The sequence below is a fragment of the Ovis aries genome, chromosome 15 (genome assembly GCF_016772045.2).
Source record: "Ovis aries strain OAR_USU_Benz2616 breed Rambouillet chromosome 15, ARS-UI_Ramb_v3.0, whole genome shotgun sequence".
NCBI lineage: Eukaryota > Metazoa > Chordata > Mammalia > Artiodactyla > Bovidae > Ovis > Ovis aries.
This window is the reverse complement of record NC_056068.1, coordinates 31741157-32029514: the sequence shown is the minus strand read 5'-3', so window position 1 is coordinate 32029514 and position 288358 is coordinate 31741157. Positions and strand designations below refer to the sequence as shown.

The window sequence follows — 288358 nt, the reverse complement described above, 5'->3', positions numbered from 1 at the left end:
GTTAAAATAAGAATGTATTATATACATTACGGTAAAATAATATATGGTAATAAAAACATTTCATTTATTTCTTTTCATGCTTTCAATATGGCTGCTAGAAACTCCTAAGTTACAAATGTGACTCTCATTTCATACAGTGTGGTAGCACTGACACAGAGCTTTGAAACCCTGGGCATCAGTAAAATACATGTTAGATGCCACATTTTTCTTTTAGTGTTAGCCTGAGCTAACATTCCCTTGGATTATAAATTAAAATATTCTCCCAGTGATTTTAATTGCCTCATGTTTAGGATCACATGTAATTTTTTTCATATATTACCCTTTGCAAAGAAAGCATTTTCACACATACTATGTGAACCCCTACATCTCTGTGATGAGATGGAGCAAGTGAAATTGTCCCTACTACAGAGCAGGACACCAAGCCCAGTTAATCCATTTGCTAGTGAAGGGCAGAGAGAGTTTCAGCAGTTTCAGCACCAAATTTCTCATCTTTCCTTGGCCAGAGGCTACCTTAATACCTCCTTGTCCCCATCGCTCTCACTTGCAAATCCCTGGGAGACCTCCCCAAGCAGTAATATTGCTCAACAAAGGAGTCCAGGTGGACTTCTAGGACGTTTTCGGTGCTGTGTGTGCTTAGTCGCTCAACTGTGTCCAGCTCTTTGTGACCCCATGGACTGTAGCCCACCAGGCTTCTCTGTCCACGGGATTCTGCAGGCAAGAATACTGGAGTGGGTGGTCTATCCCTTCTCCAGGGAATCTGCCCAACCCAGGAATCAAATCCGGGTTTCCTGCTTTGCAGGCAGATTGTTTACCAGCTGAACTACCAGGAAAGCCCAAGGACAGTTTCTACCAACACAAAATGTAGCAATGCATTAACTCTCAGTACGCAAGAATTGCTCGTCTCTGCGCCTCAGGTGCAGGCCTTCTGGATGCTTATATATGGATGTACAACCAGCTGCATGTCCATCCCCTGCGACTCCGGCAGGCATCTGGGAGCTGGCGGTACTGCTTCAACAGGCTGTTCAAACAAGTGCTTTCAGACAGCAAGAAACCACCAGTACCATGTGTCTCTCTTCTGTTACGCTGAGTAAACTGGCAACTTACCCAAGACCTGCTCTGATGTGCACAACAGCCTCCTGACTACTGAAGCTCTGATTGCTTACCCAGCTCTCTGTCTCCCACAGCACCCTATCAATAATTCCTGGCACAACAGACAGGTTTAATAAAGGTCTACTTTGACAGGTGGTGGACAGAGTAAAGTCAGCAGCTTTAAAAAAATTTTTTTATTAATTTTGTTATGTTTGGCTGTGCTGGGTCTTCATTGCTGCATGAGAGCTTTCTCTATGGGTAGAGAGCAAGGGCTGCTTTCCAGTTGTGGTACACGGGCTTCTTATTGCGGTGGCTTCTCTTATCACAGAGCATAGGCTCTAGGGCGTGTGGTCTTGCAGCTTGCCAGCTCTAGAGAGCAGTCTCCGTAGTTGTGGTGCACGGGCTTAGTTGCTCTACGGCATGTGGGATCTATCCAGACTAGGGATCAAACCCATGTCCCCTGCATTGGCAGGAGGATTCTTATCCACTGTACCATTAGGGAAGTCCAGCAGCTTCTTTCTAATGTAAATCCAGGGAGGCTCTGTGGTTCAGAGGAGGTTAAGAGTAGCCATGTTGGTTACTGGTCCAAAGTATATGTGTTTTGAAGCTAGATGGGAGCTTGAGCCAAAGTTCTGATTCAGCTGCTTGGTGCCTGTGTGACTTTGGGCAGGTTGAATAACCTTTCTGAGCTTCATTTCCCTATTATTAAAATGGGGATGATAATAATGGTTGGAGTTTGTACCTATGGCTGCAGAGGTAAGGTAGGGCTCCAATCTAGCTGGCACTCTTATCACCAGGCCATGTACCATGGTTTAAGGCAGTGTGGGCCAGAAAAGAGGGCCAACATTCTTCAAACCACTCCACATTGATAGCAGAGATGCTATCTGTCCATTGAACCTGAGCCTGCAAGTCTACCCAGACAGGAGGTTTTTTACTGTCGTGAAAATACACTGTGTTATAGGATGCAGGGAGTACTCAGTCAGAAATGGCCGTCTCTCAGGATGCCATCATTTAGGGTCTGATGAAACATTTTCCACATTTGATGTCATGGAAAGGAGATGACAGACTGGGGCTCACAGCCTGGTTCACCCGTTTCATTTGTGTCTGCTGAGCTTCTGTTCCTCACTTGTAAAACCGGGACAAGAATAAAATAGGACTTCTGTGAGAATGCCAGCAAAAGGTAAATGGTAAAGTGGTGGGCATATGGTAGCCTTGTGATCACTTTGAATGACCTTCCCACTTGCTGAGAGAGAGAGAGGGAGAGGGAAGGCTCAAAGGGAGAGGGGCCTGACCATCACACTCGTCTCCCTGACTTTGTCTCCTTTACTGATTCTTGATTCCTATGCTGCCAGCCATCTATGGACCATGTGGAGGCTTACCACCTTATGTCTGTCCATTAGAGAAGTCGCCTACTAGCAGGGTTTCAACCTCTACATCTTTGCACATGGCACCCAACTTTGCCCTATAATCACCCAGGTTGTAGCCACACTGCTCGAACTGTCTGCTAGGTGTTTTCATCTGGGAGATCAATCAGCTCATACTAAATTCAACTTAGACAGAAACATATTGTCCATCTTCCTTCCAAATTCTCCAAAGAGCCTCCTCTCTTCTGTATCCATTGGTGACCTTGCTCCTTATTTCACTGAGGTAGCAGCAATCAAAAGAAAACTTCTGCAGGTCCCACAACCAAATCTACTAACCTAGTTGTACCCACAATCACATTATTGGCCTGGAACAGCAGCATCCCCATTATCTGTGGGGTACACATTCCAAGACCACAGTGGATGCCTGAAACCATGAATTCTACCAAACCCTGTACATACTATGTTTTTTCCTATACATACATACCTATGATAAAATTTAATTTACAAGTTAGGTACAGTAAGAGATGAATAAAAATAACACAGAAAATATACAAAAATAGACTATAATAAAAGTTGTGTGAATGTGGTCTCTTTCTCAAAATATCTTACTGGACTGTCCTCACCTTTTCCGTGATGACACAGAAACACACCTATATGATGAGATGAAGTGAGATGAATGAGGTAGGTGTTGTGAAGCAGCGTCAGGCTGCTCTTGACCTGAGGGTACATCAGGAGGAGGACCATCTGCTCTATGTGAACCTGGATCATCAGTCATGACAATATTGAGGTCAGATGTCAAGAACAGACTGTCAATGTCTGGGATCCCAGGTAGGATGGAGTGGGGTGGCCTAAGATGTCATCATCCTACTCAGAATGGTATGCAACTTAAAACGTATGAACTGTTTATGTCTGGAATTTTTCTATTTGAGATTTCTAGACCATAGTTGACCATAGATGGCTGAAACCACGAAAAGCAAACCTTCAGATGGCCGTTGGGTGGAGGGGACTGTATCCTTCTTACCACAGTGAATTACCCCTGCTCCTGTCTCCCAGGACAGCCCCTTCAGTTCTCATCCTTCATCAATCCTGTCCTCTCTCCTTAAGATTTCCTTCTCAAATGGACTGTCCTCATCCCCTTAACCTATAAACTTATCAGCAAACCCCCTTCCCATTAAAAACTCCCTTGACCCCATTCCTCTGCTCTCTTTCCTAACAGACATTCTCAAAATAATTGGGATCTGTGTTCTCTCTACTCTTCTCTCATTTTATTTTCTAGAATCAACTTCTACTAGGCTTTTTGGTCACCATCATTCAAGAGAATTGTTCTTGTCACCAAGGACCTCCAAATGGTCAAATCTAGTGGCAACTTCTAGTCCCCACATTACTTAAGGTTGGCATTTGACATAATTAATTGCTCTTCCTTGAAACACTTTTTTCATCTGGCCTCTACCATGGATCTCCCTTGAATCTCTCCAGTTCATTGTCTGTTCTTGCTCAGGTATCTTTGCTGGTTCTTCATCATCTTCTCAACCTCCCAATCTTAGAACGCATGGTTCTTTTTCTCTTCTCACTCTCCTGGTAATCTCATCCAGTCTGGCGGATTTAAAAGGTATCTAGACTCCAAAAACTCCAAAAATTGCATTTGCAGGTTAGAATGCGTCTCAAAACTTCACAAATTCACACATACAACTGCTTACTTGATATTTTTTCTTACTAGTCTCAAATTTAATATATCCATTTTAGACACAACTTCTAACACACAGGCACACTGCTTTTCCCTGAAATATCTCCATTTCACTTTCTCAAGCCAAAAATCTTACAGATAACCTTGACATCTCTCCATCTCTTATACCTAAAATCCAAATCATCAGTTCTACTTTCAAAAAATATTCAGAAGGTAATTCTTAACAGTTCTGTCACCAGCATCCTAATCTAAGGCACCATCCTGTGTTCCTGTCTGCACATTAGCATAACTTCCAACAAGATTCCCGGCTTCTCCCACTAAAGTTTATCTTCCCCACAACAGACAGAAAGATGCCGTCAAAATAAGTCAGATCATAACACTCTTCTGTACATACCTTCCAATGGCTTCCCCTCAGAGCAAAATTCAAGGTCCTTTCCATGACCTACTAGCTTCCACATAACCTCCAGAGAAGTTCCTGCTACACTTTTCTGATCTCCTGGTCATTGCCTGTGCTACAATCTCCTGGCCACATGTATGGCCTCCTTGCTGATCTACAAATACATCACGCCAATGCCAACCTCAAATCCATTCTATTTGCAGCTCTCACTCCCACATGGTCATAGAGAGCTGTATGGCATGCCCCCTCCCTGGTTTCTCTCCCCAAAGGCCAACTTGTCAAAGAGGTTCCCCCTGATTGCTTTATACAAATAATACACATCAGACCATCATTCTTATATTCCTTACTGGACTCTCTTCTCCAACATACACCCACCACCATTGGACATGTTATTTGCACATGTGAGTTTTTGTTTTTTTATCTTTTTATTGAAGGATAATTGCTTTACAGAATTTTGTTGTTTTCCGTCAAACCTCAACATGAATCAGCCATAGGTATACATATATCCCCTCCCTTCTGAAGCTTCCATCTTCTGCCCCATCGCACCCCTCTAGGTTGATACAGAGCCCCTGTTTGAGTTTCCTGAGCCACACAGCAAATTCCCATTGGCTATCTCTTTTGAGTATGGTGATGTAACTTTCCCATGTTACTCTTTCCATCCATCTCACCCTCTCACCATGTCCACAGGTCTATTCTCTATGTCCATTTCTCCATTAAAGCTTCGCTGGTGGCTCAGAGGTTAAAGCATCTGCCTGCAATGTGGGAGACCTGGGTTCTATCCCTGGGTCGGGAAGATACCATTTCTCCATTGCTGCCCTGTAAATAAATTCTTCAGTACCATTTTTCTAGATTCTGTATATGTGCGTTAGAATATGATATTTAGCTTTCTCTGTCTGACTCACTTCACTCTGTACAACAGGTTCTAGGTTCATCCACCTCATCAGAACTGACTCAAATGTGTTTCTTTTTATGCTTTAGTAATATTCCATTGTGTATATGTACCACAACTTCTTTTTCCATTCATCTGTTGATGGACATCTAGGTTGCTTCCATGTTCTAGCTATTGCAGATAGTGCTGCAATGAACAATGGGATACATGTGTCTTTTTCAGTTTTGGTTTGCTCAGGGTATATGCCTAGGAGTGGGATTGCTGGGTCATATGGTGGTTTTATTCCTAGATTTTAAGGAATTTCCATACTGTCTTCCATAGTTACTGTATCAGTTTACATTCCCACCAACAGTGCAAGAGTGTTCTCTTTTCTCCACAACATCTCCAGCATTTATTGTTTGTAGACTTTTTGATGATTGCCATTCTGACTGGTGTGAGGTGATATCTCATTGTGGTTTTGATTTGCCTTTCTCTAATAATGAGCTATTATTAGCTCATATTATGAGCATGGAGCTATTCCACGTTCAAGGTTAGGAGGGGCAGTGGTGAGGAGATACACCTCGTCCAAGGTAAGAGAAACCCAAGTAAGATGGTAGGTGTTGCAAGAGGGCATCAGAGGGCAGACACACTGAAACCATACTCACAGACAACTAGTCAGTCTAATCACACTAGGACCACAGCCTTGTCTAACTCAATGAAACTAAGCTGTGCCCTGTGGGGCCACCCAAGACAGGAGGGTCATGGTGGAGAGGTCTGACAGAATGTGGTCCACTGGAGAAGGGAATGGCAAACCACTTCAGTATTCTTGCCTTGAGAACCCCATGAACAGCATGAAAAGGCAAAATGATAGGATACTGAAAGAGGAACTCCCCAGGTCAGTAGGTGCCCAATATGCTACTGGAGATCAGTGGAGAAATAACTCCAGAAAGAATGCAGGGATGGAGCCAAAGTGAAAACAATACCCAGCTGTGGATGTGACTGGTGATAGAAGCAAGGTCTGATGCTGTGAAGAGCAATATTGCATAGGAACCTGGAATGTTAGGTCCATGAATCAAGGCTAATTGGAAGCGGTCAAACAGGAGATGGCAAGAGTGAACGTCGACATTCTAGGAATCAGCGAACTAAAATGGACTGGAATGGGTGAATTTAACTCAGATGACCATTATATCTACTACTGCAGCCAGGACTCACTTAGAAGAAATGGAGTAGCCATCATGGTCAACAAGAGAGTCCGAAATGCAGTACTGGATGCAATCTCAAAATGACAGAATGCTCTCTGTTCATTTCTAAGACAAACCATTCAATGTCTCAGTAATCCAAGTCTATGCCCCAACCAGTAATGCTGAAGAAGCTGAAGTTGAATGGTCCTATGAAGACTTACAAGACCTTTTAGAACTAACACCCAAAAAGATGTCCTTTTCATTACAGGGGACTGGAATGCAAAAGTAGGAAGTCAAGAAACACCTGGAGTAACAGGCAAATTTGGCCTTGGAATACAGAATGAAGCAGGGCAAAGGCTAATAGAGTTTAGCCAAGAAAATGCACTGGTCATAGCAAACAACCTCTTCCAACAACACAAGAGAAGACTCTACACATGGACATCACCAGATGGTCAATACCGAAATCAGATTAATTATATTCTTTGCAGCCAAAGATGGAGAAGCTCTATACAGCCAGCAAAAACAAGACCGGGAGCTGACTGTGGCTCAGATCATGAGCTCCATATTGCCAAATTCAGACTTAAATGGAAGAAAGTAGGGAAAACCACTAGACCATTCAGGTATGACCTAAATCAAATCCCTTATGAGTATACAGTGGAAGTGAGAAATAGATTTAAGGGACTAGATCTGATAGACAGAGTGCCTGATGAACTATGGAATGAGGTTCATGACATTGTACAGGAGACAGGGATCAACCATCCCCATGGAAAAGAAATGCAAAAAAGCAAAATGGTTGTCTGGGGGAGGCCTTACAAATAGCTGTGAAAAGCAGAGAAGTGAAAAGCAAAGGAAAAAAGGAAAGATATAAGCATCTGAATGCAGACTTCCAAAGAATAGCAAGGAGAGATAAGAAAGCCTTCCTCAATGATCAATGCAAAGAAATAGAGGAAAAGAACAGAACGGGAAAGACTAGAGATCTCTTCAAGAAAACTAGAGATACCAAGGGAACATTTCATGCAAAGATGGGCACAATGAAGGACAGAAATGGCATGGACCTAACAGAAGCAGAAGATATTAAGAAGAGGTGGCAAGAATACACAGAAGAACTATGCAAAAAAGATCTTCACTACCCAGATAATCACGATGGTGTGATCACTCACCTAGAACCAGACATCCTGGAATGTGAAATCAAGTCGACCTTAGAAAGCATCACTACGAACAAAGCTAGTGGATATGATGGAATTCCAGTGGAATTATTTCAAATGCTGAAAGATGATGCTGTGAAAGTGCTGCACTCAATATGCCAGCAAATTTGGAAAACCCAGCAGTGGTCACAGAACTGGAAAATGTCAGTTTTCATTCCAATCCCAAAGAAAGGCAATGCCAAAGAATGCTCAAACTACCACACAATTGCACTCATCTCACATGCTAGTAAAGTAATGGTCAAAATTCTCCAAGCCAGGCTTCAGCAATACGTGAACAGTGAACTTCCAGATGTTCAAGCTGGTTTTAGAAAAGACAGAGGAACCAGAGATCAAATTGCAAACATCCGCTGGATCATCAAAAAATCAAGAGAGTTCCAGAAAAACATCTATTTCTGCTTTATTGACTATGCCAAAGCCTTTGACTGTGTGGATCACAATAAACTATGGCAAATTCTGAGAGAGATGGGAATACCAGACCACCTGACCTGCCTCTTGAGAAACCTGTAATGCAGGTCAGGAAGCAACAGTTAGGACTGGACATGGAACAACAGACTGGTTCCAAATAGGAAAAGGAGTATGTTAAGGCTGTATATTGTCACCCTGCTTATTTAACATCTATGCAGAGTACATCATGAGAAACACTGGACTGGAAGAAGCACAAGCTGGAATCAAGATTGCCAGGAGAAATATCAATAACCTCAGATATGCAGATGACACCACCCTTATGGCAGAAAGTGAAGAGGAACTAAAGAGCCTCTTGATGAAAGTGAAAAGGAGAGTGAAAATGTTGGCTTAAAGCTCGACATTCAGAAAATGAAGATCATGGCATCCGGTCCCATCACTTCATGGGAAATAGATGGGGAAACAGTGGAAACAGTGTCAGACTCTATTTTTGGGGGCTCCAAAATTACTGCCGATGGTGACTGCAGCCATGAAATTAAAAGACACTTACTCCTTGGAAGAAAATTATGACCAACATAGATAGCATATTCAAAAGCAGAGACATTACTTTGTCGACTAAGGTCCGTCTAGTCAAGGCTATGGTATTTCCAGCGGTCATTTATGGGTGTGAGAGTTGGACTGTGAAGAAGGCTGAGCACCGAAGAATTGATGCTTTTGAACTGTGGTGTTGGAGAAGACTCTTGAGAGTCCCTTGGACTGCAAGGAGATCCAACCAGTCCATTCTGAAGGAGATCAGCCCTGGGATTTCTTTGGAGGGAATGATGCTAAAGCTGAAACTCCAGTACTTTGGCCACCTCATGCGAAGAGTTGACTCATTGGAAAAAACTCTGATGCTGGGAGGGATTGGGGGCAGGAGGAGAAGGGGACGACAGAGGATGAGATGGTTGGATGGCATCTCTGACTTGATGGATGCGAGTCTGAGTGAACTCCGGAAGTTGATGATGGGCAGGGAGGCTTGGCGTGCTGCAATTCATGGGGTTGCAAAGAGTCAGACACGACTGAGTGACTGAACTGAACTGAAGGTTGGTCCAGTGGTTTGTTTAAGCTTTGTATAGGGTGAGATTTGTGCTGAGTTTTTGTTTGTTTGTTTTTCCTCTGATGGCCAAGGCTGAGTGAGGTAGTAATCCTGTCTGCTGATGATTGGGTTTATATTATTGTTTTGTTTGTTGTTCAGATAAGGCATCCTGCATAGGGTGCTACTGGTGGTTGGGTGATGCCACGTCTTGTATTCAGGTGGTTTCCTTTGTGTGAGTTTTCACCATTTGACACCCACTCAGGTTAGTTCTCTAGTAGTCTAGGGTTGTGGAGGCAGTGCTTCCACTCCACAGGCTCAAGGCTTAATCTCTGGTCAAGAACGAAATCCACAAGTGGTTTGTTATGGCATTAAGTGAGATTAAAACAGATATCCAAAAACGAGAAACCAAAGATGAACCCCAGACAAACGGCAGTTACCAAATCAGGCAAATAATAATTAAAATTATGGAACATACACATATACATAAATACCTATTATTTTCATTGCTTTATTCTCCACTGGGCACCTTGCTTTACTTTTGTTCTCCAGTTTATGCTTTAGTTTTGTTCTTAACTGGTAAATATTGGACTAGCAAAAGTCAAACCAGTCTAATAAAAATAAAGTAAAATAGACTGACCCAGCAAACAAAGGAAATAAAAAATTATATTTACCAGTTAAGAACAAAACTAACTAAAGCATAAACTGGAGAACAAATGTAAAGCAAGGTGCCCAGTGGAGAATAAAGCAATGAAAATGAAATTAACAAATATGTTGAGAGGAAAGTAAAGAAAGAAAAGAAAGAATAAACTTGCAAAGTTAAATAGAGGTAGATGAAGAAGATTTATATACATTTAAGATTAACTGCAAGGGGAAAAGAACAGTAGGAAAGGCAAACAAAGGAATAAATGTAGAAAAATATAATAGGTTTTAAAAAATTAAAACTTAAAATTATAGAAAAGAGAAAAGAAAAAAAACACACAAAAGAAGAAAGAAAAAAGGAAAACTCCACAGAACTGCAAAAGCCCAGCGTAGAGGTAGAGGTTTACAAAAACAATAAAAAGTGTGACTGAATATGCACATATACATGTACACCCATAAGCAAAATCAAAGCAGCCCCCCAAAAATAAAGTACAGTAGACTGACCCAGTGAACAAAGGGAACCAAAAATTATGTCTACAGAACAAAACTAACTAAAGCACAAGCTGGAAAACAAAACTAAAGCAAGGTGCCAAGTGTGGAACAAAGCAATGAAAATAAAATTAACAAATATGGTGAGTGGAAAGGAAAAAAAAAACGTAAGAAAGAAGAGATATGCAAAGTTAAATAGAGATAGATAAAGAAGATTTATATATATTAAAGATTTAACTGCAAGAGTGAAAATAACAGTAGGAAAAGCAAATAAAGGGATAAATGTAGGGAAACTAATAATAGGTTTAAAAAATTAAAATTAAAAAAGAAAAAAGGAAAACTCCCCAGAACTGTAAAAGCCCAATCTAGAGGCAGAGGTTTATAACAATAAAAAATGTGACTGCTGCTGCTGCTGCTGCTAAGTCGCTTCAGTCGTGTCTGACTCTGTACGACCCCATAGACGGCAGCCCACCAGGCTCCCCCGTCCCTGGGATTCTCCAGGCAAGAACACTGGAGTGGGTTGCCATTTCCTTCTCCAATGCAGGAAAGTGAAAAGTGAAAGTGAAGTCGCTCAGTCATGTCCGACTTGTAGCTGAGAAAAAAAATTAAATTAAAAGAAAAAGCATAATTAGATTTCATAGTGCCAATAAAATTGACAACTACAATGGGGTGGGGGTGGGGAGGAAAGAAAATAAAAGAAAATCCAAAAGAATCTACAGAGCAAAACATAAGAATAAGTCAAAACATAAGAATAATGTTTTTCTTGGGTCACTGCTGTCAGAGTCCTTTCCCTCACTGGGAGTCACAGTCCACTTCACCTCCCTAGGATGCCCTCTAATGCTGTGCTGATCTCTGGACCTGCTGTGGGGCAGCTCAGATTCTAATCTGGTCCTACCCCTGTGTTCTTGCCTCCATTGTCCACAGCTATCAGAACTAGTGTTTTCTCTTTTGTGGGAACTCTAAATGACCTTTTAAATATTCCATAGACACAGAGTCTGCCTAGTTGACTGTGTGGATATAATCTGCAGCTCGTACAGCTGGTGGGAGGGTTTTGGGTCTTCTTCCTTAGCCACACTGCCCCTGGGTTTCGACTGCGGTTTTATTTCCACCTCTGCACATGGGTCATCCACTGGGGTTTGCTCCTGAGGCTGCCCTGGAGGACTTGGGTTTGCCCCTGTGAGGGCCAGGGGTGGAGGTGGTGCAGTTACTTGGGTCACAGGGGTTTTGGCCGCACCAGGTACTCAGGGGAGTTGGCGGTTAGGGCAGCAGGAAATATAGTGCTCTAGAAGGGTATGGCAACAAGCGCTGGCCAATACGCTCCAGTATTCTTGCCTGGAGAACCCCTCTCCCTAACAGAGAAGCCTGGCAGGCCACAATCTACAGGGTCGCCAAGAGTTGGACACTACCAAAGTAACCCTGCGCGCTTAGACACAAGATTTTTTCCCTGTGGCAGCTCTGCCCCAGTGAGAGTTGAACATGAAGGTGGCGCAGCTGCTTGGCTTGTGGGGACCCTGGTGGCGCCATGTGTGCAGGGACACGGACTGCCTCTGCCCCAGGAGTTATGGCCCTATCAGAGTCTTTTTTCCAGCCTCTTGTAGCTGGTGATCAGAAGGCCTCTTTGGCCAGTCTTTCTCCTTAGCTCTGCCCATACAGGCATTTAGAGAGCTTCCTTGCCTGGGGTCCTTCTCTGTTGTTTGGCATGAGGTGCATAGAGGGGCCCCCCTGGCTAGGGTCCTACTCTGTATTTTGGAGTGTCAGGCACTTAAACGGGCACCCTGGGTGGGGTCCTACTCTATAGCTCAGTGCATCAGGCCTTTGATAGGGCTTCCCTGGTGGCTCAACTGGTAAAGAATCGTCCTGCAATGCAGGAGACCTGGGTTCAATCCCTGGGTTGGGACGACCCCCTGGAGAAGGGAAGGTCTACCCACTACAGTATTCTAGCCTGGAGAATTCCATGAACTGTAAGAGTTGGGCACTACTGAGCAACTTTCACTTCACTTTCAGGCCAGCCTCTCTATTGTTTAGCTGCCAAGGCGGGCGTGTCAGGGGAGAGAGGCTATGGTGATGGCTCCACCCCTTAAGTGTGACTCAGCAGTATCACCTTGCTTCCATGACTGCCTGGCTTTTCTCCACAGGCATTTCCCACCACAGTCTCCTCCCTCACATCCCTTCCATCCATCTCTCTGCACTCAACAGCAGCCCTTGCCCAGGAATTGCTCCACAATCCCTAAATTCCAGCTTCCAGCTGCTGCACCTTCCAGAGGATCTGCATCCCTGTCTGGAGTATATATGGCTGTGGCAAGGACTGTCTGATTCTCATTCCATGTAGGCTGCCACAGCTCAGCTGTTTCATTCTCAGCCTTAAATGTCTCTCCTCTGACTCAGACAACTGCCCCAATGTGGGGATTGGACCCCTACTTCAGTTCCCCCACCTGCTGAGGGCAGGTCCAGTCCTATTAACACTCCTGTTTTTCCCCCTAGTTCCTTTGTCCTACCAAGTTTTGCATGGGTCTATATATTCTTTTCCTCTGGTCAGGTACTCCAGTCCACTCTCAGCTGGTGTTCTGCATACACTTCTGTGTCTGAAGGTGTATTCCTGACGTATCCGTGGAGAGAGATATACTCCACGTCCACCTACTCCTCTGCCATCTTGTTCTCTCTCCCCATGTGATTACTTTCAGTTGGGTGTCCCAGCTGGCCCAGTGGGAAAGAATCTGCTTGCCGATGCAGGAGATGCAAGAGATGTAGGTTCAATCCCTGGGTCGGGAATCTCCTCTGGAGGATGAAATGACAACCCAGTTCACTATTCTTGCCTGGAAATCCCATGGACAGAAGAGCCGGGTGGGCTACAGTCCACTGAGTCGTAAAGAGTCAGGCACAACTGAGCATGCATACCCACTTCTCCTACTAGAATTTAAGCTCTGTGAGAGTAGAGGCTTTGCTTCTGTTCACTGCTGTATCCTCACACATGTTAACTGACTAACAAGTGTTTTTAAGTGTTTATTTGGTCTTAGTCATGGCACCTGGGCTTTTCGCTGCAGGGCTTGGGGTTTTCTCTAGTTGTGGCATGCAGGCTTAGCTGCCCCTTAGCATATGGGATCTTAGTTCTCCAACCAGGGAATGGACCCATGTCCCCTGCACTGGAAGGCAGATGCTTACCTAATGGGACACTAGAGAAGTCCCAAGAATTTTAAGAATTGTTTTAATGTGTCACATTATTTATAACTCATCCTAGTCCATAAATAATGAGGGTGACGCCACAGACTATAGCCCACCAGGCTCCTCTGTCCATGGAATTCTTTAGGCAGAAATACTGGAATGGGTAGCCATTTCCTTCTCCAGGAGATTTTGACTACACTAAAGCCTTTGACTGTGTGGATTACAACAAACTGTAGAAAATTCTTCAAGAGATGGGAATACCAGACCACCTGACCTGCCTCCTGAGAAACCTGTATGCAGGTCAAGAAGCAACAGTTAGAACCAGACATGGAACAATGAACTGGTTCCAAATTGGGAAAGGAGGATGTCAAGGCTGTATACTGTCACCCTGCTTATTTAACTTATATGCAGAGTACATCATGCAAAATGCCGGGCTGGATGAAGCACAATCTGGAATCAAGATTGCCGGGAGAAATATCAATAACCTCAGATATGCAGATGACACCACCAGTTTGGCAGAAAGCAAAAAGGAACTAAAGAGCCTCTTGATGAAAGTGAAAGAGAACAGTGAAAAAGCTAACTTAAAATTCAGCGTTCAAAAAACTAAGATCATGGCATCTAGTCCCATCACTTCATGGCAAATAGATGTGGAAACAATGACAGACTATTTTCTTGGACTCCAAAATCACTGTGGATGCTGACTAAAGCCACAAAATTAAAAAACACTTCCTCCTTGGAAGGAAAGTTATGACAAACCTAGACAGCATATTAAAAAGCTGAGATATCACTTTGCCAACAAAGGTCCATATGGTCAAAACTATGGTTTTTTCCAGTAGTCATACACAGATGTGAAAGTTGGACTACAAAGAAGACTGAGCGCCAAAAAATTGATGCTTTCAAATTGTGATGCTGGAGAAGACTCTTGAGAGTCCCTTGGACAGCAAGGAGACCAAACAAGTCAATCCTAAGGGAAATCAACCCTGAATATTCATTAGAAGGACTGATGCTGAAGCTCCAATACTTTGGCCACCTGATGTGAAGACTCACTGGAAAAGGCCATGATGCTGGAAAGACTGAAAGCAGGAGGAAAAGAGGGCAACAGAGGAATGGATGGATGACATCACCAACTCAATGGACATGAGTCTGAGCAAACTCCGGCAAATAGTGAAGGACAGGGAAACCTGGCAGGCTGCAGTCCACAGGGTCACAAACGGTCAGACCCAACTGAACCAGAAGACCATGAATGTTGCCCGTAACCCTTTGAGGATCCTTCACATACTACAGGACAAACTTAAAACTTAACTTGGCTTTTATGGCCCACCATGATCTGGTGATGCCTACCTCATGGTCTCCTCTTCTGCATATGCATCTCTCCCTGCCTCAGAATATGCCTTTCTCCTATCTGCTTTGGCTTATACTGTTCTTCACTCTCTTGGGACACCTTCTCTCATCTACTTCCCAAAATCTACCCACCCTTCAAAGTCTGGATCAACCCCACTTCTCTTCCAAGGACTCTCCTAATCATGCTACCCAAAGTGAATACCCTCTGCTCTGTCTTCCCATTGGTCTTACTGTTGGCATCAGTCATTCGGCATTTAGCACACCCGTGTGTGCTTGTATTCCTACAAGGGACACTCGCTTGTAGGGTTCCCCAGGTGATGCAGTGGCAAAGAATCCACCTTCAATGCAGGAGATGTGGATTCGATCCTTGGCTTGAGAAGATCCCAGGGATCTCGGGAGGAGGAAATGGCAGCTCACTCCAGTATTCTTGCCTGGAAAATTCCATGGACAGAGGAGCCTGACAGTCTACAGTCCACGGGGTCACAAAAGAATCAGACATGACTGAACCCACACACAGCATGATATCCACTTATTATTATTCGATAGTTATCTCATCAAGCCTCTATCATATATTAGTGATACTCTCTTTCCATACTTACAGTTGATCAATTTGATCTATTTGTCTATGTTATAAACTCTTCAGGGAAGAAAATTAAGATTTTAACTTTATTTGAATGCTCTGTGAATATATATGTATGTATATATATGTGTGTATGTGTGTGTGTGTGTGTGTGTGTGTGTGTGTAAATCAAAAAGAATGTGGCCTGTTTCATGCCTCTGTATTGTTATAAATATTGTCCCATTAGCCTGGAATGCCCTTGCTCCAGCTCTTATTATTCCCATCTGTCAGGCAAATCTTCCTCATCTTTAAATAGAAGAGTTAGGCTGATCTGTCCTTACTCTGGGTCTCCTCTGCCTCTAACATATCGCTCTTGTCTGGGTCTCACGATTTTCTTGTCTGTCTTGTTTGGTGAATGACTTCCCCTCCTAAAACCACTAACAATAATATTCTATGGTATATTTAAGTACTTTCCATTCTTCACAAGAAAAGCACTAATTAAATCCATGCAGGTGTTGTACTCATTGTTTTGCCAAATATATCTATGAACTTTAAATGCACATTCTCATGATTAGTTCCTTATGTATCCAAAATGTTTCCTCTTTTTTTACTTTCACAACATCCATCTGAAGTTGCCATGAAACATCCCCATGTTGCATCTGAATTAATGAGTTCCACAGTTTTGTGTCTCTGTTGTTGTTTTACATATTGTTCCACTTGCCTGCAATGCCTTAAGACTAGAAAGAGATGGAGTGAATTAATCAGTAGAACATACTCCATAAACACTAAAATTCCCCATATTGTTGCTCATATTTGCCATTCCTTGGGTATCACAAATGATTTTTAGAAGTAAAGAAGAATTAAGAAGCTTGATCATAATACAAATTCTGAGAAATCATGAAGATTAAGAAAGGTGATGCTAAGGATAACATACAGTGGCTAACCTGGCATTTTCTAAGCAAACTACCTTGATTTGAATTCCAGCTCCACCTTTTTCTAGTTGAGTCCCTTGGGTGTTATTTTGTATCACTTATTCGCAATTCCTTTGTCTAGTGTCTACCTAGTAAAGATAACAGAAGAAATTGATAGCATTGTGATGAATAAAAAAGATAATGTACGTAAAATACTTAACATGCTGCCTGGCACAAAGTAAGCATTCTATAAATAAACTGATGCTATTTATAAATATTATTATATCAAAAGACTAGAAATAGACAAATATTTTCATAATTGAAAAGAAAAATTCTGGAAACAGCTTAACAGTAAACATCATATAGGCAGAATCCTCAAAAACATTATTAAATAATAAAGAGAAACGTTAGGTTAGTGTGTTCATTATGACTAACTCCACTAATCTTGTTTCCTAGTTGAAAAGGATTATTAGAGTAATTATGTACTAATGAATGTGCTGTATCTTCATTTTTTGTAACGTTTTATACTTTTGGTCATTTCTTTAGAAGAATATATATAAAATGAGAATTCTGTTATGTAACCTGGTTAAAAATGTATCAATTGCCCTCCGATGGCAAATAACTAGAAAACTAGACAAAAGCAAGAAAACTATCATTTTCAAACATTAGAAAGGGGCAGTGCTTGATTGCGATCCCTAAGAAAAGAGATACAAGCTAGACAAGTCCTGTGGGAAGCTAGGCATTCTGTCTGAAATCGTTTTCAAGGTCGTGGTACGGAGAGAAGCAGCCCAAGCAAACACAGTAGTCTTGCTGAACTGAGGAGACAGAGACCAGAGTTTCAATAGGTTGAGGGAGCTAGAATTTGTGGAATAGAATACCTTAGAAAAGGAATCTAAGAAGGAAAGAGACCCAGATATTTGCATAGCAATCCTCTTGAGTCTTCCATTAAGTACTAAGCTTCACATGCTCAACAAGAAATGGTATGAGGGCAGGCAAAGAACAAATACTGATCAGATGAAAGCTAAACATTTCTAGAGCTCACATGAGGCTAGGAGATAGTCAAGTTCCAACCAGCCCCCGTGGAGAAAATGTATTGATCCTTGGGGACATTCAATAGATACTGAGAATGGTCATAAATTACTTACAGTTAAATTATCCCATGAATAAATTTTAAAATAAATAAGCCCGCTTTAAAAAATTCTTTGAAAGGGTCAGACTGTTCCACAAGTAACCTAATGGCCTGCCAAAAGAAGACTGACCATTCCTTAAAAGAAAACAATATATGACTGAACAATGTTACAATCACAGTCTCCAACACCAGTTGCCCAACACCAAGACCTGTTCGATAAATAACCCATAATCAGGAATATTTTGAAAAATAACAATAAAAATGGTGACAGAAGAGACATTAAACAATGGAGGTAGAAGATGAAAACTTTAAAATGGCTAATATACATATGGTTGAAGATTTAAAGGAAAACATAAAAGAAATGAGAAAAATTAAAGATATAAAAAAGAAGCATAATGAAATGTCCAGAGCTGAAAATATACCTGATATTAAAAATTCATTAAGTGTACTTACTTAATAGCAGATTAAATGCTGCAGGGGGAAAAAAGACCAGTGAGCTTTTAGACAAGAAGCAGAAAGAGAACAAAAGATTGAAAAAATTGCTTATAATATCAACTCTGAAGACAAATCAGTCTAACATATGTGTAACTGGAGTCCCACAAGGGGAAGCATAAAAGAATATTTAAATAAATAAGCCAAAATTTACCCAACTTGGTAAAAATTATAAACCCGCAGATCCAAAACGTCCAACAAAGAGCAAGTAGAAAGTGAAAATATTAGAAATATCATAATGAAACTGCTGTAAATCATAGGTAATGATAAAATTGCAAAAGCATCCAGAAGAAAAAGACATATCCAAAGGCAAATAATGGCTGCAGACTTTCCCCAGAAATAATGTAAGCCAGAAGGCAATTGAATGACACATTTAAAGAAAGTCAATCAATAATTCTGTATTTATTGATAATATTCCTTAAAAATAGAAGCAAAATAAAGACTTTTTAAATTTTAAATTTATTTAATTGGAGGCTAATTACTTTACAATATTGTATTGGTTTTGCCATATATCAACATAAATCCACCATGGGTGTACACGTGTTAAGACTTTTTTTAAAAAGCTAAAAAAAAAATGTCACCAGCATATCTGCATTCCAAAAAAAATGTTAATGAAATTCAGGCTGAAAAAAAAATGACACCAGATGGGAACTCAGATCAACATAAAGAAATGAAGAATGCTGAACTAGTAAATGTATAAGTAAACACAAAATATATTTAAGTAGATTTAATTTAAATTAAAACATTCCCCCAAATAAACTCCAATCTCAGATGATTTCACTGGTGAGTTCTAACAAACCTGTAAGAAATAATAACTATCTCACAAAAACTTTTTCAGAAAGCAGAAAAAGAGGGAACATTTACCAACTCATTTTACAGGACTGCTAAGTCACTTCAGTCGTGTCCGATCTGTGTGACCCCATAGATGGCAGCCCACCAGGCTCCCCCGTCCCTGGGATTCTCCAGGCAAGAACACTGGAGTGGGTTGCCATTTCCTTCTCCAATGCAGGAAAGTGAAAAGTGAAAGTGAAGTTGCTCAGTCGTGTCTGACCCTCAGCAACCCCATGGACTGCAGCCTTCCAGGCTACTCCGTCCATGGGATTTTCCAGGCAAGAGTACTGGAGTGGGGTGCCATTGCCTTCTCTGAACTTGCAGGGAAAAATTTCAGACCAATACCCATCAAAAATATAGACACAAAAAACTTGACAAAATATTAGCAAATTGAATTCAGCAATGTATAAAAATAAGTGTGTCATGACTAAATGAGGTATATATCAAGAATGTAATGTTAACATTTTAAATTGAACCACTAATATCTATAATAAAAAATAAAGGAAAAATTTTTATATTTTATATATTTTTAATATATATTTCTTATAGAATTTGACAAGCAGATTCTAAAATTTATATGGAAATACCAAGAGTCTTTGATATATATGGTATGATTTTAGATAAAGAACAAAGTTGGGAGATTATATTGGCTTCAGATTCACTATAAAGTTGCACTAAACAGGGCAATGCAGGATTGGTATAAGGATAACCATACAAATCAGTGGAGAATACAGAAGGTCCAGAAATAGACCCACACATTATTTGGTCAGTTGGTTTTTCAACATTTGGGGCATTGAATTAGCAAGGTAATTCAATGGAGGAAACAGACTTTTCAAAAACTGGTGTTAGAATAACAGGAATTTGTGCAGAAAATCATAAATCTTGACTTTTACATCACACACCAAAAGGAACTCAGAATTAGAGAAATGATACAAATGTAACTACAAATCAGAAACAGACTCACAGACTTAGAGAAGGAAATGATAATAGCCAGGGGGAAGGATGGAGGGAAGGGAGAGTTAGGAAGTTTGGGATGGACATGTACACACTGCTATATTTAAAGTGTATCACTAGCAAAGACCTACTGTTGGACAGGGAACTCTTCTTGATGTTATGTGGCAGCCTGGATGGGAGGGGAGTTCAGGGGAGAATGGATTCATGTCTATGTATAGCTGAGTCGCTCGCTGTGCACCTGAAAATATTACAGCATTGTTGATGAGCTATGCATGCATGTATGTGTTCAGTTGTGCCCAACTCTTTGCAACCCCATGGACTGTAGCTCCCCCAGGCTCCTCTGTCCATGGGGTTTTCCAGGGAAGAATACTGGAGTGGGTTGCCATTTCCTTCTCCAACTCATCAGCTACACTCCAATATAAAATAAAAAGTTTAAAAATAATAAATGAATCTGAACCTAAAGCATTCAGAAGAAAAAGACATATTACAACCACAAAACTTTTAGAAGGAAACATGGGAGAAAACTCATCACTCTTAGGGTAGCAATAATTTCTCAGGGCAAACAATGTAGTCACCATAAAAAATGATATATATTACATCCATCAGAATTTTAAATTTCTGCTCTGTTATTTGAAAGACACTGTTAAGAAAATAAAAGGAAAAGCCACAGACTAGGAAATAGTGGTAGATACAGATTTCTCTTTCTTTCTTTACAGTTTGATATGATGAGTACAAACAACCTGATTTAAAAATGGACACAAAAGATTTGAACAGACAATTCACAAATGATGATATGTGAATGGCCAGTAAGCTTATGAAGAAAAGCTCAAAATCATTAGAGTCATCACCACAATAAAAATCCATTGCACAATGAGACACCACTACACCCAATAACAGGTGTTGCTAAGCGTGTAGAACAACTGGAACTCTCATACACCACTGGTGGAAGCACAAAATAGGACAACTCTTTGGAAAACTGCTTGACAGTTTCAGATAAAGTTAAACACACACTTACCTTAAGCCCTAACAATTCCACTTGTAGGCGTTTACCCAAGAGAAATGCAAGATATGTTCATATGAAGACTTATACAGAAATGTTTGAGGCTGATTTAACCACAATATCCAAAATTGGAGATAATTCAAATGTCCATCAACAGATAAATGAATAAATTGTGATAGATTCATATAAGGGACTACTCTTCAGTAATCAAAAAATAATAACTACTAAACTACTAATATATGCTGCCACAAGAACAAATCTCAAATATGTAACACTGAGTAATAATAGCCAGATACAAACAGCACACACTGGATGATTCTACTTATAGGAAATTCTAGAACAAGCAATATTGTACTAATCGGGCTTATGGTTGCCTAGGTCCAAGAGAGGTGAAGATTGACTGCAAAGAGATGTGTTAAGTAATGAAAATGTTCTAGACCTTGATGGTGGTGGTGCTGACATGGGTCCATATATTTGTCAAAACTCAAAATGGCCCACTTCAAATGGATTCATTTTAATGCATGTAACTTAAATGTAAGTTATACCTCAATAATGTTGATTTTAAGTAATCAAAAAAGATCATATAAGTTGGATTAAAAGTTTTGAACTTTGTCCTCAAACTTGCCTGCTTATGCAGTCTTATATAGCAAGAAATCATGTTTATCATATGGATTGGTGATGCATAGTTGGGCGAGCATCTTGTCTGTCCAAAAAAATATTCTTTAAGCACCTACTGTATGCTAAGTATTTAAGGCTATAATGGTGAAGGAAAAAAAAAATAAGGTTGCTGTTCTCATGGTACCAGCTTTATGGATGTTGCTACTGCTGCTAAGTCGCCTCAGTTGTGTCCAACTCTGTGCGACCCCATAGATGGCAGCCCACCAGGCTCTCCTGTCCCTGGGATTCTCCAGGCAAGAACACTGGAGTGGCTTGCCATTTCCTTCTTCAATGCATGAAAGTGAAAAGTGAAATTGAAGACGCTCAGTCCAAGACAGACATTAATTAAATAATTGGAATGCACAATTTTAAGCTGAAAGAAGCTGAACAGCTCAGGGAGAACATACAGAAAGGAACCTGGCTGAGACTAAAGAGGGCAGAAGAGGCTTCCCCAAGGCTCCCATCCAGTTGGGAGCCTGAGGATGGATGGGTAGAATCTATCGAATGGAAGGGTGCATTTTGCATTAGGAAGTCCCTAAGTGGGGGAAGGAAGCATATCGAAGAGGCTAGAGGAAATTACTTGTGAAGAGCCCTAAGAACAAGAGAAACAGTGGAACAAGATGAACCACGAAAGACAGGGAGCCAGGTCAGAGGACATCCTGAGAACAAAGAAAGCCTCAGAGGGGTCCTGGGCAGGACCAATGAGGCCAGACCTACAGCAGTGATCCAGCGTTGATACAAGCATCCAGGTGAGATGACTGAGTGCTTATACTCAGTCAGTGGCCACAGAAGGGCAGAGAAGTCAATGTATTTGCTAAATAGGAGGCAACAGGTGCAAGTTGGTGCAAGTTGAACTTGGGAGATAAGGGAGAAGGAGGGTTGCTCAGGATGCTAGCCAAGTTTCCACCTTGGATGTTTCCAGAGGTGGAAGCATTCTTCACTGAGATGACTACACAAAGGTGAAGAAGCAAATCGAGGGGAGGGTGGAGAAGATGGGAGAAGTGCAGAATCTAAAGTACATACAAGGACTTCCCTGGTGATCCAGCAGTTAAGAATCTTCCTGCCAATGCTGGAGACAGGAGTATGATCCCCCGTCCGGGAAGATCCCACATGCCGAAGGGCAGTTAAGCCCGTGCACCACAACTACTAAGCCCATACTGGAGAGCCCAGGAGCTGAAACTACTGAGCCCACATGCTCTAAAGCCCATGCTCCGCAACGAGAGAAGCCCATGTACCACAACTAAAGAGTAGCCCCCTGCTCGCCACAACTAAAGAAAACCTACATGCAGCAACAAAGACCCAGTGCAGCCAAAATCAAATAAACTAATTAAATTTTTAAAAATCTGAAGTACCTAGAGGACCCTGATATGGGAAGTCCCAATTACTGGAACTCCCTGAAGTGTGGGAGAGCTGGGCTTAACTGTACTAGGTTATCAGGATAGAATAAATTACCAAAGCCTTTGAGAGTATGAGATCACCAAAGCAGAGGTTGCAGGGAATAGGACTCAGGATAGAGCCCAGAGGACAACCAGCAGGTAAGACTCAGCCTAGGAAGCAGATTCCACCAAGAACAGTGATTGAAGGAGCATTCAAGAGGTTGGAGACCAGACCAACTTTACACCACAGGAGCCAAGGGTGGGAAGAGAGCTTTTCAAGGAGGATGCAACTGGGGACAGCTCCCTTAACTCAAGGTTCCAGACTCACCCAAGAGGCCAGTGGGAAGGTACTGACATCTCACCTGACTGACTAAGGTTCTAAGCACCTTCCAAGAACCATCTGATTTGATCTCCACAACAGCCACAATGGGTAGCAGCCGAAACAGCACTGCTCTAGCTCTCCTGCCGGAGCCGGAACTAACACGAGACCTCAGCCTCCCATTCCAGTGCTTCTTCCCCTACTGCCTTCTCCTCCGCCCAGTTCAATCCAACCATCTCTTTCTCAGAACTGCCCCCTCCTTGCCCCTGCAATTCTCTGCACCACGGAACGTGTGGCATAGACCAAGATATTTGAGGCTCTGGACCTCTGGGTCTCCGTCCTGGCCCGCCCTGAAGCCAGGTGACTCTCAAGCCAGAAGAGCAGGAGGCAGCTGTCCAGTAGCTCCCAGGGAATGAACATCTTTCTGCAGACACAGGGCCCCGCCCGGCCCCGCCCCTCCAGGATGTGTCATTATTCCACAGTTCACAGCAGAACTTCAGCTGGAGGAGTTATTATCTCTGCAACGTGTAGAGGGCAGGGGAATGGGGTTGGACAAAGTGGCGGGGGTGAGGGGAAGGTGGCGGGAAGGGGACTGCTCTAGCTCAGCCCGCTGCACTTCCTTCTCTCCCTCGCCATCCTCTCCCTCAGGTTGGCATCATTCTCTTTCCTTCCCCGGCCTTATATAGTCATGCGGTTTCACAAGCCCCAACGCAGAAAGTCTGCCAACCCCTCTAACCATTCCGCTGCCAAGGCAATGGTAGAGGCGAGCTGCAAACTCCGCATCGGAGCCAGGCACCGAATGTATCTATTTTCTGCTTCTCCCGCAAGGCGCCCGAGGTAGCCTGGGGGCCCGGGGGCCCTTCCCAGGCACCACGTAGATGCTTACAGGGCACTGGGATGGTGGGGGGGCGGGGATCTTGGGCCGCAGAGCAAGTGGTGCACTTGGACACCGGCAGGTGCGAACCTCCGCCCTCTCCCTCTCCCCACCGAGCGCCTCTGCGGCTCTTTGTGTCTGCGGCTCTGCGCTAGACTGGGTGGGGTGGGCAAACCGGAAGCGGCAAATCAGCGTCTGGGTCTTGAAAAATGCCTAGAAGGGTGGACATTTTCATTAGAAACCCTCGCACATTTGGAGAGAACGAGTCTGCCTGCCCAGAGGCCTTCCCCCCCAAGCCCCCCTCTTTCCTCCCCAGCCCACTCCCTATCGCCTAGCCTCCCCCTCGGCGGTCATCTGGATCTCGTTGTTCTTGCATTTCCCCAGCTGCCTGTCTGCATTTGCAACCGTGCACGTGCGCAGACACACCAGTGCTCACCGCACCCATCCTGCGGCCCCCTTGCCAACCACCTCACACAGCTCACAGACTCACCGCACCCATCCTGCGGCCCCCTTACCAACCACCTCACACAGCTCACAGATTCGTAAGGTAATTCCTTCCCCGGCTCCAACCCCCGTAACAGAATAAGCCCTTTATTCCAAAGTAGGAATAGAAAAGGCCTTGGGTATAGTTAACAGGAGCAAGAGAAGCCACCACGAAGGCTTTGTGTCTGGAAGAGTGGGTGGGCAGTTTCTGTGGTTTGGGATATTTTAATCGTCCCCCCCCCCCCAAAATATAGTATATGAACAATCTATGTCTCCACTTTGGGGGCTTCCCTGAAAGAAGAGGGTTAAAAGGAATGCTCAGAGAACACAGTTAACAAAATGTCTCTCCCTCACTTCACCTAACGGCCTTTTACTACATACTGTTACTGTTCATTAGCTATTTTATAAATGTAAACCCAAGTGCTGAAAAAAACAGGCAAAAATCTAGGACATTGTCGCTTTAAGAATCTAGACTAAAACACCTTAAATGAACTCTGCAGCAGACAGATGAAAAAAAAAAAAAAGTCCCTTCTCTGGCCCTTGCTGCTTTTGCCATTATTCATGATGTAATTTTTCAGGTGTTAGTTTGGCAGAGAAAGATTGGAACTGGGCTTGTTGCTAGGACATGAATGAAGGGGCAGAATCCCATTGGTTCTCTGGGACTTCACAGGAACCAATGGGAATGAAGGGGATGGAGGTGGAGGGGGCGGGGAGTCACACACACAAAAAAGACTCTCTTGGCTGGACTATTATTATTTGCTATGTTAAAGTGGGGTACTGTAAATTTATGGGGGGAGGCGGTTACATCTGTTTTAGAGGTGTAGGTGGGTAGTGTTGTCTGAGGGACTAAAGCTGCAGAATGAGCAATTAAGGAGCAGCTTTGTTCACAGTGTCCTGCGTTTCACTAATAGCTCACAGTCACCAGCAGTCTAGAGCAGTAGGCAAGCGAGAGCTGGAGTCGGGAGGTGGGAGCGTGGGTGGAGCGGGGCTGCATGCTTTCTTTGGTCTTAATCACCGTTAGGTGAACCCCAAACAACCTTTAGCAATGTAAGTGAAACAGTTTCGTGTAAGTAAAAGGGAGTGGGGGGGACACCCATCACGTTCTCCGCCTAAGGCGTCGCGGACCTCCCAACCTCCCAACTTGCTGCCAGGCCTCAGCGCGGGTCTGGTAACAACCACGTGTAGGCATAGTTCGGCACAGAATGTCACTGGGCATCCAGACCCGGGCTATAAAACATTCACCCACTTAAGCCCTTTGAGTCTCAGCCTGCCGGCTAGCAAAGTAAGCAGTTTTGTGTGCCAGTCATTCTCAGCGGCTGAATTCTAGGCAGTTCCTTGCAAACCTACGCAGGAAGAAAAGCTTTGATCCCTGCAGGGCCCCTTCTTTCCCTCCATTGACGGCACAGACTTGACAAGCCTCCACCTCCCTTGCCATATTCCATTGTTTGGGCTCAGGCTGTAACCCACACCTTTTCTTTAACAAATGTACAGGGTGTGCGCTGGGTGACTTGAAACACGCATGCAATAAACTCACTTCTTATTGGGTTACAGACCTAGCCAGTTTATTTACACCCTGGAGGGGGCTCTACCTCTTGCCAGATTCCTAACTTCAGAGATTCTGTGGCTGGAATCCAGCAACATAAAAGGATCTCTCCTTGTAATCGGAGGACTTCCTAAGACCACAGGCAGTTTCAACCAATTAACATCTCTGATTGCCAGAGAACATTTTAGGAGACTCAGAAGGACCAGGAGGGTTTTCAACCATAAGCCTTTATTGGATTCATGGCAAGAATTGATCTGATTATTGATTTCTTCTTGTGGATTTCTGTGACTTCCCAAGATTTAGGGGGAAAGAGGGTGGGACATGAGCAGTAAATGGGAGGAGATATAAAGCAAAAAGGAAGATTTTTAAACAGGTATTTTTCTTTCAGCCACACAAATCCCAGTCTCTGCCTCCATCCACCCCTCAGCATTGATAGAGAACACAGCTCCAAGTGCAGACCCTAATTGCAATGCTTCAGGTGACAGGTAGCTTATACACTTCAGTTCAAAGCCAAAGTGGAGGCTGAATAAATCTGATTTCAAACAGTCAGCATTTCAAAATAAAAGTGTTCAAACTTAAGCCCCAAACAGGAGGCCTCTTTGCAGCCTTTCACCAAGAATCCTGTGAGATGTACTTCAGTCAAGGTCTCCACTCAAATCTCACTTTGTTCTCAGTCCTCGTAAAACCTCAGACTGCTTACAAAGCTGCCCCGCCTGAACCAAGCAGAGGCTCCAGAGACGAGTGCCAGGGAGTGTGAAATGCTTGGGAACAAAGTTACAGGCAGCCAGCCCTCACTGAGGGGTGGGGGGCCAGGCAGCCTCCAAGGGGGACAGAATGTTCTAGAAAAGAACAAGGAAAGTTACATGGTGTCCTCCTTCCTTATATCTCAATGCACTAATTAATTGGGGGCCCTTTTATATTTATTAGGAAAATGGATAAAAACCATAAAATCTGAGCTCTCCCTTTCATGGAATAAAAAGAGGGGTGGGGAGAGGGAAGAAAGGAGAGAGGGAGAGGGAAGAGGAGAAAGGGAGGAAGAAATATGGGGCCAGTTAAGCAATCAATATTAGAACTCTGTCATTTAAGTAGTACAGACTGTATTCAAGACCAGGCTCTAATTTCGAGCCTCTGCATATCCAATTTATGTATTATTTCTGCTTTATTAACTATGCCAAAGCCTTTGACTGTGTGGATCACAATAAACTGTGGAAAATTCTGAGAGAGATGGGAATACCAGACCACCTGACCTGCCTCTTGAGAAACCTATATGCAGGTTAGGAAGCAACAGTTAGAACTGGACATGGAACAACAGACTGGTTCCAAATAGGAAAAGGAGTACTTCAAGGCTGTATATTGTCACCCTGCTTATTTAACTTATATGCAGAGTACATCATGAGAAACACTGGGCTGGAAGAAGCACAAGCTGGAATCAAGATTGCCAGGAGAAATATCAATAACCTCAGATATGCAGATGACGCCACCCTTATGGCAGAAAGTGAAGAGGAACTAAAGAGCCTCTTGATGAAAGTGAAAGAAGAGAGTGAAAAAGTTGGCTTAAAGCTCAATATTCAGAAAACTAAGATCATGACATCTGGTCCCACCACTTCATGGCAAATAGATTGGGAAACAGTGGAAACAGTGGCTGACTTCATTTTTCTGGGCTCCAAAATCACTGCAGATGGTGATCGCAGCCATGAAATTAAAAGACGCTTGCTCCTTGGAAGGAAAGTTATGACCAACCTAGACAGCATATTCAAAAGCAGAGACATCACTTGTCAACAAAGGTCTGTCTAGTCAAGGCTATGGTTTTCCAGTGGTCATGTATGGATGTGAGAGTTGGACTGTGAAGAAAGCTGAGTGCCAAAGAATTGATGCTTTTGAACTGTGGTGTTGGAGAAGACTCTTGAGAGTCCCTTGGACTGCAAGGAGATCCAACCAGTCCATCCTAAAGGAGATCAGTCCTGGGTGTTCACTGGAGGGACTAATGTTGAAACTGAAACTCCAATAGTTTGGCCACCTGATGTGAGGAGCTGACTCCTTTGAAAAGACCCTGATCCTGGGAGGGATTGAGGGCAGGAGGAGAAGGGAATGACAGAAGATGAGATGATTGGATGGCATCACTGACTCAATGGACATGAGTTTGGGTGGACTCCAGGAGTTGGTGATGGATGCCAGGGAGGCCTGGTGTGCTGTGGTTCATGGGGTCACAAAGAGTCAAATATGACTAAGTGACTGAACTGAACTGAACCGCTATATAAGGGCTCCCCAGGTAGTTCAGTGGTAAAGAATCTGGCTGCCAATGCAGGAGACACAGGTTTGATCCCTGGGTTGGGAAGATCCCTAGGAGAAGGAAATGGCAACCCACTCCAGCATTCTTACCTGAGAAATACCATGGACAGAGGAGCCTGGCAGGCTACAGTCCATGGGGTCACAGAGAGTCTGGCACAACTTAGCAACTAAACAACACAAGGGCTTCCCAAGTGGCTCAGTGGTAAAGAATCTGCATGCCAATGCCAGAGACATGGTTTCGATCCCTGGGTCAAGACGATCCCCTAGAGAAGGAAATGGCAACCCATTCTAGTATTCTTGCCTAGGAAATTCCAATGGACAGAGGAGCCTCGTGGGCTACAGCCTGTGGCATTGCAAAACAATTGAACATAACTTGGTGACTAAAACAACAACTCTATATAAAAGCATTGTTGGGACTTCCCTGGCAGTCCAACAGTTGAGACCCTGTACTTCCATTATTGTAGGGGATTCAAGTTTAATCCCTGGTCAGGGAACTAAGATTTTACATGCCGGGAGGTATGGCCAAAAGATAAAAAAATATAAACAATAAAAACTAAAATAAAAGCATTGTCATTCCTTGGTGCAAAACACTAACAAAGGCCCCTGAAAATTTAGAGATCTGCTTAGTGACCACCTCCTCCAGTCTGCCTGGATCTGGAGCCTTGAGGGAACACCCCCACTCTGAGCAGGAAAGGACCCTCTACCCACAAACTTCAGAAAGGAGAACATTTTCATTGCCATTGTGTGAACTGTAAGCTAATTATGCTTTCCTGCAAGGGAAGCAAATTATATTGATTGTACAATAAAAGCTATTATCATTCCCAGTATATTCATCATGACTCAGAAAGATGCAAAAATATTGACTTGCTCTAAATAGCATTTTACTTTTGTCTCCAGACAGCAGTTTTTAAGACACAGAATGACCAGAGATAGTTTTGTTAACCAGTCACAGAGAGTAAATGTGACAGAAGAGATGCGAGTTATGGCTATAACCTAAGCCACCATTTGTGAATGACAGAGACTCTCAGGGGAGAATACATATCTCAGATGTGACGAAAGAGTTAACCTGGACTATTCCATATATTAAAAAAAAAAAAATCCTGAAAACTCCCAACAGTACCTACAGTAACAAGAAAATAACAAAGCTCACTGACACATCTGAAAAGAAGGTGATTAATTAAAGTAATTAGGCTGCACTGAACTATTAAAATATGAAATCTTCTGTAGGGATGACCAAAAAAGGCAGAACATTTTTACAGTTCAAAAATTAAAACCATATTCTGGTTCATTAGGTGAGATGGGAACTCACACGTTTTAGCCTACAGTCTCATTCACAGATGTGTAAGTGTCTAATATTGCACACCTTTGTAATGGTTCTTGCAAAAATAAAAAAAGAAAGAAAACAACAACCTGAATGCAATTATTTGATGGCTTGTAGGGCAAGGGAGATCTTATGAAAGAATGACAACCAGCCTTTCAGGTTTACTTTGAAAATGCCCCCAGGCTTTGAAATGCCAGGTGTGTTGGGGCCTGTGACGAGAGTCAGACCGGGGACAGTGAAGGGCAGAGAGGCACCTCCTGACACATTCCTCAGCTGTGTCTTCAAAGCAGTTGATGTCTCTCTTCTTCCTACTAAATCAAATCAAACTCCTTGGCTTGACATTAAAATCCCTCACCAAGTAATGCTCTTCCCCATCTATCCTGACCCCAGGAGACCGGTTCCAGGTGAGCCAGGCAAATCCCACTACCTCTTCCAAACCAAATTCACTCCTTCTATATCCCAGGCAGCTTGTCCTCTGCCTACAATGTCCTTAATTTCTCTCTGATCCACCCTAGTCACCCCACCTCTCAGAACCTAGCTTCAGGGACCCAGAAAGCCTTCTGCTTTTTTCTCCTAGATCTTCACACACACGACCTAAGCGGTCTATGTGTGTGTGCATGCGTGCTCAGTGGTGTCTGACTCTTTGCAACCCCACGGACTGTAGCCCACTGGGCTCCTCTGTCCATGGGATTTCCCAGGCGTGAATACTGGAGTGGGTTGCCATTTCCTTCTCCAGAGGATCTTCCAGACCCAGGAATCAAACTGTGTCTCCTTTGGCCTCTGCGTTGCCTGGTGGATTCTTTACCACTGAGCCACCTGGGAAGCCCAACTTGCCTATGACTTTACTGCAAACCTGATCAAGCCATGCCGCTGCTTTAAAACCTTCCATGGAACGCTCTGCCTTCAGAATAGATGCTCAGGCAAATTTGATCCTCTGAAATCTGGCCCTTGCCTCTTCCGCCAACCAGTGGATAGTGGTGGCTACCACTTTGGAGCCAGACTGCCTGGGTGAGGACCCAACTTTGCCACACTTGGGTGTGACCTTGGGTGATTACTTCACATCCTTGAGCCTCAGTTTTGACAAAGGATTATTGAGATGATTACAGACTTAATACATGTGGAGCACTTAGAATGGAACCTGGCATATTCTTGGCACTGCCTGTGTATTTCCTATTACCATTATCATTAATATTATTTCTCCTCCTCACAAATCCTGCCCTCCAGCAAACTCTTCACTATTCTGCTTGGCTTTCCCACCAGCATCCATTGTTTAAAGTCTATCAAAACCTACTAATCCCCAGGCCCCAGTCTAATACCATATTCTTCGCAATTCTGTCCTGGATTCAGCCCCACTAATCTATCAGGCCTGAATGTCCTCCAGCACATGGTCTGTATTTCTCTTGAGGCTTAGCATCACATCTCCCGCTTTGTATCACAGCTTTGCACAGTAATCGAGGGAAGAGGTTGTCTCTCTCTTAATATCCACTCCCTACCTATAGCAGAAACTGTTAGGGCTCATCAAATATTCCAGGTGTTCTATGTTTTCCAGCCTCTCTTGAATCATTCTGAGGTCATATGACTAGTTTGAGTCAACAAACTATAAGCAAAAGTGGTAGATGTCACTTCTGGGCTGCAGGTTGAAAGCCAGAGTGCCTCATCCATTTTTCTCTTCCCTTCCTTGGAAGCCCTTAGGTCACATGTCTCCCCAAAGTGCGACTGCAAGACGGCAAGCTTCCATTCATACAGGTCCCTGAAAGACTGTGTGGAGCCTTGTCTGATGTGTTACCTGGGCAGAAAATAAACCTTTGCTGTATTAAAGTTCTGAAATGTGGGCTTTGATGTTGTTGTTGTTTAATCACTCAGTCTTGTCTGACTCTTTGCGACCCCATGGACCATAGCCCACCAGGCTCCTCGGTCCATGGGATTTCCCAGGCAAGAATACTGGAGTGGGTAGCCCTTCCCTTCTCCAAGGGATTTGCCTGACCGAGGGATCAAACCCACATCTCCTGCTGCAAGCAAATTTTTTACTACTGTGCCACTTCAGCATAGCCTAACTTATTCTATTATACCACCTCCACGTTTCAATACTAGATATGGGAAATTTAGCGCATCGTAGGTATATAACATTCACATGCTGAATGAATAATATACAAAATGAATAACAGACAATTGACTCTTTACTTAGAATGCACACCCTTTGTGGGTTTTCTCTGTTGGCCAAAGAACCTAGCATAGCACTGAATAAGTGCTCGGTAAGACCTGGTAATGAATGAAGGGTCAGCTTCTGCTCACCAGCTCATGAGAATCCACCCCATCTGAGACCAGGGCTTGGTAGTAAGAACCGATTTCCCCGGAACTACTTCTGACTCTATCCCCTGCTGAGGTTTAGTGAGAGCATGACTGAGCCATGCAGTGACCATCTCAGCTCCAGAGACCACAGTTCTTCGGTCAAGATGAAAAGAGATAACTGCTTTTCAACACATTTTAACCCACAACTCATTAGTCAGGATTTTATTAGGACTTTCGCTAAGCAGTTTATCATACAAACATTCACTCTCTAAACATGAAAGTCTAATGAATATTTCTGAAGATTTCCCCTTTTGTTCCCCCTTTGTGTGCTCTAAGGATTCTGACACACACTGGATTGATAGGGATGTTGCTGAGCACCTTTAACAGAGCAGTATTCCGCCAACTCCCTCTCAGAAGGATGGATCAGGAATCACATGTGATTGCTCCACCCTCAAAGAACCTCTGCCTTTAGTGAAACAAAGAGCCAGGTTCAAGTCCCAGATCCACCCAGAGGGTAACATCACTTTATGCCTCAGTTACCAGCTGTAAAAAGGGAGGGTAAAGAGGGTTCTCTCTCTCTTTCCATTTCCACTAGGATAACAAGGGAAGCAATGGGAAAATGGGTTTTCTTGTTGGTTTCTTAACAAAAGCCCCCATTCCCTAGAACATTCATTATAAATATACCAGTCAAAATCTACCTTTTAGGGCTGTTCAATGGCACCCCACTCCAGTACTCCTGCCTGGAAAATCCCATGGGTGGAGGAGCCTGGAAGGCTGCAGTCCACGGGGTCGCTGAGGGTCGGACATGACTGAGCGACTTCACTTTCATTTTCACTTTCCACTTTCCACTTTCATGCATTGGAGAAGGAAATGGCAACCCACTCCAGTATTCTTGCCTGGAGAATCCCAGGGACAGGGGAGCCTGGTGGGCTGCTGTCTATGGGGTCGCACAGAGTCAGACACGACTGAAGTGACTTAGCAGCAGCAGCATATATCCTAGACAGCATATTAAAAAGCAGAGACATCACTTTGCTGACAAAGGTCCATATAGTCAAAGCTATGGTTTTTCTAGTAGTTACGTACAGATGTGAGACCATAAAGAAGGCTGAGCACTAAAGAACTGATGCTTCTGAGTTGTGGTGTTGGAGAAGACTCTTGAGAGTCCCTTGGACATCAAGGGGATCAAACTAGTCAATCCTAAAGGAAATCAACCCTGAATATTCACTGGAAGGACTGATGATGAAGCTGAAGCTCAAATACACTGGCCACCTGATGTGAAAAGCTGATTCACTGGAAAAGACCCTGATGCTAGGAAAGATTGAGGGCAGGAGGAGAAGGGGCTGACAGAGGATGAGCTGGTTAGATGGCATCATTGACACAATGGACATAAGTCTGAGCAAGCTCCAGGAGATGGTGAGGGACAGAGAAGCCTGGCATGCTGCAGTCCATGAGATTGCAAAGAGTCTGATACGACATAGCAACTGAACAATATGTATCTGGGTTGTATGTTTTATCTCCCAATGAGCATATGACACTCAGAAATCTAGGCATCATGGTTCTCTTCATCATCAGAGACATGGAAATTTTTCCTACATAAGCAAAGACTAAGATACAATAGAAGCAACTCAATCCAGAAGGGTAAACTTTGGGGTTTCTCTTTGGGAGTTAAAGAAAAAGCATTAGTTATAAAGAGGCATTTATTCAGCTCAGCTGGGGCAAGCTTTGCACTCTAGGATCATGCCATAAAACCAAAATGCCATAAACCCAAAGTCAACTCTTCCACTTGAAATAGGAGAAAAGGCTGAACTTCTTTAGTGGGAGGATCATTTAAGAATAGACATCATCTGGGGTGAGATAAACCAATTACACTGGGTTCCTTTCTAGAATGTCAGAAGTGTATACAGAGCATCCAGGATTCAGGTAATTACCATCATCCTGACTTGGAAAATCCACCCATGGTAGATTAGGCCATGGGTCCCAGGCATCTCTCAACTCTCCGTTTAATTGGTTTTTCTCCTGAGCCAGCTGCTCTCAGAGCCTCTAAATGCCAGTTTGTCCTATGGGGCATTGCCCCTGAGTGGACAGAACCAGCTTAGAGCTGCCAAGGCCGCCAGGATGTCTGACTGCTCTAAACCCCTACATGGGCAAGTTCAGGACTTCTCAGGGGGGAAGGACTGGCTTAAGGCGAACCCTATCAGCCAGCAGAGATGGGCTCATCAGGTCACTGCTTAAAATGTAACAGGGAAGCAAAGCTGGTCTCTTGAGCCAGGTGGGAGCCAAGGCTGGTAATTAAGAGGTAAGTGACACTGGAGCCAGTGGGCTGGGAATTAACCAAGCAGATGGTGGAGGTGGAAGAGCAGTTGCTCAGCAGCCAAGTGCCCCTGTGCACAAATGACATTGCTGGTTAAGTGTCCTACCAAGGCTTTGGCTCTTTGACACAGCATTGCAAATGTCTTGCCTCCTGCTGTATGGAGACAGGTCATACCCCCTCCTTCATCTCCCCAAACGCAGGTCAGAAGCAGTGCCTATCTCAGCCATAGAGGTCTCTGCTTAGAGGGCATCTTATTCTGCTGCTTGATCTTTGAGAATTTTTCCCCCATTCATTAGATGATGAGAGAGTACCAAGCATGTGTCTGGCTTTGTGCTATACCCTAGTGACTCTAAAATAAACAAGACATGATTCCTGCACTCAAGAAGTTCAGTCTATTAAGACAGACAGACAAGGAAACTATATCATTCAGATGATACAGTTTCTAGGAGAGAAACTCAGCATGGCTGACCCCCGATTTCCTCTGAACACTGTCTTCTCTGGCTCCAACAATGCCACACTCACCTGCTTTTCCTCCTCAAACCATGGCTTCTCCATCTCGGTTTCCTTTACCAGATCCTCTTCCCCCATATCTCTACATTTCAGAAAGTCTCAGCATTTCTTCCCTAGCCTTCTCCTCCCGTGGGGGCCGTCTGACCTGGTCACTTTAAGTACCATGTACACACTGACAATTCCTGAATGTCTGTCCACATCCAGCCCAGACTTTTCCCCTGAGCTCTATTTTGTACTTGTAGTTGCTCCCTGGCATGTGTGCTCGGCTGCCTAATAAACATCGCAAACTTTCTTATTATTTACCTATTGACTTCCCCCTCCCCCAAATCTGCTCCCACCTCCAGCACCAAACCATCCCTCCCTTAGTAGATGGAAAAATTCCATTGCTCAAATGGAAAACCCCAAAGTTATCCTTCCTTCTTCCCCAGTCCAATAATAAATCCAGAATAAAATCCACAATCTGCTGCTTCTCATTACCTCTTCTGCTCTTATTCTCATCGTGGCTGTTTACACTATTCCCAGATTATTCATGTATGCAACTTTTTCCATGTAATTTCAGAGGTTTCATGGGGAAAGGGTTTATCAATTGATTCCAGGTTAAGAACCCAGGTCATTGGCTGCTATAAAAGATTGTTTCTATCTGTTTAACAGTTTTAGATGTTAAGCTACTTAAGGACAGGAATCCTTCATGTAATTATCTCAGCAGGGCACCTGGCACAGTGCCTCATACAGCTAATCCCTTAATGAAGTCTTTTCGAATATAACATGGAGAAGAAAATTAAGCATCCATCCAATAAATATTTATTGAACACATGCCATGTGTAGGACCTGTGCTGGTTGTTGTGGGGTTTACAAAGATTCAGGCAAAACAAGATGAAAGTGAGTTGACAACACAGTAATGCCAAGGACAGAAAGGAGAAGCTGCAGTTGCAGCTTCAGGGTCCAGCATTAGCAAGGTGTAGGAGTGAACAGGACAAGATGGGTTTGTTGAAAATTAAGGCAGTCCAGAGCTTCCCTGATGGCTCAGAGGGTAAAAAATTCGCCTGCAATGCAAGACATCTGGGTTTGATCCCTAGGTTGGGAAGATCTCCTGGAGAAGGAAATGGCAATGCATTCCACTATTCTTGCCTGGGCAATCCCTTGGACAGAGGAGGCGGGGGGGCGGGGGGGGGGGGCGGCCTGCAGTCCATAGGGTCGTAAAGAGTCAGACATGACTGAGAGACTAACATTTTCCCTTTCAAGGCTATTCAATGTGGCTGGAACAAAGGGGATTTTACAGGAGCTCAGTTGGGTCGAAGCTGGGAGGTGAAGAGCAGTGGAAAGAACTCTCAAGCAGCACGTTCTTATGGCTGAGTTGGCAGGAAGGATAATTTGGCACTATTTTTTAAATTGGAATATAACTGCTTTGCAATGTTGTGTTAGCTTCTGCCATACAACAGCATGAATCAGCTGTTTAAGTACACATATATCCCCTCCCTCTTCAGCCTCTCTCCACCTTACCTCCCATCCCATCCCTCTAGGTTGTCACAGAGCATCAAGCTGGGCTCCCTGCGCTCCAGTAACTCATGCCACTAGCTGTCTATCTTACACACGGCAGTGTACACATGTCAAAGCCACTCTCTCAGCTCACCCCGCCCTCTCCTCCCCCACTGTGTCCACAAGTCCGCTTTCTATGTCAGTATCCCCCCAAAATATCAAATCATTGAGAGGTTCCACGGAGCCTCCATTATTGTCCCATTTCCATGTTGGAAGAGGGAATATGGTTTAGGCCAAACCACTTAGAGGGTAGCTGGGCACTGGAGTCCTCACAGAGAGCACTGGAGCATTGAGGCGCTTCGTTGTAGACGTGTCACAAGTGTGTGTCACGGCCTTCTAGCATGACTGCAAGCTCTTTGAGGATGACAGTACTAAATCATCATTACTGCAGTCATTGAGAGCTCACAAAGCAGTTGGACACGCATTTATATTTGGGTGCATTGCATCTTTGTTGCTGTGCACAGGCTTTCTCTCTTTGTAGTTGTGGCAAGAGGGTCTAGTCTTCGTGTGGTGGCTTCTCTTGTTGCAGAGCTGGGGCTCTAGGGGACTCCGGCTTCCCTAGTTGTGGCACATGTGCTCAGTAGCTGCGGTTCATGATCTTACTTGCTCCAGGCCACGGGGGATCGTCCCAGATCAGGGATCAAATGCATGTCCCCTGCACTGGCAGGTAGATTCTTAACCACTGGGCCACCAGGGAGGCCTGCATGCTTTTTCTTAATCTTTAAACTTGAGAGAGCTCTTATTCTATCCACACTTTGCAAGGAAGACATTCAAATGGAAAGAAAGAAAGGGAGAAAGAACTCAAGTTATTGAGTCTCTACCAAGTACCAGGGTTTGTCAAACATTTCACTTACTCTTCCTTGAAATGCCACAAAATAGCATGAACATTCCTGACTGACAGCTGTAGAAACCGAGGTGCAGAAAAGTTGAAGAACTTGCTGACACACAAGGTAATACAACCGGTCTGTGAGGATGGGGCTGGCCTGCTTACAAGTAGCAATGAGTGCAGGCCAGACATCTAGCAGACGCTGAATCAATACAACCTAAATTAGTGGATTAAAGGATGGCAGGGTTGATAGTGGGATGAAATGGCTTGTGGGGAGCCCCTTCTTTATTACACAGAACACAGAACCTTATAGAGTCACAGTAACTCAAGAAAAGCCCCCCATAAGAAAATAATCTGGGAAATTTGAGCAAAATTTACTTCAAACTTGTCACTCCCTTTCACCTAGAGGCATTGGCGTTCCCATACACAAAGCTTACCTACCATTTCCCTCTAGCCACGTAGCGAATTCTGCTTGTCTGTCTTTGAATGGGTCTTTACCAAGTGCCCACTGTTTCGACTCTCTGTTCTAATGAACTGTGGACCCTTGGCATCCAAGCCAAAGGAAGAGACATGTCCCAAAATAATGAAAGTAGACCATTTGTAGCCTTCTTATCACCAGACCTCTGAACGGCAGACAGAAGAATGGCTGTTTCTGAAGCCAGAGAATTTAGACAGAATATTTCTAAGGGAAAAGGCATCTTGCAAAAATTTACAGACTCTTCTTTTACGTAGCACCTTTCATTTAAGATACTCAACTGAATATAATTTCTTATTCCACCCATAGTCCTCCTTCCTGAGATCTCCCTCTCTTTACTAATTTGTCTGATAGTATCTTAGGGTGAAATCAGTTCTCCAGTCCTACACAAAGTGGGGGCAGAGATGTGTTACAGATCTAGAGAGCCTTGAGGAGAAGGGTCAATGTCTAACATTTAATTTCACACTCTCATAGTAGCTGGCACAGTGTCTCATTCATGAGAATTGCTCAATTAATAAACTGAATTCCACTGAACTGAAGTGACCCAGAATGGCTCTATGTACAGTACTCAGAAGAGGGTATGGTATGTGATTCTTTGGCCACAGACTTAGTCATCTGTAGGGGGAAGACTCTTGTGCTTCCAGTTTAGGAAGATGGATAAAAAGATAAGAAGTCTTCTCTGTCTCAGGGTGGAAAGTCCTTAAGCCAAATCAGGTAGTTAATGGACTTGGTCACCAAAGCCACTTCATGTTGTTCTTCATGAGATTTAAGCTGCTATTGGATCCAGCATGAAACTTTTATTTTCTACAAGAATCCCACAGACATGGTCACAGCTCAGTCCTGAATTTAGAAAGCACTGGAGACTCATCGCCTACCCTACAGAGATAGAGCCTGGGGCTGGGGGGTAGGGGGTGGATATCAGGGACAGAGAGAATATTTTGAAAACAGTAATCAAGGAACCATTGCCAGGACAAAACATACAAGCCAACACAATTACCCGCCATCTGTTATAGGGACTAAGGATGGTTATTTAGTGATCAGAACAGACCCCATGGTTCCTGGCCTGGGCTCTTCATGGAAACTGCTCTGTGTTCTGAAGGGTTTGTTGTTGTTGTTGTTGTTGTTAATATTTATTTGACTGTGCCAGGGCTTATTTGAAACACATGAGAATCTTTAGTTGCAGTATATGAGCTCTAGTTCCCAGACCAGGGATTGAACCTGGGCCCTCTGCCTTGGGAGTGTGGAGTCTCAGCCTCTGGGCCACGAGGGAGGTCCAGAAGTCAGTTCTTTTAACTCTATGGTGTGTAACAGAGAGGTGAAATGGCCATGCCTCTGTAGATGTGATGACGATGCATTTCCCATACAGACAGAACAGGAATACAACTCTAGTAATCCTCTGATTTTAATTAGTGTTTGTTGTCTACATGGTGGATCTGCTAGTGAAAAGGGCCACATGTAAGAGCAAAGTCTGATTTACTATGGTTTATGACTCAACTCCTTCCCCAAGCTCTGTGTTGATACAATTTAAAATCCCACTGCAGTTTCAAAGGGAGAGTTGATCTCTTTTACATGCATTGGAAAAGCAGCTCCCCAGAGGAACACAACTGGAGATTGTCACTGTCTAAGGAGCCACACTTAAAATTCATACGAACACAAATAAGCCCAGAGATGGAACTTCAATAAGGCATACTCTCTGTGACCTATTTATGGCTGGTCGTTCCTACGGAAATCATCAAGTCTCAATTAGACACTCAAATAAGGGACTGGTGGTGTAGAAATCTAAAGGGATGCCAATTCAAAGATAGTCCTCTTTGCCCACTGCTTCATCCACTAATTTTTACATTAAGCATTTACTGAGAACCTACTAAGTGCCAGGCAGCACACTAAGTCCTAGAGATTCAAACTAAGATGTGGTACTTGCCCTTAAAGAATTCATGATCTAGTAGGGACAAAGAAAACAATCTCAGCACAATAGGATAAATACCATATAAAAAACAGGTACATAGATTTGCTAAGAACATAAGAGCAATGCGCTTCTCTTCTGCCCTGGTGATGCCCCACTGAGTTTAATCCATCTGAGGTGGGTCCCTGGCATGAGCTGGGCCGCAGCCAATCCACTTTCCTGCAGCCATGATCCATGGAGCCAGCAAACCAAGCTAATAACGCTGAGAATAATGACTGGCTATGGTAGCAAGCGGTTTGAGGCAAGGATTGGGAGCTGAATTGTGGCATCTCTGGACTGGAAATCCAAAAAGGAAACAGATAAGGAGCAAGCGGGTTAATTCTAGAGAAAGTAGTTGCAACAGGCTATTGTCAAGAATGGCCTTCCATGCACCTCACTACATGGTCGATGAGCATGAGTGATTGCCAGGAATAGGAAAGAGTTAATTCTATCTACAGAGGGTGGAGAAAATTTTAGAGTTGAGTCATATATGCTTGTTGTGAAGAATCACTACAAGTTTTGCCATAGAAAATTCATTAATTAGATAACCATGCTGATGCCTAAGAGGTGGTGCTAATGGTAAAGAACCCACCTGCCAACGCAGGAGACATAAGAGACACAGGTTCGATCCCTGGGTTGGGATCTCCTCCCCTGGAGCAGAGCATGAAAATCCAATCCAGTATTCTTGCCTCGAGAATTCCATAGACAGAGGAGCCTGACAGGCTGTGGTACATAGGATCACAAAGGGTCAGACATGACTGAAGCAAATGACCACCATGCTGGTGCCTATACAGCAAACAGCTGTGGATGTAAGATGAATATATTTCATTTATCTTTTCTTGAGAAGGTCAGAGTTGGAAATTTGTCCTATGGCATTCAAGGCCACCTATCTTCTGATGTCAATTAATATTTAAATTCCAGGGCATCCCTCACACATTTATTATCTTCCAATTATACCGGATGAAGTTCAGCTCTGTAACCTTGCTTCTATTGTCCCCTCAGCCTAAAATCCCCTCCCTTGCCTCTTTCCTATTGAAACTGTACACATCTTTCCATACCCAACTCAAATCCTACCACAGAAAGAAGACCGCCCTCACCAGCACCAACACCCTAGGGAAAATGAGTGATTCTTCATTCTGGGCTTCCAAGACTTACCACTTACACCTCCGCTGGCTATCCACTCTACTCTGCCTTGGATTAAACACAGTGATCCACATGTCGTTTGACCCTTGTGTGCTAAGTCACTCAGTCGCATTTGATTCTTTGTGACCCCGTGGACTGTAGCCCACCAGGTTCCTTTGTCCATGGAATTTTCCAGGCAAGAATACTGGAGTGGGTTGTCATTTTTGCTCTTGGCAAAGAATAAATGGTAAGTAAATGATAAAATCCTTGTGGACACAGGTATTTCTTTTTGGTCTTTTTAATTTTGAAATTTTTTCATCTATAGAAAAATTGAAGAGCTCATCAATGAACATTCAATATACTCTATCCTTGATTTACCAACTGCTAACATTATTGCACATTTGCCTATTTTTTCCCCTTGAATCATCGGAAGACAAGTTGCAAACAAAACAACACTCATTCCTAAGTCAGCATGCCTCTAAGGATGACACATAAAACATTCTCCTATAAAACCACAATACTATGATCACGTCTAAAAAATTACCAATAATCCCATCATGCAGTCTACATTCAGACTTCCCTGTCTTGAAAATGTTTTTTATAAGCTTTCCCTCTTGGATCTAGCATCCAAGATCACGTTATATTACATTTCATTATAATGCTTCATTATACACATTACATTTCATTATAATGCTTCCTTGGTCTCTTTTAATCTGGAAGAGTTGCTCTTGGGTATAAGCTTTTCTTACTCTATTTTTTTTTTAACATACTAAGTACTTCAGAAATGTTTAATGATGCCAGGTGGACAAATGAACCCCAGTGATGCAAAGTCTCTGGGTAGTTCCTCCAAGAAGGGACAGAATTCTACTGAAGCGACTTACAAGTGTCCTTTGTGATATCACCAGGTAGGGGACCGAGTCATTGTCTGCCTGTGGCTGCTTATCCTCAGATTTCCATTTTAATCATCATGAACTAGTTGTTAGGCCACTGAAGAAATGGCTCTAGAGTAACTGACTTACGGAGAGAAGAGACTCTGGTCCCTCACATCTGATTAAAGATGGGAGCAGGGATTCCCTGCCTCTCATGGAATGTCAGAGTGAGAAGAGGTCTCAGAGGTGATGTCCAGGAGAGAGAACTCAGGCCCAGAAAGGGCAAGGGCTCCCTCAAGGTCACACGGGCAACCTACAGCTTCCTTTCTACTTGAGCTGGTTACCACTATGATATCCCGGATCTTTGCCTGTCTTGTTTTCAGTGACTTATGGTCATTCACTCACCCTACAAGCATCACAGATCTCAGAGTAGTCAAGGCACACCTATTCTCTGAAACCTTACCTCAAGAGATGAGTTAGTGATTATTCCTTCGCATGCAAGATGGTGTTATTTCAGAGGGTGCTTGTGGCCCCCAGTGGGGAAAGATTGGGAAGCAAACAGCAGCATAGACAGCCACAGTGGAGGCTGGCAAGAGCCAAGCCCTGGGTCTCAGCAGGGGGAGAGGTGGGGCGGCTCTGCATCGACTTCATCTCTGCTACCTATTTAACCCTGAACATGAGACTGAACTCTCCGAGAGCCCTCTTGCCTTGCCCACAAAAACAGATCACCGTAGAGTAGTTACCATATGACAGCCATTGCAAGCGTAAATCCCATTTGGAAACATAAGTGATAAAAGAGAGAAATCAGGGTGCAGCTGATTCTCATTTCCAATCTTTTTATTCAAGCCAGAAAAACTGAAAATTTCTCAGGAAGTATTTCCTCTTTCCCAGTTTCTTAGAGGCAACAGTGACACAGGTTTGTGGGTGGTCATTAGAGAGTTTCACTGAACAGGGCAAAGTGACAGGAGCAGGGAGGTGATTGTCACAAGTAATTGGAGGAAGAACTTTGACCATCACTGAGAAGCCAGAGGTATTATACAGAGATTCCAGACTTGAACTTGTGTGACTTGTCTGAACCCCTTAAAGTTTCCTTCTAGGAACCTTATCCGTAAACAAAAGAAGTTGGGATAGAATCAGTGATTTTTTTTTTTTTAACTTCCAGGTAGTGTATATTACAATTACGATCATCTGGGGGAGGAGATTTAAAATTATGATGCCTAAAAAATATTAAACTATGATTTGTCTCCCACCTCTTTCCCATTCTGATTTCAACATCTCTGGGGTAGCATCCAGGTGACTCTTAAGCAGCCAGGTCTGACTAGTCTGGATTATAGAACCTCCAAAAGCTGATTCTCAGAAGAGAATAAAGTTAGAGTGGCAGTGGAGAGAAATACTGTAATTTCTCAACTATTATTGGTGTACAAAGACCACGGTAAGTATTGTGCTCACGTGGCTGCCTGGCTGGATTATTTCCCCAAGCAGAGCATCTGCTAGGACTGAGTGTGGCTCTTAGCACTGACAATTAGCATCTCCCCAGCAACCTGTAGGGACACATGCATTTTCCAAACTGAGAGGAAAAGAGGTGGCAGCTTGGACCTCTAAACATTCTGCTGGTGTTTGCCAGCACTGTGGAGGTCCCACTGGTGGCTCAGCAGTAAAAGAATCCGCCTGCCAAAGCAGGAGACATGGGTTCCGTCCCTGGATCTGGAAGATCCCCTGGAAAAGGAAACGGCAACCCATTCCAGTATTCTTGCCTGGGAAATCTCATGGACAGAGGAGCCTGACGGGCTATATTGCCCACGGGGTCTCAAAGAGTCAGACGTGACTTAGAGACTAAACAACAGAAACAGCATCATCATCCTTCCCATGTCTAATCCAGGCGGTGAGGTGGCCGCTGGGAGTGGGGAGGGAGGACCCAGGTTCCAGCCACATCTAACAAGATGGCCGATCAGCCTGCCTGCCGCCAGCACCAGCCACCAGCTTCCGACACGCAGGACATGCAGCATCTGCCAGACGATTGCTGGCTTTTGATCAGGAGCGTGTCGAGCCTGAGGCCTGCAGGGAATGGCCAGGCTCTCCGTAGTCGGCTAGCAGGAAGCTCTCTGCACCCTTGAAAGAGGTACTTGAAGAATCTGAGCACGGATTGAAAAGTAGGGTACAGGCGGGAGGAGGAGGACTGCCCGACAGAGGTTGCCTCCTAAGCCCAGGCTATTCCATCTCCAGTAAGGGAAGCAAGACACCCTTTCCTGTCCGGTCATCAGAGCAGGATTCCTGAGCTGCCTTGCCACACGTGCTACTCTGCCCCGGGGCTCAGTAAGTCTAAGCCTCAACTGACCTGCCGATAAAACCCGAGACCCCCAGAGCAGGTGCCCGGCATCCGGGGTGCTTGACAGTGTCTCCAGGGTATGGCAGTGACCGAGTGCAGCAGGGCTGTTTACAAGACACTTGAGGCCTTTGGCAGGTCCCCTGGCCAGACGCCTTCAGGCCGTGCTGCGTTTTCTAACTGGGTCCTCCAGGCCCTTTGGCTGGTGTCCTCAGGCAACCCAGTCTGTGTCCTGAGTTGGTGACTGGGGTGCCCCTCACAGCTGTGTGTTAAAATACAGACCCCCCCAAGCCCCCCACCATGCCGGCCCCCTTCCTGATCGGCCAGGCCAAGAGTACGCAGAGGCCCAGCCACAGGCCGATAGTTGGGTTTTGTGTCTCACAATAGCGGCTACGTGATTCGAAGGGCTCTTCTCTTAGAAAACCAGATGCCCACCAGTTCTGCTTATTTGCTCTAACCTTCAAAGAGCCCAGAGGTCCCTTCCTAGTTCAACAAATAAATCCAGTTCCATTCTTGCAGACTTCGACCCACAAAGTTCTATTGTTACGCCTTCCCCGAATTTCCCCTGTTCTGTCCCTCTCAGCCACCTCAGCCCCAGGCGGCTCACCCTTCTTTCATTTGGGGGATAAATCAACCTCTGGGTTTTTGTGTGCGTGGGTTTTTTTTTTTTTTTAATTCTTTCAAAGGGTAAGGAATGTTGACACCCCCTGAAACATGCCTCTGATGTCTGGTTAGACTTCAGACGGCTGTATTTGAACGTGTGCTGACGCAATCGGGCAGATTGGGTTAAACCAAATATTACAATTGCAAGAACTCATCTGGAACTAATAATTTTGAGGCCACCGAAAGTAACAGGGCCCGGCTTCGGGGCCGGCCAGCGGCAGAGACCAGGCCGGGCCGATGCTGCCACCTGCCGGGGGTTCGGGGAACAGGGCGCGCCGCCCCGGCCTTCCTGTTTTGTTCTGGATGCACTGGCTCCCACGCACACGGTCCCCAGCCAGCCAGACCAAGGCTATTTTAAAAAAAACTAGCGCCTCTCCCCAGCCCTTGGTGTAAAGATAGCTAGGCTTGCCGCCCTGGCTTTGTGCTGGGGCGAGGGGCGGGGGGCAGTCTCCCAATTATAGAACCAGGACTGGCTACAGAGGCAGTTGCAGATGGAGCCATGTGCCCTTGGATTCAACAGACCTTGTGTCAGTGGCTCACTTAGGAGGAAGGCTCATTCAAGTCAGAATTTTTATTTTGCGGGGGATGAAGGGAACGCACAACTCTGGGTTATGTCGGCACACTGCTGAACTGCAAGTCACATGCCAGATCCAGAAATGATGAAAACATCTGTTTTCGCTTTAGACCAGGGAGGCTCTGGTGGTGGGGAGGGGCGGGGGAGAGAAGGGATGGGCTTTGCTCACCAGCGCCATCTGCTGAGCCTGGTGTCGAAGCGCATGCATGCCAAGCACAATGCGGGTTGTTGCTCACCCCCGGAAGGGGGGAGATCAACAGGTGGAGGGGGGAGGCGGGGGTCTCGGGCTCAGCGATCACTCTCCTTGGCGGACAGCCTTGATTTTGCCCTAGAGACCTTGCAATTCCATATTGCCCTGGAGTGTTCACAACAAAGAGCTTTGTCCCTGGGGACTGCTCTGGGGTAGAAGAGGAGGAAAGAGAAGCAGCAAATGAATTCCCAGGTTGGGAAGGAAGGAGGTGAAGGGGGAAGGGAATAAGCTCGTTGGTGGTTTGCAGACAGTAAAATTTGCTGTTCCTTCTGGCTGAAACCTGCCAGAACAAAGGAACTGCACCTCGCCTCTAGGAGAACTCCCAGATGTGTTTCCCCCCAGCCGTCCCTCTTTGCTGCCACGGTGGCTTGCACTCTGCATGCTCAGAGACCGTCCTGGTCCGGCCAGGCACGATCAACCCTTAAACGAGAAATTCACCCAGCCCAGTATGAATGGAGCACTGGGGATGGGCTCTGAATAGAAGCCATACCGACAGCCAAGCCACCGCATTTTTTCACTGTTCAGCAAATATTTACTGCCTGCCTGCTAGGTGCCCGGCACTCACTCACTCAGCACAACTATCTGTCATACAGTTTTTAAAACAATACAAATATGTCAGAGGAAGATGTGTGTTTAATGTCGAGTGAGCATCCAAGACAATGACAGCTGTGAGTTCAGAGAGGGGAGGGGATTCCAGACCCTCAGTTAACTTTTTCTCAGTGTTTGGGGGCAATTCTGAGAAGTCCGGTTCTCCTGGTCATTCCTTGTGTAGACTAATCCCCTAAATAACTGATTTCAGTCGACATGACTCAGCCTTGACCTCCATTCATCCAGCCGTAAATCCTTCTCTGCAGTTCCTGGGGAGCTCTTTGCCAGAGGACAGCCCTCCTAGGGGACCATCCAAGCTGCATCCTATCACCCAAAATCAGAATCAAATGGGTCCTAGACTTGACTCTCAGGCCATCTTGGGGAGAAGCAAAATTCCAAAATACAGCTAGGTGAACAGAGCTTCCCAACAAGACACAGGCTATAAGGGGATAGTCTACAGGAGAACTTTGGTCAAATAGAAAGTTCCAGGTTGGCAGCTCTCATCAAGTCCCTCTACCTCTCTCAACATGCATCTGCTGAACACACCCTCAGCTCTCTACTGCCTACTTCTGAGGTTCCCAGAAGAGGAAAATCTGCTAATACAGACTGGGAATAAATTGTCTGCTCATCTTTTCTGAAACTCCCCAGTTCAAAGGGAAACTGAGGTTCTCTATTAGGGCTCATTCCTTCCTGTTCTTTCATTTCACTCCCAAATAAATGTAGGAAAGAGCTGCCTTTTGCAAAGTTCTTTTGCGCATGAACCATTCTCCTTGCTTGGCGTCTTGCAAATAAACACAGGACTTTCCTTCACCACAATCTGGTGTCAGTAAATTGGCTTTGTTGTACAGCAGGTAAGTGGACCCTAGTTCGGTTCAGTAACACTACCATCTAAGAGGTAAGTCAGAAAAAGGTTCATTCCCATTTCACAGATGGACAAATAATATGAGAACCACCTCAGTCCTCAGAGATCTTGCCTTACAGTAGCTGCATCTCCAGCGCCCATATCAGTTTCCATGGGACCTAAGTTCTTCAGTGGTTAGGGCCCAAATTCATCCTCAAAGCTACCTGCACGACAAAGCCACCTTGCTCTGGAGATGGAAGAAGCATGCAGATTTATACAATCAACTTTACTTTTTGTTGCAGGCCTTCAGAGATTAGAACTTGAGACTTTATTTTAGTTTAGTTTGATACTTATCTGCTTTGCACAGTTCTGATGAATTTTCCTTTTTTTTTTTTAATTAACTGAGGCAATCTGGCCCATAGTTCCTTTCTGGACGTTTCCCTTGGCTTCTCATTTCTACCTGGTTTTGCAACAAGTCTGTGTTTTGATCCATGGTGGGGCGGTGGGAGGTGGGGGGGAGCTGGATCTAGAATTTGTTATGCCACAGGGACATCTTTGAGCTCAGAAGTTTGGGTGTTTTGGCAACATTCAGCCAAATAAAATCTCTGAACTAAACTCAACAAATAAAGTAGAAAAGCTGCAGGTGAAAAGACGTGGCATGTAAATAAACAGCAGTCGTTCTCTGCCTTACCAGGTATAAGATGCCAGTCTTCCAAACTATTCTTTCAGTCCTCCCTTTTCCTCGTTACAAAAATAAACTCTATGGCCCCACTTCACTCCATACATCTCGGTGTGATTCTGTTTGCACAAGAGAAATAACCTTTGTTCAAAGCTCCACTTTTCTAAGCTGTGCTGAATTCTGCGATCACTCTCCACACACAAGATTAGCACCTCCTTGCAGCTCCAAATAAGACTATCATCCAAAAGCTGCTCTTTTAAATAGAGGCTTCTTTTATGCTTAAATTCCTAAATAAAAGAAACATCCATGCTACTGTTACTCTCCCCAGTTAAATCCGATTTGCAAGATGTGCTGCTCAGCTCAAAAATCTGGGTGTGAGCTGGAGTCTGAGCTCAGGAACACATTTGGGATTCTCCAGTCATTCTCTATCTGGAGAGCCCTCCAGTGGCCAAAATTATACCTGATCCAAACAAAGACCACCAAAGCGAGTGGTTACAACAAAGGCAGGGGATGGACATTTGCCTACCATTGAAAAGGCTGCCTGTAAGCCCCACAGTTTGCCCCGCAGAGGTGTGTCTCGTTTAAAGAAAGTCAAGACTGAATACCAGCTCACGAATAGAAGATATTTGCATGACAAAAGGATCCTTCAGTCGATAAAAAAAAGAGGCAGGTTTGAACTCCATGAAATGACAGCTCCCTCTAATTTCTTTAAGATTCTATTGAATTTGCAGAAAACTGACACAAATTTCCAGAATGCATCTGGGGCATAAAACACACGGTCTATGTGAACTCCATTTGCACTACTCAACCCACCTCACGCCCATTTCCGAGCCTGAAAACCTCATAAACACCCTGACCATGAGACGTGGGAGAAAGTGGGGGTCAGGTCACCTGGTAAGACCTGAACACTCTGTGCAAGTTCAAGTTCCTCTGAGCCCAGAGTGCTGCCTTTCTGGGGCACTATGAGAAAAACAAGAAGTTGTTCCAGTTGGCTTCCCTCTCGACTTGGAAGGTACTGCTGGTGTTCCAGAAGAGTCCAGAAGCTTTTCCAGAAGCAGCTCTGACACATAATAGAATGTCATTGAAACCGAGCACCTCTTGGGTACAAAAGCCCCTCCACACTACACATATGTGACAGACAGACAGACACACACCTGTTTCTTATTTGCAATAAAATAAAAAATAAAGACAAAAACCTTTCATCTCCTAAGCCTTTGCTGCATTCCAAAGAGCAGATTCAAGCAATTACGAATTAGGAAAGTGAGGGAATGCAGAAAGGAAGGAAAAGCAGCCAGGAGACAGTAATTCAGCGATAAAACAAGAGTCCCTAGTTCCTCCTCAAGGGATATGCCCAACATCGAACGCAAGTGTCTGAGTTGTTCTGCGGGAACCCAGGTGGAGGTTGGTGACTACTTGCTGACCACAAGCACTCAGACCCCAGACTGGCTGGAACCAGTGGGGTGATGATGGAGATTTCTGAAACACAGCCTCTTCCTCACCACCAACCAGTCAGAAGAAAGTCATGCCCCCTGCAGCCCTCACCCCAAATGTTGCCTTTAAAACCCTTCCCTGAAAATCGCCAGGGAATTTGGGTCTTTTGAGCATGGGTTGCCCGTTCTCCTTGCTTGGCGTCTCACCATAAACCATTCTCTGCTCCAAGCGCCAACCTATCTGTTTGTTAGGCCTCGCTCTGCTTTGAGCACACAGACATGGGTTCAACCATATACCCCTCACCCGGAACCCTTCCCCACGCCCGCAGCAGCCGCAGCACCCAACTTACCTCCTCCTGCCACAGACCACAATCTTCACACACGTGGTCTCCCCACACCAGCTGGGCAAACTCCTACTCCTTCGCAAAGCCTCGGTCATGTGCCAACTCCACTCGGGCACCTTCCCCAACTTCCCCAACCCTGCAGCTGTTCCATCCCCTTCAGTTCCCACAGCATCAGGCCCCTGCCTCTCTCACAGCACCAGGCAGTGCTGAGCCCTTCACCTTGCGGATGGCAGAGGGCCTAGCACCTCCTTTGTCTTGACATCCCCAGTGCTTAGCAAGGGGTGCTGCACAGTGGACATGGAAGGGCTGACATTAATGCCAGCGTCCCCTCCCCAGGGCCACTGCGTGTCACTGCCAGGTGCTGAGAGGCAGAGTGAGAGTCCCTCCCTCCCAGCGGAGTGTGCTGGTGATCGGGGACATCCTCCCCTCCCCAGCCTCTCCCTCCAGGTCAGGCACCCACCATTCGCCGGTTCCCCATCTGCAACCCATCCAGTGGCCTGGGTTGTCCCTTTGCACTTTCAGCCGCAGCAGCAAACAGTATGGAGCAGCAAGTGTAACCAAATCAAATTTGTGTCCACTCACCTTCCATGCAGTGACACCCATCCACTGATGCCTGGTTGTGGGGAAGTTAAGCCCCACAACTCACGCGGAAAAACCCGAGCTCCCCAGTGGCGTCCAAGGAAGGGTTTTTTTAAAGGTAACATTTGGGGGTGGGGGCTGTAGGGGGCGTGGTTTTCTTGACTGGTTGATGGTGCAGGTAACAGCGTGTTATTCAGGAGATTTTAATCGTTAACCTCCTGGTTTCAATCAGTCTTCTGCATGTGACCAGCAGGTTATCACTCTCTTCCACCTGGGTAGGGGTCTTAGTTCCCGCTAATCAACTCAAAGATACACATCAGGTTTTGTGTATATTCCTCCAGGAGGAATTAGGACCCTGCTGCACAATTACCATGACTCTCCTTGCATAACTGATTTTCCTTCGTTTCTGCTTGACCTCACCTCCCTAATTAGTAAATGCTTAAATCTGCTCTTTGGAACTCAGGAAAGGCCTAGGAAACTAAAGCCTTTTTCTACAAGCGAGGGTCACGGGACATGGAGGGCCCCATAGGTTCCTGCCCTTTTTTGATACCCCTCAGTCTTGAGGGGAACAGGGATGGGACAAGAAGAGTAACCGAGTTTTGCATAGAGACATTAATCATCAACTCGGCAGGGGAAGATGATGTGAGGGGGACTCAGTTTGAAGGAGACTCTGTTTTACAAGTATCCATTTGGATACTGTGCAAGGTTGGGCCCAGCTCACGCTAGGTCTCTCGATACTATAGACAGAGGAGCCTAAAGATGGCTCCTCCACACCCTAACGCCCTGCTCATCCTACACTAACCCACCACTGCTGCTGCTGCTGCTAAGTCGCTTCAGTTGTGTCTGACTCTGTGTGACCCCATAGACAGCAGCCCACCAGGCTCCCCCCGTCTCTGGGATTCTCCAGGCACTGGTCTCATCTAAAATCAGGGTCTGCCCCGCAGGTCTGCAGGGAGGACAAGAGTCATTCTCCTAGACAGCGTTCATGGTCATGACATTGCATAGGCATTACCTAATGTATCTAATTATCTAATTTCATCCTTGCAGTGATCCTATGAGGTAGATACTAAAGGATCCTTATTTACAGGTGAGGGAACAGCAGCGCAACAGAGTCACCAGCTCCACAGAGAGGGTTCCAGGTCAGATCCTTGACCACATGCAACTCTGCATGGAGGGCTGCCAGGCACAGAGCAAGAGGCCCAAAATGTGGGTCATGGTGCCTCCCTTGCAGCATTTGCTCCTTCCTGGGAGGGCACCTGAGAGTTCCAACCTGCCCCTCGCACTTGCCCCACACTCATCATCTTCAGGCGTTACTTTGAGATCTCACTTCTAACATCTCTCTCTCCCACACTTTTATCTCCATCAACCCCTTTCACTCTGGTTGTTCTAGATGTACTTCTCCAGCCAACATCTCCAGCCCAGCTTGGTCTCTGAGCTCCAAACACTGCGTGAACCCCACTCCTACATGCCTGGTGCTCCCTTCTGAGCTCTATTTTTCCCCCATAGCACTTGACACCTTCCAAGCACTGCACCATGTGATAACCCCTTGCATCTCTCTCTGCTTGAATCTCAGCTGCACCCAGCATGCACGTGCACCAAGTCATTTCAGTGTGTCTGACTCTGCGACCCCACAGACTGTAGCCTGCTGGGCTCCTCTGGCCATCGGATTCTCCAGACAAGAATACTGGAGTGGGTTGCCATGCCCTCCTTCAGGGGATCTTCCCGATCTAGGGATTGAACCCGTGTCTGTGTCCTGCATTAGCAGGCGGATTCTTTACCACTAGTGCCATCCAGGTGCCAAGCTGCACCCAGACACAGGGGTTTTGCTTGCTCTGTTCACTGCAGTATCTCCAGCACCTGGAAGGCACCTAGTACACAGTAGTCACTCGATAAACGTCTGCTCAATGAAAGAAGCCAGCTATCAACTGGTTGCCTCTGCTTGGATGTGCCATTAGCCCTTCAGACTTAACATGTCCAGGGACTTTCCTGGTGGTTCAGTGGCTAAGACTCCATGCTCGCAATGCAGGGGCCCTGGGTTCGATCCTTGGGCAGGGAACCAGATCCCACATGCTGCAAGTTAGAGTTTGCATGCCAAGACTACAGATCCCATATGCAGCAACCAAGTCCCAGTGCAGCCAAATAAAAATTTTCAAATGTCCAAACAAGAATTCAAGAACCTTCCCAGCCCCTGTTTTCTCCCTGCCTTTCCTGTCCAAAAAGCATCAGGCAGCCACAGGATCTGACATGCAAAATCACCCTGAACATTGCTCTCCCTTCCTGACCCCATCTCTTACAAGAGTTGCATGCATCCTCTGTGAATTGGGTTCTCTCCTCAGCCTTATAGAGGGGAAAAAGTTTTCCTGGATGGAACAATTGCAGATCAGTGCAAGACTGAAGTGTATGGTACAAATGGTGGTCAGAAACCAGTCACAAGAGAAATTAGCCTGGACTAATATTACCATCTTCTGAACATAGCCTCCTTCCTTTGATCACCTGTCGAAGCTAAATTCCCACAGCGTCTTCCAGTCTAAAAGCTCTGGTGTTTTTGTTGCTTTAAACCTCCCCGCACCCTGTGGCATTAGCTTTGGTACCACTGCATTTGATGGATGAGAAAACTGGGGCATTAAGGAGACTGGACAAATTGTCTCTGTGGTCTTGTGGCCAGAGCTGCAGCAGCAGGCCACCATGCCCTTGCCCTGCTCGTTCTGCAGTTACACCTGTCTAACTGGGCTAGGATTCATCCACTCCTCTTTCCTTCCACTGAGGAAGTCTACAGACTTTCCTGGCAGGCCAGTGGTTGAGACTTCTTGCTTCTACTGCAGGGGGCCACAGGTTCAATCTCTGGTCAGGGGACTAAGATCCAGCAGTAGCTCAAAGGAAACAAGGTATCATCACATTGTTCATAAAGTGTGGATACACAACCAGTGAGATAACTGGATGGCATCACCGATTCTATGGATATGCACTTGGGCAAACTCCGGGAGACAGTGAGGGACAGGGAGGCCTGGCATGCTGCAGTCCAAGGAGTCACAAAGAGTCGGACACGACTCAGTGACTGAACCACAACACAACCAGTGATACTCTCTCCTACCTCAAGTATGGTTTCTCTTAGAAGCTGAACTGCAGCCTCCTTCCCCCCGCATTGTAGTCATGGGATTCCCCTCGCATAGGCGTGACCTCAGGCTTTTAGAATTAAGATGGATTAGCTTACCAATAAGCTGGCCTCAGTTTTCACTTTTATGAAATCACATATGCCATCTGCACAAGACTCATGAGCGACTTCCCAACCTTGAGGTTTTACTCTCTGTTGCCCCAGAGGGCAGGCATCCTATCCATCCTCATTATTCTCCCAGTGGTTGATGCAGGAAGTAGTCCAGAGGAAGTGCTCCAATAGTGTTTGGTTTTTTTAATGTGAACGGTGCATTCTTTTTATATATATAATGTATCTGTTTAGTTTGGGCTGTGCTCATTCTCTGTTGCTGAGTGGGCTTTTTCTAGCTGCGGTGAGTGGGGGCTACTCTCTGCTGCAGGGCGCCAGCTTCTCATCGCTGCTGTGCTTCTCTCGTGGTGGTGCACGGGCTCTAGGGTGCACCGGCTTCAGCAGGTGTGGCTCCTGGGCTCAGCACAGGGTCAACAGTTGCAGCGCGTGGGCTTAGTTGCTCCGTGGCGTGTGGGATCTTACCAGACCCGGGATCGAGCCTGTCTCCTGAATTGGCAGGCGCATTCTTTACCACTGGGCCACCAGGGAGGCCACAAGAGTACTTCCTGAATGAGTGTTACTCTGGGGTCCGGCAATCAGGTGCTTGACTGGCCAGGGAGGGTGTTTTTTTTCCTAGTTATACAACGTGACACATGTTTATGGCAGACATTTTAGGAAACTTAGAAAAACACAAAGAAGAAAATTTAAAATGTCCCTAATTTATCACCAGGAATCTGCTATTAATATTTTAATGAAACTATAAATTCTGGGCATAGGCTGTTTAGGTTTAAATCATGGGTCTGCAACTTGCTAGTTTAAGAACAATGGAAAAGTTATCTTCCCTTTTGTGGTCTGAGTATACTTATTTTTTTTGTCATTCTATTAACTTTTTAAGTGTATAATTCAAGTGTAGCACTTAATACATTTACAATTTTGTGAAATCTTACACCACCGTGTGGTTCTGTAACATCTTTCAAATTGGAGTGTACTTGCTTTACAATGTTGTTAGATTCTGCTGTACAATAATGTGAATCAATAATATATAATCAATAACTCAATAATGTGAAATCAGCCTCATATATACACATATTTCTTCCCTCTTGAGCCTCCCTCCCACTCCTACCATCCCACTCTTCTAGGTCATCACACAGTCTTGCCAGCCTTGAACTTGAGACCTAACATTAAACTTTGATTCCTTCAGGAACTGCCCCAAACCTCAGAATTCTCTCTTCTTCCTACCTGATCTCTCTGCATCTTAGAGACCTGCAGATATTAACAAGAGATGCCAATAGGGGGCTTGGCTTCTATTCACATAAAATCTGCATGTTCTACCCTCCAGCTCCTGTGTATCTGGGCAATGCAGTTTAATATTTAGGAAAACTCTTTTGCCACTGAACACATCCCAGCTGAAATGGAGAAAGTGTTCACCATCCAACACTAAATACCTCCAAATCTCTCTCCAAGTCCTTCTTTTCTTCCTACGCCATCCCTCAGAAACTCACAAAGTGATCCCACCACCTTGCTTTAGACCATCTGCTTCTCCTCTTTAAAGCTCAGACACAGCCTTCTTGGTTACTCAGGGACCAAACACACTCAATCTGACAACCATGTTTGCAAAGCATCTTCAGCTTATGTGTCTGACTCATGCTCACTTATGTCTACTTAAGCCACCCATTTTCTTTGATGAGAAGTACTGTAGCCGTTTATCCTATATTCCGAGCAACCAAAAACTCAACAGGGAAAACTTAGTGAGCCACGGATGACGAAGTGACTCAAACAAACCCTCCTATGAGTTTCATTAGTGTGGAAGATGAGTCAGAGCACTTGACTGTGATGAAACGTAAAAATGCCGTTGAGGGCATGGTGGTCCTCTGATGCCGCTGGTCCTCAGAATATGTCTGTGTCAAAACTGCTTACAGGGACAAAGGGGAAGAGGGGATCACTCTGTTTTTGAGACCTGCCAAGTCACCTTTGTGGTTGGAATCAAGACTGAACAGGAGTAGCAGAGCCTTGGGAACTCTCCCACATGAACTTGGTCATATTCACAACAGAACTGTAACCAGACACAACTGCTCATATAAAATAAAGCGATAAAGGTATCTCTGTGATTAACAGGAAACCTCATTTCCTTCTTGGTGCTTCTTTCATTTTCCCCAAATTTCTATAGTGGATATAAAGGCCTTTTATAATCCAAAAAATAATGGTAAATTGGTTAAAATACATTCTAAATGTCTACACCCAAATCGGGCTCTCCAAGGGTCACTTGGAGTGTTTGAAAGACTTAAAGCACAGATTCAGAAATCAGCCCTGCCTCTACTGTTGTGTGCTTGGGCAAATTTCTTAATCTTTCTGTGCTTCAGTTTCCTTGTCTATTGTTGTTGTTGCTTTAGTCTTGAAGTCGTGTCTGACTCTCTTGCCAGGCTCCTCTGTCCGTGGGATTCCCCAGGCAAGAATACTGGAGTGGGTTGCCATTTCCTTCTCCAAGAGATCTTCCTGAGCCAGGGATCAAACCAAAATTTCCTGCATCTCCTGCACTGGCAGGCAGATTCTTTATCACTGAGCCACCAAGGAAGTCCTTCCTTATCTATGAGAATAACAGTATCCTCTTTATAGAATTATTGTGAGGATTTAATCGGTGCATATACAAGAAACCCCCAGAACAATGCCTGGCATAAAACAATTACTTATTTGCTATTGTGACTTATTCCCACAGGACTACCATTACTCAAAATGTTTTTGGACTATCTTTTGGGAATTCTGTGTTCAAGGTCTTAAACGCATTCCCTTGAATCATTTCAACCTGAATAAAATTTCCTCCCTTGAAGAGGAGCCGATTCTTGGAAGTCATCAAGTTGTTTGGTGTTCTAAGTAAGGTGTGTTTACGAAGTCAAGAGCTTGATGTTCTTGCACTGCTCACCTACTGCCTATGAAGAATTCCATAAAAAATATGTGCACACATAACCCTAGATAATTCAATACCACCTAGGGTGTAACCACTTCCTGGATAACTAATAGATTCTGCTTCTGCTACAGAGACTAAAAAATAAAGTTTAAATACGAGACCTTCAATTATCTTGAAGGCTTTATGTAAGCGCATACAACCAAAGGGCAAATTTCCTAAAAGGCTGATTTACATTTAAATTCAAGCCTTTTTTTCTTCCTTAGAGTTTGTGGATGCTGGTTTTAAGTATGATATGTCATTGTTTTCACACAAATATTCCCAAACATTACCATTTGTCATTTGTCATTAAATAGAGTTGCGACATAACAATGATAAGATTAGCATTTTTTTTAAGCGTTAACTTTTAAACTTCATTGTTCTTCTGTAAATTGTTGCAGGTTCAAATTACCCTACACATAATCTTTTAAAAAAAAATTAATGGTGCACTGGCATCCAAGCCGGTTAGGGTTGTATGAAAAGAATGACAGCTACCTCCTTTTGCTGGGACCCTAAACCCACAGATGGAGAAGCCTGGTGGGCTACAGTCCATGGGGTTGCAAAGAGTCGGAAACGACTGAGAGGCTAATGCTAAGGGTCCTGCGCAAGTCTAACTAGCACCCTAATGGAACATGGTGCAATCATGTGCCCACCATGTACAGAAATAAAGGTGAGCAGAATGAGACTGAACACGGGCTTCCTCTGGCGGCCCAGTGGTTAGGACTTGGCATTCACCGCCCTGAGCCTGGGCTCCACCTCTGGCTGGGGAACTAAGATGCCACAAGCCACACGAAGTGGCCCAAAAAAGAGGGGGGGAAAACATGCACTGAACATCCTTTCCCAAGACGCAAAGGATTTTGATTAAAAAATCTAACTGGGTTGTTACAAAGCAAAAGAATCCTTTGTGTTTCTGATTACTGAATTCTTAAAAAAAAATTTTTTTTTCCCCCGTTATATTAAAAAAAAGGCTTCATTGATCTAGCATCAGTAGGGACTACTGTGTTCCACACAAATGGTTTTGCAAAGAAATTTAAATTTATCTCTGTCTCCAAATGTCATTTTCAATCTTTCCAGTGGAAATCGTTTAAAAACGTATTACCTCTATACTTGAATTCCTTAAACAGTATTACTATTACAGACCTCTAACATGGTACCAAAGGGCAAAGTAGCATGGTAAGTAAGAAAACAAGTAAGAATGGACTAAACCTACATTTGAGACCTGATTCTGCCACTTACTACACGTGAGATCTTGGATGAGTCACTCGTCCTCTCTGTCCGCATCTCTGAGCACGCTGCGCTGACCTGAGGGGTGAGAAAGTCCAAAAGGGAGGGGATGCAGGCATACACGTGGCTGATTCACGTTGCTGTTACAGTAGAAACACAACGCATGCTCACGCTTAGTTGTGTCCAACTCTGTGACCCCCATGGACTGTAGCCCACCAGGCTCCTCTGTCCACAGGATTTTCCAGGCAAGAATACTGGAATGAGTTGCCATTTCCTCCTTCAGGGGATCTTCCCGACCAGGGATCGAACCCGTGTCTCTGACATCTCCTGCACTGGCAGGTGGATTCTTTTACCACCGAGCCACCTGGGAAGAACTGTAAAGCAACTACACTCCAATAAAAATTAATTTTAAAAAATTATCTAAATCACAGGATCAACTTTAGAATTAAAAAAAAAAAAATTTAGAGTTTAGCTCAGCAACTGGCAAACAGAAGGTGCCAAACAGCAGGAAACTATTAGTATTTTAATCAAATGGGCTATGGGATGTGTAGGACTCTGTCCCTTTGGGGCCAATAAGTGCTCTACTAAATAGCCCCAAAATCTTCCGTTGAATTCCTTTATCTCCTAATAGAGGTTTTCTGATAGTCTACATTTTCTGATAGCTTTTCAACTTTGCTGGTAGGGCTTCAGCCTTGGTAGTCTTCTGCTTTTAACTGGAACTGGAGATTCACAGGTGACACAAGCAGGCAGAGTTTGGGAGCTACCCTGTGTGCCCAAGGACTCAAAACCAGCATCCTTTCAGAGTTACTTTCAAACCAACACATAATAGAATCACCTTAGAGAAATAACAGCTCTCAAGCCAAGAAGGTATCATAGCCCAGTCTGAAAGCACCGTTAACATCACTATAGAATGTTTTAGTGCAGAGAGGTGTGAACTCAACCGCATAACAGAAAGGTAAGTCAGGGTGGCAGACACAGGTGGTGCCCAAGTCCAGTCCGGGGGAAACTTCAGCAAAGAGACGTCAAGGATTGAGACCCCACTGGTAGTGGGAGGTTGGTTCAAGAGAGGGGGATATATGTATATTTATGGCTGATTCATGTTGATGTATGGCAGAAACCAATACAACATTGTAAAGCAATAAAGCAATCATCCTCCAATCAAAAAAAAAAAAAAAGAACCACACTGGCAGGACTTCCCTGGCAGTACAGTGGTTAAGAGATTTTGCCTTGCGGTCAGGGGAACTAAGATCCCACATACGATGTTGTCAAAAAACCAAAACATGAAACACGGTCAATGAAGACTTAAAAAAAATTGTCCACGTGAAAGAAAAAAATCTTTTAAAAAAGGGCCCAATTGACAAGACCTTTTAAAATAGAAATGGACACAGACCTGTATCAAGGTTTCAAATATTAAGTTCGTATGGAATAGATTATTCCTCTAGTAGACTGTCAATCACTCATTGTTGTCCATTCAGTATTCACTGGATAACCGCTATTTATGTCCAGCTCCCTCCCATATTTTCTCTGCGCCCCAGCTCACCAAACCACCTTCTTGTTGCAACTGGCTCCTCCCAGTAGAGCTCCCGATGCGGGGAGAATGCATGGGGCACTCTAACCTGCTAAGAGACAGGCGATTTCCCGAGGTTAGTTCGTGCATGAGCATTATTTTGTCACGAAACAGTCTCATGAGTTTGTTGAAGGTGCATTTGTCCTCAAGAGATTGACTATCATACGCCCACTATCTAAGCCTGGAAACCTAAGAACTACACTATGACCAGGGGGTAGATATCCCCTTGGGATTTTCCAGGGCAGAAGACACTGGATTGAGGGTGTTCATCCTGGTACTGAATGGTGGCAGGAGGCAGACGGCACAGTGATACAGAACAGGACTATTGTTCTATTGAAGGATGGTTTTGGCATTTTACTTTCTGATTAAGCAAATTCCGTAACTTCTCTGAGCCTCTTTTTCCTCATCTACCAAATAGGATGACAAAACTTCAGAGACTGATTTTTGGCTCAATATTTAAACAAAGAGCAACACCCCGGAAGATGTTACACCAGATTACCTGCCCTGTCCCACCTGTTCCACACTACCTCCCCTGACTCTGCAGGTCCACCCGCTTTTCATCACCACTCAGAGGCAAGTGCAGCATCCTTCTCAGTCTTCGTTGCCTCCAAAAGCCTTCCAAAAGTGTTCTCTACCCACAGCTCACCGTACTGCTTCTCCTCTCTTCTCTCAGATTTGAAAATTGCCCTCTTAGCAAATCGTCTCCTAGGAAAGGTAGTTACAGCTTTAAGGGAGCCACATTAGTCTTTACCCCTGTGGAACAATTTTATTTACTTCAAAACAGCCATCACGTCTCCCCCCTCCTCAGCCACCACAAAGACATCATGTTCTTCAAGGATCCACTGTCTGAGAACCAGCTTGTTAATAACAAAATTATTCCAGGTCTTAGCGTTCTCTCATCTATGAAATAAACACGCTTTTAAAACATGACAAATCAAATGGTGTTTGGAGACCATATTAACCATCTTCACTGCACTCCAAAGAACAACTCGAGACGCGCAGAGAGCGGATTTTTCAAAGAAGTGTTTTCTTGACCCAGTTAAATTTTTATTCAGTGAAAAAAGTTGACATTGAGACAAAAATGATCTTAAGACTGTGTGACAATAAAGTCTTCAGCATAAACCAGTGAATCGGAAACTTATCAAGGCAACTGAAATCATAAATATCTAATTTCACTTTGGAGAGAAACAAGTATACAGTGTTTCACTTGAAGAGCAGAGTAGGCCTTTATTTTGCTGCAAATACTTTCGATTTTTGCCTAAAGGTTCTAACAATTCATAATGAGGTTTTAAGTGAGAAATGACATGGAATGTTGGAGAACAATGTTACATTTCAGCATTCATATTTGTTCCATTTGAGCTATTACACAGGAAACTAATACCATTCTCGGGTTACTTGGCTCTGATGATTTAATTCAAAATATGGCTGCTAAAAATTAGTGGGCAGAAACATACATACAACCCATCCTCTCTCAAACCGTGTTCACTGGGGTACCCCTTCTGAAAACACGCTTATCATCCGTGTACCCAACCGCACACACAGTCTCTTGCTATCTGCTCCTACCGCAGACTTGCATAGAAGGTAGTCTATATAAACTTAACGCACTGGCTTTAATTACGCAAAAATTGTACCTGAAAGACAGCACACACTTCAAGAAAAATAATGCAATAGCAATGTCATGATACGATCCCCACATGAGTGGAGATTCTGCACAGAGTTTTATTCAGAGTCAATTCCTAAAATCAATATAGAGGTGGCATCCAGTTTGCTGACCTGCCTGGGTCTTTTCTCAGAGGGACCCACCACCCCCACCAACTCTGCAAAGAAAAGAAACATCTCAGGGATTCACCATGACATTCTTAGTGGGAAAGTGACCCACCTATCCTGACAGGATGGGGTTTCTGCCCTTAGGGAAGTGCTGAGAACATGATCTCACTAGATGGAGAGTGACCGCTGGGTGAATACTCAGAGGAAGGGTTCTCTAGTCTTCCTGCCCCAAATGTGCATACATGGTTGAAGCAGAGCTTTAGCTAGTGGGTCACACATGAACATGCAGCTGTGTCCCACATGTGTCCCCCTAAAATATCCCACAGTACTAACACAGATGTACCCTCTTCCCCAAATCAGAAGTTTCAACCAGTTACCCAGCTTCGTAACTATACACCCAGCTTGCCAGGGCAGCCAGCAGTCATGGGAGCATCTCACCTGTCTGGAAAAGGTTCTGCATAGGCATGGCTTCTCCCACCTCTGCAGGACTCTCCTCTCTGTTATTTCATCCACACAGACCCACATCTCCTAAGGCTCGAGGGGCAGTCAGTCCATCCAGGGGCAAAACCAGCTTCCAGAGAAAATCTGTGTACAGTGCCCCTGCCCGCCATATCATAGTGGTCCACTGGCGGTCTGTTGTCATCCACGTGGATGTGGGCTTCTGACATTCTAATGCATCCTGGGAGAAAATAAAGCCTTTTATCCTGTACAGTGTGAACTCTGGAGGTGGCATCTCCAACGAGGTATGAAAGCCCCTTCTTCAGGGGCTCCAATTGGTCACAGTGAAGACAGTTATCGGGTCACCTTCAAAGGCTCCACGGAGTCTCTGCTCTCATTTCCTCTTGTCCCTCCCACCTCGGGACTCTCACAGACGGCATATATACATCAAAACCTCACAAAGCTATGCAGAGGGAGGTGACAGTGCGTGCTTCAATAGTTCATAAAAATATACAATTTACACATAGCTGCATCTGTCTAGCTTAGTCTTCGGGAACTTAGCTCTTCTGTTTATATAAAATACTCTAGCCCTAAAAGGCTGCTTGTTCTCAAACAGCCCAGTGGCATTTTCCAAGGAGAGGGGTGATGGCCAGTCTATACAGTACGGTGCACTAAGCATTGGCAGGCACTGGGAACAAGACTCGGACGCTCAGAAATATCTCAAGCTGCCAACTGGAGACATGTGCTCGGTAGAAAGGCTTGCCTAAGGAAGAACTAAATATAAAATCTCAGCGCCTTTGATATCAGCTTTCACAAATGCCCCCCAAATTTGGCAGGGAAAGAAAAACAAGAAAATAGACTTTCTAGTGGTTCGATTAAATGACTTGCCTCCCACCAGACCATTCATCTTTCAGTTACTTAAAGTGCTTATTTAAAAGGGAAGGTGGTAGGGCTCAGAGTTTTGAATGAAACTCCAAAGCAAGACACAAGATAAAGCCAAAGAAATTCCAGTCTTTCAAAATATAACACAGGAAAGAGAAGGAAATCATGCTGGAAGAAGGCTAGTCATTTACCACCATTCGCAACATCCTAACATCTACAGTTGAAAATACTCCTCAAGCAAAACATATATATACACAAATGAAAAATTTTTTTAACTAAAAACACTTTAATTGGCTCTTTGTTTCCCAAACACTCCCCAGGTAGAATAAAACTATGTTATCAGCCAAGAATGATACTCTTGGTTAAAAGAAAGCAAAGACTTGCGAGAGGGTGATGTGTTGCATCAAAGAGGGTTTCGATGGGGTTCTGACAAAGCCTGCAGGTGAGGGACACTATGCCAAAGCATGACTTTGGAACAGATAGCCCCAGAGCTCACTGCCTCTCAGCTGGGAAGAACTTCTGCAGTGAGGTGCATACAGTAGGCATCACAACAATGCTACACACTGGGGCTGACAACAGTAGGTCTCAAGAGTGGGCATCAGTCCCCACTGGGTCTCACACACCTACCAAGAGGCCATGGTTTGAATACAGGGGAGGCATTGAAAGGCAGAAGGATGCAGCATAGCTTATCTTACAAAGAACATCGATTCTAGCACTGCTGCTACTGCGAGCTAGATTGAATGGTCTCGACTTCACACATCTCCTGTAAGGGTGCATAGCATTTTCTCTTAAAATTGGGCAGGGGTACAGGCGAGGGAGGTGAAAGAAGAGAATAAAAAAAAAAAAAAAAGAGCAAGAAGGCACTGACCCAATTCAAAGTGACTGCATATTTCACTGTGGATTTTTAAGGGCAGCAAGTGGCCACCTCAACACAAACATAAACCTTTCCATTTGAGATTCTTCAGTGGTAAGTAAAAGCAAACCAAAATAAAATAACCACCCCCCCCCCAAAAAAAAAAAAAAAAACAGAAAAATTAGGTACTATATCTGCCAGTGCAGCTATCGTGGCACAGATGTAGAATTCTCTCCCACAGCCAGAGTAATCTTTTGCAATGACAATGACACCAGTGTAGAATAAAGCAGCGTTATCATTTTGTAGCTGGGAAAGCTATGTCTTGCACAGAGGTGTGTGCAGCGAGAGTCCATCCATTAGCATAAGAGAAGAAGGGCTGCTTGCAGGGCTTCCCAAGCGACAGCTCTGTTTAGCGGAAATGGAGCAATGACTCAGCAGGCTCTTCTGCCAAACACCATCGTGTGACACAAAAGCGAATAAAAATGGATTGTTTCCGGAATGGCAACAAAACTGCTTCTGTTCTTCATCGTCCAACCCTGCAGGCGGGGGTGCTCATAAATTCTGTGGTGTCAGATGACCACTGAAGCCTGGCCCTACACACAGTCCCAATAAATTAACAAAATAAAAGAGATGTCCCCCCTTCATACACCCAAACACTTTCGTATAAACTACCTGCAAACAAAAATTTAAATTTGAGCTTACTTTCAAGGAGGAGGGGTTCTACCCATCACTCTCTCTTGAAGTCTTTATTAAATACATTTCTGCGTCTTAGAAAAATAAAAAGAATGGCCAATTTATTGAACCAAAATTATCTCACGGACTTAAAAGCATGCCCAGTAAGCACAGCCCTGTAAGACTATATTAATATCGAATCAAAGCAATTCGGTTACTGAAATCAACCTGGTTTGAAGTTCACAGTTGATTACGACACACTTTATTCATTTCTTTCTTTCCTTTTTTTTTTTTCGTTTTTTGTTTTGTTTTTGGCCCATATAAAAATAACATATGCAACTCAAAGTGCATCTTTTAAAATAAACCATCAACTATCTTTATCAAATAAAATATTTACAACATTTGGTTTCTAGTGAGGAAAGCTCTTTCAGGCTATCACCATGGGGACGTCGTCGGAAAATCCAGTTATCATCGGAGCATCTTCATCGTCCTCCCCTAAAGGCAAGACAGTCAGTCTTTGGTGAGTTCTAGGGCACTTCTGCCTGACCTCCACCTCCCACCGCTGACCCCCATCCCTACATCACAAGCCCCAGCTAGAAAAGGCAGCAGCAGAGCCAGCCAGGCACAAGAATCAGTGCTGAAACCAGCCCAGCTTCTGACATTCTTGGGTCACCTGCTCCCCATCAACAGGTGGCCAACCTTCTTCTCAGGATAGCTTGAACTTAACCGAAAAAGGAAAGTAAATTTAAAGACAGGGGATCTTACTATCCATCCCAAATTCCAGTGAGTGGCTTAGGTGCCCCAGTTTGAGTCATCCACACCCTATGCCAGCATGGTGAAAGTCACCGTATGCTTCATACACACTGCGCTGGCTGAAAAGCTCCTTCAGGCTTTACAGGTGTGTCAGGTATACCTAGTAATTGTAGTAACTCACAAAGAAATAACCAGAATTAATCTTTGGCTGGCCAAAATAAAAATTACCAGTCACAGGCATTAGTTTTGCAAAAATCCCCTGGTCAGTAACGAGTTAATTATATTTATTAAGTGGTTTACTTCCTCCATGAGCATTTTGGAATTTGAGCACACATACATTTATATAAGAACGGGGACATTTCCTTCTCTTCCCCAGGTCATATACCACCAATACGTAAAAGAAGAACAGCCAGTGAGGTTGTGCTAGCCACGAGAGAGAGAAACAGCATGATGGGAAGGGTAATTTAGACAGAGACCGATGAAGAAAGCATGGCTTTTTGTCAGTCAAGACAAACATCTCCAAAGATGTCAGACCTCCATCTGTGAGGGATGAGAGGGGTCGGAAATTCTTGAGAATCTGCTGCCACTTTGGGAACACCCAAAGCCCAGGCAGGGTTCACCCACCCTTTGTGTACAAGGCAAGCTCCCACCTTTGACAGAACTCCCTGTCTTGGGCATGCTATCGAACAGTTTTGTTCAGTTGCTCAGTTGTGTCCAACTCTTTTGTGACCCCATGGGCTATAGCCCACCAGTCTCCTCTGTCCATGGGCTTTCCCATGAAGGCAAGAATACTGGAGTGGGTTGCCATTTCCTTCTCCAGGGGATCTTCCCAGACCAGGGATCAAACCCACATCTCCTGCATTGGCAGATGCATTCTTTACCACTGACCCACCAGGGAAGCCCCCACTGAACAGAGGACTGGTATTTTAATTTAGAAGCAATTGCAAAATAAAGGGCTCCGACTGATTCATCCCAAAGCAGTGGGATTATTGGTTAATGAAGAACTCTGCTAGCATCAAAAGATGAGCTCAAGGTAGGCAATTCCTCAGCAAGCCCCTGGCCTTGTGGGGTCCGCCCCAGGAGGGAGAACTTTGCACCCTGCCCCACTCACCCAGGTCATCCCCCGAGGAGAAGATGGCTGAGCCCAGCCTGGAACTGTAGTGGCTGTTGGCGAAAGCTGTGAAGCTGCTCTGCAGCCTCCGATGCTTTGTGTATAGGATGGCGAACCCGACGCCCAGGCTCAGCAGGATCAGGAACAAGATGGGGACCACCACGGCAGCTACGTCAGTAGATCTGGCAGCCTGGATCACTGACGCATCGCCACCTGCCAAAGCAAGACACCAACCCATAAGGCTCCCACAGGAGGGCAGGAGAAAGGACCAGGCCACCCCTCGCCTTCCGAGCCACCCAAACGATGCCGAGAGTCTGCAGCAGCTGCCCGAATCGCCTGTCCCCTGTGGCACGTTCCTACACGTGCCATCCGAATGTTTCCCAACTCCTCACCACGAGCTGATGGAGGACAGGCCTCATGCGTGCAAATACGGTAATTACATCAGGCTCCTAATCACTGCCTCGTTGGTTATTTAGATAATCTCTTGGAAGGGAGACCTTTGTTGGGGTATCAACACTGATTTCATTAGCATTATTACTTAAGACCACTTGCTTGCCTTACATAAGAGGATGTGAAATCAGACCACTAATTAACGAGATTGCAATTATTTCCCCCTACTTGGCACCAAAGTCACTCTGAACTGCAATTACCTGAAGCTCCATTAAGTGATACAAACGAGATTCCTTTACTGCAATACTGACTTAACAGCTCATGAAGTTTTATGAGGTTTATTTTTTACTTAAAAGAGAAAGAGGGAATCTTTCCATATACATTTAACATTTTTTAAAAGCTCTCTGCAAAGCCTTTTGGGTGTCTATAACCTATCAGTGATATTGCCTTCCCATTGTCTTCAACAAATACTAGCTTCATGATGTACGGATAGGGTTATAGCAACAGGACTCTGTTGGGTCTGAGCCAGTCTTTCTGAAACGGGCAGACTTTGTATGGCAGAAACCCTGGGGAAAGTCTGAGCCTGCGGCAGGAACACAGTCATGTGAGTTAGTTTTAGCTAAGGAAGCAAAGTGGACTTCCTTGGTCTCCATGAGAAGCCTCATTAGCCTTGACGCTGCTCCCTGGTGCAGGGTGAGGAGATGGGGCCAAGCCTCCTCCTCATGGGGGAAGTTCAGTAGTTACACAGGGATTCATCACAACAGGTCCCCATAAAGATGAGCCAGAGAACAGCTATTTCCTGCAAGCCTGATATAACAATTCAATATCCATGTCTTTCATTTCCTTCACCATTGACTTTACTAGACAAAACTCTCCCCAGTCTGTCACGTGTCCCAACCCAACCTCAACTGTGAAGTGGTAACCAGGGGGAAAGCTCTGGGCTGGAGCAGTCAAGAGGAAGCCAGCATGGCGGAGGTGACAGAGATGGAGTACGTTCCCACCCCCACCCACCTCCAAGGGGATGCGAGGATCACAGGGCAGGATGTGCTCCAAGGAAACGTCCACCCGAGCAACTCTCCCACCTGACAATCCTGGTTTTACAAAGGCAGCTGGCACATGTCCTCACGGCAGTTTTCCCCCAAAGTCTATTTCACAGGTTGCTACTTGGCTTTACTTAAAAAGGAGGCTCTGCTTAAGACACACTAGGACAAGAGTTTGGTTGGTTGTTTTGTGTAGGAACTTTATAGACCTGCGAATGGGCTACAATTCTCCAAAGGGTTGAGATGTACCAGGTTTCCTTTTACAGTTTTTATTTATGTATCTATTTTGGCCCCGCTGGGCCTTTACTGCTGCGCATGGGCTTTCTCTCACGGTGGCGAGCAGGGCCTATTTCCCGCTGCAGTACGTGGGCTTCTTCTTGCAGTGCTTCTCGTGCCACGGTGCATGGGGTCTAGGAACACAGGCTGTAGCAGTTGCATCGCTCGGGCTCTAGAGGGTGGGCTCAGCAGCTGTGTGTGGTGCATGGACTTAGCTGCTCCTCGGCACATGGAATCTTCCTGGCCCAGGGATAGAACCTGCGTCCCCTGCACTGTCAGGCGGGGTCCCATCCACTGCGTCACTAGGAAAGTCCCAAGCTCTCCCTTTTTTAGAGAGATGCCAAGGATAGGTTATTCCACTAGAAGCCACGCCAGGAAGGGTGGTGGAACAGACAACAGGTCTAACATAAGATTCTGAGCTTAAGCACTGGTTGGTTGTTGACTGGGAGTAAATGTAACTAAATAGACCAGTGGCAAAACATTTGTTGAAATCCTGGGTAAGCTATTACGACCTGAGCAGAATTTCTGTGTAAATGGGAGGTTCCTCTCCCTTGCCATAAACATGGCCTCACACTGCTGTCTGTCAGCATCCAGAAGACAGAGGTCCCAGACTGACCTCAAGATGTGATCTGAGGGTGATGGCAAAGATGGAGGGAAGGCTGGGAAGTCAGTGACCCTGTGATGAGATAATCTATTGACTTGGAAAATCATGGGGAATATTAGCATACTAGAGGCTCTGAAAGGTCCTCCAGAAAATAAAAACAAAACTCATTAAGCTATGGCTTCTCAAATAGAATCTCCTTTTTAAACAAAACATTTCCTTTCTTCTGACTTACATTCAGAATATGGTCACCTTGTAACCCTAGCACCTCACAGCATGCCTGACTAGGGAAGGATTTGTTAAAGAATCCAATGCCTGATTAAGCTGATGCATAAACGATTTTCTTTAGCACTACAAGAATATTTCAAATGCATTTTTAGAAAGACACATGTTCATCAAGGGTAGGTGGCGCTAGGGGTAAAGAACCCGCCTGCCAATGCAGGAGACATGAGATGTGGGTTCGATCCCTGGGTCAGGAAGATTCCCTGGAGGAGGACATGGAAACCCACTCCAGTATTTTTGCCTGGAGAATCCCATGGACTGAGGAGCCTGGAGGGCTACAGTTCATAGGCTCGCAAAGAGTCTAACTGAAGCATCTGAGCACGCATGCACATGTTCATCAAACCATGCTACATCCTTGATATATCTCCCAGGAAATGGTAGCAACAGTGACTTACCAGACCCCAACTCATCATAAAGCAGGACCGCAGGCTCCCCACAGATCTGGCTCCCGAAAAGACATCGTGCTTGGACAGTGAAAGTATAATTATGACCCAGTTTCAGGTTGGAAATTTTAAAGAAATTGTCAGTAGTATTCCCAAGGTAAGCTGAGATATTCATGACACTATCAAACATGTGTATCTCGTAGCCCTGAAAACAAACACAGGAGGGACTGCTCAGGAAGTTAAACAAGGACACCGACAGCTTCTGCTACAGGTTACAACCTTATATAAGCTCCTTCCTGCAGGGACTGATAGATGTTAGAGCACTCTGAGTTTCGTACCAGTTCTTTGTACATTATCACTGAGATTAGATTCAGAAAATGGGCATTTTCTCATCCCTAAAGTCTCAAATAACTACCATGTCTGCTTCTGAGCCACGTAGCAGAAGTGGAAAAACAAAAGTCATTTTAACAAACACTGATTTTTTAAAGTTCTGGTGGGTTCACTCATCTCCAGGAATGTTTAAATGCCACAAAGAATCCATACAATTAAAGCAACAGTTCACTGTAATGGGATTGGACTAATCCAGGCAGCAGTGGATTTCAGCCATGAGGTTTAAAAAAAAAAAGGAATTTGCAATAGTGAAAATGAGACATTGCTCCTTAAAACAGCCTGTGGGAACTCCACTGTCAGCTGCCAGCTCACTTCCTCCCTCCTTTCTTTCCTACTCTTCCAAGCTGATCTTAGCCCCAGTCCAGCCTGGCCTTGAACCCAGCAGCACCGCAGCAGCTCAGATCTGTTCACTGGGGGAGTATGGAATACGCCTCTGACTTAGACTGGCTCAGCGCGAGTCCTTGGCTCCTGTGCTGGGAAAGTCCCTCTTGGAACAGCCCGAACCCAGCATGCTGGCTGGGACCAGGACTGACTTCCAGACTTCTAGGTCAGTCTCCAAGTTTCCCAGCATCAGAGCTACCGGCACCTCCTCTGTCCCCGCAAAACCCCTTCTCCTCTCTATCTCTACTCACATATTGGGCCCAACAGCATAATCATGATCTCCTGGTTCTTGTTCTGTTGACCTGCACCTTCTTTGAACTCCAAGTCAGGTAGCAGGAAGAAGGACCCGTACAGCTTAGGCCGGAACCCTCCGATGGGAATGGAATACTGACTGCAAGCCCAACCTTTATAAAGCTGGGCTCCTGCCACCCTGATGACAACTGGGTGTCCTGGACCACCTGCCTGGAGTCCCCACTCCTACATCCTTATTTATAAACTAGTAACTAGCATTTATTATCTTCTATCTAACATATATGTGATATAGGACATTTGCAAAACACATAAAGGTATTTAAAAAAATGGAAAATGATACAAATGCTAGCCACCCAAAATTTACTGGACTGATCCTTTTCTGGTGGGCATTAGGTTATCTCTTAATTACTGTTATAAATAAAATTCTTTATGCACATTGTTTCCTTAGAGTAAAATCCTAGAAGGATTACTGGATCGAAGGATGTCACATTTTCAATGCTTCTGATACCTACTGTAAGTGCCCTACAGAAGGTGGAGCCCATTCATTCTCCCAGGGGGCTCCTCTTTCCAGCTATGACCCTCTTACTATTAACTGCTGCTGCTGCTAAGTCGCTTCAGTCGTGTCCGACTCTGTGCAACCCCGTAGATGGCAGCCCACCAGGCTCCGCCGTGGAAAGAACACTGGAGTGGGTTGCCATTTCCTTCTCCAATGCGTGAATAACTATCCCTCCCCAAAACTTTTGTCAATGTAATATGAAAGTGCTGTGTCTTGTTGCAAGTTTAGATTCCTAGCGGAGCTGAAACTATTTTCTTTTGCTCACTGTTGCTTGAAACTCTTAACTTTGTTACCTGCACCTTATTCAAAATGAGAATAAGTTGACCCTTGAACACTGTGGCAGTGGGGGCTCTGACCCTCAAAAATCCAAGAATGACTTAGAGTGCTTCCTCTGGACTCGTGGTCTGCATCTTTGGATCCAACTATCTGCAGACTGTCTGGTATATTAAGTCCCCTACAGACGAATAAGTTCCATTCAGAGAGTGCATTTGTAAGTCCAATTTGTTCGTTAAGTTCAACAAAATTAGCCTAGGTACCCGACTAACACAATTGGCTCTATACCACTACTTTTACGCTTCCTTCTGGCCATTCCAGGGTTTCCCTCGCTGCTCAGTCAGTGAACAATCTGCCTGCAATGCAAGTGGCCTGGGTTCAATCCCTGGGTTGAAAAGATCCCCTGGAGAAGGAAATGGCAACCACTCCAGTATTCTTGCCTGGGAAATCCATGGACAAAGGAGCCTGGTGGGCTAGAGTCCACGGGGTCACAAAGAGTCGGACACAACTTAGCAACTAAACCATCCACATCTGGACATCCTGGGCTGGAAATAAAGATGCTGTACTACTGTACTCTATACAGTGAAAAGTGAAAGTGTTAGTCACTCAGTCGTGTCTGACTCTTTGCGACCCTGTGGACTGTAGCCTGCCAGCATTCTCATTCCATGGAATTCTCCAGGCAAAAATACTGGAGTGGGTACCAATTCCCTTCTCCAAGGGATCTTTCTGACCCAGGGATTGAACCTGGGTCCCTTGCATTGGAGGCAGATTCCTTACCATCTGAGCTACCAGTGAAACCCACTCTATACAGTACACTAAAGTACACAAATGCACAACCACTTGTAGAGGATGCACACGTGACAACCCCCCAGCCATGTGAACTGGACATGTGAACCCACATTCGCATCTTTGGAAGTTCACAGTTTGAAGGTTCATGTATAGGGGACTTACTGTACTGTAGGCTATCTGTGGACGTGCACAGCTCAAATCTGCATTTTTCAAGGGTTGTATTTCTGTTTTGAATTTGTTTGAAAGCCTTCTTTATACTTATGTATACTAACCATTTATATGTCACCGTTGTGAGAGTTGTGAAGAATTTTCACATTTAATTTCTCTTTGCTTCTGACATTACACTGTGATGATTTAAAGCCATTGGGGTCTTTATGGACACCATAACCCAAAAAAGCCGTTGTTGATTTTTATTGTGTCTCTATTTAGCTCACAATGCTCTGCTCACAATGGAGCCAAGCAGCTTCATTCAAGACCCTTGGGTGGCAAATCTGTTTCCAGGTGCCACACGCCTCCTCCTATCTCCTGCTGTAAATATAGTAATTGGCCTGCTAACAACAAAACACGGTGTTTTTATATGTCAACAGACTACCTTCAAGCACCTCCTGTTCACTGGAAAGAAACTGATGGGATTCTAGGTTGGCAGCGCAGCTCGGCTCCCCTGTACTGAAGCCATACCATGGCCCTGCCCTCAGACTATCTGGGAGAGATGGGCCCTGAGTGCCGCTGCTGAGTCCCAGTCAAGCCCTAGGAAGCAGAGCGAGGACTCCAGCCCATTTCCCTGTCTTTCAGGGGACGACCAGTTCACAACTGAAAAGTGCTTAGTGCAGAGATTCGCATCTTTAATGGGCAGTATAAACATTTGGCTAATTAGCAATCCCATCGAAAATGGTCCTTTAATTCTCACGTTCACTCCCCTGCCCTATTCTTTCTTTGGACTCCATCTATGCCAGCAGGCTGTTAACGAGCTCATCTCCAAAACGGCATTTCAATTAGATTTCCAAAGCCATTGAAAAGGAGGGAGGAACTTACCCTGCTTTCATTAAAATACTTTTCTTTCAAAGCCAGGCTTTTCCAAAACAGAAGGATGTGGTCGTTTTCTGTTATGATTTTTAAGGCATCAGGTGCTAATAATGAAACTGAAAATGAAAGATGAAGAAAGAGACAGTTAGTGGCTATACATGTGAGTCTCTGCTTGTCCATCAAAGGCTGACGAAGTAACACCAACCCTAAAGGAATTAGTTAAGGGGAAAGAAACCACATATATCCACTTGGTACACAGCCTAGCAGTCTAGACACTTTATCTGACAGCTACTTTGTTGTTATGTCTTTAGCCAAGAAATTTGGATGGCATCTAATTTAGTAGCCCTTAGACCAAAAGATGGTCAAAAACAAATGGGGATGGGGTGAGGCTGGACTAGTCCAAAGCCTGCCTGCACTTCTGCTCTGGTTCCAGGCTGCTTTCCTGCCCCAAATTCCAGAGGGGCCCAGTGAGGGCCTAGAGAGCTCAGCCCGAAGACAGAGCTCCGGAATGACCACCAAGTATGTTCCAGGCCCACAGTCCACACTGCCAGCCTCCAACAGTGTTACTCCTGATGTTGTCTGCTGTCCAAATAACTGGGCTTACCACCTGCTCTATGAACTTGAACCTGACCTGAGCCAGCAAATCATCCTTTAAGGTATTAACCAGTTCCTGGTCTCTGTCCATTTCTGCATCTCATATCGCCCTAGAAACCACTATGACTTCAGTCCAGGTACACAGCACAGATGCAACGTTTGGCTTTAAGGGGCAAAGATTCAGTTTCGTTTCCTAACTCTCTTGAAAATGTCAAGACCAGCTAGGGGAAGGGAGACCACAGGGGACAGAGAATATAGAAAATGACAGCTACTATCCTGCCCATGGTGCCCCTGCCACCACCCTGCAGCCCAGAGCCTGGGGCCCCTGCACAGCTCTGCCCCAGCCAGGATTTGGAGGGTCATCTTTGTACTTCCTGGGCAAGTCCTGATGGAAATCCCATGTCTTCAAAAAAATAAAAGAGAAAAAAAAAGAAATGCCACACCTTGAGAAGTCCTAGCAGCAATAGGGGACCCTGCTGTGTGAGAAGGCCTCTAATCTCTCACCAGCTTACCCGTGGTAATTTTGATACTGGAGTCTTTGCTCATGTTCCCCAGCTGGACAATGATGTGATATTTCCCTCCAGGTTCCAACTTGTTCAGCGTGTACTCCACGGTACTGTTGCGGGATTTCACCTTGTAGCTCCTCTCACTCTTTCTTACTAGATCTTTAACTGCAATTGCATATAACTGGGACAAGAAAAAGACATCTTAATGGTAATCAGAAACCTGGCCTTTTCTACTCTGAAGTTCAGTGGCGGCCCAAGTGACTGACAGAAGTATGTCAGTGGCTGTGACCCCCAAAAATATGGGTCACAACATCTGACTCTGGAAAGCCTCTGGGATGGTCAGGTCCAACTTTACAACAAGCATTCATGCACAGAACTGTGCACAGAATTATCAGTATGATCCCAAAAAACCACCCACCCCTGGGATGGCAGGGAGGGCGAGGGGATGGAGGTCAAAGCAGCCTGGGAAAGTGAAAGTGGGAGATGTTTCTAGAATAAATGCCTCTTCTTTTAGGGTCAGTTGTCTAGTTGCCAAGTTATATCAGATTCTTGCAACCCCAAGGACTGCAGCATGCCAGGATCCTCTGTCCATGGATTTCTCAGGCAAGAATCCTGGAGTAGGTTGCCATTTCCTTCTCCAGAGGATCTTCCGAACCCAGGGATCAAACACATGCCTTCTGCCCCGGCCAGTGAATTCTTTACCACTGAGCCACCAGGGAGCCCCACCTTAGGGCAGGGGCCAGCAAACTTTTTTATAAAGGTTCACATGGTAAATATCTTAGCCTTGAAGGTTAGATGGTATGTACCACAATTACTCAACTCTCTTGTTTGTAGCATGAAAGCAGCCATAGATAACATGTAAACAAATGGGTATACCTTGGTTCTAATAAAACTTTACTTAGCAAAATAGGCAGTGGGCTAGATTTAACCTGCAGGCCAACTGTTGGTGAAGGCAGAGAAAAGGAGGAACAACCCAATATAGCAGCCAGGACATGACCACAAAGAGGAGATACCGATGAGGACCCTGTCTTTGGCGAGGCGGAAATGGGGGGAACCGCCTGCTGAGCTCCATGCACCAGGCCTGGGTTTCCTGCCCCATTACAGGACCCCCCTGCCCCCAGACCAAACCACGTCCAGAGTAAGCAAAGTCGCCAGCACGCCTGGCCTGCTCACCAGGTCCTGGTCTGGAGAATCGTACGGGGATTCCCACTTGATGACAGCAGAGGTTTTGCCCATACGGACCACGTGCAGGTGACGGGGAGGAAGCCGGCTATCCGGGATCATCCTCACCACGACATAGTCAGAGGACGGCCCCTGGTAAGGCACCACCACCCGGACCTGAAACAAACACCACGCGAATTCACGCAGTGGTCAGCAAACCATTTTTTTCCCCAACAACACAGTGACACACGTACAGTTAAAATTCAAGGCATACAAAAAGATGCAGGATAAGCCCCCACCTACCCCAGATCTCTCATCCATTTCCCACAGGCAGTACTAGTAATGATTTCACATGCTTCCTTCCAGAAATGTCCCATGCAAATATAAGCACAGATACACAGGGACTGGAGAGTGTGTGTAGATACATACATACATACATACATACATACATACATGTGTGTGCTTATGCATGTGTGTCTATGTATAACTTACTGTCCTTAACTTTTTTACACAAATGGAAAACCACTACACACATAATTATGCTCTTTGGTTCTTTGACTTAATAATACAGCTTGGGAATTTTTCCAAATCGGTACATTTAGTTTGCTGTATTTGTGCTGCATGACTGCCCTGTATTCCATCTCAAAGATAAGCTGTCATACTTTTAACCAGTCTTCTCCTGATAGATGTTTGTTTCAAATCTTTTGTTTTCACAAGTAATAGTAGCCCAAACATGATTTTCCATATATCTTGGCACGCATGTAAAAAAAGTATGGCTAAATTCCTAGAAGTGGAATCTGATACAAGCTTTCATCTATTCCTGAGACCCATTACCAAGTTCTCAGTCCTGAACAAGGGAGCTGCAGATGGTTAAGTGGCCGTTCATTCTGTGCTTCAAGTAAAAACCTGATGCTTGTGCAGAAGAACTATCCTCTCATCTCTCTCCTTCCCTCCTCCCACCCCCTCACACTGAATGCACACCCACGCGTGTGCACACACACACACGGATCCTGGAATCTGCATCTCCAGCTCCCCAGGTCCTAGGTCTGAGCTTGGAGCCCTGCAATTAAGACCTACTCAAAAAATAAAACATTCCTCTGTGCTCCTGGCATTAGGAAACTTACCAGAAACAAATACTGCTCGTCCCCACTGACAAGGACTGTTCTGTTGTGCTGCGAAGTAGTCAAGCTCTTGGGGTTGCGATAGAGGTCAAGAAAGGACGTGGCATAGAAGATACCGTAAACCTGGTAAAAGGAGAGATCAGAAAAGGGCACCAGTTCAATGGCCAGTGACCTCACTCTCATGAAAGCCCTGATTTAAGACCCTGGGAACTGCTCCACATGAGCACACAAAGAAGTCTTCACTCGGCATCTATTTCATCAGCGTTTACAGAGAAGGCACCCTGGGCCAGGCAGCGGCTTCCCACCTACGAAGACAAACAAGATGTGGTCTCTGTCCTCAGAGCTCGCTTTCTTGAGGAAAGCCAGGCAAAGAAGAAAAACAGATTTATAAATAACGAGTTGTAAATATGAAACTCCTGGAAGCTATACTAGAAGACCGCATGATAAGCTGGGAAAAAGAGGGAATGACCAAGAAGTGGGGCCACTCTTCTAGTGTGATGGGGGTAGCGAGTGTGCAAGCTGGTGGAGAGAATGTGTGGCGGGAGGGCAGACACTGCCGGCTGCCCAGCAGGTCCCTGATCTCCCCTCCCCCCGCAGCAGAATCCTGGTTCTCAGTGAGTTGCTACCTGGAAACAAGCCCGCATCTCACCTCCCTCCTCCAGGCAGGAGAGGCCAGGTGACAGGGATGGTTAACAAGATGTTAGCAGACATCCTGGGCGGGACCTCAGTGGGCCTCATGGAAATGCAGGGAGAGCACTTCTTCCCCCTCCCGCTGCCTGGAGTACACACGGCGACGTGGGCCAGTCCAAGCCCTGGACTGCAAGCCCTGCCACAGGCCAGGGTGGCAGGGCACCGGCTGTTGTCGTTCAGCCACTAAGGTGTGCTCAACTCTTTGCAACCCCATGGGCTGCAGCAAGCCAGGCTTCCCTATTCTTCACCATCTCCTGGAGTTTGCTCAAACTCATGTCCATTTAATCAGTGATGCCACCCAACCATCTCATTCTCTGTCACCTCCCCCTTCTTCTTTTGCCCTCAATCTTCCCCTCAATCTTTTCCAAAGAGTCAGCTCTTTGCATCAGGTGGCCAAAGTATTGGAGCTTCAGCATAAGTCCTTCCAATGAATATTCAGGGTTAATTTCCTTTCGGATCGACTGGTTTCATCTCCTTGCTGTCCAAAGGACTCTCAAGAGTCTTCTCCGGCACCACAGTTTGAAAGCATCAATTCTTCAGTGCTCAGCCCTCTTTATGGTCCAACTCTCACATTCATATAAGAAAAACCACAGCTTTGACTACACAGACCTTTGTCGGTAGGGCCTGGGAAATGGATCAAATCATGTTGCTGATAGAGAAGCCCCGGATGGTTGAACTTCAAACTCTGAACAACTCATAATTAGGAGGGAAATAAACTGTTGAAAGCCACTCCTGTTCTATGTGGCCATTCTTAACCCTAAGTGATATACACGGAGTTTAAAGCAGGAGGTGGGAGTCTGATGGCCCTTGTAGCGGGAAAAGTGAAGGCTGGGAGTGTTTATAACAGGGTAAGTGTGAGGATGCTTTCTTTGTAAGGTAGAGACAGAGGGCATTTTCTCCATGAGCATATAAGTGGTAAGACAGGAGACTTGAAAACCGTACAGGTCTGGAGAAGCCCTGGGGGTGCAGGAAACCCATCAGGGATTCTCTTGTCCCAGATAAACAAATAGGAATGGAGCAGGAATAGGGGAACGAGTGAGCTCAGATGGGACAGCAGAGGGGTGCAGGGTGCAGGCAGGTCTGACCCTGGAAAGGATGGGCCTGTGGCTGGGGGCTCCAGCCAAGAGCCAGGAAAGGGGACCCCAGAGCCCAGGGAGCCAGGGGGTAAGAAGGCCACACTTGCAGCGATGGGAACAGCTCTTGTGGTGGAGACAACACTGGGTGAGACTCCAGCATCCACAGTGAGCTGGAGACAGGTGGGAGCTGAGAGCTTCATTCAGGGCACTCCAGGGGCCCCTGACCCTCAGAAGGCTACCATGAGTGCAAGCAGACTCAACATGGAGGAGGCTCCTTCTCCAAGTTCACATGTGATAAGACACCAAAATCAAGTCACAGACTAGTGCTCTATACATAACGCCCATTCTGTGCAGATGGCTGGGTGTGACAGGTAGGCAGGCCCGAGTTGGGCACATAAACCAGAGACAGAGGCCCCTCTCTAAGGAGAGTCCAGTTCCAGGTAAAACAGAGCCCAGGGGTGGCTCTGGGCATCTCATCCCCGTCCCTGCCTCAGAGTGAGGTTCAACAGAAGCGCCCAGGCTGTTACTCCAGCTGGACCTGAGCTCTAACTCAGTCTGCTGCTTACTAACCCTTGACTGTGGCCAGTGACCTCACCCCTCCGGGCCGTGGTCTCCTCACTGGTAGAGCAGAAACATTTACCCCACAGAGCTGATAAAAGTAGGAAGGGGGAAACCGTGGATGGAGCTTGGGCATCATGCCCGGCACACAGTAGGTGCTCAACAACTCTCACCTCCCCTTCCTTCTTCATGGCTAAGCGCACAGTTACTGGCAAACCTTGCTTCTTTCCCCACGAACCAGTGCTGCCCACCAGTGCACACTGGATGCGTCCTCAGAAGACAGAGGCCAATTCCTCCTCACCAGCCACTGAGGATTCTTACAGATTTAGTCCCACACACTTTCCCATTTGGAAAACTCAGAGAATGACCCTTCCCTTCAAGATCTTATCAACTAGCTAGGGAGATGAGAGTAGACAAAAGATATCAAATCAGATCCACAGCGTCTGATGAAACAGGCTGCATGGTACCAACTCCAGGGATTTAGTTCTTAAGGGAAGGAGACCAAGGAGAAGAGCTAGGATTTGACTGCACAGCAGGAGGGGGAAGGTTTCCAGGGAAGACAGAGCAGGAGCCACGGGGCAGAGGCAGGAGGTGGATGAAAACAGCCCTGAGAAGGTGTGCCTAAAAGCAAAGCAAGGTGCGCACTGGGGAGGAGGGAAGGCAAAACCTGACTCAAAAAGCAGCACGGATCTAATCCTGGTGCATCAAATGCATTAAAATGAATAAATAAAAGAAACAGAGCCAAGCACAAGTGCAGTGGGGACCCTGGAATGAATAGGGAGGCATGTCTTGTGGGGGCGGCACCTGAGAAGACAACCTGTGGGTGGGGGATCCCCCGGGTGGGGAGGGGCGAGAGGAACCCGGGCATGGTCCTCGGGTGCAATACTCATTGTCAAGGCAACTGACTTCTCACCCATCCCCAGGTAAGAACCGTCCCCCACAGTGCCTGATCAGGAACGTGACCCCTCTTCATACTCGGCTTAAACTACAGGGGTTCTTTCTTCTTAGACGCCAGGCCCGGTTGTAAAAGGGATGTCAGGTGCCTCTTGGAGGCAACCAGAGCTGACCAAGAGGGTAGCTTGTGTTTGGGATAAGGAAAAAAGAGCAGTGACGGGGGAAGCCCTGGGGGCGTCCGGTGGTCTAGTGCCAGGGGAGGGTCCATCCTCAGTCTGCAGAGGTCATCCAGGCTGACTTACCACATTCCTGGGACCCGTCCAGGTGCATTCCACTGCCGTCTGATTGATGGCCTTGGCTTTAAGGCTCGGGGCGGGTGGGCGGACACCTCTGGTTGTGACACGCTTGAATGCCAGAGGACTGTCCCCCAGGTCGGTCTTGGCCCAGGCAGAAATCTCGTAGGGCGTATGAGCTGTCAGGTTGCCAACTGGGGAAACAGGGTCAAAGGGTTGGAGCAGTGGTCTTTATACGCACACTGAATTTTTAAATTAAAAACAAATCTTCTTCTTTTGCACATGTCTTTATATGTACACCTTATTTTTTTACATTTTTTTTTTCCTTTTTATCTTTTGACTGTGCCATGCGGCATGTAGGATCTTAGCTCCTCAATCAGGGATCGAACTCTCACCCACTGTGTTAGCAGCGTGGAATCTTAACCCCTGGACCACCAGGGAAGTCCACCTATTTTTTCCAATGTAACCTCTCCATTTAAGTGAGTCTCTCATGTAGGAAGTTTATTATTTTATGAATTCACTCGGCATAATTTATTAATGAAAACTGCAAATAACACAGTGCATGGGCATGGAAAAAATTCCTTTAAAGCTGACCATCTGTGGATATAAATTGATACGATCCTTGTGGAGAACCATTTGGCCTTGTGAGGGTCTTGAAATCCTTCATAACCTTCAATCCAGGTACAAGGGAGGGATCCAAAAATCTGTGCAATCAGGATGTCTGTCACCGTATTTGTTGCAGCAGAAAAAAGCATAATCATCTGATCACCCAACAACAAAGCAACAGTTAAATTAGGTGCATCCGTGAAGTTCATGTGCATTCCATGAACTGTTACACAGCCACTAGAAGTTGTTTCCAAGAATACACAATGCGACTAGAAAATTCTGTGATTTAGGTTCAGTAAAAAAAGCAGGAAGTAAAGAATATACAGAAATCAATGAGGAGGAAAAGTACGAAGTTAGGAGATACTCAAAATTATTAATAAAAGTGGTTGCCCTAGGAAGTTAAATTATAGGAATTCAAAAATTTTATTATACATGTTTTTGTTTTCTAAATTTTCTGTAATAAAGATGTGTCCCTTTCTAAGTCAGGAAACTGTCATCAGAAACTAAAAGAGCAGTGAGCCATAAGAAGGATATGCTTAATGGGAATTAAGCATTGTAAATGTAACGTTGTAAATCATTGTTATCATTGTAAATCAACTATATTTCCACAGAAATAAATATCAAGCAGAAAAAGAAGAAGGATATACTAAGAGGACAGCCTCTGGAGTCAAGAGGACTTGGGTTCAAGGCCTAACTCTATGCTTCCTGGTTGCAGAAGCCAAGAGTAAAGTATTCAAACTCTCCAAGTCCACGTCCTTGTTTGTAATATGTAGAATAATAGCACTTATGGAGGCTGGCTGTTGCAAGGAATAAAAAAGAAAACGCTCGTCAACGAGTGCTTTGCCTGGCCCCTGGCATGAAGCAGGCCTTTGTGGGTCTCAGCCAATGGCTCGTGGGACTTTTGTCCCCGACTCTGCTAGTTTCTCTTGGTGTGATGTGGGGGCAGTGAGATTGCAGCCTTCGGAATTAGAGATGTGGCTTCCAATCCCGGCTCTGCTGCCTTCTGAGGGAACCACTCGATCCCTTAACCTTATGTTCTGATCCATAAAATGAGGATATGCCGCAGCCTCATTTTTGAAGTGTTAGGTAATAAAACACACACAGAGTGCCTGCTGGGTAAATGCCTGCACACGCTAAGTACCCAGTGATAGCTTTACTCTTGCATAACCCCCTTGGGCAACCTATGTATGTGTATACATATATCATAGAATACTTGTTAGGATTGGAAGTACTTTGCAATCAGGTTAGAAGGGAAAAGAAGCTCTCATGTCCTTCTCTACATTCATATGCAGCCTTGGCCATTGAAGGTTTTGTCTTAGAAGGAATTAAAACCCTTCCTTTAGCCTATTTTCAGATAGGAGGACTTTGAGATTCACTATTTGCACAGATCCAAGAGGGACTGGAACCCCTTCTCTCAGTCTATTGGCCCATTTGTTCAACAAATATTTACAAAATGCCAATTACGCCGCAGCCCTACACCACCTTGTACTAATATCAGCAAAAGAGGAGTGAACCAGGGGGGTAAAAAGAGAGGTAACTAATCCCGAGAATTCTTTGGGGAAGGAAAACATCATCTGTAAAAGGTTAATCTGAGTTCTTTCCAGCGTTTCATCCTTTTTAAGCCTCCAACTTCCCTGAAGAGCCATCAGATTAGAAGGGGGATTTGGGGAACCACCCAGTGGATTCCTCGCCTGGGCTCAGGAGCCACTGACAGGATCTTCCATGGACAACACGGGCCCACTCAGAACGGCTGCAGAGAAGACCCCTCACCTTTCCTGGCCCCCCACACAAGCTCTACTGCCAGGAAAGCCTCAGTCTAGCCTTCCTCCTTCCTGCTTACACGCCGACTAGCTCCGGGACACTACCTTTCTGCGACAAGACGGTCCCTCGGAAGTTCAACGTTCTCTTCTCCTGTCTGTGGGCGTCAAATGACCAGAAGAGGCTCACCACATAGCCATTCACCTGCCGAGAGTCAAGAGCCAGGTTACACGGGCAGTGCACATGCACAGACCTCACCAGACAGGAAGTGCAGGACTTTCCTGCTGTTCCTTGGGTGTCTCCCTTCTTATAAAGAACGGGCTGGCCCTTTGGATCCTTAGACCAGTTCTATTTGTGCTAACACTGAACAATCATACTCCTCCAAGCTTCTAAAAATGAATGTGCAACAATTTATAATGTAAAATATAGATTCTACTGTGTATTAACACATATATCTATACACACACACACACATATATATATAAAAGCAATCTAGAAAAATGTTACTGATGAACCTATTTGCAGGACAGGAACAGAGACGTAGACATGGAGAATGAACTTGTGGATACAGGGGCAGAAGGAGAGGATGGGACAAGCATACACACTACGATGTGTACAAGAGAAAGCCAGTGGGAAGTTGCTGTACAGCAGAGAGAGATTACCTCGGTGCTCTGCGATGACCTAGAGGGGTGGGATGGAAGGAGGGAGGCTCAAGAGAGAGAGGATATATGTACATATATAATTGATTCATGTTACTGTACAGCAGAAACTAACACAATTATACTCCAATGTTAAAATATTTTTAAATAGATTCAATGAAACAAAAAAAATTAATGCAAAATAAAAGGACAAGAACCAACTAAAAAGGAAGAAAGAAGAAAATCTGAAAAGGTAATTAGATTACAGCAATTAAGGATCCGTCTTAGCTCAGATGGGCGTCCCTGGTGGCTGAGCAGTAAAGTGTCCACGGGCCGTGCAGGAGCTGCAGGAGGTGTGGGTTCGATCCCTTGGTCAGGAAGATCTCCTAGAGAAGGGCATAGCGACCCACCCCAGTGTTCTTGCCAGGAGAATCCCATAGAGAGGAGCCTGGCAGGCTATAGTCCATAGAATCAAAGAGAGTCGGACACAGCTGAAGCAACTTGGCACACACACACACACACACACACGCGTGCTTAGCTCAGGTAGTCCTTGCAGTCAAGGCCAAGAGGTCACAACGAAGGTGGCTTGCTCAGATCTCGTGGGCTTCTCCAGGCAAGAATACTGAAGTGGGTTGCCATTCCCTTCCCCAGGGGATCTTCCTGACCCAGAATCAAATCCAGGTCTCCCACACTGCAGGCAGATGCTTTGCCGTCTGAGCCACCAGGAGAGCCCCCACTGCCTAACAGAGGCAATTACATCCATGAGTCAGGGACAACCACCTCTTCTGAGTCCTGAGCTCATAGAAAGATTTGACCTGAAAGTCCTTAAAACTATTAGACAATGGCCCAGATTAAAATGCGTTCAAGACCAAAGATTAGAGAGACAAGGTCTCCGCAAGGCCATTTCTGGCACCAGCGGTCCCTGAAGCCAAGAGCACTGAGACCACACTGTAGCGCAGTCAACAGCACGAGGACTCTGCAGGCCTTTGGTCCCACCACAGCTTCACAGACTGGGACGGATGTGAGGAAAAACAAAGAGGGAAAAACACCATGGAAGGTGAACGGCAACTTGAGAAACCAGGGGGCACAGACAGCTACGGGGAAGGTGGCCACCCTGATGGAACAAGCAGAGGGGATGAAGGTGCTGGAAGGGGAAGGGCTCTGGGTGCACACAGGTGAATATGTGTCCGAGGGATCTGACTCTTCCCTAAGACCCTCTTCCACTGAGGGAACCTCTGCATTAGCGCTCAGCAACCAGGAAATCCAATAAAGCTGAAAATTACAGGGCAAACATATTCTGTTAACACCAACTCTTTATTTGCACTGTAGCTGTGAACCATTTAATTATATGGTTTAAAAAAAAAAAAAGGCACCAGGCTGAGGCAGAATAATTACATGGGAAGACTCTAGTTGTTCTTCGTGGGGGAAGGAGCCAACCTAGGTGTGGTATTTTAGCTTCGCTGGAACAAGTCGCTCTTTTCTCTTAATCTTCCTGTCCTCTGCTCTATCAGTTCCCACGCAAAGCAAAGCCCCACCTGACTGCTGGTTTGAAATGTCCACGTTACCTTGATGTCCGTGTCCATGGAGAGGGTAAAGCTTAGAAAATTTTCACCGTAGCTGTCAATGCGGATGTCTGGTGGTGGGATCACTGAGAACAAAAAAGGGATTCAAAGAGAGAAACCGTGTGATGAAAAGTGAAGAAGGCAGGACTTCACAGTTTTCAACTCAAGAGACAAAGCGATCTTTCAGTCGGAAAAGAAAAGGCGTTGCTTTGGCACTTCTGACTCCTCTATCGCTTTGGCTACTGTTGCCCTGAGGCTGAGGCTGGGGCTGAATCCACAGTTGCCTGGTGAACACAGAACTATCTCAGCTGGGTCAGCTATCCCGGCAATTGGGTCGAGCAGAAAAGATCCATTATGTAAATGCCCCAAGTCAGCCCAGCTTCAGCCTGGTTTTGAAAAGTCTGGGGGTCACACTGGGAACCACCTTTACTGGCACCAATGAAGTCCCAGTGGCCTCAGGTCCTGTTTGAAGGTTGACAGCATGCTAAATCTTAAGTCCTAACTTGTAGATGTATGTGGGACGAAATGGAAAGAATCTGGGCCCTGGAATTCAAATTCCTGTTGAGACACTTAGCAACTGTGTGCCCTGGGGCGAGTTACCTGTCCTTGCTAAACCTAGAGATACCATCTGTATTTCATAGAGATGGCAAAATTCACTAAAATAGTATGTGTCTTGATACTCAAAGTTCCCTTTCTCTCTTTCCGGTAAAGTCCCACCAACGACAGATTAAAGACCTGATGAGATACTGGCATCCTCGTCAAGACCAGAGCTTGGGACTTCCCTGAGTAGTCCAGTGGTTAAGAATCTGCCTTGCAATGCAGGGGATGTGGATTCAATCCTGGTCAGGGAACTAAGACTCCACGTGCCACGGAACACCTAAGCCCACACACTGCAACTAGGGAATCTGTGCGCCCCAACAGAACATCCTGTGTGCCACAATTAAGACTCCATGCTGCCTAATTAGTAAATGTAATTAAAACAAAACAAAACAAAACAAAACAAAAAAACACACCAGAGCTCAGCCTGGGAGCTAAGGGGGCAGCGAAAGGGTAGCAGAGAGAAAAAGACTCCTCTTGACTCAAGTGAACAGCACCACGCTGGTCATTCTGAATGTCTACCCACCAGAAACCCAGCAGTGTCCTGCAGGTGTGACCTAAGAGGGCTTGATGGGGTCAGCTTCATCAGAATATAACCTTCAAATGGATTAGATTCTTAGCACGTATGCCTTTTATATCAGCAAGGCAAGAAAGACCCAAAGGAGTAGCTAAGACTTGGTGGCAAAGAGATGGTTCAAACATTACAGGAGTCTCTCTAGATGTTCAATAGAAGTGGGCTTGAGGAAAATACAGCGTGCAGAAGAAGGAAGGGTATTAGGAGTTGCAGGCAGGCAGCTCAGAGCAAAGTAGTTCAGGTGCTGCTATTCACCTGACCTGGGTGATAATCATAGCGGTGGGAGTTACAGCACCATCCTCTCCAAGCCCCAGTGTCCTCAGCCACCCAAAGAGTGAGAATACTCACAGGGTTAATAAGGACTAGGGGAGGTAAACCCCTATAAAAACAGCCTGCAAGGTGCTTGCTGCAGTGCTCAAAGTATGGCGGCTGTTGTCATCATTAACCCACTGTGTCCACTATGACAGTGGTGATCCTGGGTGATGCTCCCGCTGTTTCGAATCCCATCTTCCTACATTACTAGGACCCGAGGTCACACACAGATCATAACACACGCTTTTCGACTCTGCACACAGTTGCCTTCTAACCAATACACATATGAGGAGTTGAGGTTCATCCTAAAAATCATTGTGGTTGCTGTTTAATCGCTAAGTCATGTCCGATTCTTTGCGACCCCATGGCCTTGTAGCCCACCAGGCTCCTCTATCCATGGGATTTCCCAGGCAAGAATACTGGAGTGGATTGCTATTTCCTTCTCCAGGAGATCTTCCCGACTCAGGGATCGAACCCAGGTCTCCTGAGAGCAGCAACCCCTAATCACTGAGATTTTCAAACGCAGATGTGAACTGTGATGAGGACTACAAGATGCTACCTGCTTTTCTGATGACTTTCCAATGTCCCTCCTTTTCAGTAGGTATGGTCAGTATGTTCTAACTGATTGTAGAGGAAAATAATACCACAGTCAAAACTCTAGGGGAGGAGCTTCTTTGGTGGCTCAGTGGTAAATAATCTACCTGCCAACGCAGGAGAACAGGGGTTCGATCCCTGGTCCAGGAAGATCCCACGTGCTGCAGAACAACTAAGCCACAGCTACCGAGCCTGTGCTCGAGAGCCCACGAGCTCCAACAACGGGAGCGCATGTACCCTAGAGCCCATTCTCTGCAGCAAGAAGGTATTGCAATGAGAAGCCCAAGCACAGCACCACAGAGCAGTCTTTGCTTGCTACAACCAGAGGAAAACTCTTGCACCAACCAAGACCCAGCATAGCCAAAAATAACTGAAAAAGAAAAGAAGAAAACAAAATACAACTCTAAGGAAGTGTGAACTCAGCACACATTTTCCAACATGTACAATCTCCCTGATTCATGGACTGGCTGGTTTCACCAAGTTCAGCTTGGCCCCTGCGCTGATCGCAACCACTCCATGTTTTTAAAGGCAACCAGACAGTGACTCTTCAAGACCCACCGCCTATTTCTCACAGGCTCAGGCTAAAGCAAAATCCCTCGATCACATTCCTGGTGGCATTTCCAGCTTTTGTACCCATCCGCCAATCCAGAAATGAAAGTGCCAAGGCTAAGATCAGGAAGATGAGCTGGTGCGTCTCCCACTGAGCACCAGAGCCTTCCGTTCACTTGCTTCAGTTCACTCACTCATCCGTGATTTCATCGGCTCCTAACTCCACACCGAGGATGGGGTGGCAGCACATGTGAGGCACACGTGCCAAGTGAGGAGCCCCGCCCAGGAGGCAGGCCCTGCAGGGGTACAGGGCGCACGTTCCGGAGTCAGCAGATCAGGTTCCAACCCCAGCTCTATGTGCAAATGATACAACCTTTCCATTCCCTTATCCGTCCTTATAGTTGCTCTGAGGGCTCAATGAGATAAGCTGGCATTCGCAGAGCAGCTGGCATGACAGCCTTCCAGGTCCATGACTTGGATCACCTCTAGCGATAGAAGGAAATGGCACCCCACTCCAGTGTTCTTGCCTGGAGAATCCCAGGGACGGAGGAGCCTGGTGGGCTGCCGGCTATGGGGTTGCACAGGGTCGGACACAAGTGAAGCGACTTAGCAGCAGCAGCGATAGAAAAACAGAAACTGCCACCTACGTGTTGCTGATGGCTTTCCCAGGGCAGTAACGAGTGTAGGCATGGCACTCTCTTACAGCAGCCCCCAGGTGAAATGAACAACAAGACCATCTTTATCTTGGCTGAGAAAGGAGGACTCCTTATGTCATGGATACTCCCCCTGAGAAGCAGAGCCGGGCATGGCGGCCTTCAGAAATCCACCTGTATACTTTTGTTACAACAGATGCCCAGTTCTATATAGAAGGAGGAATGATCAACAGTCCCCCCCAAAAGACTTCATGTCTAAAGCACAGCAGAGACACCCAGAGAAGTTTACCTGTTGTAGGGAGGGAGGCTGTGTGAACTATTCTGATCTATGCGTCTTCATTTGCCAATCACACAGAGTTTTTTCTAAGGGTTTCTATGTTCTCTAAATCTGCAAACGCTGGAATCATTTACCTTGTCCTTTTATGGTGGTAATGGATTTAGAATCGCTCCAATTTCCTATTCCTCGACTGGTCACCGCAGCCACCTTTCAAATCAGAGTGTGAATTAGTATGGAATAAAGGCAACATGCCACACAGCGAGAATCCCAAGTGGGCAAAAGAGGTGAGGCTTTGGCAATATGGGGGGAAGAAATACACACAGAGGGATGCGAGATAGTCTGAGGCGCCTGCAAGGGAAATAAGACAGGGAAAGAGAGCACAGGAGGCAACCTGGGGAAAGGGAACTGGGACAAAGCTGAAATTATGAAATTTCTGTTGATTGACAGGTGTCAGAGTTTTTCTGAAGGGCAGGGGTGTGAGAAGGAGTGCATGCGTGCATGTGTACGTCCACATATGTGCATAACCACACACAGGCATGAGACTCTCAGGGTAAGGGAACTTGTGAATGCACTCAATGGTCTCCAAACATGTTGCGCACCGACTCTTTTTTCTACTGAAGATTCTGACAATCTATTTCATAAGAACTCCAGAAGATCATTTCATAAATGCCACTTATCACAGCTCTGGCTCTCCCTGCAGCTAAAGATAAGAGGTGGGTGCACCAGAAATTGGAACTGGAATGCTGGCAGAATATCTGGGTTAACAGCTGGAAGAGCTGCATTAATCATCAATTCTCAGTTATTCGAGTGAACATTGATTTGAGTTCTCTATGCGGCCTTGATTTGAGAGACTAAAAGAAACCATGAGCTCCCAGAGCAAGGGGCTGGGTATTGAGCAGACCACTAGTCAGCACCTCGTAAAAGAAGGCATGGAGTTCTCATGAAAGTGCAACCATCTCCCCATGATCCTAGGCCATCCAGCCAGACAGCTGAAATGTTGTGCGAACACTCACTCTGACCGTGTACTGGGTGTTGACCAGTAGGTTCCTTATTTCTGTAAAGTTGCTAAGAGCTCTCTGGGAGGCCCACGTCTTAGAACCACTCCTGCTATATTCTACCTAAAGAGAGAGAAAAATAAAAATAAAAATACTATACCATGAACAGGTACCAAAGGTCTGGGCATCGTAACACCTCACAAAAAGGCAGGAGGAGAGAGGGAAAGGTGGGCTGCAAAATATCCCAGCGGATGGATGATTATAAGGCAGTACCAAACCAAGTCCGCATCACACAGAACATGATTCTGCTCCAGGAGACCCGGCCATCTCCCAAGCTCACTCACACGCACTGCCCACTCCTGGGAGGAACTTACTATGTACTCCCGAATGAGGCCATGGGTATGGACGGGTGGGGCCCAGTGGCCCATGATCACTCCTTCCACTTCCCTGTGGAGCGACAGCTGGAGGTTTTGAGGGGCATCTGGCACTAGAAAAAGAAGCCCGTGGGGTTAAAATCCATCTGCATCCTTGTCAACTGGAGGAACTTCCCTGAGCTTAAAACACACACGAGAAAGAATCCAGACCCAGCAGGGGACCTATGCGCCAGAAAGGGGTGTTAGCTTGGTCTTCCCGCTGATGGAACATCTTTCCTCCCTGCTGTCCACCCGTCAGACCAACAATGGTTCAGAGAGTCTGACATAGGCTGGGGGCTCCTAAGGGCTGCAGGACAGAATCACCTGGGTAGGTTAAGTCAGCATTGGCCCTGGGCTTCCAGGCTGAGGTTTTGATTCTCAAAGGCAGCTGCCCTGAACTCTCATATTTACATATATGCGTGTGGGTGCTAAGTTGCTTTAGTTGTGTCTGACTCTTTGGGCCCTATGGATTATAGCTGCTGTCCATGGGATACTCCATGCAAGAGGATTGGAGTGGGTTGCCATGCCCTCCTCCAGGGGATCTTTCCAACCCAGGGACCGAAGCCACAGCTCTGTCTCCTGTATTGGCAGGAGGGTTCTTTACCACTAGCGCCACCTGGGGTGTGGGCATGGGTGTGGGTGGGTGGGTGGGTGTGTGTGTGTGTGTGGGTGTGTGTGTGTGTACACACACAGAGAAACATATATATACATGTATATTTTTATATGTATATACACATACATATACATGTATTTTTTAGATTCTTTTTCTCTATAGATTATTACATTATACGAAGTATAGTTCCCTGTACTATCCAGTAGGTCCTTGTTGTTTATCTATTTTGTATACAGTAGTGTCTGCTAAGCCCAACCTCCTAATTTATTGTTTGTTGTTCATAAGTTGATAAGTCATAAGTCATTAAGTCAGGTCAGACTCTTTGTGACCCCATGGACTGCAGCATGCCAGACTTCTCTGTCCTTCACTATCTCCTAGAGTTGCTTAAACCCTTAATTTATCAGTTCAGTTCAGTTGCTCAGTCGTGTCCGACTCTCTGCGGCCCCATGAATCGCAGCACGCCAGGCCTCCCTGTCCGTCACCAACTCCAATTCCCCTCAGGTAACCATAAGTTTGGTTTCTATGTTTATGTGTCTATTTCCGCTTTGTAAATAAGTTCATTTGTACCAGTTTTCTCTATTCCATATATAAGCATTATCATGTGATATTTGTCTTTCTGTCTGGTGGCCTTCACGTAATAAGTACATCCTCACTTCCTGGCAAGCCCATCTTCTAGATCTCCTTCCCCAGGCCTAGACTTCTTCAAGGAGCCTTGTATCCTTTTACTAAAGAACAGCGTTAGAAACCTTGATTGAGTGCCAGGTGTGCTCAACACTATCAAAGTTTTCCTGGGCCTTCCCAGTTGAGGAAACAAGGAGATGCCTGCGGTATACTAACTCGTGCAGATACGTATACCTATAAAGATTTTATGTGTACCCACAGGCGTGCACATTAAGATGCACACGAGTTCATATTAACATCTCCAAATGTAAACATGGTGCTGACGGCAACTGAGAATGAAAAGTTCACAAAACCTGGGGAGCAAAGGTCATGGGAACAAGCGCAGTCACCCAACGTCAACTACCGTGAAGAAGGGAGGAAGTAGGGAACTCTACAACCCTCGAGCTTTGGTAAATTTCTTTATAGTATGCCCAAAATATTTCTGACACGCTTCATTTGTTAATGATGCCGATCTCCTAAGCACTAAATACTGGGAAATACCTAGAGATGGAAGGCAGAGACAGAAATCAGATAAGAAATGCAAAAAAGGGCAGGGATGGGGAGATCAAATTAACTTCCTAAGAGAGAAAAACGTTATGCATGGTGATAGGTTTGTAATTACACAAATACTGAATCACTATGTCATACATTTGGAACCAACACAGTGTTGTGGGTCAATTATACATCAATTAAAAAAAAAATTGTGTTACGATGTCAAAAACAAATGTATGGTTACGGAAGGGGAAAGGGATCAAGGGATAAATGAGGGTTTGGGGATTAACAGATATACACTGCTCTACATAAAATGGCTTCCCAAGTGGCCCTGGTTGTAAAGGACCCACCTGCCAATGCAGGAGACATAAGGGACACGTGTTCAATCCCTGGATCGGGAAGATTCCCCTGGAGAAGGAAATGGCTACCCACTCCAGTATTCTTGCCTGGGAAACCCCATGGACAGAGGAGCCTGGCAGGCTACAGTCCACAGGGTCACAAAGAGCTGGGCATAATCGAAGCAGTAAACAACAAGGACGTACTGTACGGCACTGGAGACTATAGCCAAGATCTCGTAATAACCTATAATAGAACACTCTGAAAAAGAAGAGCGATATACATGTGTAACTCAATCACTCTGCTGTATACCAACCTAAAACACTATATACAACTACACTTCAAAAACCAGAATTGTGCTTTTTAAAAAAAATTATGTGCTATAATAAGGAGAGGGACAGCCAGGACTATAAGCTTAGGCACAAAGGCGGCACATGTAGTGAGGCTGCCCTGTCCCTGAGCATCCTGGGAAACTCTGCAAATCCACAGAAGGGCTTGTCCCTGCAGCACTCACATCCTTCGGGAGTCCTCAGGGTCACGACGTCGTTGGTACTGTGCACCTTGCTCAGACACTGGACCTGGACTTTGACCTGATATGTGGTGTCTGGCTTCAAGACTTTCAATACTGTGCTTGTTTTATTGCTGTGGGTCTCCAGAGTATTCCATATGCTCTCTCCAACCACCCTGGCCAAGAGAACAAAGACAGCATCGCATCAAAGCAGCACGGGGTGGCCAAGATGTCTGAACCCATCAACGGAGTTGCTTGGTGCACACGCAAGAGTTTATGGAATACCCAGTGGCAATAAAAACATCATTTTCTTCTCCCGAGGCAAAGAAGGGACCCACCTGTAGTAAATGTTATACACACAAGAAGCAGAGGGCATCTTCTTGGGCCGTATCCAGGTCAAAGTTACATCCCCAGAGAAGTCTGCTGTCCACTGAAGATTCTGTATTTTGTATACATTTAATTCCTCTAGAGAGAGAAAAGGGGGGAAAAGCAAGTGATACCTTACAAATCTCTGCATTTCAAAGGACAAAGGACGTTCCTTGGTTTCAGGCAGACCTGCTGGGCTCTGCGTGGTCTGGCCACCATCATCTTAAAACACCCCAGAAAAAAAGAAAAAAAAAAAGAGTCAAACCTTCCTATCCACCCTTCCCCAGGGTCTCCTAAATTTCCAGCTGTGATATTTCTCCTTGCATTTCACCTTCTTGTCTGCACTGAGACAAGCCTGATTCTCAACAGAGAATACCACAAACCCAGGGACACTGTCACGACAGGATCTGTGACTTCTAGAGACTGAGATGCTTACGTGCCCCAGAATCCATAAGCTGATGCCTCAATCCCAATGTGATGGTACTAGAAGGCGGGTCCTCAGGAGGTGACTAGGTCCTAAGGACGGAGCCCTCGTGAGTGAGGCTAGTGTTTTCATAAAAGAGACCCCAGAGCATTTCCTTCCACCATGGGCCAACACGGAGAACACGGCTGTCTGTGGACCAACAGGTGGGCCCTCGCCAGACACCGAATCTGCTGGGCTTCGATGTCAGGCTTTCCAGCCTCCAGAGCTGTGAGACATAAGTTTCTGCTGCTTTCGTGCCACCCAGTCAGTGGCATCGGAGAAGGCACTGGCACCCCACTCCAGCACTCTTGCCTGGAAAATCCCATGGATGAAGGAGCCTGGTGGGCTACAGTCCATGGGGTCGCTAAGAGTCAGACACGACTGAGCGACTTCACTTTCACTTTTCACTTTCATGCATTGGAAAAGGAAATGGCAACCCACTCCAGTGTTCTTGCCTGGAGAATCCCAGGGACGGGGGAGCCTGGTGGGCTGCCGTCTATGGGGTCGCGCAGAGTCGGACATGACTGAAGCGACTTAGCAGCAGCAGCAGTCAGTGGCATTCTGTGATAACAGCCCCCAAAAGATTGCTAAATGCATTTCAGACACAAGGATGGAGTTCACCCCACCGCAAAGCCTGAGGCACTGCAGGAGCAACAATGCCTCAACACGAGCTGGTGATGGGTTAGCCGCTCAGTGGTATCCTACCCTTTGAGACCCCATGGACCGTAGCCCGCCAGGCTCCTCTGTCTGTGGAATTCTCCAGGAAAGAATACTGGAGTGGGTTGCCATGCCCTCCTCCAGGGAATCTTCCCAACCCAGGGATCGAACCTGGGTATCCTGCATTGCAGAGGCAGATTCTTTATTGTCTGAGCCACCAGGGAAGCCCACCAACGCAAGGACTAAAGCAAAAAACAAAATGAAAACCCCAGTCTCAACCAGCATCTCCCTGAGAGGGGCGAGGTGAGCTGGAGGCCGTATCAGAGGTGGGACAGGCCTCCTCTGGAGCTCCAACAGTGAGTGAGAATCTTAGCTTGTTCAGACTGAGGCAAAGCTCAACAGGTTCTGCCCTGGGCCCCCCTGCCCCACGGGGTGGAGGATGAGCCGGGGGTCCTGGGGGGGCCACACTCACCGCTGCAGGCGAGCTCGTCGCTCTCGTCCGAGCAGTCCAAGAAGCCGTCGCAGCGCTCGGAGAGCATGATGCAGGCCTCACCATCCTGACATTGGAACTCCAGGGCCGTGCAGGTCAGAGTGCTGTGCGTGGCTGCAACATGTGAGGGTCCACAGTCACCAAAGTGTTCCCAGGTTCTGGGAAAGGGAACTCATCAACCAGCGCTCCCCGCCCCATGCAAATATGCACATGATGCTCCATACAATGACTCTATCCAAAAGAAAAGGAAGCCAAACAGACCACTAAGCCAGGGTGGTGATCCAACAGCAGAGAGTCTACTAACAACGGGTCTTTATAGTCTTCTGGGGAACTTGTGAAGCACAGAGGTTTGCTCCAAACCTACTGAGGCAGAAACATAGCACTGGGCACGTGCAGGACTTACAAGCTCCACAGTGATTCCTCAGAACTGGTCAGCCCTGAGAACTTCCACTCTAGAACTAGATAACCCTGTTTTCTGGCTGAGGTACTGCACCCACTTCTGAAAACCACATTTCAGTGGCAGGCAGATTCTTTACCACTGAGCCACCAGGGAAGCCCTCAGAAAAGGTTTTAGAACCACTAGTGAACAGCCTCAGAAGCCCAAGATGGGATTCATCCACCCATTTATCTATCCATCCATCCATCCATCCATCCAACTTTAAGGGAGGGTCTATCATGAATCAGATACTGTTTAAGACGCTAAGGATATGGTGATATGTGAAACAAAGGACCTACCCTCACAGAGCTTACTGAGAGAAAGAGCAAACAAGTAAACAAACAAATACATTATTTTAGACAGTGATAGGGCTATAAAGAAATATACTGAGAGTAACTGGAAGAGATTGATGGGGATATTATACAGCAGAGTCAGGGAAGGACTCTATGCTCAGAGGGGATTATTATGGAAAATACCAAGATCCCCATCACAGAATTACTACTCCTCCACTTGCTAAGAACGTGGTAAAATATAATCAAAAAACAGATGAATAGTCAAGCTGAAAGATGTCTGACGTTTCTTTAGGAAACATCTCAATATTTTCAAAGGAAGGAAACATGGTTTTTAGAAACTGGGAATAAGGTTGTCTGAAAATTCTTAAACTGGTTCTTAACAGATGATTAATGGGCACTTAAAACAATGTAGTAGCCTTCAGGGGCCAGCTGCTCTGAGAAGAGGCATGTCATGCTAATCTCATTTCCTTTGTTGATGGGGTTATCCGATTAATGGATTGAGGAAAACTGTACATAGAGCACATCTTGATTTGAAGCCCCTTAACCAAGCGATTTCCTTATGTACAAGACAGATTTGAAACACGCAAAAGATATTTATTTAAAGAACACCCATTAATGAATTAATCTCACCCAAGAGGAAGGTCCTATTTCATTTCCTCTTTGTTAATTACGGTTAATGTTCTTCTTACCGTACTTATCTGGCTCAGACGTTCCTACTATGATTTTGATGAGTGTTGTTTCAACCTGCCCTGTTATCTGAATGTCCCAAAGGTCCACTTTGTTCAGTCTCTTCACGTAAGTGCAGGATTTTACGCTAATCCCCATTTAATTTCTCTGTGTTGTTTTGGAGTATTCCTCCCTACAAGAACTTTCCACATGGTATGATGAGAAGATCATGGTTTTGTACACAGAAAATACTAAGTAAATGCCCCAATCTGCTGCGGATGGGGTGATCCTCTTTGAAGCTTAACTTTCCTATCTCTAAAATGGAGGCATAAGGCCAGAATTTATTAATATGAGACCCAAAGCACAAGCACAAGCTATCCTGGTCTCCTGGAGCCTCCCCGGGGGCAGACGACCCTGCCGACCACTCACGGCAGTTGGCCTCGTCCTGGCCATCCTGGCAGTCCTGGTGGCCATCACAGCGCCTCCAGTTGGGGATACACTTCTTCGGTTGGCGGCACTCGAATTCAAACCGGTCGCACCGCCCGAGCTGGGTAGGAGTGGAGGCAGCAGTCACATTGGCTAGAAGAAAAGGTTTTTAAAATTCACTTTTTTAGTATTGAGGCCAGCAACAGTGACCTATTCGATGTGCTGGGGATGCTGGTGCTCTGGGAATTTCGACGGGAACCCAAACAGACATGTGAGCTCTGGTGAAGATGGAAGGTTGCTAAGACACAAGCATCTCATCCTGCTTCTCTCCCGGGAAGCCCCTGACGGAGACAAAGCCAACAGGACCTGGGAAACTGGGAAGCCGACAGACAGGGCTGAGCGGCTAGATACTTCAGAGCAGAGAGGACTCTGCCCTATGCTGTCACGGGAGAAAGCGAAGCTCCATTAAGACCAACTTCTCAGAATCTGCAAACAGACTGGAAAATGGTAGCCTTTGGCCAGGAGAGAAAAGGGTGAAAATTATACAAGGGAGCCACTGAAAGATGCTAAAGCAGCAGTGAGACTCCCCACTCCCCCGCCACACTATCCCCACAAGACATCAGTCAACCTGTCATTCACAGGGGGAGCTCCTGGGCTCCAGGCAGATAATTCTGGTTCTGTATTTTTATAAATATAGAAAAAAATATATATAAATACATAAGATATTCTACACTTTTTAGAAACAACCCAAGTGATTCCCTACAGGTTGTTCTACATACTGTAATGTGAGAAAGAGTGATGGCATAGTGGCATCCCATGCTTCTGTCTGCCCTGATGGACAGTGGGATTCACAGAAGGCAAGAAGGGGGACAACATCAAGGCGGACAGGGTAAAAGTTCTGCTGGAGGAATCTAAGTAAACAAGAGGCAGGTGTGTCCACAGCAACTGAGGAGCCCAGCGTATGGAAGTGAGAAGTCATGGCAAGCACAAAGGGTCTAACAGGGCTCAAACAGGGCCTTGAAAAGAGGACTCAAGGGTTAGGGTCTATCTTCTGGACAAGAGGACAAGCAGAAACCAGTGATGAGTCTTTTAAAAAGTTACTTTTTTTTTTTTTTAAGATTTTTTGATGTGGACCATTTTTAAAGTTTTTATGGAATTATTACAGTATTGCTTCTGTTTTTTATGTTTGGGTTTGGTTTTTGGCCACAAAGCATGTAGGATCTAAGCTCCCCAACTAGGGATTGAACCTGAGCCCCCTGCATCGGAAGATGAAGTCTTAACCAGTGGACGGCCAGGGAAATCCCACCACTCATGATTTTAAACAGAGAAGAGATGGGATGAAAACAGCCTTAAAGGATCCAGGAATTTGCTGAACAGAATTACATAAACAGCGGCAAGTGATGATCTATTCTCTTATTATAACTGACTCTGAAATGGAAACCTATTGAGAAAAAGACACAGTTCTGCCTGCAGTTACGGGGGCGCCTTGACGATTATCCTGGCTATCCATGGGCTTCCAGCAACAAGGTGAAAGCACAGACCTCCAGGTGCCTTGCCAGACCTCCAGGTGCCTTGCCATGTTTAGCCACTAGATGGCACTGCTTACCTTTTTTTTTAATAGGATGGCTGCCAACTAGCAAACCAGAGATTTAGGAGAGTTTAATACAGAGACTTTTCCTACAATCCCCATGGTAACCTCCTGGGAGAGGAAGCAGCCACGGTGGTCATCCGGATACAGAGGGCAGTGAGGGAAGATGACTTCTGAGTGCCCAGGGATCTCCCTGTTCTGAGGTGAGAAGGAGCCTGGCCACAGAGCAGAGTCCCCAAGGGCAGGGACTGCCCTCGGCCACCCAGGGTGCAGCCTCAAAGGTCCTCTCCTTGAAGCAGGTGCCCCGGGTCAGCGCTGGGGCCATACTTACCAGGCGAGGGGCAGGCCTCCTCGTCCGAGCCGTCCATGCAGTCTCGATATCCGTCGCACACCCAGCTGTCCATCACGCAGGCCCCACTGCTGCAGCGGTAGTAGTTGGGCAGACACGTGGAGGGCCCGGGAGTGGGGGAGGGAAGAACATGTGAATCTGGGGAAGACACCAAACAAGGAAACCCACAATGTCACAAGAAGCTTGAGCTCAGACCCCGACGCGTCCCAGGCCAGTATGATGTCCCAGGTTTAACTGCACAGCTGGGGGGTAGTGGGGTGGGGGGCTGTGTGCCAGGACTGTTCTGAGCTGTGGCTCATCTAAAAATCGCGTATGGAGGGGTATCAGGACACACTGTGTTCCCTTCCCTTCCATGGAGTGGGTTCACCTTACCTATTTATATTTGCCTTGTGCTAGTATTCAGATGCGTTTGCTTTTGCAGGGCCTTGTGCAGGCTGGTGGAAGGAAGGGGACTTGGAAGGAACAGGGCAGATGGGAGAATTCATTCCTATCCAGGTTAAACCAGTTCTGGTTCACTCAACCCCAACCACCTCAAGAGCAGCTCAGGGACAAGAACACCAAAAAGGAAAGGGATGGTCCTGTGTGCACTCCGGTGGCCCCTCGGCGTGTATCACGTACACATGTATGCATCATGGCCCAGGCGTCACCCAGAGCGCCTGTCACAATGCGGGACACATTGCAGGAGGGAGGCCTCGGGTGGGGTCAGGGGCTGCTGTTCTAACAAGGATCTGTGGGCCTGCAGCCCATACTCATGGGACCAGTCTCTCAAGTTCCCACTGTGCCCTGGAAAGAATAACCCTGGGAACAGAAGAGGCCAACTGTGTCGATTTCACCATGGGAGGGGGAGAGAACACAACTCAGTCACCCGCCCAACCCACCCACCCAAAATCACTGCCTAAGCCTGACGCTGAAGAGACAGGCGAGCTCTATGCGGCCTGGGCGGCGGGGCCGCCCTCGACCCTCACCTCCGCAGTCCTTCTCATCAGACCAGCCCCCGACCCTCACCTCCTCGGTCCTTCTTGTCAGACCAGCCCCCGACCCTCACCTCGGCAGTGCTCCTCCCCTCACCTCGGCAGTCCTCCTCGTCAGACCAGCCCCCGACCCTCACCTCCGCAGTCCTTCTCGTCAGACCAGTCCCCGCAGTCGTTCTCCCGGTCGCATTTCCACCTGCTGGGGATGCAGCGCCCGTTCTCGCACCGGAACTGGAAGTAGCGGGAGCAGCTGGGGGCCTCGGTGGGGTTTTCTGGGGGATGAACCGCAGGGTCAGTTTACGGCCTGCACGGCGTGAACAGAGGCCTCCAAGGACCCACAGGCTCCTCACCCAAGCCCCAGGGCAGCCCGCGTGACCCCCCCAGAGAAGGACGAGGCAGCTCCCAGGACCAGAGGGAGACCAAGAGCATATCCACAAACTGGACAAAACCTTGCCTCCCTGGACCCGAGGCCATAGTCTCCTATGCTTCTACATCTTGCAAATGACACCCAAGTAGGTTTTTTTATATTTATCCTTTTATTATTTTACTTATTTATGTGTCTGCACCAGGTCTTAGCTGCAGCACATGGGATCTTATAGTTCTAATCTTATGCAAACTCTTACTTGAGGCATGTGGGACCTCGTTCCCTGACCAGGGATGGAACCTGGACCCCTGCATTGGGAGCACAGAGTCTTAGCCACTGGACCACCAGGGAAGCCCTGATACCCAAGTTTGAATTTTGATAGTCTACTGAAGGAATGACCTAACTATTGATGATAACCCAACAGTAACAATGATTCCATCATGCTGTGACATCTGTAACATGTAGGGGGTGGGGGAAATATACTCTAAAATATTTACCATAACTCCTCTACCATGTTCCTTATACACAATGTCAACTTCCCAACTGGAGAAAGAGAATAAATACACCCTAACCTCTGCTGGTAGAGAAGGAAATGGCAACCCACTCCAGTATTCTTGCCCAGAATATCCCACAGACAGAGGAGGCTGGTGGGCTACAGTCCACAGGGTTGCTAAGAGTTGGGCATGATTCAGTGACTAAACCAACCAACCAATCTCTGCTAGGGGGTAGGTTCTCACTTTAAGACTCAATTTGTTACATGCAGATTCAAGACCTGGAAGGAATTATGGCTGAAGAGGGAGAAGGCAAAGCCAAGCATTGTGTGACCTAGAGCCTGGGATGCCCAGGGGCAGAGCTGAGGTCTCCTTACCACAGTTGGCTTCGTCGGAGTCATCGCCGCAGTCATCCATCCCATCACACTTCCAGATCAAACTGATGCACACTCCGTTCTGACACTGGAAGCTGAACTCGTCACACACCTTGTGGAACTCGGGGTCTCGGGCTAGGGAAGGAATCAACATACGTAAGTCCAGATTACTTCCACACTGGAGAGCTCAACATGGCACTGTTGTTTGGAAATAAGAGGCAAGAACAAAGGGCCTCCACCAAGAGATGGCGCAGCTGGAGGATTCCTCGAAAGCAAGTCAAAGGCCTACTGCTGCTGCTACTAAGTCACTTCACTAGTGTCCGACTCTGTGTGACCCCATAGACGGCAGCCCACCAGGCTCCCTGTCCCTGGGATTCTCCAAGCAGGAACACTGGAGTGGCTTGCCATTTCCCTCTCCAATGCATCAAAGTGAAAGGGAAGTCGCTCAGTCGTGCCCAACTCTTTGCAACCCCATGGACTGCAGCCCACCAGGCTCCTCCATCCATGGGATTTTCCAGGCAAGAGTACCAGAGTCGGGTGCCATCGCCCTCTCCTGGTCCCCAGCAACTCAGACTGCAACAACATCTGCAGATAACGTCTTTAAAGGGGTAATTAAGCTAACGTGAGGTCATTACATTAGGATGGAGCCCTAATCTAACAGGACTGGTGTTCTCATAAACAGAGTAAGTGAAGACAGAGGATGGCCATTTACAAGCCAAGGAGAGGCGCCTCAGAGGAAACCAACCCTGCCGACACCTTAACCTCTGATCTGCAGCCCCCAGAACTGTGATTAACCCCCTAGGCTGTGGTCCTTTGTTTGGGGAGACCAAGCAGACTGATGCAAGTCCCCACTATCATGCAGGCAGGGCAGTCTTGGGGACAGGGCTGCAGCCGTGAACGAGACAAGGACCTGCTCTCGGGCACACACAGAGGAGGCTAGCTGGTGGGGGGGGTGGGGGCAGGCCACAAAATAACTGCACTGTGCAGAGTGGGGTACAGACACTGCGGCGAGGTGAGGGGGCCACTCCGGGGGCACAAGAAAGGCTGTGGAAGGAGGTGACACGTGGGCCAAGACCACTGTCAACCTTGATCCCCGCCTTGAGCTGTGCACCGAAAACTAACAAGCAGGCTTCCAAAGCAACCAAGGTGAGCCTTTCATTGAAAACGCAAGTCTGGACCCTCAGTGGAGACCTGAAAACTGGATGGAGGCACATGCCCAGGGTGGCCCACCCCGAGTCTCTCCAGCGCCCCCGACTCACAGCATCCTGCGAACTCCGGGTCCTCGTCAGAGCCATCCCGGCACTGGATGATGCCGTCACAGACCATGGACTGGAAGAGGCACTGCTGGCGGTTCTTACACACGAAGTCCATGAAGCGAGTACATAGGGGCTCTGAAAGGGACCAGCGAGAGGAAGGGGCCGTGAGCCCCTGGAGCTGGGGACCTCGTGGGCCACGGCAGGACACGCTCTGACCGGACGCGCAATTCAGGAGGTAATGGGCACCACCACCAACCACAAGCTTTGAGCAAACCCTGAGCTTCAGGACCTCATTAAGCTCCCAGCACAACATGATGAGAGGTTTTACTGTCCTGTTTCCCAAATGAAGCACAGGGGACGGCAACATTATGTATTTTGCCAAGAGCACACGACTGATGAGGGTGGAGCCAAAACTGAAACCCAGAGCTGCCTGACATCACAGGCCACGATCTTAACCACTATCGACATAACACCGACTCTCGAATATGGGGCCTGGCAATCCCCTTCTATGAAGGATCGATGTTACCCACTGAACTGTACCTGCCACCAATTTATATGTTGAAGCCTTAATCTCCAATGTGACTAGATCTGGAGAAAGGGCAATACTTTTTTTAATTAATTTTTTTTTTGGCTGTGTCACATGCCATGTGGGATCTTAGTTCCCCGACCAGGGACTGAACCTATGCCTCTCGCATTGGCAGCAGAGTCTTCACCACTGGATTTCCAAGGAAGTTCCCTGATAGAGCTTTAAAGAGGAAATCCAGGTTAAGGGAGGTAGCTAAGGTTAAAAAGATCTATAGGAGCAGTGTCCTTCTAAGCAGCACCAGACATGCAGGCAAAGAGGCCACGTGAGGACATGGGAAGAAGGTGGCCTTTATGCCTGAATTGCCACACTAACTCATCCTTGGATCTCCAGCTTGCTTTTCCCAAGGATGAGCACCACTGACCCCAGACTACCTTTCTGGGTCCAAAGAAAACACAGCATACAAAGTCACTGTGCCTAAAACTGTTAGCCGAGTGATAATCAGCAACTAGCACAACCAATGAAGGAGGAGAAATAAGTGTCCAATTCCAGATCACTGGTCCATTCGCAGGACATACTGCAGCTGAACAGTGATGATCGTGGACCCTGACCTAATTCCACGGTCACCCTCCACGGCCCCCTGCTTCCTCTCCTTTACCCAAGCCACGCCTCTCTGCCTCCACCCCTCTCAGGGTCCTGGCAATGCAGGACCTGACGCAGGCAGGTACCAGGGGAGGAGAGGATTTAGCTCACCACAGTGCTGTTCGTCCGAGCCATCCGAGCAGTCGTGCAGACCGTCACAGTGTTTGCTGGATGGGATGCAGGTGCCGTTCGAGCAGCGGAACCCATTGCACTTCTTCTCTGGAAAGTGGTTCAAGGAGCAGCAGAATGAGGAGACAGGCAAACGTTCACATCACCGCGGCGCAGATATTTATACCCACATGTGTGTCTCCCTATGGAGGGCTATCACAATTACAGATACACACATACTCTGACCCAAGAATGTAATCTACCCACATGAGTGAAAAATAACAGAGGAACCAGCTTATTCACTGCAGCACTGTTTGTAATAGACTGAAAGCCGCCTACGGATCCATCCGCAGGGGACTGTGAAATGCTACTGTACACAGGAACACCAGACTGGTATAGAGAGACTGATGAAGCACTCGATGAACACATGTCCTAGACAGACAGTTATCTGAAAAACCAAGGTACCAAAAACGTGCACGGCATGCTGCTGCTGCTGCTAAGTCGCTTCAGTTGTGTCCGACTCTGTGCAACCCCATAGACAGCAGCCCACCAGGCTCCCCCGTCCCTGCGATTCTCCAGGCAAGAACACTGGAGTGGGTTGCCATTTCCTTCTCCAATGCATGAAAAAGAAAAGTGAAAGTGAAGTCGCTCAGTCATGTCCAACTCTTAGCGACCCCATGGTCTGCAGCCTACCAGGCTCCTCCGACCAAGGATTTTCCAGGCAAGAGTACTGCAGTGGGGTGCCACTGCCTTCTCCAGCATGGCATGCTACATGTGTAAAAATAGGACAAGTACATGTCATAAATTTAAATTTGCATGTATGCACAAAAATATTCTGAAAGGATACACAGCAAAGCAGGGAAACTGGCAGATGGGAGAAAAACACTTACTGTTTAATCTCCTTATACTTTTCCATTGTGAACCATGTGAATGTGCTACCTACTCAAAACATTTTTTTTTTACAAAAAGTAAAATGAAAGCACCAATTAGATGGAAACAAAGAGGACATGAACCCTGATTTTATATACCCTGGGGTTTTTAAGCTCTCTTACATCACTCACCATTTTATTTCTTCAGGAATTCTAAACCAAAGCCCCATAAATGTTAAGAGTCTTAGGTTTTGCAGTTGGTGTAGAACTTTTAGTACTAGGTCATCCATTCTCCTGACCAGAAAGCAACTCCAGACATTTGGCTTAAGAATCACTTCTAGTAGGTCAGTTGTAAACCCAACTCTTGGCAGAATACTTTCAGGAGGATCAGGGATAAGGCAAGAAAATGCGTTTTAATCCTGTAAAAAGTCATCATCCCCAGGACATTGTTCAAAGGACATCAAAACAGAAACAGTGAATGAGTACCACGAGATGGGGAAACAGATTTCAGCATAAGAAGGCTTTTCAAAAGTATACAATTTAAATTGTATAAGACAAGTTATCACTCACTCAAGTCAAAAGATAAAAATCAAGAGAGGTTTAGGGAACCATCCAATGTTACTAATGGAGATCCTTTTGGTATAATCACTTGGAAATAAAACCTGGAAACAACAAGAATCATGGAAATGGATCGGAACCTGTAACCCAGCACTTCCATATGGAGGGATATACCCCAGGAAGTAGTATCACAAGGGAAACCTAAGCCTTCATTTCCAAGGACACGAACAGTTTTTATGACACATGACAGGGCAAAATGGACATTACGCCACCAGGGAGCGACGAAGTAAACTACGTCACAGCAATAATACAAAGAGGATGGGCATCTGCCATGAAAATGCTAACCACAGAAAAATACAGATATATGGAAACAACTTTAACACCACACCATGAAAAGAGCAGAACACACAGCAGCATGCAGACAGCGACTGCAGTTCCACGAAAATTAGGGATGTGAGTATGAAATAATAGCAAATATGGATATTGGCCTTGATGGGCTACAGTCCATGGAGCTGAAAAGAGCTGGACACGACTTAGTGACTAAACGATGACAAAACAGAATCACTCTGCTGTACAACTCAATCTAACACAACACTGTAAGTCAGCTATACGCCAACGTAAAATATGTCTTTAATTTGCTGTGAAAAGGCATTTTATACATTATGTTTGTGCGGCAGCTATTTTATGCTTAATTTCCATTAACTATCTCAGAATCCTTCTTTAAATCGACTACACTGAAAAAGTTCTGGCTTATGAGTATGGGTATCCATTTTCCCAAGGGACCATCACAGCAACCTCTCAGCCGTAAAGTATGCCATCTATACAGAAACTGTTGGCTAATTTCTGGCAGAACACTGGTAATGTGACCCTACTTAGTGTTCCGGGTGGGTTAGTGGGTTTCCCATTTCTTTTCTTGTTTTCATGGAGGCAACCTGCTTGCCCAAGAATTAAAATTACAGGACTTGCTGATGGCTCAGGGATAAAGAATCCACCCGCCAATGCAGGGGACACGGGTCCGATCCCTGGTCCGGGGAGATTCCTCAGGACGACTACGCCTGTGTGCGCCACAATTACTAGAGGCCACGGGCAGCAACTATGGAAACCCGCACGCCTAAAGCCTGTGCCCCAGAAAACAAAAAGAAGCCACTGTAATGAGACGCCCCATGCACCATAATAAAGAGCAGCCCCTGCTCGCCACAACCACAGAAAGGCTGTGCAAAGCAATCGAAGACCCAGCGCAGCCAAAAGTAAATAAACAAACAATAATAATAAATAATTAGAATCACATAGCCCAGGCCTACACATCGAGCAGTAGTGCCGCGCAGCAAGGGCGAGCTCACTAGCGTGCACCAGGCACAGCGGGGACTCTGATCCATCTCCTGGTCCATCTGCTGCCCCGCCTTCTGAACAGCAGACGTGGGAGACGTGCGGGTTGGGGCCAAAGCACCTGCACTCACCACAGTTGACCGGATCCTCGTCAGAGCCGTCCTGGCAATCCATGTCACCATCACACGCCCAGCGCTGGGGGATGCAGTGCCCATTTCGACACTGGAAGTTGGAGGCCTCACAGGTGTGATAGATGGCTGCCAACGAAACAGGAGAGAAAAACAGTCAAGGCCTCCTTCACCTCCGCAGCCCCATCACCCTCAGCAGCTGACTGCAAAGGAGGCGCGTTCTAACAGGTATGAAGGGGGACTACCCTAAAGGCAGAATGCAGCCTCCTGAAGGGGCATCAGCTCAAGCCTCGGGGTTCATCAGTGTTACACAAGCACAGATGTACACGTTAAAAACTCGGTCACTTTCACAGCAACCTATGAGGTCAGGACTACTCCCCACTTATAGATGAGAACGAGGTTTAGGACTCTCAGAAGGTCCCCGAGAGTAACAAAGATAATGAAGTAATAGCACCAGGGCTGTCCAAGTCCAAAGCCTGTGCTTTCTCCAGTCCACTTGGGTACTTAATCTTCTCACTCCTCCAGACTCTGCTGGACAAGAACAGGTAGAGGGTGCTCGGGGCTCTGGGTCCTAGACCTGCTCCCAACACTGTAGGGACCTTGATGTCATCCTCTGCATTGATATCTAAGGAGCCCTGTAAGTTGTGAAAGGGCCTGATTTTATAATTCTAAATGAACTGCCCAGTTTCATAAGTGGTAAACCTCCCATCCAAAGATGCATCTAAAATCACAAAGAAAGCAGGCCCAGAAACCTAGAATTCCTTAACTTTCTGGATAGCCAAGAGTGACGTCTACCAGCTAATACGACACGGCATACTCTACAACCATTAAAAGAAAAAAAATTAAAGTGCCAGGGAACCAGTCACTATTATAACTGAACAGGCTCATTTGCATACACAGACTGAGGCCACCTGAAAGTCATTTAGAAAATGTCAAAACTTCAGTCAGAGACTATTCCAGATGCATAATATCTGCCTGCAACCCAAGCAACACTACTGGCCGCCTTCTCCATCAGATTTCCCTTCCCTCCTCTGATGCAGAGAGCAATTTGTGTCTGTTCACTGCTGAATGCAAGCCAGGGCTGGTCTTGTTTGCAACCAGCCTGAAATAACATAACCAAGACAGACGGGCTCTCTTGGTTGAACTGAGTGGACAGGGTGTCCTTGTGACAGGAGCAGGCAAGGCAAACAAAAGTGGGCTGTTGAGTGCAAACCACAGTTACCTATTCAGCTGAGATGGTTGGTAATAGTGACTCAAGGGTTGGGAAAATGGGCTTCCAATGCCCTCTAGAATTGCTACTGCATTTGAGGCTATTTTGGGCAATAGTCTGAAATACAAAGCCTCTGATTTTTCAAACCACATTACAACAAAAGGTGGTCCATCGTCTGTTGGCTCCTCAAAGACCAATGCTATGTCCAGTCACATGCAAATACATCTACTGGAAGTTTCAGTATTTTACAATATTGGCAGTCAGGATCCATTAAATATCTTTCTAAAATATACTTATCTCTGATAAGAAAAATAAATGTGTCCCTGCATGTTAGATGAGCTTTGCCCCAGTAACAGCCATTGCCTGGAATACTTCTGATTTATTGGTTTTACAAATCTGATAGCCCTTTAAAAGATTCCTCACCAAAGCCTTGCTCGCTATCATAAAAGATACTGTCACCTAAACCACTGCCACACTGAAATACTCACTATTATTCAGCCTATGGATTTCAACTGAAAACAATTCCAGAGTGCTAATGGAGTTTCCAAGTGGACAACGCTGAAGGGCATGTTTGACATCCCCAGATTCTATCACTGATGCTGAGCTGAGAAAGACTAATTAATTTACACAATTTCATTCAAATGGCCAGGAAGGGCTGGAATGCTTAACATAGTCTCTTTTTCTGTCTTCTGAGCAACTTACTAGCTCTCTGACACTGAGTGTCTGATGAATGATCTATGTTCAATTGATAATATTTAACTGTAAGGATGAAAGAGATGGACTTTAAAACAGACTAAAGAATTTGAGGCAGATAAAAAAGAATCCTTTGCATAGCAGGGTCCATCATGACCCTAAGAAGAGAAGGGCTACTGGGGCAAATGATCATGAAATTAGAATATCAGAGTTTCTAATAAAGGCCATTATCCTCTGGCTTACTCTGACATGAACACATCTCTCCTGACTCAGCAAGACCCTCTGTGACCCCCCTGATCAAAAACATTAGCCGAATAAAAGCGGGGCAGAAGAGATGAGTTAATTACTGGGACAAGCACTGCCTTATTATAAAACACTGGACTCTTACAAAATGAAGGAGGAAAAAAAATGTTAGTATCAACACAACCTGAATGATTAATAATGTAAAAAATAACATAAAGCATAAAGGACAGTAAAAAATAAAAGGCAAATCTGAAAAAGAACCAATTAGAAATTCTAGATATAAAAAATAGAGTCATGGAAATAAAAACAGCTCAGTGGATGTGTGAAATAGGTGATTAGATTCAGCTGAAAAGAGGACTATTGAACAGGAAGAGAAATCTGAGGAAGTAACTTAGAGTCATAAGGAGACAGAAAATCTAAAAACCAAAGGCATAAATATCAGATTGAGAAAGTCCAGCGAATGGCTGATAGCTGCTGCTAACAAGACAAGACAAAGTAGCAAACAGACACAGCAGAAAAGACAGTTGGCTTCAGCTTCCTAGAACTGATGAAAAATATAAATCCTCAGATTTTAGGATGACGACAAACAGGAAAAATAAAAATAATTTCAGGCCTAGGTAGGTGAAACTGAGCAGCAAACAAAATGTAAAAAAACCTAAAGGCAACTAGAGAGAAAAGAACATCCGTTATTACTGGAACAGGTAATCTGGCAGGAGAATTGAAATCAGCACAAAAGAGGCCAGAAAGAAATGGAATAATTCCACCAAAATACTTAGGAAAAATTACTACAAATCTAGAAAACCAGATGCATCAATTTCAGTGTTGAGAACGAAACAAAGACATGGTTATAGGAACAAAACTTTTAAGTTTACGACTCACAGACTCTGCTATGAAACGCTGAAGGATGAACACAGGAAGGAAGCAGTGAACACAGGAAGGGGAAGTGACCGACTCGTAGGCACCTATACATAAGTGTGGTTACTAAATGATAATAACGATGCCTGATTTTTAAATGTAAAATTAAACTATGAAGTATTTTGCAGTTTTATTTGGGGGGGGGTGCGATGGGGGCCATACCATGCAGCACGTGGGTTCCTAGTTCCCCGACTAGGGATTGAGTCCGAGCTCCCTGCATTGGAAAGGTGGAGTCTCACCCACTGGACCAAACTCCAGGGAAGTCCGCGTGTTTTAAAATACTAAATATATACTGAGTTTGTCAATACTGACATTATGGGCAGAGACTGGAATCAAGGCAGGTCCAGGAGGGGGAAAGATATCAGGAATATGCAAAAGATGTCTAGGGCCACAGCTGAAAAAACAGAAATGAAATGTTTAAGTTCCAAATCAATGCAGGGGGGAATAAAAGGCTCAAATCCATGGAAAGCAAAACAAGGGAGGGGAAGAGCCACGAAAAGGCCCAGGACAGACCATGCATGAGAGCTGAAGCCCACAGGAAGTCAGCAGGCCCTGACCCATTTCTTCGGCTCTGCACGTGACCTAACTTACTAGGCCAGGAAACGAAGCAACCACACAATGAGCGCACATACCACCTCCAGCTAATCTACGGATGAAGATGGACAATCTCCTTTATAAAGGTTTGGAAGCACAGCCATTGGAATGAGGCTGCAGTGGCTGTGTAGGCACTCTACATTTCCCCACGCAGTCCTGCCAGAGGAAACCAGAGATAAAACCAGGGTCAGTGACCAGCCTACCCACAGAAATGAAGTTCTTAATTCACTGTGGAAGACCAGCTCATGCAGCTGACACACAAGTTTGACTAATGTGGTTGTGCTAATAATATGTCCAGTCATCATGAAACTTACAAATGGAAATGCCCAGAGGCACCTCTCTAATTTATCAATCAATGATCCACCCAAACCCAAAGCTGCCAAACAGCCCTTGTGTGCTTTCTGGGCTGATGGCGGTTCCTTCCGAGACCTTGTTTATCCCTCCTTCTGCGAGCCAGGCTTTCAAAGAAAGCAATACCTGCAGTCTTCCCAGAAGCAGAGGGGCACACAACAAAACTGTGCCAGAGAGGACACAGGGATGGGGCGTTTACGAGGTGGGCAGGAATCTGGTAACATCACAGATCACCCAGTGTGATATACTTGGCCTTTGAGTAGGTCCATTTATTCCTTAAAGCCACATAAGGTCACCTCTAAAATAAAACGGACCAATCAACAAAGGTTCTCGGAACTGGGCATTGGGAGAACATAAAGGAGTATATGCAGAGTATATCACGAGAAACACTGGACTGGAAGAAACACAAGCTGGAATCAGGATTGCTGGGAGAAATATCAATAACCTCAGATATGCAGATGACACCACCCTTTTGGCAGAAAGTGAAGAGAAGCTAAAAAGCCTCTTGATGAAAGTGAAAGAGGAGAGCGAAAAGTTGGCTTAAAGCTCAACATTCAGAAAACGAAGATCATGGCATCCGGTCCCATCACTTCATGGGAAATAGATGGGGAAACAGTGGAAACAGTGTCAGACTTTATTTTTTGGGGCTCCCAAATCACTGCAGATGGTGACTGCAGCCATGAAATTAAAAGACACTTACTCCTTGGAAGGAAAGTTATGACCAACCTAGATAGCATATTCAAAAGCAGAGACATTACTTTGCCAACTAAGGTCCGTCTAGTCAAGGCTATGGTTTTTCCTGTGGTCATGTATGGATGTGAGAGCTGGACTGTGAAGAAGGCTGAGCGCTGAAGAATTGATGCTTTTGAACTGTGGTGTTGGAGAAGACTCTTGAGAGTCCCTTGGACTGCAAGGAGATCCAACCAGTCCATTCTGAAGGAGATCAACCCTGGGATTTCTTTGGAGGGACTGATGCTAAAGCTGAAACTCCAGTACTTTGGCCACCTCATGAGAAGAGCTGACTCATTGGAAAAGACTCTGATGCTGGGAGGGATTGGGGGCAGGAGGAGAAGGGGACGACCGAGGATGAGATGGCTTGATGGCATCACGGACTCAATGGACGTGAGTCTGAGTGAACTCCGGGAGATGGTGATGGACAGGGAGGCCTGGCGTGCTGCGATTCATGGGGTCGCAAAGAGTTGGACACGACTGAGCGACTGAACTGAAAGGAGTAAAAGATCATTTCTGTCCTTCACAAACCAAATCTAAACCAAAGCAGACCACAAGAGCGGGATATAATAGCAGATTTACTTTTTTCTTTTTTGCTTTTAGAAATCAGGAAGCATGCTCTGAGACCCCCGGCTGCCGGACAGTGTAGGAACTGCCAGGATACTGCTGGGGTAAGGACAATTAAGATATGGGAATGAGGCACTTCCCTGGTGGGCCAGTGATTAGGACTTTGCCTTACAATATAGCAGGTGCAGGTTTGATCCCTGGTCAGGGAACTAGGATCCCATGTGGCCAAAAAACCAAAACATGGGACAGAAGCAGTGTTGTAGCAGATTTAATAAAGACTTTTAAAAAAGGTCCACAACAACAGAAAATCTTTAAGAAAAAAAAAAAGGAATGAAAAGTGATTTAATTTGCAAGCGTGAAGATCCATTAACAATAGATGGCAAAAGGAAGCCTGAAATACCAGATCTGCCCTCACTTGCCACAAAAGGGTGAAAGGAAACATCGTTATCCCCATCACTGGTGGGATTTAAGGTAGACTTGAGCAACAATTTCTAAAGGAGGGTGCAGAGAAAATTTACTCATCAGCTAGTAGGATTTGTTTTTCCGCCTCTACAACTGCCCCAACTCCTTGCTCTCCCCGATTCCATCATAATGTACATGCCCTTGTTTGTTCATTCACAAAAAATAGTGGTGTGAACATGAGTGAACCTAACACCAGCAGAATAATTAGAATCTCAGACCACTCAGCCTTCTTCTCATAGTCTCCTGCTGTTTCCAACTTTATCTTTAATGAAATCTTACCCCAAACAGGTGCAAGCACAATTTAAGTTTTCACTGTTTAGGGAACATCTTGATGCTCCACTCCTAAAACATGAGCTAGTTCACTACTTCTCAATGTATGGGCCCCAGACCAGGGGCCAGTCTGTAAACTCTTTGCTACTGTTCCTAGGAAAATAAACTTGAGCCAAAATGTAAAACAACTGTATCACTCATGACATTGCTCAGTTAATATTCTTCCACAGCAAGACTTTCTCAATGAAGGAAGCAAAGAGCTGGTAACATTTTGGCACAAGGTGATCACAGACCAGCTCTTCGTTTCTAAGGTCCATTTCTTAGAGACTTGATTCTGTGATCATGTAGGGCGGTAATGCTGCCCACTATATGAACAGGTTAAGTGCAGCTCAGGGAGGCCAGGAAATACTGACCAGTGCAGTTGGCTTCATCAGACCAGTCCCTGCAGTCGTTGTCCCCATCGCACACCCAGGAGGAGCGGATGCACATGCCAGAGCTGCAGCCGTATTCGTCACTCCGACACTGGTGCATTTCTGCAGGTGAGACCACAGACAAGGGTGTGAGCGCAAAAGCTCTCTCAGAATTCTGTCTCTGACGTCAGGGCTCCTGGTAGGTAGAGATGCACCCGATATCCCCATCATCCCTGATGATCCAGAATGCACGGAGGAAGACTTAAACCAGGGATGGAAAATCATGAGGAATGGTGCCCAAGTAGATGGGCACCTCTGGACCTGTAAATGGCCCTCTGGACCTGTAGGTTCTGCATCCATGGATTAAACAGACCATGCACCGTATATTTCCCAGGTAGCTGAGTGATAAAGCATCTGCCTGCCAAACAGGAAACTCATGTTCAGTCCCTGGATTGGGAAGATGCCCTGGAGTAGGAAATGGCAACCCACTCCAGTATTCTTACCAGGAAAATCCCACGGACAGAGAAGCCTGGCAGGTACAGTCCATGGGGCCACAAAGAGTCAGACTCGATCTAGTGACTAAACAATAAACAGCAGCACTGGGTACTACGATTATGATCCATGGCTGGGTGAATCTGTGGACGCAGAATCCGTGGACATGGAGGGCCTCGAGCACCCATGGATTTCGGAACCTGTGGTGGGTCCTGGCACTGATGCCCTGTGGACACCCAGGGACAACAGTAGTGCACTGTGAATGGGGCACAGGTGTGCTGAGATCCTGACACCTCACACTCAAGGCCTCTAGGCCACAAAGGTATTGTCCATTTATCTTGGTACACTTTACAAATATTTTCTATGCTTCCCTTGATGGGCAAAAGGTTGGGTAAGCAATGCTCTGGTTGCCCAGAAAGCCACAATTTCAGAAGACTTCTAGAGACAGAGCCTGCGGTTTCAGAAAAGGAGTGATGAGAACCTCAAAAGTGCAGATCCGTGTGAGGTGCTCAGGTCAGGAAAATTAAGACCAGCGCTGAGCTCTCTGAATGGAGAGGCTGGGGACTGTCCATGAGCAGAGCTCCAGGGATGCTGGCCGGTGGGCTGTCTCAGGAAGGGTGGGGGCTGGAGGCAAATGAACCCGGGCAGCCTGCCCAAGACAGGAAAGGCAGCTCTACTGGCAGAATCTTATGTAGACCCTGGGGACAGCAGCAACACAGGACTTTCCCATGGAACTGTAAAGAGTCCAGGAAAACAGGAGTAGCCGAGACGACTGGGGTCCCAGGGTGGCGGCCTCAGGGAGAGAGGCTGATGGTGAACTGGGGAAGCAGCTATTCACGGGGACACAGTCTGGAGACTCTCAGAGAGGACCTGGATCTGAGGAGGGGACCACCGGAGACCCCAAGGTGGATTCAGGATGCACCAGCCTGAACAGGCCACAAGCAGAGACTCTGAGGGACAGACACTGTTTAATGGTCAAATGTGTGTCCAGTGACAGGCTGAGAGGACACCTGATAAATGCATGACCACGTGCTGATTCCTCCTTGAGAGAGCAAAGCCGGCCACACAGCTGGGCCCTCTGAGTGCAGACGGGACAAGGGAAGGATGAAGGGAAGAGTGTGAACCCCAAGGACTGTTTCCTGGAACTTTGTGTTTTACAAAAATGAAGGAAAACGATATAACCACCCCCAAAAAACTGCTCTGAGGGTTCCCCTTATTTCAGTCCCAGTGAATCAAACCCCTGCCTGTGGTGACTCAGGCCCCATCCGGAAGCACAGGCCCAGCTGGACCGGACATGCCCCTGTGGACAGACAGGGACCCCACGGGGCCTCGCTGGCCCTTCATAGCGGTGGGGTCAGGGTCTGGGCCCAGGCTGGCCCCCCTCCAGGCTGGGGCACTCTGTTACCTCCCACAGCGATTAGCAGCTACGGGCTTGGAACCAGAGCCCGTCAACTAAGACAGGCCTCCTACAACCGACAGGAGAGGAGTATGCAACAAGAATTCCAATTCCCTTTTCTGACACAAACTAACAGTATCCACCTGAACAAGCCCCCTGACCTCTGTGGACCTCCATCATTTCACCTGGAAATCGAAGGACTGAAGTAGAGAATCCTACCACTGTTTCAGTTCCAACACACTATTTTCCTAAATAAAAATTTCCATCCAGAAAACAGGTGCTCAAATAATGTTTGTGCTATCTGCTGACTTCTAACAGGGTTTCCTGAATTACATGAGTTTAAAAAAAAAGGATTCACAAAGGTATAGCTCTGGGTCTACAAGAGGCTCATCTCACAGCCACCCAGAAATGTAGGCTAAGACTGTAGAGCTGTCAATAAACGCCTGAATTCATTTAGGAATCTTCCCTAGTCTTACACACGTGTGCACAGCAGCACTGCAGAATGAAGTTCTATCCCCTTATGAATGAATCACTCCTACCATGTGTACCATGTGCTCCTGGCCGTGCAGCTGACATTACAAATCCCCCAGTGATGTTCAGAAACCCTCCCTTTCCAACCCTCCCCATGAGCAAGAGCCGGCCCCTTCTGAACGTCATGCCCCCTTACCACAGTGACTTTCATCACTATTGTCGCCACAGTCATCCTCAAGGTCACACTTGTAGGAGAGGGGGATACAGGTCCCGGACTCGTGGCAGCGGAACTGCGTGTCCAGGTCACAGACGGTGGTTGCTAAGATGCAAAAGAGAGACAACAGGCTCAGTAGATCCAATCAGCTCCCCCCAGACATCCCACTGGAAAGTGAAGGAAGCAGGTTTTCATTGTAATATCAGTTTCAACAACAGAACTGAAACCTCAACGTACAGAAAAATGTAACTGCGTGACAGCCTGAAATTTACAGCCAAGGGACATAAAGGCCTGTCCTTTCATGGATGGCTTCGAGATGTCAACGGGGCTGGGGAAAGTGAGAAGCCGTCATCTAGCTGGGAGATGGTGTGATGAGCTAGATAAGCCCCTACGACCACCCCCACAGATGTGACGGTCTTTCTAAATAACTGGCAGATATACCATTATCCGGAAAACTACCATTAGGAAGCCCACTTTCACCCACAAAGCTGGCCCCTCACCATACAGACGACAGGGAGGGTGGAAAGTCCTACAGCAGGAGCAGGGGCCCTGCAGTCAGGCGGGACTGGTTTCAAATCTTGGCTCTATTTCTTCCTTCAGAAATTAATCTTAACCTCCCCGAGCCTCCATTTCCTCCGCAGGAAAAGGAAGATAAGGTAATGTGAGCAGGTGCTTGTGATGACAAACAAGACGAGAGAGGGGGATTAATGCTACCGCCCACAATTCACTCTACTCAACCTCTCTGGGCCTCTGTTCCTGCTACTGTGAAATGGAGACAATACCTACCCTCCTGGCATTATTATGAAAGTCAATAAGGAAACAACTCTGGGACCAGTGCCCATCATTAGGATGAAACACTATGGGCTCTAAACAAATCCAACTTCTCTTCCCATCCATCCTCATGCCCTTCTGCTCAGAAAATGAACATAATTTCTCCCTCTTCTCAATAGAAATGATCCAGGTTTAGGCATAAGCCACAGAACCCTACAGAAAAGGCTTCAGGAAAGAAGGCTGCTCCCAGGAATAGAACAGAATCCTGCAAAGAAAGTGGGGCGGGGGGTGGGGGGGCAGTGGCAGGAAGTGAGAAGCAGGTGGCAACCCCGCAATCAGACGGCCCTGGCAGCTCTTATTTGAGGTTCCATTTCTTCTCCATAATTGAGCTCATGGTGGGAGGCAGGGGATGAATGCAAAAATGACGAGACTGCAGGGGATTTACGTCAAAACCCCCAGTGCCTGACAATCACCCAGGGCAGGAGCCTGCCGAAGAGGAAAGGGGATCTGCCAACAGAATCCCTCCCATACCTGCCTCTGTCTCCACGCCTCTTCTCTTCCCTGGCAGCTGACAGGAGTTGGGGGGGCCTCGCTTAACTTCCAGACAGTGCTGCCCAGCCATGGCCTGACCCCTCCTATAGCCCTGCCTGGACCAGCATGCCCCTCGCCTCCTCCTCTCACCTCTTCCTTGATGACAGAGGCCCTCAGGAAAGCTCAGATGAGCACCGCTCTCCTGGCTCCGAGGCTCCACATTTCAGCCCCTGCATCCCTCACCTCCACCACATCTGACTAAGTCGGGACCCGAGCATGTGGAATCATGAGAAAGCAGAGCAGAACTGATGCTTTAAAACTGTGGTGCTAGAAGACTCTTGAGAGTCCCTTGGACTGCAAGGAGATCAAACTAGTCCATCCTAAAGGGAATCAACTCTGAATATTCATTGGAAGGACCGATGCTGAAGCTGAAGCTCCAATACTTTGGCCGCCTGATGCCAACAGCGATTTACTGGAAAAGACCCTGATGCTGGGAAAGATTGAGGATAAGAGGAGAAGGGGACGACAGAGGACAAGATGGTTCTGGATGGCATCATCGACTCAATGGACAGGAGCTTGAACAAATTCCAGGTGATAGTGAAGGACAGGAAGGCCTGGGGTGCTGCAGCCCATGGGATTGCAAAGAGTCCGACAAGTCTCAGGGTCTTGAGAGGGTCAATTACAGCTAACATTTGCACCAAACCAGGAGGAGGGCAGAGATGGCTGCAAAATCCAGCCCTAGGAGAAGCTTAAACTCTTCAGGGAACCCTGCGAGCTCAGGAGCTGGTGGGGAGGAGATGGAGGGAAACTTCTAGCGAAACACTGAACCAACAGGAGAGCCCACCATGTACATCCAGTAGAAACCAAAGCCCAGGGACCCAAAGAGGAACCCCTCGCCAACGGACAGGAGGCCATTCAATTCATAGCTCTCTGCCTCCACTATGTCTCATCACGTCTGGTCAATTTTCTTGTAACGGGTTAATTCTAAGACATGTCTCCTTGCCCACCCTGTTCCGTAACAAACTCCTTTTTAGCATCTGCTCTAACGATGTTAATATTAACTAATGTTTTCAAGGAGCTTTGGCTACTTCCTCACAAATGTCACACCTTCCTGAGACCCTGGTCAGTAGACGAGGTTTGATCAATGCTCCTTTTGCAAAAAAGAAGAATACACAGAGAGGTTACCGCTCTCTAAATTAATTATATTTTTATCTAATACTCCTCTCCCTGGGGATGAAAGGCGGCCTCTGAAGCCAAGGAAAAATGATTAAGGAAGGTTTGGTAATAACCTCCTACACGCTAGGAAAGGCAATTCAAGGGATTGCAAGGTCCAGGTGAGCTGAACAAGTTGACTGCTTCTAAAGTGGCTTTCTGGAAGGAGCAGCATGGGAACTGGCCCAGGCTCTGCAGATAGCTGGCAAAATGACATCCACCAGGGGCAAGGGGGTAACGAGACAGGACCCAGCCATTAATCTGTGCTTACAACACAAAATGATAAATGAGCTTATGGATTTCCAAAGGCAAATATTTAAAACAGAAGGCTTCAGATGGGTGTCTGGCTTCCCTTCTCTGGCCTTTCTTCCATCTCATCCATTCTGCCCACGTCTTAGCTTTCCAAAGGCAAAACCTAAGCCTGTCATTTCAAGGGTTGCAAACTGTTCTTTTCATAAAATTCAAAGGTCTCATGCACCCGTTCACCCTCCTACTTGCCCCCACTGCTCACCATGCACACACCAACCTCGGGGCTTTCGTCCATGCGAACGCCTTCCCTGGAACTTTCCTCCCTGCAGCTCTGCTTGGCTCCCCTCTGCCCGCTCTTTCTAAGACTCTCCCAAGGTCTGACCTGGGTGCAAATCTTAAGACTCATTAAGGCTCGTGGTGCTGCCCCAATACAGGGCCCGTGGCTCACATATGCTTGGTTGGTTACTTCTCTGACCACCCACTTCCGACTGTAAACTCCTATGTCCACTTTAACCATCAGTTTATCTCCAAACCCAGCACAGAGCCTGGAACACCAGGGTCCTCAATATACACCTGTTGAGTGAACAGGTCAGCACGCTACCGACTGACACCTCCTTAGGAGATGATGTCAAAGCCACTAAAAGTTAACTGAAGGAGAGATGGCCAAATCTGCAGTAAACAGAGTATCCCCTATAAGCAGTTATTTGTTTGTCCTAAACCCTGCTAAACAGAATCACATACTTTAACAGTTAGACCTTAGATATTACATATTCCAAAGACGACACTTAAATGCACACAAACCAACGCTCCCACATCGCAGGCCAAAACTGGCATCACTACTCAGCTTGAATAACCACTCCCGAGCCTGGCAGGCAGCTGGCATCACCTAATTGGAGGGAACAAGGGAAAACTTGTTCCCCATCCCTGAAAAGGTTGAACATTGAATTTAAATTCAAGGGCTATCAGCCGGTCACCTGTCTCAGGTCACCAGCTCTATCTCTGGGAAAGGGCCACAGTCAGAGCCCAGACTGCCTGTCTCCCAAACCAGCTCAGTTTCAACCCTGCAATGCAATCTCTTCTAATGAGTACCTAGCTTACCTATATGGCTTTGCTTTTAAATAATAATATAGATCTAATGTGCTCACGCGCATGCTCAGTCCTTCACTTGTGTCTGACTCTTTTGCAACCCCATGGACTGCAGCCCGCGAGGCTCCTCTGTCCATGGTATTTCCCAGGCAAGGATACTGGAGTGGGTTGCCACTTCCTCCTCCATAGGATCTTCCCAACCCAAGCACTAAATCCGTGTCTCCTGCATTGGCGGGCAGACTCTTCACCACTGAGCCACCTGGGAAGTGCACACATGTAATAGGGTATGGAAGTATGTTTTCTCCAGCCACTTAAATGGGCATCACTGATCACAGGGGCCCTAGGCTCCAGGCCCCGCCCAGGAGGTGCTGATTGTACCAGGAAATGCCTATCCTCCCAAAAACTCTGCTAAGCAGGGACTCACGGCAGTTCCTCTCGTCGCTCATGTCTCCGCAGTCGTTGTCAAAATCACACCACCAGATGCTGTTGATACACTTCCCGTTGCTGCACCGATACTGGTTGCGGAGACAGGTGTCCTCTGGCCATGGAGGGAGGCAGAGGAAAAAACAAAACCAATATCATTCTTCCTGCTGGACCATGAGACTTTCTATTCTGAGTTTCCATTCATCTTCCTCAAATAACATGCCTAAGACAGCAAAGGGGAAGCGGGATGCTTTGCACAGGTGCCCAGAGGGAAACCAGCATCCAAAGAGACCTCCTTCTCTCCTCTTTTAATTAAAATTGAAGGAGGAGAGGCCTCTAGGAGCAGCAGAGGGGGTTACAATGATGAAAAAGGAGAGTCATGGTGTCAGGTGGATCTAGCGAGTAGAGACACATAAACACTGCTGCTGCTGCTAAGTCACTTCAGTCATGTCCGACTCTGTGTGACCCCATAGACGGCAGCCCACCAGGCTCCCCCGTCCCTGGGATTCTCCAGGCAAGATCACTGGAGTGGGTTACCATTTCCTTCTCCAATGCATGAAAGTGAAAAGTGAAAGTGAAGTCGCTCAGTCGTGTCCAACCCTTAGCCACCCCATGGACTGCAGCCTACCAGGCTCCTCTGTCCATGGGATTTTCCAGGCAAGAGTACTGGAGTGGGGTGCCGTTGCCTTCTCCGCATATAATCACTATAAAATATTAATTCCAGGGGCTTTCTTGGCCATTCAGTGGCTAACACTTTCCCCTTCCAGTGGTTAATACTTTGCAGGGGGTGTGGGTTCAACCCCCAGTCTATGATCCCACATGCTGTAGCCGTAAGAAAAAAAAAAATACTAACTCCACAAGGAATTCCTTAAGGGACTGTGTAGCCACAGAAGAGAAGTGAAGCGAAAGTTGCTCAGTCGTGTCCGACTCTTTGCAACCCCATGGATATCCATGGAATTCTCTAGGCCAGAATAGTGGAGTGGGTAGCCTTTCCCTTAGGGGATCTTCCCAACCCAGGGATTGAACCCAGGTCTCCTGCATTGCAGGCAAATTCTTTACCAGCTGAGCCACAAGGGAAGCCTGTGTAGCCATTATCCAAATATCCATATTCAGCATATCTATACCTATATAGTTTGCTGCTGCTACTGCTGCTACGTCGCTTCAGTCGTGGCTGACTCTGTGTGACCCCACAGACGGCAGCCCACCAGGCTCCACCGCCCCTGGGATTCTCCAGGCAAGAACACTGGAGTGGGTTGCCATTGCCTTCTCCGCCTATATAGTTTATCTATACCTAAATAGTATATCTAACCCTATTCAGTTTATCTATACCTATATAGTTTATATACACATATTCGGTATATCTGTATCTGTAGTTTATAGTTTATATATGGTCATATATGTTCATGTGTGTTCAATTTAACAACCAGGAGGATTATGGAGATTGCTTTACATATTTTTGAGGATTTTTTTCCTACCCCATGACTCCTTCAAAGTGAGCAGTCATAATTCCTCACACAGACCAAAAAAAAAAAAAGTGCACTGTTTAGTCACCTGGCTTATGAACACGTGATGACCGGCCTCCTGTCTGGATTAAGTAAAGGCTTTCTGACAGGGATACAGAAAAGGCCCTTTTCTCCTCCTTTTGCAATTCAGTGTTAACCCCATTTCTTTCCAAACAACTTTAAGATGATGACCAGTGCCTGAAAGAGTGCCCTGTGTCTTAGACAAAAAGGCTCATCTTTTTTCCATCTGTATTTTTTAAGAGGGCCCAGAAGGCCACTTTGCAGTTTTTGCTTCCCTGGACTCAAAGGCTGCTGTGACAGGGGAAGTTATGATTACAAAGCAAATATAAGCTTGAGGATAAGGAAAGGTAGGAATCCAGGCCATGTTTATCAACAGGATACTTTGTGGCAAAACCCCTCCAGGGGCTCACCTTCCCGAAAGAAATGTGAGGCTGGGGACTGGGAAAGTGGTAAAAGGAAAAACTAGACAGGAAAGAAAGATGCAACAGGTTTTCAAGGTGACATGTTAGAGTTTGTGTGTTCAGATTCCAAGGGGGAGTGGGGTGAGGCTGCTGCAGGCATCTGGCTGTGGCTTAAGAGGAAAGACTCAAAGTGCTTTGCAAAACTGGTCAGAAAGTTCTGATGTTTCTAGGCTGGGCAGGGAGGGGAACTGCTGGATGAGACGAGGTGAGCTCTGCAGGAGTCCTTTGCTAAAGTCAGGGTGGGCCAACTGTACCCTGCACACTTACAGGAGCAGGAGGAGCTGGGGATGATTGGTGTGGGGTGGATGAGGAGAGGAAGAGGCAGAAAAAGAAAAGAAAGGTGTACTCACAGGAAGGTCTGCATCCCCTGACATTTAACCCAAAAGCAACTCATCTTTAAAAGAACAGTGTGGGCCTGCCCTGGGTGAGGACTGAGGGACCACGGGCCTTGGAAGGTGAACTAGGATGCCCGTGTCTAGAGGGTTTTATTGTCTACCTTGGGCATTTTCAAAAACCCCAAACACAAGTGTATCAAGGACACATCAAAGGGGGAGGATGGGCAGAAAAGGAAGAAGGGGACACACCTTCTTTGACACACGTGTGGTTCTTCTGCTGGTAGCCATGGGGGCACTCGCACATCAGGTCCCCAGACGGGAGGACACTGCTGGACACACCGTCTGGACACCTGCAGCTCCTGCTGCCGTCGGCCTTGGGCAGGCACAGCAGGCTGCAAGGCCGGGACGCACAGGCATTGCTTCCTGGAGAGGAGACAGGCGGCAGCAGCCGGGTTAGCAGACACCAGGGGGCACCAAACGCAGGCCTGAGACCCAGGGACGACTCCTTTTACAGGAAGAAAAAGGTGAAGTGGCGAGCATGACTGGGGCCCCAGCTGGATCGGATGGCCCCGAAACCAAGCCCACTAGGAATCTGGATGGAGGATGGTGAGACACCACAAGGTAGGCAGGGAGCTGCAGCGGGGAGGAGGGGCGTCGCCCGGGGGTGTCTCAGGGGATGCAAGGCAAAAACCTGTGCAAGTCAGAGGCGGGCAGGTAAGATCAGTCTGCAGCATCAGGAGGATAGAGCTGACTTAGGAAGAGGAGGAAGGATGACACGGGCGCCCGGGCTGCGGGGGCTATGGGGCTCGGCCGGCCCGGCCCCAGTCCCCATCAACACACCTGTGCCTCCTCTCTCGGGCTCCTTCCCATCTCCCTTCATTCTTCCCATAGCACTTTTACCTTGAGCGGTTTTCTGTGCCCTGTGACCCAAAAGCCCTTAACTAGAACAAACATACACCCAAGCACCTGCAGGCCCCAGACAAAAATCCAAGTTTGCCTCCTTAATTCCTTTGTGCTATCAGAGCATAGCCGCTGAGCTCAGTGAGGAACCGACCAGATACCCATTAGGCAATAAATCCGTGGGCAATGGGCCCACATAAGGATCAGCTGATGTTGATCTAGTCCACTATTTCCCATCTTTTCTGTGGTTCAGCTTCCCAAAGAGAATGCCAGCTAGAGTCCATACGATCCTTCACCACACTCTTGAGAGAGAACGTTTGTGGATGCACGGTGACGGAGGTGTTTTCTATCCCCCGCATCCTTCTGGGAAGGAGACAGAGGAGCTATAACAGAGGAAACCATTTCTCAACAGCTGAAAATGTGATACAATGATCAAGCAACGTGAAAGTCATATAAACAGAACTGTGTGTTTTTCTTTTTGCCTGTGACTACTTATAATCAAAACTGAATAGGGGCTTCCCTGGGGGCTCAGGAGTTAAGAATCCACCAGGGCTCGACCCCTGATCCAGGAGGGTCCCACGTGCTGCGGAGCAACTAAGCCCATGTGCCACCATTACTGCAGCCCACATGCCTAGAGCCCCCGCTCCTCAACAAGAGAACCCACGTCAATGAGAAGCCTACTCGCCACAACTAGAGAAAAGCCCAGAAAACAACAAAAACCCATGTGTGCCAAGTAGCTTCCGTCGTGTCTGACTCTTTGTGACACCGTGGACTACAGCCTGCCAGGCTCCTCTGTCCATGGGATTCTCCAGAGAAGAATACTGGAGTAGTTGCCATTTCCTCCTCCAAGGGATCCTCCCAACTCAAGGACTGAACCCGTGTCTCTATACCTCTTGCACTGGCAGCCATGTGTCTTTCCCACTAGCACCACCTGGGAAGGCCAACAAAGACCCAGCACAGCCAAAAATAAATAAATAAGTAAATGTTTAATTGGGGAAAATAAATGTAAACGCTTGAGTAAAACTCAGCTGATAAAGATTCTTCAGGTGTGCCCTCTCAGGGACAGAGGACCCCACCAGAATCAAATCTAAGTAATCTGTTTCCAGCCAGCCAAAGTTTAGCCTATGCCATCCTGGCCTGCAGGTTGGGAAACAGGGTTCATTCATGACAATTGGTAATGAGACAAGTGATGACATACTCGTAAGCTGCAAATGTGTTGGCGTCTCTTCAGTGTTTAACTGGTATAAACTACACGTAAAAAATAAAATTCCTCATGATACAGCAACAGTATTGCTTTGATGCTAAGGATCCAAGAGCACAAGGCATTACCAAGCGGATAAAATACACACAACCAGGGGGAGATCTGTTTGATGAAACATTCAAAGGGGTCTGCAAAAGACTCCATCAACCGACAGGCTGGATCATCACAGTGAATAACCTGCTGATGGGAGCAGAGATGCCAGGAACTAGCTCCCTCTCATCTGTTCCGTGGGCAGATGCCTGTCCCGCTATCTCAAATGCACCTGCCGTGGGCTGCAGGAGGGAATGCCGAGCTGCCAATAACAAAAACAACCCCATCTGGGGTTCTGGAACATGTTCTTTGTATTCAAAGGACACCATGCCATTTGATGTTCCAAGAAATTGAACAATAATAGAATATTTAACAAATACTCATCAACAGGAGTATTTTCACATGGAGTCTGTGAAATAGCATCAGTGACATTTTCACATGCAGGGTAAGTGATTCCACCCAAAGAAGAAAACTGAAAGTACAGAACCCAAAGGGAGCAGCAGTATTTCTGGAGACTGGCTCCCACAGGCATGAATGAAACTGTAATCTGAGAGGCACGGCCAGGGACAAACCCCAAACCATGCGACCAAGTCACTGATCCTAAAAGAGTAGGCAGGGCAGGCACGTGTGGGCAGGTCCAAAGCCACGGCACAGGGACTTCCCTTCTGCATTCCTAATGCATGGGGCCTGGGTTCGATCCCTGGTCAGAGAACTAGATTCCACATGCTGCAACTAAAGACTCCGAGAGCTGCAGCTAAGACCTGGGACAGCCACAGGAATGAATGAAGAAATAAATAAATAACTATCTACATATTTAAAATAAACACACAAAGCCACAGTACAGAATACGGGAGCACTGGTCACAGAGAACCTGGGAGAACACAGGGAAGATGCGGCAGAGTTCCATCAGAACACAGCCAGAGGGCCCTGCCCTAGGACCACGGTCTCGTGTGGGCCAGGGGCACCGCGTGAAGACTGGGCAGCTGGCAGCCTCTGTCTCCAAAGACATCCCTGTCGGAGACCAAACGTTTAGCCCTGTGAGGCCTTCACTGGGCATATCCAGGACATTCACAGATCTCCTCTTTGGAAAATTCCTCCAGAACCCTCTGAGGAGCCAACGCTGCTATTATCTGGCTTAACCATCCACACACTCGACAATATCAAAATCAGATCCACCCAGTATGGTAAATAGTCACCCTCATGATAGATATTTAAAACTATGTGTTTACTACAGGCTCTGAAGGAACAGTCCAAGAACTCCAAAACAGTTTAACCCATTGCAGCATCAACTGAATACACCAGGAGCCCTGCTGAGAGAGTTGTTTAAAGAAAAGAACACTCTCTACGAAGAGTTAATTCCAGGAACCCTGTATAAGAACAACCAGGTATGAAGACCAAAAAAAAAAAAAATGCACCTGTTTATAACTAAATATTCTAAATTGACAACATTGCACATGAACAAAATTCTCATCGTCCTAAATAAGAATACACTAAAACCTAAGACTTCTAAATCACTGTCGTACACCAGGGCACTGCTAATCCAACAACAGATGAGAGGTGGAGCATAGCCTGTTGCTTTCTTGGAAGTTCAAGCTCTGAAGTCAGCTAGGCCATGGTTCAAACTCTCACCACTAACTAAATGTGTGATGGAGAGAAGTTACTGAACCTCATTTCCGGGTTCTCATCTGTAAAATTAATAATACAGATGGACTTGGGGGAAACTGTTAAATTATGATGACTCTGATGTGACCCCCATGGACTGAAGCCCGCCAGGCTCCTCTGTCCAAAGGATTTCCCAGGCAAGAATACTGAAGTGGGTTGCCATTTCATTCTCCAACCTGAGCTTAAGCCGACGAAGGAAATCAGTGTGGTGCTTATGACACAGCAAAATCCCTTAGAGTGAGTGTCCTTTATCACTGCTGTTATTACCTTACACATGGCTTGTACAAAGTCCTGGAAGTGTCAGGAACAGACAACAGAGGTAATAAAGCTTTCTTGGCACCGGGGATGGCCAATACCGTCATAAATTTGCAATGCTCTCCATGTCCAACAGAGCAGGCAGGATGGAGCAAACAAGTTCAAGGCCAAGAGGCACCCACTGCAGACAGGCAGTGCTGGCAGCCAGAGGCCACTGCAAGTGCTTGAGCTCATACAGGCCTGAAAGATGACAGACGTGCTTCCCCGCCTTGCATCTGTGGACAGCAGGTCCCCTGGAGGCAGGAGACGGGCCGGTATTTCCCCTTGATGACTTATTTAAATTAGCCAGAGTAGCCTCCAGGTCACAGGGGTACAGCATGGCAGCTAGGATGAAGTGACCGGCCGAGCCTGTGGGGGGGGAAACCAGGGTTCTCCAGTTCATCTGAACACGGAGTTACAGGGGCTGAGGCCGTGTGCTCAGCCAGCAGGTGCTCACAAGCACATGTCAAAACACAGACCTGCTCTTCCAGATGGGGAGGTAACCTGGAGAAACGCTGATTGTTCCCTCAGCTTGCCGGCGGGGTGGATCAGTAGGGGTGGGTGTCCTCTGTCAAAAGCCCTGAGATTTCAAACACTAGAGCTGGAAAGCAGGAGTCCTCTCTCCCTATCTCATTTATTTCTTTTGTATTTTTTTTTGTTGTTTTTTGTCTCTTTCTTCCTATTTCAAAACAGGCACCTCCTCTAGCAAAGAATGTGACTTCTTTGTTTTATGGCAGAACTGGAACAAAAAACCCAGCTCCTAAATAAGAGAGGGGCCTTTGGGAAAGCTAATTCATATGTGAGATTCCGATCCCTAATCGAGAAACCACGATTCTAATGCCAGCCCTGCCCACCTCACAGTCAGCTGCGAAGGCAAAACAATAATACAGACTTCCATCTCTAGGATTCCTTATAGTTTTCTAAGTGTGCTCCCCTTTCTCATGCTCCCCTCTCCAGTCCCAAAAGCACAGCAGTGATATCTACAGCCGATTACTTCCCCTGAGAGTCAATTTTCTCTTAGCACGGGGCCAGCCAAAAACCACAAGACAACATCCACGTTCTAGTTCAAAACAGGAAACCTAGCAGTCTGTCAATAAAGGGCTGTCAGCAGACCCAGGATGCTACTGAGTCCTGCTGAGATAAAGAAGGTTCTTCTTAAAGGGACTATTCTTCAGGAGAGGGATGGGGGGGAGGGTGTCCTGATCCCTCTCCTCCATAATTAATAGTGTGACTGGGAGATCAACAAACGGAACGGGCAATGAAGAAGGAAGAAGGCGTCCTACTGAACGGTCTCAGAGCCCAGGACAGCCAGGCAGAGCCTGGCAGCAGGTCTTGAAGCCTCACCCCATCATCTTTCAGACACTCATTCTCTACAGGACCTGGCAAGGCTTCCCCTGCCCCATCCCTTCTTCTTTCAGCAACTATGAAGTGAGCAGCGACTGACTGCCGGGCACTGGTAAGATTACTGAGCAGAAAAGACAAAACCTCCTTCTTCATGGGGTTTAGAGTTTCACGGTGAGGACAAGAAATAAGTCATCCTAGAACTAGACTCTGCCATGCAAGAGGAGTAGGTTTCAGTGAGCAATCCGTCATCTGAGCAGCCAGAGAAGACAGGACTCCTATCGGGAACCAGCACTGGCTGAGCACCCAGCACAGCATGGCTCCCTGTCCAGGTGCCAAATCAAGATGCAGGGCACGCTGGGCCTCTCGGGCTGCAAGAGAAGCCACACCACCCAGCAGTCAGGGGCCAGAGGCAGAAGGAGGGTGTAATCACCCACCAAACGCCAGCGTTCCAGGCAGGCAAAGACACGCAGTCTTCCAGCTGTTTGTGTATCATTAGAAAAGAAATTAAGATGTCATTAGGAAGAAATTAAATAATGTGCACGTTGTCGTGACAACAAAGACAAAGGCTGCCAGATCCTGCTTCAGCAGGGATTGCCCACACCCAGCCCCTTTCGAGAGATCAACGCGACAGAGATGAAGGAGGGCATGCTGCCTTACCAGTCGTCTTGCCCCGGTAGAAAATCTTCAAGTCCATGGGCCCCGTGAGCCGGCTCGCCAGAATGGCCATGTCGGACCCGCTGTATTTGGAAGCTCGGAAGATGCTGAGCTGTGACCAGTCATCCCAGTATATCTCATTCTAAAAAGATGAGATTAGATTCACTCATTAGTCAGCTCTCCTGTCTTTCACTCAGAACCCGCATTAAGAACAAGAACTCCATTGTGGAGTGACACCTAACATTCCCTGGATGAATGATCAGCGTGAGCAAGATGCCAGTTAAAGGCAGCAATCAGTACTTTTATCCAAACCTCACCAAATATCCACACTGAAGGAACCGCCCCAAAGAAACTATCCGATGAGTGTTTGAGTTTGACCACAAGCTCAACCCTTGAGTTCAAAATCTGAAGAACTACTGTATGTTGCAGGGTTGAAGCATAAGTGACAAGGCCCCCAAGAGGCAGGGTGGGGCTCATCTCAAGACATCAGGGAATGAAGAGAGCAAACCGCACAACAGGCGGGAACTCGGAGCCCAACGGAGGCTACCAACACTGAAAGGCAAGCCAGGAATTTTCATCAGATGCAACCCTGAACTTCAACCTTTTGAAACGAGAATGATGAGCACCCTGGATCCCTGGCAGCTGGGTCTGGAATCCCTCCCTAGGGGCCGAAAGAAACTGCCTCCAATTCAGAAATGAGCTGATTTTCTACAAGTTAGATAAGCATCTCAATAAAAACCCAGAGACAGCAGGCTCTTTGCCTCAGTCTGCTCCTCACCTACGTAGACAGGTAGCCCAATGCTGGGAACAGGTGAGGTCCCACCTTAAAGACAGCAATAGCGTAGGGGTGCGGGAGGTTGTCCAGGATGACGGAGCGCTGCTGGCCACTGAAAGTGATCCGCTCAATACAGTCCAGGTAGGCATCTGTCCAGTAGATCCACTGCTCGTCCACAGCGATGCCGTTGGGCCACTTCACATCCTCTGATACAAGGCGGTAGGCAGCCGAACCATCCATGTTGCTCCGGTAAATGCCAGGCCTCAGGTCCCCCCAGTCGGTCCAGAACATCACCCTGGGCGAAACCAGGGAAAAACACACATCCCATCAGAATGGGGAGTGTGCGTGCTCAGTCGCTTCAGTCGTGTCCGACTCTTTGAGACCCCATGGACCACAGCCTACCAGGCTCCTCTGTCCGTGGGATTCTCCAGGCCAGAATACTGGAGTGGGTTGCCACGCCCTCCTCCAGGGGATCTTCCCCACCCAGGGATGGAACCTGCATCTTCTAACACTGCAGGCAGATTGTTTACCACTGAGCCATTGGGGAAAGAATGGGGAGATGGACACTCAAATACTCCTCCAAAGTGCCAAGCATTCAGCCAGTTAGTTCTGCCTTGTAATCTCTAATTATACTACTTACAGCCCGTTAACTACCTGACCCAGAAATTCTTTCACTGGAATTTATCTATGGATAGAATCAAGTTATGCAAAGAGAGTGTACAAACATGTTCATCATCAGCATTGGTCACATTTGTTGTTGTTTAGCCATTAAATTGTGTCAGACTCTTTGCAACCCCATGGATAGTAGCCCACCAGGCTTCTCTGTCCATGGGACTTCCCAGGCAAGAATACTGGAGCAGGTTGCCATTTCCTTTTCCAGGGAATCTTCTTGACCCAGGGATCAAACCCAGGTCTCCTGAATTGCATGTGGATTCTTTACCATTGACTCACCTGGGAAGCCCATTGTCCATACTAGCAAAAAATATACATATACAGGTAGATGTGCATACACACACATATATATATTTAAGTGTGTGTGTGTATATATATATACACAATAATATTAATCTGTAAATTGTTACATTATGGTACATAGAAAAGAACAGTAAAACACCTAAACACCTACATGCATTCAGATTAAAAAATCTTCTAACCATATTAATATTTCTAAAATATGCAAATAGTAAATATCCTATGATCCTCTTTGATGCATGTGTGTGCATATGTGTCTGTGTGTTAAAGGGTGTACACACGTACATGGGTAAAAATAAACTCTGAATGAGACACAAGAAAATATTAACCATGATTACTCCTAGAAAATGTGAAAGCAAAAGAAGAAACCAATATTTTTTATTTCATAAATTTCTACTTTCTTTTAATATTTTTAACCAAGTGCATATGTTACCTTCAGAATTTTCTTTTAAAAACTGATTTCTCAATCACAAATGCTAGAAAGACTAATCCAGAATTTCCCTTTTTAGGTATGTTTCCTTAAGTTAGCAATAAATTAACAAGAAGCACCTCTGCATTTCCCATTTTCCAGTTTGCATACAAACTGCTGGTAAGAAAACACAAGCTGGGGGCAGGAAAAAGAAGGAATGGTTTAAATATTTGTATCACACGTGAAACTCAAGATAAAGGCTCCTTACAATATTCAAGCAGGGCTGACTATGTCCAGAGAGACTTTAAATACTACTTTCTGTTAGGGAAACACCCCACAGCTGTGAGACATCTGGGTGCCTAAACAGACTGTGATGCTTGCTAACAGAAAGGGGATGGAGTGTGCTGCCCAGGATGACTAAGCTACAGTTCCAAGACTTCCTAGATTATTTCAACCACAATGATCAGAAACAAGTTTTTGTCCAGCAGTTTGCATTTCCAAGAGACTCTGTGGCAGCCCTGGACCCACATGGATCTTCTCTGGGACCACACTCACCCATCTTGGGGCACGAGGACCAGAGCCCTGGGTCGATCAAGCACAGAGGAATTGACAATGGTGAGGCGGAAGTCGCCGTCTGGATGCCCCACCTGACAAATAAAGGAGAGGGAAAGGCTGAGAGGGGTCTGAGCTCCTTATAAGACCCATGCTGCAAAGTTTCCTTCTTGGTTCCCACCCACGGTCCTCTGTGGTGACTGGATTCCCCTGCAGACTGATTTGGGAAACCTGCCCTGCTCTCCAGTCAGATTGAGTTGCTCCCTCCTCTGGCTCAGGCAGCAGTTCTCACCGGGTCTGACAGAGGAGCCAGCATCACCTGCACGCCAGTTCTGGGGGTGTGATGACCTGCACAAAGTAAGTGTTCGCTGCGTGTTTATTTACTCCACCCGCCTCTGCCACTCCAAGCTCCAAAGCCACCAGTGTCTCTGCTTTATCCATAAAACAAATTCTCAATGTCACTACCTCACCAAGTCAGAGTCCCCAGATTCTTTTCTCTCCACATTCTCTCTCCTCCACGTCAGCCCCTACAACCTCAGGGAGACTGGTCTTCTCAGGGATCCCCAAGCCTGATACCCACTCTTGTCTGCTCTTGCCATGTATCCCCCAAAGACCTGTCCTCTGTTTTTTAATCAAATCCTATCCTTCCTTCAAAATACCCCTCCTATGCTAACCTTTCTGATCCACCTTAATCAATGGGCATCCATAGTTCTCATCACTGACTCTTCTTTCACCATTTCACACACAGTATTTGGGTTTACACTGTGAGCCTACAGACAGTCAAGCTTTACCTGCATCCTTCTAGCAAAGCGCTGAGCACACTCAATTAAAAAAAGAGAGAGGAAGAGTAACAACAAGACCACCGATGCACAGCTCAGAATGTGACCAGTGCTATGCATCCTTCCAACCTTTCTTTCAACCGTCCCATGAGGGGAACATTCCAATGATCCCTGCTCGGTCAGAGCTCAGCTCAGATGTCATCTCGAAGACACCTCCTCTCCCCCGTCATGCAATCACATACCCTGTGTGATGCTCACTGCAGCAGATGGCACCAACAGGACAGACAGACTTATTTCTTTGTTATTTTGCTTCCTCCACTAAAACCTAATCTCTCAGCACAGGGACCTGCATGTCTTGCCTCCTGCTGTATCATCAGGATCCAAAACCAGACCTGGCACCCAGTGGGCCGGGACACAGCACCTGCCAAATGACCGACTGGAATCTTCACCTTACGGATGAAGAAACTGAAGCTTAGAGGGGATAAGATACTCACCTGAGTCATTTAGCTACCAGAATAAGGACTAGGGGACTTCTCTCTGGTCCAGTGGCTAAGATCCCAAACTCCCAATGCAGGGGGCTGGAGTTCGATCCCTGGTCAGGGAACTAGATCCCACATGTTGTAACTCAGAGTTTACATGCCTCAACTAAAGATCCTGCAGCCCACAACGAAAGAAGATCCTGAGTGCTGCAACTAAGATCTGGTGCGGCCAAATAAATAAAAATGAACACTTTTTTAAAATAAGAAAAAAAGGGATAAAGACTGAACCCAGGTCCGTCTCTCGAGTTTGTGGCTTTTGCTGTGTGATGTGTCCTGTGTCTCTGGGTCTCCCTGTTTCTATTGCGCCTTACACAAATCATGCCTCCCCAGAAGTCAGTGTAAAGAGGTATTGAGATGGTGCCCCAGGGCCCCAGCAGGAATATGCAGGAACTGAGCATGCCTAGGAGCCCATGATCTCTCACCCCTCTCGGCTCTGGAGAGCTCAGGTGCAGACAAGTGAAGTGAGGAGGTGAGAGGACCTACCTTACAGGGCAGCTGTGAGAAGTGAATCAGAGAATTCATGCAAAGTGGTTCCAACAGAGAACGACCACATGAGTATGGCAACCACATTACAACCACAATGAGGATGGCAGTCACAATATTATCTTCATTACACTAAAAGCGTAATACTGGAGTGTGGATGTTACAGCATTATAGTAATGCCACGGTATCATTATCGTTACAGTTACTGTGCTATGCTGCTGCTAGCCCCAATACAAGTGTTCAGGTATCTTAATGAAATCTCTGTTTGACAGATGCAGGCATCCCGTTTGCACACGGGACACCCTTTCTCTGCAATTCTCAGGGAATCTCCAGAGGAGCTGGACACACTGGCTTCCCCCTCTGTGTCAAATCTGGCTCCCAGCCCAGTGCCTCCCTGTTTGCTTAATCACAGACAGCACGGAAGGCACATACCTCAATCTTCTTGAAGCCAGAATCCACCCAGTAAAGTAACTGGCTGAGGGGTTCAAAAGCCAAGGCTTCTACTGTCTCCAGGCCAGAACTGATGATCACCTCCTGCCCCGTGCTCCCGTTCAAACAGAGGCGCTGAAGGTACAGAAGAAGAAATACTGTGAAATGAGCACACGACCTCCAGCCAAATCAGTTCCATCGAAGGGAACCTGCTTATTCAACTGGCTTGACTGGCAAGGGCAGTGTTCCACATGCATGAAGCCGTTTTCACTAAAAGTATTTCTTAAATGGATTACAGCTTCCTGTTTGAAGCAGGATACCGTAACAGAACCAAGTCATTTATATCTTCCTGCATGATGGCCGTGAACACTGGTCACTGAGCTATGCTGTATCACAACAATGAGGCAGAGATGACCAAGATGCATGAGTCCGCTTGCTTTTAAAATAAATGAAACCAGACTGCTGTTAGTTTTAAGATCCTGTGTCTGCTTCTTATAGTCCTTCCTCCCTCGGAGGTTCCAAATCATCAGGTGCTACTGCTTGGACAGCCACGGGCAGCAGCCTCTTCCCCCACCTCCCTGTCCCCACTTCCTCGAATACCCAGGCCCTGTAAAATTGGGTTGGAAGTCCAGATAAAACTTGTTAGAATTGCTTTTATAAAAGGATTAAATAGGCAATGAAAAAAGATCAAAGAGCTCTCTTTAAAATGCACGGGTCTACAAGTACGGCCATTTATCTGGCCTTCCCAGCGATCTTTACAGCTTACTTTCTGGTTCTTGACTGTGCTTGGAATAGCTGAAGTGGATAATTACGTGAACTACAGAGAAGTCAAGAGCTACTATATCAGGGCTTGAAACGAAGGACACGAACGAGGCAATGGCTGTCATAGTAGGGACGAAGAGGGCTACATACTGAGCCCTAAGATCTTCCCAGCAGGAAAAGGGAGACCTCACTTACAAGCAAGAATGCAGATTTGAGGGCTCCCTCTGTTTTTCCCATAAGGACAGAGATAGGCAGGGAAAGAAAATACTAGAACAGAAAACTGGAAAGTGTCATCCATTGGCCCTGAGATGAGATAAAAACCTCAAATACCCCTCTCCTTAGAACACTCTGAAATAGGTTTACCTGGACTCAGCAGTCACAAGGCAGGGCCCCCACAAGCAGACCCAGGGAAGACACACCTGGATGACGTCCAAGGCCAGGTCGGACCAGTACAAGCAGTTGCGCTCATAGTCGAAGTCCAGGGCTACCGCTGACCGCAGCCCGGTGAGGGGCAGCTGCTCGGTGGCCCCCGAGGCCAGGTCGTAGCGATGGATGGACTTGCGCATGGCATACAAGATGAACTCATTCTCCTCTGCACAGACACACAAGACAAGAGGGCGGGTGGGCCTGGGGGTGCTGAAGGGGTCCTTGCACATCCGACCTACCTCTTTCTCACCCAGAAGCCTCAGAGCCATGGATGGCACAAGGCGTGAATCAAGTGAGAACTTCAGGATCGTAACTTAGAAGGAGAGTAAAGCAGTAACATTTCTGCCTCGGCCAAGCTACTCAGACATTCATGAATCTCTGCTTTTTACAGCTACTTTTTTTTCCCCCTTAAATCTGTGTCCTCCACAGCCCTGCCCTCCATAGTGGGCATGCTCCAATATCCAGCTTCAGAGCTCAACCTAAAAGTTTTTGTCACATATGAAAATAGTCATACCACTCAGCACATCCCTCCTCATCACAGGACGGACCGCGTCATGTGGCACCGTAATCTCACGGACTAGGGAACTTTTCACTGAAGATTTATAGCTAAGTTTTCTAATCTATTTGCTCACCCATTCAATACTGTTCATGACACAGAGCAATCATATCAACCTATTCTATTTTCAAAGTAATAATATATATGTTACTGGCCACCTACAGAATGTATTACAACATAATCATTAGGAAGATTCTACTTCTACTTAAATACTTACACAACATACATACTATGTATAAGGAATTGTTTGACCCCAGTAACAACTGTAAAATGGGCTTCCCTGGTGGCTAAGACATGAAAGATTTGCCTGCAATGCAGGAGACCCAGGTTCGATCCCTGGATTGAGAAGAGCCCCTGGAGAAAACAATGACTATCCATTCCAGTATTCTTGCCAGGAGAACTCCATGGACAGAGAGGCCAAGTGGGCTACAGTCCACAGGGTCGCAGAGTCAGAGATGACTAAATGAGTTTGAGAGAGAGAGAGAGAGAACAACTGTATAATGGAAGAACTATTAATTCGATTTTACAAATAAGAAAGCTGAGAGCAAAGGTTAAGTAACTCGTGCAAGGTCACACAACTGCTACATGGCAGAACCAAGAACCAAACTCCAGTGGTCTGGATCCAGAGTCTAAGCTTTAACACCCAAGGCTATTTCTTGCAATATAGACACCAATCTCTCAAGACAGAGAAACAGAAGCTCAGAGTGCTTGAGAGACTGATTTAATGTCAGACAACGAAGAAGAGGAAGAGCTGGTGCTCTTGGCGGTCTCTCTCTTCCTCGTAGGGACCGGCCTGGAAAACATCTGGAGTTTCCTGAGAGAATGAAAATCAGCAACACACCCGCATCCATTTCCGAGGTGTCACTGTGACAATATATCGCATCTGCAAGTGACAATTCTGGGTCCCTCTGCTGCAAGCCTGCATGGCGACGGTTGGTTTTTTTTTTTTTCCCCCTCTCATTCCATTCTTTAAACATATGTTAGCCACCTCTGCTTTATAAAGCTCCAATATAAATAACGCACTCAAAAATTTAAATCTACCTATAATTTTTTTTTTTAACCAAAGGTAAATCTGCCCTCTTTTCCTTTGGTCTCACTTCAAAAGGATCTAAGCTACTACATGATAACGAATCACTCTCTTTGGTTTTCAAGAAAACCATCCCACTATAATTCCCAGGAGACCAGGCAGTCAGATGAAAAGTGCTGAGTTTCTAAACAGTGCTGGAATCACAGACTCGTTGTGGCACTGCCTCATGGAGTTGTGGAGACACATTCATAGCAGCGAGCCCTTCGCCCCACCTCTCTCTAGCATTCAGAAACCTCATTCTGTTGCTTTGGGATTTTTTTCTTCTAACCGACACTGCCTTTTGAGTCCAGAAACACCTGCCTTACGATGGGGAGTAGAGAAACAGCCAGAATGTTGTGTGTTAGAAAAGAAATAGAATTGGTCAATCCCAGGCATACATAAGCCCAGCCCAGAAATGTGTCATTATCCTAATCTTGAAGGAAAAAAAAAATTCTTCACTGTTAAAAATCCTTCCAGACGACCAGATCATCTCATCTTTGCAAATATATTGTGGTTCCATGTTAGTCCTATGAAATATCTTTTCCTTTCATGGTACATTCCTGCCTTTGTTCCAAGCTTTGGGGGAAAAAAAAAACTGGAAGGTAGCCCACCCTACCCTACAACCTTCCCTGGTGGCTCAGATAGTAAAGCGTCTGCCTAGAATGCAGGGGACCTGGGTTCGTTCCCTGGGTCAGGAAGATATTCTGAAGAAGGAAATGGCAACCCATCCCAGTACTCTTGCCTGGGAAACCCCATGGACGGAGGAGCACAGTAGGCTAAAGTCCACGGGGTGGCAAAGAGTCGGACACAACACGGCTGAGCGACTTCACTTCACTCACTAACCTACAAGGCTTCCTAGGTGGCACTAGTCGTAAAGACCCCACCTGCCAATGCAGGAGACATAAGAGGCGCAGGTTTGACTTCTAGGTCAGGTCAGGAAGATCCCCTGGAGGAGGGCATGGCAACCCACTCCAGTATTCTTGCCTGGAGAATTCCAGGGACAGAGGAGCCTGGCAGGCTATGGTCCACGGAGTCACTGAAGTGACTTAGCACACATACATGCTACACTACAAATGAGATTTTTTCACTTATTCCCTATTCTGTCCTCTCCTATCAGAAGAGAAAATAGCTTTCCTACCATTTCAGACAGCTCTAAACAAACTGTTTTGTCCCTCGGTGACATCTTCAGAAATATTTATCACCAAAGTACATGCTCCAGCCCCTTATGAGCAATCACTCAAACCCTGCTCACCCAGGCCCTCATCAATAACAGCTCTCGTGAGAGGACTATCTGAGTATTATCTGCTCGTTTGTGGTAATCTGCTGAAGCCGTGTTCTTTTTAAGTCTCCATGGTGAGGGATGTTAATTACTTGGGTAACGATGGAAGATTAAATTAAGGGACTAATGAGCTTAGCATGAAAACACCAGGGCAAGCTGGCAAGCACTGAGCAAGCGAGAGGGCTGCTCTTCCCCACCCACGCAGGACGAGGTGGTTCTCTCATGATTCACGTGGTGTTGATGGCTGTTCCACTGAACGCCACCTCTGCTGAGGGAGTCTGCCCTAATCATGCACCTTTCCCTAAAGGCACAAGCAGGAGGGAGGGCTCAGAGGGAAGAGAAGCCCTATATGAATAAGACTAGAACACAGCGAAGAAAGAAAAGGTGCTAAGAGATCAGCTCTTCATTAAGGTATCATAATTTCACGTGTGCGTGCGTGTAAGTTGCTTCAGTCGTGATCTACTCTTTGCAACCCTATGAACTGCAGCCCACCAGGTTCCTCTGTCCATGGGATTCTCCAGGCAAGAATACAGGAGTGGCCTGCCAAGCCCTCCTCCAGGGGATCTTCCCAGTATATTACAAATACCTCAACATAAGCCATCACTACCATATCAGCTTGAAATATTTGGGACACGCTATATCTTGACAGCATATTCACTTGCTCCAAAGATTTCCCCTAATGAGCCTGCATAAGGATGCATGGTCAAGGAATAGGCATGATGCTTGAGAGATGGCCAAGGAAGAACATGGGGCTTAGAGTCTGAACTTTTGCTCTGTTGCTGACCAGACATGAGACCTTCAATAAACTGTTTGACTCCTCTAAACATGCATCTTCATATTAAAAAGAATGGAGCTAACAATAATATCTGCTTCATTGGGTAGTTATAAAGATTAAATTGATAACACATGGAAAAGTGAATTAAAATGTGTAAAATTCCATTAAAATATCAGTCACAATTATCATTACAAAAATGAAGACAGACCACTTAGCTACCTCCCAGAAAGCCATGAGTCTGTTTCTATGACAAATGGATTAAGAAGCACACAGAAGGCCTATGGGGGTCCCTCGGCACCTCCTCGCCTAACATACAACAGATGCCAAATAAACATCTTTCAACGAACAAAAGGGATTTCCCTCCAATGTCTCCCATTCCTATAAAAGCATAAGGCCATAAATAAATGTTATTTAGAGACCACGGTTTGGGGCAGACAGGAGCTCTGAGAGGCCTGTAACCTCCACTCTTTCTCTCCATTAAGCTGGAAGAGCCGGGTGAGATCACAGCAATGCTTCAACAATGTCCCGACGAAACAAAGGGAAGAAAACCACGTCTCTTACCTGCCAAGGGGCACGGCACCAGCTCTCCTTCCAGGCGCATTTCGACATCTCCTCCACTGCAGGTGTCCCCAGAAATCTTCCGATAGCTGTCACCGACCCCCCCGCAACAAAAGCAAGAAGTCAGAAACATCAAAGTACAGTCATGAAGGAACACGGACATTAGAGCTTATCTATTCATTCTCCTACAGAGCACAGAGGACGACGTTGACTCACTCTGAACTGCTTCTGTCTGTAAAGCAATTAGGCAGCCCAACATTCTGAAGCACAGTCCTAGGTGGGTTTCACATATACTGTTGACCCGTGAGCAACTTGAACATTAGGGGCACTGACACCCCTCCAACAGGTAAAAATCTGCATAACTGCTCTCTCTCCCTCAAAATCAAAGGAATTCATAAATAACTCACCCAAAGGTAGGAAACTCAACAGTCTGAAGAGAATCGGGGCTAGAATCCTAGTTCTCTTGATTCTACGTATTGTGATCTCTAATCAACCACAAATATTTCCCCACCCTTAGTTAATTAAGATCTGTAAAATGAAAATATGGGTACTATATTTATTGATTAAAATCCACCTGTAAGTAGACATGTGCATTTCAAATGTGTATTGTTCCAGGGTCAACCATATCTCTTCAACATGCCACTCTGGAGACATGCATTGGCTAAAGTTTACGACTTAAGAAGCAACTGGAATTTCAGAGAAGCTTACAGACTTGCACTGTTTCCCCATGGCGGGTGGGCAGGGAGAAGAGTTTGCGACCATCACAATGTTAAATTTTGTGCTGGCTACCTGAAAGATGCTAATGTGGAATTCTGTCACTGACAGTATGAAAGGAACCCAGGTGGTCCCCTTCTCTCTCCAGCCAAGCAGACCTGATGTGTCCCGGACGTGGCAGCCGTGACCTACCCTCTGGTTCTCCTGTAAGTAGAACCCACAGGACAAGGCACGGGAGGGGCGTATGAATTCCCAGAAAACTCTGGATCCGGAACACAAACCTCCAGTGACAAATCTTCACTCATCTTGAAGCCAAAGTCACTGAAAAGACAATCGGGGCTTGTCAAGGCTGTTGGTTCACACATTTCAGGTATTTAAACCCCTCCCTTGCGACATCTACTCCACTGCCCCACACCAGCTTTATAAATCACTTAGGGACTTCCCTGGTGACCTAGTGGTTAAGAATCCACCTTGCAAGGCAGGGGATGTGGGTTTGATCCCTGGTCGGGGAACTAGGATCCCACATGCCACAGTGTAACCAAGCCCTTGGGCCACAACTACCAAGTCTGAGCACTGCAACTAGAGAGAGAGCCTGCGTCCTGCAACAAAGATTACGAATGTCACAACCAAGATCCAGCAATGCTGAATGAACACCTGAATATACACATATTGCAGTTCCTTAATGTGTCCCTTTAACAAATACCCATTTTTTTACACCCAGTACATTTCAAAAAAAAAACTTTATATCAGAGCCTTAATTGGAAAACCACTATCCATGCCATAAATAGACAAAAACGAGACAGATCATGATTTCCAAAACAAAATAATACTGTATTTTTTAGCTGGATCCAGTTCCCCACCCAAAGACTCTGTGCCTGCCCTCTTTCTTGTTAAAATGCATCAGCAAAGGTGAAAAGTTTGCTGCGTCTTAGCCAGTGACACTTTCTCCTTGACACTATTGGGAGAATTAAAAAGAAATTTAAAAGAATAGTCTTTTTTCTAAACTAAAGATTTGCTGTTATTTAAGTGGAAGGCAATGGCACCCCACTCCAGTACTCTTGCCTGGAAAATCCCATGGATGGAGGAGCCTGGAAGGCTGCAGTCCATGGGGTTGCTGAGGGTCGGACACTACTGAGCGACTTCACTTTCACTTTTCACTTTCCTGCATTGGAGAAGGAAATGGCAACCCACTCCAGTGTTCTTGCCTGGAGAATCCCAGGGACAGGGGAGCCTGGTGGGCTGCTGTCTATGGGGTCGCACAGAGTCGGACACGACTGAAGTGACTTAGCAACAGCAAGACCATGTCCACTTGCAACCTAAAATCATCCTGGCTTCCTCCTCACGTACTCTGACACTTAGTCCTTTAGTCCATGAGACTCCTGCTTGTCGGGACCACATCTCTGCCACTCCCACCTGCTAGCCGGGTAAAGCAGGAGTCCCAGGTGCAGTCTTGGCTCTGTCCTGTTACTGCCAATGCCTGAGCTGACAGCTCTGAAATGAGGCAGCTGTAATATGTACTTCCCGAGGTCTGGCCCAAACAATCAACTAGAAATCCAAAGGCATTTTCCAGGTTGGTGTGCTTTACCCATAAGGTTTCATTGACTCTATTACGTGTAACAGCTACTATAGGGAAGGCATGAACAGGGACACAGCAGAGCGGTTCACGTGTACATCGTGCCACAGTCCACACCAAACCCTCAACACAGAATTACTCAGAAGGGAGGAGTTTCATTACTGTATCGAACAAGTCCCACTTGTTAAATCGGGCAAATTTTTATGGAGTGGCTGCTTTCAATCTTTTGGGGGACCCTTCATAGGCAGTTTCTTCAAACTGTGGGTCACAAACCAGCGAGCCTGTGAAAGCACGTTGCAGGGTCTGGATCTGCTTCCTCCCCTCCCCACAAAGAACAGAAGACTGCAAAACTCATCGCACTTGAAAGCAAGCCTTAGCTCACAAAACGTTTGTTTATATAGATGTGTGCCTGTGTCTACATACACAAATATGTATAGGTAAAGAGGCATACCATAAAATACACTGCTTACTAGGGACTGCGGTCAAGAGTTTGAAAACCTCTCTTATTGGCAATGTTGGGAATATCAAGATGTAAAAGAAACTTCTGATGCTTTCGAACTGTGGTGCTAGAGAAGACTCTTGAGAGTTCCTTGGACAGCAAAAAGAGATCAAACCAGTCAATCCTACAGGAAATCAACCCTGAATATTCATTGGAAGGACTGATGCTGAAGCGGAAGCTCCAATACTTTGGTCACCTGATGCAAAAAGCCAGCCCACTGGAAAAGACTCTGATGCTGGAAAGATCGAGGGTAGGAGAACACGGGGACGACAGAGGATAAGGTGGTTGGATGGCATCACCAACCCAATGGACATGAGTTTGAGCAAACTCTGGGAGATAGTGAAGGACAGGGAAGCCTGGTAGGCTGCAGTCCATGGGGTCACAAAGAGGCAGACACGACTGAGCGACTGAACAACAGCAGCAGCAAATTACAGTCTCCTCTTTCCTATCAATAATCCCAGGAAAACACCCATTCCTCCTCCAAGGTCTTTCCACCCCCCATTACAATTATTTGTGTGCATACTGTTTCTTCTACAGCCTCAGGCAATGCCTTAGATATTTTACTTAAGGACTAAAGAATAAACAAATATACATATGTATGTATATTTACACACACAAATATATATATATGTGCATGCACGCAAAGTTGCCTCAGTCATGTCTGACTCTTTGCAACCCCATGGACTGTAGACCATCAGGCTCTCTATCCATGGGATTCTCCAGGCAAGAATACTGGAGTGGGTTGCCATGGGGTGGGTTCCATTTCCTGGGATGTTCCCGACCCAGGGATTGAACCCATGTCTCTGGTGTCTCCTGACTAGCACCATCTGGGAAGCGCGCACACACACACACACACACACACACACACACACACACACACACACACACCCTTGTTTCAGATAAAGAAACAAATTTCCTTGAAAATAGGGCTCCAAAGGAAAAGGAGTTATCCACAATGGAACTTTCAGCATGTTCCTTCCTTGGCTTGCCCTCATGGAAATAAATCCCAGAGTAATCTATTCCTGCATAAATTACTGCAGCTTGCTCAGGGTCAGGGGGGATGGGAGGGTGGTCACACCTCCATCACATCACACCGCTGAAACAACCAAATGGAAAAACCAACATAAAAAGTGCCCAGCACAGCGCCTGGCTCGTAAGAGCTGCTTAATAAATACTTGTTTCCTGTGAGCCACTCCCTCTCTTCAGGGGAAGGCATATGCCCCAGCCTGTTGCCCACACTGCTGAGGGGCCAGAAGAGCACTCAGTCCCTGGAGTGGATGACAACCAACCATTCATAGTCCTCCCGGGTGCAGGAGCAGTTGGACACGACCACCGGCCGGTCAAAGTCTTCTCCGTTAAAGCACGTGGCGTGGGGGGTCCTCCGTTTGAACACAGTCTTGTGCCCCAGCAGACACTCGTTGCCCCGCTCATCAGACGGGGACCACAGCTTGTAGTCATTCTCTGTGCAGGGGACCCCTGAGGAGGAGGAAACGCAGCATTATGGGCATGCCCACGTGGGGTTCCTGTCCCGTCTCGCTGCCTCCCAGCAGGCGTCCTGACCCCCTTGCTGGCTGGCTCTGGGGCCAGGCAGCACCTGCCTCTAGTGTCCCCAGAAACACAGACATCCGCCTGAGAAAGCTGGGAGGGAGCAAGTCCCCCTGGCGCTCACAGTCTAAACTTCTGAAAGAGTTGAGCAGATTCTGCAGTTTCCTTTAGAACTAGGTCCCCAGAGGTGTTTGTCTCTGGGGAGGAAGGTCAAGGCTGGACTCCCGAGAGGTGGCATCACTGAGGAGCAGTGCTCCCTGTCAGATTCCCAAGAGGGCATGGACGCATCTGTAGTGTGGCCCATGAGCAAGAGAATCCACTGTCACTGCTTGGAAGGTGCAAGGCCTTCATGGAAGGAGGCGGAGAACTGGTCAGACAACCTGGACGGTCACTCCATCTACCCACATCCACGTAAAATTTAAAAAGAGTTGTTTCTACAAGAATTCCAAAGTACACCAGTCTATCCTAGTAGTTTATATCCTTTTTACATGTGTGTCTTTGGTTAGATTAAATGCTGCCTGAACAGATGAACTCCTGTCAACTTAACGCCATCCCAATCAGCAAGCATTTATTAAACCCTTACTGATAAGGCTATCAGGCCATCCAGTGGGTAGAAGATAAAGATGCACAGTGCAGGTTCTTATACCTAAAGACCTATGATCCAGTTGATGAGAGACGACACACAAAGCGTGGCAGATACAAATCTATAATCCAAGGTGTGAAGAGTACACATCCGTTCTGGACACAGAGAAGAGGGCGGAGGTCTGGCTGGGTTATTAGCAGCCAAGTGCATTGGGTCCTGATCCATGAAAAGGATTTCAACTAGCAGTATTGAATGGGTAGCCCACAGAGCATTCCAGGCAGCTGGAATAACATCAGCCAGGGCAGAGAAGGAGCAGAGGGCTGAGTTACATGGGGGCAAGAAGGAAGAAGGATGCTGCGGAGGTTTACTCTCCCTGCTCCCTTACTGGCAGGTCCTGGGCCTCAGCCAGCAGATGGAGACGAGATCCCAGACAGCTATGAGAGGACCCTGCACCATTAGTACAGTTTACCCACTGAATGTGCCCAACCGGAACTGCTAGTTTGGAAGAATGGTTTTCAAGCATTTATTCATTTACCTGCTCAGCACACATATACCTAAACTCAGCCTGTGCCCATGACTGCACAGGAAATGAGGATACAAGTACCTGAGTAACTGCCTCTGAATCTCTCATTTACTTACTGCACGCGTGCTGTCTTCAACGGATTACAGACCCTTCTGAGAATATCTAAGCTGATGTCAATCCAAAAACGAGAAGATCTATGTATACGAATAGCTGATTCACTTTGCTGTACAGTAGAAACTAACACAGCATTGTAAAGCAACCACACTCCAATTGCTAAAAAAAGGAAAAGGTACTTCCATGAAAAGGGCCAAGGAGGCAGGGGCTTACCCAAGGCATTTGTGGCATTGACCTGGAGGATCAGCCAGCTGTGGATGTTCTCCTTGTTGGAGCCGAAGATGGTGAAGACTGTGCTCTTCTCGCCAGGCTCCGTGAGGAGCCCGTACACAAACACCGGCTTCTCCGAGAAGATGAACGTTTTCCAGGTCTCCCCTTCATTGGTGCTGTACCTGCCCAGATGTAAGAAGAGGATCCTTGCAGTTAAAGTCTGGGGCAAGAACTTGGTTTCCAGATAACAGTCACCTGTAGCAGGAACCGGGGCTCCTTGGGGCAGCGGCTGATCCCAGGACAACGCCAGGGAAGTGTAAGGTTGTGCTAGAAAGCATGGAAACACTCAGAGATTGATGCTGTCGATGCGAAAGGAAACAGGAGCCAGCTCCACGGGGCTCCAACTGGCCAGGCTGGGACAATGTGAACTTAAAAAAAAGAGAAATGATGGTAACAGATAATATACTGAATGAAAACAGGGCATGGGTCTCTACATGATAGAGAAAAAAGGGAAGAGAAGGGAAATTATTGTATCATAGTACTACCTAATAATTGTTAAAAAAAAAAAAAAAAACGACAGAATGAGAACAGTGACTGTGCTGTAACCCCACTGCAACAACCAAGTCAGACAAGATTATCTCTGGATGCCGAAAACACTGGGTGAAAGAATGTTAGGGACCAGAGCGTCCACATGGTCCAAAGATACCAACTCACTCACTGCAAAGGAGGAAACGTAATTTATAGTGGATGAACGGAGTTACAACTCTTGCAAATTTAGCAGCATTCAAAGTGGGACAAGACAACCTGATGTCATGTACCTCTCAGACAAAAGCACTGAGGATGATGCATCATCTAGGCAAGAGTCCGTGCAACTGGATGTGCAATATTCTATGTGACAACTGGCCTGGAACCTTCAAAACATCAAGGTTATCAAAAACCAAGCAAACAACCCAAGAGGCAGTGGACTTGTTATAGATTAAAAAGAGACTAAAGACAAATGTAAACCCTGACGGAACCCTAGATTAGGAAAAAAAAATCAACAGCTACAAATAAGATAGGACAACTGAGAAAATATAACAGTCTATAAATAATACTTATAGCAATGCCATCATCATTGGTATTGGACAGCATCACCAATTCAATGGACATGAACTTGGGCAAACTCCAGGAGATGGTGAAGGATAGGGAAGCCCGGCATGCTGCAGTCCATTGGGTTACGAAGAGTCAGATACAACTCGGTGACTGAACAACAAAATAAGTCATCCTAAGTTCATGATCATTTTCTTGGGCATGATAACAGCATTCTGACTGTGTAGGAGAAGACCTTTATTTATTTAATATATGTGTATTGAGCTATGAAGGGGTATAATATCTGCAACTATTTTTCAAATGATTTCCCCCAAAACGGAGGGACAGATGGATGGAAAGATGGCAGACAGGATAAACAGACAACAAAAGCAAAGCAAACAAAACATTAACAACTGGTGATTATTACACAAGGTGTAAGTGAAGGTAACATGAGCACTTTTTTACACAATTTTTACAACTTTTCCCATAGTCTTAAAAATTAAAAGCTGGATGAAAGTGTGTCCTGAGAAAAGGCAGACTACATCAGAAAAAGTGTGCAAGCCCTCTTGGGGAAAAAAGCAGCACTGAATTTCAACGTATTGATTTTAAATCAACTTTTGGTATTATAGAGGAGGAGGAGGCAGAGGAGAGGAAAATGTGCCTGGTACTGGCTTCATCACCCAGCAAGCTGGTGAGATGCTCACCATAAGAAACCTCTCAACTAGAGTGGGTTCAATTAGGGTCACAGAGTTCCTGGGTCTCTCCAAAATCCAATTTAAACACAGAGCTTTTCTTTCCCTTTTCTCAAGTTTCTGAGATTTTACTTTTACTCAGGATCTTAATGCTTGATGTAAGTCTTTTAATGTCATTCAATTCAACACTTCCTCTTGAGATTACTAAAACTGGTACTTCTGCAAGAAGGCTACGGGTTAAACCGCGGTCATGGTGGGGGTGGGGTGGGGACAGGGCAGAGGGGACTGAGCGATCTCCTCTACAGATCTTCCTGAGAGGGGAAGTTCTCCTCCGGCTGACGTGCTTCTGGTTTAAGCTAACCTGCAGCAGATAAGGAGATAAGTTAACTTGGTCTCCTTCTTGCGACAGGGTGATGAGCTAAAGGCTTTCAAGCTCAGTCACATCTGACTCTTATCGACCCCAGGGGCAGTAGCCCACCAGACTCCTCTGTCCATGAAATTTTCTAGGCTACAATACTGGAGTGGGTCGCCATTTCCTACTCCAGGAGATCGTCCCAACCCAGGAATCGAACCTGTCTCTCCTATGTCTCCTGAATTGCAGGCAGATTCTTTACCACTGTGTCACCTGGGAAGCAAAGGCTCAGCAGCATCTTTAAAGCAACCTGAACCCGCAGAGGCGGTCCATCAGCCAAACACGATGGGAGCTATCCCTCTGCTCTGTGATCACAGAGGAAGTCCATCTACTTGCACACCACGTAGGTAATTCTGTTGAATAATCCTCGAACCCAAGATAACCTCAGGAAATGAATCATCCCATTTCTTGAGAAGTTCCCAGCAGACTCTGACGACAACATATTACTGAGACTAAAAGCAGGTGCTCAGCTGAGTGCAGCTTTGTACTTAAGAATAAACTGTGCCTTTAGAAAACAGCGCTTTTCAGAATTTTGGAGAAAAGGCAGTCACATCATCAGCTCAACAGTTAAGGGATCATCTATTCTGGGCTGAATTCTGATCTCTCAAGGAGAACTTGTGTTGAAGTGAAAATGACAAGAACCTTGCAAGAAAACAAACCAAGACATCTTTATGTTCCTAATAGCTGTGGAAGAGGATGTAGGGCCTCGGGCCTTAGGAAGGGGGAATTCAAAACATTCAAATAAAATACAGACATAATCTCACGGCCAAAACCCTCAAAACGATGAGACTATATACACAATGATGATAAAAATATAATATAACCAAAATACACTAAATAAGGGACGCAGGGCTAGAAACTCAAAACACAAATCTATGGTTCCACAGAAAGGTCCTAATGAGCTCAGACTTCTAAAGAACATATTCAAGATGAGAACAGTCATATAACCAAGGGCAAAAACTTAAAGAGCCGTAGCAATCTGCTAATTAATTTTAGCTGTAATTCTTCACACTAGTAACCTGCAGGAACAGTGACCAAACAGCTCAAGCTCAAAATAAGCCAAAGATAATGCTTCAAATTACCAAAATAATTGGCAGATTAGTGGGCAGTGGGACATGGGTTGGTTTACCCAGCAAGTTCTAAAAAGAATCAGAATGGAATGGGATCATCCATCTGATGGTTAATGGTATAAATAGCAATGACAGAGAAAAGCAGAAGAGGTTAGTCAGTTTCTATGTTGGGTTTATCTTTATTGAGGGGAATGATCTTCAAACTGGACAAAGCAGGGGAAAAAAGGAAGTTAAAGGAAAATGAATACGAAATAAAGCACATTTGAGGGAACTGAAAGATTTAAAGGAATGACTGCTACGTTCCTTTTAATAATCTCTAAAAAGAACCACGAGAACAGATAAAGATCTCAAAACTAGATGAAAAAAAAGCAGTTTTATTTCCCTGAAGAAGAAAAAAATTGGTTTCAAGAATGGACTATGAAACAGCTGATTTGAGAGAACTTAGATACAAAGTAAGGTGGGGCTGGGAACACACATGGTTTCACACACAAGTCACAACAAACGAACCCTGTTTCTTCTTCTCGGGGTTAATTCTCAATTTGAGAACAAGGCAATGATAAGGCATACTTTTCATAAGGATATTCGTGGCAGTGGGCTGAGGGGACAGTATTGCCTGGGGAGGAGCATGTGGATATTTTCTGGGGTGATGGAAAACTTCTGCATCTTGACATGCGACCTTCAGAATGGATGAAATGGTGTACTTAAGAGCATCTCATGGTGTGTAAAGGATATCTCAATTAAAAACATAATTTAGTAGGAGCTACCAGCTTGAGAAGACTGTCAAAGTGTAAAAACAGTCTTAGGGTTTTATTTACAGAAATCAAGTCTCTAGGATCATGTGGGGATCAATGCCAATGGGATGTGTGTTTCAGGCTGCTGGAGGCAGATTGGGCCCCCTCACCTTAAAGCCCTGACAGTGTGAGAAGGACCCAAGGGAGAACCTAGAGGGTGCAGATTCAGGATCCTACAGCACTGGAGGGAAGGAACTGGGGCTGTCTGCCGTGGATGGGAGATGCTCTCCGGAGAACAGGGAGGGGTCCTCAAGCATCTGAAAGGCTTTCAACAAAAGAGGAAATACCTGTTGGGTGCATCTCCTGGAAGCAGAGCTGAGCCCAATGCCTAGAAATAGGAGTGAGGAAGATTTAGGCTCTCTCTGACCTTAGAACTTCCACTCGTAAGGGGACGGAAAAATAAATAAGAGTGCATGAACACATGAACAACAAATTGTCCCAAGGTGAAACAGAAGCTTTTTATTTTTCAATTTGGCGAAGTCTCCATCACTAGAACTATTCAAGCAAAGGCTGGGTGATCATCCATCACTGATGACAGGCAATTCTTGCAATGGATAGAGGAAGATGGAACTAGAGGATGTAATGTTGCCAGATTCCTGCTGCCTATCTCCCTGTGGACATCCCACAGCCACGTCAGTTCACCCTGTCCAAATCTGCACTCATCCCCTGGTCCTTCCGGCTGACTCCTTCTCCTCTGCTTTTCTGTGATGATGTGTGGTCATCTTGACCTGTCACCCGCCCAGCCTCTGCAAACTGCTGTCTGGTCAAAAGCAACTCCTACAGACTTAGCCCTGAAAACGCTTGGTCCCTATCTAAGCAACATCTTTCACCTCCAGTCTTGGTCCTTTGAAAATTCATGCTCCTGGGTTTCCCTGGTGGCTCAATGCTAAAGAATCCATCTATCAGTGCAGCGGACATGGGTTCGATCCCTGGTCTGAGAATATCCCACATGCCTCGGAGCAACTAAGCCCATGAACCACAGCTGTTGAGCCTGTGCTCTAGAGCTCAGGAGCCACAACTACTGAGCCCTTGAGCTCTAGAGCCCATGCTCCTAAATGAAAGAAGCCACAGCAATGAGAAGCCCAGGCACTGCAATTAGAAAGTAGCTCCTACTCACCCCAGCTAGAGGAAAGCCTGTGCTGCAACAAAGACCCAGCATGGCCAAAAATAAATAATAAACAAAAAATTTAGAACATTTCTGCTCCTCAACATTGCCAGAGCCATCTTTCTTAACAGGCCATGTCATTCTCCTATTTTAAACCCTTGAAGGGGATGCCATCACTTCAAAAGCAAAGTCCAGTCTCCCTGGTAAAGCACATAAAAGTTCTGGGGGCCCTGGCCCCTTCTCACACATCCACCTCAGGCCTCAGTCCTCACACCTCCACCCTGAGATCTACATTCTATCAACACTAAAGGCTTGCACCTTCCACTGATTCACGTTGGTCTCCTCTCCCCTAAAGCTCTTTCTGACCCTGGGACAGTACCCCAGCAATGTTATTTGCCCTTGAAGTCTCAGCCCAAGGCTCCTCTCCTCCCAGAAGCCTGCCTGGTCCTCCTTCTGTGGTTTCCCCTAGGACCCCATGCTCCCCTCTGCTTTATACCTGTAATCCAGCAAGACCCCATGATGCCTCTCTCAGGCAAACCCCTCCCCAGGTTCTCTGCTGCAGCTCCTTTCTGAAATACCTAGATGAGAGTATCTGATGCACATTTCCTGTTTTACATTAGCTGTTTTACAGATGCTAAAACTACCACCAAATGGAAGATGTTAATGACTTGATAACAATGAGCGTAGCTACTGGAGCCTAAGGATGGATAATGTGGAACACCTGTGACGCCACACTGTTACCTCAATATCAAGCAATCAGAGAACTTTGCAGGGCTGGTGTGTGTGTGTGTGTCTGTGTGTGTGTCTCTGTGTGTGTTCTCAGTTATGTCTGACTCTTTCAACCCTATAGACTATAGCCCAGCAAGCTCCTCTGTCCATGCAGTTCTCCAGGCAAGAATCCTGGAGTGGGCTGCCATTTCCTGATCCAGGGATCAAACCCGCATCTCTTCTCCCCTGCATTGGCAGGCAGATTCTTAACCACTAATGCCACCCGGAAAGCCTCATCTGGTCTTTACGCACTGCTACTTGGATAACCAACAAGGACCTACTGTATAGCACAGGGAACTCTTCTCAATGTTATGTGGCAGCCTGGATGGGAAAAGACTTTGGGGGAGAAAGGAATATATATGGCTAAGTCCCTTCATTGTCCACCTGAAACTATCACAAAATTGTTAATCAGCTATACTCCTGTACAAAATAAAAAATCTTAAAAAAAAAAAAATGCTCTCCTGAAACCCATCAGGGAGCTCAAGCACTAGTTGAGCTGACAACAAGCTGAGCACTAGTTGTCCTGGACTCCTTGTCTGAGGCCTTACAATAAATGCTGCTCTTTTCTTCACCACAACCCAACGTCAGTAGATGGGCGAGCAGACCCAAGTTTGGTTCAGTAACATACCTACTTATTTAATGACCTGATTTTTCAGTATCTTCAATGACAGCTACCATTTATCAGGAATAAGACTTCCTACTCACTTTTCTGCCCCTGGCACACAGAAGGGCATTAATTAATATTTTATGTTAAAGGAAATTAAATGAACAGCATTGTATATAAATATATATTTTTTAACCCCATTTGTCAGTTTCTCAATAGTTAAAGACTGATAAGAACACCTCCTCCTTTATAACTCAAGGGCTGAAGAAATCACATGGGGGTGAAAATGAAGTGGGGGTGACTCTCAACCATCAAAGTTACTATGAGATCAGGTTCTACAACCAAACAAACCGGTTATCTGCCACCTCCCACATTCTGGAACTGTGAGGCTGCTTCCAGAACTCAGGTCTAGAAAAGACAGCTGCTCTGCTGGGCGGAGTCTTTGCAGTGGCTTTTCAGGACTCACAGAGGGAAACCCTATGAAATCTGAAATCTCCTATGAGGAAAGAGGCTTTGGGGAACATCCAAGGTATTATTAATAACTACTAATAATATCCTTATGCTGATAGGCAAAGCACTGGGAAGAAACAAAACTGATTGTGTCCCTCTAGATCAGACTGTCAAGCTAGAGTTTGGGTTTGGTTTTGGTCAGAGTGTAAAAACACAACATCCCCCCTCTCTGAAGAACACTGATTCTACACAAGAAGACCTGCAAACCCCTGAGCAGGTTCTCGATGACAGCATGCTGAATGAAGGGTTAAGTGATTCCCAGAAGAAGTTCTTGTTTGCTCATTTCAGACATGCAGGAGCAAAAACAAACTGTTCCTCTTCTTACTCTCAATTTCAATTAACAACAACAAAGAAAACAGCCTCAGTGGAGAATCTCAGCAGAAGCTGAAACAAGTAACTATAAACTCTTAGTTAGCTGTGCTAATTAGGGAGAGAAAGACATGAATAATTTAAAAAAAAAAAACACCCCAACCTAAACTTAATTCTTACATTAAGCAAGGTTCCAACCTCTGTTCCACTAAACCTCTTACTAGAATTAGATGTTACCCCTTACTCCCTAAGGTTGGGTAAGCTTTGCGTCAGAAAGCTTGTCCCCCAGTCTCTCCCTCCAGCTGGTTCAGAAACATCTCGGAGCCACAGTGCGGCTGGCCGGTTTCCAAAGGATGTCTCGCTAACCTCTGTATCCTCTCTTCCTAGAACAATAACTGGCTTCTCATGGATATTCAACAAATGTTTGTGCAACTGACCTAAAATGATGCTTAACAGAAACGTGTTCAATTTCTGTCCAGCGTGAATCTGAACTCCGGACAGTCACATTCTCACCAGGTTGCACACATCTGGGGGGCCCCCGCCATGCACATTTGCGTTCCAGGGACTGCCATTAACCACAGAACACCAGAGAACTGCCCCTGACCCCCCAGGGCTTTGTAAGACTGTTATGCTACCCCACCCCTTCCAGTTTTATTAACCAGGAAAAAAATTAAGCAGCGCTGGAACACTAAGTGTGCATGACCTATTTATCGAACAATCAAACATTTACTAAGTGCCTGCTAGCCTGCGTAGAATAGAAATCCTTGTCTACAAAGACCGTGTTAATGAGTTGAGGAATTCAGGCATATGATGAAAAGGTAACTAACAAACGGAGGCAGTATGTGCTGAATGCCCAATCAACGAGACAGCTGCCGATAAACGGCACGAGATGCGAAGGAGGGAGCCCAGGCCTCGGCTGGGGACAACAGCCTTAGAAGGGTCTGAAGCCCTAGACCAGCAACACAAGTCCAGTTGAGTCAGAAGGAGCCTCCACTCACGTGGTTTAAAGATCTGAACTAATTACAATAGGATTTTCTGCTTCTCTTCTGATGAGGCTGATAGCACACAGGTCAAAAGCAGAGCAGCAGGAGAAGCAAGGGGGGAAAAAAAGCTCTGTGAGCAAAATACAAATGCCAGGTGGCTGCACTACACAGGTTTTGGCCCAGCTCAGACTGATATCTGGGACACGCGCACCTGTCAATAGGAGGCCTGAACATATTTTCAATTTGCAAACGCATTATTTGAATCACACCTACAGACACCTCCAAATGAGCTGAGCAAATAAAGGAACACTAGAGAGCCCATCTCCCACGTGTCTACGACCCCAGAGTCATTCAGCGTCGGCGGAGGGCCCTGTGACCTTCTGGCAGCAGGTCTCATTTCCTGATCGTGTTTTGCTGCAGCTCGCTAGCAATGACTCTGCGTTCCCTGAGCACATATGCGCCGACAGATGGTGTAAGAGGATCAGAATCACGTTAACTGCTTCAGAAAAGCTAGTTTGGAATGCAAATATAGTCTGGAGGAGAGTTAAACAAGGGAAAATCAGGAAGTGTGTCTCTGCAGGCTGACTGCCACACACAGAATGAAATGTATTCCCAGGCAGTCAAACTACCACGGAAGTCCCCTACCACACTCCTCCCAGAGTGTCCTGGATGTCACATTGTGTATTTAAGTATCTTAGCACTAGAGGATGGACTCCCTGAGAGTGGAGGAAAACATCCTATTTCTCTTTAGACACACGTCACCCATCACCATAAGTGCTTGAGAAATCTGTGAGATGGGAATTTATAAATTAATGGATAAACAGAGACTTCCCATGCAGGAGGCATGGGTTTGATCCCTGGTCAGGAAACTCAGATCTTGCATGCCACATGGCATGGCCAAAAGGAAAAAAAAAACACAAGTTACAGAAAAATTAATGGATAAATACATGATGACATGAATGTGGGAAGCAGGTGCCCTCTGACTGTCCTCCTCTTTACAAATATCAACCTGAACGTGGACACAGCATGCTGCATACAAAAAGGGCTTCTTCTGGCTCCTGGCTCTAAGGCAGCCTCTGACCAGCGCTGCACGGACCAGAGAGCAGCCAGGTGAACGGCAGAATGCCAGGACTTTGTTTCTCCCTGTTTCTTGGAGGCCAGTCTGCTCAGCACAAGTCCCACTACCCACAAGAGAAAGAAACCAGCTGTTAAGATCTCTTTTTTCAAACCACCCACCTCTCTGTCTTGCTGCTGATCCTGTTTCTAAAAGGAGTAAAGAAAAAGAAGGTTTTCTTCCTTGCATTAAATGAGATGATTATAGAAGCCCTCTCCTCCTCCTCTAGCAACCTGTCTCATGAATTCAGCCCCATAACAAGAAGAAGTGAGAGCTAGTCTGCCCCCCAGCCTAATGTTGACAAAATTAACCTTTGTCACAGCTCGGACAAAAGTAATGAAAGAACTGGTTCTAATAATATCAGATTCAAGAAGACAGAAGTTACTAACTCTTGACATTTTTGCTTTTCAGAGGAATGTACTGCAAAGAATACAGAATGTAATTTAAAGACGTGAATGCTAGTGTTGCCTGTTATGAACAAAGCGGTACTTTGAGCAAGGTACTTTACTTTCTCAGCCTCTGTTTTCTCATCTATAAAATGAAGCCACTAACCCCAAATGTCCTTTCCAGTCTAGCTGTAAAAACCCCAGAACCAAAGGTTATCACAGTAAAAGTCACCTGGTTATCAAATAACATGCATTCCTGAAATTATTACTCAAGTACTATTATTATTATTACTCATTCTATGAATAACTGTGTCACACACAAAGCTAAGAAAGACAAATTGAAGAGCCTCCAGTTAATTTTTTAGTCATTATTAATTTATATTTTATAATATAGAGTTGTACTTTTTCAATTCTTTTGTCCCTCTCTCAGAGAGGAAAGGCAGATTTTCAGTCCCATTTTATAAACAAGAAAAGTTTAAATAATTTCCTTAGTCGCAAATTTTGTGCTCAATAACCTAGTGAAACAAATAATCCACATATAATCACAGAGTTAAATTTCTGGAAGAACAGTATGATGTTAAAAAGCTTCATCAAAAAATACAGAAACTAATCGTACTAAGGGAAGTAATTGACTATGCCAAAGCCTTTGACTTATTGTTTATTATTGTTTATTGTGTGGATCACAATAAACTGTGGAAAATTCTGAAAGAGATGGGAATACCAGACTGCCTGACTTTGCCTCCTGAGAAACCTATATGCAGGTCAGGAAGCAACAGTTAGAACTGGACATGGAACAACAGACTGGGTCCAAATAGGAAAAGGAGTACGTCAAGGCTGTATATTGTCACCCTGCTTCTTTAACTTCTATGCAGAGTACATCATGAAAAACGCTGGGCTGGAAGAAGCACAAGCTGGAATCAAGATCGACGGGAGAAGTATTAATAACCTCAGATATGCAGATGACACCACCCTTATGGCAGAAAGTGAAGAGGAACTAAACAGCCTCTTGATAAAAGTGAAAGAGGAGAGTGAAAAAGTTGGCCTAAAGCTCAACATTCAGAAAACTAAGATCATGGCATCTGATCCCATCACTTCATGGGAAATAGATGGGGAAACAGTGGAACAGTGGCTAACTTTATTTTGGGGGGCTCCAAAATCACTGCAGATGGTGATTGCAGCCATGAAATTAAAAGATGCTTACTCCTTGGAAGGAAAGTTATGACCAACCTAGATAGATAGCATATTCAAAAGCAGAGACATTAGTTTGCCTACAAAGGTCCATCTAGTCAAGGCTATGGTTTTTCCAGTGGTCATGTATGGATGTGAGAGTTGGACTGTGAAGAAAGCTGAGTGCCAAAGAATTGATGCTTTTGAACTGTGGTGTTGGAGAAGACTCTTGAGAGTCCTTTGGACTGCATGGAGATCCAACCAGTCCATTCTAAAGGAGATCAGTCCTGGGTGTTCATTGGAGGGACTGATGCGAAAGCGGAAACTCCAGCACTTTGGCCACCTCATGTGAAGAGTTGACTCATTGGAAAAGACCCTGATGCTGGGAGGGATTGGGGGCAGGAGGAGAAGGGGATGACAGAGGATGAGAGGGCTGGATGGCATCACCGACTCGATGAACATGAGTTTAAGTGAACTCTGGGAGTTGGTGGTGGAGAGGCAGGCCTGGCGTGCTGTGATTCATGGGGTCGCAAAGAGTCGGACACGACTGAGCAACTGAACTGAAGTAAGCCAAGAGAGAAAGATAAATATTGTATGATATCACTTATACCTAGAATCTAAAAATGATACCAATGAACTTATTTGCAAGACAGAAACTGACTCACAGACAGAAAACAAATTTATGGTTCCCAAAGCAGAAGCAGGGAAAAATTAGGACTTTGGGATTAAAATACACACACTACTTTGCATAAAATAAATAACAAGGCCCTATGGCATAGCACAGGCAACTATACAGTAAGTCCCCTACATACAAACCTTCAAGTTGTGAACTTCCAAAGATGTGAAAATGCACGTGGTTCCAGCAAGGAACCAGAACCTGAGCCATCAACGTCAGGCATGAATGAAATTGCAGCTTGCCTTCCGTCTCCTATTGCTGATGATCTTTCAGCTCCACCACCTCCCACCTCCTCTCCCTCCTCCAGTCGGTAACTCCTCTTGCCTGTTCACTCGATGCCAGCCCCTGTATGACAACTGTTGCGCTGTACTACTGTACTTTTCAAAATACTAAACTGTAAGACTTAAAATGTTTTCTTCATTTTTGTGTTTGCTTTTTCTGCATTACTTTTAGGAAAAGCGTTATAGACCTGTTATAATACAGTGCTATACAGACGATTGTGTTAGTTGGGTATACCAAGGCTAGCTTTGCTGGACTTAGGAACAAACTGCTCTCAGAACGTGCAACTAGTTCGTATCTAGGGGCCTTACTGTGCTCACTATTTTATAATAACCTATCACGGAAGAGAATATAAAAAAGAATATACCGAGATTTCTGTATCTGTATATATGTATACTGACCACTCTGCTGTACACCTGAAACTAACACAACATTGTAAATCAATAACTGTATTTCAATAACTTTTTTTTAAGGCTCCATAGAGACACTTACTTCAGCTCGTTGGTTTCCATGCCCTGGGCAATGGCCATGATGATGCCGCCATGGTCCCCCCATGTGTAGTAGTGAGGTCCGGGCAGAGCCTGGAGGGAGACACAGACAGACAAGTGCTCACGCCACCGCCAGGGAGGTGGCCAGGAAGGAACAGTGCACACCTCACACACATTCACAGGCACAGGCACACACAAGGCAGGGATGCCACCCCCTGAATACAAATTTCCATTCCCAGAGCACTTCCCATCCATTATCTCACCTGCTGCACACAGCCCCAGGCAGGAACAGAGCAAGTACTCACATCCCGATTTTTAAATTTCATTTGTATATACCCAGCTGCACTGCATCTCTGTTGTTGCACATGGGTTTTCTCTAGTCGCGGTGAGCGGCGGGGTCACTCTCTAGTTGTGGTGGGTGGGCTTCTCATTGGGGTGGCATGTGGGCTCAACAGTTGTGGTGGACAGGCTTAAGCTGCCCCAAGGCATATGGAATCTTCCCAGACCAGGGATTGAACCTGGGTCCCCTGCATTGGATGGTGGATTCTTAACCAGTAGACCATCAGAGAAGTCCCCAGTTGTTGTTTTCTTTTTTTTTTTGCCAAATGAAAAAAACTAGAGTTTCTATTAAAAGTGGCAGACTATAAACAGCAAAGGTAGGAATCAAACTCAAATCTCTGCGCTTCACCAGCTGTGATTAAAGGGTAACCAAGGAGGGACTTCTCTGGTAGTCCAGTGGTTACGGATCTGCCTTCCAGCGCAGAGAACACAGGTTTGATCCCTGATCAGGGAGCTAAGATCCTACATGCTGAGGGGCAACTAAGCCCATGTGCCCCAACTACTGAGCCTGCACACTCTAGAGGCTGTGCACCTCAATGAGACCCAGCACAGGCCCCCAAAAAACAAACAAGTAACCAACTGGAATTCTGGCTCTACTGTGACAGAATAAGCCCACTACAGCCCACCTTTCCTACTAATTACAAACAGAAACCTTTGGACAAAAAGACAGCTACCTGAGGATGCTGTGAAGTAAACAGAATCAGGCAGCTTGTGAAGAGGCCTAAAAACCTGGAGAAGCTACCCAAACGACTGAGGCTTCCTGGTACACCTTTACCCTGAGGGAATGCCCCAGCCTCGGATACCACAATCCCAGGCAGGTGGCTAAAGTTTTATAGAAATTTTCTGCTTAAGGAGACAGGAAAATAAGCTCCTGCAATTTTCCTACAGAAAAATGTAGATGGAATCCCAGAAAGGGGATTTTGAGGAAGTAAACACTCTAATTCTGTATATAGACTCAGACAGATTTCAGCTTGACCCCTAAGCTGTATGTGTGTGGAACAGACCCAAACCAGCACAGAAAAGACTCAGCAACCTGAACTGAGGTTTCCACAGAATGCAAGATGGAACTTACAGTCCGCATCTGAACAGATCCATTACGTGCTAAAACAGAAATTGCCACATCCTCCACAAGATTTCATTTCATGTCCTGGATACTATCCAAAAATCACTCAACATGCATACAGCTCAGGAAAATGTCTCCAATCCTCCAGGGAAAAGACAATCAATGGGTGCCAAGCTCAAGACAATTCAAAGGTTGGAACTGCCAAATGCTATAAAAACAGTCATCACTGTGTTTCACAATGTAAAGGAAAACACACCTGAAATGAGCAAAAGACAAGAATTCTTCCCAGAGAAGTGAAAACTACTTTATAAAAAAAGAAAAAAAAAAGGAAAGAACTCTAGAACAGGAAAATGAAGTGTTTGAAACAGGAAAGTCATTGACGGGCTCAATGACAGAACAGAAATGACAAAGGAATTCGTGAATTTACATGTGAATATACAGGAGTAAAAATGATCTATTCTAAAGAACGTACAGAATAAAAGACTTAAAAGAGAAAAGCCCCAAAGACTCATGGGACAAAGGGCCTAATAATTGCAGGCCATGATGAACAGGAGAAAGGAACTGAAGCAGGAAAAATATTTGAAAAAAATAATGGCTGAAAATTCCCCAAATTTGACGAAAGAGATAAATTTGCATATTCAAGATACGTGTCCCCCAAAACACTAAGCACAAAGAAAATTATACCTAGAAACATCATAATAAAACTGTCGAAAACCAAAGATAAAACAAGATCAGAGTATCTTAAGAAAAATGACATGATACATACATGAAAATGATAACCAATGAGTATAGATTTCGCATCAGAAGATAGTACATCTTCAAAGCACAGACGCACCTTGGAGATACTATAGGTTCAGTTCCAGACCACCACAAAGACACGAACCACCATGAAGCAAATCACATAGTTTTTTGGTTTCTCAGTGCTTATTAAAGTTATGTTTGCACTAAACTACACTCTAGTAAGTGTACAATAGCATTATGTATAAATAAAACAATGTACATACTTTAATTTTAAAATGTTTTATTGCTCAATGGAGTAGAACAGAAAGCCTTAAAATAGACTCACACATATATGGCCAATTGATTTTCAAACAGGCACCAAGGCAATTCAGTGGAGGAAAGAGAAGTATTTCCAACAGGGGATATTGGACCAACTGAATGTCTATAAGGATAAAGGAGTATCAACCCTTCTCTCATACCAGATACACAAATTAACTCAAAATAGATCATAAACCTAAACCCTAAAACTATAAAACCTGCAAAAGAATAAATAAGGGACAATCTCTGCAACCGTGGAAAGGACAAACATCTCTCAGAACAACAAAGAGCATAAAACACTGAAGAAAAGAGCTGATAAATTAGACTTCATCAAAAGTAAAAACATATAGTCTTCAAAAAACACCATGAAGAAAATTAAAAAAAAAAAAACAAGCCACAGGCTGAGAAAATATTTATAACACACAGAAAATGACTTAAATCCAGAATATTTTTTTTTTCAGAAAAACCTCTTACAGCTCAATAAGACAACCTAATTTTTTAAAAAGGGTAAAATATCTGAACAGACACTTCAGAAAAGATTTTTAAATGGCCTCAATGAGCACATGAAGTTCAACATCATTAGTCAAAGAAATGCCAATTAAAACTACAATGAGATATCAAATGCACTTATTAAAATGTGTAAAATTTAAAATGTTGACCTTATCAAGTGTTGGCAAGCATCTGAAGCAATCAGAACTCACACACTGCTGGTGGAAATGTGAAATGATACATCCACTTTGGAATACAATTTGGTAATTCCTTTAAAAGTTAGACATATACCAATTAGGTTGCCCACTCTTTCCTTCCTGCAGTATCTACCCAAGAGAAATTAAATATATATGTCCACCTAAAAAACATGTAATTAAATGCTTGTAACAACTACATTGTAATCACTAGAAACGAGAACGTTCATCAACTGACCAATGGATAAAGAAATTGTGGAATATCCCCACAATGGGATACTAATCAACAATAAAAAAGGAAAGAACCGCTGATAAATGAAACAACATAAAAGAACCTCAAAATTCTCACAATGAGAGCTAGCAGCCAGGCCAAAAGACTGCACAGTGTATGAGTCCATTTACACAGAATTCTAGAAAATGTTAATAATCTGGAGGGATGAGGGTAGAGAGAGGGATGAATCGCAAAGGAGACAAAAAGATACTTGGGTGGGGCGATGAAGCGGTCTTAATCGTGGTGCGTTGGTGAAGAGGTAGTAAGGGTGATCAATTCTGATCAAACTGTATACTTCAAATACGTGCAGTTTATCGTACCTCTATATACCTCAATAAAGTTGTTGTTGTTGTTGTTGAAGGACCTCTATGAATCTGAGGATTTGCCCACCTAATTAGTAGTATGAATAGAAGGGGAACAAGAATTCTAGTCATCAGTTTTCTAGGCAGCATCTGTCAACTGCATCCCATTTCTTCATCGCGGGCCGCCATCGATCCCCTTCACACAGTCGAGACTGCCCTCTTAAGAGAAGGCTGCCCATGGGGACTCAGATTCCCCCTCACACAGACACTCTCAAGCTTTTCATCCCCTCGTTAGCTCTCTGCTAGTTCCAAAACTGTGGTCCCTGTGGGATGGCCACCTCTTGGCTGGTGGGGAGCGTGCCCAGCGGAAGGCACTGACAGCTGCCCCCACATCAGCCGGACAACCCCACTTCCCTGCAGGAGCAGCGAGACACCACTTTCTCCGCAGAAGGAAATCGCTTGCAGATGTTCAAATTCCAAATTACACCAACATCAGAAGGTACAAACCAACCACAAGCCTATTCGCAGAGGAAAGAACACCCAATTTCAAAAGGAATGTCCGGCTCCAGGGAAGAGGAAAACCACTGCTTAATCGCTCCCATGGGGGCGGGACGAGGATGGCCCCAAATTCCAAACTGTTCACACATTTTTGACTACTCTGGACTTAACAGTCTCCTTCATCCAAATACAGAATTATGTTCTCTACCCTGCTGTAGAGCTGTATCTCTGTCTCTCTTTCTCCCTCTCTGTTTCTCTCACTCACACACACACACACACACACACACACACGATATCTGGGTCCTACATGTCTCAGCTGGAGGAATGGTGAACCCTACCCCAAATGAGTTAAGGTACATGACGGGCCTCTGTAGACTGCAAAGACCCAGATAAATGTTGGGCATGACTACTGCTTCACGTACAGAGTATTTCTCTATGAAAGTGCACAAGTCGCATTCCCAGGAAGGGCACCATGAGGATGGGAGCTGCCTGCTGGCTCTGCTGACAACCCCTCAGCCCTCCTGAGGTCACGCCCGGCTGGCAGGAGATCTGGGGGGTTCTACCCCAGCAGCTCCCCACAGGCACAGAACAAGACCAGATGCCTGTCTCCCTGGTGAGGGAAAAAAACACTTCTTTGTTTTACAAGTTTGGAAATTCTCTAATGTCCAAGGCTGAGTTAGCATTTTGGGACTAGAGTACTAGCGCTTCAGAACCGGTATAATTGATTCCTGAGGACCCAAATTTAGTCACACGAACTTAAGGCAGACACAGCTTCCCTCCACAGCACAGAATGTGCCATAGCACAGAATGAGATGAAGGACCCAGTGATGGGGGGACGGGCTTGACTTAAACCTTCAATAGCACGCAAAGAAAAGTAAGTGACTAGTTCAGACATGATACCACGACATTACAATTTGCTGATGGAGTCAGCTAACCCTTACTGAGCACCCAGTGTCCATACTAGACACTGTTAGTCCCAGAGGTAAAGAAGTGACAAAACAGACACCACTTTATCCTCGTGGAACTTGTCATTTTGGAATGTTTACACAAATTCACAGTTGTTGTTTTATTAAGTCTGTTTTTGAATCAAAGTCACATTTTTAGCAAAATCACAAGCCCACATTATGAAGTGTGATAACAAATCAGTGCAGCTGACCCTGTGTGTGGCTCCTGGTATCTCTGAATTTCATAACCACACTTGGCTCTGTGGGCTCCCCACAACAGGCCATGTGTGTCCCTGACACATTAAGACACGGCCCACATTCTCACACTAACAAGAACAGGGGTGTGGGATGAGGGAGCTGACCTCTCGCCACCGGGCTCCAGCACTGCTGGAGATATATACGTTGGTCTTGCTCGCCAGGTTCTTTCCCACCGAACCTAAAATGCAAGAAGAGCAATTATTCCTAAGGTCAAGAAAATATCAGTTTATCACCTGGCCCAACCAGAACTGCTGAGTCCTCTAACAACAAGGACATCTCAGGACCACGAACAGCCAGGGCTGCCCTAGGTGGCAGGGGTCCTTGTGTATGCGGCTGCACATACGCCAGCAGCTAAACCCATCAGTGACGACAGGCAAAGTCAACTCACCGGTGGCTATGATGAGCCCGGGCGCCGACTCCTTGGACAGGATGGGCATCCTCCGAAGCTGGAGGCTCAGCAGCTGGCTGAGCCGCTGGGCCAGGTGCAGGGAGCAGCCCTGGGAGAGCTGCAACACAAGTTCAGCTGCTGTCATCGCGTGACATGCCCCCCAGTCTCCCTCTAAAGGCCGAGGCTTCCTGTGCCCACACTGCAGCTGGCACAAAGCAAGGAGACTTGGCCCCAAGGAGACCAGAGCCACAGCCAGGCTGTCCCCACCCTCGCCCCAGATGGACATGAGCATCTGAACCATGTAAACACCACTCGTGGGAGAAAAGAGAAAGACACTAAGGAAAAAAAATTCCTTCTGAGACTCTAAGAGAAGAGCAGTTAGAAATCAGAGCTATATATAAACAGGTAATCTCAGTTCAGTTCAGTCGCTCAGTTGTGTCCGACTCTTTGCGACCCCATGGACTGCAGCATGCCAGGCCTCCCTGTCCATCATCAACCCACAAGGAACTATTGTATGGCACGGAGAACTATACTCAGTGCCAAAAAGGGAAAAGAATCTGAAAGAGTATATGCAGGTATATATCTATGTATTTATGTATGACTGAATCACTTTGCTGCATGCCCCAAACTAACACAACATTGTAAACCAACTATAATTCAATGAAAATTTTGAAAGAAAGAAGTCAGTGCCAACTTAACTAGATGTGAAAGCTGTCCCTCTCTCAGTGTTACCCAGCATTTCTCTCACGTCATTCAGAGAACTGAAATGATTTCATGGTGCTCATTTTCTAAGTCACTGGAGATGCATTTCAAATATGATTTAAGCAACTCAGTCAGAAGGAAAACCAAGACTCAGAAGTCAGAAAGTCTTACTGATACACTTCCAGATGTACAACGTCTGAGATACAGACACCAAAAGATCCACATGGCGTTTTTTCAAGTAGTCTGCCTTTGTACAGAAAGTCTTCAGGTGTCCTCTGCAAGACTTGGAAGTTATTCCGACTGGCCTCCAGTACTTAGGTTCAAATTTCAATAGTTCTGCAAACAAGGTCTTTTGCTATAGGATCAGGTCACGCCCAATTCTCCAGCCAGAAACTGACTGTCAAATGTTACTTAGCCTCCTCTAGTATTCTAGATAGGGTATCTCTATTTGTGCTTATTTTACAGGGCAAAACTGATATGATTTGCGAGATATACTTACTTTTATAACAAAAGAATTTCTCTAACAAATATCTGTCTTAAAATAAGGACGGGGGACCTTTCCCGGTGGTCCGGTGTTTAACATCTGCACTTCCAATGCAGGGGGCAGGCATTTGATTCCTGGTCAGGGAACTACATCCCACCTGTCACAACTGAGACTTAGCATAGATAAAAAAAAAAAATAAATTTTTCTAAAAGAAAAAGAAAATGGAAGTATAGGGCATCATATAAAGCTAGGGATCACGGTCACGGACTTCTTTCCAGGAAAAAGGAAGCGGCTGCTTGAGTGAATGGGAACCCTGAATGAGGCCAAATAACACATTTGAGGATCATGAGCTTTTTAGATGAAGCCACAGGTAAGGAAAATGGTAGAATCCTAAATTATATTCAGGAAAGAATTTTATAAGACATTCCTCAGAAATAATAACGTATGGCAAGGGTTCCCAAACTTTCTAGGTTCCCAACACAATCAGTGTCTCAGTAAATTATTTTTATAATTGCCTTAGATCAGAAGAAATACTAATATTTTTTACCACAGTTAAGTCTAAACAACCTAATAAGTGCATGTCCTAATAATGTAGCAGCAATAGTCTGAAATAATACTACATGTGTTTACAGTTAAGCTGAAAATACCATAAAACTTTTATTTCATCCTTACATAACCACAATTACTTAATAATAGGGTGTAAACACCTGTTAGGCACTGCACAGCTTCTCAAACTTCAGAATCTAAGCAGATACCACTACTACCATTTCCTAAACCAGACCGATTTTCGTACTTGCTTTTCACCATGTAAACTGCCAAGCAAGAGTCCAGCTTCACAAAGATATGTCATCCAAAGACATACAGCATGAGCTAATGTTGAAGCTATGAACTAACCCAAGAGAGTAAATTCAGATGGTGACCAACAGACGTCAAGCACCCTTCAAACATTTAAAATACCCCATGGTGCCTCTGCAAGGCCATTACAGCACCCCAAGATAACTCGGTGCAGAGTTTCAGAACAGTGAGAGCAGAACTACAGTTACAAGTGTTTTTAAAACAATCCAAACAAGAGCGTAGCATCTATACCTCACAATTGATTTTCTCTCCGTATTCGGTGAAGGCTGGGGCCTGAAGGAACTCCCAGGTCCCACCTTTGTCGAAGGTGATGACGGATCTCATGTTTTCCTCATTCATGGAGCCACTGATGAGAGTAGCAATGTAGACCCCCTGTAACCCCTCCACTCGGTGGAAGTCAGCAAATGGTTCATTGGCAAAATACCTACAGTAAGAGAAAATAAGCGGTGTTATCTGCTAGGGATATTTTTATTTTAAATAACAGAAGTTAACCATTTTTTTAGATTTTTTTTTAATGTGGACAATTTTTAAAGTCTTGATTGACTCTGTTACAACATTACTTCTGTTTTATGTTTTGGCTTTTTGGTTGCAAGCCATGTGGGATCTCAGCTCCCCAACCAGGGACTGAAACTGCACCTTCCCTGCACTAGAAGGCGAAGTCTCAACCCCTGGACCACCAAGGAAGTCCCCGCAAAATTTAACCAATAAAGAAGATTCACTGGCATTAAGTATCTTCCTAATGTTATGCAACCTTCATCACTATATAGTCCCAGACATTTCTATCATCCCAAAAGGAAACCCTGCACCCTCTGATAGCCACACCTCACTATTCCTTCCCACTCCAGATGCTGGCAACCACTGGTCAGTTCACTGTCTCTATCTGTCACTGCTATTCAGTCACTAAGTCGAGTCCAACTCTTTGTGACCCCATGGACTGCAGCACGCCAGGCTTCCCTGTCCTTCACTGTCTCCAGAGTTTGCTCAGATTCATGTCCATTGAGTCAGTGATGCCATCCAGCTGTCTCATCCTCTGTCGTCCCCTTCTCCTCCCACCTTCTATCTTTCCCAGCATCAGGGTCTTTTCCAATGAGTCAGCTCTTTGCATCAGGTGGCCAAACTATTGGAACTTCAGCATCAGTGCTTCCAAAGAATATTCAGGACTGATTTCCTTTAAGATAGACTGGTTTGATCTCCCTGCAGTCCAAGGGACTCTCAAGAGTTTTCTCCAGTACCACAGCTCGAAAGCATCGATTCTTCAGCACTCAGCCTTCTTTATGGTCCAACTCTCACATCCGTACACAGCTACTGGAAAAACCATAGCTTGGACTTGCCTATTCTGGATATTTCATATAAATATAATTATATAACATATGACCTTTTGTATCTGGTTACTTTCCCTTACTCTATTTTCAAGGTTCATCCATATTGTATCGGTACTGTATTCCTTCCTTCCTGTGGCTGAATAAACTGCCTTTTTTTTTTTTTTAACTTTGAAAGCCAAGATGCTCATCTGATCAATTACTCCTCACATAAGGCTCAGAACGATAACTATAACACAGAAAAGTTGATGTGAGAGTTACAGTTATTTCTCCACGAACGATATTGACCCCAAATCCTCCAGTGAGCCTAGATAAACAGGAAACAATAAACCAAACTTACCAGATACTAAGTACAGTACTGGCCTGTTCACAACAGCCAAGACATGGAAGCAGCCTGAATGTCCATCCACAGATGAGGGGATAAAGATGTGGCATGTATACAGTGGAATGCTACTCAGCCACAGAAAAGAATGAAATAATGCCATCTGCAGCAACAGGGGCGGACCCGGAGATGACCGTAAGCGAAGTAAGTCAGAAAGAGAACGACAAATACCACTTGCATGTGGACCCTAAAATACGACCCAAACAAACCAATCTAGGAAATTAAAGCAGACTCGCAGACATGGAGAACAGACCTGTGGCTGCTGACAGGGATGGGACAGGGAAGGATGGAGAGTTCGGGCTTAGCAGATGCAAGCTATTTTATACATAGGCTGGATAAACAACAAAGCTCTAACTGTATCGCACAGGGAACTATATTCAATATACTGCGAGAAACTATAATGGAAAAGAATGTGTGTGTGTGCATGTGTGTGTGTAAATGAATCACTCTGTCACACAGCAGAAATTAAGACAACACTGTAAATCAACTAGACTTCAGTTTAAAATAAAAATTATAGTGCAGTGCTGGGGCTTACAATTTAACCCAGTCTACAGAAATATAGCTAAGGGGTTACACTGTCCAGATACTTAGAACTAATTAGCCAACACCCTGATCAGACAGAAGCCCACAGGATTTGTCAGGGAACAGAGCAGAAGCCTTCCCAAAGAAACAGTACATCCAACGAGGATGGCTCTGGAAACCTTGAGGTTATGCTTATTAACAGGGAAACAGCGACAAAGACCTCCCTGGCCTTAACTGCTATGCCCAGATCCTGCAACTTCCCTGAGCAGTAGTTTTGCACTAACATGGTACACGTTCTAAGGACAGATTCCCAAGAAAGGTAGCCACAGTTCACACGTGGCTTTTAAAACTGGAAGTATGTCCTTTGTTTGGAGAGTTCTGAGCCACCGGGCTTTATTAATGAAAAAAAAAAAAAAAACACAGAACTGCACGTTCCTGTCATCCGTCATATAAATCTGAAGCAGGAAGACTGTTTGCCAGTTCAGACAGAGAGATGCACACAGGTTCAGACAGAGAGATGCACACAGAAGTGGCAGAACCACCTTGCCTGAGAGACAGAGCAAGGTCCTCCAGAAAACACTGGCGCTGAGACCACATGTTCTGATACGTGGTTTCCTTAGTTCCGGTTTAGTTGGTTTTCAGTTGCTTCCCTAGGAATCAGCCCAGGTCTGTTACCCCCCTTGCCCTCTATTCACACGACTCTCTTGCTTGTGATTCTACTATTGTGAGGGTCACCACAGGCTTCTTCCAATTTATCTGGGAGGTCTGAGTTTCCCTCGTCTCGAAGAGCCTTGTTTCTTTCCGCGGTCTTTCTCCTGGTGTTTTATCTTTTCAATCCAAGCAGAAGCCTGTCCCCTGTACCTCCACTCTCCTCTGGGTCTCGGTCCATCCTGTCATCTCTCCTTCTAACACCTCACACCTTGCAACCACCTGACTCACCCAAGCACCTCTCCACAAGAGTCCGTATTCTTCCATTTTCTCTCACTGGCTCTCACCACTTGCTTTTCCCTCTCGCCAGACAGCTCACTAGGTCCCTCTCGGCCACCTTCAGCCCAGAACCCAGCAGTCCTCCTCAAAATGCCCCGCAGGCAAGCCACTTCTTCCGTCCACCCCATGTCTGTCCTGCCATCTTAGACAGTGCCTCCCCTCGGCACCTCTCACCAAGGTCAGGGCCATCCCTGGGAAGAATTCCTCCTCCAGGTCTCTAAGTAACGAGACCGAGGTCCTTGGCACCCACTTCCCCACTAGGCGCAAATCACAGCTCATGTTGTTTGGTTTTCCTTTCTGAGCTAAGCCAGCCTGCCCACATAAACTGCTCACTCACACTTCTCCACTGTCATCACACTGAGATGGAGATGCAGATGGCAAAGGTCACTTAAGTGAGCACATCTCCAGTCTCAAGATAAAAATCTGAAGAAAGGAATGAGAAAGTCAAAGAGGAAAGCAGTCTATGAATCTTGATGTAAATCTACTTTCAGTTTCGTAACTGGATGCTCAGGTGGGGCGGGGCGGGAAATGCCGTAACTTCATAAAGGGCCATTTGCGTGCTGGCATTACAGAGGTTCCCACCCCGCAGAGAGCCACGCTCTGCAGCTCTGGGGTCCCCCTCCATCTCCATCCTGAAGAGCTGACAGATGCAGAAGCTGAGGGAACTTTGGCCGAACTGTGACTTACTGGCCCCATGGCCAGAGTCTCTCAAAGGTGAGAGAGTCGGCAAGAGGCCAGAGAGAGTAGTTCATGATTTTAATTACAAGTCAGGCGACTATCCAGATGTTCAAGCTGGATTTAGATAAGGCAGAGGAACCAGAGATCAAATTGCCAACATCCGCTGCAAAAAAGCAAGAGAGTTCCACAAAAACATCTATTTCTGCTTTATTGACTATGCCAAAGCCTTCGACTGTGTGGATCACAATAAACTGTGGAAAATTCTTCGAGAGATGGGAATCCCAGACCACCTGACCTGCCTCCTGAGAAACCTATATGCAGGTCACGAAGCAACAGTTAGAACTGGACATGGAACAACAGACTGGTTCCAAACAGGAAAAGGAGTACGTCAAGGCTGTATATTGTCACCTTGCTTATTTAACTTATATGCAGAGTACATCATGAGAAATGCTGGACTGGAAGAAACACAAGCTGGAATCAAGATTGCCGGGAGAAATATCAATAACCTCAGATATGCAGATGACACCACCCTTATGGCAGAAAGTGAAGAGGAACTAAAATGCCTCTTAATGAAAGTGAAAGAAGAGAGTGAAAAAGTTGGCTTAAAACTCAACATTCAGAAAACAAAGATCATGGCATCCGGTCCCGTCACTTCATGGCAAATAGATGGGGAAACAATGGAAACAGTGGCTGACTTTTATTTTGGGGGCTCCAAAATCACTGTGGATGGTGACTGCAGCCATGAAATTAAAAGACACTTGCTCCTTGGAAGAAAAGTTATGACCAACCTAGACAGCATATTTAAAAGCAGAGACGTTACTTTGCCAACAAAGGTCTGTCTAGTCAAAGCTATGGGTTTTCCAGTGGTCATGTATGGATGTGAGAGTTGGGCTATAAAGAAAGCTGAGCGCTGAAGAACTGATGCTTTTGAACTGTGGCATTGGAGAAGACTCTTGAGAGTCCCTTGGACTGCAAGGAGATCCAACCAGTCCATCCTAAAGGAGATCAGTCCTGCGTGTTCATTGGAAGGACTGATGCTGAAGCTGAAGCTCCAATACTTTGGCCACCTGATGTGGAGAACTGACTCATTGGAAAAGATCCCGATGCTGGGAAAGATTGAAGGCAGGAGGAGAAGGGGACGACAGAGGATGAGATGGTTAGATGGCATCACCGACTCAATGGACTTTAATTTGAGTAATTCCAGGAGTTAGTGATGGACAGGGAGCCTGGCATGCTGCAGTCCACGGGGTTGCAAAGAGTCAGACACGACTGAGCGACTGAACTGAACTGAAGGCGACTACTGCTCACTGCTACAAAGGAATGACGTACGTTACACATGGATAAAATCTGAAAACACTACCCAAAGCGAACTAGACACAAAGGTCAGGTGTCACGGTATGATTCTATTTATATGAAACAGCCAGAAAAGGCAAATTCATAGAGACAGAAAGCAGCCTGATGACTGCCAGGGGCTTAGGGGAGAGAAATTACTGAACAGTTAAGTGATTTTCTTTGGGAAAAATGTAAATGTTTGGGAATTCGGTAAGGCTGGTGGTTGCACAGCACTGTAAATGTGCTATGTTGCACTGAGTTGTTTACTTTAAAACGGGTAAGTTTACGTTATGAGAGTTTCACTTCAATAAATCATTAAAAATAAAAGAAAGCCACTGGGAGCCAGCCTGAGGAGGCAGTGACTGACCAAACCAGAACAACCTGAGGATGAATCATGGAAGGGATGGTTTATAACACATTACAAGACACTGAATAATAAACAACCTCTGAGTCTACGCTGGGAAACAAAGTTAAGGAGTAAAAGATGACAGCACCTCCAAAGGAGAAGAAATAGGGTGTGGAAAAGTGTACCAGAGCACACAGAAAGTTCTCGACTTGGTATCTAATAGGCATCCTCAGATGGGAACTCGCCCAGCCCTCCTGGACAGTCTGAAACCATCACTGTGCCGGTTGCACCAGCCAAGCAGTGGTGGGTCCCTGACTTCCCCTCCTTCTCGCAAACCCCATGTCCAATCCATCAGTCAAATGCATCAGCAAATGGGTCAAAACGAAAGTGATACTCGCTCCTATGCGACCCTATGGACTGTAGCCCTCCAGGCTCCTCTGCCCACGGAAATCTCCAGGCAAGAATACTAGAGGGGGTAGCCATTCCCTGCTGCAGGGGAATCTTTCCAACCCAGGGATCAAATCCACGGCTTCTGCATTACAGGTGGGTCTTTTACTGTCTGAGCCATCAGGAAGCCTCTGACCATTTCCATCATCTCCACTGCTACCGCTCCAGGTCCCGCCAACCTCAACCTCCACTGGCCCGGATTTCGGCAGTGATCTCACAGCTGGATCTCCCAGTTTGCAAGTCTGCTGTCTAATTTCCACACAGCATGGCTTCTTTAAAAGATAAGTCACATGAGTATCCACTGAAAATAATCTATAATACTGCCCATTTATGTTTTATGCACTTTTCTTTACATAATGCAATTCACATTTTTTAAAGTGATGTCCAAAAAATGTAACAGGTTAAATCAAGTGATATCCAGCTTCTGGTCAAAACCCTCCATCATGCTTAAGAGGTAAAAAAAAAAAAAAAAAGATCTTGCTATGCCCTTGAGGGCCCTGTACAATCTAAACCCTGCTTTCTTGGTTCCTGTGTCTCAGGCATGCTCTCTCCCGTCCATCAGCTGGTTGATCTACCCTGGCCTCCACACTGCTTAAATCACTCAAGTCCCACCCCAGAGCCCCTGTGCCTACTGTTCCTCCACCTGCAAGCCTCCTCCCCAAGTTATGTGCCCAGCTCCCTCTCCTGTATAACTCAGGCACCTGCTCAAACATCATTCTCCTAGAACAGCCTTCCATGACCGGCTCATATAAAGCAATGCCCTTGTAACCCACTGTCCTCTTATCTCACTTTATTTTTCTTCTCTGCACTCAGCATTATCGGCAGTATTTGTTTCTATTTTGTCTTCCCATAATTAGAACAAAAGCTCCATGGATCAGGGAGCTTGTTCCAAGTTTTCCTTGCTGGATACACAATACTGCACGGCTGTACATGCAAAGCCACCAGGCACTGAACAGCAGCATCCTTGCTGAATGACCCAGCAACTTGAAGAGGGACAGCGGGCAGCAAGGACATGCCCTGTGACCTGAGGTTCACGGCGATCGAGCCAGACCTCACTGCATACCAGCCAGTTCTGCCAGCTGGCTCTTCCCAAGAGCAGAGAGCAGTCTTAATCACATTGAGACACACACAAGAGTGGCCTGTCACAGACAAACAAGAGTAAATGACCTCGCGCCACTGATGGATCACAGTGCCACCCACATGGCATGGCATCCACCCCTTCCCAGTCCCAGACTCCTTCACGGCCCTGAGAACACTGTTACAGCAGGACCACTCCAGGCAGGTGACGTACTGATAAAGGACTTTCCCACAGATACCACAGAACAATACCTTGCAATTACCGGGGGGAGAATAATGATGTTAATTAACCAGAGTCACGTGGAGGAAGGGCCTTGTAGACACACATGCCAACTGGCCCAGAGGTGGTGGTGACGTTTTGCCAGTGCTGTTTCCTACTGGGTCTGAGATCACAAAACCAGGTAACTGAATGAAGGAACCCCAAAGGAGTGGCTGACACGGTGGCAGTGATCCTAAGAGTCACCCAGCACAGCAGTGCTCAGCCTCTGCACCACATAAACATGTGGGGACCTCCATGGTGGTCCAGTGGTTAAGAACCCTCCTGCCAATGCAGGAGACACAGGTTCGATCCCTGGTCTGGAACGATCCCACATGCCTCGGGGCAATTAAGCCCGTGCACCACAGCTACTGAGCGTGCGCTCTACAGCCCTCTAGCCGCAACTACTGAGCCCAGGCTCTAGAGCTGGTGCTCCGAAACAAGGGAAAGCCACTGCAGTGAGAAGTCCATTCGCTGCACTAGAGAGGAGCGCCCACCCTCCGCAACTGGAGAAAGCCCACCAGCAGCAACAGAGACCCAGTGCAGAGAAAACCGAACCAGTAATAGTTGTTCTAAAAATTAAACAAGATCCTCAAGTGCCTGTCACACCTCAAACCGGATTAAAAAAAGTACTGTCTGGGAAGGTGAACCAGTAATCACTGGGGCTTCTGAAACCACCCCCAGGGGAGTCCAAATGTTCAGGGGATGCTGAAAACCACCCAATGAGAGGTCGTGCCAGGTAAGAAAGCAGGAAGTGGCCCTGCCTACCGGTCTCCTTACCTCACCAAGGTGTCACTGCCTGCCCCTGCTGGGCTGTAATAGAGCACATTCTCCAAGGACAGTGAGAACTTCAGCCCCTCTGCCTCCGAGATATACAGGTTGGTGCGGTTGTTACTGTGACTGACACACACAAATACCTGGTCCTCAGAGGCGTCCGCGATGTAATATTCCTTTGGCATCAAAAAATGAGAAAGACACAAGTCAAAAAAAACCACATATGCCCTGTGGAAGGTCCCTTTGCACACGCAAGCAAGGGCTTCTCAGTGTCCCAGGGAAGAGGGCAGTCCTGGAGCCCACGAGAGCTTCCCAGTCTTGGGAAAGAAGCTTGGCTGACTCTCTTTAGAGACCCTGAGGCTGTCCTCTGGCTGGAGCAGACCCCTTATCAGCAGATGGGGCACAAAATAAGAATGGGCCTTGAACTCCAAAAACGACCTAGAAATCACTTTTACGTAATGGTGTCTCATCATTACGACAAAGCATAATGCAAATTAATGTGCATTTCCTTCCCTCTCATTTCCTCTAAGATGACTACAGGAAGGCAGAACCCAGAGAAAGCAAAGAAGTAACAAACAAGTTCTTCATCACATACTCCTCTGAGCTACTAATCCTCCATCACACGAGGCCCTGGCATCAAGGCCTTCAAGTGCCACCTCCTCCCCACGGTCACTTCTCCGATGACCCAGCTCACACTGGCCTTTCCTATGGTTCTCTATGTCCTGGCACACACTGCACAGTCAGGCCTTTGACTGTACATGGTTTCTTCCTCTGCTCTGTTCTTGGACCCTCCAACCCATCTGTTTCTAAAAGGGTGAGACTCCAATCCTGTCCCCTTATGGAACCTCGCCATCTGTGACCAACACAGCAGGTACTTAATGAGTAACTGCTGCTGTCCCTGCCCTCCCATTCCTTCAGCACGGGCACACAGAGCCCATTGACTCTGGCTCCAAACCTCTCTGCCAATCCTTCTCCACTTCAAGCAAATTAAGGCTCCCATTCAGCTCCACTTCAACAAGTGAGGAGGGAAAAAACAGACCAAGATGCCCAAAGCATAGAGACTAGTCTAGAAAGTGACTCCAGGGAGCTTCCATCGAATATCCTCCCCCATCACCCTCCCCCTGACCTCTGCCTGAGGACAGCAGCACTCCCCCCCACCCACCGCGGACCCCACTCACATTAATAGGATGTCTTGTGACAAACTGGGCTGCTCGCATGGGCTTCCGGCCAAAGGAGACCCAGAGCTGGACAGAGGACGGTTGTGGACTGCCGAAGAGATGCTGCCAAGGAAGAGGAGGAGAAAAACACCAACTGTACCATATGATAATCATTCAGAACAAGTGTAAAAGGAAACAGGACAGTCAGATCCCTCTGATTCTACTAAAAACACTAACCAGTGTGACCCCAAATGCACATTTTGCAACGTCTGCCATCACTGGGCAGCCTGGGCGGTACCACTCTATCCTAGATACCTGGTCTGCAATAGATACAGACACTCCGGGCAGTACACGAAGAGAAAGGACAGAGTGTGAAGGGAGAACCTGAGCTTGGGGAGGGGGGCGGGGGCTGCCAAAGCTTAAGCAGAGAGCAAAAGGGAGAGGGCTGTGTGATGAGTCTGGAGAGACAAGCTGGGTGGAACATACAGCCCGCAAACCACCAGAGGGTGACGTCCGCCACACACCTGATACGCACACAAAACACACCCTCTTCCCCTTTCTACTATTTCTAGATCGCAAGGATCCCCGAGCCACAGGGCTTTAGTTTTTACCAGCAGTTGAGGGAATCGTCACCGATTCTATTTTTCAGTCTTTTCATCCTTCTCATCGATTAGGGTCTCTTGCTACAATATGTTTTCTCTGGGAGAGACAGGGTACTCCGTGGGATGCTGACCACGCACGCGACACTGGTCACACTGTGTTTCAGGGATACTAATCACAGCTGGGAGCGTGCTCATGTGTCTGAAAGTGCCAGATTCAGACTTAGCTCTCAATTTCTCTATGTTCCCATTTCTGTGTGTTTAGTTGCTCACTCGTGTCCGACTCTTTGAGACCCCATGTACTGCAGCCCGCCAGGCTCCGCTGTCCATGGGGATTCTCTAGGCAAGAAAATTGGAGTGGGTTGCCATTCCCTGCTCCAGGGGATCTTCCTAATCCAGGGATCGAACCCAGGTCTCCCACATTGCAGGTGGATTTTTTACCATCTGAGCCACCAGGGAAGCCTAGGTTCCAGTGTATCCCTCTATAAACTGAGAAGCTGATTTGAATGAGGACTTTGGGTATGGGCTTAAATGATCCAGGAACCCCATAAATATACATGCAAATTTTCCATGTGGATGCACTCACTCACTTTGCTGGGAGGATATATACATTTTAGAAGTTTCTCAAAAGGGCCAGTGATCCAAAAAAGAATACGAAACACTGCAAAGGCTCTAAATGTCTCTTTCCAGTTCTACAAGTCTGTGACCGGAAACTGAAGGCCAATTATTGCACGCCTAGGAGGACAGGGAGGCCCATCCTCGTGTGTACATCCTCATGGGCATGACAATCATCCGACTTGAATGTCGGGATCCTCAGCCAGAAACGGTGAGCTTGGCTTCACTTACCCTCGACTATGTTGCTACTGTTTATTACAGATTTTTAATTCCTACAGAGTATAGAGATTTCAAATTTTCCTTTTTCTTTTTGATGTCACGTTTTCTTGACTGTAATATGACAACTGCTAAAGACTCCATGCTCATGGATGTCTAACAAACTTTGTGAAGAGCAAGCTGATGAAGGTGAAGTTTTTTTCTATTCACCTGAGCAGCTGAATGTACACACACACTCTCACATTTTTTCCAAGCCACCACTGAACACTGGTTAAAAGTAGTTTGTTTTAAAGAAGCCAGGCAGAGAAGTACAGAAGACTGCCTTCCCAAAATGGCACCCTGAAAACTGCATAATAGCCTGTCCTCAGTATGGGGTTATAGAAATGATGGATTGATTAAAACACAAAATGTATCACCCGAGTGAGAGAGTTCCCAAAATTGCTATGTATAAATTCCAAAAGCCCTCCTTAAGTCAATAAAGTTTTATAGCTATGTATCAAGGTCAGATGATTTAAGCCACCCTATATAAATCCTTATGATTATACATAAATACACAGAAGCAGAAGATATTAACAAGAGGTGGCAAGAATACACAGAAGAACTGTACAAAAAAAGATCTTCACGACCCAGATAATCACAAAGACGTGATCACTCACACTCATCTAGAGCCGGACATCCTGGAATGTGAAGTCACGTGGGCCTTAGGAAGCAACACCACGAACAAAGCTAGAGGAAGTGATGCAATTCCAGTTGAGCTGCTTCAAATCCTAAAAGATGATGCTGTGAAAGTGCTGCACTCAATATGTCAGCAAATTTGGAAAACTCAGCAGTGGCCACAGGACTGGAAAAGATCAGTTTTCATTCCAATCCCAAAGAAAGGCAATGCCAAAGAATGCTCAAACTACCACACAATTGCACTCATCTCACATGCTAGTAAAGTAATGCTCAAAATTCTCCAAGCCAGGCTTCAGCAATAAGTGAACCATGAACTTCCAGATGTTCAAGCTGGTTTTACAAAAGGCAGAGGAACCAGAGAGCAAATTGCCAACATCCACTGGATCATTGAAAAAGCGAAAGAGTTCCAAAAAAACATCTATTTCTGCTTTATTGACTATGCCAAAGACTTTGACTGTGTGGTTCACAACAAACTGTGGAAAATTCTGAGAGAGATGGGAATACCAGAACCCCTGACCTCCCTCCTGAGAAACCTGTATGCAGGTCAGGAAGCAACAGTTAGAACTGGACATGGAACAACAGACTGGTTCCAAATAGGAAAAGGAGTACGTCAAGGCTGTATATTGTCACCCTGTTTATTTAACTTATATGCAGAGTACATCATGAGAAACGCTGGGCTGGAAGAGACACAAGCTGGAATCAATATTGCCAGGAGAAATATCAATATCTGAATATCAAATATTCAGATATGCAGATGACACCACCCTTATGGCGGAAAGTGAAGAGGAACTAAAGAGCTTCTTGATGAAAGTGAAAGAGGAGAGTGAAAAAGTTGGCTTAAAGCTCAACATTCAGAAAATGAAGATTATGGCATCCGGTCCCATCACTTCATGACAAAGAGATGGGGAAACAGTGGAAACAGTGGCTGACTTTATTTGGGGGAGCTCCAAAATCACTGCGGATGGTGATCGCAGCCATGAAATTAAAAGACGCTTGCTCCTTGGAAGGAAAGTTATGACCAACCTAGATAGCATATTCAAAAGCAGAGACATTACTTTGCCAACAAAGATCCATCTAGTCAAGGCTACAGTTTTTCCAGGAGTCATGTATGGATGTGAGTTGGACTATAAAGAAAGCTGAGCACTGAAGAATTGATACCTTTGAACTGTGGTGTTGGAGAAGACTCTTGAGAGTCCCTTGGACTGCAAGGAGATCCAACCAGTCCATCCTAAAGGAAATAAATCCTGAATATTTCACCAAAAGGTCTGATGCTGAAGCTGAAACTCCAATACTTTGGCAACCTGATACGGACAGCTTACTCATTTGAGAAGACCCTGATGCTGGGAAAGATTGAGGGCAGAAGAAGGGGATGACAGAGGATGAGATGGTTGGATGGAATCACCAACACAATGGACATGGGTTTGGGTGGACTCTGGGAGTTGGTGATGGACAGGGAGGCCTGGCGTGCTGCGGTTCATGGGGTTGCAAAGACTCGGACACGACTGAGTGACTGAACTGGAACTGGAACTAGACACAGATATCACTGAAACACTTTCTTATGCTTTATGTTTTTTCACTACTTCCTACTGCAGTTATACCTGAGAAAGGAGCCATTTCTCTCAGGGACACTCAAGCCCATCATTAGCTTTTGTTTGTTTCTTGGGTTTGTTTTGTTTGGCTGTGCCATACAGCATGCAGGATCTTAGTTCCCCAACCAGGGATCAAACCCATGGCCCCTGCGTTGGGAGCACAGAGTCTTAACCACTGGACCAACAGGGAAGTCCAAGCCCATCACCAGTTATATGTTCTTAAAGATGATTGCTGGGAGACCTGAGAAGTGAGAATAGATAGCAAGATATAAATGCAAGAGTACGGAGGTCATGAAAAACCTCTAAGTACATCCATCTCACTTTATTCTGGGAGAAGTATTCCTAAGTCTGGATAGTTAGGTTTACTTCCAAAGCATTCGTAGACAAGTTAGTGTAATATTTTACCACTATCAAGAAAAGTATTAACAATAAAACGATGACACACTATTAATGGTAAGATGTATTTCTTAATAAACCATTGTTGATGCTGAATTTCTCTTTATCGTTATTATGGAAGTAAAATACTGTATGCTCGTGAAAAATCCAACAGTACAGACAGGTATAAGGTAGAATGCAAATCCGTTTGCTCTCATAAATGCCCACTGGTAACTGGCTCTGGGCCATTCCTTCAGAGATGCTCTGTGCCACCACCTATGTGTATATTTACACAGTGACAGACGTACCACTCACCACAACATCCATCAGCCCTTTCCTCCTTAGCAAACCCTGACAACCACCCCAATAAAAGCCTAAGGCTCTCTTTCTTTTGGACAACTCTGTGTGGTCATGTTACTAAGGACCAGTCAATAAGACATGAACAGACTATTGTGCTGGGTTTTAAGGAAAGCTGTTGAAAGGGACTGAATCAGCTGGGAGGGGTCCTATTGTGGCCTTTCTATCTGTCCTCATTCTTCCTGACTCCAAAAGACTCGAAGCCTAGTGTAAATATCAGGGACCGTGAGGGAGAGCGTGCAGATTATTCCTTTGGATGGTCAAACAGCAAGATAGAGGCTTGGGGACTTCCCCAGTGGTCCAGTGGTTAGGCCTCTGCTCTTCCAATGCAGGGGGCACAAGTTCAATTCCTGGTCAGGAAAATGCCATGTGGGCGGCCAAAAAATTAAGAAAAAGAGGCCTTGGTCCCCAGGAACACCAGGGCACCAACATGCCAGCCCTAGCTTTAGGCAGCACTAAAGAGAGAAAAATAAACCTCTGTCTTGGCGAAGTTGCTTTTATTTCTAGTCTGTTAAGAGTAGCCAAACGCATTGCCAGATTGATACATGCACACTTCTTTTTCACATACAACTGGATCATGACAGAAATATGGCTGTGTAACTCATGGGAGAAATGGTATTATGTAACACTTTTTTCACTAACAGAGTATCTTACTGTTCTACAATTTAACTTTTTCCATCAGCAGTGTATCTTAGACATCTGATTTAACAGCTATTAATGGCCGTTTAGGTTATTTCCAGAAGCACTCTTCAATGAACGTACTTGTATGAATTACCTTTTTCACAGCTACAGGAGAAAATCTGTAAGATGCATTATTAGAATTCCTATGTCGAATTTTCCATTTTGACAGATAGCATAAATGGCCTTCCTGAAAGGCTATTCCAGTTAATACATCCACCAGCACACATACTTTCACCAACAACTAGGAATTATTTAAATGTTTTAATTTACAGCAATATTATAGGGTCTGTGAATTCATAGCAAGATATTTTGCATTTGGTGTTTTCATTTCTGATAAGTAAAAAACAAATAAAAGAATCTGAATAATCTGAATTTCAGAGCCTGAGTTTACATTTATGCTTGAGATTAAGTCAATAGCCAAAAAAAAGGGGTGGGAGCAGAAGGGAACTAAATATGATATATTCTTGCCAAGTGAAGGCTGAAAGATCTATTCAGTGATCTATTCAACTGGTGGGAAAAATGAGGGACCCAAGGCACGTGGCAGACAAAGACCTGGCTTCAGAAGCACCTGGGCTGTAACATTTGCTGCCACTTTCTCTTCGAAGCAGTAACAAAGTTTCAGCAAAATATCATTCACCTTCATGTTATCTATACCTAATAACTGATAGATAAAATGATATATCTGAGATTTAGTTTAAAATAGTCCAAGAAAAAATAAGTAGTGCATAGATAGTTGAAGAGAGATTAGCAAACGTAGATACTCTTGAGACTGAATAAAGGCACAAGGGGAGGTCATATCAGCACACAAAAAATTTTTTTGTGTTTAGGTGTGGAAATAATAGAAAGTTTGCAGAGTTGATATTAACTGAAAGCACTTCTGGAATGACAGAGGAAAGAACTCTAAAAATCCACTCATCCATGCGAACAACAAGAGCATTGACAAAAATTCTCAAAATCAACTTTTTCAGAATCCTGAAAATTAAAAAAAAAGCTTGCAAAAATTCAAGAAGCATTTATTCAAAACAATGACTGAAGCTCAGCAAGAAGAGTGAACTTGGTGATGTTTCAACTTGTCCTAATCCCAACCCTTCTACTCTATCTGAAGTACTAGTAGCGTGGGAAACCCACAGCATCACAGCCACAATTGCTATGAAAACCAGCAGCCCAGGAGAGGACAGAACAGGTTTGGAGCTCCCCAAATGCCCCACAGCCAGAGGACTGTCAGATTTTATCTGCCTGGTGACTCACTTGATAGCTGGATTCTCAGGTCGTCTCCTGAAATAACCTGACTCAGCTCTCTCTACACACAGACCTACAGCCTGGGCATTTAAGGGAAACGCTGACAAGTGATAAGTGTTTTCAACACCACATCTGCCAGAGAAACATTATCACTTGGAGCTCACAAAAGGTGAACTAAAAAGCATAAAAGGAAAAATGGGAGAAGATATCCATAAGAGGCCTTGATAAGCCCTGAAACATTCCAAGGAATTTACAAGGTCACACGCAAGAAGGTCTGTGTTCTGCTCAGGAAAGAATGGAAAGGGCCTAATTCCTCATGTCTGGTTAATAATCTTGAGTCTCCACACAAACAAGAAGTGAAGACTAAGGCAGAGCTGGAGAAGGCACTGAGGGCATGCCCCAACACACACTCAGAGGCCCTCAGCAAAGGCCGAAGGACAACTGGCTGAGAGCACTTTAGGAAATCACTGATCACCAGCTGACCACTAACGGTCAGGACTCCACCAGCACACCCCATGAAGGGTGCAGACTCTACAACATTAATGCAGGAAACTCACAACACAAAAGCCAAAGAAGGCAACAATAATCCTGAGAAGAGGCAACAACAAAAAGCCCTGGGAAGGACTTACCCTGATTTAGAAGAATTGCCACAGTATATCACTTAAAATATCTGGTTTTCCACCAAAAAATGAAAAGCAAACACACACAACAGTCAATACAACCTATTCTTGAGGAAGGCCAGATGCTGGACCTAAAATTTAAATCCTCCATCTTAAATACATTCAAAGAACTAAAGGAAATAACATATCAAGAATTTAAAAGGGGGACTTCCCTGGTGATCCAGTGGTTAAGACCCAACGCTTCCAATGCAGGGGGTGTGGGTTCAATCCCTAGTCAGGGAACTAAGATCCCACATACCTCAAGGTGCAGCAAATAATAATGTCGAGAATAGGCAAATCCATAAGGCAGAAAGTAGATTCCTGGTTGCCAGGGGCTGGAAGGAGAGAGGAGTAGAAAGTATTGCTAGTGGCTATGACAATAAACTGTGGAAAATTCTGAAAGAGATGGGAATACCAGACCACCTGACCTGCCTCTTGAGAAACCTATATGCAGGTCAGGAAGCAACAGTTAGAACTGGACATGGAACAACAGACTGGTTCCAAGTAGGAAAAGGAGTACGTCAAGGCTGTATATTGTCACCCTGCTTATTTAACTTATATGTAGAGTACATCATGAGAAACGCTGGGCTGGAAGAAACACAAGCTGGAATCAAGATTGCTGGGAGAAATATCAATAACCTCAGATATGCAGATGACACCACCCTTATGGCAGAAAGTGAAGAGAAACCAAACAGCCTCTTGATGAAAGTGAAAGAGGAGAGTGAAAAAGTTGGCTTAAAGCTAAACATTCAGAAAGCTAAGATCATGGCATCTGGTCCCATCACTTCATGGCAAATAGATGGGGAAACAGTGGAAACAGTGTCAGACTTTACTTTGGGGGGCTCCAAAATCACTGCGGATGGTGATTGCAGCCATGAAATTATAAGACGCTTACTCTTTGGAAGGAAAGTGTGACCAACCTAGATAGCATATTCAAAAGCAGACATTACTTTACCAACAAAGGTCCATCTAGTCAAGGCTACAGTTTTTCCAGTAGTCATGTATGGATGTGAGAGCTGGACTGTGAAGAAGGCTGACTGCCGAAGAATTGATGCTTTTGAACTGTGGTGTTGGAGAAGACTCTTGAGAGTCCCTTGGACTGCAAGGAGATCCAACCAGTCCATCCTAAAGGAGATCAGTCCTGGGTGTTGGAAGGAATGATGCTAAAGCTGAAACTCCAATACTTTGGTCACCTCACAAGAAGAGCTGACTCACTGGAAAAGACTTTGATGCTGGGAGGAATTGGGGGCAGGAGGAGAAGGGGACGACAGAGGATGAGACAGCTGGATGGCATCACCGACTCGATGGACATGAGTCTGAGTGAACTCTGGGAGTTGGTGATGGACAGGGAGGCCTGGCGTGCTGCAATTCATGGGGTCGCAAAGAGTCAGACACGACTGACCAACTGAACTGAACTGAACCGAACTGATGAGGTTTCCTTCACAGGTCACAACAATGCTCTGGATTTAGATAGTGGTGAGCAATACCCGAGCTTATGAACATACTAAAAATCACTGAACTGTACACTTTACAAGGGTAAATGTTACAGGATATGAATCATATCTCAATACTGGTATTATAAAAAAATCAATTTTAAATGTATTGGTATTATAGTCTCCTTTTTAATCTCTAAACACGTTTGAACTTTATTGTATACGGAGTTACAAGGGTTAGGTGCTTATGACATTGCTTAAATGTATCCGAACATAGACATTTAAGCAATGTCACAATTAAAATAATTTGTCAATGCTTGGATTTTGGTTGGTTATCCTAAAAGTCACACTTCAATTGTGGTCAGTTAACCTCTCATGTAGAAGCCCACAATTCTGAGGCAATTACTAGGTTTTTCTGTTAACTCTATCAGCATTAGGGACTTAAAAATAGCATAACGATGGTTAGAAGTTGGTTTCCAATAGTGAAATTAGTGGTTGGTTGGTCAGAATAGTGAAAGCACAATTGAGTTCTCTCAGGAAATCTGTGGCATGCAAGATGTGTGAATGAGCCATGATATCACAAAGATTGGGCTTCCCAGGTGGCTCAGTGGTAAAGAATCTGCCTGCCAATGCAGGAGACACAGGTTCCATCCCTGGGTCGGGAAGCTCCCCTGGAGGAAGGCATGGCAACCCACTCCAGTATTCTTGCCTGAAGAATCCTATGGACAGAGGAGCCTGGCAGGCGACAGTCCATGGGGTCGCAAGAGTCAGACATATTGAGGCAACTGAGCACACACACACACACACACACACACACACACGCCTCCCAAAGATAAGACCATGGCATGTAAAGCGCACAGCAACTTAGGGAGGCCTGCCACCTCAGCTCTCGGGGGATGTACTGCAGGTTCATCTAGTGCACGCTCCTGCACCAGAGGATTCTAGCTGCCTAACGCCAACTGAAAGGGGAACAGAATCCTGCCCCTACAACAACAGCTGGCAAACTTTTTCTGTAAAGGTCCACTCAGAAGTATTTTAGCCTTTGTGGGCCATCCCGCCTCTATGCAACAATTCATTTCTGCCACTCTAACATGAATGCAGCAATGGATGACATACAGCAAATGAGCATGCCTCGTTTCAATAAAACTTTACTGACAAAACCAAAGAGCATGGTCTGCCAAGGCTGCCCAAGAACACCGTCTGCACCCTGTCAAGCTGCGGCTGCCATCACTTGTAAGAACAGAGAGGAGACTCCATCAAGCCCACGCATCAGGCACTGGCGCACTGCTGCACTTTGGGCAAGAAATGTCTGAGCCTGCCTTTCAGGAGAGGCTAGGAGTGAAGCTGGAGAGTGAAGCAGCCAAGCCTCACATCCTTCCAACTTTTTGGCAACTACTGTTACCTCCAGGAAGCACCTACCAGCTGTGTCTCACCAAGTTCACAAACTGATGTTAGTCCCTTTGCAGAGGTGCCTCTCTGTTGCTTTAAAGGCCCCATCGGAACTTCCCTGGTGGTCCAGTGGCTAAGTCTTCGTGCTCCCAATGCAGGAGCCCAGGTTTGATCCCTGGTCAGAGAACTGGATCCCACATGCCACAACTAAGAGTCTGCATGCCACAGCTAAAGATTCTGCCTCCTGCAACTGGAAGATCCCACATGCTGCAACTCAGATGCTGCACAGCCAAGTAAATAATAAATCCCCCTGGAGGAAACAAGGCAGCCCACTCCAGTATTCCTGCCTGGAAAATCCCATGGACGGAGAAGCATGGCTGGCTGCAGTTCATGGGGGCACAAATTATTAAAGGCCCTATCATTTGGTGTGGACTAGTAAGCATATGAACTTCATGTCAAAAACAAAGGAATAAAAAAAAATTGATGGGCATCAGATACAAAGCACTCATGAAGTAAGAGCCAGGCCAGGAGGGCCCCAGGGGGTTCTGGAGACTTGGAAACCAACCCCCGTCCAGAACCTGGTTGGCTGCCCTGACATGTTCTAAAAAACTAACTTGCAAGCAATTGGAATCAGTCACATTGCTGGAAAAAAGCAAAAAAGTTAATCACCCCAAAGCAATTTTCTGTCATTTTGCAATTATTTTCTTAGCTTTCCTAAATTGATTTGAATCCAGTTAGCATTAAAGTCGACTCATTGGAAACTCATTGGAAAAGACCCTGATGCTGGGAAGACTGAAGGCAAGAGAAGGGGATGACAGAGGAAAGGGGACGACAGAGGACAAGATTGTTGGGTGGCATCACCGACTCAATGGACATGAGTTTGAGAAAACTCCGGGCAACAGTGAAGGACAGGGCAGCCTGGCATGCTGCCGTCCATGGGGTCACAAAGAGCTAGACTGAACGACAACAAACATTAAAGTTGTTCAGAATTCCCAAAATCCAGCACCTACAGTGCTAGGAACACCCCGGATAAGAAGGTGGAGGTGCAGACCCCAACATGCCTACTGATAGAGTGATCCAACCAGGGCCGATGTCATATATCCTTATGGCTTAAGACTCGAATATATTAAGCAGAAAAATACCTATTTTATCATCCACTGCCAGTGGCATCTCTTCTCTCAACCTATCCACTGAGAAATGAGCCTTTGATGATATAATTACTGCTGAAAGCTCCTACATATACAAGGCTTCAGGGAAGAATGTCTCAAATTTTAGAGATTCTTGGGCACCCCAGGGATTCTCAGGGGGGTGGGCGGGGGGAGATATGCATGGGGGCCAGGCCATCTGCATTTTTAACCAGGGCCCTTGCTGATGCGGCCACAGGTGATCCTAAGACAACACTTCCAGGTGGTAGCCTAGCTCGTCTCATCTGGAACCTCCAGCTAACACCACTGGCCTTGGAATCTGGTGGTCCATCCGTCTGCTAAAGGAAGAAGTCAACACAACTACAATTTTGCCACCGATACCATGTAAATCAATAAGCCACACACAAGAGGGGAGAGTTATAATAAAAGAACCAATAAGTTAATGTCCCCCAACCCCATCCCATGCTCCCAGTAAAAAAGCCCAGTAGCCTAATCTTTCTACATTAGGCCAAGATTCGTTCAACTCTATTGTACATATGTTATATATCAAGCATTGTGCAAAATACTGGGTACCGTATCAGTGTGGCTCAGACAGACATGGCCCCTGATCCTACCACTGGCCAGAAACAGTAATCACCATCGGCACTCGGCAAAGCAGCTATGTCTGCAAAACAGACGGCTTTGAGGTCAGAAAGAAGAGTACAGAAAGCCCCAAATGGGATATATCTTATTCTTGGGTGTGAGATCTAGAAATAATAGGGATAAAGGAATGCAAGACAATGCTCGACCTCAGCCCCACTCGACTCCGTCTGTAAAAGAAATCTGAGAATCAGTCCTTGGGCCTTAAAATTAAGAAATTAAAATCACAGAAGGCACAAGCCCAAGAAATTTAAACAAAAAAGACCTATGAGGCACCATACAACTGGAGGTATCAGTCCTCAGGCCTGACCTCTCACCTCCACGTTCCCAGCACATCCCAGCCCCAAGCAACTCAAGGATGCCTGTGCTCCTGGGCCGCTCTGTGTACCTGCGCACATGTATGTGTGCATAAAAGAGACAGGCAAGGCAGAAAGCAAATGATCCAGGGAGTGTCTCAAGGCAAACGGCCTGTCAGAAGAAAATCTGCCGTAGTTTAGTGGTTTTAAAAAGCCTTGTTCAAGGTGTGTAAGGGGGAACCCCTCTGGCCTTCAGCCTCTCGCCTCTTCCCTCCCGATTTCAACCTCACTCCCTGCTTTCCCTTTAGGGGAGATCCTCTCTCCACCCTAGAACCTACCAAGGGGACTGACCTGCTTCTGCTTGGCCAGCTACCAATCATATAAATAAGTGAGAACCTGAAGGAAAACATGACATCTGGTTTTAGCCCTTAAGGTTTAACAGCGAAAAGAGTAACCTCCCAGGCACAGGGGAGACTGTCAGAGCCCGAGGTCAAGCAGGCACCAGCCGCAAAACGCATTAGGAAAGCGAGCTCACCTCCCTCCAGCTAGAGCAGCCCAACTGACTCTTGGCCAGGCCTGGCTTTTTCCTTTACTCAAGGGGAAGTATGGTTGCAACTTGATACAGCTGCAAGGCAAGTCCCGTTAAATAATCAACTGTGGTTTTGAATGAGCAAGCCCTCCATTTCAGCATGTGGCTTCAACATATAAAATCAAGGAGAAGATTTTCCCAAAGGCTGAGAGTTAAGCTACTTACTGACAGCTGGAAGCTTAATTACTACTTTTCTTAGAGCATTAACTCCCACTAGCCAATAACTACACATTCTATTAGCCATGTAGATGAACATGTGTCCAAACCTCCCAAAGAAATCGGCCTGAGTTGAAGAGAATTCAGTAGTTGGATTAAAGAAAAAAGCCACTTAGCCTCATCCCTCCTTTCTATCTTCTTCCATTGGGATTTCAAAGAAATGTGTGTTTGTCAAGGATGCCCAGACCAGGAAAAGACCAAATTCCTAGCACCCAGAGACCCACTGAGTGGTTACATAAGTGTTCCCACCCCTTGACCTTTCAGAACCTTCCAGGCCCCTTGGGAAAGTCCATCTATGTCCAGCATCTACAATCAACCCCCACCCCCACATCTCTGCTTGTATGAACCCCTCTCCCAGCCTGATCCCAGAATGCCCAGCCTCAGAAAGGAAACACAAAAGCAGCTGAATCCTTAATGCTTTCAACTCACCACCACCTTGGTGGCAAACATGTACTTGTCCCGCAGCTGGAAGTCCCTCACTTCCTCCAGGATCACCTCCAGGTTCTCCCGAGACTGGAAGAAGTCTGTGCTTCGGAAAACGGTGGAATAGCCAGAGGGTTCGTGCCGTTCCACGTAGATGGTGTTTGGCTTGTCGTAGGGATCGATTCCCCTGGAAGAAAAAACAAAGTGCTTGTCATCATCTCCACGCTGAGGCATGGAGGCCCTGCCATGCAGACCATCAGTGAGGACTCGGGGCCACTGTGGTGGCAGCTGCAAGTGTTTGCGGCTCTCTGTGCCACAAACCCAGCCCTTTGGTGGCTCCTTGGCTCAGGAAAGAGGGGAAGAAACTGCCACTTGTGCACAGTATCTTCTGCTGGGTGGTTGTTCACAAGGCAGCCTGCGTTTCGCTCCAGGCAAGCCTGGGCTATGCTGGAGTGAAGGGAACAGAAGGAAAAGTGAAAGGAAGTGTTTCAGAACCAGTGAACAACGAACTGCTTGCATGAGGCTGTCACCAAGCTTCTGGCCTCAAGCTGTGAACCGCAGAGGAATGAAGGAACGTTTGTCCCCAGGATGCTATGTCCTCAGTGGAACAGCTCTAGAGGAAACCACAGGAGGAACCGGTGACCTACCCCCCAACCTTCTTTTTTTTTTTAATTTTTTTTTTTAATTTTAAAATCTTTAATTCTTACATGCGTTCCCAAACATGAACCCCCCTCCCACCTCCCTCCCCATAACATCTCTCTGGGTCATCCCCATGCACCAGCCCCAAGCCCTCATGCCCTTCTCCCTTCTCCCAAAACTAACAATGCATCTCTGTAGCACTCAATTCCAAGTCTTTTTTATGAGTTTCAAACAAAGGTAGACACCTCGATTAAGCGGATTTTGGGATCGGACTCCTCACTTTACGCACAGTCTCATTTCTCTCCCACTGTATTACACTGTCCACCATAATGTTTCTATCTGAGCTTCCTAGACAGAGTACATACTCCTTCAAAGGCCAAGTCTTACACTTCTTTTGATCCTACCAAGTTCCTAGCTGCATAGATCTTTGCTGCAAGGATCCATGGACATGATACAGAAGCTCTTCCAAACTGAAAACCATAGAGTGATCATATCAAACTACTTCAGAGAAGAATCTCTGCACTGGTGTGCCCCCAAAGAAGGCCCCCAAGCGCAGCCTGGAAGGACAGCCAACCTGCCCGAGTTTCCTGACACGCACAAGAAACATGGAAGCCAGGAGGACCTTTCAGCAAGTGGGCAAAACAGCTGAAGACAACTGGAAGAGAGGGCACACGAGGATGCAGTGGTGCCCAAACAGAAGCAGGACTCATTAATGTTAATCATTGCAAACACCTCTGTACGGTCCTGTAGGCACGACGGCTCTCGGGATAATGAAGGCAATGACAAGAAATTCCTTCAAAGATGCATTGTCAAAAGCAAGTTTCTGGGACTTCCTGGTGGTCCACTGACTAAGACTCCGGGCTCCCAGTGTGGGGGTCCGGGGTGGGGACCCAGGTTCGAGCCCTGGTCAGGGAACTAGATCCCACGTGCCACAACCAAGAGTTTGCATGCCGCAACTAAAAGATTCTGCGTATCAAGGGGGAAAAAAAAGAGCAAGTTCCAAGGCAAGAAGGGAAGGAAAAGAAAAGAAAGGAGTGAGGAAAAGAGAGACAAAACAAAAACAAACAGCCTTTTTTCCCATCGTGGGGCAGGGGGTAAGACTTCCCTTTGGCCCTACAATTTGGGGTCTTGGTTGGACACTAGAGAAACCAGCCTGTATCAACATGAGAAACTCATGTTCATCAAAAGATGCTCTGTCTGCACAGTGGGACTGGGGTGGGGGAGGACATGTTCTCTTTCCACAATTAGAAGTACTGATTAAAGTACTTCCTCTACCCTAGAGGATATGCAAATTACAACACACAGGATATTTTTAAAAAGGCAGAGAGGAAGGGACCTTTATTCAGATATCTTGAGGCAGAGCTCATGCCTACTATACTTTCATAACCAAGACCAGCAGCCAACAGCTAGGGATGGAAAGAGCTGTGACTTTCATACCAATTCTCTTTCGTATTCCACATCTGAACCTCCCATTTCGGAGAGCTGCTCCCCCTACAAATTCTTGTCCTTGGAAATCACCGGCCTCCCACTTTCCAGGCTCACTGACCTGGACTTACTGTTCTCTTTCCCCTCATTTGGAAATTCCAAGCCTTGCTCTGTGTCTGAGCACAGTCATTGGTCCTTGCCTGGCCTCCCCCGCCTCATAGCCCTTCTGGGATGCTGCAGGGGGCCATCTCGGGAACCTGCCCCCATGGCTCATCCTCTGTCCCGTCTTGCCAATCTCCAGCTCTGGATAACATGAATCACTGGTTTTTCCTCACTGCTGCTGCTCCCAGGCTGCCAAGCATTGTGAAACAAAGGGTGCCGTTATTCTCTGAGAGGTTAGCTTACGCACTCACCTATTACGGCGAGTCCTAGGTGAAAATCCCCCCAAACAGCCTGAAATTTCCTGACTCCAGACATGTAATTATCTACAATAAGCCAGGCCAGCCCTTTCCCCTAAGATAACTATCTGCATGTCTGCACAGACGCAGAAGGTACAACACAAATTCCCAGATGTGAAGTTTTTCTGTTTAATAATCCTGCTGGTTTGCCCTCTTAATATATGATTCTCTAAACTGAAAATAGAGCAATTTGTCCCTTTAAAGTTCAAAGAAAGCAAAAAAAAAGTTTTAATGGTATTCCTTGGATAAAGGCTGTACTTGGATGAGATTGTGGTTATAATTTCACTGATTCTACAACCACTGCCCAAGGAAAATAATGAAAAAGTCAGAAACAGCTGCCTTCTGTAACAAGGAAGTCCACTGAAGATACCCAGTTCTAAGGACCCTCTCTGCTCTATCCTTCTTTATTGTCCTTAATTACTAAGGAAGAAATAAAGAACTCACTGACATTCCTCTTCAAAGTGACAACAAAAAGATGCAGACAGGATCCACATCTCATGGGAGACAACATATAAAGAGGATAAAACTACATGTAAGAGAAAAAGGACAAACTGGGAAATACAAATGAACACATCCATAAAACCTATCTCATATCACAAAGGACCAATCTCAAATATATAAAGAGCTCCTAGAAATCAATAATAAAGAGATGAACAATCCAATAGAAAAAGGGCTAAGGGCATGAACAGACATGTCCCCAAAAAGAAGTAAAAGTGACCCTTACTTAGTTAAAAGATGTTCAAACTCATGCATAAAAAGAAAAATGCAGGGACTTGCCTGGCAGTCCAGTGGTTAGGATTTTGTGCTTCCAATGTAGGGTATGTGGGTTCAATTCCAATAGTGGATCTAGATTCCACATGCCACATGGTGTGGCCAAAAGACAAAAAAATTTTAAAAAGAAAGAAAAATGCATATTAAAATTAAACTGACACTAAAAGACTGACTGTGGAAAAAGGCACAATTCTATGTTGTTGAGAATGAGTGAACATTTTGACGCTTTCTATAGGAAATTTGGCAAAGTTACAATCTCAATGATCCATTCACCTGGGATATATCAGTGCAAAACTGACAGAAGTCCATGCCCTGTTGGAACTTTTATTCTATTGAAGAAAGACAAATAACAAGCATAATAAGAGTGTATTAAGATGTGATGAGTGCTACGCTAGAAAAGAACAGATCAGGCTACGGCAGACTGGGCCTGAGAGGGGCATAGTTGCAATTTTAATACGATCCTTAGGAAAGACCCCCACCTAGAAGGTTAGTCATTTGAGAAGACCTGAATGAGGTAGAGGAGCAAGTGTGTCTTCAGTAAAAGCTTTCCAGGCAGAGGAAACGGCAAGTGCAGAAACCCCGCAGTAGGACTGGAGCTGGCATTTCATCTGAGAGAAACGAGACACCGAGAAGCGTTCGAAGCAGAAGAACATGATCTGACCTGGTTCTTTTTTAATGTGTGTGTATGTATGTATTTGACTGCATCAGGTCTTAGCTGCAGCATGCAGGATCCAGGATGCCTCGTGTAGGATCTTTCTTTGCGGCACATGGACTCTAGTTGCAGCATGCAGGCTCCAGAGTGTGCGGGCTTAGTTGTCCCACAGCATGTGGGATCTTAGTTTCCCAACCAGGGATGGAACCCACTTCCCCTATGTTGCAAGATGAGTCCTTAACCACTGGACCACCAGGGAAGTCCCCTGATCTGACCTGTTTCTAACATGGCCATGCTCTGAGAATGTTAGAAGGACAAAAGCAGCAGCAGGAAGTCCAGCTGGATGACCAGTGAGGGACAGCAGTGGTCTGGAGTAAAGCAGTAGCTGGGGAGCGGATCTTGCATATATACTGAAGGCAGAGCCAACAGGCTTTCCTGATGGACTGAACGTGAAGCAGGAAACAACAGAGAATCCAGGACGACTTAGTTTTTGACCTGAGCGCCTAGAAAGTGAAAAGGGGAAATGGAGAAGACCATACGAGTGGAGCCGATTAGGGGCAGCGAAGATCAAGAGGTAACAAGTTTACCAGGTGTGAATGGCTTGACTTTCCTCACAGACCCTCCAAGTCCACTCCTGGGAATCTATTCTACACATTCATCTGCATATGCACAAATTGAAGACTACAGGGAGCTCCCTATATAGGGTGATCTACTGGTTAAGGCTCCATGCTTTCACTGCCAAGGGGGCAGGTTCAGTTCCCAGTCAGGGAGCTATGATCCCACAGGCTGCATAGCACAGCCAAAAAAAAATCAAAAACAACAAAACAAACACACACAAAAAAAAAACTTATAAAAAAAAAGATTATATACACCATCTCGGTAATAGTAAAAGATTAGAAGTGACTAAAACCAGAAAAAAACTGTGCTTCTTAAAGGGTAGTCATGTTAATTTCACTTTCCTTCTCAAAAATTGACAAAGGCTCCCCACTGCTTTCAGAATTCAGTCCAAATTCCTTTATCAAGCCCTGCAGGTTCTGATACCAACATCGTTTTCTGAACTTCGCCGAATACACTGTCCAAGGATAAGATTCAGAGTTCTCTGCCCAAGCACCACAGTGCCTCATCTCTGCTATGAGCCATTCTGATCCCGTCTGGAATTTCTGTCCTGCACAGCCATGCCCTACCTGATGTGCACATCCTGGATCAATAGTAACCTCCTCTGTAGAGCTGTCTATGGTCCATCTGGAAGGACGATGACCCACCTCTGGCTTCTTGTGCTGTGTCTGTGGGACTTTGTGTTTCTTTCATGATGTGTGTTAATATGCACAAAAGGTCTTTCCTTTTCTCCTAAACTGCCATCTCCTTAATAACTATATCTATCAATTATTCAGCTTCTTACTCCCTAAAGCATCTGGCATGCTTTGTGTTCAGCAGACATTCAAAAAATGTTATGAATGAACAAATGAGTTTTAGAGAAAAACCCCGACTTCGGATATGATGCTCTAAAAATGAAGGTATTTTAGAAATTATAATACATGCAAGAGCTTCAAGAGTCCCCTGGATTCCCTGATGGACTGGAAAATGCAAAGGTTCTGTCACTCCTCCCACAAGTTACCTTCCTTCCTCACCCCCATGGTGAGCCTGTTACACTTGCAGTTCTAATTCTTGGGCCTGGAATGTGTATTTCCTGAACCAGACACTTCACCTTTTTTGGAGAAGGGCAGATTCGCCCCGCATGGAGGAGCGAGAAGCTGAAGCAAAGAAACTATATAATTCTAATTTTTTAGATGGCATGACTTACCAAGAAACAGACTTCACATGCTCCTGAATCATGATCCAAGTCTGGCCAAAGTCATCTGACTTCCATAGCTGCAAAGACCAAAGCGACAAGTAGTCAGGATGCAAGAGGCACAACATACGATCCCTGAATGGCCTGGCCAGCACACACCATGGAAACCCCACCCTTCACAATATGCCACCTGTGAAGACAGGCAAGATCACCTTGGCCAGCTCGGTTACCCACATGCCAGCAAGGGTGGGGAGGACAGGATAGATCACCTCTGTGCTCTTCTCCACAGTCACTAAGGTCTCAATGCCTTTGTATCGGAAGGAAGGAAAAACAAACGGGGCGTCTCCTCCTTTTACAGATTATCAGAAATTATACTGGCTTGGCCAAAAAGTTCATTTGGGTTGTTGGTGCCAGCTTACAGAAAAACCTGAATGAACTTTTTGGCCAATCCTACATGTTACTTAAGATCCTCAAGTGGCGGTTAAAGCAAAAAGATTAAACCCAGTACTTCTCATCTGAGAAACAGTGTCTTTAAAAACCCATGCAGGCCACAGCGATGAGAGCTGAATGGAAAGGACTTTGGCTCTGTGCAGAATCAGAGCACCGAAGGGAATCACCTGAATACACGAGGTGTGGCCAGGAGAAATTGACTTGCCAATCTCTGCAAAAGCCCCTCGACTTCCAAAGACAAAAACTGAGGGTTCCTGTGGTCCTGGGGACCAGGGAGTGAGAAACAGGAGGCCGAAAAGAACAATCATCCACCTATACTGGTAAACCAGCCCAGCCCAAGCTTGGGTTACTTCCTACGGCAAGTGAGGATTAAACAGGTCATGTTTTGGTTAAAACCTGCAAACAAACAGAATCGTTCCAAGGTTCCTCTGAGCACAGCCATTTGAAACTCACTGTGAACCCAATCCCACAGGACTGACAGGTTTCATAGAATTATGCCAGATCAATACTCTTAACGTGGCAAGTTTCAACCTTGAAACAGAAACTTACCTGGGCTCTCTTCTCATCTCTCACCTTTCTTTCAAACTTGCTTAAAGGAGGAAAATGTACACGTTTATATTACACGCATATGTGTGTGCCCACACACACACAGGGAGAATATTTAAGTTAATGGTAACATCAAATAAGTGTTTCCCTGGCAGCTCAGTGGTAGAGACTCTGCCTGCAATGCAGGAGACATGGGTTCGATCCCTGATCCAGGAAGAACTGCTGGATAAGGAAATGGCAACCCACTTCAGTATTATTGTCTGAACAAAGAACCCTGGCGGGCTATAGTCCATGGGGTTGGAAAAGGGTCAGACAAATTTAGCGACTACACAACAACAACATCAACTAAATGACAGGCATGGGCAGTATGCTGAAGGCCGAGGACTGGAAAGGCAGGACAGAAATTCAACAAGAGGTCCCGGCAGAACTGCCATCAGCCTTCTCTACCTAGCTCTCTGACCCCATTCCAGAGCCCCAATCTACGCCCAGGACTAAGAGACACGCCCGAGCAGTGAGAAGGGCCTGATGGATAACTAACAGGGCCACTGGGGGGTGTCACTCCCTGGCCGGGACGCAGACCAAGAGCTCCAGGGGGATATATTTTTCTGTAGCCGTGGGAAGTGAAATGGTAGCTGCACAGGTCACCCAAAGGATAGGCGAACCACCCGGGCAGAATAGAAACCTCTGGAAGCACTACCTGACTGTATTCCCAAAGCTCTCTTACCTGCTTGTTGGGGTGAGACCTGTCAAAGCCCAGGAGAAGGTTGGAGGCCTTGCTGTGCAGGAGGAGGTCGGCTGCCCGGAATGGGATAGAGAAGCCTTGGATGGTGTTGCAGAAGTCGAACGTGGTCCAGAGGTACTGAGCATAAGCATCTGTGAAAATGTACTGCGAGGAAAGGAGAGGGGCTCAGAGCAGGCCTGGCCAGGCCCCTGATGCCCCCTCCTCAACCCAGTTTGAGTCCCCATGCAAGCAAGGGCCAGGGTGGTGCCCTTGAATGTGGCTTTCTTGCCATCTGCTGCCAGTGAAGAGACTCTGGTGTACACAACACAAGGCTTGGCAAAGGAAGGGTGTGAACAGGCCAAAGTGAACCCAGACGGTGCTCCTGTTTATCCAGGTAATAAAGCTAATCAAGCCTTTCCATCCTTTCTTTCCACCGACTCGGCCTTTCTCACTCTTCAGCGGGGTCACCAGTCTTGGTCAGAGGGTTGCTCTCCAGACTGGCTACACGTGGACTGGCCTGCTCACCATCCGTGCATACTCTGACAGGCCTTTCCAGAAGGATATCCGACATCACGCCCACCCAGGAAGCTGAGCTTCCCCGTCGTGCCTTGGTGCCAGGTGACAGGGCAGCTCTGAGGACTCAGCTGCACTCAGGCCGGCAGACCCACCCTGGGGACCAGTGGGCGAGCAGGGGCTCAGCTTATTTTGCTCCCACATGGGTGAGCGACTCTGAACATGTCTGGCTGGAAAGGGACTGCCAGCCTAAAGAGTTCTCTAGGGGAAAGGACCAAAGCAATTCCACTGAAGAAATGTGCCCGGAATATTCCCCACGGACCAGATGCCGGAGGTACCCCAGAGAAAACAGATGATGCTTCCTCTTAAGCACCTTCCAGCCTGATGTGGGAGAGGGCCATGCCCACAGCCAGCTCCAGTTCAAGGGGAAATGAGAGTAACTGAGAAACCCAGGACAGAGTCCTGAGACAGCACAGGCCACAGATGAGCTGCAGTTTGGGGAACAGGACGTAACTCCACGGAAGATTTAGGCCTCATAGTGCAGGCAAAACGCCCACAGGGAAGGAACACGCCGCGGCCAGGGCAGTTTGACCTGGAGAACCAAAGAAGAGGGGAAACACAGCACTGGCATGACGACAGTCTTGAGGGCCCGAGGGGAATGTCAGGGAATGAGGTTGGCCGCCCCGGAAGGTGGCTGGGCCTGTGTGTGCGTGCGTGCGCGCACGCACGCACGCACGCACGCACGCACGCACGCGCGCGCGCGGCTGGAGGGCGGCCCCACTCTCAGGAGCACAGCGCGGCTCCAAGGCCGACTGTGAACCAAACCTAGAGCTGAGGGACCCAGCGCCGCCGCCACCGGCCAGCCAGCCAGCCAGGGACGTCCCAGAAATCAACGATGCACGGGAGTCAGGCCAAGGACTCGTTCCCTAATGGAGCCCACCTGCTCCAGACCCCGCTTCAGCTCAGAACTGGTTCAGCACTCAGAGCCCCAGCCTGCAGGAACACGCCGCGCTTGTCTGCACGTGGCTGCCATAGGTTCCTGCTCCTATTCCCTCCCGCTTGCTCCCCACATCCAGACTGAAAACTCCCGGGGGGGCCAGTTTTATGTGTTGTTTCCTCCACAGCATCTAATGTCAAACTCCAGACGCTGAAGAGGCCTAATTAAATCTCACTCTAAAGGATAATAAACACTGTGAGAGCAGGAACTATCCGCACCAAAAGCACAGTGATAAAAAACAATGATGACCCTAAAAGGACCATCATAATTTGGGGTATGGAAGTGTCCCCCCCTGCTAGAAATGACATAGCCCATCTTCCTGCTCTGAAACCGTCTTGGTTACTGGGGGAGGGAGTGTTCTCTCAGTTTCAAAAGTTTTCTCCAGAAGCACCCATCAGAAGGCTGCTTGCAGTTTCACATCTGAAGACCTGGCAGTCACACGCCCGGTCACGATGCTCATAACAGCTCCAGTTTGTCAAGGGCACTGGGTCTACCAGGAAGCGGGCTGAACGTTCGCACACCTTGCCTCCTTTCGCCCTCAGAGTGCCCACAGCACCTCCAGGCCATGAGAGTGTTATTTCCTCTCTTACTAAGGAGGACACGGATGCTGAGAGCGGTCAGCCCCCCGAGATGACTAGGGGGCAGCAGCACACACATCAGTGTCCGGCTGGTTCATCAATCCTCACCGCTCTCCTTCCAACAACCTAGAGCCTGTTATACAGAGCAAAGGGCCTCAGAAAGAGAACAAGCATCGTATACTAACACGTATATATGGAATCTAGAAAGATGGTACTGGTAGACCTATGGTCAGGGCAGCAGTGGAGACACAGACATAGAGAACAGACTTCTGGACACAGGTGGGGGCGGAAGAAGAAGGTGAAATGAATGGTGAGAGCAACATGGAAACAGGTACGCTGCTGCTAAGTTGCTTCAGTCGTGTCCGACTCTGTGCGGCCCCATAGACGGCAGCCCACCAGGCTCCCCCGTCCCTGGGATTCTCTTACGCTACCATATGTAAGACAGACGGCCAACGGGAATTTGCTGCAGGACTCAGGGAGCTCAAACCAAGGCTCTGTACCAACCTACAGGGGTGGGATGGGGAGGGAGGTGGGAGAGGTTCGAGAGAGAGGGGACATATGTATTCGCGCGTGTGTGCTAAGTTGCTTCAGTCGTTTCCGACTCTCCACGACTGTAGCCTCCCAGGCTCCTCTGTCTGTGGGGTTCTCCAGGCAAGAACACTGGAGTGGGCTGCTGTGCCCTCCTCCAGGGGATCTTCCCAACCCAGGGATCAAACCTGCGGCTCCTGCATTGCAGGTGGCTTCTTTACCACTGAGCCACTGAGGAAGCCTGGACATACACATATACCCATGGTTAATTCATGTTGATGCATGGCCGAAACCGACACAAAACTGTAAAGCAAGTATCCTTCAATTAAAACTAAATAAATCTTCTCAAAAGGCAGGCTTCCCAAACTGAACCCATAGGTCTCAGCCTGGACTGCTAGGGGCAGTGATGCGCCTCCTCTCTTAATCCATTCCTCAGGCTGCCCTGGAAACCCTCTTGCCTTCTGGATACTGTCTCATCAACGCTCCACACCCCACCCCTGCCCATCTGTCTCTGCTTCTCTCTGGCCAGCTCCTGTCTTCTTCAGCTCCTTGCCCTTGGGTGACCTCCTTGACTCCCTCCATCCTCGGCTACGACCTTGGTTTATGGTTCATCCTCCCACAAAGCTTCCGCCACTGCCTCCAAAAGCATGCTTTCCGAGACCCTCAAATCCCCACCTCCACCCTGACATCTCCCGGAAGAGTCTATTTCAGGTCCTTCTTGTACCTTCTCAGCACCTCCATCCGGATGTGCCAAATACTCCACTCTGTCCAACACCAAATTCTTTGCCGCCTTCCCCCAAAACCCACTTCTCCCTCCACACATCCCACATCCTGTCCACGTGACCCCTTGCACAGACCCAGCACGCACACGAGGCTTCTTTCCTACTGCCTTCCTCTGGCCCTCCCTCTCAATCAGTCGCCCACCCTCTTATGCTTTCCTCTAAAATGTTTTTCACCGTGAGTGCCTTCCTTTCTCTTCCCAGGACTCCTAGTGTGGCCTGCGGCCCTACTAGACACTCCGAGGAAACTGGGGGTCAGCACTGGGTTTTATTCATCCTCCTGGCTTCCAGGACCAGCAGGGAGTGAGACACTTAGAGGGTGATCCTCGGTTTGGTCAGATAGCTAGGCAACTTCATGCCTAGGCTAGTCATGGACTCCCTTGCTGACCCTTCTCTACTCTTGCCCGTCCAGACCATCCTGGAGCTGTCGGCAGACACATGTTCCGAAGAGATAGTATTCACAGTAACTCCCCACCTCGGACCACTCCACGGCTCCCTCCAGTCCTCCAGGCAGAAGGCAAGCTGCTCCCTCTTCAGATGGGGCCCCAGTGACATCACGAAGCCATTCAGTACAAACTCTCCCCTCCCCACCTGCAGGGAAACCATATTTGGCATCCTGAAGCCTCTGCCCATGCCCTTCTCCTCCCCAAGAGCTCCCACCAGCCCTGCTCCAGCTATAGAAACTGTGCCCATCTCTGAGGCTCCAGGCCTAATCCCAAGCACCCGTGAAGCCTTCACGTCTCTGGTCCCACCTCACTCGATCCCCAGCTCTAGTGACCAGCAGCTTCCATTCTGCCCTTAGGCACGTGTGCCTCCTACTATGAAGTAACTTTATCATGTGTGCACAGAACGTCCCACTCTGCTTTCAGTCCTGGGACTTCCTGGCTTTCAGGTCTGCTCAGGTGACCCCATGGATTGGCCAGCAGAGCTGACCTACTAGGTAAGTGCTTCCTGAGCTGGGCAACTTCAGGAGCATTCTCACCTCCTAGTCTGTCTGCAATCACTTAATGTTCCAGAGGTGCTTCATCCTTTAGCTTAAAGCTACATTTCCTCCTGAAATACAAAGACCTCAGAAAGAAAACAAAAGACAGTACAGAATTCATCTCTGTGTCAGCATAAGTGACTCTCTCTGGTTCTGAGTGGAGAAACCAAGAGCACAGTCAGAGGAGGCAAAAAGGGACATACCCCCAGGAGGTGGGAACTAAGGGAAAGAGACAGCACGGTTCACATTCTCCGCCAGGACCACCCTCTGGGATAAAGACAGAACCAGCTCTCACATCAGTGGAGGCTGAGAAACCCGACTGCACGTCCAGTGACCTCAAAAGAGCCCAGACACGTCTGGCCACTGCTGACTGGTCTCGGGTTCCTCAAGAAGCTGGTGGAGCTGCCAGGTGGTCAGAGCCGCACGCTGGTCCAGGCGTCAGCACATGGGACCACGAAGAAGGAAGCAGGATGGCGGGCCGGTTTGAAAATAGACCCAAACTCTCACATGACCCCACAGCCGCTCCATTTGCCTAAAGCAACACCATCTTTCCCCTTCCGCAGGCCACACACCCCCACCAGACTTTCGTGTTCCCTTTCGTGACATCTTGACCTTTCCTAGCAGCTGTTAACAGTCATTTCAACCAGTTTCAATTGCCCTCCGTGGCAGCCACAGTGAAAACATTTGTGAACAGGTGACTTGCCAGGACATAGCACCTTTCAGGGGTTGGAGTCGGGGGAGCAAAGCATTTAGACCTGGGTGATGTTTCTCAGGAAGGGGCAGGTCTGGAGGGGGTGAACTGCCTTCCAAGGCACAAAGGCAAAAGTAAGTGAAGTCATCAGCACAGTTAGAGTCACTTCCTCCCTGAGAGGTCTGAGGAGGGGTAACAGCCTCCTCTGGGCAATCAGGAACCCCATGCCTAACCTCACTGAGCCTGCTCCGGGCCACAGGTCCAACCGCCAACAAGTCCTCCAAGGAGGCAGCCCTCCGCACCAACTCCAAACCATCCCCGGCTCAGCCCCAGAAGTCTGAGCAGCCCTGCCCTTCAGGGGACAGCTCTGAGGTCGCAGGCCCACTGCTCGCACCTCACCCGCAGCCCCTGGAGCTCCTTCACTGCAACCATCCCCCGGTTCTCCTCCTGTCTCGCCCCAAGGCCCTGCACCCTGCCCTGCTCCTTCTGCTCCAAAGGCCCCAGATCCTCTTCCTGCACTAACCCCGACACCCCACCCCGCAAGCCCACAATCTTTCCTGTGTTCTGACTCTTCCGATGGGCGGACTTAGCAGGTTGCTCACCACAACCTGAGACAAGCAGGAAGGGAGACAAGCCTGCTCACAGACAGCTGTGCCCTGCGGCTGAGGTGATGAGGGCATGAGATGGGGCTGAAAACAGAGACACTTTGGGGACAATCAGGCAGCTTCAAGGCCACGACTGCAGCAAGAGTTAATTTTGGGACACAGCTTCCCTGGTGGCTCAGATGGTAAAGAGTCTGCCTACAATGTGGGAGACCTGGGTTTGATCCCTGGGTCAGGAAAATCCCCTCGAGAAGGAAATGGCAACCCACTCCAGTCTTCTTGCCTGGAGAGTTCCATGGACAGAGGAGCCTGGTGGGCTACCGTCCATGGGGTCACAAGGAGTCGAACATGACTGAGCAACTAATACACACTAACACTTCCCTGGTGGTTCAGTGGTAAAGAATCCGCCTGCCAGTGCAGGAGACACAGGTTCAATCCCTGGTCCAGGAAGATCCCCTGGAGAAGGAAATGGCAACCCGCTCCAGTACTCTTGCCTGGGAAATCCTGTGGACTGAGGAGCCTGGTGGGCTACAGTCCATGAGGTCACAAAGAGACACGACTTAGTAACTAAACAAAAACAACTTTGGGATAATGTATAATAATAATAATAGTAATAACTACTAGATACATACAACCTCTCAAAGAAACTATCCCAAGGGTTGTATGATTCTTGTGAGGCGGGGGGCACACAGATGGATCCACAGGAGATGCAGCCAGGGAAGGGAGCTGGACCCTGGGGCAGGGCTCCTCAATCACTCAAGGTACTGGGAATCCGCAACCCCCGGCCTGCCTGGCCCCAGTGCAGTGCGGCAGGGCACAGGGAGCCAACTCCCTGCAACACCCTTCTGCGCTCTTCTCCAGGATGCTCTGCCACCCTGGAGTCAGGTTAGAGGGCATCTGTCCTAACTGCCTCTCAGCTTTGAGATCATCATGCAGGGGGCTTCCCTGGGTGGCTAAGATGGTAAAGAACCTGCCTGCAACGCAAGGATCAGCAGGCAAGGCTGATCTCAACTAGAGGGCACCAGTAATAACTATTCAAGTTGTTTAAAAAACAAAAAAAAAAAACACTGCTATGACTTCCTTGGAGGTCCAGTGGTTAAGACTCCGTATTTCCAGTGCAGGAGTTGTGGGTCTGATCCCTGGTCAGGGAGTTAAGATCCCACATGCCCCGTAGCCAAGAAACCAAAAACACAAAACAGAAGCAATATTACAACCAAATTCAACAAAGACTTTAAAAATGAGCCATATCCAAAAAAATCTTTAAAAAAAAATTGCTTCCTGCTATACAGCAGAGATTAACACAACACTGTAAATCAACTATACTTCAATTTTTTAAATAAAATAATTAAAATACAAATACAATTGCTTCTTGCTGTACAGTTAAGACTGGCACAACAAACACTGTAAATCGACTAAAATTCAATTTAAAAAAGAAATTAAATAAAAACACAATTGCTTCTGTTAGTAAACAGCCCATTTAAACCCATGAGAGGCCCCGTCTAAAGTCCCAGTGGCCTTGCCCCTTCCCCAGGACCTGCCCACAATCCAGCAACTGAAAGGTTAATGCCTGGCTCAGCAGGGTGGCCTTCAGGACCCAGCTCCCTTCAGATCCAGTCTGTTCTGATTGGTCAGTGCCCTTCCAGTGGCTAAATATTTTGAATACAGTCCCTGCTCACAGACCACAGGCAACCTGAGAAGCCAGCGCTGAGGGGGAGGTGGGGGGTGTGTAGAGGAGGGGGGCAGGGGACCTGGTCAGAGGACCCTGTGGATTTCTCACTCTCCTTTCTTCATGGATGAGCAAAAAGCAGCAGCTACCCACTCCTGCACTTTTGCTGCTAAGGGGCTCGTTTTTCAGCATCCTTTGAAGCAGCCATCCACCGTATCCTGGGAATGAGTGGGGATCACTAGGGTGGGGAAGAAAGCAACCACAGACAAGTCTGCGAGCTAAAGCTACCTAACCAGAAGGCTGCCTGACCCCTGCACACAGACCCCTCTTCCTTCCTGGGGCCCAAAGCAATCTCAAGTCAAGGCTTCCTCCAAACCAAATTGCCCAGCTACCACTGTAGGACCACAGCCCCGGGCCAGCCAGCTGGGAAAGCAAGTCAGGAGCGCCAGCAGTATCAGCTGCCCTGGTTTTCCTTTCTAGGCCCAGTACAGGTGGGAGGGAAGGCAGTGCACATACACAAACACACGTGTGTGCACACACTAGTGAGGCCCATAAAACCAAGACTTTGGCAGCCGCCCTGGAAGACCCAGATAAGACCTCAGTGCAAGTCCCGGTGGATCCGGGTTTTTGCCACCTATGAGTCAGGCAATTTGTTTGGCAGCTGGCAGATTTTCTGTGCTTTAACCTGCCTTTGTTTGTCTAGAAATCCTGCCTGGCCAGGAACCCAGCTTGCTTAATTATGCACAGTCCCGCCCTGAAAGTGACTTTCTGTCACCGACTCCCAGGTGAGCAGAGAAACAGCCCTCAGACAGCAGCCACGCTGCAAAGATGCCCCAAGAGCCCCGTCTCCCAGCCGCCTCTAGCCAGCCAGCCCTACACAGTCACAGGGGGTGACATCCTTACACGCTTGTTGTCCGCAGGGCTGTGGTAGAACTGGGCGATCACAGCTTCGCTGCTGTTCCCCTCGCCGAAGTTCAGCTTCTCTGAGATTCTCTTGAATGACCTTCCGTAGTCGTAGGACACGTACACCTGGAGGAGAAGGCGAGAAGGAAGAAAAGGATCAGCGAGAGATGCGGCAGGAGGGCGGCTCCGTCTCCGCCTGCAAATACGCCCCCCGGCATCCTGCATGCGGGTCCTGACGGGTCCCCGATACCATGAAATCACAGACGTGAAGACAACCCACAGAGAAGAAGCAGTCGACCTCTGCGTCTGTCCCCGAGCTGGTGGCCTCTTTTCTGAGGCCACGATGATTCCCTGGAGGGGAGACGTGTGGACAGAAACCATGATAAGCTCCTCACCACGGCCAGGCTGAGTGTTTTAACAAATTACATCCAGAGGCCCAGACCGGAGAATGTGGTTGACTGAGGGGAAGGGATTGAGAATTTGTTTTGCCATCTGTTGAAATGTCCCCAAAAGGTAATCTAATTCTCGTCCCTCTGCTGGGAAGTTTTGTCCTTACAGCATTCCAGAAGAGTTAAAAAAAAAAAAAAAAAAAAAAAACCCTCTTAGGTTTTCAGAGAAGCCCCAGAGAAACAAAAAAAAAAAAAAAGAGGGCAGTACTAAGTGACTAAACATGCATGGAGGCTGCACACAGGGTCCCAGAACCCTGCTCCAGCACCCATGTCTTCTGACGCTGTAACGCAGGGGACTGATTCTGGGTTTAGGGGAATAGCAGCCAGGTCTGTGCAGGTGCCAATGGTATTTATTTCTCTGCTGCTTCCACATTTCCGGCTCCACGGTAACCACAGGTATGAAACAGAAGGGTAACTCGTGTGCCACCCTCTTCGCATGATGAGCTCAGAGAGCTCTCGCCCCCACCCTACCCAGCAACCGCAATTATTAAAACCATCTTACAGACAGGGCAACAGGGGCTGATGAGTCACTTGCCAAAGTAATGAAGCAAGCAGCAGTGCGGCATCCTGACCCAGGCTGCCTGCCTCTAAAGCCAGAAACCTGATGGCCGTCCCACCTCCAGAAACGGATGGAAGAAATGGAAGCTGTCAGATATTCGGGCCCTGGACTTCCCTACCCCATTCACTGTGAAATTAATATAATCAGTGGGTTAAAAAGGAGCCTGACAGATTAAGATAATACTAACAACACTGACTTAGAACTGGGGAAAGCATTAAAGATAAAGGACAGGTGAGGCCCAGGAAGGAATGGGACCTCGGGATGAATCCCGTTGACTTCAGCAGCAACACATTCCGAGGGCTTCACATGAGCCAGGTCCCATGCTAGACACCAGGCATACAAAGACACAGCCCTTCACACCACAAGGATGTGAACACGTCACTGCTTGCGAACAATGACCCCCGTAAACAATGAACAACACGAGGTTTGTGCCAAGAAAATTGAGCACACACGTGGGTCATTAATATTTATTAGATGTCGAGGTTGGAAGAGCACAGAAAGAGTCTCTGCCGGTATTTGAAGAATCCCTGTTACAAACACACACGCTTAAATACAGCACATGAACCCAGCTACTAAACACACAGTAAGGGGCTGCCGCAGAAACAGCTTCTGAAAGTCAGCAGCTTGAGAGCTCACAGATCACCTGAGAGGTTGGAAGAAAGTAGTGCTTTCTCACTTCCACCCTCCAGGCCGAGAACAGAAAGAAGGGTCTCTTCCGACACTCAAAGTCACATGGAGCAAACTGACGGCTTCTCCAAAAGGGAGCTCAGGCCACTTCTAGCCCCAGCATCCCCTAAATGGAAAATCCACTCCGAGTCACCTTCTCAGAGACATCAGTGTAATAATAAGTTCATATCAGGGCAGCATTTTTCAGTAACAATACTCTTTTGTATGAGCTTCCTAGGTGGCTCAGTGGGTAAAGAATCCACCTGCAATGCAAAAGACAAAGGGGACGCGGATTTGATCCCTGGGTCAAGAAGATTGCCTGGAGGAGGGCATGGCAGCCCACTCCTGTATTATTCCTGGAGAATCCCATGCACACAGGAGCCTGACAGTCTATAGTTCATGCGGTTGCAAAGAGTCAGACGCGCCTGAAGCCACTGAGCATGCACACAGGCACACTCTTTAGTATACATCATCTCTCTGCATCTTTAAAAACCCTGTTGAATGAGTCTCTTTCCTGCCCTCCATGGACCTGGAACATAGCAGGTGCGCAGGGAAGACTTCTGGAATAAATAAGCGTCATTATAAACCACAGCATGAGTAAACACACGTGCTCCATAAATGAACAAGAGTGAGATGAATGGATCCTTAAGTGACCAAGAGAATGACTACTTCCTTATATAAGAGAAAACAGAATCTAAGACTCCAAGAAATGAACCACGAGGCCAAGGTCAAGCTGCTTGAAAGTGACAAAACCAGGACAGGTTCCTCCCAGCCCAAGCCCCGCTGACTTTCCAGGCTCACAAGTCAGCCTTCTGGGTGAATATCCTCCACTGTCTCTCTGCTCAACAGGAAGAAAAGCACCAAAGCTACAGCCCAGGCAGTGGAAGGAATGCTGGATGGAGGGAGAAACACCACCTTGAACGAAACACAGGGCTTTCCCTGGATTCCCCAACACACCTCTCACTGGTGGTAGAGGGGCAACCACCCTCCGACCAAAAAGCCCCTCCGTAACATTCTTGTCTGTAAGCAAACCCTATCGCTTTGGGCTTATACTAAACAGAAGTTACGACTGGGAACGTGAGGGTCCTTGCTATGCCTGCAGCTCTCAAACTGCTCATCAACCTTCCTTTCTCCAGGCTAAACAATTCCAGCACAGTATTTTGATCCTATCCTCACAATTCTCATTCCTATTTGATCAATGAATCAATAGGGCAAATGCAAGCTCGGGGCCACGCACAGCTATCTGCCTTCCTCCCAGGAGAAGGACCCTGGAAGGACCTCTGCCAGCTGTTCAGATAAGAAGACCAAGCAGGTTGATGGCCTCATAGCATCCACACTGCACCCCTGTTGGTACATTCTGGGTCGGGGGGTCTTTTCCTCGTGGCAGACGGAGGCTGCTGCCTGGCTCACTGCCCACAACGAGCTCCAGGTGATGTAGGGCAAACTGCCGAGGCTCACTCACCTTGTGCTTCTGCAGTTTGTTTTGATCCAGACACAGGTTTCCGCCCTAATTCATCCTCTCTGGCTTTGAGAGGACACAATTCCCTAAGAATTAAAGCAAGGAGGGGTTTTTTCTTTTCCAATTGAAGTACAGTTGATCTACAGTATTATATTAGTTTCAGGTGGACAACATAGTGATTCCATATTTTTATAGATTATATTCCATGTAAAGTTATTACAAAATAATGGCTACATTTCCGTGCACTGGACACTATACCTTTGTGGCTTTTTTATTTCATATATAGTAGTCTGTATCTCTCAATTCCATAACTAGTTTCTAAACTGCCAAAAGTTGCTAGTTAAATGAGTCTTACCTATAAAGATGGTCCTTTGAGGTGAATGTTTTTAAATTATTTCTCCTGTACATCAAAACTATATAAGAAGGAGGAGGAGGAGAAGAGCGGAAAAGGGAAGAGGAGGGGAAGAAGGGTTAAAACATCCAGAAAACATCTCTATGTCTGGTGCCATTCTAAGTGCTTGACACCAGTGCTTCTCAAACATGCCTACAAATCACCCCGCAGGACACAGGTCAAAATGCAAACCTCAGATTCAGGAAGTCCCAGGGTGAGAATTGAGATTCTGCATTTCCAAGCACCCTCCAGAAAATCCCCATGCTGCCGATCAGCATACCACCCTCTGGGGAGCAAGATGTCACAAGGATGAAATCACAAGATTTCTCATTGATGGATGAGAAAACCAAGGGGAAGTGAAGGGTTTGGCTGAAGGTCAGACAGCTGGTGAATGGTAGAGCCAGGATTCAAACCCACGCGCTCAGTTCTCAGAGCTGGGGCTCAGCTAGACACTGGCTCCCATAGGCTACCAAGTTCCGCGCTGTTGGCAAGTGAAGGCCCTGCTCCCCGGCCAGTCCCCAGAGGCAGCAACTGCAACGCCCACAACTCTGGGTATAAGGGCAGTGATCCCCACCATTCCTGATGCCTGCACTGGGTGATTCCAATCTTCTAGTGGACAATATCTCTGGAAACTTCTTTGGTCAAATTATGTGGCAACTGGTGGGTGTTTGATAAAATAGGTCAGAAAAATGCAGAAATGAGAGGCAGGGACAATCAAGAAAAACAACACTTTCAGTTTTCTTTCATCTCCAGACTTAACACAGGAAAAGAAGGGTCCTGTAGGAGCCGTGCTTCACAGAATCACTGGCCACAAGTTCACCAGGTTATTATTTTTGTTTTTTCCTGCTTAAAAGCAAATCTTCTGGGATTCCAACTTCCAGGTCATCCCTTGTTTATACGCTGAATATATATGAGTTGGCCATTCTCCAACACGCGCACAGCTCCTGATCTGTATTCCTTTACCCTCTGGATGCTGATGGGGCCCTGGAAACCATGCTTCCAGTCTTCAGAGAAAATTTAGATTGTTACTACTCTAGCACCACCTACTCCTGCCTCTGAGTCAGAATTTATTTTTGAATTAGCTTTTCACATCAGACCATCTCAGTTTCATCTGCCAGTTCTTTAACGCAGCTGATATACTGATGAGAGAAATCTCTGCCATCCTGATTTACTATCTCCAAGCATGAAGTTTCCTTCCCACTTAATCTTAGCGTGTACTTCATTCCAGAATAGGTTCTTGTTTCAAAAGTTCCATCAGTCCTTAGTAAGAATCACCCAAATACTTAGGCAGAGGGAGACACAGGTTCGGATGTTGTTGACACTAAGTCGTGTCCAACTCTTTTGCAACGCCGTGGACTGTAGCCCTTGAGGCTCCCACTGTCCGTGGGATTTCCCAGGCAAGGACACTGAGTGGGTTGACATTTCCTTCTCCATTAGATTTGGATAGACTGTCAATGTATGTAGGGTGACCATTCTTCCTGGTTCATCCATGACTGAGGAGGGTCCCAGGATGTAGGTCTTTTAGTGCTAAAGCCAATGCTGGTCACCCTGGCTATATTACATTCTCACACACTGAGTACATGATCACGTCGTAGCTCCAACCCTCCCACACACATGCCAAGGGACCCCATGCAAATCACTGAATGCCTCTGGGCTCCTGTTTGTCCAGCAAAACAGTGGAAAGATAGGTCTTTACCTGTCTTAGAAATACCATCTGGACAAAGAATTCTTAAAATAAATACCCTAAGGAGGATTTCTCAACACAGTAGGGCAGAGAGCTGCCGCCTGTGCTTAAAAGAGATGCCGCTAGACGGTGACAGTGCTGAACACAGTGGGCTAAAACTCTCTCGGGCCAGCTGTCATCAACACACTGCCATCTGTGCTTGCCAACCCTGCTCGAATCTACAACTGGGCCAACCTCACAGCCCCGAACAAGCTCAGCCCTGCCCCACATCCCTGCACCCAAACCAGCTGTCAGCTGCAGTGGTTTCCCACTACCACTGCTGGGCACCCACCCTGAGCCAAGTTACACATCGTTATGCCAGGCCTTCGTCTGCCCTCTCCATCTGTGGCTGCCCCTATTTTACCCACTAGAAAACAGTCCCTGGGGCACCTCTGGTCCCCGACCCTGGAGCACATCAAACCCGACACTGGTGGACACAGAGCGAGGGGCCCCTCAGAGACCAAATCCAGGCCCCAGAATTACAAACGTGTCCACTGGGCTGATGGGGCAGGGCTAGCAAACTCTTCAGGGGTTTTTCTCTGGCCCGAGTGCAGAGTGACCAAGCTCCACAGTCGGCTTTTCTATCCACAGCCCCACCCTGTGACCATGTCAGACCCTGACCTGAGGCAGGCCCTGTTTCTCTTCCCCACAAGTGGTGCGGGGGCAGGGGTGTCTGGAGCAGGGGCTACACACTGGGGACCCAAGGGCTCACTCTGGTCCTCATATATGTTTTACTTGGCCCACACAGGGTTTATAAAAACTATCCGTCAGCTGCCAACTTGTAAGACTCAGCAGTTTCTCGTAAAAATCCCCACCTCTGAAAAAAAAAAAAAAACAACCTCACCTCTGAATTTCTCTCGAAAAATCAGATCCAGCCACATGGCAACCAGAGCTGAGAGCTGATAATAACACCCAGAAGCTCAAAGTCCCTCCCACTTTCCAGAGTCTCTCATAAACTGAGACCAAGAAGCAAGCATCCATCACCACGCACCATGTTCAAATCAATACAGGAGACTGTTTCTTGAACCTGCATCTCTCTAAAAAGTGGGAGAACAAAATAACGTCCCAGAAGGCTGTAGACTTCAAGAATAACGGGAGAGATCCTTCTTCCTCTCAGAGGTAACGGGTGGTGTAAGCCTGGGGGCAGCTTCACCCCTGACCCTTACCTATGAGGCCCCTATCACAGGTCTTTGAGTGTGTGATCCTTGGCCTAAAGTCTTCAAAGCATCTACACAATTAAACATCGTAAAGAGCCAACTGCGGAAATTAAGAGGATGAGCAATTCAGATTGAAGGACTCGCCCACCTGTAACAAGTTAGCAGAAATCAGCACAAGGAAAGACCAATTCGATTCCACTGGGCTCGGTTGCCGATGGACAGCTTTGCCCAGGAACACACTTCTGGCATTCTGCTGAGCAGAGGCATGATCCAGATCACACCCTTGCTGTTGTTGTTGTTGTTTAGTTGCTAAGTCGTATTTGACTCTTTGTGACCCCATGGACTGTAGCCCCCAGGCTCCTCTGTGCGTGGGATTCTCCAGGCAAGAATACTGAAGTGGTTGCATCTCCTTCTCCAGGAGATCTTCCCCACCAAGGGATCAAACCCAGGTCTCCTGCATGGGCAGGCAGACTCTTACTGCTGAGCCACATGGGAAGCCCCCGAGCACACTCTACCATTGCACAAAAGTCACCACACATCACATGGGTCTCACTGCAACCCTGAGTGCAGCACTCTGTGTTCAGCAAGTAAGGGTTATATACGATTTTCCCAATTCCTCAATTACTCGATATTTTGCCTGGCAGGACAATAACCCCAGTGGAGGAGAAACAGGCGCCCTGGCACCTTAGAGGGACCGCCAGAGCAACAACAATACTCACGTCACTGCTCTTGGGCTTCGCCAGCGCCAGGCTGTCCCGGGCCAAGGCCACGATGACATTGCTCTTCTCACCGGCCCAGTGGACCACCATCTGATTGTGGGAATCATTGAGACTAACCTGAAAGAGATCAAACCAACACAGGAATTAGGACCCAGGATGAGTGACGGCCATCACCATTCTAAGACTCTCAGGACTTCCCTGGTGGTCCAAACAGTCACTCCTAAAGGAAATCAATCCTGAGTATTCATTGGAAGGACTGATGCTGAAGTTGACGCTTCAATACTTTGGCCACCTGACGCAAAGAGCCAACTCACTGGAAAAGACCCTGATGCTGGGAAAGATGGAAGGCAGGAGGAGAAGGGAATGACAGAGGACGAGATGGTTGGATGGCATCACCGACTCTAAGGACATGAGTCTGAGCAAACTGCAGGAGATGCCAGAGGACAGGGAAGCCTGGCGTGCTGCAATCCACAGGGTCACAAAGAGTTGGACATGACCTAGTGATTGAACAAATAAAAGAAACAATGGTTCAGACTCCATGCTTCCACAGCAAGGGGTACAGATTCAATCCCTGGTCAGGGACCTAAGATCCTGCAAGCCACAAGGCATGGCGAATAAAGAAAAGGAAAAAAAAACAATAATAATAATAAAGCAAGACTCTCTCTCCACAACTCTAACTCAGAAATGCCTACGATGCTTACACCTGGAGCATGGGGCCAGGATGGCCTGTGTTTCCCCCTCTGCTGACTCTGCCAGATTCACTTCCCAAAGAAGAAACACTAGTCCTCTGCTATTTGGTATTAGCCAGACTGCAAAAAAATATATCATCTTCTCAGGCTCTCGTTGGCATAACTAATTACTTGGGTTATTTTTGTCCTTTGTGAAATCAACCTCTGGTTCTTCTTATCCTTACTCCACACATGGGACATGCACTTGTCAGATTTGAAACCAAAACACTGACGCACCTTCCTCATTTAAAAAAGGGGCACAAGCCAGAAAGACCACATGCTTGCCAACCCCCATCCAGACTGGTTCTCTCTGGCCTACAGGTGATGTTGCTTATGCTTAGCTTGTAATAAGGAAGAAGAAAGGAAAAACATCAGCTATATTCAGTTATGAAGTATTCCAAGTAAGGAAATATTTTCCAGGACTCCACAGAAATGACCTTTGGCTTATTGCAAATAGTAGTTTCCAGGCTTCTGGATCTTATAAACCAGTAAAATGCAGATGAACTAGGCAGGCCAGTAGAGGGCTGGTTAGCCACCTCTATTTAGCCAGGTAAGGACAAAACAAAACAGCCACTGTGCCAAGGGCATGGCTGGCTGGTCTCTGGATCTCCTGAGGACACAGCAGACTGTTCCCCAGGGCTTACAATGGGGCATGGCGCCCACACGGCCCCGTTTTCACTCCCTACTGGCAGAATGCATTTAGGACCCCAGAGTCCCAGAGAAGAATGGGGCCATAGGACAGAAGGAGCCCGAATCCCCGAGGAGAAGTTCCTCTGCTCATCTTGAACCTCTCCTAATCACGAAATGCATTCACTCCACTGAGCTCCTGGGACTCACCTGTGATGTGGCCACCCCTCACCCAAGCAACACAGCTACCATCTAGAATCACTGTCATAGTTCAAAGCAAGGACGTTTTAACACTGAAAACTGAGGACAGACAGACTCTCAGAACCAAGAGCAGTTTTTTTACGAGAGGCTTTGCTTTATGGAAAGCTAACTCCATTCCTCTTATTTTTCCCATTTCCCCCATCACTATGGATAGTTCAAGGGCTGGCATGCTGGCACACCATTTCACCCCTTTCAGGTAGGAACAGCCAACTGATGACCATACTCAGAAAAATTCTGAGAGCTGGTGTAAACGTTTAAGACAAAGTCCCCAAAGTCTGGAGCAGGAGCAATGCCTGGGAGAAGCCTATTCCACCAGCCCCTTCAACCGTGGCTTGTCTCCGGCACATGGAGGAGACCAATCTTCTGGAACCCGAGGGGTCTCTGCACCATCCACCTGCACACTGCCCACCCCTCTCTACACCTCCTGGACTGATTAGCCCTCCCAGCTGTCTTCCCATCAACGGTCTGAGCAGAAAACCCTCCGCTCCCCTCCTCCACCACCCACAGCGGCCTCCTCCTTTACCTTCCTCCTCCCCCCTCCCCACCCACTCCTCAAGATGCTCTCAGGAGTCCCAAGGGAGAAGGGGAAACACCTGTGTCACCAACTTGGCTGACAGAACAACAAAGGAGCTAATCCCTCACCACCCTGCTTCAGGTCTTAAACACCTGCATCTAATTTGATCCAGGATCCAGGCTCCTGGAAAATAGGTGAAATGAGGCCTCTTTAAAGGAAAAGATACGTTTTCTTTTAAGGAAAATACGTCACTCCAAAACATTCCTTCTCATTTCCAGAGAGGTAAGTCCAGGCACACATCGGCAGAGATGTGCAAAGAAAAAAAAAAAAGAAATAAGTAAATTACTTAGCTCAGGGTATGCAAGGAGGAAAGGAGCTAAGGAAATCACCACCAGCCGCAGAGGCCTTCTCCCAGCCCACCCTCTCCCCCTCTCTCCTGCCAGCCCTCACCTCTGGGAAGAATCTGTAAGCATCGACAGATCAGAAAAAGCCCACCAGCACAGGAGCCCTGGGCGTCTGGGCTAAAGGCCTTCTCCCTCCAAAACGTCCTCACCCTCAGAACCAGAGAGGAATAAATAGATGATTTATGCAAACATCAATACGATCAATGATTTGGAGCCTGAAAAAAATCACTAAGTTCATCCAGGGTCTGGCATAAGAAAGCCCAGCAATGCTGCACTGGGGGCATCCTCCCAACAGCCCCTCAGGCAGGTTCCTAATCAAATAACGCTCGGAACATACGGTGATCAGAGCAGGCTCGAGGTCTGAGCACAACTTGCACAAGTCTTTCTGCTCGGGGGGGGGGGGGGGGGGGGGGGGGGGGAACTAGAGATTTACGGGGCCCCTGAACCAATCCTAGGAGAGGTGAAGGGGTAAAAGCAACACAAAGGAGGCACCCGAACATCCAAGGGCTTTCTGACAAAGGAAACCGAGAAGGTGAGCTTGCTGAAACACCTATAAAAAAAAAAGAAAAAAATGTCCCTTTCATTCCTAACAGCAGACTGTAAAAGGGCAGCACAGTGTAGAGAAAAAAAAATCTCAGGCAAGGAACAGCTTGTCCAAGGGCCACCAGGCAACTCACACAAACAGCCCAATGCCTTCCCTCGGCTGGACGTCAGCATGGGCACCTCCTGGTCAGAGGAGTAACTCTCCGACCTGGCTGAGGCTGACCTCCACCGCACCCCACGTGCATATTCCCCCAGCAAAGAGCAGAGTCAGCTGCGGGAGTCCACCACCAGGCAGGCTGGCACATTTATTAAAGCAAAGACATCACGGTGCTCTCTGGTCTCACTTTCCTCCTCTCCATTTCCCCTTGGCGTTCGTTCTCCCGGCCCCTCCCCAGAAAGGGAAGAGGTCAAAGCAAGCTGTTCATGGGAAGTGACCAGGTACCCAGAGGTCCAGAGTAGCCCCCTCTCCTTCCCCTGTGATCATAGCACCCACAGGTGTCCAGGCTGGATCCTCCACTGTGTGGCTGGTTGCTAGCTTGCTGAGGTCCTTTTCTATCCCCAGGGACTTCCTCCTGGCCTCAGCCCCTGAGATTCCCCCATGCCCAACCCTCTGGGTGCAGCTACAGGCTTCCCTACATCCCGCTCACTCCTCTCAGCCTTGCTCACTGGGTCCCACAGACCACATGGAGAGCAGTGGGCACACAGGGCCCCGGGGAGATGCTGGTCTAGGAGGGAGTGAGGGCGAGTGGGAGGGTGGCTTTTCCAGAACGTAACCTTGATGTGCAGTCAGTTGTAACTACCACCCCGGGGCGTGAACAACCTTCCCTCTCCCATCTCCAGCTCACAGGGCGTAGCTGGCGCTTGATAAATGAGCCACAATTAATTGGGGCCGTAAAAAGCAACGGGGAGGGAGCCCTGCGCCTCCCCTCAGAAGGCAAACAGGGAAATCAGAAGCCACAGAGGTCTGGGCACAGAGGAACTGCCTCATGAACAACAAAGAGTATGGTGCGTGGGGTTCAGGCCTCTGCTAAGATCACAGGCAGGTCATTAAGAGTCAAGATGGCCCCCGAGAGGTCTCCTGGTTTGGGGTCCCACACCCAGCGTGCTAAAATCAGCAACCCCAGAGAAACCCCTGACCTACTGATGCAGAACCCTCCGAGTGGAGTCCAGGAATCAGTATTTTTAAAGACATACCCCTGGTGTCTCTAATGCAGCTTATTCCGGGAACGATGAATCTAGTTCATTCCCCTTCCTCTGGCAGAAACTGGGGCTTAGATGACAGTGGCTAGAAGGAGCACTCTTTTTCTGCAGGTTTGTCTTTGGGTATCTTGCATGCGTGCTCACTCACTCATGTTTGACTCTTTGCGACCCTATGGGCTGTAGCTCGCCGGGCTCCACTGTCCATGGGATTCTTCAGGCAAGAATACTGGGGTGGGTTGCCACGCCCTCCTCCAAGGGATATTCCCGACCCAGGGATCCAACCCACATCTGCATCTCCTGCGTTGGCAAGTGAGTTCTTTATCACTGCGCCACCTTGGGAATCTTGGGTAGTTGTTAAAACTGTATGATCTACTGATATGTGCCCCAACATGGACGAACCTCAGAAACAATATGTTAACTGAAGGAAGCCAAACACAAAAGGTCACATATTACATGATTCCATTTATATAAAACATCCAGAACAGGCAAATCCATAGAAACAGCCTGGTGGCTGCTAGGGACCAGGGGGAGCAGGGAACAGGTAGTAGCTGTTTAACAGGGAAGAGGTTTTATTCTGGATGAAAATGGTTTGGAACCAGAGGTCGTGGCTGCACAGCACTGGGAAGGTACAAAATGCCACCAAATTGAATCATTCCCTTTAAAATGGTGACTCTCATGTTACGTGAATTTCATCTCCATTTTTTCAAAAGCCTCTGACCTGCAAAGAACATCACACTTCTCAAGTGCTGATTCAATACCTAAGAGCTCCCACTCATAAGAAATACTCCTTTCTTCTCATGTCAAGCCTTCATGCTACTGAAATATGCAGCTCAAGTGAGTCATAGAGGAGGCAGGCTGAGGAGTGGGTCTCTGGCCAAGGCAATCCTTCAAAATGCTGTCAGCGGCCTCTGCAAAGCCACAACATCCTTGCAGACCTGCTCCCTGCTCCCTGGTCCCTGGCTGGAGAAAGGGCCAGAGGCTCAGGACTAGCATCCACTTCCAAACTCACACATCATCTCAGTCTCCGGGCAGCCCAGATGCTCCAAAGAGGTTATGTGTTTTGCTTCATTATTCAGAGAGAGGGAAGAAGCTGGGGCCGCCCAAGCCCCAGGCTCTGGCTTATTATAAATAGAAGGCGGACGAATAAACTGCATAAACTGCTTGTTATATGAAGGCAGGGCTCACTTATATTCCCCAAGGCCCCAAAGGGACTAGGTATCTTTTGAGGCTCCTTAGTCACTTCTCACATGTCAGTCCCCAGAACACTTCTGGAGGAAATCAGAGTGACAAGTCTGACGAGTAGTAAGAAATTTACAATAAAACCCACCAAGATCTGTACGGTCATTGAGTCTTACTCAAAAAGACGGGGGCCCCTTAATGGAATGGGTCTGACGCCGCCTTCATTCATTTCTTCTGCCATTATGTCTCTCCAATCGGTCAAACGTGAAGATCAGGACGTCCCAGACACCCACGGCCGGTCGTCCTCACCACTCCTACACAGCTTCTTCCCAGAGCACAAGACGAGGAGGACAAATAAGGCAGTCTGGCTCATTCCTCTGCCTCACTAGCAGTGAAATACACAGAAGCATTTAAAAAATTCTACAGTGAAGTATAAAGCAAATATCCTGTCCTTCAACTCCGAGGACAGAGGCGGCTGCTAAATCCTCGGAACTGCAGGACAGGCCTGAGGAAACCAAAGACAGACACCCGAGGTCCAAGAATAACAAAGTTCCTCCCACCGTCCGTTTGCACGACCTAAATGCTGCTTATGCAAATCGGCCCTCCGTGTCCCCTTTCGAGACTGTGTCCCCACTATATTTAGTAAGCTCATTTTCCTCCCTGGACTCTCCACCTCAGAAGGAGAGCTGAAATCTAGTTTAATTGCTCCCTGTAGAGAAGCCCTATCCTGGCCTCTCCGCTCACTCATCTGACTTTTCTCAGTGACGCTTCAGCCAGAGAACTCATTAACTACTTCACTGATCAGCGCGGGCTGCCCATTTCACAGACCAGGACACAAAGGGAGAAGAACCTCAAACTAAAAACTTAGCATTTCTCTATCATCTCTTTAACTAGAGTCAGGAGCAGTCTTTAGATTACTTATATGCCACCTCCTGACTTACAGTATCAGTTCAGAGAGACTATTTCTGATAGATCTTTGGCAAGCAGAATCCACCCGCTGTTGACCTCTACCTGCCACTCCCTCCTGGGGAAGCCCACTTTGTCATTTAGCAAATAGCCAGCTCTGCTGTTCTGGGAGGGCTCCCTGTTAAAAAAAAAAAAAAAAAAAAGAACCTGTGAAAAATCTCTTTGTCATGAAAATAATTGCCCCTTAATTCACCAGTTGGCAAGTAAGACAAAAAAAAAAAAAAAGAAAATATTCAGGCCAGAAGAAACTTCAGGAACATCTAAACCATCTTCCACACCATGCAGATGGGGTTAAACCCCAAAGATTTAGAGCTGGGGTGCAAGTCAGTCGTGTCTGACTCTTTTCGACCCCCTGTAGCCTGCCAGGCTCCTCTGACCATGGAATTCTCCAGGCAAGAACACTGGAGTGGGTTGCCATTCCCTTCTCCAGGGGATCTCCCAGACCCAGGAATCGAACTTGCGTCTCCTGCACTGCACGTGGATTCCTCACCATCTGAGCCACCAGGGAAGCCCAGAACTAGAACCAGCCTTAAATTAGGATTCACCTCCGTAGGATGGTTCCAGAGTATCCCCTCTCCTTGACTCTCCTCTTCAGCTCTACGGCTTCACAATAAATAGCCCCCCACCTCATTCATTCAGTAAATAGTTATTGAGCACTTGCTCCATATCAGGTGCCACAAGAGGTGTTAAGAAAACATCAGATTTCTGGGTCTTGCCTTGCGGCTCTCAAATCATTAGGGGAAACAAACAGTAAAGAGTTAATTTCATGAATAATGCTTACAGTTGTTATTTGGGGGGAGGGCATAACCAAGTGCAGGGCTGCACTGAAGACAGGACCCCCAGTGGGCACCAAAAGGATGAAGAGGAAGAAGTCCTGGCAAAGAGGGTGGAGAACAGAGCAGAGAGACTGAGGAGCTAAGAGGATGATCAGGGCGAAAGCCAAGGACTCGGGGGGACCCGCAACTTGACAAGTTCAAAGAAAATTTATGGAGCCAGAAGAGCCAAGGAGAGGGTGGAATTATATGAGACCTCTTGGCTTTTAAAGGGGAACAAAAGAGATCGAAGCCACCGGACCCCTGGCTGAAAGCAAGGCCTTCACTGGATTATTTACAAAAGGCAAACACCGTAAAGTTGAGACAAATCAGAGACTTGGGTTTGAATCTTGGTCTCTACAGTTGACCAGCTGTACAGCTCTTGGGATGTCCCTTTGCTTTTTGGAGCCTCAAGATACTCATCTGTGAAATGAGCAGAATAATAAGGCTGTAAGATGAGCGACACCAGAGAGCCAGTGGAAAGTTGTACTTTAACCCCACCTCCACAACAGCAACAACCACACAATTCAGGGTCTCTACGACCACCAGAAAGGCAGGGACATCCATCTGCCCACCAGCCCATCCACAGCAGGTGCCTGGGGATACTTTTGCTTTCTTACCAAAGGAGGGAAAACTCACTGTGTAGACATGAATTGGAGAAGCTCTGCAGGGCAAAAGGTATTCTTTGGCAAACTGCATTTCTTAGGGATGTCAAAAAGTGGAAAGACAAACTTATGACAAAATTAAAATATGTGCTGTTTTTTTTTTTTAATGTATGGATGCCTTTCATTAAGATTTAGTCTTTAACAATGACCCTGCTACCAGTCCTCCCTAGGAAAGAAAGGCTTCTTTTCATATTGCTAAAATAATAATAAGGCTTGCCTTACTAATTTTACAGGACGGCTGTTAAGATTCAAATGAGATGATATCCATGAATATATTTCATAAACTGCAAAATGCTGAAATATGTTCTCTTGTTACTGGTATGGTCTTTATACCAAAATAAACCATTCTTCACAAAATGGCAACACACAGGAAACTAATGTGACATTGCAGGGGACGTGGATTTGATTCCTGATCTGGGAAGATCGCACAATGCCACAAGCAGCTAAGCCCGTGGGCCACAGTTTTGAGCCTGAGCACCCTAGAGTCTGTGCTCTGCAACGAGAAGCCCGCGCACCACAGCTAGAGAGTAGCCCCGCTCGCCACAACTAGTGAAAGCCCTCTCACAGCAGCAAAGACCCAGCACAGCCAAAAATAAAAATAAACAAATAACATTTTTAAAAAACTACTGTGCGCATGGCCAGGTCTAGAACACCGAGGCCTAAGAGCGGGAAGCAAAGACATACCTACCCTGATGAGACACTGCATGTCTGTGTCAAGCTCAGAAGCCAGTCATGGCCAAGCCCTGCATTCAAGCAGCCTTCCCCTCACTCCACACCTGAGATCCGCAACCCAGGGAAACCCAAGCTCCAGTTCCCAAAGCTCCAAGGAACCAACGCAGACATGACACTGATTTCTAGCACTTTCCTCGCCCCAAGAGTAAAGCATTTACATTACATGCCAGAACCAAATGCCTCAAGACCTCACCTTGTGTGAGTGCTAAGTCACTTCAGTTCTGACCAACTCTTTGCGTTCCCATTGACTGCAGCCCGCCAGGCTCCTCTGTCCATGGGATTCTCCAGGCAAGGATACTAGAGTGGGTTGCCGTGCCCTCCTCCAGGGGGTCTTCCCGACCCAGGGATTGAACTCATGTCTCTTGCGGCTCCTGCATTGCAGGTGGATTCTTTACCACTGAACCACCAGGAAAGCCCGACCTCACCTGCTGCTGCTGCTGCTAAGTCGCTTCAGTCGTGTCCGACTCTGTGCAACCCCATAGATGGTAGCCCACCAGGCTCCCCCGTCCCTGGGATTCTCCAGGCAAGGACACTGGAGTGGGTTGCCATTTCCTTCCCCATGCATGAGAGTGAAAAGTGAAAGTGAAGTCGCTCAGTTGTGTCCTACTCTTCACGACCCCATGGACTGCGGCCTACCAGGCTCCTCCACCCATGGGATTTTCCAGGCAAGAGTACTGGAGTGGGTTGCCATTGCCTTCTCCGTGACCTCACCTTACCTGTGGCTTAAACCCCACAGCAAGGCTGACCTCTCATTCACATGAGATGCCTCTGGTACCAGGAGGGCAAGCAGAAGCCCCCGGGGCAACTCCCCAGCCCCAGCTTAAATCCCCAGCCCTGTGATGACAGCCCTTTCTCCTCCACCCAGCTCTCCACATCCACTGCTGAATTCTTCCCTCTCAAGGACAGAGGAGGCCTCGTCTCTGCAGGAACCCCGGCATCACCTCCAGCAACAGCTCGCCTTGCCAAATCCAGCAAACCATGAGCATGGTTAACTACAGGATTTTTTTTTTAAAAGAACTCCTCAGTTGAGAGAACTTCAGGGAACTAAATATATACAGATGAGGTAAGTCATAGGTACACAGTCTCATGTTACTCGATTAATCGAGCACAGGTTTAAAACATTTCAAGTCTCTTCCACCCTCCCCCAGCCTCACATCCCCTCACCCGTCTCTGTCTGCTGCTCTCCCCACCCTCTGCCATCAGCAGGGTCCTCTGGGGGGACCCTGGGGCAGGTCTTGTTCCCAGGCCTCTGGGGTAGACCCACATGGAAGTGTCTTGCCCGTGTCCCCTGGGCTAACAGAGAAACAGGGTCCTTTACTATCTGGGCCCCTCCCCCATGTGCGGCTCCTCTCGGAGGCACCCACATGAGGTTCTCCGGAGAGGGTCCCTAAACTGGCCTTACTCCCAGCATTGTTTTTAACCCCCACCCCTCCAAACTCCAACACATCATTCCAGCTTCTCCCCATTTCTTCTGGGCACAGAGGTTTCCTGCGAGTGAGAAATTTCACCCTGACACTATTTGGCTCCCCAGCCCATCAAAGTAGGCTGGCTCTCACCTCAGTCCCAACTGACACATTACAATCTCCATTCACCTCACAGGCTCAAACCCTCACTTATTTTATTTCAGAAGCACCCCATCCGCCTTCCCTGCTTTGATCCAGTGCTTTGGGGGCAGAGGGTTTCTGCTCAACAGACTAGTCTCTTTTCTAAATAAGAGAAGCAATGTTGCTTACCTTCCTCACTTAAAAAAAGGAAAGGAACAATAAATCACATGGTGGCCCCTACAAGGCACAAAACACGGATGATATAAGCACATCTTTTTATTGCCCTTGTCTACCGCTCCGATGTGGGATGCAATCACATCAGCCTGCCTTTCTGAGAATTCGTAGCAGTGTTTTTAATCTAATTCAGGGAACTGGAGATAAATCATAGTGAAGGGTCCCGATTTGCTGAGTTGAGTGGAGGCAGCGGCAGCGACAGGCAGGGTTAAAGGGCAGGGACGGGGGTGGGGGAGTTCCCACCCAGGCCGTGATGGAGACAGCACGCCCAATGTTTGTCTTTGTGCTGGCCTGCAGGGCTGCAGGGATGAAGACAGAACCTGACTGCACTGGGGCAAAACAAGGCGAGTCTGGGAAGCAGAGGGCAGAGGTGAGGAGGTGGCCCCCAGTTCAGGCATCATTACTGCTTTCTTGGCTCAACAGATGGGTAGGGTCTGCACACCAGCCAGGGCCATGTGGGCTGCTGTGTGGGCAAAGCCACAGCAAAAGCGAAGACACACAGGTCTGCCTTCAGCGCCCAGGTCCCCAGTGGGAGGAAGCATCTGCGCACAGGCTGCCGCTAAGGTGAACAGGATACCCAGGGTACCCTCCACCACAGCCGGCTGCTGCACCCCTACTGTGGAAAGAAAGGCCAGGGTCTCCTGACACTCTCCCTGGCAGCCAGCAGCCACCAAAACCTCAAGTTCAGACAGCAGCCCTCAACCCTCGCTTTCCTTCCCCTGCTTTCCTTCCCCTGCTTGTGGTGGAAACAAAGACCAGCCTAGCAGTGCCTACAGCTGCTCCCTGGGTGAGGCAGCGACCGTAGTAGGAAAGGGGGCCACACACCACCCAGGGAAAGCTATGCCGTCCACGGGCCACATGCAGCCATTCAAACTTAAATTTAATTTGATTAAAATTCAATGAAAGGAAAATAACTTCAATTCTTTGGTCATCCTAACCACATTTCAAGCGCTCAACCCCCACAGATGGCTCATGGACACCCTGACCAGCTCAGATACAGAATATTTCCATCATGGCAGGAAGATCCATCAAAGAGACCTGACATGAGGCCAAGAAGATAAAGTCTTCCGGCTCCTGGCTGGTAGCAGTGACATGACCTGGATGTTACCATTATGACTGACAGTTACCCAGTAGACAACAGAATTTTGTAATTATTTTTAAATCCCTGTTGGGGTCCTGGCTGCAAGAGTTAAGTCATTTATGGGGTCCTATTTTTATGGAACCCACCCCAAAATGCTCAATGCATGCCTCATATTACAATAAAAAAACTTAGGGTTTCACAGTAACATGGGATGAAACCCAAATCTTGATCATGATCAGCAGCCCACCTGCCTTCTCTGATTTATAGCACCATCAGCCACTTCAATGCTAGAAGGCTGCCCATGCCACTTCTTCAAAGGCCCAAGGTCCACAGGTCAATAAACCAATAAATTAGGGCGAAATTAACTGCGACTCATTTTAAACTGAGGGAAATTGATTTTTGCATCTACGTGGTTGGACTGAATACGCCATGTGCCGACGGATTCTGGCCTGAAAATGCACAGGAAGGTTCTGTACTCGACAAAGAGGACGGCTCAGCCCTGCAGCCCAGACCATTTCTGCTGAAATACTGATCCCTGAATATTCAAACCAAAATGCAGTGAGTTCTTTCCTTTCCATCATACCCAAACCTAAAAATAAGATGGAGGAAAGGTTATTATAATACCTCAGCTTTAATATATTTCTCTGCAGTCAACTCTCAAATTATCAGCATCTGAATTATTGTCAAAATTTCTAAACTCCAAACTGGCTTTCCCTAACACATGTATGCCAGCTATTTGCATACCAACTGCTCAAAGAATACAAGCTCATTTTAATATGCACCTAAGCAAACTTTAATTAGGAAGGTAAACTGATGCCTTAAAAGACTAAATAAACAAATAGCAAAAGCAAATAAGCTATTTTGGGGGTTACCCGCTCTTCAGATTATTTGCAAGCTCCTGTGTCTGTCCATTACAGCTGACAGTATGACGCTCGGCTCCATGGATCCCTGGCCCTGGGATTAAACAATGACACTGCAATCGCAGTCATCTCTTAAGGAGGAAAATCCAAAATATGACAAATGAAATGTTCCTACAACATCCATCTTTTGCTTGGGGATGCTCGTTGCTGTTAGAATCTGCCTCCCCGGATCCCAGGTCTGAGAGGAATTTACTAAGCATACTATTTTAACTCCACTTTACAGAATTTAAAGAAAACATTCTCCAAAAGAAAATGAGTTAAAGCCAAGATCCATGATCTCTGTATTCTGATGCTCTCACACACGTGAGCTCTACATCTCCAGGGAACTGCCCTCCAGCACCTTTCCAAATGACAAGGCTACAGAATGCTGCTCTCCTGGCCTCAGCCCACAGGAACCCTCCAAGTGGAATAGTATTTTCTACCCTGGCCTGGAGTAAAAGGACAATCCATTTTATACTAGGACACTTCAGGTAACTCCCCTCCTATTGCCATAAATATACTTTGGAGCTAATGTCATTACTGATGATATTAGGGGCTACGGATGAGAGAAAGCCTTTCAAGTTTCATGTCCATATGTTATATATACATAGAACGTTTTTGGAAGGACACACAAAATACTGATGACCCTGGGTGTCCACTGGGAAGGGACACCAGGTGAATGGGGACACAGGAGGGAAGGAACTGTACTTCTCACTATATACTCTTCTGAACAAATACTGTTTTGCAAACACGTGTTACCTACTGAAGGCTAAATAAACAGACTGGATGGCTTGTCATTTCACCCCCTTCATTCTCCATCTCCTCGCTCCTCTTCCCTGTCCCTTTTCCTCCCATTCATTCCACCTCTCGAAGCCTCCATTGAGGCTTGCCACTAGACAGGCAAGCTGTTAAACAGCGGTCAGAGACGGAACCAAGAACTGTGCCCAAGACGAGATGCCAAGCAAGACTAGGAAGTCTTTCACGGTCACACCCTCTATCAAGCCAACCCAACAGGCTAAGGAACTCCTCAGCTATGTAGAAGCCAACCTGACACCACAGAGGCTTTGCCTTCTCATCTTTTGGAAGCATACAGGTCAAATGTCCTAACTTCAGAATCAACCAGCCAATTCTTCCCCAAGCAAGTGTATCAAACAAGAATCTACCTCAAAGAGATCTAAAGCTACACAGTCTTCCATCCCCCAAAGGAGGCTCTTTGTCTTGGGTCCTTGTACTGTAACAGACACTTTATTTTCAGTCTCAAATCAGGACACTGAATACTCCCTGGCCTCTAAAAAGCAGGAATTATCAAGAGAGAGCTCATTGGGAGGAAAATAAACCTGTAAATCCTGTTAGGCTTTGCGCTTCATTCCAAAGGCTTTTTCCCCAAAACAATACCATTAGCATTAACATGATAGCCCTAAAAGGGAGCATTCTGCACAACAGAATTGCAGCTCTTCGTTCAAAATAAACCCCCAGAAAAGCACAGGAAAATCAGGGCTCCCTAACCCACATTCTGAGCTAACTCATTTCCACTCTCCATTTGTGGGCTCACCACAGTCCTCCTTATAAATACCTTTTCTATAACTTGGATGTGCTTCCTACCCTCCAGGCCTTTTTTCACCTTCCAGGTGGGCAGCTGATCCACAAATATTCATTAAGGGCCTCCCAAGTCCCAGGGACACAGAGGAGAGGCTTGATCCATGCCCTCAAGGAGCAAACTGGGAGATGAAACAGTCACATAAGCAATTAGAACACAAGACAGTCGGTGCTGTAACCAAGCTCAAAAGAACTCTTCCCATCAGAGCTTGGGAATACTAAGAGACTTTCCTTGGATGCTGAAAAATGGAATAGAGGTTTTGCAGGCAAACAGATAAACAGGGGAAGAATACTGGAGGCAGAGGAAAAAGCAGGTGGCACAGAGGCATGGAGCTGACATGAAATCAGGAAGGAATCCAGTGCGGCAAGAATGTTGGAATCCCCCTTCTTGGATCTGGACTGTTTCAGAAGAGGCACAACAACTAAACCTAGTTTACTCCAAAGGTTAGCAGCGCCAAAGGAAAAGAATGACACTGATTCCAACACAGGGCTCTTTCTCAGATGCAGAAGCCCTCTGGCTCCCCTCCCTGAAGCTGGCAGCCTGAACATCACCCCGGGGGTCTTTTTCCATCAGGCAGCTTCTGCTTCCAGCCCTGATCTGTGGTGCCTGGCATCCTCTCAAATGCACTCAAAGGTCAGAGGATGAGACGCTGCAGAGTGCCTGAGCCCACTGACCCTTTATCACTTCATCTGCCACACCTTCCATGTCAAACAACCCACTCACACCCCACTGGAGAGTTGTGGCCGGTTTATCACGTCCCTGTTTCCTTATCCCTGTCTGGTACATTTCCATGCCTGTACATATATTTGCATCTGCTTTATCTGCTCCTTAGATTCTAAATTTTCTGAAAGCAGTGATGAAAACTTCCCCTGCCCCCTCATTTGCACTCCATCCCTACATAGAATAGTACTGAATTCAACTGACACTACAGAAAAACTTAAAGTGTGGGGGTTGGGGGGAGTATTTATACTCTCTCTTTAGTGCGAACTGGCTTAAGGCTAGAAGCAGAATGTGTTAGTTGCTCAGTCGTGTCTGACTCTTTGTGACCCCATGGACTGTAGCCGGCCAGGCTCCTCTGTCCCTGGAATTCGCCAGGCATTGGAGTGGTAGGTAGCCATTTCCCTCTCCAGGGGATCTTCCCAACCCAGGGATCGAACCCCAGTCTCCCGCATTGCAGGCAGATTCTTTACCATCTGAGCCATCAAGGATCTAATTTATAGTCTGCACCCTGATACTTTTGAGAGTGAACACAGCACATTTCATATCCAACAGGGACAACTTCTAAACCAGGTCTGTCCCAGGGGAAAAAAGAGGCAAATGGTCATCTTTACTAGAAAGATCCTTCCAAAGAGTCCTGAGGCCCTTCAGAGCTCCAAGACGGACAGGCCAAACCCCTTCAGCCCGATTCCTGTGCCTGGGGTCTGAAAGGTCTGCACCAGACAGTGCTTGTAGCAGAAAGCCCAGGAAGTCCTTCCTTCAATCTAACTCAGACCCTTACAGATTCAAGTTAATCCCACTTTTATTAACCTCAGGGCAACCGAGAACAAACGCACAGGGAGGCAGCCTCGGAGAAGACGAAACACTGCTCTGGGTCCTTACCCTTGATAGGAATTCCTCATTAAGAGTTTCACAGCTAGTTCTCCATCCTTCCACGGAAACAAATTCAATCTGGCTGACTCAGAAATATGAAAGCCGAAGGTTTTTTAGTCACTCCTAAGGAGAACACAGTTTAACTTGTCCCAAATCCCCAGGAGCTTTTACAAATGGCACCTGCGTGCATATTTTTGCCACCAGGAAGTTCTTCTGGCAGCCCAATCTATATTTGTGGGGGACCTGAGATCCAGAAGGGATCAGCTTCCATTGCTCCCCATTCCCAGCCCCCAGAAAGGTGACTCAAGTCCACAAGAGAGCTGAGCTGATGGGAAGACTCAGTGAACCCAGGAGCCTCTCTCTCGCCCTCCCCCATCCTCCATCAGGATGCTGGTGTCCCTGTGGAGAGCAAGGACCCTGCTGACTTCTTTCACTGATACAAAAAAGAAGTTTCAGAAGGGAGTGGAGAGGGCAACAAGGATCTGGACCCTCGGTGGACCCACACAGGCAAGTTCCATCAGCCCATGCCAACCAGCTATTATATGCCCACAGCACCTGCTCTTGCCTTAGGGCTGGTGGTAGATGGAAGTCAAATGCTCCCATCCTTGAACCTCCATCCCAAGCCCCTTTCTTACCAATATATTTTTCTTTAGAAAGAAGTTATTAAGAAGCACTGCATAAAGAGTGGGCGACTATTTGATCTCTCAAAGATCACTGAGACAATGCGGACAAAAACTAAAGAGCCAGCAACCCTGCCCCACGTGACCTTGGGCTAGTCACTTCACCTTTTCCGGCTCTGGTGGCTTCATCATCAAAATGACACAATAGGGAGAGATGGTTTATAATGTTCTTCCGGCTCCAAACGTTGAACATTAAACTCTGTATGTTTCCTGATGAAATGGCTAAAGGATAATCAGCGAAGACATGCAGAATTCAGACCAATCTTTTAATTTCTACTTTGAAGGGAACATTTTGACTGGAGAAATCACATAATTGACCACCTCCACTGTTTCCACTTCTTTTCCCCCACTGACCTGCCAGCTTTGTTAATGTCAATCTCAACCACAGGACTGTGAGTCTCATGAGGCAATAACACGGAGAAATTAATTTTGCCGACACTGATTCTAGCCCACAAACTCGGTTTGCAATTGCCAGCAGTAAGTCTGGCCATAAAAGTGAAATTCATGTTCCTCATGATCTAATAAGCCCATTGCCTGGATAGAAATAAATCATCTACTGAATAATAACACCTACCAAACTCCTGCAGTTTTTCAAATCCCCAAGTGTCATGAGAAATATCCCAACATTAAATCAGTGTTTTGAAAGGGGTAGGATGGAGAGAACCTCACACCCCGCCCCCCATCACCACCAAAATAAGAATTCAGCCCTTACACACACACACCTCTTGTGTGACTATATGCCCAGAGTCAAGATATCAGGTTTGCCCACCTTAATTGTGGTTTAAAACGGTAAGTGCGGAAACCCCCTCCTCTGACTGTTCTGGGTAAACGTACAGCAACTGCAGAGTGCTCGCCTCCGCTGCTAACTGATGATACAAGAAAGCAAGCCCGTTTTCCATCTACACGTAAAATGAAGCTGCACTCTTCCGATACCTGCCAGAAACTCCACCGGAGAGCACACAGCCTGGGGGAAACAGTGCACCCCACGAGTGCCCTGGAATCCGTCTGCTAAAACTGGCAGGAAGAAGGAAAGATCAAGGCGATTCAAGTGCTGACGGTTGTACTCCTGTGTGCGGAGGGGAGAAAAACAAACGCCAGCCGGGAAGTCCCCAGCGGTGCCTGCACCTGGGAGGCGACAGCTAAGGATGGATGCGGGGGTGCGGCGGCGCAGGGAGAAGAAAAAGCCAGAGGGAAGGCGGGGGCCGACCGCTCACCTGTCCGTACACCTGGATGGGCTCCTGCTGCAGGGCAGCGCTCCGTCTCCTCCGGAGCGGTTTCTCGTCCGCCCCCCGGGGCGCCCCGCGCGCCCCCAGCCGCAGTTCGAACGGGTCGCCCCGCACCACGAGGAAGCCCCGGTCCTGGGGCCCAGGCGCGCGGCCGCCGGGCAGCGTCTGCGGCCAGATCTGGCCGACAGCCCCGGGGGGCAGCAGCGCGATCAGGACGAAGAGGAAGGGGAGTCGCGACTCCCTCCTGCTGCTCCGTGTCGCCATGTTCGGGCGAACGCGACTGCAGGTGGCGCCGCCGCCAGGAGAGAATGTGCAGCGCGAGGCCGGGACGCCGGCCGGGCCGGGGCCGCGCGCGCCGCTCCCGGGACTCCAGGCCGCCCCACTGCGCCCGCCGCCGCCGCCGGGTCCCGCTCGGCTCGGCGCGGCGCCGTCACGTGGGACGCTCGCCGCCGCGGCCCCTTCGCGCACTTTCTCCGCCGCGGCCCCTCCCCCGCGCGGCGATGGGGAAGTCAAGGCAGCGGGCACGCGGCCCGGGCCCCGGGCGGGCGCTCCTTGTCGCCCGTGCGCCCTGCGGCAACTGGGAGTCGCTTGGGGCTCGCCGGTCCTCCCTGGAGTTCTCGCCTTCTCTCCCGGGTCGTGTCGAGGTCGCCCTCAACCTCGGCCAGTTTCCTTTACCGACTGCACAGACCTGGGTCCAGCCACAAGACCACCCCGTCCGCCCCCTGTCGCGTCCCCACCTCCGAGGGAGCGTGGGGAGTCCAAGGAAATTAGCGCAGAGAACGCGGCGGGCACGTTCGAGTCCAGATGAGCCCGCCCCCGTGGTGCAACTCACAGTTTAAATTACTCTGGGCACCAAACTACCGTTGCTCAAACTAAACTGCCCCTGCCTGGAACATAGTAAATATACTCCTGGCCCAGAGGCCTTAAAAACAAGGATAGTCAGACAAGACTCGCCACACCTGAACAGTCCACCCAGTTAGTTACACAGTGGTTCCTTGCACACAGAAGACCTGCGCGGGACACACGGCCCCAGCACACTGGCTTCCTTGTGACCCCCGCCTCGGTGGCGGAGCACGGAACCATCCTACCTAAACCCTCAAACCTGTGCACACACTCCAGACCCTGCAGCCCACAGCCAACGCTGTTACAAGTCCTCCTCCCAGGGTGGGTAAAGCCTTGCCACTGGGGGCAGGTGGGGTAGACACTGGAGAGTGGGGAGGACTCATTTTAAATTAACTCTACATGCAGCTGGAGGATCCAAGACCTTGTTCAAAGCACAAGGAGATAAACCGTACGGGCGGAGACAAACCCAAGGTCAATATTTGTCTGCAGGTTTGTGGGAGCCGCCAAGGCCTATCCTCTGTTTCATTTTATGTTTCGCTGTGCTCTGGACTCAGACCCTGGTTCTTGATAAGACAGAGGAAGCAGGGCTGAAGGGGAGACTTCTAGAGTTTCATGCAAGCCCTTGAGAAGCTGAGAGGGAGGAGAGGATGGTCATTTCAGTGCCTGCTAAATGCTGCTGGTCCTTAGTTCAGTTCAGTTCAGTCACTCAGTGGTGTCCGACTCTTTGCGACCCCATAAACTGTAGCACGCCAGGCCTCCCTGTTCATCACCAACTCCCGGAGTTCACTCAAACTCACGTCTGTCGAGTCGGTGATGCCATCCAGCCATCTCATCCTCTGTCGTCCCCTTCTCCTCCTGCCCCCAATCCCTCCCAGCATCAGAGTCTTTTCCAATGAGTCAACTCTTCACATGAGGTGGCCAGAGTATTGGAGTTTCCGCTTACGCATCAGTCCCTCCAATGAACACCCAGGGCTGATCTCCTCTAGGATGGACTGGTTGGATCTCCTTGCAGTCCAAAGGACTCTCAAGAGTCTTCTCCAACACCACAGTTCAAAAGCATCAATTCTTCGGCGCTCAGCTTTCTTCACAGTCCAACTCTCGCATCCATACATGACCATTGGAAAAACCATAGCCTTGACTAGACGGACCTTTGTTGGCAAAGTAATGTCTCTGCTTTTGAATATGCTATCTAGGTTGGTCATAACTTTTCTTCCAAGGAGTAAGCGTCTTTTAATTTCATGGCTGCAGTCACCATCTGCAGTGATTTTGGAGCCCAATAAAATAAAGTCTGATACTGTTTCCACGGTTTGCCGGTTTGGACTCTCCAGTTAGCTTAGCTCACCCTCTTCCCCTACCTAGCATAACCCCTGGGGACAACCCACCCAAAGAGGGACAGCCTTTCCTTGCCTCCCTAAATCCAGTCTTCTACCCCCATCTCATACCCCATGCCAGACTCTCTGGGGACCTGGGTCAGATTCTTTAGTCCCCAGGTTGCTCTCACCCCTTCCTTTCTCCCCCAGTCTTTCTATCCATCTCACCATAATCATAGAACCACTTAGTTCTCCCCCACCAAACGAATCACCGATCCTCTGGGAAAGCCACGGATCCACTGCCAGCTGCAACTCCCCATCTGGACCAGCAATGTCTGGTCAGTATCACCTGACCAGGCATGGACCACTCTGCGGCCTCCCCAGACCAGGAGCAGAGACACATCAACACCTATTTAACCCTCAAGTGAAAATGAGAGGAACAGAGCTAGAGTCAGAACACCCTGCAGTTTCAATTGTTGTTTATTTCAATATATATTTAATGAGAACCTTCTCTATAAGAGTGAGTGTCAGAGTCCCAGCAGAAAACACGTGTCCCTTAAGTGTGGACTTGAAGATGGAAAGCTCCTTTTCCAATGAAAACCGTTGGCTTGAGGTGCAAATGGCAATTTGCAGGGAAGGATTGGTAGGGCAGGGCCAGCTACTTGCTGATTTTGATTTTGACTTGCAGCATGGCTGCTGGAGAACTGGCAGGGATGATCAAACATGGATAATTTGCTCCTTGAAAGCCCTCCTCTGTAATCATTATGTAGCTTCCACACTGTTCTAAGGTGGATAATCAGCAAACCCTGAGACTGTGTAAGCCTCGTAACCACACTACCTCTCCAACCAAATGTTAGTTTTCTCATCTGCAAAATAAGGATCTTAATTCCTGCCTATCCACACAGATATGCTGATAGCATCACAGGAGACAATGTAAGTGAACTAACATTACTAGACAAATTGTGAAGACCCCAGATAGAAGTACTGTACACGGGTTTGTTCTTGATCATCCGGTCTCTCTGGGCATTGATGTCTTCGTATGTGAAATGAAAAGAGACCTCACAGCCCTGACCATTCCCCATCCCTTCAGGACCTCCACCTGGGCACAAGATGGGTGCAGCCAAGGGCCACGGCTGGCTTTTGCAATTGAGCAGGATGTTCCTCCTAGCTTCAAAACCGGCTCTGGATTGTAAACAAGCCTCCACTTCCTCCATGCCTCCAAAACAACGTCGTATTGGGGTGGGAAGGTAGATGGAGAGAATGGAGGATCCCCACCCCCCTCCCCCCCAACTTGCATGGCCTTTGTCTCATTGCTGCTCCCCATCAGGAGGAAAACCAAGATGCATGGGAATTTTATACTAGACTCGTTACTGTGTATAAAAAGGTCTTGAGCCTGGGGTAAGACTTTATTTTTTATTATTTATTTGCTTTGGGCTGTGCTGGGTCTTTATTGGGCTTCCCTGATAGCTCAATTGGTAAAGAATTTGTCTGCAATGCGGGAGACCTGGGTTTGATCCCTGAGCTGGGAAGATCCCCTGGAGGAGGGAAAGGCTACCCACTCCAGTACTCTGGCCTAGAGAATTCCATGGACTGCATTCCACGGGTCTTTGTTGCTCCATGGTCTTTCTCTATTTGTGGCAAGTGGAGGTCACTCTTTATTTGCAGTGAATGGGCTTCTCATTGCAGTGGCTTCTCTTGTTGCAGATAACGGGCGCTAGACACTCAAGCTCAATAGTTGTAGCGCTCAGGCTTAGTTGCCCCACAACATGTGGGATCTTCCCCTTCCCAGATCAGGGATCAAACCTGTGTCCCCTGTATCGGCAGGTGGATTCTTTATCACCAGGGAAGCTCCAGGGTCAGCCTTTAAACTGCACTCCTCTGTCCTTCTGCCCCACCCAGGCCATCCTAAAATAGAGCTGATGACAGGGCCAAGGAAAGATCACCCAGAGGTCACCAGAGTCCCACATCTTATCCAGATGGAGTCACTGTTAATAGCAACAAGGACAGCCACAAAGAAGCAAGAAAAACTCCCAAAGCCGAACTGGACTTTTTTCTGTTCTCTCTCTCCCCTCGTGGCCTTCCCTAATGCTGGTATCTGGCATCTCACCCTCCCTCCCTGCCCAGCCCCTGGCCTAGCCAACATCTGTGCAACCTTCAGGTTCTAAGAGGCCTCCGGAGTAGCCTAGGTTACGCCATGTTACTTAGATAGAGGCCCTAAGTCTCTTGCAATCTTTGGTACTTTCCCTCTGGTCACATTACTTACTTAACCTCATTTTTCTCTCAAACTGTTATCAAGTCCACCAAGAAGATGGCAGACTAGTGTCTCAAAATAACTATCCTAGCTATTTGGGCCTGGATACCAGTATCTTTTACAGAACACAGAGGTAGAGGAGGTGAGGATGTAAAAAAGAGCCATTAATTTTACAAACATCTCCTGAAATGGCCAGCCTCAAGGCAAGGATATATACAGTTCTTTTTTCTTGTAGCCATTCATAGGTGGCAACATCAGGATGTCTCCCTGAACAAAGGCACTTTAACCTTCAAGAAGAGGGGCTGGGTTCCCTATGGCAGGCCATTATGTACAGACAGTATCCTTAACAGGAAGCAAAGGTTAAAGTAAAAGGAACAGATCCAACCTGTAGTCAGATTTTCTGTAGATGGCTAGGTGGTAAAGAATCTGTCTGCTTCCTGTTTACAATAGCTAGAAAACGGAGGCAACCTAGATGTCCATCGGCAGACAACTGGATAAGGAAGTTGCGGTACGTATACACAATGGAATGCTAGTTAGCTATAAAAAAGAACACATTTGAGTCAGTTCTAATGAGGTGGATGAAACTGGAGCCTATTATGCAGAGTAAAGTAAGTCAGAAAGAAAAACACCAATACAATTTATTAACGTTCATGGGGTCAGAAAAGAGCCGGACACAACTGAGTGACTGAACTGAACTGATATATGGAATTTAGGAAGACGGTAACAATGATCGTATACACAAGACAGCAAAAGAGACACAGGTGTAAAGAACAGACTTTAGACTCTGTGGGAGGTGAGGGTGGGATGATATGAGAGAATAGCACTGAAGCATGTATATTACCATATGTAAAACAGATGACCAGTGCAAGTTGGATGCATGAAGCAGGGCTCCCAAAGCCAGTGCTCTGGAACAACCCAGAAGGATGGGGTGGGGAGGGAGGTGGGAGGGGGTTCAGGATGGGGGCCACATGGGCATGCATGGCTGATTCATGTTGATGTATGGCGAAAACCATCACAATATTGTAAAGTAATTATCCTCAAATTAAAATAACTGAATAAATTAAAAAAAAAAAAAAAAGAATTTGCCTGCCAATGTAGGGGACACAGGAGATGTGAATTCGATCCCTGGGTCGAGAAGATCCCCTGCAGTAGGAAATGACAACCCACGCCAGTATTCTTGCCTAGGAAATCCCATCAACACACAGACAGAGGAGGCTGGTGGGCTACAGTCTGTGGGGGTCACATGACTTAGCAACTAAACAACAATATAACATAGCAAAACTATAAGCAAAACCAAGTTCATCTTTCTCAATGTCTGTGCTTCCAGTGCTTATATGATTCTTGCGTAGAGTGGGTACCCAGTGACATTTATAGAACATCTGTATGAATGAAAAGAGTTCGAGAAGACACCCTATGTCTCGTGGTGAGGGTTAGAGAGTGGTAAGGAGCAGATGTGATTGTGAAGGAGGAAACAGACAGAACAGACTCTGTCTTGAAAGCAGGACTCCATCTTGGGCTGAACTGTGGACTTTGAGCTATATGCCCAGTATCTATAGAAACAACATACCAACTGGAAAACCAGGCCTCCGAAGGAAGAGCCCAGGGGCTTGTGCCTAGGCTCTCCTTCTCAGGAAAGAATTCCCTAATTATCTGTGTAACTAAATGGAATCATACATTCTATTATGTTTATTGGGGTATGGCCACAGGCCTATTGATAATTGTCCACTGTTAACTACCTAGGGTTAAGGCAAATGAATCACGAATTCAGACTAGTTTCAGGGAATTTGGGGAGGTGGGTTTGGGCAGGTACACTTAGGGTATATAAGGTGTTCACAAAAACTGGTTGGGGTCCTTGGCTAAGAAGAGACTCTGCCTTGGGCCAGCTGGTGTAAGAAACTGCACTCACTGTCTGCATTGTCCTTCTGAGTGAGTTTGTTTCCCAGAACGCGTGGCTACAACAATTGAATATCAGAACTTGACCACTATCTGCCCTCCACCACTTCTTTCTCTCAAAGCTGCCTGACCTGAGTCAGAACCAGACTTCTGAGTTGCTGAAGCACAAAAGGAACCCACCCCTACTCCCATCCAGTGCCCAGAGTGGTGAACTTTATTCCCACTTCTGTATCATTTTGGTCAAGTAACTACCATTTACCTCACCAGTCAGGGTGAAGTAGAAACACCCTCCGACCCCAAAGAAATAACTTTCTCCTGCTGTTGCCAAAAATGCCTCTAGTTAAGCCACAGTGTAGGATAACTGATGAGGTTTAAAATACAGATGCACCCAGAACATAGAACAAGTAACTTAAACACTGTCACTGTGGTTTTATTTTTCTTTAATTCATTTACTTTCTAATTGAAGGATAATTGCTTTCCGGAATTGTGTTGGTTTCTGCCAAACATCAACATGAATCAGCCATAGGTATACAAATATCCCCTCCCTCCTGAACCTCCCTCCCACCTCCCTCTGCATCTCACCCCTCTAGGCTGTAACAGAGTCCCAGTTTGAGGTGGGATATATGGAGAGAGTAACATGGAAACTTACATTACCATATGTAAAATAGATGGTCAATGGGAATTTGCTGTATGACTCAGACTGTCACTCTTGAATACATTAAATTCAAAGAGGAGGTTCTGAAAATAGTTGTAACTTACTTTCACACAGCAGTGATTTCTATTTGCATTACAACGGCATTGTCTAACAGATTTCCTCTCAAAGCAACCCTTTAAATGGGGGAAAAAGCAGACATTTTATAGATTTGGGGGATTAAGGAAGGACTTGCCCAGAGTCACATGGTTTATAAGGTTTCTTTTCTTTTTTTTTTTTTTTTTTGTTTGGTTTATAAGGTTTCAATTCAAACTAAGGTTCTCTGACTTTTTCTACCGCATCTGATACCTCCCTTAGGAAGAGAGAAGAGCTAGTGTTTCAAGTCCTGGGTGGAGCAGGGCAGTGAGAGCCAGAACAGAAAGGAGAAGACAGTTGCCCAAGTCCCCACCTCTTGCACAACTCAGCCCTTCGTGAATCCTCAGTAAACCAGCACTGTCCTGCCCCTCCCCTTCCCAGGGTGCCTCGCTGAGGCATGGTGCTCAAGCAGACAGTAATATTACAGAGCTCATGAGTCAAACTCTGTTTTCCCCAATTTTCTAGAATATAAATGGAATGAGAGATTTGATTTCAAATTTTCAAAAGAGGACTTTGGATTCAAAACCCGGTCAAGGAGGGGGCAGGTTTTAAAAGCTTTCAATTCCACTGCTTACCCTGGTCATTTGGCCTCTATCACTCAGAAACTCAACTTCTTGAGCTTCTGTAAGAGGAAAGCGTTTAGACCTTTCTTACAAAGAGTGTGAAAGGAAAACCTGGAAAGGTCCTGATTGTTATGTAGATGCCAGGACAAACACTCCAGTTGGAAGACAATGGGAAATTATATTCCTCCCCAGGAATATAGAATAGGACTCAACCTCCTGGATTGGGAGTGAATGGGAGGAAGTAAAGCTGGAGATTCTCTGGAAACCCCTAAGTAATTACATATCAAAGGCTCCTGTAGCGTTTCCTTGGAGCATTTGCAGTACAATAACAGGGCAAGCACAGCTTTAGGTGCTAGAGAGCCAGGGGGCACTGCCCTGCCAGGAGTCAGTTTAAGTCTGTGATGCTTCAGTGCAACAGATGGTCTGAAGTGGTCTTGGGGCCATCCACAAGGGAAATAGGCAGGCTGACTGGCTTTGAGACCCACCTGGTGGCTCAGATGGTAAAGAATCTGCCTGCAATGCGGGAGACTTGGGTTTGACCCCTGGATCAGGAAGATCCCCTGGAGAAGGGAATGGCAACTCACTCCAATCTTCTTGTTCGAAGAATTGCACAGACAGAGGAGACTGGGGGGCTACAGTCCATGGGGTCAAAAAGAGTCAGGTGCGACTGAAGGACTAACACTTGTTTCACTTTCTCACTGTAACAGAGACCCAGAAACCCTCCTTCGGTTTTCCTGCATCAGCGGAAATGAGATAAATACCACACTATTGTTCACTCTTTTACTAAGTCATTTCTTGATTCTGCCCAGATCTCTCCCCAATCATCCAAAGCCCTGCTATCTTGGATTTATGCCTTCCCAGGTGGTTCTAGTGGTAAAGAATCTGCCTGCCTGCCAATGCAGGAGATGTAAGAGACACAGCTTCAATCCCTGGGTCAGGAATATCCCCTGAAGTCAGGAAATGGCAACCCACTCCAGTATTCTTGCCTGGTGAATGCCATGCACAGAGGAGTTTGGTAGGCAACAGGCCATAGGGTCTCAGAGTCCGACCTGGCTGAAGCAACTTAGCACACACCTGAGATGTTGACAATGTTCTGCCTTTCATTACAGCAGCTATCTTGGTACTAAACCTCCTTTTCTAAATGATAATAATGTCTTTAGATCTATCCTCTAAGCTTGCGCTTAATAAAATCTATCCTGCTGCGTTGAAATGAATAGCTGGGGTGGGGGTGGGAATGAGGTGGTGAACCCTCACCCCTGCTCTTCACAACTTGACAGTTGGTTCTAAGTTTGAATGACTGCTCTTGGGAGACTGAATGTTTCCATCCTAATGTTTACATCAAACAATGCTGGAAAGATAGCTTGAGGGTTCCCTCAGCTCGAGATGAGAAGTGAGTCCTTCCCTTGACACAGTTGCATGTTTGACCTTGTCATTACCTACTGCCTGAGGATGGGGATAAAGGGTGTCTGTAAAAAATCCAGCCACTACCCTCAAGGAAAGACAAACACAAATAGCAGCAATATGTGGAAACAGCATTAAATTAATTAAACAAGGAAGCTATACAGCTCAAGTGGCTCAAATGCTTTGTGACCTTGTAAGCAAACCAAAATCAGTCTATACACGCCTTGAAGTTAAGAAACAGAAACCTTTATTGTTGTTTCTGGCTCAGTGGTAAAGAATCCTCTGCTAACGCAAGAGACATGGGTTTTATCCCTGGGTCAGGAAGGTCCTACTCCGGGTGTGGAGTAGGAAATGGCAACCCACTGCAGTATTCTTGCCTGGGAAATAGACCTGGTGGGCTATGGTCCATGGAGTCACAGAAGAGTCAGACACAACTTAGCCACTAAACAATAACACATGCCTTGAAGTTAAAAAAAGGAAACCCAAGGACAACGAACCACAAACAACCAACTAAACATTCAGTTCAGTTCAGTCACTCAATCGTGTCCGACTCTCTGCGACCCCATGAATTGCAGCATGCCAGGCCTCCCTGTCCATCACCAACTCCCGGAGTTCACCCAAACTCATGTCCATCGAGTCGGTGATGCCATCCAGCCATGTCGTCCCCTTCTCCTCCTGCCCCCAATCCCTCCCAGCATCAGGGTTTTTTCCAATGAGTCAACTCTTCGCATGAGGTGGCCAAAGTACTGGAGTTTCAGCTTTAGCATCAGTCCTTTCAAAGAAATCCCAGGACTGATCTCCTTCAGAATGGATTGGTTGGATCTCCTTGCAGTTCAAGGGACTCTCAAGAGTCTTCTCCAACACCACAGTTCAAAAGCATCAATTCTTTGGTGCTCAGCTTTCTTCACAGTTCAACTCTTACATCCATACATGACAACTGGAAAAACCATAGCCTTGACTAGACGGACCTTTGTTTGCAAAGTAATGTCTCTGCTTTTCAATATACTATCTAGGTTGGTCATAACTTTTCTTTCAAGGAGTATGCGTCTTTTAATTTCATGGCTGCAGTCACCATCTGCAGTGATTTTGCAGCCCAAAAAAATAAAGTCTGACACTGTTTCCCCATCTATTTCCCATGAAGTGATGGGACCAGATGCCATGATCTTAGTTTTCTGAATGTTGAGCTTTAAGCCAACCTTGTCACTCTCCTCTTTCACTTTCATCAAGAGGCTCTTTAGTTCCTCTTCACTTTCTGCCATAAGGGTGGTGTCATCTGCATATCTGAGGTTATTGATATTTCTCGTGGCAATCTTGATTCCAGCTTGTGCTTCTTCCAGCTCAGCATTTCTCATGATGTCCTCTGCATATAAGTTAAATAAGTAGGGTGACAATATACAGCCTTGACGTACTCCTTTTCCTATTTGGAACCAGTCTGTTGTTTCATGTCCAGTTCTAACTGTTGCTTCCTGACCTGCATACAGATTTCTCAAGAGGCAGGTCAGATGGTCTGGTATTCCCCTCTCTTTCAGAATTTTCCACAGTTTATTGTGATCCACAGAGTCAAAGGCTTTGGCATAGTCAATAAAGCAGAAATAGATGTTTTTCTGGAACTCTCTTGATTTTTCCATGATCCAGTGGATGTTGGCAATTTGATCTCTAGTTCCTCAGTTCCTCTGCCTTTTCTAAAACCAGCTTGAACATCTTAAAATTCAGGGTTCTCATATTGCTGAAGCCTGGCATGGAGAATTTTGAGCATTACTTTACTAGTGTGTGAGATGAGTGCAATTGTGTGGCAGTTTGAGCATTCTTTGGCATTGGCTTTCTTTGGGATTGGAATGAAAACTGACTAAGCTACAGCAAATAAATTAATTTCCTTCCTTTGCTTCCTTACCCTCTCTATACGTCTTTTCTGGTTCCTTCCACCAAGTTCTTCTAACCATTTCCAGTTTGGTACTGCCTGATTGAATCAACTTTTGCATGTATTACATGCCCCAGTTTATCATTTAATAACAGAAATAGCTCTGTTTTGAAAACAAAGATGATCAGTGGGTTTGGGGAGAGTGAGCCAGGGAAAATTTTTTAGAGAACCAGATCATTGGAACCGTAGTCTCTAGTGCGTGTCTGGGGGTGGGATGTGGATGGGGAGAAGGCTGAAATTGCTGTGTCCAGGAGGAATAGGAAGGTATATGTCTGAGGGAATGAGGAAAAGCTACAAGGTAAGCAGGTGGTAGCAAGGGAAGGTGGGGTGGTGCCAGCTGCCAGAGGATGGGAAGGCAAAGGGCATGAGAAACCAATAGAGCCTCATCTAATTGTGTAAGTTTAGGGAAGTACACTGATTGAAACTGCCCATCCTGGCCAGATACCATCGTAACCATTTGCATGAGTTATTTTACAAACAGGAGGTCCTGGTAAGGAACATGGAACTAATAAGCCACCACCAACCAGAAGAGCTCGGGAAAGGTTTAAAGGAGACACCACATGTCCAACCACCTCCCAGAATCCTTCTCGCTGGCATCCATCTTGGCTGAACAAGGTGTGCACCACCAGGAAGGACTCTGAGTCAGAATGATTGACTAACGACAACCCGGAAACTAATCCCATCACCATAAAACCTGAGACTGCGAGCCACGTGGCAGAGCAGTTCTCCTGGGTTCCCTTACCCTACTGCTCTCCACCCGGGTGCCCTTTCCCAATAAAATCTCTGGCTTTGTCAGCACATTTGCCTCCTTGGATAATTCATTTCTGAGTGTTTCATTTCCAGTTTGGGGCCCTGGACGAGATTTCCCCTTCCTGCAACATAAGGACTGTGGTCCAGGAGAGTTACAGATGCTGGGCAACCAGGGCGACTCTTTCATCAGGACCATAATCTACACTCCACAATCACTGCTTTGTTTACCCCCTGCTTCTGGGAGGCACCTGTTTATCACACATTGGCTCTTTCATGGGTCATCAGGATCATACCTCTCTCGCTGTCTGCCATCTCAAAATCCTTCACACTGGAAAATTTGTGTGGTGTCATCAGCCAAGTTAGTATGTGCTAAACTGATCATTCCCACTGGACTCAAAGCTGCAAGTGCTTTTAATGAGGCCCCGAATAAAGGAATACATTTTCTCAGAGTCCTTAAACAAATTCTATTAAATCCTCCACACCAAATAAATGATTGAAACGGTGAATAGAGCTTGGAGCCTACCAAAAGATCTTCTGCTGCTGCTAAGTCGCTTCAGTCGTGTCCGACTCCGTGCGACCCCATGGACGGCAGCCCACCAGGCTCCTCCATCAATGGGATTTTCCAGGCAAGAGTACTGGAGTGGGGTGCCATTGCCTTCTCCACCAAAAGATCTACAGGGAGGCAAATATTGTTATGTTCTTGTTCAGTTCAGTTCAGTCACTCAGTCGTGCCCAACTCTTTGTGACCCCATGAATCGCAGGCCTCCCTGTCCATCACCAACTCCTGGAGTTCACTCAGACTCACATCCATCAAGTCCGTGGTGCCATCCAGCCATCTCACCCACTGTCGTCCCCTTCTCCTCCTGCCCCCAATCCCTCCCAGCATCAGAGTCTTTTCCAGTGAGTCAACTCTTCACATGAGTTGGCCAAAGTATTGGAGTTTCAGCTTTAGCATCATTCCTTCCAAAGAACACCCAGGGCTGATCTCCTTCAGAATGGACTGGTTGGATCTCCTTGCAGTCCAAGGGACTGTCAAGAGTCTTCTCCAACACCACAGTTCAAAAGCATCAATTCTTCAGTGCTCAGCCTTCTTCACAGTCCAACTCTCACATCCATGCATGACTACTGGAAAAACCATAGCCTTGACTAGACGGACCTTGTTAGGTAGGTAGACTAGGGAAAAGGAGCCCAAAATGGCGGTGGCTAAAAGACAAGGAAGGGAAAAGCCCGCTAAAATAGAACAAAAGAAGATCCGAGGAGGACTAAAGTGAGGACCTCAGGTAAAACAGACAACACTCCTGGCTGGCCCATTTTACATAGGACAGGCCCAGGGAGAGATAAACATATAAATAGAGGAGCCAAAGCCAGCTCTCTCTCTCTCTCTCTCTCCCAGGCGCTGGGGCACTCTTCTCCTCTGCCTTTGGATCAACGTGCCCTCACACCTCGAAGATGGATTTTCCTGCTATCTTCTAAATAAAATAGAGCTGTAACACTGATTTGTCTAAGAGCTATAACACGGTCCATTCGAGACCTGAGAGCTATAACACGGTCTATCCAAGACCTGAGAGCTGTGACACGGCAAAGGGGCTTTAATGTCCATCACTCCAGATCTTTGTTGTGACGAGACAAAGAACCAAGGAACATATACTCACGTGACAGTTCTCATCTAGGGTTTGACCCACTGCCAGAGTTAGTCCCACCACCTAAGCTGAGGGATAAGTGAGAAATCCTTCACTTTCAGTGGTTATTTCAACAAGAATTTCTATGCCAAATTAGCAGTGGATTTTGTGTATGAATTTTCTTTGCATTCTAACATTATGTAAATGAAAAACTCAACGAAGTGCAAATTAAGACTATTCTTAATTCTAAAAGGCTGCTCTTCTGTGATAATGACGCCATGGAATACTTCACCCACTGCCAAGCACGGTGTGTGGTTCCTGCTCCCCCATCTGCCTCATGCGCCTCACAGCAGAGGGGCACCCACTGTGTCCCCATTTTTTCTGCTCACTAAAATCAGAGCTGGCCCTCTACCCCTCTTCCTCCTCACGATCTAATCTTGCCAAGATCATTTCATCACATAAATGGAACAGGACTTAAAAAATATTCACAACCTAAAAGTTGAGAGTTACGTTTTATTTGGTGGGAATTTTTAGGACTTCCACCCTGGGATACAGGATCTCAAATGATCATGAGAGAACTGCTGCCTAAAGGCAGGTAAGGGGAGGCAGGTTATATAGAAGCTTTGCAACAAAGGGCAGGTAACCTGAACTCCAAAAGATTATTGTTATTAAAGAAAACCAGAGGGACTTCCTTGGTGGTCCAGTGGCTAAGACTCTGTGCTCCCAAAACTAGGGGCCTGGGTTGGATCCCTGGTCAGGGAACTAGATCCCACATGCCACCACTAAGAGTTCAAAGGCTGCAACAAAGGCCCAACACAGCCAAATAAATTTTAAAAAAAGAAAAGAAAAGAAAGAAAACTAGACATATCAAGTTAAGGAATTTAGCACTTTTCTAGATATGGGAAGATGCAAGAATATGGGCTCACTGAAATCATCCCTTTGATATGCACCTCAGCTAAATGCGGCCGGTTTCGTTTCTCAGGAGGTTGACCTGGGAACAGCGTGGAGAGAGCAGAGGCCCGAGTTTGGACATCAGGGAGCCAGCTCACCTGGGTTTATTCCCCTGGTTTTCCCCTGACCTGCTGGATCATCTCAGACACCTTCTCAGACCCTGTCTTCATCTGTAAATGAACTGGCTACTTCTGCAAGTGTAAAGAATTAATTGAGATTGCACATGTCAGCATTGCATGGCACATAAAACTTGTCCACTAAATGTTACCTATGGATATTATGGAATATTCAAATGAGAAATTGTGGCTAAATCAGTTTGCCATTCTGCCAATGTCATGGTTTTATTCGGGTTTGTCTGTGTCTCACTTACCCAGTGACAAGTGGCCACATAAACAAGACCCAGGTCTGGTTCAGTCACACACACAAGCATTTCTTAACAAATGGGTACAAAGCATTCCCGTAGCCTGTTCCTGGAGACTCAGGTTAGGTCCTCCTCTCACCCCCACCCCTTGCAGGAAAACATGGGCCCTAGGAAGATGTTTCACTGTTCTGGGGCCAAGGGCCTACTAAACTCCTGGTCAGATCCAGTAACAGAGTTTCTCATTAAGCACAGGGACAAGAGACGAGACGCATGGCGCCTGGTGACACAGCTCTGAAGCAGGAATTGGCCGGCTGTTTGCCAGGTTCTCACAGCTCGTTCACTCAAGCCCATCCCAGACAACCATGTTTCTTAGGCAGCATCAATTTCACCTGTGAAAAATAATTCCTGGTATTCCTTATGCTAATTCCTGCATCATTGGATTCAGATTGAGATCATGAAGTTGCAAGATCTGGGTGGAGGGAGCCACCTCAGCAGCTTGGATTCCGGAATAAGGTGCTTCAAATGCAGACCCCACTTAGAGTGTCAATCCTGGCTTCGTCAATATGCACGATTGTGCTCAGTTGTATCCGGCTCTTTTGTGGCCCCATGGATTATAGCCTGCCAAGCTCCTCTGTCCACGGGTTTCTCCAGGCGAGAATATTAGAGTGTGTTGCTATTTCCTCCTCCAGGGGATCATCCCAACCCAGGGATGGAACCTGAGTCTCCTGTGTCACCTGCATTGCAGGCGGATTTTTTTTAATTGCTGACCCATCTGGGAACCTTGGATTCCTGACTAGGACCCTTTAAATGTTAACAGTATGCCCCAGGCAGGGATTAAAATTAATTTATACACTCATACTTGACTCTGTTTATATTAAAGTAGTTAAAAGTCAACTAGAAACAAATAAACAAAAGCTTCCAACAGCAACAGAACAAGAGACAGACATAAACTATTGTGGTTGATAATAAGAAACACATAATTTTGTCTTCATCCCATTTCTAACACTGAGTTTCTAAACCCTTCTTTCTAAGTGATAGGCTTAAGAAAGTTGTCTTTTGTTATTTCTAACAAGCCCGCTTCAACCACACCAGAGTTTATGTTAATAAGGTGATTTTTGGAAAGTCCCCTAAGGATGGGAGCTGGTTGCCAAGGGAACCAAGCAAGATTAAAGGGCTGGAACTATCAATCGACCTCCCCACTCCTGACCTCTGGGGATGGGAGAGGGGCTCAAGGTTAAATCAACTGTGGACAGCCAACGATTTAATCAACCATGCCTATGCATTGAAGCCTCCAGGAAAAACCCAGAAGGATGGGATTCAGCCAGCTTCTAAGTTGGGGCATTCGTGGAGATATGGGTGTTCCCAGAGAGGACACGGGACTCTGTGCCCTTTCTCCATGCATTGCCCTAAGCATCTCTTCCACCTGACGGTTCCTGAGTTTTGTCCTTTTGTAGTAAGCTGGTGATCTAGTAAGTAAAATGTCCTCCTGAGTTCTGTAAGCCAATTAATCAATTTGATTAATTTATGGAGCAAAATTAATCAAACTTCAGGAGGAGATGGTGGGAACCTCCAATCTGTAGCCAGTTGGTCAGAAGCACGGTTAACAACTTGGATTTGGGATCCACATCTGCCTGTGATGCAGGAGACCTGGGTTCAGTCCTTGGGTTGGGAAGATCCCCTGGAGAAGGGAAAGGCTACTCACTCCAGTATTCTGTCTGGCCTGGAGAATTCCATGGACTATAAAGTCCATGGGGTCGCAAAGAGTCAGACACGACTGAGATACTTGCCCTTTCTTCCCTTCCCTTCTGAAGTGGAGGAGGCCAGTCTGAACGATCAACCGGGGGTTCTGGTGCGATCTCCAGGTAGATAGTGTCAGGACTGAGTTAAACTGTAGGACACTCAGCTGGTGTCACAGAACTGCTCAATGTTTGGAAAACTCACGTATCTGGCATCAGAAGTGAAGGATGGGACTTCCCTGATAGACCAGTGGTTAAGAATCCCTCTTGCAATCCTGGAGATGTGGGTTAAATCCCTGGCCCAGGAATTAGGATCCACATACCATGGGGAACTGAGTTGGTGTGCTACACACACCCTAGAGCCCATGCTCAGCAACAAGAGAAGCCACCGCAATGAGAAGCTGCACACTGCAGCAAAGAGTAGCCCCTGTGCCCTGCAACTAGAGGAAGCCTGAGTGCGACAATGAAGACCCAGTTCAGTTAAAGTAAAATTAATTATTATTTTTTAAAGTGAAGGAGTGTTGTAGCTGAGTGTGGAGTGTAAAGTAACACACACAAGGAGAATGTTTTTCCTTTAGAATCATGTCATGGATTCTTTCAGTGAGAATTGCTCATGTCTGCCATTTACTTCAGAGAAGGCAATGGCACCCCACTCCAGTACTCTTGCCTGGAAAATCCCATGGACAGAGGAGCCTGGTAGGCTGCAATCCATGAGGTCGCTAAGAGTAGGACATGACTGAGCGACTTGGCAACAGCAGCAGCAGCCATTTACTTAGGAGCCTCCAAACAGGCTTCCCTGGTGGCTCAGATGGTAAAGAATTCACCTACAATGCAGGAGACCTGGGTTTGATCCCTGGGTTGGGAAGATCCCCTGGAGGAGGGCATGGCAACCCACTCCAGTATTCTTGTCTGGAGAATTCCATGGACAGAGGAGCCTGGTGGGCTACAGTTCACGGGGTCTCAAGGAGTCAGACATGATTCAGATACTAAGCACAGCACAGCCTGGACAGTGAGATAGTCAGTGTTGTTTGGGCAATGCCCTAGGACAGTCATTTGCCCTCATCAGGAATTCATGCCTTTGGAATAGTCAACTAGGTTCTCATCAGAAAGTCCACACTCTAGAGATAGCTATTACAAATGTTTTGGTTATTCTAAGTCTCAGTCAATACAAGTGATTCTTTTTTTACTAATTAGCATAACAAATGTTAAAAATTGATTTTCACTACTGGTTTGTTAATGAGCTTAATGAGTATTCAAACGGACATTGGGTAGTGAATTCAGAAGTATTTATGACAGACGGCTCATCAAAAAGATTTCATAGACACACCCAGTCATTTTGTGAGCAGGTGCAAGAATATAACAAGTTCTGCAGCCTCGGAGCTGACAGAATATTGTTCATGCTCTGTGTGCGTGGTCTGAGTATTCTGGTTGTCTGTTACCAATGTCTAATTAAGCACATCAAATAAGGTGTGATGAGAATACATAAGAGAGATGACACGGGATGTGCCCTTTTCCTTGTCAATATGTGATAAATGCCTGTGTGTACAGCAGAACCTGCCATGAGATTTGCTGTCATTAAAATCTGGCAGTGAGGTTACAGGGAGTGTGTTTGTCTGCTAAGGCTGTCGTAACAAAATACTACAGACAAAGTGGCTGAAACAACAGAACTGTAGTTTCTCACAGTTCTGGAGACTGGAAGCCCAAGCTCAAGGTGTCAGCAGGGCGGGTTTCTTCTGAGGCCTCTCTCATTGGCTTCCAGATGACTGTCCTCTTGCTGGGTCCTCCTATGGTCATCCCTGTGTACACATCTGGAGTCTCTTCCTCTTCCTATGAGGACATCAATCAGATCAGAGTAGGGCTCACCCTAGAGGCCTCAACTGGGCTTCCGTTGTGGCTCAGCTGGTAAAAAATCCACCTGCAATATGGGAGACCTGGGTTCTATCCCTGGGCTTGGAAAATCCCCTGGAGAAGGGAAAGGGTACCCACTCCAGTATTCTGGCCTGGAGAATTCCATGGACTGTATAGTCCAAGGGGTCACAAAGAGTCAGACACAAGTGAGAAACTTTCACTTCACTAAAGGCCACAATTAACCTAATCACCTCTTTAAAGACAATATCTTCAAATATGGCTATCTTCCAAGGTACTGAGGGTTAGATTTCAACATACAATGTGTGGGTGGACACAGTTCAGCCAGTAACAAGGAGTAGATAATCTGTACCTGCTCCAATTTGGCAGCTACCATTATCCATCAAAAAGAACTAATGATTAGGCATGACTAATACGTGAACCGTGAACTTCCAGATGCTCAAGCTGGTTTTAGAAAAGGCAGAGGAACCAGAGATCAAATTGCCAACATCTGCTGGATCATCGAAAAAGCAAGAGAGTTCCAGAAAAACATCTATTTCTGCTTTATTGACTATGCCAAAGCCTTTGACTGTGTGGATCACAATAAACTGTGGAAAATTCTGAGAGAGGTGGGAATACCAGACCACCTGACCTGCCTCCTGAGAAATCTGTATGCAGGTCAGGAGGCAACAGTTAGAACTGGACATGGAACAACAGACTGGTTCCAAATAGGAAAACGAGTACATCAAGGCTGTATATTGTCACCCTGCTTATTTAACTTCTATGCAGAGTACATTATGAGAAACGCTGGGCTGGAAGAAGCACAACTGGAATCAAGATTGCTGGGAGAAATATCAATAACCTCAAATATGCAGATGACACCATCCTTATGGCAGAAAGTGAAGAGGAACTAAAAAGCCTCTTGATGAAAGTGAAAATGGAGAGTGAAAAAGTTGGCTTAGAGCTCAACATTCAGAAAACGAAGATCATGGTATCTGATCCCATCACTTCATGGGAAATAGATTGGGAAACAGTAGAAAACAGTGTCAGATTTTATTTTGGGGGGCTGCAAAATCACTGCAGATGGTGACTGCAGCCATGAAATTAAAAGACGCTTACTCCTTAGAAGAAAAGTTATGACCAACCTAGATAGCATATTCAAAAGCAGAGACATTACTTTGCCAACAAAGGTCCGTCTAGCCAAGGCTATGGTTTTTCCTGTGGTCATGTATGGATGTGAGAGTTGGACTGTGAAGAAGGCTGAGCACCGAAGAATTGATGCTTTTGAACTGTGGTGTTGGAGATGACTCTTGAGAGATCCAACCGATCCATTCTGAAGGAGATCAGCCCTGGGATTTCTTTGGAGGGAATGATGCTGAAGCTGAAACTCCATTACTTTGGCCTCCTCATGTGAAGAGTTGACTCATTGGAAAAGACCCTGATGCTGGGAGGGATTGGGGGCAGGAGGAGAGGGGGAACGACAGAGGATGAGATGGTTGGATGGCATCACCGACTCAATGGACATGAATTTAGGTGGACTCTGGGAGTTGGTGATGGACAGGGAGGCCTGGCATGCTGTGGTTCGTGGGGTTGGAAAGAGTCAGACACGAATGAGCGACTGAACTGAACTGAATTAAACCTAAAATAGAGGATATTTGGAAGGGGGAACAGCTCAGTCATCATCTTTAAACATTTTTAATAATAATCACTACCTTTAAGTTCTTTTATTATGTGCCAAGACCTGAACTGGGCCCAGTACCTTACATGTTATTCTTTCAAATACTCAAAGTAATCCTGTGTCATGGAGATTATTTTCATTTCATTGACAAAGGCACTGAAGAGCAGAGATTTTGAGTTACTTGCAGAAGACATGTAAACAGAGTCAAGCTTCAAACGCTTGGGTGCCTGGCTCCAAAGGAGAAGCTCAGTCCCGCAGTCATGCTGCCTTCTTTGTGGAAGAGGAAATGGTAATACTCACATTACTTTATAGAGCAGAACAAAGCCATTACAAGAGAGCCAGGAAAGATACGTTCAAATAAAGAATTCTGGTGGCTCAGACAGTAAAGACTCCACCTGCAATGCAGGAGACCCTGGTTTGATTCCTGGGTCAGGAAGATTCCGTGGAGAAGGGAAGGGCTACCCACTCCAGTATTCTTGCCTGGAGACTCCCATGGGGAGAGGAGCCTTGCAGGCTATAGACCATGGAGAAGCAAAGAATCAGACACGACTGAGTGACTAACTTTCTAACGACAGAGTCATTAAAAAAATGAAATGTATTGGTGAGCTAATAATAGATTTTATATAGAAATGTAAAGGACCTAGAGTAATCAAAGCAATTTTATAAAAGAACAAATTCAAAGGGCTTATAATACATGATTTGACACTTGCTATAAAGCTATAGTAATTAAGAAAGTATGGTATTGGCATAGATAGATGAACAGATAGATGGGAAAAAATAGAATCTAGAAACAGAATCATACACAGAGTCCAGTGATTTCTGACAAAGGCAATTCAATAGAGGAAAAATCATTTTTTAGTGGTACTTGAATAATTTGATATTTATATAAGCTCAATGATCCTCGGAGAAGGCAATGGCAACCCACTCCAGTACTCTTGTCTGGAAAATCCCATGGGCGGAGGATCCTGGTAGGCTACAGTCCATGCAGTCGCTAAGAGTCGGACAGGATTGAGCGACTTAGCAGCAGCAGCAGCATCAGCAACAATCCTCACGGAGAAGGCAATGGCACCCCACTCCAGTACTCTTGTCTGGAAAATCCCATGGGCAGAGGATCCTGGTAGGCTGCAGTCCATGGGGTCGCTAAGAGTCGGACACGACTGAGTGACTTCCCTTTCACTTTTCACTTTCATGCACTGGAGAAGGAAATGGCAATCCACTCCAGCGTTCTTGCATGGAGAATCCCAGAGACAGGGGAGCCTGGTGGGCTGCCATCTATGGGGTCGCACAGAGTCAGACATGACTGAAGTGACTTAGCAGCATCAGCAGCAATGATCCTCAACCTCCATTTCATACCATATGCAAAAATTCATTTGAGATGGATCATAAACCTAAATGTAAAAACTAACCTATAAACCTTCTAGAAGAAAATATGGGAGAATATATACGCAAAGACTGAGGTGGAAAGATTTCCTAGGCCACATAAAAATATAACAAGAACAGAAAAAAAATTATGACTTAATCACTTCTCAGTGATTAAGACTGAGCTTCCAATGCAGGGGTGCAATCTGATCCCTGATCAGGGAACTAAGATTCCATTTGCCCTGCGGTGGGTCCATAAAGAAAACAAAAACAGATTCAATGTACTTTATTAAAATAAAAATGTCTAATCAACAGGCAATCCCCAGACTGGAAGAAATATGTGTTTCTGACAAAGGACTCCTAAACAGAATATGCAAGAACTCCTAAAAGTATACAATAAAAAGACAAAGAATATTTTTTAATGGGAAAATAACATGGACACGTTTCCCAAAAGAGAATATGTGCGTAGCCAATAAGCACATAAAAAAGACACTCAGTATCCTTGATCAGTAGGGAAATGCAAATTAAAAGTACAGCAGGATACTACTACAAACCCACTGAAAGGGTTAAATTTTTAAAATTGCAACAATACCAAATATTAGAGAGGCTATGGAGCAACTGGATCTCTTGTACATTGATGGTGAAAAGATAAAATGGTACAGCTGCTTTGGAAAACTGGCATTTTCTTATAAATATTCAACCCTCTTGTGATCCAGGAATTTCAAAAGAAAGTAAATCATATGTTTACTAAAAATTGTATAAGAATGTTAATTGTGGCTTTATTTCTGATAGCCAGACCTTGGAAACAATAAGTTCATCAACAGCAGAGTGAATAGACAAACTGAGATATGTTTGTACAGTGGGATCAGTTCAGTTCAGTACAGCTCAGTTGCTCAGTTGTGTCTGACTCCATGGACTACAGCGCACTAGGCCTCCCTGTCCATCACCAACTCCCGAAACTTTCTCAAACTCATGTCCATCAAGTCGATGATGCCATCCAACCATTTCATCCTCTGTCATTCCCTTCTCCTCCTGCCTTCAACCTTTCCCAGCATCAGTCTTTTCAAATGAGTCAGCTCTTCGCATCAGGTGGCCAAAGTATTGGAGTTTCAGCTGCAGCATCAGTCCTTCCAATGAATATTCAGGACTGAATTCCTTCAGGATGGGTTGGTTGTATCTCCTTGCAGTGCAAGAGACTCTCTTGGACGTCTCCAACACCACATTTCAAAAGCATCAATTCTTCGTTGCTCTGTGTTTTTGGAAAAGGGTGTTTGATATGACCAGTGTATTCTCTTGGCAAAGCTCTGTTAGCCTTTGACCTACTTTATTTTGTACTCCATGGTCAAATTTGCCTGTTATTTGCCTGTTATTCTGGGTATCTCTTGACTTCCTACCCTTGCATTCCAGTCTCCTATAATGAAAAGGACATCTTTCTTTGGTATTAGTTCTAGAAGGTCTTGTAGGTCTTCATAGAACCATCCAGCTTCAGCTTCTTCAGCATTACTGGTTGGGGCATAGACTTGGATTACCACGATATTGAATGGCCTTGGAAATGTCATTTTTGAGATTGCATCCAAGTACTGCATTTCGGACTCGTTTGTTGACTGTGATGGCTGCTCCATTTCTTCTAAGGGATTCGTGCCCGCAGTAGTAGATATAATGATCATCTGAGTTAAATTCACCCATTCTAGTCCATTTTAGTTGGCTGATCCCTAAAATGTCAATGTTCACTCTTGTCATCTCCTTTTGACCACTTCCAATTTGCCTTGATTCGTGGACCTAACATTCCAGGTTCCTATACAATACTGCACTTTATAGCATAGACTTTACTTCCATCACCAGTTACATCCACAACTGGATGATGTTTTTGCTTTGGTTCTATCCCTTCATTCTTTCTGGAGTTATTTCTCCACTGATCTGCAGTAGCATATTGGGCACCTACCAACCTGGGGAGTTCATCTTTCAGTGTCCTATCTTTTTGTCTTTTCATACTGTTCATGGGGTTCTCAAGGCAAGAATACTGAAGTGGTTTGCCATTCCCTTCTCCAGTGGACCACATTCTGTCAGACCTCTCCACCATGACCGGTCCATCTTTGGTGGTACAGTGGGATGTTGTCCATAAATTAAAAGGAATAAATTATTAATACATACAGTAATAGCAACATAGATGAATATAAAAAAATATTACATTATTAAAAAAAAACAGACATGAAAGAGTATATACACTGAATGACTCATTTATGTAATGATGCCCAGAAACAGGCAAAACTGATCTGTGCAAAGGGAAATCAGAATTGTGGTTATTGGACATCTCTGGTGGTCCAGTGTTTAAGGCTCCACACTTCCACTGCAGGGGCCCAGGTTCAATCCGCGGTTGGGGAACTAAAATCCTGCATGCTGTGCAGCATGGCCAAAAAATAATAAATAAATAAAAGGTTTAAAGAAGAAAGAGATGATTGCGGTTTCTTCTGGGAGGTGGGGGGAAGGTGGTTAACCAGAAAGGATCATGGGGAAATTTTTGTGCGACAGCAATCTTCTGTATTTTTATTAAGCCATTGGATACACAGGTATATTTGTCAAAACTCATCAAATTGTACACTTGAGGTCTGTGCACCTTACTGCATGTAATTATGTTTTAATTTAAAATGAATTTAAATAAATAAAAGGAGGAAATGAGTTGCATCTCCCAGTATTTTGCTCCTTGGCACTTGAAGTATTCAGGCTAAACTACATGTTGTTGGAGGTATTGTGGATGGTTGAGACTAAGTCATTTAATAGAAAGTAAACTCAGATTTTCAAAATCTTGGTATACATGATACCATTCTAATCATATATTTTGTAAAAAGCAGTACCTGTGTTCATCTTCTCTTTTCAAATATTCAACACAGATAAGGAAATTTATGTTGCTAGAAATTTCAAGGTGTTTTAAAATGTTTTTGTTTCTTTTTATTTTCTGGAAGTCTCCCCTTATCTGGCCTTATCTTTACTTCCCTCCTGACACCATTCTGTGTTCCTATCTTAGAAGGTGTGGTGTTTGCACATTTCCTTTGTTAAACATCCTCCCCACCCCCCATTTCTCATCAAACTTCTGCCTCTCCTTGAAGATTTCATGCAGAAATCACCACACCAGCAAGACTTCCCAGTAAACACCACTCACTCCCCGTAGTTTGAGTTCTGTGCTTATTCTAGGTTTATCTGTAATGCTGCCTTTACCTCAGGTTAAATGATGCCAAGGTTTTTTCTAGCTCAAAAATTTTAGCTCTTTGAACAATTGGGTCTAGACTCGAAAGAAGAGAAACAGTCAAGTCACCAGCAGTAGATCTTCATGAGGTTCCACATGAGGAAGACAAATGAAAAAAACAGAACCTGGGGACTCTTTTCTACGGGAAGTACAGCACCTAAATTCAGATTGGAAACTATGGTCTCCACTGACTGATAAGAGTAGGCTGATACCGTCAGATTCATGTAGAGTTGGATGCTTGAGGCTTTGGGGTCTGATATGAAAGCACCAAACTTGGTGGTGGCAGAATGGGTCTGCATGAGGGCCCTGGGTGCAGGGGTTCGAGAGAAAAGGATTCATACAACTCAAGACTAAATGCAGATACTCCAAATATTGGAGTATTGCAGTACTCCAATATTTATGGGGTACTTTCTCTGGTGCCAGATTCTATGCTAAACACTTTGAATCCATGACTCTTATTTAATCCTCATTATAACTCTCTGTGGAGAGATTAAGTAGTGTGCCCAAGACTTCACAGCTAGGAAGTGATAGAACTGGGTCTCATTTCTGAGTCTGTTTGACTCTAGAGTCCATACTGTCGATCACCAGGCTCTTCTGTTTCCTAGGAAAAGAACTGCCAAAATAATTTTGCCCTGTCTCTTGGTTTCAGGTACCTCAAGCAGCCCAAACAGATAATCCTTTTCCCATTATTTTTAGGTTATCTGGGAAGAGGAGTCTGCAGCATTCCCCAATAACCTGTTCCAGCATCTCTCACATCTCCAGCCAGGGAGCCCTTTTTCATATGTAATCTGAATCTCTACTCTTATTGCATGATTAGTAGATAAGTGTAAATTATAATTTCAATAGAAGCAGGAGGATGCAGACACTGCTACAGTAAGAACTTCAAATATTCTTTATCTGTTCTATTCATCTGAGTTTCGTTAGATTTCTATAGCAGCGTAGTTTGGAGTCATATAAAAGAAGACTGATGAGGGGACAAGGTAAGACAAGAAGCAAATGTTCATTAAAGAGATAGAGAAATGGATTTATTCTCATTAAGGTGGAATGAGACCTTATGTAGACCATAGAGTCAATTGTACTATGAAACTATGGTCTAGCCAAGGGAAATGCAGGCACTAAGCTAGTAGGCATGGGAACCAGGAGCAGAAAACCATAGCAATGTTATGCTGGTACTCTGCAATAGTCATCCCACCTTGGTCCCTTGGTCTAAATAAGCAAAACCTACAACAAACACATTCAGCACCTACTAGGAACTCATTTCTCCATGTTTTCCTCCTCCTTCTCTTGAGCACACATGGCCGTATTATGGGGAAATCGTTGCTTTCAAAAATAGTGCTGCGAATACCCAGAATTCCGGGTCTTTCTTACTCAAGAGCCTAACCTCAAACCTCAGAATTGAAACCTAAAATGTCTCAGGCCACTGAGTTGGAGAATGAGAGGTTTTAAAGCTACAATATCTAAGTTAGTAAGGGGCAGAGCACATGTTGAGAACAGCATCACTCATTTAGCAGCAGATAGCTGGTTCATTTCTCTTTATTCTTTCCATTTTCTTCAACTCAGTGTGGGGAATGAGACCCAGGACAAGTACAGGTGACCTTTGGATGACACTGTGGTTCAGGGGACCCACCCACTGAGGGACTGAAAATCCTCCTGTAACTCATAGTCAGCTCTCCATAGCACAGGTCCTCTCTAGCCCATGTTTCACATCTGAGGACTCAACCAATGGCCTTGATATTTGGTATTGAGAAAAAGCTGCCTTTAAGTGAATCCATGCCATTCAAACCCATGTTGTTCCAGCCAGAGTCCACTGCACGTTTTTACAGAGACCAGAGCTGAGAGGAAGAACCAGTGCCTCGAGCGCTATCCAGAAAGCAAGGCTGAGCCAAACAGGACAGTGAGACATCCTGGTGGGGATGAGCCATATGAGATTAGGTATCATTAAAGGAGAAAAGGATGGACTATTCATGTGTAATACTTGCCTTGAGTGGTTTCTAAGTAAGGATCAAGAAAGGAAGCTGAACTGGGCTAACATGTTGACACTTCCCCTCACCCGACAGCTTGAATAAACACACCACCTCCAGCATCTCTTCTGGTTGCCGGTACAGCAGAAGAGATGTACTTTGTACAAGTCTGGGAACAGAAGCCAGGTTTTCTGACTGTTGCTTAAGTCTGTAACTTTTCCAAACCTACCTCAGGGCAGATATCTGTTGAGCAGACGGGATTGTGAAATTTCCCGAGGAAGCCTTTGGCAAGAACAACAAACGGGGCCACCCCAGAGGTCAGAACAAAGTGTAAATACTGAGCTGGCATTGGCCCTCATTGGAGGAACCTTCAGCAAGTGGCACTTTGTTGTGCCAGCTGGTTAGGAAGCGCATAAAGGGGACCAAAGCCAGGGGCTGGTTTAACTTGGGTCGGAGGCCTTTTTGAATTTAAGTGATGGAGACAAGGATTGAGAGAGGATTACAGTAGTCAGACTGACCAATTATTTAGGCTGGTACAGGGATCCATACTCGATGGAGATTCTCTAGATCTAGGAGCTGGTTCTTAATTTGGCACGCTCAGAAATTCAGTTTTATCAAAGCACAAGCACTGATTTGGCCCATTTCTATTTCCCGGATATGGTCCATTGACCTCTAGCATGGTCTCCATTCCTACTCAGCCTGCTCTGTGCTCCAGAGGCTGGCAATATGGTCCACATCAACAGAATCCCTCGCCCCCTGGCTCTCAATTGTCTTTGGCCAATCAGAAGCACTGGCAGCAGATCACCGTGTAAACAGAGAGAGGTGACCAGCATGAAACGGAGCAGGGCTCTGCGGTCCCGGTCCTGTGCCGTGTCCTCAGCCTGCCTTTCGTGTGTGGAAAAAATTTAGCTAAAGAATATGTTTAATCAGAGCAGTGAGAAATCAGAGAAGATGTGAGAAATCAGAGAAGATGCAGAAACAACGGAAAATAGTCAAAGGAGACCAAATAGTAATAACGCTGCCATTAAGCGAAGTCAAGGACCTTTAGTTCCTATCTATCCCACAGATAATATTCTGAGCCACATCCTGTGACCTGTCTTATAGATACAGAAACCCCCAGCAGGTGAAAAAGTTAACCAGATGATGACCAGACTGTTGCTGTGATGTCAGCGGCCACAATTCTGAGAATTGAGCTCAAGGAAATGGAAACAAACCAACCCTGGAACTAAAGATTAACTGTACCTATAACAATCAAGATGATGCTGGTCAGACCTCCCATGACCAATGTCAAGAGGCCTGTCAGAGCTGACTGTACTGTTTCTGCAGACAGCGCCACCCACCCCGGACCCCGCCACCCATCTATAAAAGTTGTTGCCTACCGATTGTCCGTGGGGGGAGTGGCCTTTGGATAGACATTTAGCTTCCCCTCCAGTTGCCGGCATCTGAAATAAACCAAACCTTTCTTTCCACCAACCTGGCCTGCTTATTGGTTTTAGAGCATCAAGCAGCTGGAACCCACTCTTTCGGTAACAAGCGTACTTATTCTTTCAATTTCCTGCCTTCCAGGTCGCTGTGGATTAACCTTGTCCCAGGTCTTGTCAGGCAGCTCTCTTTCACACAAGCCTAAGGGATGAGAGAGTTTCCCCACAGTTCTTAGCCCAGATTCTGTATTATTCCTTGCAAATGTTCCATACTTTGACACACTGAAACCATAATCACAGAAAACTAGTCAATCTAATCACACTAGGACCACAGATTGTCTAACTCAATGAAACTGAGCCATGCCCTGTGGGGCCACCCAAGATGAGCAGGTCATGGTGGAGAGGTCTGACAGAATGTGGTCCACTGGAGAAGGGAATGGCAAACCACTTCAGTATTCTTGCCTTGAGAACCCCATGAACAGCATGAAAAGGCAAAATGATAGGATACTGAAAGAGGAACTCCCTAGGTCAGTAGGTGCCCAATATGCTACTGGACATCAGTGAAGAAATAACTCCAGAAATAATGAAGGGATGGAGCCAAAGCAAAAACAATACCCAGTTGTGATAGCAGCAAGGTCCAATGCTGTAAAGAGCAATATTGCATAGGAACCTGGAATGTTAGGTCCATGAATCAAGGCAAATTGGAAGTGGTCAAATAGGAGATGGCAAGAGTTGAACGTCGACATTCTAGGAATCAGTGAACTAGAATGGACTGGAATGGGTGAGTTTAACTCAGACGACCATTATATCTACTACTGTGGGCAAGAATCCCTTAGAAGAAATGGAGTAGCCATCATGGTCAACAAAAGAGTCCAAAATGCAGTACTTGGATGCAATCTCAAAAACAACAGAATGATCTCTGTTCGTTTCCAAGGCAAACCATTCAATATCACAGTAATCCAAGTCTATGCAACCAGTAACACTGAAGAAGCTGAAGCTGAACGGTTCTATGAAGACCTACAAGACCTTTAAGAACTAACACCCAGAAAAGATGTCCTTTTCATTATAGGGGACTGGAATGCAAAAGTAGGAAGTCAAGAAACACCTGGAGGAACAGGCAAATTTGGCCTTGGAATGCGGAATGAAGCAGGGCAAAGACTAATAGAGTTCTGCCAAGAGAACACACTGGTCATAGCAAACACCCTCTTCCAACAACACAAGAGAAGACTCTACACATGGACATCACCAGATGGGCAACACCAAAATCAGATTGATTATATTCTTTGCAGCCAAAAATGGAGCAGCTCTATACAATCAGCAAAAATAAGACCTGGAGCTGACTGTGGCTCAGATCATGAGCTCCTTATTGCCAAATTCAGACTTAAATTGAAAAAAGTAGGGAAAACCACTAGAACATTCAGCTATGACCTAAATCAAATCCCTTATGATTATACAGTGAAAGTGAGAAATAGATTTAAGGGACTAGATCTGATAGATAGAGTGCCTGATGAACTATAGACTGAGGTTCATGACATTGTACAGGAGACAAGGATCAAGACCATCCCCATGGAAAAGAAATGCAAAAAAGCAAAATGGCTGTCTAGGGAGGCCTTACAAATAACTGTGAAAAGAGAAGCAAAAAGGAAAGGAGAAAATGAAAGGTATAAGCATCTGAATGCAAACTTCCAAAGAATAGCAAGAAGAGATAAGAAAGCCTTCTTCAGCGATCAATGCAAAGAAACAGAGGAAAACAACAGAATGGGGAAGACTAGAGATCTCTTCAAGAAAATTAGAGATACCAAGGGAACATTTCATGCAAAGATGGGCTCGATAAAGGACAGAAATGGTATGGACCTAACAGAAGCAGAAGATATTAAGAAGAGGTGGCAAGAATACACAGAACTGTTCAAAAAAAAGATTCACGACCAAGATAATCACGATGGTATAATCACTCACCTAGAGCCAGACATCCTGGAATGTGATGTCAAGTGGGCCTTAGAAAGCATCACTACGAACAAAGCTAGTGGAGGTGATGGAATTCCAGTTGAGCTCTTTCAAATCCTGAAAGATGATGCTGTGAAAGTGCTGTATTCAATATGCCAGCAAATTTGGAAAACTCAGCAGTGGCCACAGGACTGGAAAAGGTCAGTTTTCATTCCAATCCCAAAGAAAGGCAATGCCAAAGAATGCTCAAACTACTGCACAATTGCACTCATCTCATATGCTAGTAAAGTAATGCTCAAAATTTTCCAAGCCAGGCTTCAGCAAAACATGAACCCTGAACTTCCAGACGCTCAAGCTGGTTTTAGAAAAGGCAGAGGAACCAGAGATCAAATTGCAAACATCCGCTGGATCATCAAAAAAGCAAGAGAGTTCCAGAAAAACATCTATTTCTGTTTTATTGACTATGCCAAAGCCTTTGACTGTGTGGATCACAATAAACTGTGGAAAATTCTTCAAGAGATGGGAATACCAGACCACCTGACCTGCCTCTTGAGAAATCTGTATGCAGGTCAGGAAGCAACAGATAGAACTGTACATGGAAGAGCAGACTGGTTTCAAATAGGAAAAGGAGTACATCAAGGCTGTATACTGTCACCCTGCTTATTTAACTTATATGCAGAGTACATCATGAGAAACGCTGGACTGGAAGAAGCACAAGCTGGAATCAAGATTGCCGGGAGAAATATCAATAACCTCAGATATGCAGATGATACCACCCTTATGGCAGAAAGTGAAGAGGAACTAAAAGCCTCTTGATGAAAGTGAAAGAGGAGAGTGACAAGGTTGGCTTAAAGCTCAACATTCAGAAAATGAAGATCATGGCATCTGATCCCATCACTTCATGGGAAATAGATGGAGAAACAGTGGAAACAGTGTCAGACTTTATTTTGGGGGGCTCCAAAATCACTGCAGATGGTGACTGCAGCCATGAAATTAAAAGACGCTTACTCCTTGGAAGAAAAGTTATGACCAACCTAGATAGCATATTCAAAAGCAGAGACATTACTTTGCCAACAAAGGTCCGTCTAGTCAAGGCTATGGTTTTTCCAGTGGTCATGTATGGATGTGAGAGTTGGACTGTGAAGAAAGCTGAGCACCAAAGAATTGATGCTTTTGAACTGTGGTGTTGGAGAAGACTCTTGAGAGTCCCTTGGACTGCAAGGAGATCCAACCAGTCCATCCTAAAGGAGATCAGTCCTGGGTGTTCTTTGGAAGGAATGATGCTAATGCTGAAACTCCAGTACTTTGGCCACCTCATGTGAAGAGTTGACTCATTGGAAAGAACTCTGACGCTGGGAGGGATTGCGGGCAGGAGGAGAAGGGGACAACAGAGGATGAGATGGCTGGATGGCATGACCAACTCGATGGACGTGAGTTTGAGTGGACTCCGGGAGTTGGTGATGGACAGGGAGGCCTGGCGTGCTGCGATTCATGGGGTCGCAGAGAGTCAGACACGACTGTGGGACTGAGCGACTGAACTGACTGACTGACTTAAAATATAGAATTGCATGTGTCATCTCAGAACATGTCTAATGTTCAATCAACCTGATTTTTAATGAAGAGCTGTCAAACTAATGACATGGAAATGAAGATCAGAGTAACTGTCCCCAAGGCAAGTTTATATACTGACTACTATCTTATCCTCTAACCTTATGAGTTTTGAGTGTTGCAAAGAGAACTTTGAAAAGTTCTTCATTCAAACTGCCTCCAGTTTGAGTAAGTTGCCTTTAGATACAGGCTTCACCGAAGGCTCAGTGGTAAAGAATCCACCTGCAATGCAGGAGATACAGGTTCGATCCCTGGGTCAGGAATATCCTCTGGAGGAAGAAATGGCAACCCTCTCCGGTATTCCTGCCTAAAAAATCCCATGGACAGAGAAGCTGGGCTGGCTACAGACCAAAGGGTTGCAAAGAGTCAGCCATGATGAAGCGACTGAGCACACAGGCATTCAGATGGGTGGTAGTACTAGGTAATAATGTTGTTAAATATGTGCTAGTGTTAAATATCTGGAGAAGGCAATGGCACCCCACTCCAGTACTCTTGCCTCGAAAATCCCATGGACGGAGGAGCCTGGTAGGCTGCAGTTCATGGGGTCACGAAGTCGGACACTTCGGGCACAACTAAGCATCTTCACTTTCACTTTTCACTTTCATGCATTGGAGAAGGAAATGGCAACCCACTCCAGTGTTCTTGCCTGGAGAATCCTAGGGACGGGGGAGCCTGGTGGGCTGCCGTCTATGGGGTCACACAGAGTCGAACATGACTGAAGTGACTTAGCAGCAGCAGCATTAAATATGCTTGCTTTTTAAACTCAAGTATGTGAGCCTATGAAACTAAGATCATATAAAAACAGTAAAATGTTAAGAGTAATTGAGTATTAATAGGCATAGTACAGTAATTTAAAACACAAGCTTTAAAGTTAGATATTCAAATCTTCTACCTATTAGTTGTGTACCTTTTGGAATGTTACTTAACCTCTTTCTTTTTTTCTCATCTATAAAATAGTCTTAAAAATTGTACCTAGTTCTTATGATTGTGGTAAAGGTTAAATGAAATAATATAAGGTATGAGTACAGTAAGCACTCGAAAATGCTATTGATCATAATTACTACCATTAGTAAAATGTTAAAATAATGACATGCCACCCATAAAGTAAATGCTCTCATCAGGTTGTTTTGAAGGTTAAATGAGTGACTATTTTTAAAGTGCTTAGAACAGTACCTGGCACATAGCTCAGAGCTCTGTGGTGTTAATTAATACACAAATACGATTTAAGTACAAATACTAAGTATAATTTGATCTCTTTCTCTTTGCCTTTTAATTATTCTCAGTCTCTTCTCAAACTACTTTAGGTTTTCCCCCCACATTTAAATAGAAAAGAACCTTTTAACTTTACCCTGAAATTTTTCTTGGCGTCAAAAACCTTCCTGAACTTATGTACAGTTGGTTCAATTTTTGATTTTTTTCTTTTTTGGCTATGCCACAAAGTCTGTGCTATCTCAGTTCTCTAACCAGGGACTGAACCCAGGAGACATCAGAGAAAGCCCAGTATTCGAACCAATAGGCCACCGCAGAACTCCCCAAGTTCTGATTTTTAAGCATCTGTGATTTTAAGCCAGTTTTCTTGAATATTTTATTCCTCACACTCCTGAAGAAGCTTTTAGATAATCTTTTTGCCACTATGGTAGAGAAACTGACTCCCCGCCCCCAGTCCAGCCTCTCAGCTTTACCCTCCTGAGAAACAGAACTTGTGATCTGGAAGGAGTGGTCTGGGCCCAGAGCTGTTTAATGTCTGCTTATTCTGGGATTTTGGTACATTAAATTAAGATGTAACACAGGATAGTAAAGGGATAAAGGCTTTCTTAGTAAAACGAGGCCAGGATTATCACTCCCACAGTGTCAGATTTATGCTAATAGGGGAATATGCATTTCTTTGGTAGACCAGATAAAAGTTTTTATCGTGTATCAGTTCTTGAATTTTGATGTGTGTTCAGTTACAGGTGCCCCTGAGGAAGGCACCCGCAGCCCAGTGTGGAATATGACTGTCCTGCTCCCATTCCTCACCCTCAGGTCTGATGGATGGTAAGCTGCCTCCTTTCCTGGGGAAGCCAGGGCACCCTAAGTCCAGAACCTTCCCTCCTTGCCACAGAGCAGTCCTGCTAAGGGTACCAGTAAAACCATCCAGAACCGCAAAGACTGAGGATGTGGAATTTACTATCCACAAGAAAAAGGCTTGGAGGAGTTGAAATTTAACTATTAATACTTTTCTTGGGAAGGTAGTGGATTCCAGGAGAAAGGGGGGATTGAACCGGGGAAGGGAGAGGAGAAAAGTGTCAAAGGGGCAATTTGTCTATCTGTTCTCCTGTTGATGGACATTTCCATTGCTTCCAAGGTCTGGCTATTAGAAACAGAGTCACAATTAACATTCTTATACAGTTTTTTTTTAGTAGATATAAGTTTTCATTTCTTTTGGAATTCCTGGATCACAAGACAGGTGAATACTGATAAGAAAATGCCACTTCTGAGTTCTGTACTCAGAAAAACAGTTTGCTTGCTAGATTACCAGTTGATTACAAAGGATGTTAAAGGGTACAAATAAACAGCCAGATGAAGAGATATCTATAGGAACGTTTGGAAGGGGACTGAGCACAGGAGCTTTGTGCCCAGGGAGTTTGGGGTACATCATCCTCCAGGCATATAGACGAGTGCTTCGTCAACCCAGAAGCTCCCCAAACCCCATTCTTTCAGGGCTTTATGGGGGCCTCATTCAGTTCAGTTCAGTCACTCAATCGTGTCCGACTCTTTGCAACCCCATGAATTGCAGCACGCCAGGCCTCCCTTTCCATCACCAACTCCCGGAGTTCACTCAAACTCATGTCCATCCAGTCAGTGATGCCATCCAGCCATATCCTCTGTTGTCCCCTTTTCCTCCTGCCCCCAATCCCTCCCAGCATCAGAGTCTTTTCCAATGAGTCAACTCTTCACATGAGGTGGCCAAAGTACTGGAGTTTCAGCTTTAGCATCATTCCTTCCAAAGAACACCCAGGACTGATCTCCTTTAGAATGGACTGGTTGGATCTTCTTGCAGTCCAAGGGACTCTCAAGAGTCTTCTCCAACACCACAGTTCAAAAGCATCAATTCTTCAGTGCTCAGCCTTCTTCACAGTCCAACTCTCACATCCATATATGACTACTGGAAAAACCATAGCCTTGACTAGACGGACTTTAGTTGGCAAAGTAATGTCTCTGCTTTTGAATATGATATCTAGGTTGGTCATAACTTTCCTTCCAAGGAGTAAGTGTCTTTTAACTTCATGGCTGCAATCACCATCTGTAGTGATTTTGGAGCCCCCCAAAATAAAGTTAGCCACTGTTCCACTGTTTCCCCATCTATTTCCCATGAAGTGATGGGATCAGATGCCATTATCTTAGTTTTCTGAATGGTGAGCTTTAAGCCAACTTTTTCACTCTCCTCTTTTACTTTCATCAAGAGGCTCATTAGTTCCTCTTCACTTTCTGCCTTAAGGGTGGTGTCATCTGCATATCTGAGGTTATTGTCATTACATAAGATTAATTGATTAAATCGTTAGTTGTTGGTGATTAATTCACTCTCTATCCACTCTCCCCTCCCCAGAGGTGTGGGGGTGGGCAGGGATTGGGGCTAAAAGTTCCAACCATTTAATCACGTGGTTGGTTCCCTTGGCATTGAATCCCTACCTGTAGATGCTTTCCAAAATCATCTCATTAACATAAACTTCGGCACAGTTCAAAGGAGCTTGTTATGAATGACAAACTACACCTTAATCTCTCCTATCATTTAGGAACTTCCAAAGATTTTAGGAGCTCTGTGCTAGAAAAGGAAATGAAAATCAAATATATCTTATTGCAAATTGTTATGTGCTTAGTTGCTCAGTCGTGTCCAATTCTTTGTGATCCCATGGACTGTAGCCTGCCAGGTGTTTCTGTCCATGGGGATTCTCCAGGCAAGAATACTGGAGTGGGTTGCCATGCCCTCCTCCTGGGAAACTTCCCAATCCAGGGATTGAACCCAGGTCTCTCAAATTGCAGGTGGATTCTTTACTGTCTGAGCTACTAGGGAAGCCCATGAACACTCGAGCAGGTAGCCTCCTTCTCCAGGAGATTTTCCTGACCCGGGAATTAAATCGAGGTCTCCTGCATTGCAGGTGGATTCTTTACCAGCTGAGCTACCAGAGAACCCAATATAAATTGCTCTACTACACTTCTATAACCAAGAAATCCAAAAGCTGATCTAAGTTCAGGTCCAGTTGGACCCAGGGTTTCAAATTACCACATGAGGACTGTGGTTTTCACCACCCCTTAGCTCTACAGGCTTCTAGTTCTGTTGTTTTAATTGCTCAGTCATGTCTGACTCTTTTGTGACCCCATGGACTGCAGACTGCCAGCTCCTCTGTCCATGAGATTTCCCAGAAAAGAGTACTGGAGTGGGTGGCCAGTCCCTCCTCCAGCGGATCTTCTCGACCCAGGGAATGAACCTGAGTGTCCTGCATTGGCAGGCAGATTCTTTGCCTCTGAGCCACCTTGGAAGCCCAGCTAGTTCTGTTGGGCCCAAGCAAATTTTTGTCAGGTGACAGTCAGGAGGATCACGAGTTGTCCCTGGCTGATACCATCTATATACACAAAGAGAAAAGAAAGAATTTTCTCTCCCTAGCATAATGTTCAGTCCATGTCAATTTCCAAACAGGACCCTGGTGAGGTTACATGCTTATCTTACTCCATCCAGGAGGATGGGGTATTCTGACTGTTCAGCTAGAGACGCATACTCACGATAATCACATAGTGTGATTGCTATGGACGATTCTCAGGGCATTTCTCAGATGGATGGCTTGGAGGACAGCTATTCACTATACCCCGAATTCCATTTGGCTTGAACATTTTCCTAAACTCTCCAATATGAAGCTGTTTTTGCACACATGGAGTTCGGTGTATATTCGGCTTAGAAAAAAGGAGCATTGCAGGCTTGACAGCATCAAGGATAGATCAGAGGTCATCTTCTGCCCCATCACCCTCAGAACTCTTTGTACTTCCTGGAGGACCACTGGTTGATGATAATCATCTAGTGAATACAACCTGGATTTTAGAAACTGGAAGGGACTGCTGCACCACCTCCCCAGCTAACCCTCCGGCCTCCCCAGATTGTAGCTAGAGACACACCTGTGAGACAGAAAAAGAAGGCATTTTCACACAGATTGCACATGAACAACAGCTGCATTTATTCTTTTCTGCTCTCAGTTCCTTAATCTGCCTTCTCTTTCCACTGGGGTAAAGCCAAAAAGACAATGAAAAGAGATCACAGCCGTATTATGCATCGTTCTTCTGTGATAAAGTCATGAAATCTCTCTTATTTGTCAATGAGGGTGTTTTCTGACAGCTGGCTTTTATAATTCATCTATTAGACAGTTTCAATGTAATGACCAATTTTTAAAGAGAACTTTGGGAGGCCACCTAGAGTTTCAGCTATTTAAATAAAACATAACAGAATTTTCCAAAGAAATAAAAGGTGATGGCTTCATACAGCTGCTCACATTCAAACACTCATCTGGAAAGCTAGAACTAACAAACTTACGAGTGCAAGTCTCATTTTCCTGTTCTCAGAATCCATCCCCCCATTGTATCAGCACTCTTTCAAAATCCTGATATGAAATTATTCCCTCCAGAAAGTCTTCCTTGGTTAATTACTTCCGGATCTAATTATTGATACATGTTTCCCATCATTTAAACAATAATTGCTAGTAAGTTCCAATTAGGTTCACCTTCTCTCGTCTGTGTATGGATTGAAAATTTCATGAGTCTTGGGTTATGAGTGTACCTCCTGCTTTCCCAGGTGATGACTCTTGGGCAGGGACCTTCTTTTTTGTGTCTGTATAATTTCCCTTTACTCTCCCCTCATCCCTAGGCTGCTTTTGTTGTTGTTCAGTTGCTAAGGTGTGTCTGACTCTTTCATGAACAACAGCTGCAACAGTGTGCAACTCCAAGGACTGTAGCACGCCAGGCTTCCCTGTCCTTCACTATCCCCAAAGTTTGCTCAAACTCATGTCCACTGAGTTGATGTTGCCATCCAACCATCTTATCCTCTGCCGCCCCCTTCTCCTCCTGCCCTCAATCTTTTCCAATTAGTTGGCTCTTCACATCAGATGGCCAAAGCATTGGAGCTTCAGCTTCAGCATCGGTCCTTCCAATGAATATTCAGGGTTGATTTCCTTTAGAATTGACTAGTTTGATCTCCTTGCTGTCCAAGTAACTCTCTTTAAGCAAAGACAAATGAGGAACTTATTTACTGGTGTAGTGAGAGATCCTGGGCTCTGAAAATTGCAGAGGTGAAATTCCAGCTCTCCTATTCACAGCTGCATGGGAGGAAAGGATCAATATTTGAAAGCTTAATTTTCTTCCATGAAAACATGATAATAAATTACTGAGGGTTTGTGTGATAATTAAGTCAGATCTGTATGTGTGATAATTCAAATCTGTGTTCAAAAGCACTTGAAGATCCTTCAGAAATTAGTGATAGGATTGCAGAAGCTGCTGAATCTATGAAATATCGTTCTCCTTTGTCAGTGGCTTTTAAAATTTTTTTCCAGAAGACAAAACCTTTTATACCAGATTAGAAAGAAGATAGAGGGAATTCCCTGATGGCCCAGTGGTTAGGAGTCTTCACTTTCACTGACAAGGGCTCAGGTTCATTCCCTGGTTGGGGAACTAAGATCCTGAAAACTTTCAGGATCTTAAATAAATAAATAAGGTTGAAATCGTAAATAATCTTGAGGATAAGGAACAATCAAGTCAAATATATTCACTCTGCCACGTCTGATAAATATGCGGCCACAAACCCCATCACTGGAAGGACTGATGCTGAAGCTGAAGCTCCAATACTTTGGCCACCTGGTGTGAAGAGTTGACGTATTGAAAAAGACCCTGCTGCTGGGAAAGATTAAGGACAGGAGGAGAAGCCGGCAGCAGAGGATAGGATGGTTGGATGGCGTCACCGCTTCACTGGACATGAATGTAAGCAAACTCTGGGAGATAGTGAAGGACAGGAAAGCCTGGTGCGGGGTCGCAAAGAGTTGGACACAAATTAGCAAATGAACAACAACAACGTACTCCATCACTGCTCTTTCCCTAAGCATTGATGGACGCAAAGCAGAGTATCCCATTCAATCTGATATTAATACATCTGAGAATTCTCAACAAAGGGCTCTAGACTGACACTGGCAACAAACTGGAGTCTGTCCACTCATGCTAACAAATACTACTGACACCGGGCTACTTTCAAAAGGGCAGGATTTGATTAGACAATTAGGGGACAATTGGAGGCAGAGAGTGAGGGAGCATTCATCACTGGATGTAGATGTGAAAATGGGAAAGGGAAAACAGGAGAGGGAAAAAAGTGCAAGTTCTGTGGCCTGATATATTTTGTTATCAGTACTAATAGAGGTATATCTTAGGGTCCGTTTGAAAGATTGTTCTGCAGACAACTAAATAAAATCATTGCCAGTTATACGGTATTTAGCTGGGTGGTGTGATAGGAAATAGTGTGAGGAGTTCTGCTGCAGACTGACTAGTCCGTGGAGGCCCCTCTAAGAAGGTGTCATTAGGGCTGAGACATAAACCATGGTCTTCAGGAACCAGCCCTACACAAAGGAGTAGGAAGGAGCAGGCAGGAAAGTTTCAGGCCAGGATCAAGGAGCAAGGAGGAGTGGCAAAGGATGAGTATAAAGGGGAACAGTGCTGGATCACACATAGTTCTGGGGCCTAAATAGGAAGTTTACATACACACTAAAGTGCTTTTAGGATCATTACAAGATCTTAGGTAGACTTATTTTATCTTCTTTTTTAATGAATTAAAATTGCTTTACAATATTGTGTTAGTTTCTGCTGTACAACAAAGTGAATCAGCTATGTGGACACATACATCCCCTCCCTCTTGAGCCTCCCTCCTACCCCACCCTCATCCACCCCTCTAGGTTGTCACAGCGTACCCCGCGGAGCTTGCTGCACTACGCAGCAGCTTCCTGCTAGCTATCTGTTTTATAGACGGTAGTGTGTATACGTCAGTGCTATTCTCCCAATCTGTCCCACCTCCCCTTCCCCTCCTCTGTGATCACACATCCATTCTCTACATCCTCGTCTCTATTCCTGCCCTGCAAATAGGTTCATCTGTATCATTTTTTAATGTGTTAATATATGATATTTGTTTTTCTCTTTCTGACTTACTGTGTTCTGTATGACAGACTCGAGGTCCATCCACATCACCACAAATGACCCAGTTTTGTTCCTTCTTATGACGGAGTAGTATTCCTTTGTTTGTATGTACGATCTTAGGCAGATTTTAAAAGCCCTCTCTGGTTACTGTGCACAAACCAGGTTGGAAGTGGAGATGGGTCAAGAGTTGAAGAGAAGAGGAGATTAGGAGACTGAGTGAAAGAGGACCATGGTGATAAATATCACACATTCAGGGGACAGGGATATGTGTCTGGGAGGTTGACCCTCCAGGACTTGCTGATATGCTGAGAAGGGGGTAAGGAGAAAAGAGGAACCATGGGTGACTGCATTCTGGATGATGGTGCCTTTTATCCAGATAAGGGCCAATAGGAGGAGAAACTTAAGTGTGGAGGGTGGGAGGCAGTGATTTTCTTGCAGAACAAGCTGCGTGTCATTCAGTAGCCACTTACTCTTATCCAGTGGAAATTCTGGGCATGAAATTGAGAAAAAAAAAAAAGAACAAGAGGAAATGTGTACTCTTATTAAGATCATTCATTCACTCAACAGATATGTATCATATGCCAGACCCTCTTCTAGGTTTTGTTGTTGTTATTCGGTTGCTTCAGTTATGTCTGACTCTCTTGTGACCCCATGGATTGTAGCCCACCAGACTCCGCTGTCCATGGGATTTCCCAGGCAAGAATACTGGAGAGGGTTGTCATTTCCTCCTCCAGGGGATCTTCTAGACCCAGAGACTGAACTCAAGTCTCCTGCATTGGCAGGTGGATTCTCTGCCACTGAGCCACCAGGAAAACACTCTCCTAGGTTTGGGGATTGCCAAAGTTCTTGGTCTCATAGAATTTCTATTCTACTAGGTATGGTGTATACATGTGTACACACAAAAAGTACATAATATACCAAATGGCGATGAGTACTATGAATAAAATGAAACAATATAAAGGATGAAAAATTAAGTGTGTCTATACATATGAGAGAGGGCAATGGCAACCCACTCCAGCACTCTTGCCTGGAAAATCCCATGGATGGAGGAGCCTGGTGGGCTGCAGTCCATGGGGTCGCGAAGAGTCGGACATGACTGAGTGACTTCACTTTCACTCTTCACTTTCATGCTTTGGAGAAGGAAATGGCAACCCACTCCAGTGTTCTTGCCTGGAGAATCCCAGGGACAGGGGAGCCTGGTGGGCTGCTGTCTATGGGGTCGCACAGAGTTGGACAGGACTGAAGTGACTTAGCAGCAGCAGCAGCATACATATAGGGAATGGTTTGCAGTTTGATATGTGGTAGTGCCATATATATATATATATATATATATATAGTGCCATATATATATATAGTGCCATATATATACATATGGTGCCATATATATATATATCTCAAAGGCTCTGTAATAAGATGACATTTGATTAGAAAGCTGAAGGAGATGATAAAGAAAGCTACATGGATACCTGGAGGCATTTCAGGCAGAGGAAGGGGAAATGCAAAGGTCCAGGAGCCGAGAGGAGGCCTAAGTGACTGAGCAGAATGATGGAGGGAGAGTGCAGAGAGAGGAAGGTGGAGAGATAGTGGGGTGGGGTTTTATATGACTGTTTGTGGCCACTTTATGAACTTTGGACTTGACTGTGAGCCAGATGAGAGCCCCTACAGCATTTCTACCCTTACTGGAAGACACACTAAAGAGTCCCATGTGTAGTCCTGGATTCTTATTAAATAAGGAAACATTTTTTATATCTGGCCAGCTTGTGGTGAAGCATAAAAAATAAATCAAGAATAAAATGAGCATGGTGGTATCTTCTAGCAAAAATCACCTAGCCCAAAAAGCTATCAACATTTCTCTCACCCAGGCCATTTCTTCCCTGAGCAGCTGGGGATACAATCCTTACAGCTTACAAATCCTGCTGTAGGCTGGGTATAGTTTAGGGATAATAGGGAAGTGACACCCTTCTCATTCAAAGCTTCTCAGCTACCACAAATCTTATCCATCCAGCCAGCCAGTCAATATTTATTGATCTTGGTCGGATGGCATCAGTGATTCAATGGACATGATCTTGGAGATGGTGAAGGACAGAGGGGCCTGGTGTGCTGCAGTCCATGGGGTCTCAAAGAGTCGGACACAACTTAGCAACTGAACAATAACAAATACTCCTTGTACAGTGGTGACCTAGGCACTATGAATACATACAGATGGATGACTCCCAAGATCTGTGTTTTCTCAGATTCTGTTTGTCTATTTGCATTCGTTAATCACAGGGTCAAACTATAGCCAAAGTATTAATAGTTTATGTCCCTCTAGTGATCCAGCTTAAGTCGGTTCACAAAAATCACATTTTAAACTAACCAACCAGTCCTGAGGCCATACTCCCAATCACCTTCTTCTCTACCTCTCACACATCAAACCAGCATTTCCCCTACCCTGAATCAATCAACACAAGGCCAGGGACCAGGAAACTAGGGCCAGCGCCTCTGCCCCAAAGCTTACAGGAATGTTTCAAACTAGCCGATCCTCAACTGTTTTACTTTGTCCAATCCAATCTTTCCCACAGAAAAAGAGTGGAGCCTGTGCTTTCCTCTAAGTCCTATTTCTGCCTCCTGACCCAATCTGGTGCTTCTCCATGTGGCCCTGTGTGGCACCAGTACCTCCTACTCTCAGGAGCTGGATTCCCAGGTGGCACTAGTGGTAAACAACCTGCCAGCCAATGCAAGAGATTAAGAGACATGGATTCGATCCCTGGGTGGAGAAAATCCCCTACAGAAGGAAATGCAACCCACTCCAGTACTGTTGTCTGGAGATTCCCATGGACAGAGGAGCCTGGAGGGCTAGAGTTAGACACAGCTGAAGTGACTTAGCATGCACATGTCTTTCAATAGCATTAGCCTCTTCCTGTTGACATGCGGTCACCCTACAGCTTCCTTCCTCTTCTCCCTCTCCTTCTTTCTTTGAGTCAAGAATCTCTTCCTTCCCTTTGTCTCTTACCTAATTTCCTGTTTGCTTTGCCTAAGGTATGGTTTCTTTGCTCAAGCAGACTGATCCATGTTCTTCCTGCCCTCTGAGACCTGGAACATGGGCACTGGGTGATTCTTGTTTCCCTTAGGTTCACCCTGGCCTCATCGGTTGTGGACAGCAGGCTCCCTCTTATTTGCCTTTTGCACTGCTTCAATCCCCCTTGCTCCTGATAGTGCTCAATGAAAATCTAGCATATCTTCGAGCCACTGCTCAGTCTTATAAATACATTTCTACTCTATTTAGTGCCTCTGAGAAGTTATCATGGTTAATGTCTGTGCTTTAATGGTCCCTCTTGAGTGATGGTTCATCCAGCGAAGTCACATGTTTGTTTTAGTTACAAAAGAGGTGACCAACAAGGGGATTTGATTTGATGGCTTAGTTTGGGAGAGCAATTTTTCTGTTATTAACTCATATGACAAATCTATGAGGTACTCTTGGCTAGCATTCATTTAAGTGGGTGAGAGGTTGTGTTTTTCTGTTTAGTTGAGCTTGCTGACCTTTTTAAAGTCACTAAAATCCAATAATATTGTTTAAGCATCCTTGTAGAATCTATGCTAAGCACTAGCAATTGAGTTCAAGTGGATATAATTGGTGTCCTCTGAATATTTATATTCCAAAGCTGACATGAACACAAAACAGTTTAACACGGTACTGTGAAATATGCTCATGTGTCAAAATGATTAATACACAGTTGCTTCCTAGCTAAAGTTTGAACAACTAAGTGCTGAGTCTCCCCTCCTACTAGATCTACTGAAATATGCTAGAACTGCCTGGTGCTCAGAACTGCCTGATCCCAATAACAGTGAGAACATTGAAAGCTTTTAAGCTTTCAACAACAAAAAAAAAGTCTTAAAATTTGTTGTATTCCCCTCTCCCCAGGTGCGCTAGTGGTAAAGAATGTGCTGCCAATTCAGGAGATGTGAGAGACGCAGGTTTGATCCCTGGGTTGGGGAGATCCCTGGAGAAGGAAATGGCAAAACACTCCAGTATTCTTGCCTGGAGAATCTCATGGACAGCTGGCGGGCTACAGTCCATAGCGTCGCACAGAGTTACACATGACTGAAATAACTTAGCATGCACCTTCTCTCCAGAAAACATCTTGGGCTTTTTCTCCTACTGCTTTTATTCTGAATTTCCCTCCTCAGTGACTGCTGTTTTGATTCTATTAAGTTTGAACTGACGAGCATGCATCAGGAAACTCCATTCTCCATGACATAATTTATTGAACACTCTCCTCTTATTCTTCAGGCATCACTTAAGAGACCCTGCAGTGACATGGGAAGTCCATCTGTCTTTACAGCACAAATCTGAATGCACCTCTCCATCCCTCAGGAAAACTGTAACTCTCCAGCTTTTTGTAAAGCCAGTTGGAGCAAATCTTAACGACAACTTAAACCTGCGTTTCACAGGTCAGCTGGCATTTATCTGAGTAATTAACAAGCCCAATTTCCTGCTGTGCTAAGAAGCTTTCAAAATCCTACAAAACTGGACCTGAAAATTCCTAAGCCCATGACCACACCCTGGCACAGAACTTGATGTCAGTCATTTTGTGTGAGATTATTCTTTAGAGTACAATAGGAAAACCATTCTGCACTTTGGGAAAGAAACCTCAAGACAAGAAACCGAGGTAGGGGGAGAAAGAGGTCCTTTGTGAATCCACTAAAGAAAAACCTCAGGCTGCCAACTTCAGCTCTGCAGGGAAATGGTGACTATGCCAAAGAGATGGATTTCAACCCTATGTCAGCTGAAATTTAAAATGCAGTCAGCTGTTTGAACTGTAGCTGCAAGTTAGTTCTATGTATTCGTAACTTTGAAAAGGCAATGTAAATTGTGGTGCTATTTCCTTTGGACTTCGGGCAAAAGGACTTGAGTGGAAGGTTCCAATTACTACAGCAACATTTGAAGGAGAGAGAAAGAACAGTATATTTCTCATTTGGAGATTTATGTATGCCTCAAGTCTGATCTTTCTTACTCCTTATGCAGTCGTCTTGCAAACTGGCCATAAAAAAGAAAACTTCACTATGTCTTACAGTGCCATCAACTCACACTTTGAAAAGAGAAAAAGTGTCTTTACTGGTATGAGGTTAATTAATTTATATATATACATACACACACACACAAACATACACACACACACACACACACACACACTGCTATTCAGTCGTTCAGTTGTGTCTGCCTCTCTGCATGGATTGCAGCACACCAGGCTTCCCTGTCCTTCACCATTTCTCTGAGCTTTCTCAAACTCATGTCCTTTGAGCTGGTGTTGCCATCCAACCATCTCATCCTCTGTCGTCCCCTTCTCCTCCTGCCTGCAATCTTTCCCAGCATCAGGGTCTTTTCTAAGGAGTCAGCTCTCCTCATTAGGAGGCCAAAGTATCAGAGCTTCAGCTTCAGCATCAGTCCTTCAAATGAATATTCAGTGTTGATTTCCTTGAGGATGGACTGGTTTCCTTTAGGATTGACTGGTTTGATCTCCTTGCAGTCCAAGGGACTCTCAAGAGTCTTCTTCAACACCACAGTTCAAAAGCATCAATTCTTTGGTGCTCCCTTCTTTATGGTCCCATAGCGCCTGGGTATCTGTAGGTGGCAGGAGACGTCTGTAAGGCCACCCCTTTCGCCCCCCTTTCCCTCCTCCCAATTCTGCTTTCAACCTGGCTTCCTTTCCTCCCTTGAAATCTTTGATGTTAGTACTTGGATCTGAAGTTCTGTGTCTCTATAGGAGGTTTTCTGACAGACTCTATTCTTATACATAAGGGCTTCCCTGGTGGTGCAGAGGTTAAAGCATCTGCCTGCAATGTGGGAGACCTGGGTTCGATCCCTGGGTCGGGAAGATCCCCTGGAGAAGGAAATGGCAACCCACACCAGTACTCTTGCCTGGAGAATCCCATGGACAGAGGAGCTTGGTGGGCTACAGTCCACGGGTCACAAAGAGTCGGAAACGACTGAGCGACTTCACTTTCACTTTCTTTATGGTCCAGGTCTCACATCCAGACATGACCACTGGAAAAACCATAGGTTTGACTAGACATTTGTTGGCAAAGTAATGTCTCTGCTTTTTAATATGCTGTCTAGGTTGGTCATAACTTTTCTTTCAAGGAGCAAGCGTCTTTTAATTTCATGGCTGCAGTCACCATCTGCAGTGATTTTGGAGCCCCCCAAATAAAGTCTGTCACTGTTTCCATTGTTTCCCCATCTATTTGCCATGAAGTGATGACACCAGATGCCATGATCTTCATTTTTTGAATGCTGACTTTTAAGTCAGCTTTTTCACTCTCCTCTTTCACCATTATCAAGAGGTTCTTTCATTCCTCTTCACTTTCTGCCATAAGGGTGGTGTCATTTGCACATCTGGGGTTATTAATATTTCTCCTGGCGATCTTGATTCCAGCTTGTGCTTCATCCAGCCTGGCATTTCACATGATATACTTTGCATAGAAGTTAAATAATCAGGGTGACAATATGCAGCCTTGATGTACTCCTTCATAATTTGGAACCAATCCATCATTTCATGTCTGATTCTAACTGCTACTTCTTAACTTCCTACAGGTTTCTCAGGAGGCAGGTAAGGTGGTCTGGTATTCCCATCTCTTTAAGAATTTTTAAGTTTGTTTTGATCCATACAGTCAAAGGCTTTAGTGTAGTCAATAAAGCAGATGTTCTTTTTGGAATTCTCTTGCTTTTTCTTTGATCTAACAGATGTTGGCAATTTGATCTCTGGTTCCTCTGCATTTTCTAAATCCAGCTTGAACATCTGGAAGTTCTTGGTTCATGTACTCTTTAAGCCTCGTTTGGAGAATTTTGAGTATTACTTTGCTAGCTTGTGAGGTGAGTGCAATTGTGTGGTAGTTTGAACATTCTTTGGCATTGCCCTTCTTTGGGATTGGAATGAAAACTGACCTTTTCCAGTCCTGAGGCCACTACTGAGTTATCCAAATTTTCTGACATATTTAGTGCAGTACTTTAACAGCATCATCTTTTAGGATTTGAAATAGCTCAACTGGAATTCCATCACTTCCACTAGCTTTGTTCGTAGTGATGCTTCCTAAGGCCCACCTGACTTCACATTCCAGGATGTCCGGCTCCAGGTGAGTGTGAGTGATCACATCTTCATGATTATCTGGGTCGTGAAGATCTTTTTTGTATAGGTCTTCTATATATTCTTGTCACCTCTTTTTAATATCTTCTGCTTCTGTTAGGTCCATACTATTTTTCTCCTTTATTGTGCTCATCTTTGCATGAAATAGTCCCTTGCTATCTCTAATTTTCTTGAAGAGATCTCTAGTCTTTCCTGTTCTATTGTTTTCCTCTATTTCTTTGCACTGATCACTGAGGAAGGCTTTCTTATCTCTCTTGCTACTCTTTGGAACTCTGCATTCAAATGCATTCAGATGGATATATCTTTCCTTTTCTCTTTTGCCTTTCACTTTTCTTCTTTTCTGAACTGTTTATAAGGCCTCCTCAGACATCATTTTGGCTTTTTGCATTTCTTTTTCTTGGGGATGGTTTGGATCACCGCCTCCTGTACAGCTTTACGAACCTCCTCCATTCATAGTTCTTTGGGCACTCTCTATCAGATCTAATCCCTTGAATCTATTTGTCACTTCCACTGTATAATCATAAGGGATTTGATTTAAGTCCTACCTGAATGGTGTAGTGGTTTTGCCTACTTTCTTCAATTTAAATCTGAATTTTGCAATAAGGAGTTCATTATCTGAGCCACAGTTAGCTCCTGGTCTTGTTTTTTCTTGGAGAAGGCAGTGGCAACCCAGTCCAGTACTCTTGCCTGGAAAATCCCATGGGTGGAGGAGCCTGGTGGGCTGCAGTCCATGGGGTCGCGAAGAGTCGGACACTACTGAGCGACTTCCCTTTCACTTTTCACTTTCATGCATTGGAGAAGGAAATGGCAACCCACTCCAGTGTTCTTGCCTGGAGAATCCCAGGGACGGGGGAGCCTGGTGGGCTGCCGTCTATGGGGTTGCACAGAGTCAGACACAACTGAAGCGACTTAGCAGCAGCTTGTTTTCTTCTGGCTGTATAGAGTTTCTACATCTTCAGTTGTAAAGAATATAAACAATCTGATTTTAGTATTGACCGTCTGGTGATGTCCATGTGTAGAGTCTTCTCTTGTGTTGTTGGAAGAGGGTGTTTGCTATGACCAGTGTGTTCTCTTAGCAAAACTCTGTAGTTTTTGCCCTGCTTCATTTTGTGTTCCAAGGCCAAAGTTGCCTGCTACTTCAGGTATCTCTCGACTTCCTACTTTTGCATTCCAGTCCCCTGTGATGAAAAGGACATCATTTTTTGGTGTTAGTTCTAGAAGTTCTTGTAGGTCCTTATAGAACCACTCAACTTCAGCTTCTTCAGCATTAATGGTTGGGGCATAGACTTGGATTACTGTGATACTAAATGGTTTGCCTTGGAAATGAACAGAGATCATTCCATCATTTTTGAGATTGCATCTAAGTACTGCATTTCGGACTTTTGTTGACTATGAGGGCTACTTCATTTCTTAAGGATTCTTGCCCACAGTAGTAGATATAATGGTCATCTGAATTAAATTTGCCCATTCCAGTCCATTTTAGTTGGCTGATTCCTAAAATGTCAATCTTCACTCTTGCCTTTGCCTGTTTGACCACTTCCAATTTGCCTTGATTCGTGGATCTAACATTCCAGGTTCCTATGCAATATTGTTCTTTACAGCATCAGACTTAACTTTCACCACCAGACATCCACAACTGGGCATTATTTCCACTTTGGCTCAGCCTATTCCTTCCTTCTTGAGCTTTTGGTCCACTCTTCTCCAGTAGCATATTATGCACCCAGGGAGTGCCTACTGACCTGGGGAGTTCATCTTTCAGTGTCGTGTCTTTTTGTCTTTTCATACTGTTCATGGGGTTCTCAAGACAAGAATGCTGAAGTGGTTTTCCATCCCCTTCTCCAGTGGACCACATTTTGACAGAACTTTCCATGACCCATCTGTCTTGGATGGCCCTACGCAGCATGGCTCATAGTTTCACTGAGTTAGACAAGGCTGTGATCCAATGTGATCAGTCTGGTTAATTGTCTGTGTTTGTGGTTTTCATTCTGTCTGCCCTCTGATGGGTGAGAATAAGAGGCTTGCAGAAGCTTCCTGATGGAGGGGCTGACTGTGGGGAAAACTGGGTCTTGCTCTGGTGGGTGGGGCCATGATCACTTCAGTTCAGTTGCTCAGTCATATCTGACTCCTTAATACTCCACGGACTGCAGCACGCCAGCCTTCCCTGTCTATCATACTCATATCCATATCCATTGCTCAAACTCATATCCATTGAGTCGGATGCCATCCAACCATCTAATCCTCTGTTGTCCCCTTCTCCTCCTGCCTTCTATCGTTCCCAGGATCAGGGTCTTTTCCACTGAATCAGTTCTTTGCATCAGGTGATTAAAGTATTGGAGCTTCAGTTTTAGCATCAGTCCTTCCAATGAATATTCAGGACTGATTTCCTTTAGGATTGACTGGTTTGATCTCCTTGCAGCCCAAGGCTCAGTAAATCATTTACAAGCCTTGCTCAGTAAATCTTTAATCCAATTTTTTCTGATGGGTGGGGCTGTGTTCCCTCCCTGTCATTTGGCCTAAGGCCAAACTAAGGGAGGGGTAATGGCCACCTCCTTCAAAAGAACTTAGGCTAGCATGCTGTGGTTCCCAGGACTATTGTAGTCAGTGCCCCTGACCCCGCAGCAGCGGACTGTTGACCCACACCTCTGCTGGAGACTCTTGGACACTCACAGGCAAATCTGGCTCAGTCTCTTGTGAGGTCACTGCTCCTTTCTCCTGGGTCCTGGTATGCACAAGGCTTTATTTGTGCTCTCCAAGAGTTTGTTTCCCCAGTCCTGTGAAAGTTCTGCAATCAAATCCCACTGGCCTTCAAAGTCAAATTCCCTGGAGGTTCTCAGTCCTCTTGTCAGATCCCCAGGTTGAGAAATCTGTTGTGGGCCCTAGAACTTTTGCAACAGTGTGAGAGACCTATTCTCTAGTTAGTGAGTCATCTGCTTGGCAGCTCTATGGTGATGCTAATGGCGATCTCCTCCAAGAGGACTTAGGCCACCTGCCGTCTCCCAGGTCTGCTGCAACCAGGGCCTCTGTCCCCATGGCAGGCCACTGATGACCTGTGCCTCACAGGAGACACTCAAACACTCAAAGTCAGGTCTGGCTTAGTCTCTTGTGGGGGTCACTGCACCTTTCCCTAAGTCTTGGTGCTTACAAGGTTTTTGTTTGCACCCTCTGAGCATTGCTGGTGGGTCTGAAGTTTGATCCTAAACATGATTTCATCCCTCCTACATCTACTATATATATATATAATATGTATTATATATATAGTTGTTGCTTAGAAACTAAGTCATCTCTGACTCTTTTGTGACCCCATGGACTGTAGCTGGCTAGGCTCCTCTGTCTGTGGAATTTCTCAGGCAAGAATACTAGAGTGGTTTGCCATTTGCTTCTCCAGGGGATCTTTCCAATCCAGGGATTGAACTTGTGTCCCTTGCATTGAGAGGAGGATTATTTACCACTGAGCCACCAGTTGTTGTTGTTCAGTTGCTAAGTCATGTCCAACACTTTGCAACCCCATGGACTGCAGCACACCAGGTTTCCCTGTCTTTCAGTCTCCTGGAGTTTGCCAAGTTCATGTCCATTGAATTGGTGAAGCCATACAACCATCTCATCCTCTGTTGCCCACTTCTCCCACCTTCAATATTTCCCAGCATCAAGTTCTTTTCCAATGAGTTGGCTTTTTGTATCAGGTGGCGAAAATATTGGAGCTTCAGCTTCAGCAACAGTCCTTCCAATTAATACTTAGCGTTGATTTCCTTTAGAATTGACTGATTTGATCTCTTGGCAGTCCAACAGACTCTGTCTTTCCAGCACCACAATTAGAAAGCATCAATTGTTCAGCACTAGCCTTCTTTATGGTCCAGCTCTCACATCTGTACGTGATTACTAGAAAAACCATAGCTTTGATTATATGGACCTTTGTCGGCAAATTGATGCCACCAGGGAAGCCTCTCTATATATAGTATTGATAAATATGATAAATATAATCTCCCCAGTGGACTGTAGACTTGAGGAAAGGCAGTAATTCAGTATTAGTTAAAGCACTGCAGAAATAGTGCCCATCAGACTTGGCTGTCACTCACCCCCATCTTGACCACTTCCCTTAAGCGTTTCTTTCAGTGATGGTGAATAATAATCACAATTCTTGGAAAAGTATGATCATAACTTCATGACTATATAGAAATAAATGTGTGGATTTGTACATCCAGGGGCAGGACGATGAGGGAAACCAGACCCTCCATCATCAAAATAATTTGATAACACGTAACATATTCTAAATGTTCAAAACAGAGCTAACAAAAATATTCCTGATATTTCACTCCTTCAAGGTCAAATCCCTTGTTATTCAATAAATACCATGACTCGCTTTCTTTTAAAATGTATACCTAGGACTTTCCTGGTAGTCCAGTGATTAAGAATCTGTCTGCCAATGCAGGGGACATCGGTTTGATCCTTGGTCTGGGAAGATTCCATATGCCACGAGGGAACTAAGCCCAGTGCCACAGCTACTGAAGCTCACTTACCTAGAGCACGTGGTCTGCCACAGGAGAAGCCATGGCAATGACAAGACTGAGCACCGCAAATAGAGAGTAGCCCCTGTTAGCGAAAAACCCCGGGGAGCAACGAAGCCCCTGCACAGCCCCCAAAATAAGTAAATAAATATAAAAAATAAAAAGTATTCCTGAATCTTTCTTCAGACATAAACTTCATCTTATTACCCTCATTTTCAAAGTGCTGCTATTCCTTAACAGCAATATGACATTTCCCACATTTTCTTTAGAACTTGTTCACAAGTCACCCCCAGAATCAGTTTGGATGTTTTATAATCATTACATTTCATTTATTTTTTAAAGAATTACCGAGGTATAATTTACATATCATAAAACTCACCCATTTTAAGCGTATATTTCCATAATTTTTACCAAAGTTATAGAACTGTGCAACAATCACCACAGTCTAGTTTTGGAGCATCTTCATCACCTGTTCCCATCCATAGCTAGCCCTGGCAACCACTCATCTGCTTTCTGTCTGTGTAGATACGCTTTTTCTAGATATTTCATATAAATAGAATCATAAGATATATAAGCTTTTGTGACCGACTTATTTCACTTAGCATAATCTTTTTGTTTTTAAGGTTCATCCACGTTGTAGCATGTATTAACACTTTACTCATTTTTAGGACTCAACCCTGCCTACTTAGCTTATATGCAGAGTACATCAGGCTGGATGAAACACAAGCTGAAATCAAGAATGCTGGCAGAAATACCAATAACCTCAGATATGCAGATGACACCACCCTTATGGCAGAAAGCAAAGAGGAACTAAAGAGCCTCTTGATGAGGGTGAAAGAGGAGAGTGAAAAAGCTGGCTTAAAACTCAACATTCAAAAAACAAAGTTCATGGCATCTGGTCCCATCACTTCATGGCAAATACATGGAGAAACAATGGAAACGGTGACAGACTTTATTTTGGGGGGCTCCAAAATCACTGCAGATGGTGACTGCAGCCATGAGATAAAAGACACTTTCTCCTTGGAAGAAAAGCTACAACAAACCTGGACAGCCTATTAAAAAGCAGAGACAGTATGTTGCCTACAAAGTAGGTCAAACCTATGGTTTTTCCAGTGGTCATGTATGGATGTGAGACCTGGACGATAAAGAAGGGAGCACCAAAGAACTGATGCTTTTAAACTGTGGTGCTGGAAAAGACTCTTGGGAGTCCCTTGGGCAGCAAGGAGATCAAACAAGTCAATCCTAAAGCAAATCAGTCAATCCTCAAGGAAATCAGTCCTGAATATTCATCTGAAGGACTGATGCTGAAGCTGAAGCTCCAATACTTTGGCCACCTGATGCTAAGAACTGACTCACTGGAAAGACCCTGATGCTGGGAAAGATAGAAGGCAGGAGGAGAAGGGGACGACAGAGGATGAGATGATTGGATGGCATCACCCACTCAATGGACATGAGTTTGAGCAAGCTCCAGGAGACGATGAAGGACAGGGAAGCCTGGTGTGCTATAGTCCATGGGGTCACAAATAGTCAGATAGGACTGAGCAACTGAACAACAACTGTATTCCATTTTAAGTGTATATGATATTTGTTTATCCACTCCTCAGTTGATGGTTACTTGGTTTGTTTCCAGTTATTGGCTGCTATGAATAGAGCTGCTCTTAACATTCACATGTAAGTCTTTGAGTGGACTTCATTCCTGTTTTTAAATCAGAAAATGTATTTCTCAATTTTATGTTTTCTCTATTCTCAATAGCTTCACAACATGAGACTATTCAAAGAATGTATCATAAACTCTGAAAGTGATGCACTAAGAAAAGCTTTTCTGAAAATGATTTCTTCACAGACAACACCATTGCATTAAGATATAATCATACTGAAGAGACAATGTTTATCTGATATATAAATTCAGAGATATTGATTATAAAATGGTTAATTTCATTTGCATGGCTTAATTACACCATTCTTGTGCATCTACAACAGTTTAGCACAATACATTGCATCTTGTAGCACTGACTGCGAAGAATCCTCTTGCCAGTGTAGGAGACACAAGGGGTTTGATCCCTGGTTAGGGAAGATACCCTGGAGGAGGAAATGGCAATCCACTTCAGTGTTCTTGCCTGGATAATCCCACGGACTGAGAAACCTGGCAGGCTACACTCCATAGGGTTGCAAAGAGTTGGACACAGCTGAGCTCATAAGAGTTTGCATATGGTAGCTGATTGCTAAATATTTGCCGACTGATTTTAAAATGCCCACAGAGTTCCCTTTAGAAAGTAACATATCAAAAGTTTCAACCCTTCAACCTTAAAGTTTTTCTCATTTTGTATAAACAACCACAGCCCCCTAAGAGAACATGACAAGCTCTACAAAGTGCCCCAAGTCACATTTATCTGCCAGACAGCCATACTGATCTTCTTTCATCTCATGGGACTCCCCTCAGAGTAATCACTCTGTAGCCTTGGAGAGGCAGGATACCTTTTGTGTTGGGCCAGTGCAAGCAGTTGGCCGGCCAATGCATTATGTCTCCATGAGAAACAGTCCCAGCTTGCAAGCTTTCTCTTGGCAAGGGTCTCCCTGGCTCCTTGCTGGCACATGTTTTCAGAAGGTTGACTGGCCTAGATCCAGTATTGGCTAACTTCCCCTCACTTGCTCCCTGTACACCGATCCAGGCCTGTGGGGTCAGCTTTGGGCTGTTAACAGACTGCAGCCACTCTGCGGCCACGAGAAGCACTCTGCGGCCTTGCTTGCTGACATTTTAGATGCCTTTATTGGCTCCTTGGAGCCACTAAAGCACGTGTGCCTGTGGTTTGCGGGCTCCAGGGTGGCACTCAGTGAAAACCCATCTTAGTTGGACAAATGAAATGCTCCTCTTCCAGCTTTCCTGGTGCTCAAGAAAGCAGCGTATTAGAAATGCAGGCTGAGTGTCCGCCCACAGCGCATGCTCCGTGTGCGTCTTCCCTGGGAGCCCTGCCAAGGGCGGAGAATGACAGGCTCTTTCCATCGGGTTCTACTGCCTTCAGTGGTTGGCTCTTTTCCACTTTCATGTGGTTATAAGTCATTTCAGTTTTAGATTTCAAAGCACTTTCACACAAGTATTAACTCATAAGCACAGGTTTTAGAACTTAATGTAAAATATATTTAAATGAGTATAATTCCTTTCCACCAAATTTCATTTCAGTAGACGTCAATTAAAAAATTAATATATTCAACATTTTATTGTTTGCTCATTATACATTGCTCCCTTAAAAAAAACAAAAACCCAAAACACAGCTATATATATAAGGGAGATTGAGAGGTACATACTTCCGGTTCCAGACTTTCAGCAAAATAAATGAGTCACAGGTACAAAGGTACAGTGTGTGGAATGTAGTAATAACCTATGTAATATCTATGTATGTAATTGATTTACAGCACTACCTTAGTTCCATTGTGGTTCAATGCTTCCATGTTCCAAAGTGATCAGATTGTGATTTCTTATCACGGTCATCATTTTGAAATATATAAAAATATTGAATTACTATGGAACTAACATAATGTTGTAAATCAATTACACTTCAGAAAGGAATAAGCAAACTCATAGGAAAAAAAAATAGATTTGTGGTTTCCAGAGGTAGGGGGTGAGCGGAGGAAGAATTGAATGAAGGCAAGTCAAAAGGTACCAACTCCCAGTTATGAGATAAATAAGTACTAGAGATCTACTGTAAATGGTAAATATAATTAACACTGCTGTATGTTATAAACGAAAGTTGTTTAAGAGTAAATCCTAAGAGCTATCATCACAAGCAAAAATAACTTTTTCATACTTCTTTAATTTTGTGTGTATATGAGATGGATGTTCACTAAATTTACTGTGATAATCATTTCATGATGTATGTAAGTCAAATCATTACACTGTACACCTTAAACTTATACAGGGATATATGTCAATATATCTCAGTAAAACTGGAAGCAAAAAAGCTATATATGTTCAGTTCAGTTCAGTTGCTCAGTCATGTCCGACTCTTTGTGACCCCATGAATCACAGCACGCCAGGCCTCTCTGTTCATCACCAACTCCCGGAGTTTACTCAAACTCATGTCCATTGCGTCAGTGATGCCATCCAGCCGTCTCATCCTCTGTCATCCCCTTCTCCTCCTGCCCCCAATCCCTCCCAGCATCAGGGTCTTTTCCAATAAGTCAACCCTTCGCATGAGGTGGCCAAAGTATTGGAGTTTCAGCTTTAGCATCAGTCCTTCCAATGAACATCCAGGACTGATCTCCTTTAGGATGGACTGGTTGGATCTCTTTGCAGTCCAAGGGACTCTCAAGAGTCTTCTCCAACACCGCAGTTCAAAAGCATCACTTCTTTAGTGCTCAGCTTTCTTCACATGTTACTCATTAGCTAATTAAAAATTTTTTCCCAGTGTTGTTGCTCTCTTATTTACTCTATCCTTAGGATATTGTTACTGTCTCTCCTCTTCCTTTCAGTATTAATCCTTAATATCTTTCTTTGGCTGTCTGGTCCATCCATTGTAGGGTACATTTATTCCTGTTTGCCCAGCACCCTCCCTTCCAAAAAGAGTGCTCACCACACACCCTTGTTCCTTCAACCAAGACAGCTCAGAAGAACTTTTCTCTTCTTACTCAGCTCTGACTGGCTGACACAGGGATGGACAATGACACAATTTAACTAATCACAGACCTTTCCTTGAACTATTCCAACTGAATTGAAAGGGAAGTGGGCTCTTCGCTCTCTGATCAAGATGTTCTCATGTTTGCTTAAGCAAATCCCAGACTGGTACTGTCATATGCAACTAAAAGCTTTAATTTATGTATCTACTCTTTTCCTATAATCTTGGCTGCAGTCTTTCTGGTTGTATATGTATATTTTTTTTAACTGAGTTTGAAGTCTGTAAATTAAAACACATACTATAATACTTTTGCACTGTCCTATTTAGTTTTAGTAATCTAAGGATTTTTTAATAGCTCTAAGGATTCCAACAGAGAAGATATAAATATAGGAAGGTGTTTAGAAACCACATCAGTACGGAACACTGCAAACAACTGTGTTCAACTAAGAAAACAAACAAACAGGCTCTGGGGAAGGGGTGGTGGAAGTAAAGCCGTTTGCAATTATTTGAAAAGCTGTTATGCAGAGAAGGAAGTAAAGTCATTGCTTGTCATTTTTATAGAGGCATCAATCCCCACAATTGAAATTAGCAGTCCGATTACTGTTCTTTATAAAAAGAAAGTACTTTCTAATAAAATGAAACAGGCCTGCACTCAACAAGTAAGATTTCCAGAGACTTAGAAGTGACTTTTTTTTTATTTGTCTGAGCCTTGCAGCGTGTGGGATCTTATTAGTTGCCCACCTCCCCTACCAGCTATAGAAACTGGTTCCTGCAGTAAAAGAGCTGAGTCCTAACTACTGGATTGCCAGGAAATTCCCCCCACTCCATATATATATGGAGTATAGGGCTTCCTAGATGGCTCAATGGTAAAGAACCAGCCTGCATTGGAGTATAGCTGATTTACAATGTTGTGTTAATTTCAGTTGTACAGCAAAGTGACTCAGTTATATATATGCACATATCTATTCTTTTTCCATTTCTTTTCCCATATGGGTTATTATAGAGTATCTGGTAGAGTTCCTTGTGTAGGTCCTTGTTGATTATCTATTTTGTATATGGTAGTACGTATATGTTAATCCTAATCTTCTAATTTATCCCTCAGCTACCCACCTTTCCCCTTGGGCAACTATGAATTTGTTTTTTATGTCTGTGAGTCTCTGTTTTATAAACAAGTTTGTTTGTATCATTTCTGAGATTTCACATACAAGTGATATCATAGGATACCTGTCTTTCTCCATCTGACTTACTTCGTTTAGCACTGTAGTCTCAAGGCCCATTCACGTTGCTGCGAATGGCATTCTGTCATTCTTTTTTATGGCTGAGTAATAGTCCATGGCACGCACCGCATCTTTATCCATTCACTTGTCAATGGGCATCTAGACTGCTTCCATGTCTTGGCTATTGTCAATAGTGCTGCAATGAGCACTGGGGTGCATTTGTCCTTTTGGATTATGGTTTTCTCCAGATATATGCCCAGGAGTGGGACTGCAAGATCATATGGTGTAGAGGTGATGGTCTAAGGCTTCCTGAGTGAGACATACTACTTGGTGTTGAAGTGGAGATGGATATGGGAATACTGCCAGAGAGAGAGGTCAAGAGCTCAGAGCTCTGCCTAGGATTAGGACCTGGCTTCATCTGAGACAGGAACAGGTTCTCATCCTGTACCCCATCATGCTGGAGTGATGAATCATTAATGTCCCTGATTGCATTCATTTAAATTATTTAAATGATAACTGGGATATCTGGCCTCTCTGGATCTTGGTTTTTCTCAAATGGGAAATGGGAAACTTGGACCGGCTTAAAAGTCTCCAGATTTTGTTGGGGATCAGACAGGGAGGACTGAGAGGGAATCGTAAAGGTTGGATTGGTGAGGTGATGCAACCTCCAGTATTCTGCATACAATGCTCCCTCCCTCTCTCTAGGCATTGAAATTGCCGTCTGGCTGGGGAGGTACCTGGAGGGAGGGGATGATGGAGAATGAGGGGGTATATGCAGGACTGGTGACACAATCTGATGGCAACAACAGAGCATTAAACAAAGTGCAGAGTCCTTCTAAGTGTGGGGCCTGTGTAACTAATTGCACGGGTCATGTGTCAGTGAAGCCAGCCCTAGGTATATGACAACACCTGTATCAGCTGCACCAATTTTATTCAAGGCTCTTTGCCTTGATAATTTCAAAACTCTCCTTTGGCTACAATGGGTATATTTCAATCAACAAATCCACTGAAAGCATCACTGATCATCTATATACTAAAAAAATTGGCAATTCTTTAATTAAACAATAGAAGGAACAAATAAATGCCCCACAATTACTAAATTTCTGTGAATTCTCTAAAATTGGAATGATTGTGGCTTTGGCTCATTATGGCAATCTGTCTCCAAATAGGCCTGCCGATTAAGGGGATTTGTCTGCATTGTTTACCATGCATTTTTATCCCCATCTGTCTTTATTCAGAATCAAGTGCATCCATTATCCTCCCCTCTGGATGTGTGTCAGTGAACTATTTTTCTTCTCTTATTTATTCAGCAACTACTTTCTATACTTCCTGAACTTTATGCGCCCCACGCTGTGCCAAATATTGTAACCACTGGGGACCAGTCCACAGATAAGGATGACTGCCGTGGTGGGATGAAGGGTCATCTAAAAGAAGACAGTATTATGAGCCAAGGCATGAAAGTCAAAATCTTAAATTGGTCATTTGGTGTTCAATCCCTGTTTGAGTCACCACAACTACCACCAAAAAAATAATCTCATTTGGTGACCTTTCCAGGTTGTTGAATGTAGGGTTTGGAGTTACCCGAGCCATTGTTTCTGCACAGAGATGTTTCAAAACCTTATTAAAAATGTTTGGGAAATTCCCAGGCAGCCTGGTGGTTAGGACTCTGTGTTTTCATTGCTAAGGGCCTAGGCTCAATTCCTGGTCAGGGAACTAAGATCACGCAGTCATGTGGCATGCCCCTCCTGCAAAAACTTTGGATCCCCAGAAAGCCCTATTATATTCAAGTTTACCAGAAGACTGGGGAGGAATGGGGTTGATGGGCTTCACTGTTTATAATACCAGAAGTGCTGGTAAAAAGAAGTAAAGTTGTGAGTCCTACAGACATAGAAAGTAAGTATATGGATGCCAAGGAGGGAAGGGTAGGGAGTGGGATGACCTGGGAGTTGGGATTAACATATACACACTATTGATACTATGTCTAACATAGATAACTCTTGAGAACCTACTCTATAGCACAAGAAACTCTACTCAGTGCTCTGTGGTGACCTAAATGGGAAGGAAATCCAGAGAAGAGGGGATATGTGTAGGCGTGGCTGATTCTATTCGCTGTACGCAGAAACTAACACAGCAACGTAAAGCCACTGTTTGTGCGTGCATGCTAAGTCGCTCAGTCATGGCCAACTCTTTGCAACCCAATAGACTGTGGCCCGCCAGACTCCTCTGTCATGGGACTTTCCAGGCAAGAATACTGGAGTAGGTTGCCATGCCCTCCTCCAGGGCTCTTCGTGACCCAGGGATCAAACCCACATCTCTTATGTCTGTTGCGTTGGCACATGGGTTCTTTACCACTATTGCCACCTGGGAAGCCTACTCCAGTGAAAAGAACGAAAGAAAATTTTGAGTCCTGATTCTTCTCATGGTCATCATTAACCATCTTTACTTGGAGCACACATCAGATGGAACATCAGTCTGGCTGTAAATTTAAGAAAGCTCTATTAGATGGGAAGATGAAATATCATTATACACGTGGCATGAAGAAATGTACCTGTAATATGCAAAAAAAAATTTAAATTGGACAATGGCAAAGAATCCAGTATTGTTGAAATGTAGGAGGTGTGTGTGGGATAACTGGGGAGATGAATATAGAAAGGAAGCTTGGAATCAATGGTGGAAGGTCAGGGAATGCCAGAGGAGTTTGTCACTGATTCCATGAACAGAAGGAGTTTCTGAGCAGAGAAGTGCCAAGATCAAAGCTGTCCTCTAAGGAATTTAATTTGTCAGTCACAACTGGCACTCGTAAGTGGTAGCAATTATTATTATCTTATTATGTAATAGTTTAAGCAGTATGTATTTAGAAAAAGTAACCACCAACAACGTACAGCAATGCCATTTCCCCGCAGTCTCCACAATCTGGTGAATTATTAACTATCATGGTCTATCTCTCTAAAGTATTTAGGCTTTTTTCAATTTCTCAGCAGTTCTCAATCCTCATTCATTAAATTCATCCCCAAGGATTTTTCTTAATACTATTGGTGGAATTCTCCAGGCAAGAATACTGGAATGGGTAGCCATTCCCTTCTCCAAGGGATATTCCCAACCCAGGGATTGAACCTGTGTCTCCTGCATTGCAGGAAGATTCTTTACTGTTTGAGCCACCAGGGAAGCCCATTATAATCAATACATTAACATTATTTCTAATGGTTTATTGCTGGCATATAGAAATATAATTAACTTTTTATGTTGAAATTATATACGGTGACCTGGATAAATTCACTTATTTCTATAAAGTTTGGGTTTTTGGGTAGATTTTTAGAATGATTTTCCAAGTACACTATCAGATTGTCTATGAATGGAGTTCTTTCGTATCTTCCTTTATTATCTGTAGCCCTTTTATTTCTTTTCCATGTCTTTTTTGCTGGCTAATACTAATAGAATTGTCAGAATAGATATTCTCGCCTTGTTTCCAGGCTAAGGGGAAAGGCTTTTAGCCCTTTAACGTTAAATACAGGTGAGCTATGGATTTTGTAGATGCCCTTTACCAGACTGCTCTTCTTTCTCTAGTTTGCTGAGAGATTAGTTGAATTTTGTCAAATTCTTTTGCTGCATCTATTAAGGCAATCTTATGACTTTCTCCTTTATTCTTTTAATGTAGTGAACTATAATGACTGATTTTTATTATTGAACTAACTTTCCATTCTTGCCTACAAACTGTTGACCATGATGTACTATCCTTATATTCCATACATTGCTGAATTCAATATGCTAACATTTTGTTAAATACTTTTTCTTTTATGTCTATGAAGGTTGTTATTGTTGCTTAGTTGCTAAGTCCTGTTGGACTCTTTTGTAACCCCATGGACTGTAGCTCATCAGGCTCCTCTGTCCATGGGATTTTCCAGGCAAGAATAATGGAGTGGGTTGCCATTTCCTTCTGCAAGGGATCTTCCCAACCCAGGGATTGAACCCAAGTCTCCTGCATCTCCTGAATTGGCACGTGGGTTCTTTACCACTGAGCCACCTGGGAAGCCCTATGAAGGTTCAGTTCAGTTCAGTTCAGTCGCTCAGTCATGTCCAATACTCTTTGTGACCCCATGAATTGCAGCACGCCAGGCCTCTCTGTCTATCATCAACTCCCGGAGTTCACCCAAACTCATGTCCATCGAGTCGGTGATGCCATCCAGCCATCTCATCCTCTGTTGTCCCCTTCTCCTCCTGCCCCCAATCCCTCCCAGCATCAGGGTCTTTTCCAATGAGTCAACTCTTAGCATCAGGTGGCCAAAATACTGGAGTTTCAGCTTTAGCATCATTCCTTCCAAAGAACACTCAGGGCTGATCTCCTTTAGAATGGTTGGTTGGATTTCCTTGCAGTCAAAGGGACTCTCAAGAGTCTTCTCCAACACCACAGTTCAAAAGCATCAATTCTTTGGTGCTCAGCTTTCTTCACAGTCCAACTTTCACATTCATACACGACCACTGGAAAAACCATAGCCTTGACTAGATGGACCTTTGCTGGCAAAGTAATGTCTCTGCTTTTGAATATACTATCTAGGTTGGTCATAACTTTTCTTCCAAGGAGTAAGCGTCTTTTAATTTCATGGCTGCAATCACCATCTGCAGTGATTTTGGAGCCCCAAAAAATAAAGTCTGACACTGTTTCCACTGTTTCTCCATCTATTTCCCATGAAGTGATGGGACCAGATGCCATGATCTTCGTTTTCTGAATGTTGAGCTTTAAGCCAACCTTGTCACTCTCCTCTTTCACTTTCATCAAGAGGCTCTTTACTTCGTCTTCACTGTCTGCCATAAGGGTGGTGTCATCTGCATATCTGAGGTTATTGATATTTCTCCCGGCAATCTTGATTCCAGCTTGTGCTTCCTCTAGCCCAGCGTTTCTCATGATGTACTCTGCATAGAAGTTAAATAAGCAAGGTGACAATATACAGCCTTGACGTACTCCTTTTCCTATTTGGAACCAGTCTGTTGTTTCATGTCCAGTTCTAGCTGTTGCTTCCTGACCTGCATACAGATTTCTCAAGAGGCAGGTCAGGTGGTCTGGTATTCCCATCTCTTGAAGAATTTTCCACAGTTTATTGTGATCCACACAGTCAAAGGCTTTGGCATAGTCGATAAAGCAGAAATAGATGTTTTTCTGGAACTCTCTTGCTTTTTCCATGATCCAGCGGATGTAAGCAGTATGAAGGTTACTTATCTATAATTACCTCTTATTGTAATGTCCTTGTCTTATTTTGATAACAGGGTAATTCTGGCCTTGTAAAATGAAGTGGTAAGTGCTCTTTCCTTTTTTTTCCCTAAAAGTATATGCACAAACTGAGTATTGTTTCTTGTTTAAATATTTACACCACCTGATGTTGTCTCATAATGAAACACCAAGGTTCTGTTCATTTTGTTTTCACTCTTTATCTCTTTATGTCCAGTCTGTTTAATTTTCATTGCCCCATCTTTCAGACTACTAATCTTTTCCCCCTAAAGTATCCAATATTTTGTAAATATGTAAAAATCCAGTGATTATTTTCATTTTGAATATTGTAATTTTCATTGTTGTCTCACTATTATTTTCATTTGCTTTTAAAAAATAATTCTCATTTCTCTGTTGAGCTCCCTCTGTATTCCCTCATTGTATTGGTTTCCCGCAGTTGCCATGATATATTACTACACACTGGGTTCCTATTGTTGTTCAGTCACACAGTCATGTCTGACTCTTTGTGACCCCATGGAATGCATCACACTAGGCTTCCCTGTCCTTCAGCATCTCATGGAGCTTGCTCAAACTCATGTCCATTGAGTCAGTGATGCCATGTATACAACAGGTTTATATGGCATATATATGACAGCATATAATGGGTTTCTATAAACAACAGAAAAAGTTTTCTTTCACTGTTCAGGAGGCCGAAAGTCTGAAATCAGTATTACTGAAATCAAGGTGTCAAGGGGGTCACCCTCTCTAAGATTCTAGAGAGAATCTGTTGCATGCCTCTTGCAGCTTCTGGTGACTACCAAAATTTCTTGGCTTGTGATCATATCACTCTAGTCTTTAGGGCCCACACCTTCAAATCTCCCCTTGCTCTGGCGTCTCTTCTGTGTGTGTGTTTGAAGGGGAGGTGTAAATCTCCTTCTGCCTTCCTCTTTTAAGGGTATATGTGACTGTGTTTCAGGCCCACTCAGATAAACTCCTTTTGGCTAAGATCATAGGGGCTTCCCTGGGATCTCCATGGATAAGAACCCACCTGCAA

At 45.8% G+C, this 288358-nt stretch overlaps 1 protein-coding gene across 2 annotated transcripts; it reads right to left on the bottom strand.

The window, feature by feature from the left end:
- Positions 1 to 59735: 59735 nt before the first annotated feature.
- On the bottom strand, positions 59736 to 225302 carry SORL1 (sortilin related receptor 1). 2 transcript variants are annotated; one of them, XM_027979337.3, is made up of 48 exons: positions 225013 to 225302; positions 207543 to 207659; positions 200420 to 200545; positions 192184 to 192345; positions 190476 to 190543; positions 184736 to 184916; positions 171616 to 171717; positions 170444 to 170613; positions 162549 to 162741; positions 160277 to 160394; positions 159993 to 160066; positions 154497 to 154585; positions 142074 to 142252; positions 140385 to 140571; positions 137216 to 137344; positions 136313 to 136398; positions 132069 to 132241; positions 130891 to 131022; positions 128661 to 128752; positions 126773 to 127019; positions 125953 to 126091; positions 120054 to 120227; positions 117487 to 117600; positions 113196 to 113318; positions 110644 to 110763; positions 104200 to 104325; positions 101319 to 101426; positions 100046 to 100177; positions 98790 to 98921; positions 97695 to 97829; positions 96569 to 96724; positions 94653 to 94802; positions 92811 to 92942; positions 91191 to 91317; positions 90859 to 91028; positions 88205 to 88317; positions 87849 to 87953; positions 86970 to 87042; positions 83283 to 83365; positions 81187 to 81283; positions 78725 to 78909; positions 75208 to 75327; positions 74096 to 74260; positions 72929 to 73103; positions 71832 to 71938; positions 68171 to 68363; positions 65187 to 65399; positions 59736 to 63817 (listed from the first exon to the last, which is right to left on the bottom strand). In XM_027979337.3, exons 1-48 carry the CDS (start codon positions 225286 to 225288, stop codon positions 63750 to 63752), a joined length of 6636 nt encoding a protein of 2211 aa, XP_027835138.2. In that variant the 5' UTR covers positions 225289 to 225302; the 3' UTR covers positions 59736 to 63749. The 2 variants fall into 2 exon arrangements, with proteins under 2 accessions (XP_027835138.2, XP_060255317.1); XM_060399334.1 differs by having other exon boundaries at positions 59736 to 65399.
- Positions 225303 to 288358: the final 63056 nt, after the last annotated feature.

Excerpts from the sequence above, each read along its gene's own strand:
- SORL1 (XM_060399334.1), bottom strand. The coding sequence starts at position 225,288 with ATGGCGACACGGAGCAGCAGGAGGGAGTCGCGACTCCCCTTCCTCTTC. Across the intron at positions 170,614-171,615 it reads TCACAAGACATCCTATTAAT|GAATATTACATCGCGGACGC; the intron begins GTGAGTGGGGTC and ends TTGATGCCAAAG. Across the intron at positions 87,954-88,204 it reads GCCTCATTCGGGAGTACATA|GTAGAATATAGCAGGAGTGG; the intron begins GTAAGTTCCTCC and ends CTCTCTCTTTAG.